Genomic DNA, 288358 nt, shown 5'->3' with positions numbered 1-288358 from the left:
TCAATGGCCAGCTTCAGACCAAACAAGAGCACCAAGCGCCACAACAAGCAACACGCTCAAAGGGCAGACTTCCTGGGCACCAGAGCCCTGCTAAAGTGTATCTCTTCCCTTGAGAGATGTCGTGCCTGTTCCCTTTTTCCACACAGGATTGTTGTTGCCTGTGCATTGATTCTCATCATAAGCCACAACAGGTGGACTCTGCTGGTCAGGGTCTACCAGACTACACAAGCATTAAAAAAAAAAAAAGAAAAGAAAAGAAATAGAAACCATAAAAAAGAACCAGTCAGAAATTAAGAATACAATAATTGAAGTGAAAAAAATACATTAGAGCAAATTAACAGTAGATTAGAAGAAGCAGAGGATCAAATTGGTGATTTGGAAAACAATATTGCAGAAAAAATCCAATCATAGCAGAAAGAAAAAGAATTAAAAAATGAGAACAGTTAAGAGACCTCTGGGACAACATGAAGTATAACAACATGCACATCATGGGAGTAACAGAAGGAGAAGAAAGACAGAAAGTAGTTGAAAAGCTCTTTGAAGTAATAATGACAGAAAACTTCCCTAACCTGTGAAGAAAATACACAGAGAAGCTCAGAAAGCACAGAGTTACAAACAAGATGAAACCAAAGATGACCACACTAGACACATCATAATTAAAATGCCAGAGAGTAAAGACAAAGAGAGAATCTTAAAAGCAGCAAGAGAAAGACAGCTACTTACTTACAAGGTGCTCCCATGAGGCTGTTAGCTGATTACTCAACAGAAACTTTGCAAGCTAGCAGGAATTGGAACAAAATATTGAAAGTGATAAAAAGCAAGGACTGTTTGGAGAGCAAGATGGTGGTAGAGTCACTGGAAGTTCCACTCACCTCCTCCCAAAGCCATATCACAATTGAAACTAAAATACAAAACAAAATATGATTGTCTAACCACTATGCTATACACCTGAAACTAATACAAAATAATATTTAAGGTAAAGTACAGAAAAATCTACCTCAATAACCATCTAAAGACTAGATGAACTGAAGTCTTATAATTAAGGCTATAGAGAGGAACTTGCATGGAGACTGGTAGGAAGGACAGAGACATGAAAAGGGCTGGCCTCACAACCACATGCAGAAGTTGAGAATCCGGAGTGATATCTCAGCTGCAGAGGTCTGTCCAGAAGAGTGAGGGGCCTCAGCCCCACACTAGGCTCCCTAACCTGTAGCACCAGAGCTAAGAATAGGAGCCCACACAATATCTGGCTGTGAAAATCAGTAGGAATTCCACTTGCTCTAGTGAGAAAGGAGATACTCTCTTAAAGGGCCAGTGCACATAATCACAACCATTTCACTCACCCTGAGCTCTAGCAGGTCAGAGGGAACTGAAGTCATACAGAGAAAGATTGAGCAGTGTAGCTAGAAGGAAAAGGCTGAAGTGGCATGTCCTTCTTGCACACTATATACACAGATACCATCTGTTATAGGTCAACCATTCCCCTCCAAACCCCATCAGTTTGAGGATTGGTAATGGCTCCTCCCTGCCAGAATTTCTTCTGATGGAGTGGTCTATCTAAGCCTCCAGCCCAGACCCAACATGCAGACTTTATTGAGGAACTTGTAAGAAAATTCAGGCAAGCTTGTGGAGTGCCAGAATTGCACATGGAGAGACTGAGTTGTGTGGCTGTCGGGGAGGGCCATTTTTTCCCATTAGTAACCTCAAGTGAGCTGCCATATGATTGTCAGCTTATTTCTCAACAGAAACAATTAAGCTAGAAGGGACTGGCACAAAATATTCAAAGCAATAAAAAACAAGGACCTGCAACCTAGACTACTCTACAAAGTTAAGACATTATTTAAAATTGAAGGAGAAATAAAGAGCTTCCCTGATTTAGCCTTGCTTTGTACCTCTGGGAAAGAGCATGTTGGAGGAATTACTTGGACATGTATCTCAGAGATGTTTCCATGACAAGACTGACATTTTAAAAATGCAGTTTTAGGATGATCCAAGATGGCAATAGAGTAGCTGGAAGATACACTCATCTCCTCCCAAGACAAAACTGGAATTACTACTAAACTATAGAAAAATGAACCTAAATAAAAAACTGAAGACTAGCCAAATAGAAGTCTTATAATGAAGAATTTACAGAAACCACATCAAAGACTTCCTGCCAACATGGAGATATGGATAGATACATTTTGCCTCCTCACACAACAAAAAGAAGGTCAACAACAAATTTAAAAACAAAAAATAACCAGAACTGCCAGAAAATTGAACTATATGGAAATCCAACCATCAAGAAGTTAAAGAAGAAAACATTCATCCAGACGACTAGGAGGGGAGAAGACAGGAGGCCGGGGCAGAGAGGACTCGCAGCCAGCCAGTTAGTGGCTGGCTGACCACACAGGGCAGTGGCCAGTGAACCAGGAGGTCCCACATTTGTGTGCAGAAAAATCTGGAGGGACAAATGGGGAATGAGATAAGAACAACTGGGGATCAAGACAGATCATGCAACCCAGGTTTCCAGCACAGGTAAATAAAGCCTTAAAACCTCAGACTGCAAAAATCTGTGGAGGTTGCATCAGTGTGAGAAAAGTCTCAAGGAGATTTCACTGGGGAGACCCACATGGTTCTAGAACATACGGAAGCCTATCCACCCAGGAACCAGCACCAGAAGGGCCCAATTTACTTGTGGGCACTGGGTGAAGTGACTAAAAACCAGCTGAGAGACAAGAAAGCAGCACTGTTCCCTCTCAGACCCTTCCCCACATACAGTGCCAGAACACAGCCGTGGGTTGCCCTGCCCTGACAAATACCTAAGGCTCCACTTTTTACTGTGTAACAAGTGGGCCAAAACAAAAAAATACAGCCCAAATGAAAGAACAGATCAAAGCTACAAAAGTAGAACTAAGTAATGAAGAGATAGCCAACTTATCAGATGCAGAGTTCAAAACACTGGTAATCAGGATGCCAACAGAAATGGTTGAGTATGGTCACCAAATAGAGGAAGAAGTGAAGGCTATATGAAGTGAAATAAAGGAAAATGTACAGGATACTGACAGTGACAGGAAGAAAATCATGACTCAAATCAACTATTTGGACCAGAAGGAAGAAATAAACATTCAACCACAACAGAATAAAGAAACAAGAATTTAAAAAAAAAAATGAGAGGCTTGGGAACCTCCAGGACATCTTTAAATGTTCCAACATTCGAATTATAGGGGTACCAGGAGGAGAAGAAGAAGAGCAACAAGTGGAAAACTTATTTGAACAAATAATAAAGAAGAACTTCCCCATTCTGGCAAAGGAAATAGACTTCCAGGAAGTCCAGAAGGCTCAGAGAGTCCCAAAGAAGTTGGACCCAAGGAGGAAATACCAAGGCACATCATAATTACATTAGCCAAGATTAAAATGAAGGAGAGAATCCTAGAAGCAGCAAGAGATAAGGGGACTATTTCCTTTGCCAAATCGGGGTAGTTCTCCTTTATTTTTTGTTCAAATAAGTTTTCCACTTGTTGCTCTTCCTCTTCCCCTGCTGATACCCTTATAATTTAAATGTTGGAACATTTAAAGATGTCCTGGAGGTTCCTTAACCTCTCCTCATTTTTTTGAATTCTTGTTTCTTCATTCTTTTCTGTTTGGTTGTTTCTTTCTTCCTTCTGGTCCACTCCATTAATTTGAGTTCCAGTTTTCTTCCCATCACGATTGGTTCCCTGTGCATTTTCCTTCACTTCACTTAGTGTAACCTTCATTTTTTTCATCTAATTTGCAACCAAAATCAACCAGTTCTGTGAGCATCCTGATCATTAGTGTTTTGAATTGTGCATCTGATAGGTTGGCTATCTCTTGGATGCTTAGAAGTGTTGTCTCTGGGGCTTTGAACTATTCTTCTTCTTGAGCCATAATGTTTTGGTCTGTCAGTGCCTGTTACATATGAGGGGCAGACCCTTAGGTGTTCACCAGGGCAGGGCGACCCAGTAGCTGGGTTGTGATGCTGTATGTAGGGGCAAGGTCAGAGAGGGGCAATGGTGCTTGTTCCATGCCCCCTCTCAGATTTCGGTACCCTCTGCTGCTTTCCACAAGCAAATTGGACCCTTCTGGTGCTGGTTCCCTGATCTTGTGCACCCTCCAGGACCCTGTGGGTCGCTCCAACCAACTCTCTGTAAGCCTGGGAGCCTCTCCCGGCACCTCAACCCCCAAAAGTTTTTCCAATTGGTGCTTTTAGGCTTTAATTCCCATCACTGGGGCCCTGGTTTGCAGTCTGTCTCACTGCTCACTCCTTTGCCTGGTTTATCTGAGTGTGAATATGTGACCATGGTCAGCCAGCCACCTTGCACCCTCACTGGGTCTGCCCGTTGCCACCCCATGCCTGGGATCTGCCAACTGCTTCCTGTGAGCCTGGGTCAGTCCAGCCATGTTTTCCTGCACGCCCCTGCTCTGCCAGCCACTGACTGCGCCCCTCTTACTAGTCTGGCTGAATGGTTCATTGTTGTCAGACTTCCGTACAGATCAATTTTCTGTCTGTTTTGGTTGTGTTTTTGTTACTAAAGCTTTGTTGTCTTTAAACTTGGTTGTGCGAGGAGGCACAATGTTTCCAACTATGCCTCCATTTTGGCTGAAAGTCAAATTTTCTTCTTTTTTACCACCACCATTGTGAGAATGTTCCATAGTTGTTGTATCCACTCATCTATTGATGAACACCTGGGCTGCTTCCACATCATGGCAATTGTAAAAAACACTACAGTGAACATGGGTTGCTTATGTTCTATCAAATTAGTGTTTTGGGTTCCTTCAGATATATTGCCAAAAGTGGGACTGCTGGGTCAAAAGGCAAATCCATTTTTAACTTTCTGAGATATTTCCACACTGCTTTCTAAAGTGGCTACACCAGTCTGCATTCCCAACACTGCAAAAGGGTTCCCCTTTCTCTAGATCCTCTCCAACATTTGTTATTTGTTGATTTACTGATGATAGCCATTCTGGTGTGAGATGGTATCTCATCGTGGTTTTAATTTACATTTCTCTGATGATTAGTAACATTGGGCATCTTTTCATAAGTCTATTGGACATTTGTATGTCCTCTTTGGAGAGATGTTTATTCGGGTCCTTTGTCCACTTTTTAATTGAGCTGTTTGTTTTTTGGGAATTGAGTTTTATAAGTTCTTTATAAATTTTGGGTATTAACCCCTTATCAGCTGTATTGGTGAATATGCTCTCTCATTCTGTGGGTTGTCTTTTTATTTTGTTGATGATCTCCTTTGCCATAAAAATACTTTGTAGTTTAATGTTGTTTCATTAATTCTTTTTCTTTTTGTTTCCCTTGCCTGGGGAGATATATCTGACAAAATATTGCTATGAGCAATGTCTGAGATTTTGCTGCCGATGTTTTCTTCTAGGGTTTTATGGTTTCAGGTCTAACATTTAACTCTTTGATCCATTTTGAGGTGATTCTCCTGTGTGGTGTAAGAAAGTGATCTAGTTTCATTTTTCTGCATGTATCTGTTCAATTTTTCCAGTACCATTGAATAAACTATCTTGAGTACACTGTATGTGCTTGCTTTGTCTGTCAAATATTAATTGACTATAAAGGTGTGGATTTATTTCTGGGTTCCCTATTCTGTTTCATTGATCTATGTGTCTGTTTTTATTACTATGTACCAGGCTGTATCAGGCTGTTTTGATTACTATGGCTTTGTAGTGTAGTTTGATAGTTGGTAGCATGATTCTTCCAATTTTGTTTATTCTCACCATTGCTCTTACCATGTGGGGCCTTTTGTGGTTCCATATAAACTTTTGAAATACTTCTTCTAGTTCTGTGAAATACATTATTGGTATCTTGATAGGAATTGCATTGAATCCATAGGTTGCTTTGGATAGTAAGGACATTTTAATGATGTTAATTCTTCCTATCCATGGACATGGTATGTGCTTCCATTTATTTGTATCTTTGTCAATTTCTTTCTTCAGTGTCTTATAATTTCCAAGGTACAGCTCTTTTATACCCTTGGTTAGGTTTATTCCTAGGTATTTTATTCTTTTTGAAGCAACTGTGAATGGGACTGTTGTCTTAATTTCCCTCTCTGTTAATTCATAATTGGCATATAAAAGGGCACCAATTTCTGGATATTAATTTTGTATCATGCTACTTTGCTGAATTCATTTATCAGTTCTAGCAGTTTCTTGCTAGAATTTTTGGGGTTCTCTATGTACAGTATCATATCATCTGCAAATAAAGACAGTTTTACTTCTCCTTTCCAATTTGGATGTCTTTTATTTCTTCTTCTTGTCTGATTGCTTTGGCTAGGAATGCAAGTACTATGTTGAATAACAGAGGTGAAAGCAGACATCCCTTCTTCCTGATTTTAAGAGGAGTACTTGTTGTTTTTGCCCTTTGAGTATGATGCTGGTAGTGGGTTTGTCATATACGGCCTTTATTATATTTAGGGATATTCCTTCTATTCCAACTTTGCTGAGAGTTTTTATCATGAATGGGTGCTGGATTTTATCAAAAGCTTTTTCAGCATCTATTGATATGATCATATGGTTTTCATCCTTCATTTTGCTTTTGTGGTGAATTACATTTATTGATTTGTGAATGTTGTACCAACCTTGTATTCTTAAAATAAATTTTACTTGATCATGGTGTATGATCTTTCTGATGCACTTCTGTATTTGGTTTGCTAATACTTTGGGGAGAATTTTAGCATCTATGTTCATCAGGAATATTGGCCTATAATTTTCTTTCTTTATAGCGTCTTGATCTGGTTTTGGAATTAGGACAATGTTGACTTCATAAAATACCCTCCTTCAGAAGGAGTATTCCCTCCTTCTGAATTTTATGAAACAGTTTGAGAAGTAGAGGTATTAGTTCTTCTCAGAATGTTTCATAAAATTCATCTGTGAAGCCATCAGGCCCAGAGCATTTGTTGTTTGGGAGTTTTTTAATTACTGCTTTAATTTCACTAGGTATCGTCTTTCTATTGAGATCTCTGATTCTTCCTGATTTAGTTTTGGAAGATTATATTCTAGGAATTCTTACATTGTGATTCTATATTCTTACAATGTAATTCTTACATTCCTAGAATTATATATTCTAGGAATGTATCCATTTCATCCAGGCTGTCCAGTTTCTTGGCATATAATTGTTCATAATATTTTCTTACAATCCTTTGTATTTTTTTAGTGTCAGTTGTCATTTCTCCTGCTTCATATCTGGTTTTATTCATTTGGGTCCTTTCTCTTTTTTTCTTGATGAGTCTAGTTAAAGGTTTGTCAATCTTTTTTTTAAATTTTATTGATTATGCCATTACAGTTGTTCTATTTTCCCTCTATCCTGCACACCCCCTCCCTTCCACTCTGCACACCCCCTCCCCCACCATTCCCCCCTTTAGTTTATGTCCACATGTCTCAAGTTCTTTAGATTCTATATTTCCCATACTATTCTTGCCCTCCCCCTATCTATTTTCTACCTACCATCTATGCTACTTATTTTCTGTACCTTCTCTCCCTTCTCCTCCTCCCACTTCCCTGTTGCTAACTCTTCATGAGATCTTCATTTCTATGTTTCTGCTCCTGATCTAGCTGTCCTCTTAGTTTGCTTTTGTTTTAGGTGTGGTTGTTAATAACTGTGAGTTTGCTGTCCTTTCACTGTTCATATTTTGTATCTTCTTTTTCTTAGATAAGTCCCTTTAACATTTCATATAATAAGGGCTTGGTGATGATGAACTTCTTGAACTTGATCTTATCTGAGAAGCACTTTATCTGCCCTTCCATTCTAAATGAAAGCTTTGCTGGATAGAGCAATCTTGGATGTAGGTCCTTGCCTTTCATGACTTGGAATACTTCTTTCCAGCCCCTTCTTGTCTGTAAGGTCTCTTTTTGGGAAATCTGCTGACAGTCTGATGGGAACTCCTTTGTAGGTGACTGTCCCCTTATCTCTTGCTGCTTCTAGGATTCTCTCCTTCATTTTAATCTTGGCTAATGTAATTATGATGTGTCTTGGTGTGTTCCTTCTTGGGTCCAACTTCTTTGGGAATCTCTGAGCTTCCTAGATTTCCTGGAAGTCTAATTCCTTTGCCAGATTGGAGAAATTCTCCTTTATTATTTGTTCAAATAAGCTTTCCACTCATGGCTGTTCCTCTTCCCCTTCTGGTACTCCTATAATTCGGATGTTGGAGCATTTAATGATGTCCTGGAGGTTCCTAAGCCTCTCCTCATTTTTTTGAATGAAGGATGTTTCTCCATCCTTTTCTGTTTGGTCATTTTTTTTCTTCCTTCTGATCTACTCCCTTAATTTGATTCCCAATTTCCTTTTTATCACCATTTCTTTCCTGTGCATTTTCCTTCATTTCAATTAGTTTAGCCTTCATATGTTCCTCTAATTTTTGGCTAAAATCAACCAGTTCTGTGAGCATCCCGATCACCAGTGTTTTGAACTGTACCTCTGATAGGTTGGCTATTTCTTCATCACTTAGAGTTATGGGTTCTGGGACTTTGAGTTCTTCTTGAGCCATGTTTGGTCTGTTCACGCCCATTACATATGAGGAGCGGAGTCTTAGCTGTCCACCAGGGCGGGGCCACCCAGGTCGCTGGTTTATGATGCTGTATGTGGGGGCGGGGTCAGAGCGGGGCAATAGCAGTCCCCTCTGCTGCTTCCCGCCACTGGGGCCTGCCTGGTCTGTCTCACTGCTCACTCCTTTGCTGGTTTATCTGCGTGAGAATGTATGACCACGGCCAGCCTGTTACCTGGCACCCTCACTGGGTCTGCCTGTCAGAACCTCACACCTGGGAATTCGCCAACCGCCAACCACATGCCTGGGTCAATCTGACCCAGTTTTCTTGTGCAACCCCACCCCACCAGCTGCTGGCTCCATCCCTCTTACCAGTCTGGCTGAAGGGCTCATTGTTGGTGGACTTTGGTATAGTTCACTTTTCTGTATTTTGGTTGTGCCTTTTTTTATGAAAACTTTGTTGTCTTTAAACTTGGTTGTGTGACAAGCCACAGTGTTTCCACCTACGCCTCCATCTTGGTGGAAGTCTCCCCAAAGGTTTGTCAATCTTGTTTATCTTTTCAAAGAACCAGCTCTTGGATTCAGTGATGTTTTATTCATTTTTTAGACTCTATTTCCTCTATTTCTGCTGTGATGTTTACTATTTCCTTACTTCTATTCACTTTGGGCTCTGTTGTTCTTTTCAAGTTCCTTTAAGTATGAAGTTTGACTATTTATATGAGCTTCTTTGTTTGTTTGTTTGTTTGTTTGTTTGTTTTGAGGTAGACCTGTAATGCTATGAATTTCCCTCTTAGGATTGCTTTCCAAGTGCCCCACATATTTTGGATTGTTATGCACTCACTTTCATTTGTTTCAAGGTATCTTTTGATTTCTTCCTTGATCTCATTGTTGACTCATTCATTGTTCAATAACATGTTATTTAGCTTCCATGTCTTTGCATGTTTTTCAATGTTCTTCTTGTGATTGATTTCTAATTTCATAGCACTGTGGTCACAGAAGATGCTTGATATGATTTCAATCTTCTTAAATTTAGTAAGACTTGTTTTGTCTTTTAACCTGTGATCTATCCTAGAAAACATTCCATTTCCACTTGAAAAGTATGTATATTCTGCTTCTTTCAGGTGAAATGCTCTGAAGATATCAATTAAATCTATTTGATATAGTGTGTCATTTAAGGCTTCTGTCTCCTTGTTGATTTTCTGCCTGGAGGATCTATCCATTGAAGTTAATGAGGTGTTAAAATCCCCAACTAGGACTGTATTTCTGTCGATCTCTATTTTTATGTCACTCAAGATTTTCTCTACATATTTAGGTGCTCCTATGTTGAGTGTGTAAATATTTACCAGGGTTGTATCCTCTTGTTGGATTGTTCCCTTTATCATTATACAGTGTCCAAACATTTAACTTCTTAAGAGCATCCCCAGGCTAGATAAAAATCTCTCCCAGTGGAATTAGATCACTTCAGCACCTGCTTCTCATATTATTTCCCACAATCTTGGCTGTCTCCCCATTTCCAGGCCCATCCACTACCACAACTCTGGCTCAACTGTTCAGCCCCACATTTTCTGATGTTTTCTGTTTTCAACACTGATTGTCCCCATAATTCTGTCTCTTGGGTCCTAGCCTGAACCTGAAGTGTACTTAGTGCCTTCTGGTTCTGACATGTTTGAACAACCATGCCTGGGTTGTAATAGTAATATGCTGGACACATGGGAGTTTGTCAAACTAAGGAACCTCTTGTAATATTTTAGGTATAGCCATATTAAGCCCCTGTTACTGAAAAAAATTTCTGACACCTGTTAAATATTAGTAAAAACTATTCAGAACTATTGCAATGGGTATCATGACCACCATAATAGGAAAGAAAGACTGGGCTCAGGGCCAAATACAGCAATGACAGCTACTGATTTGTAGCTAAAGAGCAGAGTTGCAGGGAGGGATGCCAGTGGATAAGAAATTACTAAGAAAAGACTTCAAAGGTAGGGAGATTCTTACTAAACAACTTAATAGTATCTTTCTAAAATGACTTAGCAGATAGTTCCTAAAACTGGGCTGTGCAGGCTTAAGACAGGGCTCAAGAACAGGGACTGGATAAAAACAGGGCCTAGAGGACCCTGACCTCACTGTAGTCACAGAGAGTTTTTGTCAGAGCAAGTTACCATTTGTAGACAAAAGGAGGAAAGTTGGAAGTTAACAGACTTTTAATGACTATCTGACTATGTTACTGTGTCATTAGATGGTACTTTGTATCTTACTTTATTATAAGTAATATAAGGAAGGCATCATTGTCCATACCTTACATATGAAGAAACTGAAGTGCAAAGAAATTAAATAATAGACCCTGGGATCAGAAGACCTGGATTAGATGTCCACTTTGTCCTGGAACCTTTCATCATCTCTAGTGACCTTGCAAGTCTCTTAGCCTCTTTCTGTCTTAATTGATGTGCAAAATGGAGATAATATACCTTCCTCTTTGGTCTTTTATCAATAATATATTATCTATGTGGGGAGGAATAGTCTCTCTCTCTCAGATTCTATTCCTAGATTCTTATCTCCAACTGCCTACTAGATAGATGCGCCTGAAAATAAATGTTCCAAATTGAATTCATTATCTTGCTTTAAAATGCCTCATCTTCCTTAATCCTTACTCTCATTAAATGATAGCTATATCATTTTCCAAGCTAGAAATATCACAGTTAAACTCTAGGTACTCATGATTTCCATACCCCAACATACAAATGGCCATAAGCAGATACTTAATCCTAATAGATACATTTCCCAGAATTACCTATTCAATTACATTTTTATGGCCATTCTCTTCATGCCCTCATCATGTCACCTGGGCTGCAACAACCATCTACTGGTGACCTGCTTGCCAACAATCACTGCATGTCCCAATCTGTCCTCTTAATTATCATTACTATCATATCTATTAAAACTGAATCTGGTTATGCCACTGCAGTGCTTAGAAACTCAGTAAGCACTTCAGTGCCTACTAGTGAAATCCAAAGTTCCTAGCGAGGCATACTGAGTCCTTCACAGTAAGCCTCAGCTACTTGCCAAGCACTCACTGCCCCTCCTGACAGTGCATGCATTCAGGGAATTCTCCCTTAGTACCACCTGCTTCTTGCTCTCTCCCTGAAATACCTATCGCTAATTTTCTCACCTTGTAAATTGCCTTCAAGACTCATGTCAAATGTCATCGCCCTCCCTGATTCCTGTGGCAGCATCTACCCCTCCTCCAGACACCACAGCACTTTGTTCATATCTCTAGCATAGCCCTCAACCACAAAGGAAGTTAATGTCCCATACATTTGTTTCTCCCATCAGATAGAAGCATCTTGAATCCAAATACCATGTGTGAGTCATACTTATGTCCTCTGAGCCTTACTTAAGCTAAATATCATTATACTGAGTCATAAGGCAGTTCCATTTTTAATTTTTTTAGGAAATTCCATATTGCTTTCCACAGTGGCTACACCAGTCTACATTCCCACCAACAGCACAAAAGGATTCCCCTTTCTCCTCACCCTTTCTGACACTTTGTTGTCGGATTTACTGATAATGGCCATTCTGATCAGGATGAGGTAATATATCACTGTGGTTTTAATTTGCATTTCTCTGTCAATTAGTGATGTTGAACATTGTTTCATATGTCTATTGGCCCTGTCTTTGGAGAAGTATCTATTGAGGTCTTTTGCCCATTATTTAATTGGGTTGATTGGGGATGTTTTTGGTGTTGAGTTTTATAAGTTCTTTATAAATTTTGAATATTAACCTTTCATCAGATATATCAGCAAATATGTTCTCTCATTCAGTGGGTTGCTTTTTATTTTGCTATGTAAAAACTTATAGTTTGATGTAAACTCATTTATTTTTATTTTTTGTTTCTTTTGCCTGAGGAGATATAATAGAAAAAAATTTTCTATGAACAATATCCACTTCTGGAAATGTAGCCTAAGAAACCCAAAACACTATTCAAAAGAACATATGCACCCCTATGTTCATTGCAGCATTATTTATAATAGCCAAGATTTGGAAGTACTCCAAGTTTCCATCAGTAGATGAGTGGATCTACTCATCTATGATACGACTATGGTACATTTACACAGTGGCATACTACTCAGCTATAAAAAAGAAAAAATTACCCTTTGTGACAGCATGGATGAACCTGGAGAACATTATGCTAAGAGCAATAAGCCAGTTAGAGGAAGACAAATACCACATGAGTTTACTCATATGTGGAATCTAATGAACAAACTGAACTAACAAGCAAAATAAAGACAGATTCATAGATAGCAGGCTTACAGCTTTGGGGAGGAGAGTCAGAGGTAGAGGTGTGAGCTAAAAAGAAAAAGGACACATGAACATCAACAACAGTCTGGTGATTGTTGGGGGAAGAGGTGGGTCTATGTGGAAAAGGGTATAAGGGGGATAAATGGTAATGGTAAAAATACTATTAAAAAGAGAAAATGAAAGAAATAAATGGAAATATGCCCTCAGGTGAAGATTTAAAAAAAGTCAAAGCTGCATTCTGAAGAGTTTGCAATGAAATGACCTGTCTGGATATAAAATACTGATGAAAATAAAATGGAGATAGATGAACCAAGAATGGCAAGATATTGATAATTATTAAAGCTGGGTAATGAGTATTATAAGTAAATAAATAAATAAATATCATTACACCTCTAATGCATTTCTTAAACCAAAAATCATAGAAAATAAGAGAGGTTTCTTTGTTCATCATTTACAATCAAGAAAATGAAGACAGCTATAATTCAATGTGCAATATAAACTCAGTAAGGTTCTCATTCATTTAAAGTCAAGATAAATACAAAAAAATTTACCCTAGAGTTAAAACAACTTATTATATAATTACAGACAATATTTTAAAAATTAAAGTGTGTTATTTCCTTGGGAATTCAATTCTTTCATTCCATTTACTATTTTTACATGTACGATAAGCTGCCTGAAGTTAATTCCAAAGTAGTTACTAGAATAAAAGAAACGTAAGAAAAATACCTTAGAGATTTTCCTCAGGAATATAAAATCATCACTGCCCATAACTTCGCAATGTATTTTCTGGTTGCTATGAATTTTAGTTAAAAAATGTAATTCTATGGCAGGAAAACATTAAAAATTATTCTGCATTAAAGTAATTCTAAATGGCTTATAGAAATACATATAAGATCATTATTTGCAATATCCTTCTGCTTTAGTTATTAAAAAGGTGAGCTGAAAATACTATAAACTGTTTATGTTTGTGAAATATAATTATTTTAATTACATAATCTAGTAAAATAATAAATTTGATTTACTAAATAATGTATTTTAAATTATTATATAACCTAAATAATTATTCAGTGTGCAGGCTGGCACTCAATTTACTGAGCCTTTAATTATTATACAATCTATAATTAAATATCTTTATGATCCACCTTGACCCATCCAGGATTACTCTGAACTATGACTTAAATCTGTGCTGATATTCCTTTCTTTCTTTCTTTCTTTCTTTCTTTCTTTCTTTCTTTCTTTCTTTCTTTCTTTCTTTCTTTCTTCCTTCCTTTCTTTCTTCCTTTCTTCCTTCTTTCCTTCCTTCCTTCCTTCCTTCCTTCCTTCCTTTTTCTTTTACACTTGTTTATTCTATTATAGTTGTACCAGTTTTCTACCTTTGCACTCCTCTGCCCAGCACACATCCACTCCCACAGTCAATCCCCACACTATTGTCCAAGTCCATGGGCCATTCATACATGTTCTTTGATTGATCCTCTCCCCTTTTGTCCACAATTCCTCCCACCCTCATTTTTCTCTGGCCACTGTCAGTCTGTCCATGTTTCCATGTCTCTGGTTCTGTTTTGCTCATTAGTTTGTTTTGTTCATTAGATTCCTCTTTTAAGTTAGATCATATGGTATTTGTCCTTCACCAATGGGCTTATTTCACTTAGTGCAGGGGTGTCAAACCCATTTTCACTGGCGGCCACATCAGCCTTGCAGTTACCTTCAAAGGACCAAAATAATTTTAGGACTGCATAAATGTAACTACTTCTTAACTGTTACGGAGTTGAAATTACATTCGGCCCTTTGAAGGCAACCACAAGACTGATGTGGCCCCTGGTGAAAATGAGTTTGACATGCCTGATTTAGCATAATAGTCTCCAGTTCTATTCATGCTGTTGCAAAGGATTGAAATTCCTTTTTCTTTCTTTCTGTTGCATAGTATTCCACTGTGTAAATACACCAGTTTTTTAATACATTCATCTACTAATGGGCACTTAGTCTGTTTCCAGCACTTGGCTATTGTATGTATTGCTGCTATAAACATAGGGATGCATAAGTTCTTTTGAATTGGTGTTTCAGGGTTCTTAGAGGATATTTCTAGCAATGGAAAGGCTGAATTAAAAGGCAGATCCATTTTTTTTTTCAGGAAATTCTACACTGTTTTATGCAGTGGCTGTACCAGTCTACATTCCCACCACCAGTGCACTAGGGTTCCCTTTTCTCCACATCCTCACCAGCACTTGTTGTTTATTGATTTATTAGTGACAGATGTTCTGACAGGTGTGAGGGGGTATCTCATTGCAGTTTTAATCTCCATCTTTCTGATGGCTAGTAATGTTGAGCATTTTTTAATATGTCTATGGGCCCTCTGTATATCCTCCTTAGAGAAGTGTCTATTCAGGTCCTTTGCCCATTTTTAACTGAATTGTTTATCCTCCTGGTATTGAGTCATATGAATTACTTATATATTTTGAAGAGTAAACCCCTGTCTGATGTATCATTGGCAAATATGTTCTCCCATACAGTCAGTTTGCTTTCATTTTGATGATGGTGTCTTTAGCCATACAGAGCTTTTTAATTTGATGTAGTCCCATTTGTTTATTTTTTCCTTTATTTCCCTTGTCCTACAAGATATATTAGCAACAACATTGCCATATGAGATATCTGAAACTTCACTGCCTATGTTTTCTGCTGGAACTTTTATGATATGCCAACTTATAGTTAAGTTTTTTACCCATTTTGAGTTTATTTTTGTGTATGGTGTAAATTGGTGTTCTAGTTTCATTTTCTGCATGTACCAGCCCAGTTCTCCCAACATTATTTATTGAAGACTATTTTTACTCCATTGTATGCTCATGACCCCTTTGTCAAATATTAGTTGATCATAGAAACATGGAACTCTCTGTGTTTCTGGGCTCTCCATTCTGTTCCATGATCTATATGTCTGTTTGTATGCCAGTACCAGTCTGTTTTGATTACAATGGCCCTGTAATATAGTTTGATTTCAGATACTATAATCCATCCTACTTTGTTCTTCTTTCTCAAAATTGCTGTACCTATTTGGGGTCTTTTCTAGTTGCATATACATTTTTGAAGTATTTATTCATATCTGTGAAATATGTCATTGGTATTTGAAAATTTTCATTGAATTTATAGATTGCTTTGGATATTATTGATATTTTAATATGTTAATTTCTCTTTTGCAATCTTTTGCATTCATTTTGCTGACACTCTTAGGCAAAATTTTTTAACTTATTTTTTTCTGTGGTGACTTTTGATAGGGTATGTTGTTTTGCTTTAAGAGAACATAGTGAAGAAGATAAGTTGAGTTAAAAATAAGAATTGAGTTGGGATGCAATTACTCATAATCAAACTTCAGTCTCTGGACTTCCACACCCCCAGGCAAAGAGTGGATGATTTTCACTGAAGTTAAGTCTAAATGACTAAATATAGAATTCGTGAAGTGATAAATTCATTAAGTGGTAAATCATGTGGTATCTCTATGTGATCACTCAATGTTTGGCAAAGCATAATTGGTATCATTCTTCATACTTAAGCATAACGCTTTTTATTGTTTTTGCTTAACGGAATTGAAAGACAGAACCCTTTTCATTTGGAATTTGACATATCTGGCAGTTATTTCATGGTAGCTTTGTTCTGTGAATTCAGAATTATTATGTTGAGCTTGGACCTCTTTCTGAAGATGGTTTGCTAATCTTTAGAATGAAACTCTTTATACAATTACAATGAAAATAAGATATACTTTTCATACCATTTCACTGGAACAAATTTCAGCTCAAGCAGTGAAAACACAATCTTAGAGCTGGAGAAAATCTCAAATGGCATTGAATCAATCTTTTTTTAGTATGCATAAATTTCTTCTATAACAAGTCAACAAGCAGTCGTCCAGATTCTCAATGATGCTGATTCTTCCAACCCATAAACAGGGCATATATTTCCACTTATTTGTAACCTCCTCAATTTCTTTCTTTGGCGTTCTATGGTTTTCCCAGTGCAGGTCTTTAACCACCTTGGTTAAATTTATTCCTAGGTAGTTTATTTTTTGTTGTTTTTACTGTAATAAATGGGTTTTTGTTCTTAGTTTCTCTTTCTGATAGTTCATTGTTGGTGTACAAAAAATGCCATCAATTTCTGAACATTGACTTTGTATTCCACTACTTTGCCAAATTCATTTAGTAGGTCAAGTACTATTTTGGTGAGGCCTGTAGGGTTTTCACTGCACACTATTATGTCATCTGCAAATAATGACAGTTTTACTCTCTCCTTTCCAATTTGGCTACCTTTTATTTCTTCTTGTCTGACTGCTGTGGGTAGGACATCCATTACTAGGTTGAATAAGAGAGGTGAAAGTGAATACACTTGTCTTGTTCCTGATCTTAAGGGAAATACTTTCAGTTTTGCCCATCGAGTATGAGGTTGGCATCAGGTTTCGCATGTATGGCCTTTATTACGTTGAGTCATGCTCCCTCTACTCCCATTTTGCTGAGTGTTTTTATCATAAATCACTACTGAATTTGAACAGATGCTTTTTCAATGTCTATTGATATGATCATGTGATTTATGCTTTTCATTGTGTTTATGTGATGATTCACATTTATTGATTTGTCAATGTTGTGCCATACTTGCATCCCTGGGATAAATCCTACTTGATCATGGTACATCATCTTCTTAATGTATTGCTGAATCTGCTTTATTAGTATTTTGTTAAGGATTTTAACATCTATGTTCATCCTCTGATGAACTATTGACCTATAGTTTTCTTTCTGTGGTGTATCTTTACCTGGTTTTAGGATTGGGATAATATAGGACTCGTAAAAAGATTGGGTGTCTTCCCTCTTCTCAAATTTTAGGACACTTCGAGAAGAAAGAATAGGTGTTCTTTGAATATTTGGTAGAATTCACCTATAAAGCCATCTGGTCTGGAGCTTTGTGTGCTGGGAGTTTTTCTTATTACTACCTCAATTCTGTTTGTTGTTATTGTTTTTTTCAGACTTTCAGCTTCTTCTTGATTCAGTTTTGGAAGATTGTATGTTTCTAGAAGTTTATTTCATCCAGTTTTTACAATTTCCTAGCATATAGCTGTTCATAGTAGTGTCTTACTTTTTTCTTCTTTGTATTTCTGTAGTATCAGTTGTTACTTTTCCTCTTTCATTTCTGATTTTTATTTATATGGGTCCTCTTTCCTTTTTTTGTTCTTTTGTGGGGGGGTTTTGGATGAATCGGGTTAATGCTTTGTCAACTTTGTTTATCTTTTCAAGAACCAGGTCCTGCATTCAATGTGATCCTTCACATTGTTTTTTAGTCTCTATGTCATTTAATTCTGTTCTGATCTTGATTATTTCCTTCCTTCTGCTTGCTCTGGGCTTCATTTGTTGTTGTTCCTCCAGTTCTTTTACCTGTAGGATTAGGTTGTTTATTTGAGATTCTCCTATCTTCTTTAGGTAGGCCTGTATTGCTATGAACTTCCCTCTCTGGACTGCCTTTGCTGTGTTCCATTGGTCTTGGGTTGTTGTATGTTCATTTTTATTTGTTTCCAGGAACTTTTTTATTTCTCTCTTGATCTCCTTGTTAACCCAATTATTATTTAATAACATGTTATTCAGCCACCATTTATTAGAATGTTTTTGAGATTTTTTTTCTTGAGTTTGGTTTCTGGTTTCAGGCCATTGTGATCTGAGAAGATGCTTGATATATTCACATTTTCTTGAATTTGTTAAGGCATTTTTTTGTGTACCACATCATGGTCTATCTTAGTAAATGATCCATGTGTATTTTGTTTTTTTAGGGTAAAGCGTTCTGTAAATATTAATTAACTCCATTTGATCTGGTGTGTAATTTTAGGACTGTATAAATGTAACTACTCCTTAACTGTTAAGGAGTTGAAATTACATTTGGCCCTTTGAAGGCAACCATGAGGCTGATATGGCCCCCAGTGAAAATGAGTTTGAAAACCCTGATCTAGAGTCTCATTAAATCCTGCAATTTTTTAAATTTTTTTGTTTGAAAGACCTATCCATTGTTGACAATGGGGTGTTAAAATCCCATACCGTGACTGTATTGCTGTGTTTTAAAGTCCTCCAATATTTTCTTTATATATTTAGAAGCACCAATATTGGGTGCATATATGTTTACAACAGTTATATCCTCTTATTGAACTACTCCCTTAAGTATTATGTAATGACCTTCTTTGTCTCTTTTTATGGCCTTAGTTATGAAGTCTATTTTGTCTGATATAAGTATTGCTAACCCAGCTTTTTTTTTATGTCCATTTTCACAGAATATTTTTTCCATCCCTTCACTTTCATAATATTTATATATTTTGTTCAGAGATGGGTCTCTTGTGGCCCAGATATATGTAAAGTCCTATTTTCTTATTCATTTAGCTACCCTCAGTCTTTTGATTGGAGCATTTAATCCATTTACATTTAAGATTATTTTTAATAGGTACTTATTTGTGGCCATATTTTCCCTTTGTACCTGTGTTCCCCCACCCCCCCCCTTTCTTCTTCTTCTTCTTAAATCAGTCCCTTTAGCATCTCTTCCAATGCTGGCTTAATGGAGATGTACTTTTTTAGCCTTATTTTCTCTAGGAAACTATTTTGCTTTCCATTTTAAGCATGGTGGATAGAGTAATCTTGGTTGCAGGTCCTTGCTTTTCATTACTTGAAATGTTGCATACCATGTTGCTTTTCATTACTTGGAATGTTGCATACCATTCCCTTCTGGCTTGTAGTGTTCCTGTTCGGAAATCAGCTGATAGCCTTATTAGAGCTCCTTTGTATGTTACTAGCTTCTTCTCTCTTGCTGCCTTTAGGATTCTCCTTTTCTTTAAATTTTGCCATTTTTTATTATGATGTGTCTTGGGGTGGGCCTCTTTGAGTTCATGTTAATTGGGATTCTTTGTACTTCCTGGACTTGTGTGACTTTTTCCCTCACCAAGTTAGAGAATTTTTTTATCATTATTTTTTCAAACAGGTTTTCTATCATTTGCTCCATTTCTTCTCCTTTTGGTGTGAATATAATGTGAATATTTTTATGTTTCATGTTTTTCCAAAGCTCTCTTACAATATCCTCATTCTTTTTGAGTCTTTTGTCATTTTTTACTCTACCTGGGTGTTTTTTTCTACCTTGTTTTCCAACTTGTTGATTCAATCCTTTGCTTTGTCTAGCCTGCTTTTAATTCCTTCTAGTGTGTTCTTCATTTCAGATGTTGCATTCTTTATTTCCAACTGGTTCTTAGTCAAGGTTTCTATGTCTTTTTTCATGCTGATGTCATTCCCACTAAGTTCCTTGTAGATCTCACTAAGTCCCCTGAGTATCTTTATAACCATTACTTTGAACTCTATGTCTGATAAATTGCCTTGATTTCATTTAGCTCTTTTTCTATAGATGCTGCCTTTTCTTTTATTTGGGGGTTGTTTCTTTGTCTCCCCATTTTAGTTGACTCTTTGTGTTTGTTTTTATGTATTAGATTGATTGCTTTGACTCTTTGTCTGAGGAGTGGCCTTGCGTGTTAGGAGTCCTGTGAGACCCAGTGGTGCAGATTCCTTGATTTCCTAATCTAGATGTTCTAGGGATGTCCTCCATCTAGGTGATGTGGACTCTCTTGTTGTATTTGGGTCCTGATTGTTAATGGTACATTGGTTGGTGGAAACTCCCCTCTGGCTGCTGACTAAGATTCTCCACCCCCACCACATGTCATATGGTATTGCATATGCATGGGCAGAACAAAGCAAAACAATACAAGAACAACACCAATACAAGCACCACCCCCCTCTGATCACCACAGCAATATCAATAAAAAGAGAACAAAAAATAATGAAAGTGAAAAGGGAAATGGAATATTAGAGAAAAGGGAAAAGAAAAAGTATATGAGAGGACCAAAGAAAAGAAAGTGATTATGAGAGGATAAAAATGAAGAGAACTACTACTCATAATTAATTGAAAGAGGCTAATAGGAAAAAGGAACACAGAAAAGGTAACAAAAATAATAAAAGAAAAGAAGGGAAAAGTGGAGTAACCAAAGATAAGAGTAGAATAGGAGATATGAAAAAAGTTAGAGCAACAAAAATAAAAGAAAAAGGAACAATAGACAAAATAATAATAAAAAGTCTATGAAAAAGAAAAATAGCTAAAAAAATAAAAAAGAACCAAGTGGATTTGTCTCAGAACAATTTAGATCTTGCCTTATGGTTTCTCCTTGGATGTCTCCCCACTGATGTCCGAATCTGGTGTAAGTCAATGTCAGGTGCTGTCCATGTCTGGCCCTGTATTACTATTTCAAAGCTACATGTGAACCACAGTTTGTGGCTGATTCCTCTGGGCTTTCTGGCTCTCATGGTGGACCTGGCTGCTCTGCAAAGCTGGGCTTTATCAGCAGTGGGTCCAGGGGTGTGTCTGTAAATGTCCCAAGTGACAAGAGGATCCACCTCTGCCTATCTCTGCCTATTGTCACCTGTCAATCTTAGACTAGTCACAAATCCAACTAATTCTGAGAGTTGGAATAGTTGGAAACAGGTGGCTGTGATTCCTGAATCTCCCATGGCATGTACCTTTCAGACTTCAGGGAAGATGATGGGTGTGTTACCTCCCTCCTGAGCCGCCAGTCTGAGACTGTCCAGGATTATTTCCCTGTACTCAGTAGAGCAGGGCCCCTAGAAGGCTTCCAGAGCCCAGATTTCAGATCTGCTGAGTGCCAGGAAGAGGTGTTTCTGTGGCTGTCCTGTAAGTGGGAAGTACTAGTCTATTTCCCAGGACAAGGTATGGATTAGCTGTGCCCTACTACCAGTCTCTGTTGCCCCCTGAATCTGTTTGTGTTGTTGTCTCATCAGCAATGGTTAAGATGTAGGATGGGAGAAAAGAAAGAAAAAAAAGCAATCAAAACAGAGCACCAAGACATAGAAAAACTGAAAAAAGAAGAAAAAACTTGCTGAGTGAGGCAACAAGATATCAGAGGTTGTAGCAAGGGGAATTCCAGAGAGTGGGGGAATGGTATCCCACAGAGTAAGGTAATTGATTTTCCCCTGGGAGGAGCTAGCTCTTCTCAAGAAAGATGGCTGCTGTGGAGCCCAAGTATATCTGGGCCCCCAACCCCCACAGCTACTTCTCCAAGTCTCTCTCCGGTGCTTCCCACTACAGACTCTCCTTGTACAACTCCAGCCCACACCACCCACCCTTTGCTGAGGCCCAAGGTGGGTAGCCATAAACACAAAACCTGTGCTTTGCTCCTTTGAGGAAAAAAAGTATGGTGGGTTTTTCTCCAGAGGTTTCCATCTCTTCCCAGTGCAGAGAGACCCCATGAGACAGTCTCCTTGATCTCCTGAGCTGTATGTTCTAGGAATATTCTTTATGTAGTTTATGTGGACTTTCTTTTTATATTTGGATCCCAGTCCTTACTGGCCTGTTTGCTGGTGGGAACTTTCCTCCAACTGGCAGACCAAGGGGCTCAACCCATGCTAAGACTGCCTCTGCCTTGAAAGGGCTTCTAGGTGTGGGTTGGATCCCCAGTAAGGGCAATACAGGAGACCACCTATTGATACTTCTCTCTCACATCAATGCCTCTCCCTCTGTCTCCCAAATCAATAGAATATATCCTGGATGCATCATCTTCTCTCAAGTCTCATAGCATTCTGATGGGGTGGGAGAAGGAAGGGAAGAGTCCAGCCACAAAACTATAACACTAGACAGTGACAGGGTGCTCACACTGCTCCCTCCAATGAGTCTTGGCCTCAGGCTCACACAGCTGTATTCCTGCCGTGCCCCTGCCATGCCCTCTGCAGCCAGTGCTATTCAGGCCACCTCTCTCTGCCCCCAGTGCTCCCGGCAATTGGCTGATCTGCAGACTGCTCAGTCAGACTATCCCTTCCCTGGCAAGGACTGCAGTTCTTGGACCCTGGCTCCCAGTGCTGGCCAGTTGCGCAGCCCTGCCCAGCATGGAGGGCACAGGCAAGGCCAGGCACAAAGGTGCAGGTGCTCTGGCAGCTTCTTCCCAAGGAGGACTTATTAAATTCCACAAAATGGCTCCCACTATAAATCTGCATAGTCAGAAGGGCTAAGCTGGGTGGTGGGGGCAGCTGGAACTTCACCACTGAAGCCCAGGTCACCTGTCCCTGAGTGGTCTTACAAGAAGACAAGCACTCACACACTCACACACACATGCCCATACACTTGCCCACACACATGCTCTCACTCACAGTCAACTGGATTTCTGAATTCGTTGGTCTGTTAGAACTTTTTCTGAGCAACATATTTCACAGAACAATGTAGATATTATATTCATTGTTCTTTGCTGTAGAACTTAACATATCTTCTTGCCTCTAATCTACTACATTTATCAGCTACACTGTGTTTGTAAAGAGTTATTTTATTTACATGCTTTCCAAAATATTGGAATGCAATTTTCTGCAAGTAATTTTCCTAATGCTGCTCCTCTGAAAGATATGGACCAGGATATTTCATTTCTGTGAAAAAATGAACAAATAAAAATTTTATGTACCTTTCAGGTATATTTTACTTTGTCAGAGACTGATGGTTGTCTACTGAATGTCCATTTTCTCCTTCTTCCCTATTAATGGGATAGCAATTTTGTTGGCACTGCCCATGTGCTTAAGAAAAAAACCCTATATTCCCACTTCCCCTGTAGATGGGATGGCCATAGAACATAAAATATATGTCCTATCCATGGAAGTAGAAAATGTTGTTGTGGTTGCTGAAGAAGCTCCTTAAAAATGGAACTCGAACTCAGCTAACACAGTCATTTTTGTCCTTTGCTGTTCCTCCATTTTCCTTCTTAAGACTTTGAGAAAGGGGCCAAAAGAATAGCAGATATCTCAGCCCTGACACCTGGAGCCATCAAGCCAATACCAGGAACTGGACTAATAACTACATAAGAAAAAACAAGTCCCTTTCTTGTATAAGCTCCTGTTTTATGTTTTATGCTGCTAAAATGAATCCCTGAAAAATCTGCACTTAACACAGTAATGTCAACTACCACAATCACCCTGCACTGCTTTTCACACAAGAATTTAGTTTAAATTTAAACTTCAGCACCTTAATAAAAGTTATGACTTCTGATCAAGTTAGAAGCATAGGTAAATATGGCATGCCTCCTCGCACAACCACATAAAATTTACAACTAAAATATAGAACAATCATCACTCAGAACCATCAGAAATCAAATTGGATGGAAGTCTAACCACACCCATCCAGACATGCAGGTGGGGCAGAGATGCAGAACAGGGTGGTCCCACACCTACATGTGGTGTATAAAAATTTGGGAGGGATATCTTGGGAGGGAAGAGACCAAGCCCCACACCAGGCCCCCCAGCATAGGATTCCAGTGCCAGGAAGATATGTCCTCATAACTTCCGGCTTTAAAAACCAGAAGGGATTGAGTTAATGGAAGAAACTTCTGGAGTCCCAAGCAGTTCCTCTTAAAAAGAGGAACTCCCCACATACAGACTTATACTCACTCCACCTGAGCTCCAGCACTAGGGTAGCAGCTTGAAAGGCACTAGTGGCATATGGGGAGAAACTTAAGTACCTGGCATGAGGAAAGAGCTGGGGAAACAGCTTACTCCCAGACAGAAATGTGGACAGAGGCCATTGTCCCTTTCCTGAACCCTCTTTCCACAGAGCCAAGAAGCCACAGAGACAGCAGGCAGGAGCCCTATCTGAGACTCAATCAACCTAACACTTTTCCCCACCCCCCAAATTTCCTGAGGCTCTGTCCCACCCAACTTATTGGTCCACCCAAACTGTTAACCATTTCCTCTCCATATGAATGGTTGGTCTTGGCTCATGTTTCACAAGTTCATAAATACTATCAAACAAGCACCAGCTGGCCTCAGTTAGCCCCCAGCCCCCATACCTCTTGCTAAGTGGTTCCAGGCTTGGCACTAGCAGCAGCCAGCCTAGATTCACAGCTTGACTTCACCTCAGAATCTCCAAGCCCAGCACAGTAGTTGTCATCCCAAATTGCTTTAAGCTCATGCAGTGGCCCTGGGCAGAACACAGGTAGGAGCTGACCTTGGTCTGCACCACCCAGGAAACCCCAGAGCCAGTGAACCCAATGGACAGCTACAGACCTGCCTGTTGGAGCACCACCACCCTGCCCCTGCACAGCTGATCCTCCACAAAAGGCAGAGGCTGATTGTCAGTGGACACAGCTAGTCATTGCAACATAATCCTTCTCATTGGTCTGCCAACAGCAACCAAGGCTCAACTACAAGAATAGGGTGTACTCAGCCCACACACATGGTGCACCTTGAGTACCTCGCTTGGGTGATGGGAAGGTTATGCCACTAGACGCTCTATGACACCAACTACATCAGGCCACACTACCTAGACAGGTAGTCACAGCAGCTCTACCTAATACATAGAAACAAACAAAAGAGGCTTCCAAAATGAGGAGACAAAAAAACATGGCCCAAATGAAAGGATAGATCAAAACTCTAGAAAAAGAGCTAAACAAAATGGAGATGAGCAATCTATCAGACGCAGAGTTCAAAACACTGGTTACTAGAATACTCAAGGAACTTAGTGTGAACCTCTGAACATAAAAAAGATCCAGTCATAAATGAAGAATATACTAATTGAAACAAAGGACAATTTATAAGGAAACAATAGTAGAGTGAATGAAGCCAAGAATCAAATCAATGATTTAGAACACAAGGAAGGAAAAAAACACCATCAGAATGAGAAAAAAGAATTTAAAAAAAATGAGGACAATGTAAGCAGCCTTTGGGACAACTTCAAGTGTTCCAACATTCATTCACTTTATAGAGTGCCAAAAGGAGAAGAGGAAGAACAAGAAATTAGAAATCTATTTGAAAAAATAATGAAAGAAAACTTCCCTAATTTGGTGATGGACATGTACATGCAAGCCCAGGAAGCACAGAGAGTTCCAAACCAGATGGATGCAAAGAGGCCCACTCCGAGACACATCATAATGAAAATGCCAAAGGTTAAAGATAAAGAGAGAACCTTCAAAGCAGTAAGAGAAAACAAGGTAGTTCCCTAAAGAAGAGTTCCCATAAGACTATCAGCTAATTTCCCAAAAGCAACTTTGCAGACTAGAAGGAATTGGCAAGAAATATTTAAAGTCATGAAAAGTATGGACCAGCAGCCAATAATGAACTACCCAGCAAAGCTGTCATTTAGAATCAAAGGGCAGATAAAGAGTTTCCTAGTCAAGAAAACAATAAAGGAGTTCATCATCACCAAACATTATTATATGAAATGTTAAAGGGCCTTATATAAGAAAAAGAAGATCAAAACTATGAACAATAAAATGGCAATAAATACATATTTATGAAAATTTAATCTAAAAACAAACTAAGCAGACAAGAAGAACAGAGAGAGAATTATGGACACAGAGAGCATTTTGATGGTTGCCAAAGGGGAGTTGGGTGTGGGAGAATGAGTGAAGAGGTGAGGAGATTAAGTACAAATAGGTAGTTACAGAATAGCCATGGAGATGTAAAGTACAATATAGGAAATGAAGTAGCCAAAGAATTTACATGCATGACCCATGGACATGAACAATGGTGTGGGGATTGCCTAGGGAGTGGTGGGTGCTGCGTGGAAGGGGACAACAAGGAAAATTGGGATAACTGTAATAGTATAATCAATAAAATATAATTTTTAAAAAGTCACTAGACAAATTCAAATTTGTTTATATATGAAAACCTTTTGAGAGAGTGGGTCCCAAATGAAGAGCTCAGTATATAGTAAAGAGGCAAGACAGTGAAGGAAAATTCAGCATCCTCAGAGACATATCCCTCCACAACAGAGCACTGAAAAAAAATTAGGCACAGTCCAACATAGCTGTTTCCGAAAATAATGACTGGTTAAAAACAAAAAAACTAAGGAAGGAAAAGATTATGAACAGCATTGCTTTTGAAATACGCAGAATGTTATAAAATAATGATTTGTTCTATATATTTGTTCTTTTCGTAGTGGCTTCACTATTTTGTTTGAAGTTCCCAGGACATCAGACATACTCAAAAATGCCAAGTCACATATAAAAGATTGTTTATATCCTCATCCATTGAATATGTTTTAAATGCCTAATAAATGCCAGACTCTATTCTAGGCTCTGGAAATATGACTGTAAAGAAGATAGCCAAGGGCTTCTGCTGATAAGGAGCTTACAGTTTGCTGGGGAGGCAGACGGACATAAACAAGTTAGACAATGGTAAATGCCTGGAGAAAAAGAAGGGAAAGGTCGTGAGATGTTGGGGGGAAGGTACATTTTTAGATGGGATAATAAAGAAGCTTCACTGAAATTTTTACTGGAAAGAAGCCTGGACCTGAGTTGGTCTGCTTAGAGCCAGTTAAAGTGTGTGGGTTCTTGACTTTATGTAGGAAAGACTTCACAACTCAAGTCAAGGTGACTATGAAGATACGTTTATTAAAGCTGGGGATAGTATAACAAGGAAGGGCTTAGGAAGAACAAGCAATAGGAGAGCCTAGGCTGCACTGCCTTAACTCACTGGGAAATCAGAGAAGGGGACTATGGGGACAGGTTCGGGGGATTAGCCAGGGACAAGCTGCTGGCTGCCAGCTGCCTCACAGGGGTATCCAAACTTTTGGCATCTCCGGGCCACACAAGAAGAAGAATTGTCTTGGGCCACACATTAAATACACAAACACTAATGAAAACTAATGAGCAAGAAAAGGTTTTAAGTAAATTTACAATTTTGTGTCGGGCAGCATTCATAGCCATCCTGGGCCACGTGCAGCCTGCAGGGTGCTGGGTCCTTTTGTCTTGAGGCTTTTATCTCTTTCTTGCAGGTTGGAATCTTAGGGGAGGTCTCAGGGGGGGGTTTCAATAGAATACTCATCAGCTTTCCAGGTGTACTTTTAATATGCCTCTGTGTCAAAATGAGAGCATGGGGAGAGGGTGGATTGGGAATATTATTTGGTCTGCTATACTGTTTTACTTTTATCTTTGGTCTGACTAGCTTTTAATAAGGATTGTATTTTTTCCTGACTTCATCAGTCCTTGGGTTTAGTTGGCACAAATGACATTAATTGGTTCTCTGTTCCCTATTTCCCAGACCAGGAAAATTTAAGCTATATATTTTTTGGTTAGGGAGGAGAGGTGTAAACCACTCACTCTCAAGTGTCCTTGGTTAGGGGAGCTAAGTTCTTGCAATTCACCACCTGGCTAGAACTTGCTCAAACTGTCTGGCATCATTTAATTTTCCCATCTCAGTTTGCCCATTCCATTGCCCAGGAATTTTCCTACCTTCTCACTATCCTGTTCCAAGATGACATTTAGTAAAGATCTAAAGGGGGAAAGGAAACAACCTACATTGATCTAAAGAAAAAACATTCCAAGCCAGAGAGGGAGGGGAAGATGAATAAAAACAAATGTTGGGAGGTTGGAGAGCTTACTTTGTACATACAGAGTATAGGTGGAGGCCAGTGAGCTAGAGGGTAAGCACCAATTTTAGAATAATGTGATTGTGTCACATCTCAGGCACCACCTCCATCTGCTAAACATTCATCCACAACATAAAAAACTCACCTGTGACCCTCCTATTTCCAGTTACATTTGGGGGACTTTCTTATATTTCATAAAATAATAATAACAGAATTATTGATATAGCATAAGAAATTTTGTTTTTAAATAACCGGCCATGAGGAACTATATTTTCATATTGCTGCTAATTTTTAAAAAGCAATGGTACTCAAATATTTCTTGCACTTTTTAAGTTTTGGGTTTTCAAAAATGTGTTGCACATAAGTACTAATTTCAACCTTTAGAAAAGTTTTATCCTGTAATGCAGGTAATTTACTGAAAGAATACTGCTTGTGTGAAAAAAGTGAAGCACCTGTCTCAATTTAGAAGCATGTCTTCAAGAGTATCTCTTAAAAGGGTTATATTCTTAGGGGTCAGAAATAGTAAATTGATGTTTGTAACGTGTTATCAAAATGGAAATTTTATTTTGATAGACTTTATATCATTCCAATTGCCCTGCCGAAATGTAGATGAGGATATGAAAATCTACTGCATTAAAATTTTGAACTTGTTGCTCTCAAATGAATCTTCACTGCCTACATGCTTGGGGCGAGCCTCTTATTCTCCCACAGGGAATTTGATTGCTTTCAAACTGCGCAGCTGGAGAATTCAGGTACCTTTGGGGAAGTTGATATCAAAGAAGGATCTGTGAAGAGCTCTCCTACCTGACATGGGAGTTTGAATGTGGTCCAAGGTGGCCATCATCACCTCTTCACAGCTATGGAAGGAGGAACAGGCATCCTGCCATCTCTTTCCAGTACTTCTAGCATTTGTGCATTTAACATTCTAGAAGATGAGAAAATGGATTTTAGCATGTTCATGCTTATTTTCCAAAAAATTGTGTTACTTTGACTTATCGGTTTCTCAATATGCATGTCAATGGACACATCTAATTACACTTTACAACTTTCATTAGCATTAAAACAATTTAATTTAACTTACTTTACAGGTCCACAAGTCACGGAATTTTGAATAAATAAATAATGACAATTGTCTCTTTTAGAGATTTTTGTCTTAAAAATAATCATAGCATACTCATGCTTGGAATAGCAGATACTGTTCTGAATACTCTAAAACTATTAGTTCATTTGATCTTTCAACCGGACCCTAGGAAGTAAGTACCATTATCATCTTTCAGACAAGGAAACTAAGGAACTTGTCCAGCATCACGTAACTGGTAAATAGTGCCAGGATCAGACTCTGCAGTGTGGGCCCCTGACACTGGAGTTTTAAGCACAATGATATGCTGTTTAACCTCAGTTTTTACTACATATTTTCTTCAGGTGAATTATGTCTACAAAATGTGAACCTGAAGACTTCTGGCCAAGATGGGGGCATAGGTAGACATACTGTGCCACCTCATATAATCAAAATTAAGCACAACAAAAAAATTAGTAACAAAAAGACAACCAGAACTGACAGAAAACTGAACTGTACGGAAGTCCAATAACCATTCATCCAGACCGGTAAAAGGGGCAGAGTCGGCACCCGGCAGAGAGGAGTCGCCCCAGCAGGGAAAAGGAGTGGCTGGCAACCCAGGCATAGAGAGGCAACAAGTAGACCCAGTGAGGCCCACAAGGTGGCTGGCTGACCCCAGTCGCACATTTGCATGCAGATAAACCAGGTGAAAATGGGCAATGAGACAGACCGCACAGTCCAGGGCCCCAGCTTGAGGAAATAAAGCCTAAAAGCACCAATTGAAAACACTTCTGGGGGTTGAGGTGCTGGGAGACACTCGCAGTCTCACAGAAGAGTTGATTGGAGAGACCCACAGGGTCCTAGAACATATACAAGCCCACCCAACCAGAACAAGCACCAAAAGGGCCCAATCTGCATGTGGGAAGTGGCAGAAAAGATTGAAATCCAGCAGAGAGTGGAACAAGCACCATTGTTCCCTCTCTGACTCTGCCCCCACATACAGGGTCACAACACAGCAATGGGGGGGTTGCCTCACCCTGGTTAACACCTAAGGCTCCACCCCTCACTATGTAACAGGTATGACCAGACCTCACCCCCCAAAAAGGCTCAAACAAAAGAACAGATCAAAGCCCTAGAGCCAACACATCAAAGCAAACAAGAGATAGCCAACCTATTAGATTCACAGTTCAAAGCACTGGTGATCAGGATGCTCACAGAACTGATTGATTTTGGTTGCAAATTAGATTAAAAAGTGAAATGAAGGAAAATGCACAGGGAACCAATAGCAATGGGAAGGAAACTGGGACTCAAATCAATGGAGTGGACCAGAAGAAAGAAAGAAACAACCAAACAGAAAAGAATAAAGAAACAAGAATTCAAAAAAATGAGGAGAGGTTAAGGAATCTCCAGGACATCTTTAAATGTTCCAACATTTAAATTATAAGGGTATCAGCAGGGGAAGAGGAAGAGCAACAAGTGGAAAACTTATTTGAACAAATAATGAAGAAGAACTTCCCCAATCTGGCAAAGGAAATAGAATTCCGGGAAGTCCAGGAGGCTCGGAGAGTCCCAAAGAAGTTGGACCCAAGAAGGAACACACCAAGGCACATCATAATTACATTAGCCAAGATTAAAACAAAGGAGAGAATCCTAGAAGCAGCAAGAGATATGGGGACAGTTACCTACAAAGGAGTTCCCATAAGACTGTCAGCTGATTTCTCAAAAAAGACCTTACAGGCAAGAAGAGACTGGAGAGAAGTATTCCAAGTCATGAAATTCAAAAACCTACATCCAAGATTGCTCTATCCAGCAAAGCTTTCATTTAGAATAGAAGGGCAGATAAAGTCCTTCTCAGATAAGGTCAAGTTAAAGGAGTTCATCATCACCAAGCCCTTATTATATGAAATGTTCGAGGGACTTATCTAAGAAAAAAGAAGATAAAAAATATGAGCAGTGAATGGACAGCAAACTCACAGTTATTAACAACCACACTTGAAACAAAAGCACACTAAGCAAATAACTAGAACAGGAACAGAACCACAGAAATGGAGATGACATGGAGGGTTAGCAACAGGGGAGAAGGAGGAGGAGAGTGGGGAGAAGGTATAGAGAATAAGTAGCATAGACGGTAGGTAGAAAATAGGGAGAGGGCAAGAATAGTCAGGAAAATGTAGAAGCTAAAGAACTTATGACACATGGACATGAACTGAAGGGGGGAATGTGGGTGGGAGGGGGTGTGCAGGGTGGAGGGGAATGAAGGGGGAAATTGGGACAACTGTAATAGCATAATCAATAAAATATATATTTTTAAAATGTGAACCTGAAAAAAAAGAAAAAATGTGCATCTGTTCTTCTACAAGTATGTAGTTACACATAAAGTATGGCAATATGAGTTAAAAAGTAGCCAAGGTAGTTACCCTATTATAAGCAATATAAGCGTATATCCATGAAAACATGCCTAACACTACCAACTTTTAAACAATAATTAAATAAGCCAAGTGGGCAGAAAGATATTCCACATAAGTTTATAAGAAAAATAAACCAGACTTACTGGCAAATAGTTCAAAATGAGAGTGGGATTTGAGGAATCATTTAAAGAGACAGAGAACAGGATTTGATAAGAGAAGGGATAGCAGGGAAAGTCATCTTGAAATGGAATACTACACAGCAGAAAGAAGGAGCTCCTACCCTTTGCAACATGGATGGAACTGGAGAGCAGTTTATATGGAACTGGAGAGCAGCTTATTGGACTTTATACTAAGTCCAATAAGCCAGGTGGTGAAAGACAAATACCATATGATCTCACCTTTAATTAGAACCTAATCAACAAAACAAACAAGCAAGCAAAATATAATTAGAGACAGTGAAATAAAGAACAAACTGACAGTAACAAGAGTGGAGGTGGGAGAGGGATAAAAGGGGAAAGGGGAGGGGTAGTCAAAGAACATGTATAAAGGACACATGGACAAAGCCAAAGAGGGTAGGATCAAGGGTAGGAGGTGGGATGGATGTGGCGGGGAGACTGTTGGTGAAGAAATAGAGACAATTGAACTTGAACAACAATAAAAATAAATTAATTAAATTAAAAATATAAGTGGATTCACCAACACCAACTGATGGGCTAAAGATTTGTTTATTTATGTATGTAATGTTCTCTGGACATCTTAAAAAAATAAAGTGTTTATGTCTGATAAGGGGAAATTATCTAGAATATATAAGGAACTCCTACAACTTAACACCAAAAATTAGCAAACAATCTGATTTAAAGATGGGCAGAGGACCTGAATAGATATGTCTCCAAAGAAGACTGCAGAAGGCCAATAGACATGTGAAAAGATGCTTAACATCACTAATCATCACAGAAATGCAAATTAAAACTACAACAAGATATCACCTCACACCTGCCAAAATGGCTACCGTCAATAAATCAACAAAGAAGTGTTAGCAAAGATAAATGAAGAAAAAGGAACCCTCATGCTCTGTTGGTGGAAATGTAGAGTGGTACAGCCACTGTGGAAAACAGCATGAAGATTACTCAAAAAATTAAAAATGAAAGTACCTTTTGACCTGGCAATTCCAGTTCTGGGTATTTATCCAAAGAAATCCAAAACACTAATTCAAAAGACATATATAAACTCCTATGCTCACTGAAGCAGTATTAATAATAGCCAATATGTGGAAGCCACCTAAGTATTTATCAATAGTCAAATGCATAAAAGTCATATCATATACATATAAGATGGAACATTACTCAGCCATAAAAAGAATGCAATCTTGTCATTTAAAACAACATGGATGGACCTAGAGGGTGTTATGCTAAGTTAAATAAGTCAGAGAAAGACAAACACCATATGATTTCAGCTATATGTAGAATATAAAAAACAAAATAAATGAAACACACAAAACAGGAACAAACTCATAGATACAGAGAACATTTTGATAGTCACCAGATGAGAGGGGTGTTGAGGAGATAGGTGAAAAAGGTGAAAGGATTAAGAAGTACATTCCTGACTGATGTGGCTCAGTGGACTGAGCACAGGCCTGTGAACTAAGGGATCCTGGTTTGATTCCCAGTCAGGTCACGTGCCTGGTCTGCAGGCCAGTTCCCAGGGGGGACGCACACGAGAGGCAACCATACATTGATAGTTCTCTCCCTCTCTCCTTCCCCTCCCCTCTAAAGATAAATGAATAAATTTTTTTTAAAAGCACAAATCATCAGTTATAAATATAGTTCTGGGGGATGTAAAGTACAATATAGGAAATATAGTCAGTGATATTGTAAAAACTATGTATGGTGTCAGCTGGGTGCTATCAGAGTGATCATTTCATAAGTTATATAAATGTCTAACCACTATGTTCTACACCGGAAACTAATATAATATTGTATGTCAACTATATTTGAAAAATAAAAGACATACTTAAAGTAAGTAAATGAAGCCTATTGCTGTTATTTTTACTTGTGGATTTTTATTGACTCAATTCTAATTTTCAAAAGTCAGACCAAGTGTTGGCTGTCCTGGAAACTAAAACTTTTGGCTTCTAGATCATTCAATTACAGAATCAGAAAATTAGACCCAGACTTGTGACACAATCCAGCCCTGATACTTACTTGTTTGAGAGTTATTTAAACTCTCTAAAACCCAGTTTTCTTCTCTGTGCTATGGGAGAACAGGGCCTCTTGTTTGGTATGCTGGGAGAATTAAAATGAGATAATATCCACAATCCACTGAGTATTAGTACAAGGGCATGGCCACAGTAGGCTGTCAATAACCATGTTTCTCCTACTTCCCTGTTGCCCCCTTCATACACACACACACACACACACACACACACACACACACACACACACACACACGAATCTCAAAGGGATTCTTAAGATTACCCAGTACACCCTTTTTGATTTAGAAAGGAGAGAAAAAATGAAGGCTAATAATGTGAAATTATACATAAATTTCAAGCAAGATACTAATTCTCACTTTGCATTTGATTTTAACTTTTTGCTTGCTGGAGAGGAGACTTGCAGTGTCTTTCCATTGATTGTGACACATTTGAAACCACCACTAGAAAAGGCACGTCTGCTCTAAGGTTGACCTCACTCAGAAGCACCCTGTCTGCTGGATCTTAGCCAGAATTAACCACTGACTTCCCAACTCTATGAGCCTCAGTTTATGCAATTACAGCTGCCCCCTGAATAGCTCAGTTATGCTCCCACCAAGGCTCTAGTGTGGCATGAGGTTGTTTCAGACATTTTTAATTGAATCTACAAAGAAATAATAAAGTGAAGAATATAGGCGATATTTCAGATACTATTGACAAAGAAATTCACCTATTCAAAAAATAAGGCTCAAACCAGAGAAGTTGAATACCAAGTAAATTTTACTGAATGATAGCCACTAATCTCACTCTGACAATGTAAACAGCCTCATAAAATCCTCTATCTATATATACAGGGGTGGATAAAAGTAGGTTTACAGTTGTAATACCAATAAATAATACAAAAATTAATAAATAAGTAGGATTACAGTTGTAATACCAATAAATAATACAAAAATTAATAAATAAGTAGGATTACAGTTGTAATACAAATAAATAATACAACAATTAAGAATAAACTCTGTCTTGCATACTCACAATATAAACTTACTTTTGCCCACCCCTGTATATACAGATAGGTAGGCTTAGGGCATACAAAATATTCTGCTTCACTCTCTTCTTAGCTCTTAATCCTCTCACATGCCAAATGGCCTTTCACTTTCTGTGGTTCTTCATTTCCTTTAATAACAATAACCACAATTTTTTTTAAATGGCTGGCTTCCATTTATGGAGTCAGTCCTGTGTAGCATTTCACTAAGTTTTTTACATATATCATTGCATTTAACTCTTAGAACAACCCTTTGAGATGAGCATTATTATGCCAACTTTACAGATTAGGACATTGAGAAGTAAGGCAGCTAGTAAGCTCGGACCTCATTGCTAAGAAGTGGCAGAACCAGGACTATGCAACGTCCAAGTCCTGTGGGTAACACATGCTTCAGCATACCACTTCTGCCCGTCTCTAATTAAAGTGCATAGTTGGGCACAGACAAAAGTGACTCAGCACATGCTGGAGGAACACAGTGCCTCCAAAGCATTCTCTCCGCTTTCATATTTTCTACAAAAGGGCTTTGCAAGAACTTAACATTCTCATTTTTCTCAACTTCTAGCTTTCCTCAAAGTTTTCTCTTCCCTTTACTCAGCTCAAACATGAGGGCCCCACATGCCCATCTCTCAGATAGTGTTCTCACTCAGCATGGATATTAACATACCTAAAGCTCACACCTACACTTACAATGACTCCTAATTTTTTGCTCAGAGGTTGTAATATCCATATATATATATATATATATATATATATATATATATATATATATGAAGAGGGAGTTTGCCAAAAAATAGCACTAGACTTCCTGTCTGTATTATGTGAATGAACAACTTGTTCATTGGAAAAAACTTGTTAGCAATCTAAATTCATTTAATTTTATTAGTTGTTCCTTTAAAGTAAAAAGTTAGGGATAATTACATGTTGATAATCTCTAAGCTACTTCTGACACAATAAGCCTACTACACATATAAAAATGACACTGGTATAATAACCACTTGTAAGACAAAACTGGGCATTAAAACTATAAGCTTGCATTGTAATACATAAATACAAATACATAAAAGGAACCACAATAATAATGCAGATATCTTTTGTTACACAGAAATTGCTTGTATAGAATTTTGGAGACTGCAAAATTTAAACACTAAAGGAAAGTCCTCAATACACAAAGAGTTAAACAAAAAAGACAATAGATTTGAGTTTTGCTCTTTTACTCAGTATTCATCTATAAGGAAAATATGCCTACTCCTCATTAAGTTATATGCCTTTCAAAAATTAGGTTGATTGGAAAATAAAATGTAATACTTAGAATATCAATAGCTACCAATATAAATGTAATACAAGTTAGTAAGTATGTCAACCGATATGATTTCAATTCCAAATATGTGAAAAATATTCTAATAAATAATAATTTTTTCTATACAAGTGGGATGTCATGTTGTCAATGCAACACTGGCTTCAGTCACACTCCTAGTAAGAGCAGCACCTCTCCAAACCCTCTTGTGAATAAGGGTATGTCAGTGGGATCAGACGCTACAATGAGACAAGTATTATAACTATGAAAGTTTCCTCAATACAAATCTGACCTGATCCAACAATTACTGGCTATGACACATTCCTTCTATGGCCAACTAACCCTCCTAACTTAAGCTAAAGAGAATAGTTCTTGTACTCATCCAATTTTACTCTGGCGTCATACTATATAAGACGTGTGATCAAAGAACCCACATAACTTTTAAAATAAAATCTTTCCATTTCACTTTTGTGCACAAAATACCCAAACCATCTCAATCCCACTGTCTCGTTCTACATCCCTGTCTCTTCTATACATTCCATGTCAGACAACGGTACCCAAACTCCCTCATCCATCCATCTCACAGCACTGGCCCAATCAGGCAGAGCTCAGAAGACACACTCACCCTCACATCTTCCAAAGCCCATCAGATAATCTCTTTTTTCATTAACACAGCTCTTTATGAACAAAATACATATACACTCAAAGACTCCTCATTGTGAAACTTAAAACACTGATAAGATTATAAAAGAATCCAGAGAGTGTATACGTATACACACACACACAATGTACAAGCCATAGGGAACAATGGCAAGTCTTAACACTACTACTGGAATATAGAATATAAGAATTCAATGTTTTCATCATTTTGAGAAAGGTACAATTTTTTAAAATTATGGTTGACATTCAATGTTATGTTAGTTTCAGGAGTACAGCATAGTGACTAGGCATTTATATAATTTATGAAGTGCTCTCCCAATAATTCTAGTACCCATATGATGCCATTCATAATTATTAGAATATTTTTTACTATATTCCCTGTACTGTACTTTACCTCCCCATGACTATTCCTTAAGCACCAATTTGTACTTCTCAATCCCATCACCTTTTTCAGACAGCCTCCCCAGGCCCCTGCCATCTGGCAACCACCAGTTTGTTCCAAAGAGATACATGTTTAATCCACAAAGCTATATCAAACCAAAGTATTAATCAAATATGAGGATATTTTCAGACATGTAAAAATATTAAAATTTATTTCTCAAACATCCTTTCTTAAGCAACCACTGAAGAATTTCTTTTTATAAAACAACAGCAAGGAAGACATGGGACCCAGATATAGTCCATCATCAGAGTGGCAGCAACAGAAAGTAATTTGTAATCAACAACTAGGAAATTCTATCTTCTGACCCAGGAACAAAGTATATCTCTCTCATTTATGTAGATCTTCTTTGATTTTTCTCAGCAGTATTGTAATTTTCAGTGACTAGGTCTTGTATATATTTGTTGAATTTATCCCTAAATTTTTCATTATTTTCATCCTACCATATGATATTATATTTTCAAATATTTGTAGATAGTATGTAAAAAATAAAGTTGAAATGTGAATAGAAAAAAAAATAAATTCTAGTTTTGCTTCTGGAAAAGACAGCCTTGGCAGTGGGACTCACAGACTGGCCTAGGATACTCCAGGATGGCAGGCTGGGTGGATATGAGGGGCACCAGCAGGGTTGAGGACATTGCGTGTGAAGCTCGGTCATGTGTTCCAGAGCTGCCTTCTATCTGTCTCACTGAATGCAACCAAAATCCTGGTCAGAATACTTGGTGCATCTGCTAGCAGGGCAATCAGAGAAGGAAATCAGAACTTTTAGTATCACTGAACCTGCAGAAATTTGTAACAGAAGTATGTTCTCTGATTATAATGGAATTCAATTACAGATCAACACAGAAAAACAGAACCACCTTCGAACACTTGAAAATTAAAGAACATGCTTCTAGATAGGCAAAAGAAGAAATCTGAAGGGAAAAATCAAACTATTTTGAGCCAAATGAAAAATAAAATATAACATCAAAATTTGCGAGGTGCAACTAAAGCAGGGGTTAGACTGAAGTCTATGGCATTAACTGTTTATCCTAGAAGAGAATAATCTAAAAATCAATCCAAGCTTCCATTTCAAGAAATTAGAATATAATAAAGAAGTAACACCAATTCTATACAAACTCTTCCAGAAAATTGAAAAGGAATGAACATTTGCATTTGTAAGCCCAGCACTACCCTGCTAACAAAACTGGAAAAGGACATTAAAAGAAAATTAAGACCAATATACCTCATGAACATAGAAGCAAAAATTCTTAGCCAAGTTTTTGCAAATAGATTCCAACAACATAAAGAAAGAATAATACATCATACCGGCTATTTATCCCAAGAATTCAAGATTGCTTCAACATTCACAGCTAAGTATAATTCACCATGAGATCATCTCAAAAGATGAACTTTTGACAAACTCTTATTATAAAAACCCTCAGCAAATTAGGAAGGGAAGGGAACTCTTCAACCTGATAATGGACATCTATGAAGATCTACAATACAGAGCTGATTGGCCAAGGCCAGACGACATGGTCTGAAAAGCAGAGCAGTATGTCGCACTGGGTAATGGCCACAGTCACTTGCTGGAGAGGATGGTCCTGTCCAGTGGGCTTTCCTGTTCATCATTCAATGTGCTGCCAGGAAGATACAGAAGATGGTGGCAGAGTAGCTAGAACCTCCATCCACTTGCTCCCAGATCAGGCCCAGTGTTGTAGCCAAAACATAGTCAACTCAAGAGGCCAGCAGAGAAGGAGAGTATGTGTGAGTGAGCACGTATGTGGACAAGAGCACAAAGAGTGCATGGGATTGGGCAAGAGCCTGCCTGCCTGCAGGATGCTCTGGAGCCAGTGCTCCGAGTTCTCCAAGTGGAGCCACTACTGCTGGGCAACCCAGCACTTCTGGCTGCACAGTCAGGGCAGCTGTGGATCAGCTCAGGAACTGTGAACTATGGGGGTGGAGAAAGACAGCCAGAGAGATGTGGGCTCCAGAAACAGCATGGTAGCAGCAAGCCTGCCTTAGACTGAAGATCTCTGGTAGGAGAGGGCTCAGCATCCCACCACTGCCCTGTCTTACAGTATAGCTGCAGGGCTCCTCCCAATGCCATCCGAGAAATACCCAGAGAAATTTTACCTAAAACTGTTGGAAGCTCTGAAAGGTGGTAGCTAGCCCTGATCATGAGAAACTCTGTGATTTGGGGGTAGGGAGGTTTCATGGAGAACAGGCCCCACAGGGATCAGTGCTGCAGTGTGGGGGCCACACAGCAACTTTAAAAGGGGAGTTGAGGCAGACGGAGACTCAGCTAGAGTCCAGGGCTCACACTCAAGTGCACACAAGCACAGTAGCTCTGCTAACCAAGAACTCAGAGGAACTCAGTCTCACTGAAGGGACTGGAGGACACAAACCATCAGGGCTGATGAGCAGGGAGCTATTCTGGGTGGAAAATTCAGGCCCAAGCCTCCTGCAAGAGAGCAGCAGGCTGGGGTCTGGAAGTCAGGAGCTGAAGAACTGAGATTTGCTGCAGCCAGCCAAATCTCACAAGTGAGCCCAGCCAACAACATGCGGATTACAGGCTCTGCAGGTCAGTAAAACCAAACTCAGGAGTCTTCTGCTAGGTACATTTCCACAGGGGAAAGAACAAAAAGCTCCGAAAGGGCCCTTCACCAAACACTACAAGCTACACTGTTCTTTTGGCCCTTATCCACTAAACCCAGTGGAACAGAGAGAATAGAGATGGTCCGAAAAAGCAGGGTTCAGGGCCCAACCTAGCCTCAGCATCTAGATAGAGCTACTGCCTACCAAGCAGGAAACAGCTGCCCCTTTTACACAGATTGCCCCCCCTACAGGACAAGGTCAGTTGATTTATCAGAAACCATACATTATTGAAAAGGATCTGGGACGGACTAAGATGTGGTGAGAAGACAGGGAAACACTCCCACCATCCTCGCTGAAGATTGAATAGCGCCCCCTGGGAGTGACCCATAGTTCCCACCTACCCAACACACCAGAGGCCCCCTCTGGAGGCAGGTGGAGAAGGCACAGGATATCCTCTCCAGTCATTAAATGAACTACTCCTAGGCCCAGGGCTGATGGAATGACAGCAGGGGAGAACAGTGGGGCCCAGCCAAATCCGAAGCAGACAGCCAGACTATTCACCTGTAGTCTCAAACAGGCTGCCAAAGGCCAGATTGCGATATCATCTGACATTACCAAGGGCAGATACAGAAAGAGAAGACAATGATAAACACTAAATTCTATTGAGATGAATTCCACCACAATCTTCTCTATGATTGGCAGTGTTTTCTTTCCTGCATAGCTTATTAACTTTCACTTCTTGTCCTAGTTTGAGCCTAATGTCACCAGTTTTTATAGTCTATTTTAAATCTTATATTTTGCTCCTCCCTTCTCTTACTACACTTTTTCTTCTTCCTTCTTCTAATTATTTTTGTTTTAAATTATATTTTCTCTCTTGCGATGACTCGTTTCTATTCTGTACTCTTACTATTTCTCCCCCCTCCAGCTTCTTTCTCAAAACCATTTTTTGCTTGTTATGAGTCATCTCACATTCTTTTTCCTGTTCTTAAAATACCCTCATTCTTTCTCCACCTTTATCAGTCTTAGTTCATTGGTTGTGGATAAGGTGCTTTTGTTTCTAGATCGTCACTATTTTTATATTTCAAAGTTCAGATTTTACCAGTCCCCCCTCCTACTCCATTTTTGCCTTCCTCCTGCTCTTTCTTTTTTTATTTAAACTTTTAATTCCTCCCTGACACAGCCTGAGTCTTATTCCTCACTCTTAGTACTCCTACTCCTTCTATCTGCTCAAAATCACTTCTTTTTCCTACAGACGGCTCTTAAGCTTGTCCTTCTTTCTTTTTCCCTCTTATTCCCATCCCACCTATATTAATCTTAGCTCATTTGTTGTTGATACTGCTGTGATGGATCTTTTTCTCCAATTTGGTCCCTATTTTTTAATTTTTTTTTCTTACTTTTTTTATTTCTCTCACTACATATATATTTTTTAATTTATGTTTAAATCAAATATTATATGCTGCCCTTCTCTTACTCCATTCCACTTTCTCCCCTCCCTTTGTTATTTACAACATAAATTTTATTTTCTTTCTCATATCTCCTTGTCTCTATTCACCACTCTTATTATTGCTCCTCCTTCTACCATTGCAAAATAACTTTTCTTTCAGTTAATCATCTCATATTCATTTTTACTTTCATAAACCAATCTTAATCTCTTTATACCTTTATTAACATTGGTTCATTTGCTATTGATAGTGTAATTGTGGGAGGAGGTTATTTTCACAGGTGTAGGCTTGTTTTCTGGTTTGTTTGGTTTTTTTCTGGCAGCTCCTGTACAACAGTATAAAAGACATCATGGGTGGAGTGACACAGTCAGACAGCCAGAGGGAAGGACCCACCAACAACTAAAACCCAATTACAACCAGAGAGCTGATACAAATGGTATAAAGGGAATCCCAAGAGCATCAAGTTTATGCGATCAAGGAGACTGCATGACTGGGTTCCACAGGTCTCCTACCACAGAAGGTCACACCATGAAGGCAGCTGGCAAAGCATATCAATCTAATACAGAGAAACAAATAAGAAGAGTCACCTAAAACGGGGAGACAAAGAAACAACCCCCAACCAAAAGGAAAGGAGGAATCCCCCAAAGACAGCTAAATAAAATTGGGGCCAGCAAACTATCACACACTGAGTTCAAAATAATGGTTATAAGGATGCTCAATGAGCTCAGTGAGAACTACAAAAACTCTAGGGAAGCTATAAGGAACTTACTGCAAACTATATCACCATGAAGAAGGACATAAAAACTATCAATAAGAGCCAACAGGAAATGAAAAATAAAATATCTGAAATGAAGAAAAAAGCAGAAGGAATTAAAAGCAAGTAAGATGAAGCAGAGGACTGAATCAGCAAGCTGGATGACAAGGTAGAAAAAAATTACCAGACAGCAACAAAATAAAAAAAGACTAAAAAAGGATGAAGAGGGCTTAAGGGAACAACAGAACAAAATGAAACATAATAATATCCATATCATAGTGATACCAGAAGGAGAAAGAAAAGGACCAAGGGATAGAAAACCTGTTTGAAAAAACAATGACAGAAAACTTTTATAACTTGATGAGAGAAAAAATCATGTAAGTCCTGGAAACACAGAAAGTCCCAATCAAAATGAACCCAAAGAGGCCCACTCAAAGACACATCATAATTAAAATGGCAAAATTCAAAGACAAAGAGAGAATCTTAAAGGCAGCAATGGAAAAACAGCCAGTAACATAAAGGGAGCTCCAATAAGGCTATCAGCTAATCTCCGAAAGAAACACTACAGGCCAGAAAAGAATGGCAAGAAATATTTCAAGGAATGAAAACAAAGGCCTATAACCAAGACTGCTCTACCCACCAAGGCTCTCATTTAAAATCGAAGGCAAAATAGAGAGTCTCCCAGACCAAAAAAAGAGTAAAAGAACACATCTCCACCAAACCAGCAATGCAAAAGATGCTGAAGGGATGGTTTTAAGAAGATAAAGAAAGAGAAAGAGAGAGGAACATAGGTAAAAGGGAAAAAATGGCAGTGAATAAGTACTATCAATAATAACCTTAAATGTAAATGGATATAAATGATCAAATCAAAACATAAGGCAGCTGAATGGATAAGAAAAGTGACTCACATAGATGCTATCTACAAGAGACCTACCTCAGAAGAAAAGATCTACAGAATCTAAAGGGAAGAAATGGAAAAAAATATTCCAAGCAAATGGACATAAAAAAAAACTAAAGTAGCTATATTATATCATACCAAATAGATTTCAAAACAAAGGCCATAAAAAGAAACAAAGAACACTTCATAATACTTAAGGGAATAATCCATCAAGAAGATATAACTCCTGTGAACATATACACACCCAACACAGGAGCACCAAAACATAAGGAAATCTTGTAGGACTTCAAGAAAGATATTGACAGCAACACACTCATACTAGGGGATTTTAACATCCCGTTGTCAACAATGTATAGATCTTCCAAGCAAAGAATCAACAAGGACATTGTGGCATTGAATACCACTCTAGAATTGTGGCCAAGATGAAGGCATTGGTGGAAACACTGTGCCTCCTCACACGACGAAAATTAAGGACAACAAAGGTTCAGAAACAAAAACAAAACCAGAACAGACAGAAAGTTGAACTACACGTAAGTCCAACAACCATTTAACCAGACTGGTAAAAGGGGTGGGGTTGGCTGCTGGGGGAGAGGGATTGCAGCAGGAAAAGGCAGTGGCAGCCAGACCCAGGAGTGCGGGGAGAGGAGGACTGACCACTGTCACACATTCACATGCAGAAAAACTAGGCAAAAATGGGCAGCAAAACAGACTGCACAACCCAGGACCCCAGCAACTGAAAATAAAGCCTAAAAGCACAAACTGAAAAGGTGCCTGCTTGTGGGAAGCGGTAGAGGGGACTGAAATCTGAGAGAGCATGGAACAAGCGCCATTGCTCCCTCTTTGACCACGCCCCGATAAACAGTATCACAACCCAGCCACATGAGTTGCCGCACCCTGGTGAACACCTAAGGTTCCTCCACCACTCACACATGACAGGCACAACCAGGACAATAATGTCTCAATTAGAAGAACAAATCGATGCCCCAGAGCCAATACTTTTAAGGGACCAAGAGATAGACAACCTATTAATAATAGAGAACCCAGAAATAAATGCTCATATAGCTGGTCAATTGATTTCTGACAAGGGTGTCAAAAACATTCAGTGATGAAAGGACAATCTTTTCAATAAATGGTTCTGGGAAAACTGGTCATCCGCATTCAAGTGAATGAAGTTGGACTCTTACTTTATACCATATAAGAAAATAAATTGGGACTTCCGCCAAGATGGAGACGTAGGTGGAGGAACCACCTTGCCTCTGTGCACAACCAAATCTAAGAACAACTATTTTTAACAGCAGTCACAACCAAGCCACACGGAAAATGGACAATACGGAGTCCAAAGGACAACTAGATACTCAGCTGGACCGATACGAGGAGCGAAGCCAGCAGCGGAACAGGTTAGCAAGAAAAAATTCCCGGGTGGTGTGCGGTGAGCGCGCAAGCAGCCGAAAGCGCTGATCGAGAGGGGAGCGCACAGGGAAGAGGTGCGGCGGGTCGGTTGGTCGCGCATTTATGTGCGGAGAAACCAGTGAGAAGGGAAGCCTGCGCGGGGCAGCAGCCTCGCACAATTCCGATCGGATAAACAAGCCCAAGGCGTGTGGTGTGAATGGACGGGCTAGGCTAGCGGAGAGGACCGCCATTGCTCCCTCTCTGACCATGCCCCCACACACAGCGTCACAAACCAGCGACCTGGGTCTCCCCATCCTGGTAAACAACTAAGGCTTCGCTCTGCTTACTTAACAGCACTAATAGACCAAAAATGGCTCTAGGACAACTCAGAGCCCCAGAACCGATAGATCTAAGCGATGAAGAAATAGCCAGTCTTTCAGATGCACAGTTCAAAACACTGGTTATCAGGATCCTTACAGAACTGGTTGATTTTAGTCACAAATTAGAGAAACATATGGAAGCTAAACTAATTGAAATGAATGGTAATACAAAGGAAACCAATAGTAATGGAAAGAAAATTGGGACTCAAATCAAGGGAGTGGACCAGAAGGAAGAAAAAAATGATCAAACAGAAAAGAATGAAGAAATAAGAATTCAGAAAAATGAGGAGAAGTTTAGGAACCTCCAGGACATCTTTAAACACTCCAACATCCGAATTATAGGGGTACCAGAAGGGGGAAAGGCACAGCCACCAGTGGAAAACTTATTTGAACAAATAATAAAGGAGAATTTCTCCAAGCTGGCAAAGGAAATAGACTTCCAAGAAATCCAGGAAGCTCAGAGAGTCCCAAAGAAGTTGGACCCAAGAAGGGACACACCAAGGCACATCATCATTACATTAGCCAAGATTAAAATGAAGGAGAGAATCCTAGAAGCAGCAAGAGCTAAGGGGACAGTCACCTACAAAGGAGTTCCCATCAGACTGTCAGCTGATTTCTCAAAAGAGACCTTACAGGCAAGAAGGGGCTGGAAAGAGATATTCCAAGTCATGAAAACCAAAGATCTACAACCAAGATTGCTCTACCCAGCAAAGTTTTCATTTAGAATGGAAGAACAGATAAAGTGCTTCTCAGATAAGACCAAATTCAAGGAGTTCATCATCACCAAGCCCTTATTATATGAAATGTTAAAGGGACTTACCTAAGAAAAAGAAGATAAAAAAGATGAACAGTGAAAGGACAGCAAACTCACAGTTATTAAGAACCACACCTAAAACAAAAGCAAACTAAGAGGACAGCTAGATCAGGAGCAGAACCATAGAAATGAAGATCTCATGGAGGGTTAGCCACAGGGGAGTGGGAGGAGCGGAAGGGGGGAGAAGGTACAGAAAATAAATAGCATAGACAGTAGATAGAAAATAGATAGGGGGGAGGGTAAGAATAGCAGGGGAAATACAGAATCTAAAGAATTTGAGACACATGTTCATGAACTAAAGGGGGAAATGGTGGGGGAGGGGTACGCAGGGTGGAGGGGAATGGAGGGGGGGAATAGAGCAAATGTAATGGCATAATCAATAAAAAAAAGTTAAGAAAAAAGAAAATAAATTGAAAGTGATTATATATATGCTACAAACAGTGTATCTGTCTTTATCAAAGTATGCCAATGTTCCCCTGGAGTAGAAACCTTTATCAAAGGTAAGAATTTATGCATTTTTAATTGAGCTAAGTAATGTGAAATTGCCCTCCAAAAAAAAAAAAAACTTCACTGTATTAAATTGTATTCTTACTAACAGAGCTGAAGAAAACCTGCATTTTCTCTCATCTCTGCCAGCACAATTTTCCCAGCCTGGTAGATAAATATAGCATCTGAAAAAAATTGTATCTCATTATCGTTCTAACTTTTATTTTCCCTGATTCCCTCTGCACTTGAGTATTTTCATATTTATTAACCACTTGTACTTTTTTTTCTTCCCTAATAACCCATCATATAAGTTGCTCAGTTTCTCATTGGACTGCTTGGCTTTATGTATTGGTCTATAGAGACTGTGTACCAGACACTGTTTTGCATGTATTATGAATATTTTATCCTAATCTGTCATTTGTCTTTTAACTGTCTTTCAGCCTACAGAAGCTTTTATTTCTAGATACTCAACTCTGTCATTTGCTTTTTAAAAAAAAATTCTTTTGACTTCCAGCCAAGATGGAGGCATAGGTAGACACCCTGTGCCTTCTTGAACAACCAAAATATGGACAAGAAAAGTTTAGAAATAACAACAAAAGAAACCAGTACTGACAGAAAATTGAACTGTATGAAAGTCCAACCATTAAGGAGTTAAAATAGACACATTCATCCAGACCAGTAGGAGAGGCAGAGTTGGTGGCTGGGAGAAGGAGGGTTGCAGCAAAAAAGGTGGCAGCTGGCAGATCCCGGGTTCAAGGCGGCAGCAGGTACACCCAAGGAAGCAGCAGACTGTGGACAAGCACAGCATGCAAGGGGGCTGGCAGACCGGGTGGTCCCACATTTGTGCAGAGATAAACCAGGTGAAACTGTGGAAAAAGACAGACTTCAGAACCCAGGGCCCCAGCACAGGGAAATAAAGCCTTGAAAGACCAATTGAAAACACCTGGGTGGGGGGGTGAGGTGCTGGGAGAACCTCCCAGCCTCACAGGATAGTTCATTGGAGAGACCCACAGGGTCCCAAAATGTACACAAGCCCACCCACCTGGAAATCAGCACCAGAAGGGCCCAGTTTGCTTGGGGTAAGTGGCAGAAGGGATTGAAATCCAAGAGAGCAGAGCAAGCACCATTGTTCCCTCTTGAGCCCCTCCCCCACAAACAGTGTCACAACACAGCCAAGTGGGTTGCCCCACCCTGGTGAATACCTAAGGCTTTGCTCCTCACTACATAACAGGTGCATCAAGACAAAAAAAAATGGCCCAAATCAAAGAACAGGCCAAAGCCCCAGAAAAAAAATACAACTAAGCAAGGAAGAGATAGCCAACCTATCAGATGTACAGTCCAAAGCACTGGTGATCATGATGCTTACAGAACTGGTTAATTTTGGTCACAAATTTGATGAAAAAACGAAGGCTACACTAAGTGAAATGAAGGAAAATGTAAAGGGAACCAATAACGATGGGAAGAAAACTGGGACTCAAATCAATAGAGTGGACCAGAAGGAAAGTGGATCAGAAACAACCAAACAGAAAAGAATGAAGAAACAAGAATTCAAAAAAATGAGAAGAGGCTTAGGAACCTCCAGGACATCTTTAAACACTCCAACATCTGAATCATAGGGGTACCAGGAGGGGAAAAGGAAGAGCAACAAGTGAAAAACTTATTTGAACAAATAATAAAGGAGAACTTCCCCAATCTGGCAAAGGAAATAGACTTCTAGGAAGTCCAGGATGCTCAGAGAGTCCCAAAGAAGGTGGACCCAAGGAGAAAATATCAAGGCACATCGTAATTACATTAGCCAAGATTAAAATGAAGAAGAGAATCCTAGAAGCAGCAAGAGATAAGGGGACAGTCACCTACAAAGAAGTTCCCATAAGACTTTCAGCTGATTTTTCAAAAGAATCCTTGCAGGCAAGAAGAGGCTGGAAAGCAGTATTCCAAGTCATGAAAGGCAAGGACCTACAACCAAGATTGCTCTATCCAGCAAAGCTTTCATTTAGAATGGAAGGGCAGAGAAAGTGCTCCTCAGATTAGGTCAAGTTAAAAAAGTTCATCATTGCCAAGCCCTCCTTATATGAAATGTTAAAAGGACTTATGTAAGAAAAAGAAGGTAAAAAACATGTATAATAAAATGACAGCAAACTCACAATTATTAACAACCACACCTAAAACTAAAACAAAAGCAAACAACTAGAACAGGAACAGAACCACAGAAATAGAGATCACATGGAGGGTTATCAACAGGGGAGTGGGAGGAGGAGAGAGGGGGAAAAGGTACAGAGAATAAGTAGCATAGATGGTAGGTAGAAAATAGACAGGGGGATGACAAGAATAGTATGGGAAATGTAGAAGCTAAAGAACTTATAAGTATGACACATGGGCATGAACTAAAGGGGGGGTATGTGGGTGGGAGAGGGTTTACAGGGTAGAAGGGAATGAAGAGCGAAAAATGGGGCAACTGTAACAGCATAATCAATAAATTGTTTTTTAAATTCTTTTGAGTTTCAGTTTTTAGAACTTTATATATTACATTCAAACTTTTAATTCATCTTGTTTTTATTTTTGTATACAGTGTGAGAAAAATTACTTTATTCCAAATATGCTAATTGTCTAAAAGCCACAGCTTTCAAAATTCTGTCTTTCCTCAAGTATGAAATGTCATCTTTATAATATATTAAATCCTTGTTTATACATGGATTGGGTTCATTACTCTTCTTCCAGCATCATACCATTTTAGTTGCTATAGATTTGTAATATATTTTGCTGTGTGATTATGCATGTATTTTACCTTCATTCTCTTTTTAATGCATATAGTCACCTTTATTATAATTCATAAATACATTAGAAATGAATCTTTAATAAAGACATCTAGGTTTTCATGGGCTTCTGCTTTCTGTTCATTCAGCAGTGCAGTGAGAAAACCAACTTTTGAGTATTTTAAAAGGCAAGTATCATCTTAACTTACACTTTTTTACTTCAGGCATTTTGAAGATTTCTCTGGATCGCCTAGATTTAAGGACCATACTGTTTTCATAGACATTCTCATACAAAAGTGCATTCTGAAATTCCTTATAAATTTAAATAGGCCACCTGGCCATTGGAACATTCCATTAATCTATTAGTTCTTAATACAGATCTGGAGCTATGCCTGAGAATTTGCATTTCTGTCCTCCTCTTTCCTCTTTACTCCAAAGAGCATTTACTAATCTTCCAAAAATAGTATCACCTTACAAACTTTCCCTGTCAAATAAAGGACCCAAAAAGCATTGCCCACTGCCAAAAGGCTCTTCTGTCCTGAGTAAAAAAAAAAATTAGACTTATATTTATGATATCTATCAAGAAAGTATCCAGCTATTTACTATAAAAAATGGAGACATTTATTGAACACACAAGATACAAGAAATATTGCACATGGGACAATGATGCCTCAGTCCCCTTAAAAGTAGGCACCTTGAGGCCTTAAATCGTTCTCCCAGGATCTCTTCCACTACACAAAACACTGCAAAATCCTTTGTTGGAATTGCCATCAGAGCTGCCCCATCATATTTCTCGGAATCTCACTGACAGTCTGAAATCTCTTCCCTTTGAAAGGTGACTTCAGTTTTGGGAAAAGCCAGAAGTTGCAGGGAACCAATTCTGGGCTATATAGGGGGGCCAAGTCACCTGGCTGATTTGATGTTTCACAAAACAACTCTGCACAAGACGTGATACATGAGCAGGTACTTTGTGGTGATAAAGCTGCCAACTACCAGTTGCCCAGAGCTGTGGCTATTTTTAGCATACTGCTTCTCTCAACAGACAAAAAACATTGAGGTAGTACTCCTTATTGTTTGGCAGAGAGAGGTAAACTCATGATAGACAACACCTTCCACTGGGATGACTTTATTTCCACATCATAGCCCTAGACCCACGATTTGTCTCAGGTTATGACCTTATTGAGGAAATCTGGTTCATTGGTAGTGGTTTGAATCAAGTCATTAAGAACTGAAGCACTATGTTACTTCTGGTTTAGTAGCGGAAGCCATGGAAAAAATCATGCCATGACATATTTCACATGAAGCTCATGCATCAAAATCTCGGACACAGTAGTTTTTTGAATTCCCCGATCAGCTTCTAGTTCTTGCACTGTCAGTCACAGGTCTTTGTTCATTGCAGCCTGTACTCATTCAACATTCTCAGGTGTTCTGCTTGTTGCAGTCCTTCCTTAACATAGATCACTTTCAACAGACTTTCAACATCTTTGAAGCATTTGTGCACACTTTACTTGTACTGCACTCATTGCATCATCCCCAAAAGCCTTCTGAATCATTCAAATAGTTTCCACAGAAGAATGTTCAAGCTTAAAGTAAAATTTGATGCAGATTCATTGCTCTACTCACTCAGTCATTTTGAATGCAATGGCCCCAAAATATGGATGCTCACTCAATGGTGTCTACTGTCCATACAGTGAAGTCACTGATCACACATGCACATTCCAGTCCACTCTCCCTCGCTTTCAGATTACATCAGTTCTTGTTATATTAACAATAGCCAAACAGACCTTGTAGAATCCCAAATCAAGATATTTGGGATCTTGATCTTGACTGAAGGTGCAAATCAAGTTATTTGGAATCTTTACTGAAAGCAAATACCAAGAAGGCCAAACAAAGGTTCTCCCCCCAAAACTCCTCATTCTTTAATACTTTTTATTAACTATTCTTTCATTTTTTAATGTTCAAAAAAACTGAGGATAAATTTTTAATTAAAAAAATTCTAATTTAAAAAGGGGAAAATACAAAGTACAAAATGATTAATTCTAAAAAAATTAAAAGCAGTCTATTGACAAAGTTGGAGAAACAAAATTAATTTATCTACTTCTTTTTTAAATACATAATCTTTATTATAGTTTTCCATTACAATTTAGTCCCCTTAAACAACTCACATTCCCCCAGCAATCACATTTACCTACTTCTAATACTATATTTCCTCTGTTAAAGTCACCTCTTCTCATTTCAATCCTTCTTAAAAACAACACTAAATTAAATTCCAGAGGATGTCAAATGTCTCTTCAAATTTAAAATATCCTGACATTTCTTAACTAAGAAATATTTGATAGCTTATTGTTTTCTCAAATTATTTGACCCTTTCATTTATCTGTCAAATATTTTTCTGGCCTCCAAAATTGGGGTGGGATTTGAGAGATAATATTAGGTTGGCCAAAAAGTTTTTTTGGTTTTTTTCCCATTAATGGCTCTAGTAGCACTTAGTTGTCCTTAACTTCATTCAAAACAATTTTGTTAGATTGTATTGTGACAGCCATCTTATCAGTGTATGTTTAAAAAAAACATCAAAATTAGTGAATTTCTGTGTAGTCATTTCAATATCGAAGATGGAAGAAAATATGCAACAATTGGCATCTTATGCTTTATTATTTAAAAAAGGTAAATATGCAAATGCAAGAAGATTGCATAGTGTATGGAGAAGGTACTGTGACTGATCAAACATGTCAAAAGAGGTTTTCAAAGTTTCATGCTGGAGATTTCTCGCTGGATGATGCTCCACAGTCTGGTAGACTAGTTGAAGTTGATAGCAACCAAACCAAGATATTAACTGAAAATAATCAATGTTATACCATGTGGGAGATAGCCAACATACTCAAAATATCCAAATCAATAAAGTTATTGGTGAAAATGAAAAATGTATCATTTATTTTTTAGAAAAAACTATACAGACTTTTTGGGCAACACAATAACCTATCCTTCATTGTAACTCCAAGAGTCTTCAATATATGGTTAAGTGTTCAATAAATAACTTTGTGACCTACATAAAAGGATAATTAATTCATGTGAGTTGCTACGTCAGGTGTGAAGATTCTTAATAGTGCTACAGAAGAAGCTATCAATGAACTGCATAATGAAGACTCAACAAGAGTAAACTAATCAAGTGGGGCACCAGCATTTTGAAGAACATATTAGAAAAATGCAGACCCTCTCTAAATATCAAGTGATAGAGGCTCATTGCTGAAAGGCTATGCTTTGAGCAAATATTGGGCAAAAACTGTGACATTCCTGTGATTCTGATTGGGGCCCTAAAGCAAGAAGTTGACAATTCAGAACTGATGGCATGAGAAATGTAGGAGTTCATCCCTGGGACAAAACAAAGAAGAAAGAAAGGTAAGAAAGGATGGAAAGAGAATGTTTCAAAGAATAGGAAGTAAAATTGATGAGAGAGGAGAAGGGAAGAGAAATCCCAAAGGAACAGAATATTCAGAACTATTTTCTTAGTGGTCCTAAATAAAGGTTATCATCAGTATGCTCAAAGAAATTTTTCTTATACTTCACTATTTCTTTCATTTATTTAACAAACACTTTGTGATTCTGGTGTCAGATACTATACTAGGAATTAAGTGCTCAACAGTGAACCCTATACCATGATAACTCTCTTCACTGAGCTTAAGATTTGTGTATAGATATATACATGCCTAATAAAGGTATATTTTTCTCATGTTATTGTTATTATAATTCTAAACATAGCCTTCTGTATTTTTATTAAAATCCAGAATAAAAACTCATTCCAGGCCCTAACTGGGCTGGTCTTACCTGACCATATTCAGGACTTGGGGTGCGGGTGGGGCAGGAAGAGGAAGAACAGAGTATAAAGCCAAATAGGCAGCACTCTACAGAATTATGTTTTACTGAGGTTTATTTTTTCTGAGTATACTACATATTACAGTTGCTGGTTTGTTTTTTATTGCTGCTGTGGGTGCTAAAAAGGACATCTGGGAACTAGGGATTAAAAATTTTCAGCTCCTCATGAGCTCAGGGTTATAGCCCCAGACCTTACACAAGTATGGTAACTCTAATCAATTTCTCACTAATAGAATCTGTGAGGTCAGGACAGATGTGTCAAGGGTCTCTTATACCAAGATATATTTTAAAAGCTATCATCTTTTGGAATTCTGTTTTCCTCTGTAGCCCAACACACTACTGAGGTACAGAATATCAATAAAGACTAAGCTCACAAATTTTGTGTGGAATTGGAACCAGACAGAGATTTGAAATTTAGTCATAAGCAAGTGTTCAGGCAAGTTGTTTTATGTCTCTCTCACACACACAGACTACAAACTATAGCTCTAAAATTGATCCCACTGTGGCCTGAAACAAACCTTTTCCAGGATGAATACACTGTGCTAATTGCTCTCCTCTATTCATTTGTTCCCTATTATTTCCTGGTTGTCCCTTCTCCTTACCTGTGCCCCTCGGTAATATCTCAGAAGGAATTTGTTTCCGTTTTTTCCCTTACAAAATTGAAAGGAAATACAAGAAAGGAGTTGTCAGAAATAAGAGCAAGGAAGACAAGGGCACATACAAGAAAAGAATCCTTTAAATGCTACTTCACATTTGGATATATCTTCATTCACAACTTGAATCCTTGAGACCAGAAAAAGAAATACACCAATTCTTTTATGCACCAATAAAAATCATTCATCCTTTCACCTCTTCCTCTCCCTCACTTAAGCCACCCTGATAAAGAAATGAATTCACCTCTCCTCTTTTTATTTTCACTGTGCATGGCAAAGCCTTGGATGTACATTTTGTTATTCTAAGGTCCTCATGGACAAAGATAGATGAGGTGTGAGGGGCATGTTAAGAAACCATTTATAGCTTATCCAACAGAGTTTTTAAAAGCCATGGTCAGCACAGCAGAGTCTATTTCACCTAGAGCCAAATTTTTAAGCTAAAGGAAAAAGAGAAATAATGTTTTGAGCTTTATTTACCACATACAATAATTCAAAGAAAAACAAAAATACCAGAGATTAAATGCACTATAATTGACTCCTCTATTTAGAAAATAATGGATTTTGAACATGCAAAATTAAAAAGTTATAACGCTTCATCATTTTTATTTTACAATGTTTCTATGTCCTGGCTTCAATTTAGAAAACTCTCTGGAGCCCAAATTTCCCTTTATAAAACAGTATAATCTGTAAAATGGGGTAGCTGGTTATACTTATAGTATCAATATTCGTAGTGTTGTTATGAGGCTTAAAGAACTTAGAATAGTGCCTGATTCTTAGGCTAGGTTAAACAGCCTGTCAAAATAAATTTTAGCCTTCTTAATATAAGCTAATTTTAAAATTTAGATTGTAATCAGTGTATCATCTCTGTCATTAAAATATAATCAGTCATCTTTGTTACCTTACTTTTTAAATTTTCAATGGCCTCCATTCTTCTTCTTTATACAACATCGAGAAAAACTCAAAATTGTATTTTCTAGATAACCATCTTGTCTTTTTCTTCCCCCTAAACATTGCAGTACCTAGCAAAAGAGGTTAAACTTGAGTGGATTATTGCAAAAATCGACTTTCTTAATAACACACTTTCCTGTTCTAAATAACATAGGGAAATCTATATAGTCTGGGTTATTTCCCTATGGCTTTTCCATTTGCAACCTGTGCTTCCACACATGAACACAACTAAGTAAAAAAAAAAAAAAGCAAAAAATAAAAAACAGCTTCAGTTACTGAACCCTATAAGTCAATACAAAAAAGAAAGATGCAGCTAAAGGTACCATTTTCCATCAAAATAGCTACCTTAAATGCATTTCACTGTGGTACTTCCAATTTTGGATGGTACTTTAATGGAAGAAAATGGAAGCTAAGGCCAGTTTAAGCAATATTTACTGTATTATAGGCTATAGCCATGTCTCTGAGTAATTTGATTCAACCAGATTCACTGGCTACACAACGCACTGCATCATGAACTTCAGATTTTTCTCAGCAGTAAAACTCTTTTGAATCCTGATTTCCAGCAGGAAAATTCACATCATCTATTATAATTCCTAATCCACATAGTCTGCCCCAAAACTTGCCAAAGGTCAAAATCTCATATATATTCAAAACAAAGTCCTCCCAGTAAGGAAGCACAAAGCAAGCAGTCAAGGAAGGAAAATTGCGGGTTACTTATTAATTTAAAAAATAAGAAAGACTACTGAAAACAAGGCATTTAACATTTTCAACTCAATATGAGTTTAGAGCCAGAGTTCCAAGCCTCAGGGGAATAACATCAATTTAACCACAGTTGTCACCAATAGCCTTTGCAAAGTTGAGACTAGAAGGTCACAGGTTTGCCACAAGATTGACCATTTATTAAGTCATGGTTCTGTCCATCCTCTGCTCCTGCTCAGGCTGTGATCAATGAAGGACTGTCCACCTAAAGGCCTGGCACTTCATGCAGATGCTTCATAAAATTCAGCATGCTAAAGATACACACTGATATAATTCCAGTTTAAAAGAATAATTTCATGGTAAATGCCTTCATTTCACAAAACTTGAAAGTTATTTTAAAGGCAGATGAATATGTTTGTAAAGAGACTGCTAAGTAAAATCGCCAAAAGTTTGAGACCATGTCAGAATTGTTTAACTGAGCATTCTCTGTCTAATTAGAATGTGATTTCAATAATGTTCAACATTCATAAAACAAACCAGAATCTTTGTAGTGTGTAACATCACATTAAAAGAAGGAACAACAAATCCAAAAGGATCAATCAAGGTGGTAAAGGAGCCAAATTAAAATAGCAACAAAGTTCCAGCCAAGATGGGGGCGTAGGTAGAAACCCTTCGCTTCCTTGCACAACCAAAAGGAGGATAACAACCAATCTAAAGTCAATAAACAAGCATAAGCGCCAGAAAATCAAACTGCATGGAACTCAGACAACCAAGGAATTAAAGAAACAGTCAATCAGGCCAACCAGACCTGTAAAACCTGCAGACAGAGAGAACCCACAGCGAGGCTGCCTAAGAGAACCTGAGTTGAGGCTAGATGAATGGGAAACTGAGACTCACAGCTGACTGTGGACTACAGTGGGGGTTCCTCCCAGCCTCACATAAGGGTCCATTGGAAAGTGGGCCTAGAGCTACCAGGGGAGTTGCATTGTTCCCTCTCTGGCCCGTCCCCCACAGGCAGCACTGCAGCACAGCAAGGAGGGTTGCCCTACCCTGGTGATTACCAAAGGCCCCGCCCCCTTGCAACTCAACAGGTTCACTGAGACAAAGAAATAGGGCCCAAATGAAAAAATAGAGCAAAACTCCAGAAAGAGAGCTAAGCAATGAGGAGGTAGCCAACCTATCTGATGGAGAGTTCAAAGTCCTGGTAATCAAAGTGCTCACAGAACTGATTGATCCTGGTAGCAAAATGAAAGAGCAAATGAAAGATACCCAAAGTGAAATAAAGCAAAATATTCAGGGAACCAACAGGACAGAAAGGAAACCAGGACTCAATCAATGATTTAGAACAAAAGGAAGACATAACTATCCAACTGGAACAGAATGAAAAAAAATAATTTAAAAAAATGAAGAGAAGCTTAGGAACTTCTGGAACAATTTTAAACACTCTAATATCCAAATTATAGAGGTGCCAGAAGGAGAAAAACAAGAGCAAGAAATTGAAAACTTATTTGAACAAATACTGAAGAAAAACTTCCCCATTCTGGCAAAGGAAATAGACTTCTAGGAAGTCCAAAAAGCCAAGTCCCAAAGAAGTTGGACCCAAAGAACACACCAAGGCACATAATCATTAAGTTACCCAAGATTAAAGATAAAAAAGAGAATCTTAAAAGCAGCAAGAGAAAAGGAAAAAGTTACCTACAATGGAGTTCCCTTCAGATTTTCAGCTGATTTCTCAAAAGAAACCTTGCAGGCAAGAAGGGGCTGGAAAGAAGTATTCCAAGTCATGAGAGGCAAGGACCTACATTCAAGATTGCTCTATCCAGCAAAGCTTTCATTTAGAATGGAAGGGTAGATAAAATGGTTCCTAGATAAGGTCAAGTTAAAGGAGTTCATCATCACCAAGCCCTTATTATATGAAATGTTAAAAGGACTTATCTAAGAAATTGAAGAAGATTAAAAACTATAAATAGTAAAATGACAACAAACTCGCAACTATCAACATATGCACCTCAAAAAAAAAGAAAAGAAAAATAATGAAAACAAAAACTAAGCAAACAACTAGAACAGGAACAGAATCAGAGAGATGGGCATCACAAGGAGGGATTTCAGTGGGGTGGGGGGGGAATAATAGGGAAGGAAAGGTACAGGGAATAAGAAGCATAAATTATAGCCATGAAATAGATGGGGAGTGTCAAAAACGGTATAGAAAACAGAATTCAAAGAACTTATAAGTACAATCCATAGACATAAACTAAGGGGGGTAGGAATGCTGGAAGACTGAGGGGGCAGGGTGGAAGGGGGATACAGGGAGAAAAATTGGGAAAAAGTTATAGTATAATCAATAAAATACACTTTATGAAATTAAAATAAAAATAAAAGCAGCAACCGATCCTAAAGTATTCCATACATCACTTTGCTTTCATGTTAACAAGAAAACAGACTACATATGATCTAAATGGGACAAGCTCTCCAACCACAAAGTACAGTGCCTTCAAATGTGTTGGCCTATGCACAGTCTGATGGCCCTCATTAGAAACACTAGATCTCAACATTCTGGTGAATATTCTGGTGAACCCCACCTCAATATTCTGTCAGTTCTGGTTGTTTTTTTGTTTCCAAGTTTTTGTTGTCCTTAATTTTGATTGTGCAAGGAGGCACAGTGTGTCTACCTACACCTCCATCTTGGCCAGATGTCGGTTTTTGCATTTTTATTGTATTTTTTCATTACCATTTAGCCTCCTTATACTCCCCTCCCCTCTGCGATCACCATGCTATTGTCCATGACCATGAGTCCTTCCTTTTTGCTTGATTGCTTCATCCCTAACCATCCCTAACCTCCCCATAGCTATCATCCTGCTCTCTATCTATGAATCTTGCTTTTTAGTTCAGTTTGTTCATCAGATTCCACATATGACTGAAATCATTTGGTATTTGTCCTTCTCTGAATGGCTTATTTCACTCAGCATAATGTTCTCTAGGTCCGTCCATACTGTTGCGAAAGGTAATTTTTTTTTCTTTTTTATAGCTGAGCAGTATTCCATTGTGTAAATGGTCCATACTTGTTTTATCCACTCATCTAGTGATGGAAACTTGGGCTGCTTCCATATCTTGGTGATGATAAGTAACTGCAATAAACATAGAGTTGCTTATGTTCCTTTGAATGAGTGTAATGTTATGAACATGCCTGGGTTGCAGGCCAGGTCCCTGGTTAGGGGCATGTGGGAGGCAGCAACAATTGGGAGGCAACTGATATTTCTTCTACTTATTTTAGTAACTAAACTGTAACATAACTGATCTCTCAGGTTACATAAATAATACTTTGACAGGTGGAGGGATTGAGCAAAAAAGAAAAAAAAGAGGAGAAAGAACACATGGACATGGACACAGTGTGGTGATTATGGGTGGAAGGTGGGGGTGGGTGGAGGTAGAAGAGGGGATGGGAGATAAATGATAATGGGGGGAAAACAGTAAAAAATAAAAGAAAAAGAAGAAAAAAATGATGCTTTGATTATCCAAAACATCTTGGGAAGCATTCCTAGAAGGGAATTGTGATGTTAAATTGTATGTATTTTTTAATGTTTTGATATATATTGACTATGCCTCGATGATCCATGTTTTACTTAACTGACTGACCTGCTAGCTAGATTAGTTACTTAGAATCTTCCCATGGTTCATTCAAAAGGTTTCCACAATGCTGTCCTTCAGCCCACCAATGAGGCATCAGTTGGAACTCATATGTCATTGCTCCATCACCACTACATATGGCCCAGAGATGCTTCCAACAAATTGCTGTGCAAGACCCTCCAACCAGCACGCACCCTCCCCATGGGGCTATATAATCATCATTACTTTGTGACTGGGTGGTGTTCAAACAGGGGAAAAAATGGCTACATTTTCTAAAAATACTTTAGAAATGAGGATTTCATAGTCTAGGAAGTTCTATACTAAGTTTCAATACTCAATTCATATTTAGAGTCATTCCTAAATGGGTTTCTTTCAAGAGAACTATTTTGCACACTTTGCACAAAGATTGTTCTTGGTTGTGATTAATTTAAAGGCAAATCAACATAGAATACCAGTAAAGGGAAAAGTTAAAATAAAATCAGCAATTGGCCTCCCTGTGTTTGGAGTCATTTTCTGCTATTTCCTGGTTCTGTGGTTCTGAGAATATTATTTAACCTCTCTGTGCCTCAGTTTCTTCATGTGAAATTAAAGTATAATTCATTGAAATTCCTCCCACAATTGTTCTAAGAAAGCATTAAATAAAAGAAATCTGTGTAAAATACTCAAAACTATGCCTAGTACAGAATAGGCATTCAATGCCTCTTGGTAGTTGTTATTATTAAGCAAAAACGGCCTTTGGCTCTTTGAAATTTGTTGCCCTTAATCATTCATTAGCCCAATAAAAGAATGTACATTCTGTGCAGCCTGTGTGGAAGTAGTAAGGTCTTTTTTTTTTTTTTTTTTTTTGTCTCTGTGATGCTACAAGAACTTCCTGGTCCTTAGAAGCCAGCAAGGGGGCAGAGTGTTGACTAGCAGATAAAATCCTCCTGGGCTCTTGTGTCTCGGCAGCCTCAGAGTTTGCAATGAAACAACACTGACATCTAGTGATCAGAAAGATGAATTACATGTTTTGGCAAACAGCAAACGTAAAGCTTTGTGGTCTTGGCCCTAGGGGTTTTCCTATTATTTGAGGGAAAACTAGTTAAAGACTAGGTAGACTGTTCATATGCTGTTTATGTCAGCTATACCTCACCTTTTGTTTGTATGTAAAGAGTTTTGAACAAGTGAAATCGCCATTACCCACAACATTAACCTTTGTTCTTTTGTTTTAATCAATTTGTTTACCTTAAAATTCTAAAAAAGAGAAATATATTTAAGAGAAATATTAATATATGTTCATTATTCTTTCAAAGAGCACTCATATATAAAAGTATAACAGAGTAATGCAATTAATCCAACATTATACAGCAGGCATAAAATACATTTATGAGCTTTGAATAGTATTTATTAATTAATGGATTCTATATTATATAATTTTGTAATGAAGATTAGCAGATTAAAACCATTGTATTAAGTAGATGTAACCAATCAAGGATTTCTATTTTTCATTTATATTTTTCTATAACAAAGAAGAGTGGGAAAATTAATATTTCAGGAAGCAGTTTAATAATTATTAAAATAGGTTTAAGAGAATCTTTTTTACAAGGAAGTTAGATTAGTCACAAGAGATCCGTTATTATTAATCCATGTTTCCTGAAGCTGTGTCAGTACCATTTGGTCTTGTATTATGGTCACTTGGTTAAACTCTTACAAGGAAGCCTGAAGATTTCATTCAGCAGCAGGACCTCAGAAACGCTCATTAGGAATGTTAATAAGACCAACAAGTAGATTATAAGAACAAAACTAAGAGTGATACTGAGTCAGCCAATCCACTTGTTCATCATCACAGTTGTTAAAAGCATCTACCACTTGTGTAGGGCGTTATATTATGTCACATACTCTGCCAGGTTCTCCTAATTCATGATAATTTATTCAACAAATAGACTAGTGTAGAAAGGCTCAACAGAGACACAATCCCTGTCCCCACTGAGGTCATAAGATACTGGAGAAGACAATAATAAACCTCGAACTGAATGTAAACATATAACTATCTCATGGGCTGATGCGTCCCCCCCCCAATTTATGTATTAAAGCCATATACCTACTACCTCAGAATGTCACTGTATTTCAAGATAAGGCCTTTAAAAAGGTAATTAGACTTCCAATCAAGATGGCAGCATAACCAGACATGGCTCATCTCTTTGCACAACCACATCTAAATTACAACTAAAATATGCCTTGGCCAGTGTGGCTCAGTGGATTGAGCACTAGTCTGCAAACCAAAAAGTCACTGATTTGATTTGCCATAGGGCACATGCCTGGGTAGTGAACCAGGTCCCCCGTGGGGAGCATGTGAGAGGCAACCACACACTGATGTTTCTCTCCTTCCCATTCTCCCTCCCTTCCCCTCTGTCTAAAAATAAATAAATAAACTCTTTTTTAAAAATTACAACTAAAATATAGAACAACCATTACTCAGGACCTTCAGAAATCTAGTTGAATAGAACTCTGACAACTATGAAATTAAAGAAACCACATCCATCCAGACTGGTAGAAGGGGTGGAGATGCAGAATGGGCTAGTCCCATGCCCACATGTGGTAGAAAAAAATTAAGGGAGATACCTTGGGAGCAAAGAGTTCCAGCCCCACACTAGGACCCCCATCTTAGGGTTCCAGAGCCAGGAAGATAAGTCCCCACAACTCCTGCCTGTAAAAACCAGCAGTGATTGAGTTAGTGGAAGAAAATTCTGGAGCCCCAAACAATTCTTCTTAATCCACACATGGACTTACGTACTCACCTACTTAGACTCACTCCCTCTGAGCTCCAGCACCAGGGCAGCAACTTGAAAGGCACCAGTGGCATACAGGGAGAAACTAAAGTGTCTGGCATCAAGTTGAGTAGAGACCATTGTCCTTTTACTAAACATTCCTCCCATACAGCCAGCAAGTTGGTGCCATATCTGAGACACCATCATCCTGCCTAACACTGTTTGACCCACCTTGGAGATCACCAAAGACTCCGGCCCACCCAACTTATGGGCCCACCCAAGCTGCTTTTCCATATGAACGGCTGGTCTTGGCTCATACTGCAAAACTTCCTAAACCCTCTCAAATAAGTAACAGCTGGCTTCACTGAGTCCCAGGCCCAGCATTAGCAGCAGCCAGCCTAGATTCACAGCTTGGCTGTAAATCCCACCTGGGGATCTCCAAGCCCAGCACAAGTAGCAGCCATCTCAGATTGCTTTATAACTCAGGCAGAGTGGTCCCAGGTAAAACACAGGAGGAGACTGACCTTGGCCTGCAACACCCAGAAAACCGCAGGACCAGGGCACCCAGTGGACAGCGACAGACTACATTGGAGCACCACCACCCTGCCCCTGCACAGCTGATCCTCCACAAAAGGCAGAGGTTGGTGGTCAGTGGTCACACCCAGTCCTTGCAGCTGACTGGCCCGGGGAAATCCCTCCCATTGATCTGCCAACAGCAACCAAGGCTCAACTACAAGAAGAGGGTTTACTTAGCCCACACAAAAGGTGCAACCTTAATACCCAGCTTGGGTAATAGGGGAGGCTGTGTCACTAAACCCTACAGGACACCGACTACATCGGGTCACACTACCCAAACAGAGTTGAAGCAGCTCTACCTAATACATAGAAAGAAACACAGGGAGGCTGCCAAAATGAGGAAACAAAGAAACATGACCCAAAGGAAAGAACAGCTCAAAACTCCAGAAGAAGAGCTAAACAAAATGGAGATAAGCAATCTATCAGATGAAAAGTTTAAAACACTGGTTATAAGGATGCTCAAGGAACTTAGTAAGGACTTTAATGGCATAACAAAGATCTAGTCAGAAAAGAAGGATACACTAATTGAAATAGAGAACAATTTACAGAGAAACAAAAGTAGAGTGGATGATGCTGAGAATCAAATCAATGATTTGGAATATAAGGAAGCAAAAAACAAAACCAATAAGAATATGAAGAAAAAAGGATTTTAAAAATGACGGTGGTATAAGCAGCCTCTGGGACAACTTTGGGAGGTCCAATATTCATAACATAGCAGTGACAGAAGAAGAGAAAGAGCAAGAAATTGGAAATCCATTTGAAAATATAATGAAAGAAAACTTCCCTAATTTTGTAAAGGAAATAGACATACAAGTTCAGGAAGCACAGAGTGTCCCCATCAAGTTGGTCCCAAGGAAGCACACACCAAGGCACATCATAATTACATTACCCAAGCTTAATGATAAGGAGAATCTTAAAAGCAGAAAAGGAGACAGTTACCTACAAAGGAGTTTCCATAACACTATCAGCTGATTTCTCAAAAGAAACCCTATAGGCAAGAAGGAGCTGGAAATTATTCCAAGTCATGAAAGGCAAGGACCTACATCCAAGATTACTCCATCCAGCAAAGTTATCATTTAGAATGGAAGGGCAGATAAAATGCTTTCCGGATAAAGTCCAATTAAAGGAGTTCATCAGCACCAAGCCTTTTTGTTATATGAAATGTTAAAAGAACTTATGTAAGAAAAAGAAGTAGATCAAAACTATGAACAGTAAAATCACTTAGAGTCAGAGTCTAAGAGTCAGAGTCAGATTTAGTCAGAGAGACTAAGTCAGAGTCAGAGAGAAAGGAACTCTGAAGAATGAGCAGAGTTTTGTAAGTCTGAAGGGAGAAGCAGCACTGCTGTGCTGAGGGCTCTGTGTTGCACAGAGCTCTTTGGTGGAAAGAAGCAAGGTTTTTTCCAGGAACTAAAGGACAATCAATGTAGCTACAACACAATCAGTGAGGGGAAGGCGTGCTACGAAATGAAGCTGAAGAAGGAAACAGAAACCAGATCATGCAAATACTTGCAGGCCAAGAGTTAATGCTTTTGTTCTTTAACCTGAGAAACTATTGATGCCTCTTAAGCAGGGGATAATATAATTTTAAATTTCAAGAACACCCCAACTGAAGTAGTGAGGACAGATTGAAAGGCAGCAAAAAGGAAATGAGTAGACCAGTAGGAACTTATTTCAGAGTCTAGAGTAAAGAAATGATATACTGAAAGAAAGTGACAGCAGTGAAGACAGGAAGATGTGCATAAATTCAAGAAATATGTAAGAGATAAGGCCTGAGGGACATGGTAATTGCTTAGTTATGGCAGGGAGGTAGGGATGATGGATAAAGGTCTTTTCATATTTCTGGCTTGTAAATTGGATAGATAAAAATGGAACCATCCCAAAGATAGGGAAATGCATGAGAACAAAATTTGTAAGAAAAAAATGTTCAGCTTTATTTTGAATTTATTGAGTGCAAAGGTGAATCTGAACTTTTCTACCTTTAGAGGTCCAAGTAGAAAGTTCAAGAAGTTAGCAAGTTTGGAGCCAAGAAAAGATACAGATATGGACTTGGGAGCCATTTACATGTAAGCAGTAAGTGAAGCCATGATTATAAGTGGAAATACCTAGTGAATAAATATGGAGTAGACTAGGACCAAATTTAAGGAGCGCCAAAGACAAGGAGTGAACAGAGAGGTAGGAGGAATCCCAAGGAAGTGCAGTGTCATGGAGTCTAAAAAGGGAATGATCACCAGGGTAGAATGCTGCTGAAATGTTAGGAGCAAGTTAGGAATATGTGACAGTTATTTCAGGATTTAGCTGAGAGGTGAATGAAGGATTAAAAACTAGAAACAATGAAAAAAAATATGTATTTTGACATATTTTCCTAGAAAAGGAGGAAAGTAGCTATGAGATTGATCAAAAGTTTAGAATGTACACATGGTCTCTTGGGATTTATGGGTATTGTGGACAAACTCATCCCCTCAAAATTCATATGTCAAAATTCCTATCCCCAATGTGTTAGTATTAAGATGTGGGTCCTTTGGGAAGTGACTGGGATTAGTGCCCTTATAAAAGAGACCCCAGAGAGCTTCCTTCACCCCTTCCACCATGTGGTAGACCACACAGAGGGCAATCAGCAGTCTATAACCCAGAAAAGGGTTCTCATCAGAACTCAACCACCCTTGCACCCTGATCTTGGACTTCCAACCCCCAGAACTGTGAGAAATAAATTTCTGTTGTTTGTAAGTCACCAGTACATGGCACTGTATTATACCAGCCCAAACTAAGAGAGGAGGTAAATAGATACAGAGGAGACCATGAAAATAGAGTCTCTATGATAGGATTAATGCCCTTATTAGAAGGGACATTAGAACTTCCTCTCTCTGCTATGTAAGGATAGAGTGAGATGGTGGCCATCTGCAAGCCAAGAAAAGGGCCCCACCCAAGAACCAAATCTTGGATATTGGACTTCCAAGACTCCAGAACTGCAAGAACTAAATGGCTATTGTTTAAGCCACCATGTATGAGATTTTGTTATAGTAGTCCAAGCTGACTAAGACAGTGGGAAGTCTTGCTTTTGTAGGGGGTTGATTTAGTAGAAAATTAAGAAATATGTTTTAAAGCAGATGAGAATCACACAACCTCTGACTGACAGACATTTTAGTTCACATGTTATGCATCAAAAAGATTAAGTGATTAGTCATAAATAATACAGCTAATAAGTGATTGAGTCAGGTCCCAACAGGTCCCAAACCCAGGTCTGTCTGACTCTACTTTACCATGCTGCCTCTCAATAAATATCTATTGTACACCAACTACATAGAAGACCAAATGACATAATTCAAAGCTAATTAGGGCTGGAGATTCAATACATAATATGATGATGACCCTCCACAGAAACAAAAGTCATTGTCGAGTATATACCACAGAGATCCTTTCTTGCCCATAGAATTGCCAATTCTGTATAGTTATTACACAAGAATTTAGAACTGCCTAGATATTTTGAGCAGCCTGGAGCAGCCTGGAGCAACCAGGAGTTAGAGGAAGGGATGAAGAAAGGCATATTAGAGAGTAGGAAAGAGTAAAGAAAGGTATGATCTGAGCCTCCCATTCTTAGAGATCCATGGAGAAAATAATGGGATCACTAATTCATGTACAGTCTTTAACACTGCTGTAATTCTGATGGTACTCTCCTCTCATTCCTTAACCACATGTCTCCCTTATGAAGATTTTTAATAGGCCAGCACAGGAGTCATAGTAGAGATAAAATCCAGATGCCAACCCCACCATCACCTCCTTTCCAATTTAAAGAATGACATTTGTTCATTGTCAGGGTTCAGAATATTTGATCCTATTTTCTCCAGAGCAGGTGAATTTTTCTCTAGGACCTTCACAGTCCACTCAAAAGGTAGATGCTCCCTTTTCTCCAGAAACCCAGGACCATCTGAGGAACAGCAAAATACCCAGTTGCAGACCCTGTTCTTTGGCTTAAGATATCTTCCCACCCACCATTACTATTTCTTCCCTCTGTGCAAACCAAACATCAATTCCATATCCAGGTAAATATTGGGGAAGTCAGGCTTTTTCCTGCTGGTCCAAGAGCTAAATCATGATCAATTTGAAACATTCACAGTAATACCTTTCCACTTTGGCAGAAGGTCTTTCCAAGACTTCTTTGTAGCTATAGGTAGTCAGGTGGCATTGTTCTGGCCAATAAGCTAGAAGGGGAAGTCTGAGATTAAGCTTCTGGGAAGACTTTTCCATGATCGGAGAAAGCTTGTAAACTTTTTCCTATTTTAATAGAATAGAATGCCATGTCGTGAGCTGAAGTAGATATCTTAAGACCATGAGGCAATGGGCACAAGCAAAAAAATAAGCATGCTGGAAACAGTAGGAAGAAAGAGTGAACAAACTTGAGTTCTATGCAACTGAGCCTCTGCTCCAGCTCTGGGCAAGCTTCACCCAGATTTCTTACCATATGCAGAATATAAATCTCTGTTGTTTTAAGATACTCTTAACTGAGTTTTCTGCTACTATCTAAATCATAAATAACTCTATACAGCCCTCCTTTCTTGCCATTTTGTCCTTTTTGGCCTCCAGAAAGCTAACTCTATCAGATACCAATGTAACTATGAAGTTCTTTACTAAAGGGGAATTTAGAAGAGAAATACAGTGTAGAATTAACAAAGTAAAATTGTGAATAGTCCTGGCTGGTGTAGCTCAGTGGATTGAGCACAGGCCTGCGAACCAAATAATCGCAGTTCGATTACCAGTCAGGGCACATTCCTGGGTTGCAAGCCAGTTCCCTGCAGGCCAATTCCCAGCAGGGGACGCATGAAAAGCAACCACACATTGATGTTTCTCTCCCTCTCTCCTTCCCTCCCCTATAAAGATAAACAAAATCTTTTTAAAAATTGTGAATAATCTGGACTTTTCTACACACCATTTTGTACATGAGGCATGAAGGAAAGAGGTCAGCCTTCATCCCTCACAAAGGAGAGGGATCCCTCACAGCTGTGTCTGCTTCTGATCTGGCCCACAGCCCTCAGGTTCACAGCCCTGCTGTGAGGCTTTACACTGTTAAACTAAGCAGAGACATTTCCCAGGATCTCCTTCCCTGTATGATTCTGAGATAGGTGGGACAGAAGAACTTGCATGAAGTTTAAAAACCAGAAGGAAAGCAATGACCATTACTTTCTGAAGGTCTTGTTAACAACCACAGAGCTGGATGGATAACAAGACAGTGCCATTTCCTCATCCCTCTCCGCTATTTGGTGTCCAACTTTTGTTCCCAAATGTTGACCTCACTGACCCCAGGCACACCACCAAACACTTGGCTGCAGACCCATCAGAGACAGTAGCCACACAAAGTCAAGAACTGACTGTAGACCTTCCCCTCACAGCCCACTTTGTTGGCTGAACACACTTGGCTTTTCAGATGTACCAGTGAGTCATTTCTCTTCTGATCCTGTAACTCTTCTTCCATACCTCTGCTTGCCTAGCTTCTCAATTGTGTACCTCTAATGCCTATAATAATTTCCTATTACATAACACTCATAGTGCCTCTACAGCCCTGACTGATGTTCCTGCCTACCCACTCCCTACATCACACATGCAAAAGCCCATTCCCAATGTCTTCCTCAGGTCACCGGCTTCCTCGGGTGGTGAACAGTGATATTATCCACATCCTATTTCAGTTCTTTAACCAAAGTGAACATGCATCCCCCAATTCTGCTTCCAGCTTCCCTCCTGTGACAGTGGCAAGCCTGCTGATTCCCCAACTAGGGACCGATTAAATAAGCACTTGTCCCAATGACACATAAGCTTTCCCTGGAGACAATAAGTCTCCATGTAGGAAAAAAAAAAAAAAAGAACACTTCTCCAGTAGTAGTGCTCTGGCTTGCCATAGAGAAACAAAGGGCAACTCATCAAACTCATTTTATTCGGGAAAAATTATGGTTCTCTTCGACTGGGCTGAGACAAGCAGAGAGTCACGTAAGTGCACCCTGTCTTCCAAGTAAAGGCCCCAGCTCAGGTTGTAGCCTTTTAAGTTGAGTCTCTCTTTGATGGAGAGATTGGTGAAGAGGGGTTATTTGGCAACTTATCCCACCATGGAGTGCGACATAAGAATGGAGAAAACACCAAAGATGAGCATGGTTGGAGAAACCTGGAAAAGGTTTCACTTAGAAGGTTCTATTGGTAGAGAAGGAGGAAGTATTTTCCCGAGTATCTGACTCTCTCCATAAATGGCTCCACACAGTAAGAGTTAGAATAAGAAGGGGACACAGCATCATGTAAGTCTACTCCAATTCCCGGTTCAGACAAACTAGAGCACATTAGCATCTCCTTCCAAGGAAAGAAGAGGGAGAAAATTATCACAGCAGTTGAGTAAAATATCAGCCTTGTTTTATTACACAGTACTTTAAGTCACCGATTTTTGAACACTAGAATCTAATGAATCATAACCCATAATCATTTTGATAAAATAGTAAATGTTAGCACAGAAACCTTTTCACAACCATTCTTCTGAGGGAGAGACAAGAATTGTTACTTAGAACTTTCTCAAGTCTCAAAGCTGCCAAAATACCTTGGCCTTCTAGAAAGACATCAAAGCAATCTATTTCTTCATAGTCTATTTAAAGGGAACAGATTTTTTTTTAAATTAAGATTTAGATTTTGGTTTCCTTAAAAAAAAAAGTAGCACTTTAACATATAAAACTGATCATAAAGTTCAGCCACAAAATTAACTTTTCCCTCAGTGAACTTTTCTCAAGCTTCTGAAATATTGCCATAAAAGATCAAATCCTTGGTAAACTCCAGAGAGCAAGACTGCTCAAATAATGTTCAGGTTGAAATGTTCGAAAGAGGCAAATAGATGTGCTTACCATTTGAGCAGGATGAGACTGGAGTGGGTGGACAGGGGTGAAATGCAGCTTGGAAAACGTGATTTAAATATAGCTTATATTAATCTCAGTCAACAAACTCACATGTGAAAGAAAAACCACCTCTATTTACTATAAATCAATATAATTTTTGGCCAGCAAAAGACTGGAGGCACCTTAGTGCTCCCACATACACTCCTGGGATTCAGCCAACAAGGTTCCATAATCTTACCTAATACCCTTGCAAACGGAAGGCCATTTGGTCATCTGCCCAAAGACCTCATTCATGCCTGTAAGCTGATCTCAGAGGTTTATTTCAAGTCCTCTACTGCTTCCTTCTACAAATGGGTCACAAGAATCTGCTGAGCTTAAAAACCCAGCACTTGGCCCTGCCTCCCTTGTCACACAAACTGCCATCTGTAGTTTGGCTACATTTTTGGAATACAGCCAAAGGCAGTATACTCTACAAGTAGTACACACAGAGCTCCTTCCCCTTTTAGTCGCAGATGGTGTCCCCGTGCTCCCTCCAGCTTCTCCAGGACAACGCTGCCTCTTCCTTCAAAGCCCATCATCCCTACTTCTTAACAAAACACCTGGGTGGCTGCTATGGTCGGACTGTTTATACGAGGGGGCACACACAAAAAACTCAGAAGGTATTTTTTTAAATGTGTATTTATTCTTACGTGTTTACACTTCAGTCACCTTCAAAGTACTCTCCATTTGCAGTACACCTATCAAGATGTTTTCCACTGCTCAAGACAGTTTTTTAACTCCTTGATTTTGATGATTTTTTTAGTGCTTCTGCTATTTCTGTTGTTGTTGTTTCACCTCTTCCATATCAGCAAAACGTTTCCCTTTGAGAGCTTTTTTCATTAAGGGAAACAAACAAACAAACAAAAATGTTGCTCCGGGCATGATCAGATGAATAGGGAGGGTCAGCCATGGGGTCATGCCATTTTTGGTCAAAAACTGCTGAACACTCAGTGTGGTGTGGGCAGGTGCACTTACAAATCACCCATCATGAAATGGGCAAATGTCAGACTCAGTCTCTCACAACAATGCCAGCTGGTACTGATACAGATGGGTTCCTAGAACATTCATCTAGTAGGGGAAGGCTGTGCTATTAGAGGCCTGCCCTCCAGAAGATAATTTGGGTTTGGGGGGGTCCCCCCTCATATTCACTTAAAACTCGTATGTTGAAACGTAACACCCAATATTAGGAGGTGGGGCCTTTGGGGCATGATTAAATCATTAGGGTGAAGTCCTCGTGAATGAGATGAGTGCTTTCATAAAAGAGACCTCAGAGTTCCCTGGCCACTGCTAACGTGAGGTTACAGGGAGAAGACAGCCCTCTAGAAAGAGGGTTCTCACCAGACACTGAATCTTCCAGACCTGTGATCTTGGACTTCCTGGCCTCCAAAACTATGAAAACTAAAAGTTTGTTGTTTATAAGGCACTCAGTTTGTGGAATTTTTGTTATAGCAGTCTGAATGGACTCAGTAACTGATTAAACTTAGAGCCTAAGTCATTACCTAAAACAGTCTCCTCATTCCAGGAGCCCTCAATCCCTCAAACTTCCCTCCCTTTCTTGCTTTATTTTGTTCAAAATACTTTTTTGAAATTAGATATTTGTATTTATAATTGTATAGCTCACATATCTCCCTATGCATCTTCCTAATCATTTACATAAAATGTAAACTAGGACCTAGAATAATGCCTGATGTGTTAGAGATGCTCAGTGGAGTTCTTGAATAAGTGTTGAACACACAACTTAGCCACCAAACTGTGGTTTTCCTGTCCTCATGAGCAGGGGGCATTCAGTCATCAAACCAAAGGAAAATATTTATTTCCTATCTACCTAGTACACTGAATAAAGGGAAGAAAAACAAAAGGTTGTGATCCCATGTTTAAAATAATCTGAATGGTCCTATCTTTCCACATACGTTTTCAAGTTAAATGATTATTCTGCAGCCTCAGGCCTCCAGGATTTACCCACATTGTCCTGAAGCTAATTTGTTCTAGGAATGAGGATCTCCAGTTCTCTCCCCACGCCATGCAACGGGAGAAATTCATGAAACCTGAGGAGGGGGGCAGAAGGACTCCTGATGTTGCTGTGTATGCTCTACTTCTGCTATATTTTCAATCATTAAAATATGTCATGGGCTTCTGAGAAAGTGTATAAAAACCTTTGAACACTAGTCAATTACAGGAAGAAAATACATAGAAGTTCAATAAAATTATAATTGGTCAATGAAAAAGAAATCCTTAAGAGAAGATGTCTGTTAAAATTATATTCTCATTAGCTTATTTCCATCTAGCCTATAGAAGAAAAAAAGTAGAAATCTATTTCACAAAAAAGTCATATCCCTTTATCACCGTGTGATCGCACCTATAATGTATTCACCGGGCTTGTTGACTCTTTATTACATTCTAATATAGATTAGCTAAATTGTTGGAACACAGACGCACACTCAAAGAGAGCATGAAATTTAATACCCAATTTTTATTCTATTTCTTGAGAAGTTTTACTGTTGTTGGAAACCCATCCTGGAAGAAGAGCACAGTGGAACATTCTGCCCATTTGTATTTTGTGTGACAAAACCAACAGGTTTGCCATTTATTCCCAGCTAAATTTGAATTGTCTAGAATTGCAAAAACTGTGAGCCTCTAAAGAGCTTATTGCATGTCTCACAGTTTAATTGGATTGTTTTCTGAGACAGCCATTCCTTTTCAATTTCAAAAGACCATAAATGCTCATATTATTGTTCTTTTGTTCTCTTCCCCCAGAAGTTTGCTCATTTTACACAGTAGCCTAAAATGACCCTGTTTTCTCTCCTAACCCAAAATTCAAGTGAATTGCACTTATGGAACCATTTGACATCTTTCTACCTATAATTGCATGGGTAAGATAAGAAGGCACTTAATAAGGAAGGCAATGAGTGAATCATTTATACTTGCAAGTGATCAGAATTATAAAAGGGCAAAGCTAACTTAATTCTACAAACCAATACCTGAAGCTAGACCAGTTATCAAAAAAATCAGACCATAAATGAGAGAAGGCATTATTTAGTCATGCCAAACTCCCAGCTGTAAGTGCTCTGACCAGGCAGGGATGGCCCTTGGGCAGCAAATGAGCCACTCAACAAAATTTATTGTAAAGGAGGTATACAAGGGTGGGCAAAGTTGGTGCACAGTTGTGAGTATGTGAAACAGTTTATTCTTGTATTATTACTTATTAATTATCATATTATTTATTTGTATTACAATTTAAACCTACTTTTGCCCACCCTTGTATATAACCATGAATACTTCCAGAGCATTAAAAACTAAAATAGGATTATACTGGGAAAAATGACATCCATAACTACATAACAATTTGCCCTGGCTGGTGTAGCTCAGTGGACTGAGCACTCACTGCCTGCAAACTGAAGGGTTTGTCCCAGTTTGATTCCGGATGGAGCACATGCCTAAGTTGCTGGCCAGATGCCTGGTTGGGGGCCTGCAAGGGGCAATTGATCCATGTTTCCTTCACATATGGATATTTCTCTCCCTATCTTTCTCCTTCCCTTTCTCTCTCTCTAAAAATAAATAATTTTTTAATACATCACAATTCATTGAAGTTCTAATCATGCTTGGCACTGTATTAGATGCTACAGTTATACAAAAATGTTAACTTTGGGCTTAAAATATACTGTATTTTACCATGTAGAATGCATACTTTTTTGACCAAATTTTGGAGGGAAAAGTAAGGATGAGCGTTACACATGGGTAGTACCTGAAATACCTTGTATCTGTTCTGGTGTTTTGTAATTATTTGTTACATAAAATTTCTTGTACCATTATATGTTCAAAAATAAATGCTAAAATCCCTTTATAATAAAAAGAACAAATATATAAATATAAGTAAAGAATTAAAAATTAAAATGAAAGATTTTTTTCCTGAAAGTTGGGGCAAAAAACATGGGTGAGCATTATACATGGCAAAATACAGTAGTTATAGTACAAATGAAAAAAGAAATAAAAAAGCAAAAAGTTTTAATATTTTGTTATTAAAACTTTTTTCATAAATAGGGGAACCAAGAAAGCAAACCACAGCATTTTCTGTATATACATATAGCTACGAATATGATTCAAATCACACACAGAGGTATTAATTAAAGCAGCTGTCTCTGGGTGTTGGAATGATGAGTAATGTGTATTTTCTTCTTTATACCTTTACATATTTATAAAATCTCTACAATAATTGTATATTATCTTGGTAATTACATACATAAATATATATTTAAATCAATTTAACTCTCTAAATATCTACTTAATCCAGCATATTTATCCCAAGTACCAAAAAGATGTTCTAGATATAGTAAATAAGTACCAGATCTAGCATATTAAGAATGTAACTCCTACAGCCTCCCAGGAAACATAATACTTCCCCTGACCTATTTATTTTTTTCATGAAAATCCAAAGTTCCTTACACTCCCAACACACACACCAGAATTCAGGCAAATAAGTTCTCAACTTCTTTACACTCATACATCACAGAGAAATTTAAATGACTAAATTAGAACCCTGAGATCCCTCCAAATTTCACTATGGAGGACTGGACTACCATCTGCCAATCAAGAGTCCGATTAGGCTCTTTAGAGGCCTAAGCACTGAAGAGGTTAAATCCAGTGGTACTTGGGTACTCGTAGTTAAGTTCTTTCAGAACTCCTGAGGAGTGTTGAAACTGACAAGTACCGGACAAACGACAAGTGATGAAGCCTTTTTTTCTCATCACAATGCAACAAGTACAGGGTTTGATGCGTTCTGAAACCAACAAGTACTGAGGTAGGACAGTATTTTATATGTAAGTTTTCAAAGTGAAACAAAAATCACATACACAGTAAAATGAAAATAGCCTCTGTCTAGTATTCTACTTGCAAAGTTCAGGTTCAGAATTTTCTGTTTGGCAGTGGAGGCATATGGTTTTTGCTGGTGTCCTAAGCATGGCCATACTCTCTCTATTGCAAGAGCCATCCCTGCACCTAAACAGTAGTCAGCTCTGTACCCTACTCAGTTCTGCAGTAAAAAACTGAACATCAGAAGCTCTGGCTGGTGTAGCTCAGTGGATTGAGTGTGGCCTGTGAACCAAAGGGTCACCAGTCTGATTCCCAGTCAGGGCACATGTCTGGGTTGCATGCTGGTCCCGGGTGGGGTCTATGTGAGAGGCAACCACACACTGATGTTCCTCTCCCTTTCTTTTTCCCTCCCTTCCCCTTTCTCTAAAAATAAATAAATAAAATATTTTTTAAAAAAAGACTGCACATTAGAAAATTGAATTACCAGCACATTCTCTGTTCGTATAAATTTCCCTTTTTCCAAAGTCAAGGTTTCCAGATTAACAACAAAAAATGCAGTTTATAAATTCTTTTTCTTCCTGTCTGAAGCACACAAAGCCCAACCTACAAGGTGGACACCAATTCATCCATTGCTCTTTTTGTTTCTATTCCTTACAAATTTGCTTTTATTCACAAAGCAAGCTAAATGAAAGACTGAGGGGAGTGCAGTTGGAATAATTTGTCCCAATCCAACTATAGAAACACATAAACAATGATCATTTTAAAATGTAGGTATGTATATGTGTGTGTATACATTTTAGACATCTTAAGACTTGACTTTGAATTAAGAAAGATGCTGCCAATGGAGAGCTATGTGTTCCAGGAAGCAAAGTCTTTTTTTTTCCCTCAAAGTCATGAACTAGGATTATCTTTATCTCTTAATGGGACCAATGTCCCTACTCAATAATGTTTCTGAAACAAATTTATTTTCTTCTTTTTACATACCACCAATCTCCTTTATTTTATCCTCATGTCATGTTTTCTAAGTTTTTCATCTATTTTTCACCTTCATTCCAAAAACAAGAAACCTCTCTCTGCGAGTCTCTGTAGTTACCTTACCACCCTTGTTTTCTATAGGCCTGCAGCATGGTGGGCACATTGACTGCATTTCCCTTCACTCTTTTCAATGATTTTCAGACCTTGATAGCTTTCTTTTTCTTAGTTTATACTCTCATTTTGCTGGAGTCTACCCCGGTAGCTCCCTAGGATAAAATATACAGGTGGTAAAATTTCAAGTACTTTCAGACTGCAAATTCCTCAATTCTGTTTTCACTTGATTAATACAATGTCTGTGTATAAAATTCTAGGTCAAACATAAAATCCCTCAAAATAGAGTCTGTTTCTTTTTCTCTCGATTGATACTCAGAACGAAAATCAAGACTGAATACAGCTGTCTAAAGTAATTAACTGTCAGCAGTTCAGGAGGATCTGTACTGTACCCCATTTTTAAGTGGTAGCAATTATAAATTCAAAGTGTAACTAACATCTAAAATGATGGAATGTATTAATGCTGCTATTTAAGCTTTCTTCACAATAGAGAAAAAGAAAAAGAAAAAGAAAGCTTTATTTGTAATCTGAAAAACTACACACAAAAAAGAAACTATGTTTTTACAATTATGCTCTCATTGTAGCAGTAATCGAAAAAATTAGAATCCTAGGGTTCAGGAATACAAGAGCCCATGAAGTAGAGAGAAGTAGATCCACAGGCACTGGACTCCCTTGTGTTTGAGGTGAGTGTATGTTACATGTCTTACTTAACATGGAATGAATAAGACCCACTCAGGCCCCAGGTCTTCCAGGTCCTCCTTCATCACCTAATGGATTTCTAAATATAATGCAGGCTTTGTTTTCATTTTAATCCAACAAAACTGCCTTCAAAAATGCACTTGTACAACATAAAATGCAGTTTTATTCATGTATACTTGTGCTACTCAAGCCTTCCTGTATGAATCTATATTGTCAATAGCAGATTGAGCCCATAAAGAGAGCTGACTTTATACTTGATTAAAATCCATGATTGCCACCTGGTATATTATCAGGTATATGATAAATGGCCCAAATTTTCTAAAACTCACTGTTGATGAGATTATAAATTTGTCCAGCCACTATGGAAAATAGTATGGAGGTCCCCCCCAAAATAACAAATAAAGCTACCATAGGAACAGCAACTCCACTGCTAAGTATTTATCCGAAGAAAAACAAACCACTAATTGAAAAAGATATATGCACACCCATGTTCACTGCAGCGTTATTTACAATAGCCAAGACACTGAAGCAACCTAAGTTGATAGATGAATGGGTAAAGATGTAATACATATATACAACAGAATATTACTCAGCCATAAAAAAGAATAAAATTTAACATTTGCAACAACATGAGTGAACCTAGAGGGTATTATGCTAAGTGAAATAAGTCAGAGAAAGAAAAATGCCGTATGATTGCACTTTTATGTAGAATCTATAAAGCAAGATAAATAAACAAATAAAACAAACAAAGAAAGTGATGGTTGCCAAATGGAGAGGGGGTTGGAGGACTAGGTGAAAAGGTGAAGGGATTAAGAAGTACAAATGATAAATTTTGGATATTAACTACCCAGTGAACACAAAATACAGTGTACAGGTGATGTGTTGTAGAATTGTACACCTGAAGCCTGTGTAAATTTGTTAACCAGTATCATCCCAATAAACTCAACAGAAAGGAAAAATAAAAAATATTTTTTTTAAAAATAAGTATAAATTGCCAGTAATAAAAATAGTCACAGCATAGGAATATTATAACTATGTATGGTTTCAGATTGGGGGTCTTAGACTTACTGAAATAAGCACTTTGAAGATATAGAAATGTCTAATCACTACATTGTACACCTGAAAAAAATATAATATTGTTGTCGAATGTGATAATAAAAATAAATAAAATAAAATTTAAAAATACAGACTGTATCTTATTGGATTACCTTATCAGTAACAGTTTTTAAAACTATGTAAGCAAAAAATTAACCAATCACTTATATTTAAGTATCAAAACCAGGATTTCCAAATTCAATGGACTTTTTTTTAATTCTGATCTTATTCAACTCTCCAATATTATTTCTCGATCTCAGTTCCTCTCTTTTTTTGGTTTCCATGACTCCATTCCAGCTTTTCTCACTGGTAATTTCTCACCCTTCTACTTCCTGGCTCTTCTTCCTCTACCGATACATTTTGCAGTGTTCAGCATTGGTTCCTGGGTAGTCCTCTCTCCTCTGTCTTCACTGTCTAAGTGACCTCAGCAATTTTCACAAAAATATAGACTATGTTTATGCTAATGATCCCCAAACTTGCAATTCTAGCTCAGACTTTCTCCTCTAAGCCCCAGACTCAAGACAACTGCCATTTAAAACCTTTAGTTGAAGGTCTTACAAACATCTCAACTTTAACATATCCAAAATGGACTCTTTGCCATCTTGCCTAGCAGTTGGATAGGATGGCATCTACCTTACTGATTCTAAGACAAGTCAACCTTGAACTCCCCAATTTCTCTTGTGCACCTCAAGCCATCTCCGAAAATACATCTGGAATCTACCCATACCTCTATTATTCCTCTGCACCAGTGGCATGCCAGTGACCATTGTCCCTTACCAGATTACCACAACCACTCTCTCCCTGATCTCCCTTCCACCACTGCCCTACTCCGGTCCAGTAGATACATGGACACAAAAGTAACCCTAACACATATTTTAAACCAGTTCATTTCCTTTCCTAAAACCCTTCTGTAACTTCCTGTTTCACTTGGAATAAAATCCAAACTATTTAGCCTTCCCACAATGTCTTACAATATCATCCCCCTACTTGTGTCTTACCACTGTCCACCTTGCTCTGAGACCTCCATTCATTCTTCCTGTAGCTCATCAAGCTCTTTTCTACTTCAGGAAATTTGCATAGGCTACAGGTATGGATAGATTCCAGATATATTTTTGGAGCTGGGGTGAAGAACAAAAGAGAAAGAGGAGATTCAAGGATAACTCCTATTTGGTCTTCCTTTCACTCCTCACATGACTCTCCACATGGCTAGCTCCTCATTCTTTAAATCTCAGCTGGCCCTGAACATCACTGATCCCAAGCCTGTTGACACTCTAATGCTGTCCCCTGCCACTGCATATCCCTTCTATTAAGACTGGTGAAACTTCCAGCACAGAAGCAAATACAGAAGGAAGAGCCCTGCCAGGTGATGTGGAACACCTCCTGGTCACTCTTGTAGCAGATATTATTTAAAGAGTCATCAACAAATAGTAACCCCCCCAAAACAGACTATCCTTACTGTACAACTATACATAATTTTCTTGGCTCTGAACTCCCAGTCACCCCCCAAAAGGCCATGTAATCTATTCCATTCTGATAAACTTTCTGATAAACAGTCAAATATAGTAAATTTTAAGTCATTTTTAGATTAAGCCTTCTTCCCTTTCAGTAAAATTCAAGTACTATCTCAGTCACCTTTCGCAGCTCAAAGGTTTGTTTTTGAGTTTCGTTTTCTTCCCTGGTACCCTCTTTACTCTAAACTCCCAGAGGAAACAGCTCGCTGCTTCCTGGCAGCAAGTTAGTAAAGACAGGGAGAGTCTGCTTATAAGAAACAGTTCGTGCAGCTGGTTCACAGTCCCGTTTCTTTTGGCCCTGGCTGCTGGCATCCCCACTGATCTGGCTTCTGGTGCTGGTGGCATCCAGCCGCTGGCTCTATTGTATAGGTATGATGGCCGCTGAGCATCGAGCTGGGCAGTATTTCCTCAACTGCTTAGAATCAGGAAAAAGGCTGCACTTTGCAGTTCAACTCACAGCTGGTTGACTTCTCCACAGCCTCTCTGTGTGAGTTCAGTGTACAGCCCCAGATATTTTCTTTATCCTGCTCTGGACCTCCAGGAAAAGTATTAATATCAACAATGACAGGTTCAGCTCCAAAGGAATCTAGGGCCTCTTTGCCTTCTTCTGACACGACATGTACTCTGCCAATTTTCTGCTGTGCACACAATTGCAGAATTTGGTCATGCCTATATGATCTGCTTCTCAGAGAGCTCCAGACAAGAAGCTACCACTAGTGCCCATATTAAATACCTCCAATTCCAAATGAGAATTTGTTTGGAGGGCATGAAATCCAAACAAATATCAGGGCACAATAGGATGGATAGAACATTCTCCTCTTCTTTCATGAGGTTGTAGGAGAGCAGAAAACACCTAACATTAATGTTCCATAAACTCTCCCCACCACAAAAATTTCCATCTTTGACCCACTTGCCTTAGATATCCTCTTTTGCAATGAACAGTCACATTTTCTCATAACTGGAAAGGTGTACATCCTGTCTAGACATTGCCTTTGTCCTCAGAGATCCTGAGTGAAAAATGATTGTGAAAAGAGGGAAAACAAACTTGGTATTGTATTTTAATGTCTGAAGTTATTGCCATGAATAAATGAGCAGTATTTGTCTCACATCCCCTGTCAAAGGTTGAGACTATTTAAAACCTAAAACCAAAAACACAATGATAAAATTAATGCTTATTTTAAGTGCTAAAGAGCTACGCTGGTCAGGAAGAAAAAAAAAGTCTGATCTTATAAAGCATTCTTGGAAAACATTTATTGATTACAGAGGTGAGAGTAAGTTATCATTAACTATAAAAGCATGTTTTTATGTTGATTACAAAGGCAGAAATTTGATGTCAGCCTTAAAAATGTGTTCACCAGAGTGAGGCCACTATCTATTAGTGATTATTGTCACTAATCAATGACAGGTTTAAAACCAGTTCTAGCCCTATCATAGCTGCAGAATTGTCAGTATTTTTCTAGGACTGTGGAGTGTTTTATTTATTTATTTTTTACTCTCAATCTCCTTTTGGTCCTCTCTCAGCCAAAACTGCAGGAAAGATCACCAAAAATGTCCAGATCTCCACCATTACTGCTGATTTTCTGGGGAGATGTTGTTTAATTTATGTAGGCTTAATTTTAAGTTTGAGTGAATATCAGCATGGTTTTATCTCTATCAGTTTTTAGATCATCTGTTAGGAGAGTGGTGTGTGGAAACATCCAATACTCTGGCTAATAAACATGGCATAACTATGAAGAAAACAAGAATGACTGAGTATTTTAAGGCACTCTAGAACCATGATCTATGATTTCCCACCTGGACTAAGAACACAAGACTCAACAACTCCTAAAGATCTATCTCAGATGGTCAGGTTGCTTTTTAATTTTGCTTACATATAGATTGTTTCACCACCCCCCACCCCCGTGTTAATCCAAGTACAAAATAAAGTTTTACTAATGGTGCATATTCTCCATTGGCTGACCAAAAGAAAATATAAGTCTAAGACTTCATCTGTAATAATTGGGTTAATATTTATTCCCCTAGATTATTTATAAAATTGGGGGCAAATTTTGAGACTATCTGGATTATTCAATTTCTATGACTAGAATCACCATGTCCTAAAAGACTCTTGGGAGAGTTACTACACCTAATAAAAAATGTTATCTCTTTAGATATTTTTAAGAAGAAATAATCTATTAAAGCTATAGGGGAGTCATTCAATAAGAATGATCTAATAGCTACATAGAACAATCAGCCAATTACTTGGTAGTACCAACTTCTGAGTTGATATTGAAAAGCCTGATTTCCACACAGGTAGAAGAATCTAATAGCTTATAAGAGATGAACTCAACCTTATTATAACTGTAGGCTTATTTCCTTTAAGTTTGTCATTAAAGTTCCTATTATATTCCAAGAACATCTGTAGCCCCTGCTTATAGCACAAAGACAGTTTCCTTTATTTATATATTTTCTTTAAAAGACAATTACCACAGGTAAGGCTAATACAACACATCTTTATACAAATCTTTAAATTGGTTGCACTAGCAATAGCTTGGGTGAGCTAAGTTATAAAGTTATGGTAATCATCCCTAGACTCATGAATATTATTATTGGAGTAGAAGAACTATGATGTTCTGAGCTCTTAATATTTGACAAAGGAGGCAAAAACATACAATGGGGTAATGGCACAAGAAAAATTGGACCAATATGTGCAAAAAATAAAATTAAACTACCTTCTTACACAATACACAAGAATAAATTTAAAATGGATTAAATAAAGACTTAAATGTTAGACTCAGAACCATAAAAATCATAGAAAAAATCATAGGCAATACAATTTCAGACATTTCTCTTAGCAATATTTTTTTTCTGATATGTCTCCTTGGGGAAGAGAAACAAAAGAGAAAATAAACAGCACTAGTCAGTGTGGCTCATCTCACTGGTACATCATTGCATAACTGAAAGGTACATCATTGCATAACTGAAAGGCTGTGGTTTCAACTCCTGGTCAGGGTACATACCTAGGTGTTGGTCCCATACCCAGTCGGGGCATGTATGGGAGGCAATCAATTGATGTTTCACTCTCGAATCAATGTCTCTGTCTCCGTTCCTCTCCTGCTTCTTTCTCTATAAAAGCAATGAAAAACCTTGGTCAATTTGGCTCAGTTGGTTGGAGCATCATCCTGTAAACAAAGTTTGTGCGTTTAATTCTCAGTCAGGGCACACACTGGGGTTGTGAGTTCTGTCCCCAGTTGGGGTGCAGATGAGAGGCAACTGATCTATGTTTCTCATATTGACATTCCTTTCCCTCTTTCCCTCCCTTCTCTCTCTAAAATCAATGAGCATGTCTTTGGGTGAGGATTTTAAAAAGTAATTAATAACTTTATTATTTTTAAAATTTAAAAAATAAAAGCAATGAAAAAGATGTCTTCAGACTTCCAGTCAAGATGGAAGCATAGGTGGAAACACTGTGTCTCCTCGCACAACCAAGTTTAAAGACAACAAAGTTTTAGTAACAAAAGCGCAGCCAAAACACAGAAAATTGAACTGCATAGAACTCCGACAATAATGAACCATTCAGCCATACCAATAAGAGGGGCGAAGCCAGCAGTGGAGCAGGGTCGAGCAGGAGGATCCACTGGACCGACCCAGCCGCGACCCAGGTGCGCCAGCAGCCGTGAGCGAATCCCAGGTATGGGGTAGCAACAGGCAGACCCAGTGAGGGTACAAGGTGGCAGGCTGACTGTGTTTGCACATTTGTGCACAGATAAACCAGGCAAATGAGCGAGCAGTGAGGCAGACCACTCAGGCCCCAGCAGTGGGAAGGAGCAGAGGGGACCGCCATTTCCCATCTTTGACCCTGAACCCACATACAACATCATAAGCCAGCGACCTGGGTGACCCCACCCTGGTGAACACCTAAGGCTCTGCTCCTCATATGTAACAGGTGCAAACAGACCAAAACATGGCTCAAGAAGAACTCGAAGCCCCAGAGCCAATAACTCTAAGTGACCAAGAAATTGCCAACCTATCAGATGCACAGTTCAAAACACTGGTGATCAGGATGCTCACAGAACTGGTTGATTTTAGTCACAAATTAGAGGAACATATGAAGGCTAAACTAATTGAAATGAAGGGAAATGCACAGGAAAGCAATAGTGATGGAAAGAAAACTGGGACTCAAATCAAGGGAATGGACCAAAAGGAAGAAAAAAATGACCAAACAGAAAAGGATGAAGAAACAAGAATTCAAAAAAATGAGGAGAGGCTTAGGAACCTCCAGGTCATCTTTAAATGTTCCAACATTCGAATTATAGGGGTACCAGAGGGGGAAGAGGGAGAGCAACAAGTGAAAAACTTATTTGAACAAATAATAAAGAAGAATTTCCCCAATCTGACAAAGGAAATTGACTTCCAGGAAATCCAGGAAGCTCAGAGTCTGAAAGAAGGTGGACCCAAGAAGGAACACACCAAGGCACATCATAATTATGTTACCCAAGATTAAAATGAAAGAGAAAATCCTAGAAGCAGCAAGAGAGAAAGGGACAGTCACCTACAAAGGAGTTCCCATCAGACTGTCAGCTGATTTCTCAAAAGAGACCTTACAGGCAAGAAGAGGCTGGAAAGAAGTATTCCAAGTCATAAAATCCAAAGACCTACAACCAAGATTGCTCTATCCAGCAAAGTTTTCATTTAGAATGGAAGGACAGATAAAGTGCTTCTCAGATAAGATCAAGTTCAAGGAGTTCATCATTGCCAAGCCCTTATTACATAAAATGTTAAAGGGACTTATCTAAGAAAAAGAAGATACAAAATATGAACAGTGAAAGGACAGCAAATGCACAGTTATTAACAACCACACCTAAAACAAAAGCAAACTAAGAAGACAGCTAGATCAGGAGCAGAACCATAGAAATGAAGATCACATGGAGGGTTAGTAACAGGGGAGTGGGAGGAGGAGAAGGTGGGAGAAGGTCCAGAAAATAAGTAGTATAGATGGTAGGTAGAAAATAGATAGGGGGGAGGGCAAGAATAGTATGGAAAATATAGAATCTAAAGAACTTGAGACATGTGGACATAAACTAAAGGGGGGAATGGTGGGGGAGGAGGTGTGCAGGGTGGAGGGAAATGAAGGGGGGAATAGAACAACTGTAATAGCATAATCAATAAAATATATTTTAAAAAAAGAAAAAGATGTCTTCAGCTGAGGATTTAAATAAATAAATAAATAAATATGGCTGCTTCAAACTGAAAAATTTTTGCGTAGCAAAAAAAACCATCAACTAAAAGAAAAGACAACACACAAAATATAAGAACATATTCCTTAATACATCTGATAAGGGGTTAATATCCAACATTTACAAAGAATTTCTAAAACTCAACACCAAAAAAATCAAATTAAAAAATGGGCAAAGAAAATGAATAGACACTTCTACAAAGAAGACATATAGATAGCCAATGGACATACAAAAAAAATGCTTGCTGTCATTAATCATCAAAGAAATGCAAATTAAAACCCCAGAGATATCACCTCACACCTACTGGAATGGCTATCATCAATAAGTCAACAAACAAGTATTGGCAAAGATGTGGAGAAAGGGGAATCCTTGTGCACTGTTGGTGGAAATGCAGACTGGTACAGCTACTGTGGCAAGTACTATGGAGTTATCTCAAAAAATTAAAAATGGGCACTGGACAGTGTGGCTCAGTTCCTTGGAGCATCATCCTATACACCAAAGAGTGTGGGGATTTGATTCCTGGTCAGGGCACATATTTGCACCTAGGCTGCACTTTTTTTTCCCAGTTGGGACACATGTGAATGGCAACAAACCAATATTTCTCAAGTCGATGTTTCTCTCTCTCCTCTTTCCTCTTCCTCTATAATCAACAAACATATTTTTTAATTAAAAATAGAACTGCCTTATGACCCAAGAATTTCATTTCTGGAAATTTATCTGAATAAACCCGAAACAATAATTTGAAAGAATATATGCACCTCATATTCATTGCAGCATTATTTACAACAGCCAAGATTTGGAAGCAGCCCTATTGCCCATCAGTAGATGAGTGGATAAAAAAGCTGTGGTACATTTACATAATGAAATACTACTCAACTCTCAAAAAGAAAGAAATCTTATGCTTTGCAACAGCATAAATTGACCTGGAGAGCGTTATGCTAAGTAAAATAAGCCAGTCAGGAAAGATGAGTACCATATGATTTTACTTTTAAGTGGAATGTAATAAACAAAATGAATCAACAAGCAAAATAGAGACAGGGTCATAGACAGCAGGCTGACAGCTCTTGAGAGGGGTTGAGGAGTTGAGGAGTGAAGGGATTAAGGAAAGAAGTAAAAAAAAGAGGAAAAACTCCTGGACATGGACAATAGTATGGAGATTGCTGGGGGAGGCAGTGAGAAAGTGGAGGGCATGGGGTGATAAATTGTGATGGAAGACTTGACTTGAGTAGAGAATACACAATACAATGTATAGATGATGTGTTGTGGAATTGTGCACCTGAAACCTGTATAATTTCACTAACCAGAGTCAGCCCAATTAATTCAAGTTAAAAATAAAAATAAAGTTAAAATAAATTAACTCAGAAATCTATAACCTTCAACCAGTAAAGAAAAAAATATGACAGAATTTATTATCAGGTGGATGTAGCAATAGAGTTATAAATGCTGTTTTGTACCAGCTCTAACTTCTAGCAATTATACCATACTCAGGAAGAAAGTGAAAACACTTTGGGATGCTCGAGTTGATGAATCCTTAAGAGGTAAGGCAGTATGACTGCAGCCTGAGACTATTTTTCCCTTGGGCTGTGTCTTCAACAGCTATGAAGTATATAAGCCCCAAATAGTCACCCTTGCCTTAGTGGTGAATGGCGGAAAGCACAATGAAAACATGTGGCCCTACTGGTTGAGAGGCTACATCTTTCTTCAAAGGCATTTAGGTTCAGCCCTAGAAATAGTAAAAATTATCATGAATGAGTGGAATGGGTCACTAAGTAATTTAATTGAATCTATTGGGGTGACATTGGGTCACAAAACCATATAGGTATCAAGTATACAACTCAACAAAACATCATCCACACACTGCCTCATGTACCCAAAGTCACTTTGCAGTGCCCTCCCCTAGTGGGTAAAATATATTTTCCTGTGCCTTTGATACTGACATTGCTTTGGTCAATAAATGTTAGTGGATGTAACATAAGCAGATACTTTACATGTGACTTCATAGCTTGGCTTGTGCTTTTGTACTCTTGTGATTGGTCATGAGAGAAATAACATCCCCAGTAGCTGATGGCCCGAGAAGAATGACAACAGTTGGGTAGCAGATGTACATGCAACTGATCCCAGACATACACAGCAGTGCCACACCAACCCACAGCCCATGAACAAAAATATATAAATGTTTGTTTTGGGAAGAAAATGAGTTTTTGAGATGGTCTATTATTAAGAAGTATTGTGACAAGAACTGAATAACACACTATCTAATAAACTAGCTTTCATGAAGGCAATAATGATCAATATTGCCTCTCATATGCCAGGTTTGCATCTATGTAAAGGAAACAAGAAGAACCTAATTCAAATGATTATAGTGAGAAATAAAAGAGATAACAATTGCAAAGTACTTAGGTAGAGACTGGCCCACTAAAAAATAAAATAAAACATTGATCAGTTTATTAATCTGTTACCTTCTCAAGTTTACTTGTATTTTCAGATATTTCCCCCACACGGGATAGTTAAATTTATAAGTACAGTTTCTACTTGAAGCCTCTTAGGTATCCTTCGCCCATTGAGCCACAATATCTGATTGGGAAGGCCCAAAAGATAGAAAGATTTAGGGACAGATTCCTGCAAGAGTGGAGAGAAAACACAAGAGCTTTTACTTAGAAAACTTTGGAGGCAAATATACCTGGGAGAACCAACACATCCAGGCCAAACAGTCTCTCGTAAGATAAGTAGCATGACTAAAATCCAATAGTTTTAACCCTCCCCTGACTAACACAGCCAAGATAAGCCTTAGTAAGTTCTTCCTAGCACTAAGCATTTGCCTCCAACGGAGCCTCTGATTTGAGTCCCAACTTTTCTAAGTTGACCTTTGAAGGAAGCCTCACTATACCGTAGGAACATAGAGGGACTCAGATATAGCACTGATTCCTTCAGGGCCCTTAGTAAAGGAATCTATTTCTTTCACTAAATTCTGACTAAATATGACTGTCAAAGCCAAAGTGCTTCCCACAGAAAACCTGCCCTTTTCTTTTTCTAAACATTTTACATGATTTGAACAAAACCACTTCATGCTGTTACACAGTAGTTTTACCTATAGTGTTTTAAAATAGGACAGTACTTTAACACAGAGAAATGAATCTCTAATGTTGAACTTGGAAACAACATGTCAAGTAAATAACGGAGAGAGATTTGAGAGGGAGAGGAGCTTGACAAGGCCTGGAAAATCACAGCAATTATATATCTCCTTATTTTATATACTGACCAAGACAGAAAAGATGGCTGAATCAGGACAAATCTGCAGAAGGATTTTAATTCATTTCTAAAGAACCTGAAAACTATGCTGTAATTATTTCTCTTAGAAAAAGTAATAGGTCAAAATGTGAGCAGCTGTTAACTACTCATTGAACATCAAGGTTCTGAGTCCTGCTTACATGAATATCTGTCTATTTTGAAAGAATCTAATGTTTTCTATAAAAAATGGAAAGATGTTTATTGGGCACCTACTGTGTACTCTGTTAAAGGACTTACAATATTATAAAACAGGTACATGTCCAGTTTCATGAGCATTTGACAAGTGCAATCACGTAAAGCCCTGTCCTCAGAGGGTCCTGCACTTGTTTAAAAGCTCTGCTGTTGTGCCCTGACCAGGTAGCCCAGTTGTTTGGAGCATAATCCCATACACCAAAAGGTTGCGGGTTCAATTCCCAGTCAGGGTACATAGCTAGTTGTGGGTTTGATTCTCAGTCAGAGCAACTGAGAAGAAGCAGCTGAGCCATATGTCTCTCTCACATTGATGTTTATCTCCTCTTTCTCTCCCTGCTTCCCTGCTCTCTAAAAGGAGTGAAAAGAAAAATGTCCTCAGGTGAGGATAAAAAATAAATAAATAAATAAATAAAAGCTCTATTGGAGCCATCTTGAAATTTTTAATAATTTTATCTTTGATAATGCATTTTTGTTTGTTTTTTTCAGCATGTGTTTTATAAGTGAAGTCCAGTGTGGCAATGGAGTACGCCTATGAGCAGAGTAGGTGAATGTATGTGTTAGCTGTAACTTGCCACTCACTCCAAGTTATCCAGATAAGCTTCCGCAATGTGCTTCTTTGGGTCTCACTAAAATGCAACACATAGTGGGTCCGCCAGAATCCTGTGGTCATATTCCATACCACACACCTGTAACAGAAAGCAGGATCACTGACAGATCAGAGTCTATGCTTTACCCTTTGAACCAGGACTTGTTTGGTCCAAAAAAAAAAAAGAAGAAGAAGAAGGTAATAGTACTCTAGGAAACATGAAGGACTAAGGAACCCTATCATATACTTTCTTTACCATGTCACTTCCCAGTACCACTAGTGCTGAAAATGATGACATAGAAAAAAAAATGAGAGAAAGATAAGGCAACCCACAGCCAGGGTCACTGCACTCCTTCCTTCCTCATCAGTAAGCTGAAGGTGGAAAATGTTGGTGGAATGTACATATGTAAACAACCAAAATAAAAAGTTACTTTTGCACCGTTTTCCCCACTATTCTGGTAAGAATGAAATATATATGCATGTATAACCTATGAAATGCTGCTGATTCCATATACAAGTTAAATGCCCTTATATTTGCATTTACAATTACATATTGGCATTATATGATAGAAAAATAAATGGTAAAATTTATGGTAGCAATTTAAATTTTTAATTTTTCTATGCTTATTATGATCACATCATTATAAATAGTAAAATATTTATAAAGGAAAAAAGCTTTATATAGCAGTACTTTTAACAGCACTTTTTTACTGGCATTTTCCTTTTGCTGTGAGCCCCCACAAATTGTATAGCTACCCTTGAGTAAGTACTCTTATCCTCAATTTACAAATTGAAAAAATTTATATGGAACCATAAATAACCCCGAATAGTAGCTACACTTTTGAGAAAGAAGAACAAAGTAGGAGGGATCACAATACCTGATATCAAACTGTATTACAAAGCCACTGTAATCAAAACAGCCTGGTACTGGCATAAAAACAGACACATAGACCAATGGAACAGAACAGAGAGCCCAGAAATCAACCCAACTCTCTACAGTCAATTAATATTCGACAAAGGGGGCAGTAACATAAAATGGAGTAAAGATAGCCTCTTCAACAAATGGTGTTGGGAGAACTGGACAGCTATGTGCAAAAAAATGAAACTTGAGCACCAACTTACACCATACACCAAAATAAATTCAAGGTGGATAAAAGACTTAAATATAAGCCGTGACACCATTAAAGTCCTAGAGGAGAACATTGGCAAGAAAATCTCAGATATTTCACACAGCGACATTTTTACCCATATGTCCCCTAGAACAAGGAAATAAAGGAAAGAATAAGCAAATGGGATCTCATCAAAATAAAAAGCTTCTGCGTGGCTAAAGAAAATGGCATTAAAATGAAAAGACAACCAACTGTATGGGAAACCATATTTGCCAATGGTACCTCAGACAAAGATTTAATCTCCAAAATATACAAAGAACTTACACGACTCCACTCTAAGAAGACAACCAACCCAATTTAAAAAATGGGAAAAGGACTTGAACAGACACTTCCCCAAGAAGGACATACAGAGGATCCAGAGACACATGAAGAAATGCTCAATATCGCTAGCTATCAGAGAGATGCAAATTAAAACCACAATGGGATACCACTTTACACCGGTCAGGATGGCCATCATAAACAAAGCAACAAACAACAAATGTTGGAGAGGTTGTGGGGAAAAGGGGTCCTTTTGGTTCACTGTTGGTGGGATTGCAGACTGGTACAACCATTATGGAAAAAAGTATGGAATTTTCTCAGAAAAATAAAAATGGACCTGCCTTTTGACACAGCAATTCCACTGCCAGGATTATATCCTAAGAATCCTAAAACATCAATTTCAAAGAACCTATGCACCACAATGTTCATAGCAGCACAATTTACAATAGCCAAGAGTTGGAAGAAACCTAGGTGCCCGTCAGTAAATGAATGGATCAAAAAATTGTGGTACATATACACAATGGAATTCTATGCAGCAGAGAGAAAGAAGGAGCTACTACCCTTTGCAACAACAACATGGATGGAACTGGAAAGCATTATGCTGAGTGAAATAGGCCAGATGTTGAAAGACAAATGCCATATGATCTCACCTTTAAAAGGAAGCTAAACAACAAAATAAACAAGCAAGCAGAATAAAAACAAAGACACTGAAATAGAGAACAAGGGGACAGTGACCAGAGGGGAGAGGGAAGGGAATTTAAGGAGGGAAAGGGGGAGGGATTTTGAGGAACAAGTATGAAGGACACAGGGACGAGGACTGGGGGGGAGGAAATGGGAGGGAGGTGGGGAGCATGGGGCGGGGGGAGCTGGGATGGGAGAAATAGACAAAAAACTGTACTTGAAAAATAGCTAAATAAAATTTTAAAATATTAAATTAAATTTTTAAAAAAGGAAAAAATTAGAGTCAGTGAGATTTAGCAGCTTTCCCAAGACCACAGAACTAGTGAGTGGCAGACACCAGATTCAAACATAAGTCTGACTCCAAAAACATTGTTCCTCTATCATTCCATACTGAATGCAAACTGCAGCTGGAAAGGGGCCCCGCCAAAACTGCAGTCCTGAGGCTGAATCTAATCCTCAGCTCTTGCTCAGGTAGATTTATTTGGAGCAAAATTTGGATTAAGACCCATCCCATGTACCAAAAAAGTAGCTGTAAAGTTAAGGCAGCTGTTTAAAGAAACTTCTAGCATTCTTTTCACTAACCTGTGATTTGATCTCTCAGCTTAGCAGGTCCACTTGAGATCCTCAATTCAAATATAAGTTCATCATGCTCAGTTGTCAAATAACCTTCAATTTTCTCTCAAACTCTTTCTAAATCATATATATATCTCAATCCCATATATTGACTCACATGGAAATATTCCATTTAATTTTTTTTCTGAAGATTCTTCAAATTTCCATGAAGGATAGTGAAGTGTTCAGTGTAGAAACCAGTACAAATTTTGGTAAACTTGTTAACAAAATGCTCTAAGGAATGTTCTGAACCTTATTTTCATTACAAAAGAGGATAATTTTCAAAGTGCTTGATGTACTGTAATATGTCTATTGATACTCCCAGCTGTTTTACTAAACTAGCTGTCTGTTCTAAAATCCAAGTGAGGCTTCAGTTTTCAAAATGTGCATGTTGCTGTATTCCACAACATTGTGAAGATGAACAATCTACCCTGCTAAGTCTCTTGCTACAGTTTTTGTTTAACTCAGCATTATTTTCACAGAGTCTTTTATCTTTAGCTCCATCAATCTTTTTCTCAGCTGGAACTACATGACAAAGGTCCATATCCTGAATGGAGTCCAATAAATGGACAACATGGGGCTGTGGGGTGATTGATTTCAGATGTTTGAGCACATGCTCTTTGCACTGGTCAAGTGCATCCAGAGGATTATTTATTTCACTGATCAAAGCTGAACTATTATCATGAAGGTGACACCAGGAGAGGAAAGCACTCAAAGTTCCTCTGAGTTGTCCATAGTTCATAATGACTCTGCACCTTCTTTATAACCTTGATTGAAGCCTTATTTTTGTTTTTTAATATATTTTATTGATTATGCTATTACAGTTGTACCATTTTCCCCTCTTCACTCACTTCCACCCTGCACACCCTCTCCCACCCACATTCCCCTGCTTTAGTTCATGTCCATGTGTCATACTTATAAATTCTTGGCTTCTACATTTCCCATACTATTCTTACCTGCCCCCTGTCTATTTTCTACCTGCTATTTTTGCTACTTATTCTGTGTACCTTTTCCCTTTCTCTCTCCCTCCCACTCCTCGATTGATAACCCTCTATGTGATCTCCATTTCTGTGGTTCTGTTCCTGTTCTAGTTTACTTTTGTTTTAGTTTTAGCTTTGGTTTTTAATAATTGTGAGTTTGCTGTCATTTTACTGTACATGTTTTTAATCTTCTTTTTCTTAGATACATCCCCTTAACATTTCATATAATAAGAGTTTGGTGATGATGAATTCCTTTAACTTAACCTTATCTGAGAAGTGCTTTATCTGCCCTTCCATTCTAAATGAAAGCTTTGCTGGATAGAGCAATCTTGGATGTAGGTCCTTGCCTTTCATAACTTGGAATACTTCTTTCCAGCCTCTTCTTTCTTGCAAGGTTTATTTTGAGAATCAGCTGACAGTCTGATGGGAACTCCTTTGTAGGAGACTGTCCCCTTATCTCTTGCTGCTTCTAGGATTCTCTTCTTCATTTTAATCTTGGGTTATGTAATTATGATGTGCCTTGGTGTGTTACTCCTTGGGTCCAACTTCTTTGGGACTCTCTGAGCCTCCTGGACTTCCTGGAAGTCTATTTCCTTTGCCAGATTGGGAAAATTCTCCTTTATTATTTGTTCATATAAGTTTCCCACTTGTTGCTCTTCCTCTTCCCCTTCTGGTACCCCTATAATTCAGATCTTGGAACGTTTAAAGATGTCCTGGAGGTTCCCAAGCCTCTCCTCATTTTTTTGAATTCTTGTTTCTTCATTCTTTTCTGTTTGGTTGTTTCTTTCTTTCTTCTCATGCACTCCATTGATTTGAGTCCCAGTTTTCTTCCCATCACTATTGGTCCCCTGTGCATTTTTCCTTATTTCACTTAGTATAGTCTTCATTTTTTCATCTAATTTGCAACCAAATTCAACCAATTCTGTGAGCATCCCGATTATCAGCGCTTTGAACTATGCATCTGATAGATGGATTTGTTTTTTCATCACTTACTTGTATTTTTTTTGGAGCTTTGATATGTTTTTACATGTGGGCCATTTTTATTATCTTGTCGCACCTGTTACATAGTGAAGGGCAGAGCTGTAGGTGTTCACCAGGGCAGGGCAACCCCCCATCGCTGGGTTGTGGCTCTGTATGTGGGGTTGGGATCCAAGAGGGAACAATGGCTCTTGCTCTGCTCTCTGCCAGATTTCAGTCATTTCCTCTTCTACCCATGAGTAAATTGGGCCCTTCTGGTGCTGATTCCCAGGAGGGTGGGTTTGTGTACATCCTGGGACCCTGTGGGTCTCTCCAAAACAACTCTTCTGTGGGGCTGGGAGTTTCTCCCAGCACCTCAACCCCCACAGTGTTTTCAATCAGTGTTTTGAGGCTTTATTTCCCTGCGCCAGGACCTTGGGTTGTGTGGTCTGTCTCACTCCCCAGTTTTGCCTGCTTTATCTGCATGCAGAAGTGGGACCACCCAGTCATCCACCTGCCTTATGCTCCTCGCCCCTCCACAATTCCCCACCTTGCTGGGTCCACCTGCTGCCACCTTGCATGCCCAGGGTCTGCCAGCCTCCCTGCTGCACCAGCCCTCTCCATCCTAGCTCCCTGATTCTGCCCCTCCTACCGATCTGGATGAATATGTCTACTTTAACTCCTTCTGTTGTGGACCACTCTGCCTGGTTCTAGGAATTGTAACTCTCTACCTTCTGTGGCAAAGGGTAAGCGACAACCTCTGGAATGCAAGCCAAATGCGAGCTGCAGGAGACAAGGCTTGTCTCTGGTGGCAAATGCTGCCTCAGTTTCTCTCCCTGCCCCCAAAGCTTGGTCAGAAGTCAATGACAGGTAAGACCCCTCATAGGAGGGCCAACCTAGGCCAGACACGACCACTTGGGAGGCCATCATGGAAGGTCTTGGTGGGGGGCTGCAACAAATAGCAATGGACTCTTGCTCCCCGGCTTTGACAAAGGCCGAGTCCCCATGTTCTCTGGGAGAAGCGCTTCCTGGCTCTAATCCCCTTAAGCCTGAATACCTGTTGGGGAGGGGTGCAGCTCCTTGCCTTGCTAGAGCATGTCCTGGGGAAAAATCTGGCATCACAGAGACTTCCTGATAAACCTGTGAAGTCTGCTCTGCTAAGAGTGCTTTCATTCATATGTTAAAGGTTTGAGCAGGAAACCCTAAAACTCTGTTTCTGACAGATTCTGACTCAAACTAAGCCCTCAGATTTCTTTGAAATGTTATCTACTGTTTGATCCTTGCTGGCTCTGTATTTCTTTGAATTAAAACCCAATAAAAGCCCTTGGAGGAAGGAGCTCAAGTCCTTTTTCCCCTGAGAAACTGGCCACTGCTCACGGCCTTTTTTCTCTGGGAAACTGGCCACTTATCCTCCCCAAGCAGATCACATCATGTCTCTGTCATGTTTACTCTCATCCATGGCACACGGGGTAACTTGAGAGGAAAGTCACCCCCACATTCTTTGTTGTTGGACTTCCATACAGTTCAATTTTCTGTCAGTTCTGGTTTGTTGTTTTTTTTTCTAAATTGTTCTTGTTCTTATTTTGGTTGTGCAAGGAGGCACAGTGTGTCTACCTACACCTCCATCTTGGCCAGAAGTCTGATTGAAGCCTTGTTGAAGAGTAACTGCTTTGCCAGCTTCTAGTCCATCTCCATAGCTGTCCTGCAAATTCAGTGTGGACAGAAATTTTTTTTTGTACTGCATCTCCTTTGATACCACAAAGCTCAAACGATGCTCAATCAAAAGATATCCCAGCCTCACATACAGCATTTCAAGGGACCACCACACTCCACACCCTCCACGCTGCTTTACTTTAATTCGTCTCCACTTGTGGCTCTGCCATTCTCACTCCACCAGGTGTGAATGGTCCACTTCCTCATCAAACACTCCCCCCTCCTTTCCACTGTCTTCCCATTAAATTTTTTATACAGGTGATGATTACCAGCTAGATGGCCCAAAGAATCACACTGATATAATTGCAATCCAAATTTTTTAATATTTTTTCCCCAACTCATTTTTTTGTCTGATATTTCATAAGCATCCTATCGTCCATAAGAAATTGGACCTCCAACAATTTACCTTCTGGCTTAAGGAGGCATTCTCCTAAATTGACAGCAACATGTCCTAAGCCATCTCTCTCTCACCTTTCCTTGTGTCATTTACGAAGTCTGAGTTGGCAAGCGTATAGACTAATAATTAAGAGATCACTGTTCTTTGATACCTGTAAATGGTCAGTGAGAGAGTTATCTTTTTACTACAAATGTTTATAAAGCTAAAAAATACAATTTAGGATAAAGATCTTTTCTCTTCTTGAAATAGAAGTTACTATTCACATATTCAAGGTATTTTGTTCTTACATGCATGTACATATTCAATTTTTCCCTGTAGAACTGTGGAGCTGCTGCCAAAGCTGGAAATGTGAGATATTTGTGTCAAAAGTTTTATCACAGCAACTCTTCCTTTGAGATTTTCAGAGATATGGATATATTTTATGGCTATTTCTAGACATAGAACACAAATCCTCCTGTCAAGAAAATTTTCTCTAAGAGTGATGCAGCAAAGATGTTACTGTCAGAAAAACAATAAATTCTTCAATGATAATAATTTCTATAATACATTTCTGAAAGTGTGGGAATAACACTACATAAATATTCTTACTTGAAAAGTTGAGAAGACATGCATAAACATAAATTGTATTAATAGGTTTAAAAATTGCTCTGCATGAAATCTTGAAAAATATTCCTTATGATATTTAAATCCATGGAGTTTCACTGCTAGCCAAAGAACAAAATGAAAAGTGCAAGATGCAAAGACACACTACCAGACTTTAGACCAAACCTAAATATAGTATATAGTTCTAAAATGCTTTTAAATAAAAGAGAAATTATGATTTTTTTTCTTGTACCAAAAACTGCTCATCTGATCTCCATTCCCAAGAAAAACTAAAAGCAAATAATATTTTTACTTAAAAGATGGAGACTGATGAATTATAATTTAATTATATTTTAATTTAAAGATGTATAAAGTACATAAATACAATGTGATGAATAGGGTGTTTGTGATGTTGTGATATTGGTATTGGAATAGCCAGCTTTTTGAGAATTCCCCAGGAATCATTGCCTCCTGGTACTTCTCATACCCATGCCCTGAGGTAGTCTTTTTCCACATTGAATCATGACTTGCCTGTGTGACAACAACTGCAGAAATAAAAGCCATTGCCACTTCAGCCTTGTCCTATCTTGGATTACCAATCATGCACAATGCCAATCATCATGTCATGAAGACATTCAAGCAGTCTTGAGTGTCGAGAGTTCTCACAGAGGAGGGATTAAGGCCAACCACCACAAGCCAGGTCCAACTTGCCAGCCACATGAGCCAACCACTTTGTATGCAAATCCTCCAGCTCCCATAAAGTCTGCAACCTCATAAAAGACCCTATGCTAGAATCTCCTAGCTAAAGCTGCTACTAAGTTTCTGACCCACAATAAACAATACATGTTTACTGCTTAAAAAACTAAAGTTTGGGTATAATTTGCTATATAGTGATAGATAACTAATACACTGTCCTTCTCAACCCGATAGGTAGATGTTCTGACACAGGACATCTACATCTTGGTGAAATCAGAAGAAATTAATTCTTTGTTTTACAAGTTAATAAATTCAATTTTATCAAGTTACCCAAAAGTCATGAGTCCCTAGAAGATCACTCAAGCCCACTAGATGTCAAACTCACCACAGTGTTATTCTTAACCCCAAATGCCAATTTAATACTTTACACTGAGAAGGACAAGCCATTGCTCCAAATGTTGGGTCCTTTTAAGAGGACAAATTGAAATCCAATGATTGTTTTATAAGGATAGAAGTAGAAAAGAGGATCACTGTGTATTCCCACAGAATATATCCATGAACTATGGGAGTTGAATTTCAAAATCCTTTCTTTTCTCCTAGAATATTTCTTTTAAAAGAACTATTCACTAGAACCAAAGCACCCTTTAAGCCTGAAAGCAAAATAAAGACAGAGGTCTTTAAAGGAATCAGTAATAGAACTATAACAATGATTAAAAAACTGGAAAACACTGGAGTGCAGCCCTACTGGAGTTTTCAAGGAGAACATTTATACTCTCCCATAAAACATCTCTTCATTTTACAAGAGAAATACCCTGTTGCTTTGTGCCAGCCAAACCAGCATGTTTCTCTGTTGAAGGTGCTACTTGACCCATCTGCAAAGGCCCCAATTTTCTGATTCCTCTAAATACTTCTCCCCCACATAAATGGAAAACCAACTCAGACCCAGCCAGGAGTTTCTTTGCCTTTGCTTTTGATTTACTTGCTCTTCCTCCACTCCTACATTATTATCTCAGCTCCTTTTTCCTCCAGAGAGCCAATTCACTGAATGTCTGATAATCCATTTCATGTATTATCCTTCCCAATGGGCTTGCATTTTTACCTATCTAGAGATATGCCTATCTAGACATATTTCTGTTTCAGAACCTCTGATAAAGTCATGATTTTTATGCTTCAGTATGTATAAGAGTCATTATGGACTTTTTAATAATGCAATTCCCTGGTATCACTCCTACAGATTTCTAATCCATAAATCTAACATAGAGCCCAGAAATCTACTTTATCTGAAGATCACTCTTTGAGGATATGTAAAGTAAGGTATTTTGGGACAAAGGAAATCTAGGTTATTAGAAACCACAAGCAGCTAAACTGCTTTCTTCAAGCAGTATCACTACCTCCTTGCCATTATAGTTAGTTCATTTCCAAATCAGCTGAAATTATCCTGCTGCTCTTCCCACAAATCCAGACCCACAAGTGTCCACTTTCTTAGCGGGTATACAAATTGCAACTTGGTTCAGATGGACTCCATGTTAAAATTAGGCTCTTACTCTCAAGCTCTGAGAGTTAAAATGCCATGATTTCTGGCTTAAGGTTCTTTCCTGTTCTGTCCTTTCACCACTTGCCTGCCCTTCAGGATTTCTAAACTAGATAAGCTATCAATCACTGATGACCATGTTCTGAGCCAGGTTCCTGACACTGACCCTTCTGAGCCCTTGTTTTTTCAGGGGTAGTTAACAAACCACTCACATCTTCTAAAATCTGAATACTTGGGGACAGAATTCACAAACACACATTTACAAATTCCCCAGTTGTACTTAATATAAGAATCATTGGTATTAAGCAATTTCTCAAAATTGCCTAATGATAAAAAGCATCACTAGGTGAAAAATACAGTTTCCTAGACCTTACTGCCCAGTGATTCTGACTGGGGAAGGGATGGGCTTTATTTGTGACAAGTGTTCCCAGTAATTCTATGATGAGGCAAATTGGGAAACCCTGGCCTAAAGTAACGATTTAAGACTTTAACAATAGGATATCTCTCTGAATTCAGTTTTATATTAGGTTCAACATTAAACCTAGATGCATGAAGCTAGCCAGTAGTAGAGAAGCAATCCTCAGCAGATAACAAGTAACTTAACAAGCAGTCTTGCACATTTATTTCATCTCACATGCAAATATTTTAGCAGTAATGAGGGTTTTTAAACAATACTTGAATCTTTAAAAATGCATGTTGCAAGAGTGAAATTTATCAATTCCTTTTAAAAAATAAAGTTATTCGATTTTTTAAATCATGTTTCAAATTTAGCCTTTCAAATAAAGCATTTAAACGGGGAAAATCTTTGGCAGAAAGACTATAATATTATACATACATTATATTTATAGCCCTGGCTGGTGTGGCTCAGTGAATTGAGCACGGGCCTGTGAAGCAAGGGATCGAGGTTCGATTCCCAGTCAGGGCACATGCCTGGGTTGCGGGCCAGTTCCCAGTAGGGGACACATGAGAGGCAACCATACATTGATGTTTCTCTCCCTCTCTCCTTCCCCTCCCCTCTCTCTGGAAATAAATAAATAAAAATAATTTTTAAAAAATATTATACATACATTATATTTATTATCTAAATACCATTATGTTTTATTATGATACGTAAGATTATTTAAACTAATCATCTTTGAAACACAATTCTAAATACACAACTACTACTGAAGGTTTTTTTTTTTTTCATTCAATAAGTTTATTGGTTTCTGCGCACCAGGCCCTGTTCTAAATGAGAATCAGGCTGATTCGACACAAAGTCCCTGCCCTCGTGGAGCTTGCATTTACCATATTTTCATGAGGACAAGAAACAATGTAATGGTAGATGATGATAAAAACTAGGAAAAATCTAGAACATGGGGGTAGAAAGTGAAAGAAAAGGGGAAGTGCCACACTTGATAAAGAGGTCAAGAGTGGTTTCCCTGAGAAGTAAATGAAACAAGGGGACAAGACATACCTAGGGGAAGAGCATTCCAGACAAAGAGAACAGCAAGAGCAAAGGCACTGGTACAACATGGAAGCTAATAAGACCGGATGTCTAGATTTCACCATCCAGAGATCCTTCACCAAACTGCACTATCTCTAAGTCATTAGGGGTGTCCCAATGGTCTTTATGCCATACATACTGTCTAGGTTTGAGGGTGACTGTATAAGCCCAGAAATCGCCACACTGCCCTGATTGGAACAGATGTGCCCCTCACATATACAACACTGACCCAAAATCTCAGCGTATCATAATAGAAACAGCTCTGATCTGGGAACTAGAAGACCTGGAGTTTATTTTTAAGTATTCTGAGTTACATGTCAGTAACCAGGGTCACTATCTTCATTCCAATAGATCTCTCCTAAATTTCAAAATATCTTTGAAATCTAATTTTAGTTTTATATACCATTGATTTCCTAAAATAAACAGTGAGAATAGAAAGAGGGAGGACTTTCAAATTTCGGATAAGACTACCAATCATCTTGTGTACCTCCTTTTATGAATGGTTTAACAGTAATAAAATGACAAAAAGCTCTGATTTGCTAGATGACATTCTGTCACAAAATAGTTAAACTATTGAGGAATATAGCTAGAAATTGGGGATGGAAAATATTACATGGTCTCCAGTTTGTGCTCATAAGTACATAGAATTCCTCTCTCTGGTAGTGTCATTCTTGGGGAGATAAACTAGTAAAATATTGAGGAACTAGTGATTTTTATAGTGTTCATCTGAGGCAGCAAGTTGTGAAAAATGCACTCGTATTTGGAAGACATAAGACCCGAGTTCAAATCCTAGCTGTCATTTATTGGCTGTGTGGCTCTGAGCAATGACAAATTATTTCTGCATTTCATAATATTTCTGCCTCTACCCTAAAAGAAAGATAACAGTTCTTCCTCATTTCTACCATAAGGAGTTACTCTGAAATGTTTTAAAAATGAGGGAGAAATTATTTATGAAAGTGCTACTTGAACTACAAGTTGGTACGCAACCATAATATATTAATTTCCAACTCAGCTTTATTCAATAGTATAAATAATTTTCCTTATCAAAAAACAGTTTGCGCCCTGGCTGGTGTAGCTCAGTGGATTGAGCGCGGGCTGCGAACCAGACAATCGCGGTTCGATTCCCAGTCAGGGCACATGCCCGGGTTGCAAGGCGGTTCCCTGGAAGCCAATTCCCAGCAGGGGACGCACGAAAGGCAACCATACATTGGTGTTTCTCTCCCTCTCTCCTTCCCTTCCCCTCTAAAGATAAATAAATAAAATCTAAAAAAAAAAAAAACACAGTTCGCTTTATGAAATATTTTTACCCACCTTCTTTTCCTCTTCTGTTCTACTGTACCAATCAAAGCTTTTTCAACAATGTATCTGCCAAATTCAGACCTCTTTGGGCCTGTTCAGGCTTTGGCACACCGGACGCTAACGCCGATGCAACCTGGTGCAGGAACTGTGATGGACTGGAAGGCACAGGGCTCCTCACACTAGTCAAACCCCTGAAACACTTCCCATCCCAAATGTCCAGCAATACAGATAGGTTAAATGCATTCTATTTCCCCCACAATTTGTCTTCCACATATATGTCTTTCCACATAATTTGTCTTCCAGAATATCTAAAGTCATAGGTGAGTGCTACATTAAATAAGCAAGCACAAAATTACATAAATACTATTACTACATTTATGTTTTTAAAATAACCATATGGATAGAAAATATACCATAAGTAAAAATATCAACAGTTGTATGTGGATAGGTAAATTGTGGGTAATTTTATATACTTCTGAAACTTATTTTTTGAATTGTCTATTACAATGAGATTATATTTATATTTTTATACAATACACATTTATTTTTTTTAAACTAGAAAATTCAGAGTAACAAAAGTGGAAAATGTAAATGTAATCCCACAACAGGTGGATAGATATATAGACAGATGTATCTGTTTTATTCAATGGGTTAAACCCAGTAGTGTGCAAACAGGAAAGCTGTTTTTTTACCACCTCCTTCAGATTGTATCCATCAGCTCTCCCTTCTCCTCCTCCGGACAAGCGGATCCCGCTCCTTTGCAAGTCACTTTCAGCTACAGAGGAACAGTTTATCCTCTCCCCCACTTCAGAACTGATGTAAGGATTAGAGACCTATGGGGGCAGGAGCCAGAGGAAGGAGACTTTTGTTCTTTCACATTCCTCATTTCACCTCCTCCCTTCTTCTTCTGGCTCAGACAGGAGGCTGGGTCCGACTAGCAAGAGGGATGAGAAGACAAAGCTTTTTTACTCAGCTGTTGCTCTGTGTCAATTACCCAGTCAAATTCTAGTTCTCTCTCACGGGGTAAAGAGCATTAGTTTCATCCTTTTTTAGACACCTGTGCACCTCCATGGCACCTCCATCTGTAACATCCAGACACTAACGATGTTCTCCAGGATACAAACACTCCCCTAGGACCTGCCTTTTGAGGTTCACCCACAGTTTCTTTCTACTGAAGCCCTTCCCCAAAGCAATCAGCCCTCTTGGACAAGACACATTATAAAGACCATTAACACCATCCTCAGTGTCCACATGGCTCACAGAATTCACAAATCTCTGTCCCCACCTGTTCCCATTTCTGCTGTATCTCAGGTAGCCTCCCAAAGTCAGAAGTGAGAGGCAGTCATCAGTTTCAATCTTCCTTCTATTTGTCCCTAAAGTCCTGGACCCAGGTATCCATTAAATCTCTCCCGTACCACATCAATACCCTTGCGCTGTTCAAGAGACATACAGCAGAGGAGCAAATGCAATCTCCCCTTCATACAAGTGCCCCTTGACCTCATCAAGGGTTGCTTTTATGGCTCTCTCCATTTGGCTTGTGGAGAAGACTCGAAGACCCATCTACTACAAACTCCCATCAAAGAATCCTCCCTGTAGTAGACCACTCTGCCTGGTTTTAGGAATTGCATCTCAACCCCTTGTGGCTAAGGGCGAGGGATGACCTTTGGAATGCCAGCCACAGGAGATGAAGCTTGTCTCTGGTAGCAAACGCTGCCTCAGTTCCTCTCCCTGCCCCCAAAGCTTGGTCAGAAGTCAATGACAGGTAAGACCCCTCGCAGCAGCGGGCAACCTAAGCCAGACTCGATCACTTGGGAGGCCTTCATGGAAGGACTGGGGGGCGGGGCTGCAAGAAAGAGCAATGGACTCTCGCCCTCTCAGCTTTGACAAAGGCCGAGTCCCCATGTTCTCTGGGAGAAGCGCTTCCTGGATCTAATCCCCTTAAGCCTGAATACCTGTTGGGAAGGGGTGCAGCTCCTTGCCTTGCTAGAGCGTGTCCTGGGGAAAAATCTGGAAGCACAAAGACTTGCTGATAAACCTGTGAAATCTGCTCTGCCAAGAGTGCTTTCATTCATATGTTAAGATTTCAAGCAGAAAACCCTAAAACTCTGTTCCTGACAGATTCAGACTCATAGTAAGCCCTCAGATTTCTTTGAAATGTTATCTACTGTTTGATCCTTGCCGCCCTATAGTCCTGTGTATTACAACCCAATAAAACGCCCTGGAGGAGGGCGCTCGGGGCCTTTTTCTCCTCAGAGAAACTGGCCGCTGCTGGCCTTTTTCCCCTGAGAGACTGGCCACTGCTCACTTCTCCTCCCTAAGCAGATCACGTCATGTCTCTTTCATCCATGTCATATTCACTTTCATCTGTAGCACTCAGGGGGACTTGCAAGAGAAGTCGCCCCTATCACCTCCCAATAAATGTTCAGGCTTTACTTAAACAGGCTGCAGCTAACGACGGATACTGGGCTGGGCTGGTCCAATATCTCACAAGTGTTCTGGCATATAATCTAGCAACTCTTTTAAAAATGTGGTGGTACTTTTTGTCCAGTGTCTCAGAGTTTGCCAGAATTCCATGACAACAGGAAAACTGCCATTTCACCAGTTAGGTACATACACTGTTACAAAAGTGGAATTTTATGTACACATTAATAAGCATTATGTCTAGCTCTGGCTGGTGTGGCTCAGTGGATTGAGCTCTGGACTATGAAGCAAAGGGTCGCCAATTTGATTCTTGATTAGGGCACATGCCTGGGTTGTGAGCCAGGTCCCCGCAGGGGATGTGCAAGAAGCAACCACACGTTGATGTTTCTTTCCCTCTCTCTCTCTTCTTTCCCCTCTCTCTAAAAAGAAATAAAATCTTTAAAAAAATAAGCATTATGTCTCAAAGTGTATCACTGGTCTATTATGTCCTTGGTATTAAGAAAAATAAAAAGAAGAATATGATAAAATCCCTGTCTTTTAAAACCTTGTACTCCAGCAGGAAAGAGAAGACATATGAATACATAACTGTAATAAAAGACATTACAAATGCCATAAAAGTGGCAAAAACAAAGCATTATGGATGGTACAGACACAGAACATTGTTTCCAGTGTGGAGTACAGAGGACTGTGTCTCGGGAGAGGTTAGATTTCAACCAGGTTCTGAAGAATTGCTAACATCTCAGCAGTGAAATGGAGGTGGAAGAATGTGTATTCCAGAGACAGGATTTGCGTGAGCAAAAGGGCAGAGACTGAACATCATTCCATTTCTTCAGGTAACACTGAGTAGTCCAGGTTTCTGGGGAACACAGTATTGAGGAAAACCGACAATGTCTTGGGGCTACAACACAAGGGGTAGATAGAGAAATTGGCCTGTTCATTTGGTAGTGGGGAGTTACTGAAGAATTGTGAATTACAAAGAGCCACCAAGCTGTGCAAGGAAGGGCTCAAGGCCAGAAAAATACCATGGAAGCATAGGCAATAATCCCTGAACTGGAATGTCGGCGGGGGAATGCTAAAGAACGCACAGTGATTCAAGTGACAATCCATAACCTGTCAAGCATTCAGCCCATCCATCACCCTGCTAACAGCAGTAAAGCCTTGCTGGAGAGACCGGCTTGACTCTTTGCCGGTAATGAAGGATTTGCACTGAGACTACATTTCCCACTCTGTATCCCCCTCAAGGCCAGGGTAATACATTTTCAAAGAGGCTGTCTAGTGTTAAGGGTCCAGGCTAAAGGCATGGAAAGAAGCAAAGTTAACTGGCTCATAAGGGAATCAAACTCACTGACAGAGACAAAGGGTCACAGGCACATGTCTGGGGGTTTAAATAGCAGGACAGAAGAAAGGGATGGCAAATGGATTAACACCTTCTTGAATCTGCCTCTGTAATAAAATTACCCATAATAGCAAAACATTGAAATGGTGATGGTAATTATTTGTGCTAATTGAGAAATAACAATAAATGCTACCTATGAATTGTGAATATTGAGATGTGTGATGCTAATTGGAAGTGCTATACAGCACTCAATTTCTGTACTAGGTACCCTAATAAATGTATCAATATGACCAGGAATTCTTCATGTTGTAAGCTATCCTAATTTTTGTTATCATTAAAATGCCAAGTCTAGGTTCTGGCCAAATGAAGCCATAGGTAGAAGAAACCCTTCGCTTCCTTGCACAACCAAAAGGAGAATGACAACCAATCTAAAACCAATAAACAACTGAAAGCGCCAGAAAATCAGATTGCATGAAACTCCAATAACCAAGAAATTAAAGAAAAAATCAACCAGAACAACAAGACCTGTAAGACAGGCAGAGAGAACACGCCGTGGTGAGGCTGGATGAATAGGAAACTGAGACTCACAGTTGACTGTGGACTAGAGCGGAGGTTGCTGTGGTGGGAGAAACTCCCAGTCTCACACAAGGGTTCGTTGGAAAGTGGGCCTAGAGCCAAGCAGGGGAGCTGCATTGTTCCCTCTCTGGCCCCTCCCCCGACAGGCAGCTCCGCAGCACAGCAAGGAGGGTTGCCCTACCCAGTGAGTACCTAAGGCCCCGCCCCGTTACAACTTAACAGGTTCACTGAAACAAAGAAATAGGGCCCAAATGAAAGAACAGAGCAAAACTCATGCAGAGAGCTAAGTGATGAGGAGATATCCAACCTATTTGATGGAGAGTTCAAAGCCCTGGTAATCAAAATGCTCACAGAACTGATTGATCTTGGTCACAAAATGAAAGAGCAAATGAAAGATACCCAAAGTGAAATAAAGCAGAATATTCAGAGAACCAACAGTGACAGGAAGGAAACCAGGACTCAAAGCAACCATTTGGAACAAAAGAAAGAAAGAATCATCCATCCAGGAGAAAAGGGGAAGAAGGGTTTACAGGAACAAGTATAAAGGACACATGGACAAAAACTAAGGGGGGTGAAAATGGGAGGGAGGTGGGAAGCACTGGGGGGGGGGGGGGGTGATCTGGGCTGGGAGTAAAAGACAGAAAACTATACCTGAACAACAATTAAAATAAATTTTTTTCTTAAAAGAAATAATCATCCATCCAGAAGAAAAGGAATAAGAATTCAAAAAAATGAAGAGATTTAGGAACTGGAACAAGTTGAAAAGTTCCAATATCTGAATTATAGGGGTGCTGGGAGGAGAACAACAGCAAGAAACTGAAAACTAATTTGAATAAATAATGAAAGAAAAGTTCCCCAGTCTGGCAAAGGAAATAGACTTCCGGGAAGTCAAGAAAGCTCAGAGTCCCAAAGGACTTGGACCCAAAGAGGAACACATCAAGGCACATCATCATTACATTAGCCAAGATTAAAATGAAGGAGAGAATCCTAGAAGCAGCAAGAGATAAGGGGACAGTCACCAACAAAGGAGTTCCCACCAGACTGTCAGCTCATTTCTTAAAAGAGACCTTGCAGGCAAGAAGGGGCTGGAAAGAAGTATTCCAAGTCATGAAAGGCAAGGACCTACATCCAAAAATACTCTATCCAGAAAAACTATCATTTAGAGTTGAAGGGCAGATAAAGTGCTTCTCAGATAAGGTCAAGTTAAAGGAGTTCATCATCACCAAGCCCTTATTATATGAAATGTTAAAGGGATTCTAACAAAAGAAGAGCAAAAATATGAGCAGTAAAATAACAACAAGCTCACAACTATCAACAAATGAACCTAAAAGAAAACAATGAAAACAAAAACTAAGCAAACAACCAGAATAGGCATAAAATAGATGGAGAGAGATTTAAAAAATGGTATAGGAAACAGAGGAATCAAAGAACTTATATGTAGAACCCATGGACACGAACTAAGGAGTGGGGAATGCTGCAGGGTTGGGGGAACAGGATGGAGGGAGGACAAGGGGGGGATTAGAAAAACTGTAATAGTATAATCAATAAAAAACACTTTTAAAAAACAAAATAAAATGCCAAGTTTAATGGGTTCTGTGACTTTGCAGCACCCTGAACCCAATCCAGCACCCTGTAGTTACCTTGATGTTTTGCAAATTTCACTTTTATGCCAAATATAATTAGTTCACAGATGTTTCGGGATTGGGTCAAAGAGGATATAATGAAAGGAGAAGACACTCTCACTGGTAAAGTGAAGGTCATCTTTACAGAGCAAGAACACCAGTTGCACAGTAGAAGAGAAAAATCTGTGGGCTTCTTTGATGGTACTGCACTGCCATCTGGAGGCAGAGTGACAAACCTATACCATGCAGTGTGGTTTAAACCATTAGAAAATCTAAAACAAATTCAAGAACAGTAAAGGTAAAGTGAAAAAGATGTGACATTCTAGAGTCATCTTTTCAAAGACCTCCTACCTCAACAGGATATAGAAATGGCTTCTGAATCAAAAATAAAGGTAAGGCTGTTTGAAAGTAAAAGGTATGCATTTTCCCAGGAATCCTGAAATATAAGGGTGAGTGAATTAACAATGGAACTTGAAAATCAATATATAAATGAGGAAAAAAAATTGAGGGAGGGGACAATAAGCAAAAAGTTTGCTGGGAAGGCAACCATCATTAATGACTAGAATAGCAAAATACGGTCCAAAAGACAGGGAGAAGGGGCGATTGAGGAGATGTTGGTCAGTGTACAAACTTTCAGTTATAAGAGGAATAAGTCCTTAAATTTAATGTACAGCATGGTGAGTACGGTTAATGATAATGCATTGCATATTTGAAATTTGCTAAAGAGTAGAACCTAAATGTTCTAAACACACACACACAAATGATAAATATGTGAGGTGATAGATATATTAATTGGCTTGATTGTGGCAATCATTTAGAAATATCAAAACATCATATTATACTCATTAAATATAGAGTTTTTATCTGTCAATCATACCTCAATAAAGCTAGAAAATAATATATGATCCATGAGGCTAGATCAATTCCCTTCCCCAGGCAAAAATCACAACATCTCTGGTCATTTTAAATAATACTAACATTTCTCCCCTAAAGTAGATGCCTGACTAAAAGTTGGTCAGCCTGCCCCTGATCTCAGCAGCAACTTTGGGGGACAGTTCTAGGTGAGCTTTTACTCATGCAGAAGTAACTGGACTAATAGAATGTTGGAATATCCTATTAAAGGTCAGCTGAGGCACCAATTCAGGGATAATACTCCACAAGACAGGGGCACCGTGCGCCAGGATGCAGTACATGCAGTTCAACCAATGGCTGGTACAGAGTTTGTGATCCAAAAGGTGATCATATGGGTGCAGAACCAAAGATAGATGTGGTATTGGCCCATCTCTCCATCACTCCCAGTGACTCTGTGTACAGAATGTATGCTTCCCTTCCCACCATCCTGGGCTGTCTATTTTGGGTCTTGGTTCTCAGAAGGGTTTATTTCCACCAGGAGGCATGGCAAGGACTGCACTGAAACTGAAACTATAAATAGAGACCTGATCACTTCGATATCCTGATGCCTGTGGCCCAGCAGATAACAAAAAAAAAGTAAATATGCTGCAAGGGAAGTGAACTCTGATTACCATGAGGTACTAAGATTGCTGCCACATAATGGGGGCATGGAGAGGTGTATTGGTATCTGGGATGTGCACCTGTATCTTCTGGTGCTTCCACGTCCAGTCAACACAGCAAATAGGCACTGCAACAACCATACCTGAAAAGAGCAAGACGAGAGTTCAGACCCCTCAGGGATGACAGTCTTTCTGGATCACCATGCCAGACAAGCAAACTACACCCAAGTGCTAACTAAGAAAAACCTGGAATGAGTGGTAGAGGACAGGAAAAAAAAATCCCTCGTGGTCTTGTGACCCACTGCAATGGTAGAGACTAAAGCTTGTTCTTCTAACCCACTAGTGAGTCTTACTTAGGTATTGAAGCCAGCTAGCTCCTAAGGATTCAGGAATAAGGTGGTCTTGGTGTGAAGTACATGTGAACAGGAGCTATGTGAGGGGTGGACAACAGCAAATGCCTCTAGTGTATCCACATTGCATTCTCAAAGCCCACCTCTGATTTCAGCCATAGTGGTGGTGAACAGCCCACTTCCAGTCTCTTGCCATTTTAAGCAAACATTACACTTTTTCCCCTCCTTTGGAGAATCACTTCTCAAATAAACTACCTTCATCCCACTCCTAGTCTCTGGCTCTGCTTTCTGGGGAAAACCCCTTGTATCAAGCATTCCTCTTCTTCCGCCCTCACTGCCATTGTACTATATACCATTGCCACTGCTGCCACTGCTGCCCCCGCCACCCGACCCTGCTGCCATCAGTGTCCTGCACCTCGCCTGCCACTTCCCACCTCCCCCACTCCAGAAACAAGCCTCAGAAAGCCAGCAGTTCTGTCCTTCAATGGCCTGTACTCAGGCCACCAGACCTCTGCAGAGGGATCGCTGATGTGCGATTCTTTTAAAATCTTTTCTACAAAAGCTCTCCAGTCTGCTTATATTTTCAAGGAGAGAATACTTAGTGCAGTGACTGCCATGATCTCAAAAACTGTTAGTTCTTTCTCTCTTCAATACCAGAGGATTTATTAATCAAGGAATAATCAGGAGATAGAGTATTACTTCCGAAACCAGCCTGCTGGCTGCTGCTTCTCCTGCCATCAGTGAACAGGAGAGGGGGGGTCACAGTCCCAGCACTTCCCTCCTTCTTCTCATTGCCATTCCTTTTGCTCCTCAAGTGATTCTGTACACTCCGAAGGTAAAGGTGAAGAAAGACAAAATATACTATACTCTTTTCCCTAAATGCCAAGTATCAAAGAATCGTTCATGTGTTTCAGCCCAGACCTACCTATGTGTCTTAGAGTAGAGCTGTGATTGATGCTAGGCTCTGGGGAAAGACTCTTACCCTAGAACAAATTGGTTGTGTCTCACAAGCACTGTCCCTGCTATATGAAGTTCTCAGGGGAATGATTATATATCCTGTGCAACATACAAGTCTATTGGTGTCACACATGAAAGAACAGTAGTTAGGTTGTAAGAGAAGAAATGAGATGGGAGGGAGGAGGAGAAAGAGAAGAGTCAGGGAAGCAGCCATTATGCGGTGTGTTGAGTTCCTGGCTGCTAAGAAGAACAAATGGCTCACCAGGACTCTTAAATGCCTGTGTTATAACTGAGATCTAATCCTCAGGGTTATGTTAAAAAACATCCTTGGCACCACCCTTTAGCACAGCGAGGGGGCTAAGTTGAACCTGACTTCAACCTATGGTCTCAAACCCCATAAAACAAGTGTTGCCACAGGGAAAGCTCCTAACCTTGATGATACTGATTCAATGCTCTCTGGATAAGAAATTTATAAGCATAAGCAGGTTCAAGGACCATCATCACCCTTGAAGTATATCCAGTAATAACACACACACAGACACCCCCCCCCCAAAAAAAATGGAAAAGATATTTGGATAGAGGGAGAAAAAACCAACAAAGAAACTGAAACAAAGTCCACAATTTGATCCAAATGGAAATCTAGAATTTATTAAAAGAGTTTATGCACCAAAAGATATAAGGCCACTGACTGGCTTTGGGGCTTATATAACATAAGTTCTGAATTAACTTGAATGTCATATTGTTACCGAACAAGAGGTCTGGCGGGGGGGGGGCAATACAATATTTGGCCCACCTAGGGATGCCAAAAACTGCTATACAACAGGGGCCCCTCCCAAGGACAGAATACTAATATCTACTGGGCTCTTCTGTCCGCCGCCAATTGGAAAGACATCTCTCAATGCCAGAGATTTGTGAAAAGGAAACAAAATGTTTATTTAATGCTATTCAGGCCTAACGCCTCCACTAAAATATCAAAGTCCTTTAGGGTATACACCCACACCCACACAGCGCTCCCTTATCCCACTGTCCCAACTCCGGGTACTGTAAATCAGGAAAAGAGCACAGGTCTGTGTTGCAGGCTGTTGGAATTGTCAGCTGTGTCAGGCAGGATCTCTAGTTAATCCAAAGTACTGTGGTACCCTCTCATGGTCCACTGGCAAGAGTTCTTTGTACCCAGTTCCAGTCAAAGTCTCTCTTGCTTTCTAGGCCATGTAGCCAAGGGAAGCATCCCAAAGCCGCGTGGGCCTCTTCTACCAAAGCTGCAGGGGTTCGCACTCCACCAAAAGCATGTGGCTTTCTTCTTCACCTGGCTGCAGGGATCTCCATTCTGGCAAAGCTGCGTGGTTTTCCCTTTCACATGGGCAGTTATCGCCTCATGTCCTGGAAGCCCATCTTTTCCAAGCTCTCTTGCAGGCCCTCTCCCACTGCAGAGCGCAGCCCCTAGTTACATCCTGAGTCCAAAGCCACTCCCTTCTCCCTGGCTCAAAACTTGGCCACAGCTATTTAACATATCCATGAAACCAGTCAAAGTCCATAGATATGTTAAATAATCATTCCAGAGGTTAGCTGCAAAACTGTTGCCATGCAAAACAGCTCTCAATGGCCCTGGCTCTATTCATCCCTTCCCCCTGGGGCGGGGGGTTGGGGGGGGCGGGAGGTGAGTACATCCTATATGTCTCTCCATTATTCCTATACACTTTGAATTCTGGACACCATTCCAAATCTTTTTTTGGGGGGGCCCCCTGGCTGCACCCTGTATCAGTATGATGAAATGCATCTATTGACAAACTTTCATGGACTTAATCAATGCCTCGGCCCGAGAGAGAGGAGGAAGTGGAAAGACAAAGGATTCTGATCAAGCTGAATTTATTAAATGGAGGGAGTTTTGAGGAGGAGTGGAGGAGTAGTATGGGTGTATAAGGGGGGGGTCTCAACATTTTCAGGTTTTGTGTGTTCAGCTGTGTAGTTTCCCGCCCAATAAACCAGGGATTTGTACCGTATTTAAACAAGGTAGTTCCTCTACTCCTGTGGCAGTTGAATGTAAATAGGGGACATATAGGTATGCCTCATCTTCACCACCGGTACCGCCATGCCTGCATTGTCCACAGCTACAGTATTACCTTAAATACATAATAGCAGACCTGGATGCTCTAATCCAATGAGTAATAAATTAAAATTAAATTAAGTCATTGGCACTCTCACATCAATATTTTTCTCCTTCTCTCTCTCCCCGTCCCTCTCTCTCTAAAAACAATGAGAAAGAAAAAAATCAGATTCACATCACAAAAGAGTTAAGCAATCTAAATTAGTACACCTCTGACCCCCACCTTTTGTTTTTAAGTTCGCATGAAGAAATTAAAGTCCAAATATGAAGAAATAAAAGTCTCAAGGAAATTAGGACCCACGGTTCTCTCCTTCAATCTCTTATTATGCTCAGTGTCCACAGGAAGGTAACCACAGAGGCGTGGCTGCCTGCTTCAGCTGCAGTTCAGTGGTCTTCCCTTAAAAATGAGTGCTCTTCATTCAGCATCACCTAAATTAAATTAATCCTATCCTCAACCCTCAGATGTCTAATTTCTCTTCCTCAACATATCAGTAAAACATACAGGAACATCAATGCCATTTCCATATCCGTTTAAAAATTTAGAACCAAATGTAATAACTGCCCCAGTGGCATTTCCCAGACAAAGCAAAGTTCCCACATTGCTGTCACCTACCAAGACCATTTGTATTGTCTGAGAAAAGGAGGATAGCCCCCCCATCCCCCCCAAAAAAAGGCAAGAAAAAAAAACAAATTTTCTGTGGTTTCTGTCTGCCAGAATGCTGGTCAGTCCATGCTAAACATTTGGAGACTACAGCGTATACAATTAAATTCAACTGAATTCAATTAAATCCAAGGCTTACAGAAACTCAAGGTGTTGGTAATTTGTGCAGTTGCTGTTTTCTTTTTTCCTGGGGTCCAAAGAAAGGAGCACTCTTTGCCAAGGTTTTCTCATCAAAACTTGCTCTTCCTTAGTTTTTTAGTTTCCAAGGCCTTAGTTAATCTTCACTACTCCAAGGCCAACATCAAAAAATAAAAATCCAAATAAATTGTAATCCCTCACTATCACCTAGTTTCCTGCTGCAAAAGGACCTGATCTTCCTTAGAGAACAAAAGTTACCCTTACTGAAAAAACAGAGATACAAGGTGAGGAGGAGAATGGGCTCATGCTACCTAATCACAAAACTCATTCTCACAAAGCCAGGGCACTGAAGACCTGTCATTCTGACATTAGTTTTCTCTGATCCCAGAGAGTTTGCCCTCTCCCTATGCACTCTGCTCTAACATCTCAAGCTGTCTCTGCAAGTCTATGAGCTCCTAAAAAGGCTCTCCTCACCCTGAGAAAATACTTCTCTCCCCTTAGTAAGACCAGATTCCTGCCTCAAGGGGTGCGGGGGTGACGCTCCACCTACAGGGCCTGCCCTGGCTGCCACTGGTGAGAATAGGTCTACCAAGACACACTCTGCTTGGAGACAAAAGGTGGCTGAACTCTCAAAGGAGAAAAGCAAGGATCCTATTCCTCAATGGGCTTTTATTGGGTTTAATTTGCATAGGAATACAGGGCATATACATAAAGCTCATCAATCACTGTCAGACAGTAATGATCAAACAATATATAACATTCAAAGAACTATGAGGGCTTATTTTGAGCCAGGGTCAGCTAGCTAAAGGACCATAAAACTTTGGGGAAACAAACTCATTTCCTGCTTAGACTCTTATCATTTAAAGGAGGTTATTAGCAAAGTAGGTTTCACAGGATTTTACATATTCTCTCTCAGGTCTGATCACCCTGGGGAACCGGCCCTTCCCAGCACAGAGCTGCACCCACCTCTGGCATTCTTTCAGGCTTCAGGCAGGCAGGCAGGGGAAGTAAGGCAGCCAAGAGACTAGGAGACTTCTTGCAGATAGAAAGAACACTCTGGCTATGTCAAAGCCTAGGGCCAAGGGTACATCATCCCCTTTTTCTATAGCCCCCCCAAGTTCTTCCCTGAGGGCCCCTTCCTAACCATACCTGTCTTAGGTCATCCCTTCTTTGGGGAATCTTACCAGTCATTGGCTACCCAGTCATCCACTTGGGACCAGGCAGGGTGAAGTAAAGGGGGCAGAGGTGGCGCCCCTGCCAGAGAGATAAGCTTTGTCTCCTTAGTGGCTTAGGGTCCCAAGGTCTTTTTACTCAGCCTTAGCCATGGGGGAATTAATGCTTCTGAAACCAGGCAGGCCTGTTCCCAACACCTGCTCACTCAGGCTTTTGTCGGGAACTGCTCTGCCTGGTTTCAGGAGTTGTAACCGCCCCCCATGGATAAGGTTGAGTGAGCGACCTTCAGACTGTGAGCCACTAAGGAGACAAAGCTTATCTTCCTGGCAGGAGCGCTGCTTCTGCTTCATCCATCTCTGGCCCCCAATGCTTGGTCAGTTAGTTAATGATGGGTACGACCCCTCAGAGGGGAACAACCTAAGCCAGACATGATCACTTGGGGGGCCCTCAAGGAAGGACTTGGGGGGCTGCAGCAAAGAGGGGGTGATGGGCCCTCGCTCCCTGGCTATTCTGACATAGCCTGAGTCCCCATTTTCATCTGGGAGAAGTACTTTCTGGCTCTAATCCACTTAAGACTATAAACCTATGACAGGGAGGACGGTGCAGCCCTCTGCCAACTAGAGCGGATTCCAGGGTGATCAGACATAAGAAAGAATTCGTAAAGTCCTGTGAAACCTGCTTTGCTAACAGTGCTTTCATTCATATGATAAGAGTTTGAGCAGGAAATGAGTATGTATCCCAAAGTTTCTGCAACCCCCTTCCCTGACACTGCCTCAGATTAAGCCCTCAGATTTCTTCGAAATGTTATCTACTGTTTGATCCTTGCCACCTGACATTGATTGATGAGCTTTACCTGTATTCCAGTGTATTATGAATCTAATAAAGCCGTTGAGGAAGGGGCTCTTGGTCCTTCTCCTTTGAGACATTGACCACCTCTCCCCCCCCCCAAGCAAATCATGTCTTGGTAGTTTCATTTTCATCCATGACAGATGGGGGGACTTGCACACAAAGTTTCCCCCACAGGCTTTGGTCTCAGTCAAACCTGATTCTGACCCCAAAATGAACTCTTTTTCTTGCCAACCCCAGCCACGGCCCCATGCCAGCAGGACCATCTGCTTCAGATGAACTGCCACAGTTGAAGCCAGCTGCTGCATACCACTCAAAAGCCAAAGTCTTCCCACACAGCGCTTTGATTTTAGATTTTAGGCTCTCTGTTTGTACTCACCCCCACAGTGAACTGCACTATCTAGGAATGCAAGGTGAGGTTTGAATGACATTAGACTCATATTAAGCTCAGATCCTGCCCTATCCTCACCTCTTCTGCCTGTACATTTTCCAACCATGAGAGCTATAATTTAAAAAAAGTAGTCAGCCCTGACTGGAGGACCAGAAGGTTAGTGCTTCAATTCCCAATTAGGACACATATCTTGACTAAGGACTAGTTCTCTGGTCATGGGCATGTGAAAGGCAACCAATTGAGATTGATGTTTCTTTCCCTTTGTTCTTTCTCACTCCTTTCCCCACTTCTAAAAATAAATAAATAAAATCTTAATTTTAAAAAAAGTGTGGAAATTACTATTTTATTAACAGCCAGACCAGCATTCGATAACTGCCAGTGCTGAGGTCTGATAGAAGCTGGGCTGAGGAATGTGGCTTAGTCCTGACGGCTTAAATGGGCCTCCCATCTCCTCCCCCAAAATCGAAAATGGAAGGGCTCAAGAGAAAACAGACTCTGCCATCATGTAACTACCCAGTTGAGAACATAGAAGAGTGGGAAAAGAAATACAGACAGACAATTTTGTCTAAACAGCTCAACACAATTCAAGACACAAAAAAGAAAAATGTCTGGGTTGCTCTAGAAAGACAGCACCTGCTGGCATATGCTTACCACATGAAGGGAGGAAAATCAAAATTGAATACCACTTATAGGTAAGGACATTTAAAGCACAGTACCCTGCCTACTAGTAATGTAGGGGCCAGTGAATGTCCTGGGCCCTAGCCAACCAGATTAGCAACTTTCCTCTCTTGGAGAAGGGACATTAAGAAAGGAATGAACAGAATGTGTAGAAAAATAGAGTTACACAAACACATACTTGCCACACACAAAGACATATACATACTAGTTAGGTATGTACCTAGGCTTAGGTATAGGACAAAGCTCAAGTCCTCCTAACGCATTAGGACACCATCACAGGAAAACAGATAACTTCATAAGAATAGGAACTAAGACACAAAACCAGCTCTCTTGGCTGAATCAGAGCCAGGTGTAGTGCCTAGGACCATGTTAATTTTCTACCTAAGTTTCTATTTGCCTCATACTCATCCTTGTTGGGAACCACTCTGCCTGGTTTCAGGAATTGTAACTGCCTCCCATGGCTAAGGATGAGTGAGAGACCTCCAGAATGCAAACCACAAAAGAGACAAAGCTTGTCTTTGGTAGCAAATGCTGCCTCAGCTTACTCCCCTGCCACCAAAGCATGGTCAGATAATCAATGATAGGTAAGAATCCTCAGAGGAGAGGCAACCTAGGCCAGGCACAATCACTTGGGTGGCCATCATGGAAGGATTCGGGGGCTGCAACAAAGAGGGAGTGATGGACCCTCTACCCCTGGCTATTCTGAAATAGCCAGAGTCCCCAGGTCCTATGGGAGAAGCGCTTCCTAGATCTAATCCACTTAAGCCTGAAAACCTGTGATGGGGGAGGCGGTGCAGCCTCTTGTGGGCTAGAGGGGGATCCGGGGTGATTAGGCATAAGAATTCCTAAAAGTCCTGTGAAGTCTGCTTTGCTAAGAGTGCTTTCATTCATGTGTTAAGAGTCCAAACAGGAAATGAGTATGTCTCTCAAAGTTTCTGCAACCCCCTTGCCTGACAGACACTGACTCAGACTGAGCCCTCAGGTTTCTTTGAGATGTTATCTATCTTTGAAATGTTATCTACTATTTGATCCTTACTGCCTGCATTCCTGTGTATTACAACCCAATAAAAGCCGTTGAGGAAGGGGCTCTTGGCCTTTCTCCTCTGAGAGATTGGCCAAGTCTCCTCCCCAAGCACATCATCTCTTGGTAGTGTTACTTTCATCTGTGGCGGATGGGGTGGTGGGCAGGGGAGACTTGCTGGCAAAGTTGCCCCCACATGTCCTGGCCCTGGACCAAATTAACATGTGGATGGGCAGCGATGTGATTCAAAATTGCTGAATTGCAAAGAGTGATTGCAAAGGAAACACATGAATCCAGATCTAACTAACAAAAGAGACTCGGAGAAAGATGCAACAATTCACAGTCATCACTGCATAACCAAAAACCAGGTCTAAGAGAGAAAGTAACCTCCAAATCCCAATAATCCTTGAAGTATGTATATAGAATATTAAAATTTTTATTTTAAATCTCACATTGTATTTTTTACCTATTATTGCAAACCAATTATCCAAAAATGAATGGCTTAAAACAACATTTATGATCTCACAATTTCACTGGGTCAGGAATCTGGGCCCCACTTAGCTGGATCCTCAGGGTCTCTGATAGGTTGCAACCAAGATGCCACCTAGGTCTGTAGTCATCTCAAGGATTCCCTGGGGAAGGATGTGCTTCCAGGCTCACTCATGTGGTTGGTTACTGGCAAGGTTCATTTCCTTGCTGGCTGTTGGTGAGAGGATGTCTTCATTTCCCTTCCTTGGACCTCCCCAATATGCAGCTTGCCTCATCAAAATAAGCAAACCAAAAAAGGACAAGATAGGGTCAATAAGACAAAAGTCACGGTCTTTATAATCCAATCTTGGAAGTGACATTCCAGCATTTTTACATATTCTTTTTATTAGAAGCAAGTCATTAGTTACAGCTTATATCCAAGGGGAGGAAGACTGCACAAGGATGTGAATACCAAGAGGTAGAGATCATTGGAAGCCATTTAGGAGGATGTCTACTACATCCATGAAAATCAGGGTTAAGAGAAGATATATTTTTCAAACTGTAACAGGTGTATCCTATACTTAGCTTGTACAGTAACTCCAACAGAAATGTCCCTGCTTGAAATTCGGCGACCCTAATAGCTTTGCATAATTTGATTAAATGCTTAATGCTAAAGAACTAAATAAGCCAGCCAGAGAAAGACAAATACCATATTATTTCACTTATATGTGAAATCTAACGAATAAATTGAACTAACAAGCAAAACAGAGACAAACTCATAGATGGAGAGCAGAGGACAACTAGTTGGGGACGGGGAAGATTGTGGGGGAGGGGTTGAGCAAAAAGGAAAAAGGATTCATGGACATGGACAACAGTGTTGTGATTGTTGGGGGGTGGGGAATATAAGGGAACTAAATGATGATGGAAAACTACAATAAAGATTGAATAAAAATAAATGAATGAATGAATTAAAGATTAAATGATTAATGCCCATAATAAATTTTGTACCACCAGAAGTCTTTACATCATACTCAGAAGGGTAGGCCTCAGTTGAGTATATCTGTGTTTTTATCTCCCCAATACACCCTTTTCCACCAAAAACATGCTCCTTCTCCAATCTACATGGTACTGATGAAACTTAATCACAAGGCCCTGTCTGACCCCTTGCTACTCACATGGCCATCCTTTTTGTTACCTAACAACAAGAGGTCCGAGGGAGGGGCAGTACAATATTTGGCCCACCTAGGGATGCCAAAAACTGCTATACAACAGGGGCCCCTCCCAAAAACAAAATACTAAAATCTACTGGGCCCTTCTGTCCGCCGCCAATTGGAAAGACATCTCTTAATGCCAGAGATTTGTGAAAAGGAAACAAAATGTTTATTTAATGCTATTCAGGCCTAATGCCTCCACTAAAATATCAAAGTCCTTTAGGGTATACACCTACACCCACACAGCGCTCCCTTCTCCCACTGTCCCAACTCCAGGTATCGTAAGTCAGGAAAAGAGCACAGGTCTGTGTTGCAGGCTGCTGGCACCGTCAGCTGTGTCACTGTGCAGGATCTCGAGTTAATCCAAAGTACTGTGGTACCCTCTCATGGTCCACTGGCAAGAGTCCTTTGTACCCAGTTCCAGTCAAAGTCTCTGTTGCTTTTCAGGCCCCGCAGCCAAAGGGGGCACCCCAAAGCCGCGTGGGCCTCTTCTACCAAAGCTGCAGGAGTCCGCACTCCACCAAAAACATGTGGCTGTCTTCTTCACCTGGCTGCAGGGATCTCCATTCTGGCAAAGCTGCGTGGTTTTCCCTTTCACCTGGGCAGTTCTCGCCTCATGTCCTGGAGCCAGTCTTTTCCAAGCTCTCACACAGGCCTTCTCACTCAGGAGCGCAGCCCCTCATTCCATCCTGAGTCCAAGCCTTTCTCACTCAGGAGAGAGACCTTAGTTACATCCTCCTGAGTCCCAGTCCACTACCTTCTCCTTCCCTCAGGAGCGCCGCCCCTAGTTACATTCTGAGTCCAAGCCCTTCTCACTCAGGAGAGCAGCCCCTAGTTCCCATCTTGAGTCCCTGCCCCAACCTTCTCCCTGGCTCCAAACTTGGCCACAGCTATTTAACATATCTATGAAACCAGTTAAAGGTTATAGATATGTTAAATAATCATTCCAGAGGTTAGCTGCAAAACTGTTGCTATGCAAAACAGCTCTCAATGGCCTGGCTCCATTCATCCCTTCCCCCTGGGTGGAGGGGGGTGGTGGTGAGGACATCTTATATGTCTCTCCAATATTTCTATACACTTTGAATTCTGGAAAGCTTTCTAAATCTTTTTTTGGGGCCCCCTGGCTGCACCCTGTATCACTTTTCACAGAGGGTAGTGAAAGGGCTGGGTACATGAACCAAGCAGAGCCTAAGGTCCATCCATGCAATCTGATAGGAGAATACTGGGAGCAGAAGGTCTCTTACTTTTGAATTATGAACAATAAAAATGAAAGCTTATAGCTATCAGAAGCCACCTTTCCCACCACATGAAAGGAGCTGTTGGAAAAGCTGAGAGAGGAAGAAAGGAGAGAAAGACATAGCTAATGAGATCATGTGAACCCTTGGAGAGCATCACCGAGTGTTCTTGTCAGTTCTACTCTGAACGTCCCAGTTACATGAGCCAGCAAATGGATTTTGCTCAGACCTGTTGGGTTTCTAACATTAGCATGTAACCAAGAGTCTTGACTAATACAGACTTGTTTCAAGCTATCTCTTCTTACTAATATGTATATTCTGTCTCTCTGTGGTTCTCAAACCAAGGAACACACCAGAGTTACCAAAAAAGCTTTTTTTAAAAGACGGATTTCTAGTTTCTGCCCAAACCTACTGTTTCAGAATCTTTAGGTGTATAATCTTCATATCTGTATTTTTTACTTTTATTTTTAATTACAGTTGACATTCAATATTATTTCATATTAGTTTCAGGTGCACGGCATAGTGATTGTGTAACAGGGTGCAGCCAAGAGGGGGGCCCCAGAAAAGGATTTGGGATGGGGTCCAGAGCTCAGGGTGTCTAGGAAATATTAAGATGTCCTCACTCCTGCCCCAGGTGTCAGTTGGAGGAAGGGACAAATGAAGCAGGGCCATTGAGAGCTGTTTTGCATAGCAACGGTTTTTCAGCTAACCTCTGGAATGATTATTTAACATATCTATAACTTGAACTGGTTTCATAGATATGTTAAATAGCTGTGGCCATGCTTTGAGTCAGGGAGAAGGGGGTGGCTTCTACCCAGGATGTAACTGGGGGCTGGTCCCCTGAGTCACAGCGCCTGCGTGAGAGCTTAGAATTGATTGACTCCACGCCATGGGGCCATACCTGCCCAGACTAATGATGGCAGCCCAGTAAACTTGCAATAATATGGGAGTCCTGGCAGGTGTAACCAATTGTGAGAGGAGTCAGAAATGGGGCTGCAAAGGAGGATAGGTGCAGAGATTTAAACCCAGGCACGGCAGCCATGAAAGGGAGAACCATGTAGTTTTGGCCAGAATGCAGACCCCTGTAGCCAGGTGAAAGGGGGAGCCACCCCGAGGTTTCAGCAAAGTAAGGGTCTCCTCTTGGCCAGGTGAGGGGAGAGCCATGTGGTTTTGGGCAGAGTGAGGAACCCCTCTTGACGAGGTGAAAGAGGGAGCCACGTGGTTTTGGCAGAGTGCAGACCCCCCTCTTCCCAGGTGAAAGGGAAAACCACGCAGCTTTGCCAGAATGGAGATCCCTGTAGCCAGGTGAAGAAAAAAGACACATGCATGCTTTTGGTGGAGTGCAGACCCCTGCAGGTTTGGTAGAAGAGGCCCACACAGCTTTGGAGTGCCCCCTTTGCATGGCCTGGAAAGCAGGAGAGACTTTGACTGGAACTTGGTACAAAGAACTCTTGCCAGTGGACCATGAGAGGGTGCCATGTGACTTTGGATTAACTAGGGATCCTGCCTGACGGTCAATACACTGACCATACCAGCGGCCTGGAAAAATGGACATGTACTCTTCCTGATTTATGGTACCCGGAGTTGGGACAGTGGGAGAAGGGAGAGCTGTGTGTGTCTGTGTAGGTATATACCCTAAAGGACTTTGACATTTTAGTGGTGGTGTTAGGCCTGAATAGCATTAAATAAACATTTCATTTTCTTTTCACAAATCTTTTGGCATTAAGAGATGTCTTTCCAATTGGCAGCGGACAGAAGAGCCCAGTAGATATTAGTATCTACTGTCCTTGGGAGAGGTACCTGTTATTCTGTAGCAGGTTTTGGCATCCCTCAGTGGGCCAAATATTGCCCCCCGCCTTGGACTTCTGTTTGGTAACAATTGTAATTATATAATTTACAAAGTGATCCCCTAATATTTTCAGTACCCACCTGGCACCATACATAGTCATCACAATACAATTGACTATATTCCCTATGTTGTACTTTACAACCCCATGACATAGCTCTATTTCTTTAATTCCACGAATGATTCTAAAGCCTAGCAAGTACAGACAACCACTGATCTATCTACAAAAGGATAACTCCAAATTATAAACTGGCTTTCTGCTACCTGAATTGCAAACACGAACTTTCAGCCTAAATTTCTGCAAAGGAAACAGGTTGGTTTCCCTACATTGACCATCATTAAATACTGTTTCTCCCAATAGAAAAATCAGTGAAATACATTTTTAAACACTTTTATAAAACTTATTGATTTTTCTTCTACTGATAAAAGTTATTGGTAGTAGGAGTTCTATAATCACAAATGTGGTAAATTTACATATGGTTACATATATGGCCTGTCTGGAAAAAGTTGAGCCATTGTTAGTATAACTAGAAGTTTGTGTGATATCGATGTAACCTGGCAGCCAAGGAGAGTGGACTGGAATGCACATGTGTGAACAATGATGACTTGACTGTGCATGGTCAGTGGGGGCAGTAGACCCCATTGAGCGAGCATGTGTACTGTGCGACTATGACATTCAAAATGACTGAGTGGAGCAACAAATCTGTATCGAATTTTGCATTAAGCTTGAACATTCCTATGCAGAAACTATTTGGATGATTCAGAAGGCCACAGCTATGGGTAACTGGTAATTAACAACTTGTCACAATCGTGACAATGTGCCAGCTCATGCATCATGTCTCTTATAGAGTTTGTTAGCAAAACATTTAATTACCCAGGTGACTCAACACCTCCCCCCTACCGCAGCCCAGATTTGGTGCCCTGTGACTTCTCGAATTTCCCAAAACTAAAATCACCTTAGAAAGGAAAGAGACTTCAGACCCTTGAAGACATTCAGGAATATATGACGGAACAGCTGATTGTGATTGGGAGAACTGTGTGAGGTCCCATGGTGCCTATTTTGAAGGGGACTGAGGCATCATTTCCTATGTACGTTTCTTATATCTTGTATCTCCTTCAGTAAATGGCTCTATTTTTCATATTGCATGGCTGGGTAATTTCTGGACAGGCCTCATATTCCCAAAAGTGGAATCACTGAGGCAAAAGGCAGTTCCACTTTAGTTTTTGTTATATATATATATTTTTTTATTTTATTGATTATGCCATTACATTTGTTCTATTTCCCCCCTTTCTTCCCCTCCACCCTGCACCCCCTCCCCCACCATTCCCTCCCTTTTGTTCATGAAGACCTGTCTCAAGTTCTTTAGATTCTATATCTCCCCTACTATTCTTACCCTCCCCCTATCTATTTTCTATCTACTGTCTATGCTACTTTTTTTCTGTACCTTCTCCCCCCTTCTCCATCTCCCACTCCCCTGTTGCTAACCCTCCACATGATCTTCATTTCTATGGTTCACTCCTGATCTAGCTCTGCTCTTAATTTGCTTTTGTTTTAGGTGTGGTTGTTGATAACTGTGAGTTTGCTGTCCTTTCACTGTTCATCTTTTTTATCTTCTTTTTCTTAGGTAAGTCCCTTTAACATTTCATATGATAAGGGCTTGGTGATGACGAACTCCTTGAATTTGATCTTATCTGAGAAGCACTTTATCTGTCCTTCCATTCTAAATGAAAACTTTGCTGGATAGAGCAATCTTGGTTGTAGGTCTTTGGTTTTCATGACTTGGAATACTTCTTTCCAGCCCCTTCTTGCCTATAAGGTCTCTTTTGAGAAATCTGCTGACAGTCTGATGGGAACTCCTTTGTAGGTGACTGTCCCCTTCTCTCTTGCTGCTTCTAGGATTCTCTCCTTCATTTTGATCTTGACTAATGTAATTATGATGTGCCTTGGTGTGTTCCTTCTTGGGTCCAACTTCTTTAGGACTCTCTGAGCTTCCTGGATTTCCTGGAAGTCTATTTCCTTTGCCAGAATGGGGAAGTTCTCTTTTATTATTTGTTCAAATAAGGTTTCCACTCGTGACTGTTCCTCTTCCCCTTCTGGTACCCCTATAATTCGGATGTTGGAGCATTTAAAGATGTCCTGGAGGTTTCTAAGCCTCTCCTCATTTTTTTGAATTCTTGTTTCTTCATATTTTTCTGTTTGGTCATTTTTTCCTTCCTTCTGGTCTACTCCCTTGATTTGAGTCCCAGTCTCCTTTCCATTACTATTGGTTTCCTGTGCATTACCATTCATTTCAATTAGTTTAGCCTTCATATGTTCCTCTAATTTGTGATTAAAATCAACCAGTTCTGTGAGCATCCTGATCACTAGTGTTTTGAACTGTGCATCTGATAGTTTGGCTATTTCTTCATTGCTTAGATTTACTGGCTCTGGGGCTCTGAGTTGTTCTTGAGCCATGTTTTGCTCTGTTTGTGCCTGTTACATAGGAGGAGAGGCGCCTTAGGTGTTCACCAGGGTGGGGCCACCCAGGTCTCTGGTTTGTGAGGCTGTATGTGGGGATGGGGCCAGAGCGGGTGCAATGGCGGTCCTCTCCTCTCGCCCATTCTGCCTCACCGCTGGCCCCCTGCCTGTTTATCTGAGTGCAAATGTGCAAGCCCGCCACCCTGCGCCATGAGGTCTGAATGCTCGCCTCTTCACTGGTTTATCTGCGCACAAATGTGCAACCAACCTCAGACAGCCAGCCGCGCCTCTTCCCTCTGTCTGCCCGTAACTAGCCCGCACCTGGGATCCACGCCCTCCCCTGCCTGTGCACCGCCCAGGTTGCGGGATCTTCCCTGTCCGACCTGCTCCGCTGCTGGCTTCGCCCCTCTGTTTAGCTGAGCAGTTCGTTATTTTCAGACTCCGTATTGTCGATTTTCTGTGTGGTTTGGTTGCATTTATTATTGTTAAAACTTTGTTGTTTTTAGGTTTGCTTGTGTGAGAACGCAAAGTGTTTCCACCTACGCCTCCATCTTGGCGGAAGTCTGTCCCCCCACTTTAGTTTTTTGATGAAATTCCATTCTGTTTTCCACAGTCTTGCACCAGTCTGCATTCTTACCAACAATAACTGCAGTTCTCTTTTCTCCACATCCTCACCGGCACTTGTTGTTTGATTTACTAGTGATAGCATTTATCTTAGAAAAATGAAAACTGTATACACACAAAAACCTATACAGAAAGGTTCACAGAAAGTTTCATTCATAATTAGCAAAATCTGGAAACAATTCAAGTGCCCCTCAACAGATGAATAGTTAAACAAACTGGTACATTCATAACAGAATATTACTTAGCAATAAAAAGAAACTATTGTTACACACATCAACTTGGATAAATCTCAAGAGATATACCCTCAGAAAACAATCCAGTGTGCTATAAAAAGGTATCACAAGAGAATCTTGTGGTAGTGTACAGGGTAGTCTACTCAAGTCATGGGGAGGTGGAAGCCATGGACTAGTCTACCCTAGTTCAGGGGAAGCCCGATCTGCCAGAGCCAGTCCTTTCCCCCCCCCTCCAAGGGAGCATTGAAACAGCTGCTGAGGTGACAGATTGAAGCAGCCTGCCTTATCCAAAAGGAGAGGTTGCCAGAGAAGGGAGACAGCCTGAGGCAACTGTAAACAAGCCAGCATGTGTTGCTCCAGCAACCCAGCAGCCAGCAGCAGGAAGTGCTGGGAGGCAGCTCAGGAATGAAACCGGAGCAACGGCTTGATAGCCTTCTCACACCCTCCAGCTACTGTAAATATCAATGCAGTTCCTGATACAGGCTGCACAGCTGTGAGGACCCACTTGAGCTGTGAGGGCCAGACGCCCCAGCTGTGTCCAAAATCCTATGCTTGTGGTGCTCCTATGCTTGATTGGAGGCTTTACCCTCTTGTGGATGATGGCAGCTGAAAGAGCAGCAAAGGCAAACATGGCCAACATTAGCACACACTGGTTAAAAAGGAGGACACTGCCACAGCATGTGAAGTTTTGGAGGGGGCTTTAAAACGGAAAGGCAGAAGCCTTCCTCTCCTTCCCTGCATGGGTGGGAGCCCTCACGGGAGTGGCAGATGCCAGGCCTCCCAGCGCTCTCTCTTGCTTTGCCCCACACCGGCAGGAGTGCTGGGGGTCTATGCCTCACAGGGTCAGAAGCCAGCCCCTGGAACTGGAGTCCCACACTGTGATGTGTGCCTTGGTTGGCACCAGCCCTTGCTCTCTTGCCCTGACAGCAGCACAAGGAGGCTGGGAGCAGCAAATGAAGGTGTGAGCTGGGAATGTTTCTTGGCCCCAGGGTCACAGGCAGCCTCAGGCACTGGGCCCCATGCATGGAGTTTTCCCTGCAAGACCATCTGGAGTAATCTGGCAGTACACCCTGGACCCAGGGGAAGAGAGAAAAAAAAAAAACAACTGCAGGGCAATGGAGACACTGACCTCACAAGTGTGCACCAGAGAGAGAAAGCCAGGAGCAGGAGAGACATAACCATTACTGCATTGGAGTAATAACCTTGGGCTACAGATGAGAAATGAAGAGGAACTTCTGGTTTGGTTTTCTTTTTTTACATACTTGTTATTTGTTGAATATTAATGTTGTGGGAAATGAAGCGACCAAACACCGAGGGATTTTGGAGTACGAGGTTTATTTCTTTTACATGCATGGGCTCAGAGGAGTCAGCCTCCAAATTCTGAGCAATGAACAAAGGATTCCTGGGGTTTTTATAGTTTATAGGGTCTTCTTGTCTACGTGGCAAGGCGGGATACAGAAGCGGAATGCGGAAGTTAGTTCTAGCTAAGGGGCAGAAGCAGAGGACAAAGGCCAAACCTGAGGGTCAGTTTTAACAGCAGGGGTGTTAATCTCAGTCCTAGCTAATGCACTGTTGTTTACTTATCCTAGACAGCCCCATCATTCTCCCTAGGGCGCCTGGGGCCTGGGCAAATAAAGGTTAAACAGAGGTTTTTCAAAGTTTCCCATATCATTTCTATCTTTGGGGGGAAGAAGGGAATCTCTGTGCTCTGTGGATGAGGTCAGCTAGGAGCAGGAATACTCCCAGCCCTCACAAATCAGGTACCCTGTTAATAAAAACCTATTTTCTTCCCCACAAATCTTCGTTATGTGTGTACATGGTGGCAAGCAGCCAGACCCCAGGCTGCCCAGTTACAGTAGAACTACTGTGTATCCTGATTGTGTTGGTGGTCACAAAATCTACACGTGATAAAACTGCATGGAACTACACGCGCACACACACAAAATGCATATAAAACCGAAATCTGAATAAGATCCCTGCATTGTAACCATGTAAATTTTCTACTTCTAATATTGTACCAAAGTCATTGAAGATGTTAGTTACCATTGAAGAAAACTAGGTGAAAGCTACACAAGATCTCTATTATTTATTCCAAGTGCACGAGAATACAGAATTATCTCAAAGCTGCACATTTTTTTAAAAAGCTTTTAAAATCAAATTGATATATAAGTAAATTAACTGCCTGCCAGAGGGAACCCACTCCATTAAAAACAATGAAATCTAGACTCACAAAAACATAACATAGATTATATAGTGCATATGTTAAAAGTTACTAGGCATGTAGACAAGCAGGAAAATATAACCTAAAACCAAGAAAAAATCAGTCAACACAAAGTGACCTAGAAATGACTGAGATGATGAAGTTAGCAGACAAGGATTTCATCACCGCTATTATAAATATGGTAAAAGATTTAAAAGAAAATATCGATGTAATTAAGGGAAAATATGCCACCTCAAAGGGAAAATTATTAAATATAAAAGAAACAAGATGATATTCTACACCTAAAAAAATACAATATCTAAAAAAATTTTACATTGTTTAATTTTTTAAATTACAGTTTGCAGTCAATATTATTTTGCATTAGTTTCAGGTGTACAGCATAGTGATTAGATAAATGCTTTACAAAGTGTTCTTCCTCATCTTTCCAGTATTCAACTGGCACCATACATAGTTATTACAGTATTATTGACTACATATCCTATGCTGTCTTTACATCCCCATGACTATTTTATAACTACCAATCTGTACTTTTTGGTCCCTTCAGCTTTTTCACCCAGTCCCCCAACCCTCCTCCCCTCTGGCAGTCATCAGTCTGTTCTTTGTATTAATGACTCTGTTTCTGTTTTGTTTATTCATTGATATTGTTCTTCAGATTCCACACATAAGTGACATCATGGTATTTGTCTTTCTCTGACTGACTTATTTCACTTAGCATAATACCCTCTAGGTTTGTCCAAACTGTCACAAATGCTAAGATTTCATTTTTACAGCTGAGTGATATTCCATTGTATATATGTTCCACTGCTTATCCTCTTGCCTACTGATGGGCACTTGGGTTGCTTCCATATCTTGGCTATTGTAAATAATGCAATGAACATGGGTGTGCATACATTTTTTCAAATTAGTGTTTCTGGTTCCTTCAGATATATTCCCGTAAGTGGAATTGGTGGGTCACAAGGCAGTTCCATTTTTAACTATTTGAGGAATCTCCATACTGTTTTTCATAGTGGTTACACCAATCTGCATTCTTACCAACAGTGCACGAGGGTTCACTTTTCTCCACATCCTCACCAGTGCTTGTTGTTTGTTGATTATTGATGATAGCCATTTTCATGGGTGTAAGGTGATATCTCATTGTGGTTTTAATTTGCATTTCTCTGATGATTAGTGATGGTGAGCATCTTTCCGTATGTCTATTGACAATCTGTATGGTCTCTATGGAGAAGTGTCTATCAGGTCCTTTGCCCATTTTTTAACTGGATTGTTTGTTTTTTGGATGTTGTTTTATGAGTTCTTTGCAAATTTTTAATATTAATTTGTTATCTGAGGTATCATTGGCAAATATTTTTTCCCATTCATTTTGAATGTTCTTTCAGTTTATAGAGGGTTTCCTTTGCTGTGCAAAACCTTTTTAGTTTGATGTAGTCCTGTTTGTTTATTTTTCTTTTGATTCCTTGGCCAAGGAGATATATCACAAAAAAACATTACTAAGAGAAATGTCAGAGATCTTACAGTCTGTTTTCTTCTAAGAGTTTTATAGGTTGGGTCTTACATTTAAGTCTTCAGTCCACTTTAAGTTTTTTTAACATGGTATAAGAAGGTGGTCTAGCTTCATTCTTTTGCATGTCCAATTTTCCCAATACCATTTATTTAATAGGTTGTCTTTACCCCACTGTACATCCTCACCTGATTTGCCAAATATTAATTGACCATATAGGCATGGGTTTATTCCTAAGCTGTCTCTTCTGTTCAGTTGATCTATGTGTCTGTTATTATGCCACCACCATGATGTTTTGATGACCATGGCCATGTACTATAGTTTGATATCAGGTAACATGATGCCTCCAACTTTGTTCTTCTTTCTCAAGATTGCTGTGGCTATTCTGGGTCTTTTGTGGTTCCATATAAATTTTGGATTATTTGTTCTAATTCTGTGAATTACATTATTGGTATCTTTAAAGGAATTGTGTTGAATCCATAGATTTCTTTGGGTAGTATGGACATTTTAACAATGTTAATTCTTCCTATCCATGAGCACAGTATACACTTCCATTTATTTGTATCTTCTTGAATTTCTTTTTTTTTCCTCTGTGTCTGGTTTCAATTGTTTGCAGAATGCCCAACATAGAAGTAATAGCAAATATTTGGAAGTAATAGCAAATGCTTAAGTACAAATGGGCAATATGATTTCCTCTAATAAACACTAAACACAGCTGGTCCCGTGAACACCTGGGCTCTAGGTCTGTGTGGCAGAGTGTCCCTGCCTGTGCCCTCAGCAGGATGTCAGGGTGCCCTCCGCCCCCCCCCCAATCAATGCATGGAATCAGGATACCAGTTGTCCTGATCACAGTGAGTGTTCTAGAGTTCTCCCCGGCACTCTTCACAGGATCTGGCTGGGCAAGAACATTAAACTTTCTGTAAGATCAATAGTCTCTAACAGTGAAGTATTCTATGTGGCTCTCCTGGTCCCCATGTCTAGGTGAGGGACACACCCAGATGACTTTCTTCAACTCATCACACAGGACCAGCACAACGGCACAGACCATGCCCTTGAGGACATTGGACCAGGTGCTTTTGAAGAAGCCTTGGCTCCCTCCACCTTGAAGATCTTCTGTCAGCAGTACACAGTCCCCCTATACATAATGTCAGTTCCTTTACACCCAACTGCATCATCAGCCTTTGAATGGCATGGAAAAGGCAAGAGACCATGCCCACCAAGCCCTCATGGTCTGGGTAATCATCCTGCTCACCATGATATGGGTGTTCTTAGGGTCAGGCAGCATGGTGGTACACTCCAAGGTAGGCAGCCCAATAGTTGATAATGCCCTGCACTAGACATAGGAACCTTGGTACAGGTGCTGGATGCCATCAGACTTGGTGATCTTCACCAGACAGTCTCCCAGGCCCTTGGCCTCCAGCTTGGTGCCCAATTTCCCCACTTTGGTGATCAGCTGGATTCTTGCAAAATCCAGGAGGTATACAAAGCGAAGTAAGGTGGCTCTAGCAACACTGCCAGGGGCTAGGTTGCCAGCAAAATACCTCCAGAACTGCATGAGCTTGTCCACATCCCCTAGGAAGACCTGTTTGTATAACACTTATCCTTGAAGGTGAAGTTGAGGGCTTGCATGGGGAAGTAGTTGCTGACATTTGCCAGGTTGCCCCTCAAGAAGGACAGCACTGCTATGCTCCTTGGGGATATGCACAGTGCTGTCCATGGTGCCCTTCTACTGCTTGTCAGCCACTATCTGCTTGCTGGCATGTTGCATGTGTCATGGTCCTGTGCCTAGAGAACATGCCTCTTCTCCAATTTCTTTTTCACTGTCTTATAGTTTTCCACATATAGGTCTTTTACCTATTTGGTTAAATTTAATACTAGGTGTTTTTTTTTTATGAAATTGTAAATGAGATTGTTTTCTTAGTTTTCCTTTCTGACAGTTCATTATTGGTATATAAAAATGCAACTAAATTTCTGAATCTTTAATTTGGATCCTGCCACTTTACTGAATGTATTTATCAGTTCTAGTAGTTTTTTTGGTGGAATCTTTAGGGATCTCTGTATACAGTATCATGTCATCTGCAAATAATAAGTTTTACTTCTTCTTTTCCTATTTCCTTTTATTTCTTCATCTTGTCTGATTGCTGTGGCTAGGACTTCCAGTACTATGCTGAATACAAGTGGTGAAAGTGGACATTCCTGTCTTGTTCCTGATCTTAAGGAAACCCTTGTAGTTTTTGCCCATTGAGTAAAATATTAGCTGTGGTTTGGTCATAAAAGGCCTTTATTATCTTGAGGTATGATCCCTCTACTCCTCATTTGCTGAGAGTTCTTAATATAAATGGGTGCTGGATTTTGTCAATGTTTTTCCACCCCTATTGATATGATCATATGACTTTTAACCTTCATTATGTTTATCTGGTGTATCACATTTATTTATTTGTGGATATTGTACTAACCTTGCATTCCAAGAATAAATTCAACTCGATTATGGTGTATGATCTTTTTAATGTACTGCTGCATCTGGCCTGCTAATATTTTCTTAAGGGTTTTTGTATCTATAGTAATCAAGGATATTGGCCTGTAGTTTTCTTTCTTTGTAGTATCTTTATCTGGATTTACAACTAGAATAATATTTGCCACATAAAATGAACTTGGAACTTTTCCCTCCTCTTGAATTTTTGGAATAGTTTGAGAAAGATACATGTTAACTCTTCTTTGAATATTAGGAAAAATTCATCTATAAAACCATCCAGTCCAGGACTTTTATTTGTTGGAAGTTTTTAATAACTGCTTTAATTTTATTGTTGTAACCAATCTGTTCAGATTTTCTGCTTCTTCTTGATTCAGTTTTTTTAGTTTATTTTTAAAAAAATTTTTTAAATCCATTTTTTTAAAGGTTTATTTATATTTTAGAGACAGGGGAAGGGAGAGAGAAACAGAGGGAGAGAAACATCAATGTGTGGTTACCTCTCACGTGGTCCCCACTGGGGACCTGGCCTGCAACCCAGGCATGTCCCCTAACGAGGAATAGAACCAGTGACCCTTTAGCTCACAGGCCAGGATTCAGTTCCCTGAGCCATACCAGCCGGTGACAGTTTTGAAAAATTGTATGTTTCTAGGAATTTATCCACTTCTTCCAGATTGCCCAATTTGTTGTTTGTAATATTTTCTTACAGTCCTTTGTATTTCTGTGGTGTCTGTTATGTCTTCTCTTTCATTTGTAATTTTATTTGGGTCCTCTGTTTTCTTGATCAGTCTGGTTAAGGTTTATTAATTTTGTTTATCTTTTCTGAAAACCAGCTCTTGGTTTCATTGATCTTTTGTATTTTTTTGAATTCTATTTCATTGACTTCCACTCTGATATTTAGGCTGTGTTTGCTGTTCTCTTTCTAGCTCCTTTAAGTATAAGGTTAGATTGTTTATTTGATATTTTTCTTGTTTCTTGAGGTAGGCCTGTAATGCTACAAATTTCTGTCATGGGATTGCTTCTGCCCTTTCCCATAGATTTTGGGCTATTGTGTTCTCATATTCATTTGTCTCAAAATATCTTTCTATTTCTTCCTTGATCGCCTTGTTAACCCATTCATTGTTCAGCAACATATTATTTAGGCTCCATGTCTTTGTGTGTTTTTCAGGGTTTTTTTCTATGACTCACTTCTAGTTTGATACCATTATGGCCATACAAAAATGTTTGATATGATTTTCATATCCTTAAATTATTGAGACTTATTCTGTGTCCCAACATGTGGTCTATCCTAAAAAATGAAAAATTAACAGAATGGCCTTCAGAGCAGATCAGACTATACTGAAGAGAAAACAAACTTGCAGACAGGAAATAGAAATGATCCTTAATGAACACAGAGAGGAAACACAGCTAAAAACTGAACAAAGCCTTAGTGAATTATGAGTTAATATTAAGTGGCTGCCATCTGTATAATTGGGAAGGAGAGAGACACTGGTACAAAAAAAGTACATGTTTTAAAGATACTGGAACTTCCAGCCAAGATGGAAGCATAGGTAGACACACTGTGCGTCCTTGCACAACCAAAAGAAGGACAACAACAAATTTAAAAAACAAAACACAACCAGAACTGACAGAAAGTCGAACTGTATGAAAGTCTGACAACCAAGGAGTTAAAGAAGAAACATTCATGAAGACTGCTAGGAGTGAATAAACCGGGAAGAACAACTGGGGAGTGAGACAGACCGCACAACCCATGGTTCCAACGTCAGAAAATAAAGCTTCAAAACCACCAACTGAAAAAATCTGTGGAGACTGAGGTGGTGGGAGAAACTTCCAGACTCACAGGAGAGTTCTTTGGAGAGACCCACAGGGTCCTAGAACATATACAACCCCACTCACCTGGGAATTAGCACTGAAAGGGCCCAATTTGATTGTGGAAAGCAGGGGAAGTGACTGAAAACTGGCAGAGAGCTGAGCAAGCAGCATTGTTCCCTCTCAGACCCCTCCCCCACACACAGTGCCACAACACAGCGACCTGGGTTGCCCTGCACTGACAAATATCTAAGGCCTTGCCCCTTACTACGTAACAGCTGCACCAAGACACACAAGAAAATGGCCCAAAAGAAAGAACAGATCAAAGCTCCAGAAAAAATACTACTAAGCAATGAGGAGAAAGCCAACCTATCAATGCACAGTTCAAAACACTGGTAATCAGGAAAATCGCAGAACTGGTTGAGTATGGTGGCAAAATAGAGGAACAAGTGAAGGCTATGAAAGTGAATTAAAGGAAAATGTACAGGGAACAAACAGTGACAGGAAGGAAACCAGGACTCAAATCAATGGTTTGGACCAGAAGGAAGAAAGAAACATTAAACCAGAATAGAATGAAGAAACAAGAATTCCAAAACATGAAGAGAGGCTGAGGAACCTCCAGGACATCTTTAAACATTCCAACATCTGAATCATAGGGGTGCCAGAAGGAGAAGTGGAAGAGAAAGAAATTGAAATCTTATTTGAACGAATAATGTAGGAGAACTTCCCCAATCTGTCAAATGTAACAGACTTCCAGGAAGTTCAGAAAGCTCAAGAGAGTCCCAAAGAAGTTGAACCCAAGGAAACACACACCAAGGCACATCATAATTACATTAGCCAAGAGGAAAAATAAGGAGAGAATCTTAAAAGCAGCAAGAGAAAAGGAGACAGTTACTACAAAGGAGTTCCCATAAGGTATCAGCTGATTTCTCAAAAGAAACCTTGCAGGCAAGAAGGGGCTGGAAAGAAGTATCTAAAGTCATGAAAGGCAAGGACCTACATCCAAGATTACTCTATCCAGCAAAGCTATCATTTAGAATGGAAGGGCAGACAAAGTGCTTCCCAGGTAAGATCAAGTTAAAGGAGTTCATCATCACCAAGCCCTTATTATATGAAATGTTAAAGGGACTTATCTAAGAAAAAGATAAAAAATATGAACAGTAAAATGACAATTAACTCACAGCTATCAACAACCCAACCTAAACAAAAACAAAAACAAACTAAGCAAACAACCAGAACAGGAACAGAATCACAGAAATGGTGATCGCATAGAGGGTTATCAGAGGGAAAGGGGTGAATGGGGAAAAAGGTACAAGGAATAAGAAGCATAAATAGTAGGTAAACAGTAGGTAGAAAATAGACAAGGGAAAGTTAACAATAGTATAGGCAAAGTAGAAGTTAAAGAACTTATATGTATGACCCATGGACATGAACTAAAGTGGGAGATGCAGGGCAGAGGGGAATAAAGGGAGGAAAGTTAAACAACTATAATAGCATAATCAATAAAAATATTTTTTAAGAAGAAAAAAATTTCAGAAGGATAATGGGAGTTTGTTTTTTTCAAATTTAATGGAAAACATAAACCAATATATCCAAGAAGCTCAATAAAGCGGGGCATCAAAAGGGAGGGAGGGGCACATGGTAATCAAATTTTTAAAAACCAAAGAGAAAATCTTTAGCATACCCAGAGGAAAAAAGATACATCATATTTAGTGTCAGTAAGAATTACCATTGGCTTCTCAAGATAAAGAATGCAAGTCAGAAAACAATAATTCTCAGTTCTGAAAGACTATAAAAAATTCTATGTCTAACAAAAATAATGATTAAAAATGAAGGCAAAATGAGCATATTTTCAGAAATACAAAAGCAGAGATAAATCATCATCAACATACATTCCAGTTATATATGACTAGGTAACAAACCACCACGGAACTCTGCGTCTTGAAACAACAAATTTTTTATTATATTTTGCAATATTGTAAGTCAAGAGATTTATGCAGTACTTGATTGGGTGATCCTTCCCATGTGGCATGAATTGAGTTCACTAGGTAGTATTCACTCACACATCTGGCTCCACAGACGTGGCTTCTCTCACATATCTAGCACGTAGACAGACATGGCCAGAAGGCCAGCCTTAGCATGGACTATGGACCAAAGAGCCTACATATGGCCTCACTAATACAGGGCCTTAGAGTAGTCACACTTCTTAACTAATGTCATTAACAGCAAGAGTTGTAGCAAATAAGATAGAATCTATATGGTCTTTTGTAATCTAGACCCAGAAATCACAAAGCCATTACTTCTGCTATACCCTACTAGTTGGAGCAATCGTAATCTCATGATTTTAAAGGAAAAGAACACAGGCCTCTAGATGGGAGGAATGCCAAAGAATCTGAGGAAATGATTTTAAATTGCCAGTCTTCCCTCTGGCCAAAAATCTTTGCATTCCTCCCTCATACAATATATATTCACCTCTTCCCATAACTCACCCAAATTCTCATCCCATTATTGCATCAAGCTCAGGTTCAAAGTCCAGATCTTAACATCCAGGTACAGATGAGGGCCCATGCAGTTTCTAGGGTTCAAATGTTGATCTGAAAATCCACAAGCTAAAAAAACAAGTGATCTGTTCCACACAAACCCAAAATATGGTGATGTGACAGGCACAGAGTAATTGCAATAAATAAATAACCATTTTTAAAAAGGAGGAAAATAGGAAGTCACTAATGCAACGATACTGTAAAATCCAACTACGCATATGCTACGAGTTCATGATGGGGGCTGAATCCTGCTTCGTGGGAAAGATTTTCCATAATTTTTGGCTCTTCCCCCTGAGATCTTGGTTTTTCCTTCTAAGTCATTCTTTTTTCCTTAGAAATATCCCATTACTACAGCTGCCCACTTAGCCTACTTCCTGCCCATAGATGTCTGATCATGCAAGTCTCTTCAATTCATACAGACTCTGTCTTTTTTTTTTTCAATTTAAGCTTATATAATCACAATACAGACTTTATGGATTTTTTTTGTGTGTGTATCAATTTATAACCTATTCCATTAGATAAAGGCCACATCTACAATACCTTCTAGATAAGACCTTTTCTACCTTGGGCTCCCTGTGAGGTGCTGTGGGACAATGTCCTCAAATTTTTTACAAGCCTTAATGTTTAAGAGAGTCTATGCTATAAGTCCTGAAGAAACTTACAAGCCCTTTTATATGCTTCTGAACTCTTAATAAAAAGTTTTGCCCTGGCTGGTGTAGCTCAGTAGATTGAGCATGGGCCTGCAAACTAAAAGATTGTGGTTCGATATCCAGTCAGGGCACATGCCTGGGTTGCAGGCCAGTTCCCAGCAGGGGATGCATGAGAGGCAACCACACATTGATATTTCTCTCCCTCTCTCCTTCCCTTCCCCTCTAAAGATAAATGAATAAAATCTTTAAAAAAAAGTTTTAACAACAAACTCACAACTATCAACAACCAAACCTAAAAAAAAGAAAACAAAAACAAACAAAGCAAACAACTAGAACAGGAACAGAATCACAGAAATGGAGATCACATGGAATGTTATCAGCAGGGAAGGGGATGGAGGGTATAAGGGAAAAGGTACAGGGAATAAGTAGCATAAATGGTAGGTACAAAATAGACAGGGGGAGGTTAAGAATAGTATTGGAAATGTAGAAGCCAAAGAACTTATATGTACGACCCATGAACATGAACTAAGAGGAGAGGGGAGGAATGCAGGTGGGGTGGGGTGTGCAAGGCAGAGGAGGATAAAGGGGGAGAAGCGGGACAACTGTAATAGTATAATCAATAAAATATATTTTAAAAAATGTTTTATAACCACAAGCTTGGCTTCATTTCTACCTTAAATCCATGCTATTCTAACTGGGTCTTGAATTTGATCTTTGTCCTGTAGCTCTACCTTTCTGCTGGGACAAACTAAGGATAAAAAATAGTTTGACTTTCAGATCCTGTTCCTACATAGTTTCTCTGAATTCTGTTTGCAAACTGAACAGTTCTTCTCTAGTACATCTTTGTTATCCATACCTGATGATACACAGTTAAAAATCAAACAAAAAACAGTTGACACTCTCAACATTCTATCTCAAAATCTCCTTAGCCAGATCTATCAGTTCATTAAATACATTTTGTAAATCTCCATGTTGTAACATTTGCTAAAGCATCTCCCATGACACAAGATCCTCTTTCCTCTAATAACTTTTTCCTTACTTTCCTTTAAGTCCTCATTAACCCCCTCCTCCATGTCTGTCAGGATTCCACTAACAGTATTCTCAAAGTCTTTTCGACTTCTGCCTGACATCTTGCTTCAAAGCCAATGCCACATTTTAGGTTTTTGTTACAACAGTACCCCAAATTTTGTTTCACTTACCTACTGCTGTGTAACTACTTTAAAAATAATTGCTTAAATCATTGATTTTATTACATCTCACAATTAAGAGAATGAGGAATTTAGGTAGCTTTTGGCTAGGTGCTCTTTCTGTTCCTTGTGGCATCAAAGAAAGTCACTCAGTGATATTCACCCGTGAATGGGAGAGTCTTAGTGAGTTCATGACAGCCTCGCTCATATATCTGACACCATGGCAGGACTAATTAGATTGTTGGGCTCAGCAGGCTCTGTTGACCAGATTATTAAGTATTTGATGTGAAAAATCTGAATTCATTACAAACCCATTCTCATTATTACAAGGAATTTCAACCTTAACACTGTCAGTGAAAGACCTGTTGGATTTGGAGTACGATTTTAAAAAATAAAATCATCTAAACTCTGAATAATGATGATAAAAGATGTTCTGTGAATAGAAGTGATGAATTGTCTTCTAGTATTTGCCATCACATAATTATGTGCACAAAAACTGGGCTAGACTTCTGAAGTTGGGTCATAAAAGGTCATGCAGAATTTGCCTTCTTCACCAACACACTTGCTCTTATAGACCTGAGCCACCATGTGAAAAGACACCATGTGGAGAGAAGCCATGTTCTGGTCAACAGAGGTAGCTGAGCCCAGCTTTGTCTGTCAATGGTAACTATCCAGAATCTGAGGAGTATATTATTAATACATCTTGAAAGGGATTTTGTGTAGTAATTTCAAGTATAAAACCTAGTATTAAGGAGTCATGTTCATAATTACTTACTACAGGTGGCAGAGTTTGGAAAAGTGTTTAACAGTATTTACTAAAGTTTAACATATGTATATCTTAAACCCAGTAATTTCACTCCTACACATATTCTCAACATACATAAGGAACAAAAGACCTGTACTAGAATTTTTAAAATATATTTTATTGATTATGCCATTACAGTTGTCCCTGTACTAGAATTTTAAATCAGAACATCTATTAGCCAAAAACTGGAAACTGTCCAAATGCCTATCAACAATAAATAAGATTAAAAAATTTATGTGCTATTTACAAAATAGGATGCTAAACAGTATTAAGAACAATCTACAAGGAACAACATGAATGAATCTCAAAAATCAATACTGAGAGAAAAAAGCTAGACACAAAAGGCACTTTTTGTATGATTCCATTACCATGAAGTACAAAAACAGGCAATACTAATCTATACCATTAGAAATCAGGATAATGGCTACCCTTGTGAGGTTTTGATAATGTTCTGCTTCTTGATCAGGGTGCTGGTTAGATAAGTGTGGTAATTTAAAAACATATCCACAGATCTTCTTACACTCTCCCCATCAGAAAGTGAAGTCCAGTTCCTTCCCCATGAATATAGGCTAGCCTTAGTGACTCACCTCCATTATGCAGAATGCACTGGAACTGAAATTGCATGACTCCTAATGCTAGGTAAAGAAAGGCACTAGAGTTTCTATCTAGTTCTCTTTGTTGGGATGCTCACCCTTGGTACCCAGCCATCATGCTATGAAAAAGTCAAAGAATCAATTGGATGTATTCTGATCACAGACACAGCTAAGATCCCAGTAACAGGTAGCATCAACAGCCAAATAATGTAAGTGAAGGAGCCTTCAGATGATTCCAGCCCCCAGCCTTCAAATTATCCTAGCCAAACCCTGACCAAATTGCAAATTCATAAGCAACATAAATGTTGCTATATTAAGCCACTGAATTTAGAGTTGATTTGTTATGCAAGTATATGTAACTGGAACACACAACAAGTGTGTTCATTTGGTGAAAATTCATCAACAGACAAGCCTATTGTGATATATACACTTTTCTTATATATATTAGCTAAGTTTGAATGGAGGTTTGAAATAAATACCATGCCAGAGAAACAAGCTTAAATTTCTCATTAAATTTTTAATACGCTTTATATAAATTCAGTATTTCATATCACCATAATACTTTTTCTTTTCTTACAATTACATAATATAAAGAAAAATGTAACAAATTTTTTACCACACCCTATACAGACATCTCCAAATCTCCATCATTTTATCCCCACACACTGCCCAACTCTGATTATTTATCATGTGTGGGTGTAAAAAGTGTTGGGAAGCGCTGTTATGAGGTATCTGCCCAACACCATTCCCTCTTCTTCTGTTAATAGTATCTCATTGACCTTTGGAGAACTACCACACTTCTGATCAATCAAGGTAGCTAAGACCTGATTTTTGGCTTTTTCTTTAACCCTATTATGCCTCACATTCTTCCAATAAATTTCTTATTGTAAGTTATTAATATCTGGTCTCTAGTCTTTGCAACCTAAGAAGGCTTAAACACTTACTGATAAATAGCTCCAGTGGTAACACACTATGTGACACACCATTGATAATAAATAAATATTAAATGAAATGCTTGTGAAATAATATTGCACAACTTATTTTTGACAAAAGAACAAAGGCTACACAGTAGAAAAGAACAGAGTTTCAACAAATATTGTTCAACAATAGGGTATCCATATGTAACAAATATGAACATGGATCCATATCTCAAACCATAAATGAAAATTAACTCAAAATGTGTCATAGACCTAAATATACGACAGACTAAACTAGAAAACTTCTATAAGAAAACATAGGAAAAGGTCTTTATGAGTCTAAAGTGGGTAAAGATTTCTTAGAAATGACATCAAAAAGCACAATCCATGAAAAAATAGTTTGGGCTTTATTAAAATTTAAAACTTCTGCTCTTAAAAATGTACTGTTAAGAGAATGAAAAAAAACATACTGAGAGAAAATCTTTGTAAAGTATATATCTGATAAAGAATTTGTTTCCAGAAGGTATTAAGAACTCTAATAACTTAAAATGAGCAACCCAACTTTTTTAATGGGTCAAAGATCTGAAAAGACACCTAACCAAAAAAGATATACAAATGGCAAATAAGCACATAAAAAGATGCTTGACTTCATTAGTCACTAGAAAAATACCAATTGAAACCACAACAAGATTCGACTACACACTTATTAGAACAGCTAAAATTAAAAACGACTGACATACCAAGTGCTAGTGATGATGTAGAGAAAATGGAACTTGAATATACTCCTAATCAGAATGTAAAATAGTACAACCACGACCATTCTGGAAAACAATTTAGCAGTGTCTTATAAAGTTAAACACACACCTACTCTATGATCCAACCATTCCACTTCTAGATTTTTACCCAAGATAAAATGGAAATAAACAGGGTGCTCAAAAGCAGGTTCACGCTTGCATTGAGACATTCTCTTAGTTAATGAACCTATTTTAATCATTATAACCTGCATGTCTTTTTCTGTACTAACAACTGTAAACCTAATTTTGCCACCCCTGTATGTCCACATAAAGAGTGGTACACAATGTTCATAGTAGCTATTGGTAACAGCCCAAAACCAGATGCAACCCAAATGTCCATCAACAGATAAGTGAATAAGTAAATTGTAATACATCCATATAATGAAATACAATAAAAAGCAACAAAAAAGAATGAACTATTGATACACAGGAAAAACACAGATGAGTGTCAAGATAATGATATTGAGTTAAAGAAATCAGATCCCCCCCCAAAATAATACATGCTGTCTGATTCTATATATGTATGTTTCTTTAGAAAAGGCAAATGAATCTAAAGTGACAGAAAGTAGATCAGTGGTTGCTTAGGTGTGGGAGGTGAGGATGGATGGGAGGAAAAATTAAAAAGAGACATGAGAAAACTTGAGAATGATGAATATATTCACTTTATTGTAGTGATGGTTTATACTTTATGCTCCTGATATCTGTTATACCTCAATAAAGCTCTTTAAAAAGAAACTGCAACTTAGCAGTCAGACTTTGAGGGAAGTAGAAATGAAGCAGAATGAAAATCTGGGTTAAAGGCCTCATGAGTTTTGTAAGCTATCCAAGTATGCAAGGAATCCACGCTTCTTCTCCCTAGCCAAGCCTAACCTGAGTTTAACAAGCCATCTCCCCACTATTCTCCAGGAATGGTAACGACCACCACTATTGGGTCTGTTTTCTGGAAGAGAATGACCCGATCAGTGTAAAATAAATTCCATGTCTTATGAGAGATTGTCAGTTAAACATATTCAACTTATAAAGATTTTTATTAACTTCTTTATTTTTTAAGATTTTATTTATTTATTTCTAGAGAGAGAGGAAGAAAGGAAAACATCAATCAATTGTTTCTCACATACCCCCAAATGGGGACCTGGCCTGCAACTGAGGCATGTGCCCTGATTGGGAATCAAATCAGCAACATTTTGGTTTGCAGGTTGGTGTTCAATCCACTGAGCCACACCATCCAGGGCCAATTTATAAACATTTTTAAAGGACTTTCTACTTGCAGAATAGTTTTAATACTGAGAGTGAACTTTTTCACATGTGAATTCCAATGTAGACACACTAGTTATTTAATCTCTCAGAGCCTCGGTTTCCTATGAAATAACATAATAAAAAAGCAGAAAACTAAAACAACGGACTATGACAGTTATTAATTCTTTTTGTGGGGGCAGAGCCATCGTTCTTCCCCCTCTGCTCTGAAAGATACCCATTTTTTCCCATCTCCAATGGTACTAATTACCTTCGGTAAGTCAAACTTCTCTCCCTGCCTCCATCCCTCCATCACTAGACTTCTTGAGAGAAGACCATGAGGTCCATAGCTTTGCTGACCACCATATTAGTGAAGAAAGCATCCAACCTCCGCCAGAGTCTGGTGTGACTAAGGACCACAATGATGTGCTGAGATGCCACTGAGCTCCCCGCATTGTGTATTCTACAGTTTAAGCTTCACTTTCCTGACAATTTCCATCTGTTAAACTAGATGGGGACAATCTCAACAGTATCCCATTTCTAACTGTGGGTAGAGGTACTTTTCCAGGGTGAACTGTGTTCTATGGGAGCAGAGCCATGTGAGCTTTGACTCTTTAAGGGAAGATACAAGAACTAGAGCCTACTGCACAGGAATTATGGTTGAGCCCACCAATTCTAGCTTTAAGCAACTCTAGCTTAAATTTCCGACTGTCGCTTATGTATGGGACCTTATCATATTCAAAACAAAAAAATTTCATCTCTACAGTGGGCTAAAGCTATTAATTTCTTTGAATGGTACTAACTTTCATTATAAATTATATCATTTTGGCCAAGCATTACCTTCAACACTAAAGACAGCATTTAACACACTAGCGGTAACTCATTTCTTTCTAAATAGATACTTATATCTAAAGCTTAACTAATTATAAGTTACCGAGAAAAGAAAGCTTACCCCTTCTGCGTTAAGAATTTGAGATCACAAAACCTAAAATTAAATTCAAATCAAGTAAGGTCCAAAAATGGTACAAACCTCAAATAGCCAAGCTAAGCTCCGCCTCTGTGCAAATCCTGCCCACTTTGGCTGCTCCACTCAGCCTCTAACACTACAACCCCGCCCTTCTCAAAGAGGTCCCGATCCCCACCCTGCCCCTACCCGCCCCCCCACACCTGCTGTTGGTTCCCATTGGGCGAAGCTGATTGCTGTATACACACCCGACGGACACGCGTTTGGCCTTGGCCTTCTTGCGCCTGCGCAGCAGCGCCGTCAGGAGGCTGGGAACTGGGGGCTGGGGAACCGGAGGCGGAGGTCAGGCTGAGTCTTCCCCGGTAATAAGGAGCAACGCGTCCCGCGGTCCTGGCTCCTTGGGTCCTGTCGGATCAGGTCTGGGCGCCGCTGCTGTGGCTCCCGCCGCGGCGGGTGCGATGGAGACCGTGCCGGAGCCCAGCACTCACTCCGGAGGAGGTCGAGACAGCTGGCGGTTCTCGTAGATGTGTCGGGGAAGGCAGCCCGGGCTCTCCATGAGCAAGCGGCGGCGGCGACGGGGGCGGCGGCACCGGCGGTTTTCAGTCCCCGGGGAGGTACGTGGAGTCAGCTTCTTGGCGCAGAGGCTGTGGTGTGTGGGAATGCCTTCCGCGGCCCAGTTTTCTAGCTCATTGCCCGTAGTCCCGTGCGCTTTGCGGGGCCACTGCCTGGATGCTAACAGGGGCGTTCAGCCTTGTGCACCGGCTTCTGGTCCGGGGACCGCCCGGCCCGCGTTGCGGAGCTAGTGCTTGGGGCCAGGCCTTCCAGGGTGTGGCGGGCCGGGGGCTTGGTGGGTGTGGCTGGGGTTCGGAGGGGCTCAGCAGGGTGCCCACCGCTCGCCGGAAGCCCAGTGCTGCTTGGAGGGGAGCTTGTGGCCATTTTTCAGATTATTTTGGAACGCTGATTCCAGAGGGGCCCTTTAGGACCCCCAGGCTGTTAGAGCGTCCTGCAGTCAGTGCCTTTGGCAAATGGTCTGGCTCTCATGACTAAAGTGGAGTACAAATTGTCACCCTTGAAAATGACTGGGGGGAAACAAAAGTGGTGTTTTTCAAGGAAAGGTCGGGGAGTTGAGCAGGTTTATTCAAACTGCAGGGCCTGTTGGGACAGGAAAATAAAGACAGCCGAATAACTCCTTCAGGATTTCTAATACAGTGCCTAACGAACAATCTTAGAAGGTGTGGCGAAAACAAGGCAGGTTTAAGTAAAGCTCTTTGTAGCTGTTTCTGCATCGTTTTAATTAATTTTTAGTAGTTTCTTTGAGACAAATCACCACGTTAGTCTGACTACTAGATTGTGTCTTCTAGTTCTTCCAATACTCTGCCCCCTCTTTTTTTGCATATGTACGTATAAAATTGTAACTTAATTCTTCTAGAGTATAACTGTTGATTTATAGCGCTGTAGTTATTATTCATTTCAGTCATATCCAAAAGATAATTGGAAAAAAAGCCACTGGAGACTTATGATTTCTTTTCAATGAAATATTTAGGAATCTGAACTCAAGCCCTTGATTTTATGACCTTGCTACAAAGTTCTTTATATTCAACATAAATAAAGCATAAAGTTATTTTTAATTTTAACGTATTTGAATGCCTTACGAATTTTCTTTTCAAATCTGCGCCGGAAATGTGTTAGTTCTTAATGAGAAATTGAGTGTTTTCCTAGGTTCCAAATTTGCCACGCCCTCTTATTCCTAATTGGTTGACTAGAACCAACCTGTTACTATATATAAACATCTGTACTTCAGACTAAATATAGCTGGACATTTTAGCGTGCAGATTATCTTTCTTCAAGCCGAAAATATTGTTGATGTGTTTAATGTATCATGGAACTGAATTTTTAGTCTGCTAGTATTGTAAAATCAGTTTGAACTAAATTTCTTGTGCAAATAAAACATAGGTTTGCAGTACTGAGTTTTGGATTCATGTTATGCTTAGGAGGGTGTGGAACTTCAAAAGATGGTAAAAATAAGACACTGACCTCAGTCACTCACTTCTCTTTCTAACTTCCCTTTTCTTCATAAAAAATACTCGTATACTTTTTCATAAAAGTACCACATTGGAAAACACTATGATGCTTTTTGGACATTTTTTGGTCCCAAGTAAAGCACTTTCTCAGTTATTTCATTAGAACCTCTTTCTTTAATTTTTAAAAATGTTGCTTTATATAACATACATATGACATGCATATGTTTATTAGAATACTGTCATTAAGCTAAAAAAATGAAATACTTAGCTATCTTCAAAGCTAGGGAAAGTATAGGCGCCGACTTAAATAGGGAGGACACCTCAGCAAATTCTCCAAAACATTCAGAGACGGGAATCAGCATACTTTTCAAGATGTGAATCAAATCTCACAGCATGGCTTCTGTAATTCAAATTGTATTGGGTTGGCCACAAAGTCTATATGTTTTTTTCCATAAAAGAAAAGGCACATTTTTCATTTTCACCAACTTTATTGACTTGGATATTTTGAGTCTATTGTCTATCTCCTGTGTGGTATAATGTTGATTGTTCTCAATTAATGTCTCAATCTGATTGCTATCAACTTCAACTGGTCTACACGACCGTGGAGCATCATCCATTGAGAAATGTCTAGCACGAAAATTTGCCAACCACTTTTGACACATTCGAAGTCACTACACCTCCTCCATACACTACACAGATTTTTTGCGTTTCATTTGCGTATTTACCTTTCTTGATATAATAAAGCATAATATGCCAAAAATGTTGCTTATTTTCTTCCATCTTCAATATTAAAATGGCTACACAAAATTCACCAATTTTGATAAGTTTTTTTTAACACACACTGATATGACAGCTGTTACAATACAATCTAACAAAAATGTTTCAAATGAAGTTAAAGATAACTAGTGCTACTAGAGCCATCTCACAGGAAAAAAAAGAATGAAATTTTTGGCCAATTCACTAGGACATCTAGCATGGTCCTAAATTGTAAGTAAAAATCTCAGCATTCATAGAAATTATTTTTGTATTAGCTATGCTACTATTCAGTTAAGTTCTCATGATTACTCTTCTTATGTTATCTTTCAAAGATAATTGGTCATTATTCTGTAGCCCACATAAGGATTTCCTTGCAGTATATTCATTTTATAAGCGAAGCTACACATATTAAGAAAATGAAGCAGCACTTGTATATTAAAGGGTGGTAGGAAGAGGTTTACATTAGGAAAGCACACAACCAAATTTAGATGCTATCTTTACTTTTATTTAAGTTTTTTTTATTACAGGGTTTTCTTATAGTACAGATACAATCTGTGGTATGATTAATATAAACTATCAAATGGCTATTCTTTACCTCAAAAAAGGGTCGCAGCTTATGTAGTTTTTCCAAAGACCATGCATATTGTCTCCCAAATTCATAACTAAAATTGTTTTAAACAATTTTATTATATTGGGAGGCCATTTAACCAAATTTAATTGAAGTCTTTAGATGGCTTTATTTCCATTAAAAGATAACGTACGTAGTCACATGCATGTTCTATTTTAACTTTTAAAATACAGGATGAAGACACTGTTTGAAGAGATCAAAGCATCAATTAAAAACAACTATAACCAAGATCGCTCGTTTTGGAGGCCCGTTCTGCCTTGGGGAGGTGTCTTCACGATCAAAGCTGGCCGCAAAGCAGTGTCCTGTACCCCGCTCTACGTGGAAATAAGACTGAAAAATACCTGCACCATAGATGGATTCTTAATGTTACTCTACGTCATTCTTCATGAGAATGAAAATTTTCCCAGAGAACTCTCTCTTCACTTAGGGAGAGAGTTTATAGACTGTTTTCTTTATTTGATGGACACCTATAGTTTTACAACTGTGAAGCTACTTTGGATTTGGGACAAGATGGAAAAACAGCAATATAAATCTGAAGTTTATAAAGCTTCATTAATAATTGATCTGTTTGGGAATGAACATGATAATTTTACAAAAAATCTTGAAAATCTCATGTCTACCATACAAGAGAGCTACTGTTCTAACTGGCGATGCCCAACTCGCGTGCAGGAGGATCAGCAGCGCACAATTAATATAAGGTAAGTTGCTGTAACGTCTGCTTTATGTTCTCTGAAGTCTGTTTTGTCTCTTTTAGCAGAAATAATATACTTTTTAAATTAAGTGCTATAAATATAAATCTGTATATATAGTCAAAGTACTTTTCAGAGTACAGGATTATGTGTAATTACTTACACATATATCAACCACACAAATTTAAGACTCTTTGGTAGGTCCCGTGACAGAAACATACAAACATCTTAGAATTTACTTTTAAAAAACCAACTAATATTTCTCTCGCAAAATAATGAACTATTCAGAATGCAAAATATGTTGCTTTTGTCTTGAATTGACTAATGCGACTAGATAATTCCAGTGTCACATCTTTGGTGGGTGAGATCTACATGCACAAGAAGGAAAATACTCCTACATGTTATGACCAGGGCTGAGTTAGAGACAGTAATCACAGACTTGGGATCCTAATACCTGGAGAAGATGTGCCTATGAGGAACATTTTCGCTGACTAGAAAAGGTGCTGGTGGCCTGCTAAGTATTTTTGAGTTTCAGAGAGAAGACAGTTCTCCAAGCTGGTGAATGACAGGGAGAAAGGCCAAAATGGCAAGTCCTAGTAGGTAGAGTATGGGGAGACATTGAAGCCTGGAAGGAGACAAGTGCTGGAAAAAGGAGAATGGCCAGTGGAGAAAAAAAAACGACAGAAAAACAGACCTAAACACATTGTTTTCAGAAAGCGTGTTTGGCCCCATGGTCCAGAAAAACAGCCTAAATTGTTCTCTTTGGGCGGTATACATCCCATACCCTAACTTATTGAATTCACATTGTCTTATAGCATATTTAACTCTAATATTGTAACAGCATGATACTTATGGAAAGTTGAAGGCATTTTATTATTTTTAGACCCTAACAATTAATGTCTCTTTTTTTGAAATACACTTTTTCCATTTCCTTGTATTGCTGATATGAGGGTGTTGATTTTGAAATCTGTCAGGCAAAAAAGTTCTATTATTCTAAATCATAATGGATTAAAAAGCATTTCAGAAATTTGTCTTTTTTTAAACTAATTTTAATTTGTATATGTTTTGGAACTATAATGAAGTATTTATATTTTATTGATACTAATATTTTATGCTTTTCTTAATAAAACATCATACTCTATAACTTTCTTAAGCTTTTGCCTGTTTTTTTTTAATCCTGTATTTAAAACAACTTCTGAAATGTGTAGGAAAAAAATTTTAACAAATCAGGTAGCTGAGGGCAACAGTGGCTGCAACTTAGTCTGGCAACTTGAGTAACCAGTTGCTTCTCTGATTCTGGGTCCCACTTTTCTTCCCCCTAGACCAGAACCCTTTCTATTGAATCCTCTGGGTGGACATTTTTTTTTAAGATTTTATTTATTTTTTTTAGAGAGAAGGGAAAGGCGAGAAAAAGGGAGAGAAACATCTATCAGCTGCCTCTCACAGGTCCCCCAACCAAGGACCTAGCCTGCAACCCAGGCATGTGCCCTGGCCAGGAATCAAACTGGTGATCTTCTGGTTCACAAGTCCCTGCTCAACCCACCAAGCCACACCAGCCAGGGCTGGAAAATTTTTTTAAGTAACAACAACTGCATATTTCAGTTTATAGAAAGATTTAATGTTTCTTGGAAAGCTTCATACATTGACATTTATTAAATTTAACCAGTTTTTGTACTATCCGCAAGGCAAAGGTAAATAACAGAAGTTATACTTTTACTTGGTTTGCTAATTGTAAATCGACCTATAGATTTTGTAATCCTAATAATGTGTAACCTGTAAAATAATTTACCCGTAAAATGTTGAAGCAGTTTTATATGCATTTTGCAATTGTTATAGTCCTCCCCAAGAAACTCCACATGGAAACTTGATACGACTGGCTGTCGATGAGTTATTCTGTTCCAAGATTGAACTGTGTGAAGAACGTGGGTGAGTATATAATAGCCGATTAAGGTGAAAGTATTCTGCATTGTTTATAAAGAAACCTGGACTGACATGCTCTTTGATGTTAGAGGAAGTCTAACTTTTTTTAAATCTTAACACCTTGTAGTTTCCTATACTATCTTATGCTGCATTGTCACTATCAAATAGAATATAATACAGTTAATTGACAAATACAAAGCAAATGCCTTTTCTTTTTTCCCCCACTGCTGAGTAGGTACAATAAAACCTTTGTTAACCAGAACCCAATTAATCGGGACCCTCAGTTAACTGGATTTTTTCTGCATTCCTCATTTGGGAGAAAGAGGTAAATTACAACCAAAAAACTTAACATAGTGTAAAGAAAAAGAAATCCAAAGGGGCAGAAAATATATTCATCCCAATCTCTTAATTTCTGTATCTTCAGAAGGATGATCTTAGAGCTAACTAATTACAAAAGGAGAGAATAAAATATGTTCAGTTAATTGTACTTAAGTTCAGAAAGTGAACTAATATATTTTAGCAATAAATACTGAAACAAAATGATTTTTCTGTTAGTTTAGTCAATTAATATTCATTAACCAAAATACTGTACCACGAGCATTGCGGTTAATCAAGATTTTACTGTATGTATTTATTGTATTCTGATTCATATGCTTAATACTTGATGCTAAGAAAACAGAATTTGCTTTATCCTGTGGGAAAAGGAAGCAATTTGGGAATTTTATCCAGTCAAAGAGGCCTGTAAGAATTATATTATTCCCTTCTCTGCCATTATTTCCCTTTGAAACCATCTTATATAAAGAAAAATGTATCTAAAAATAAAAGCAAAAAAAATGTTTTTAAAGCAAAAGAATAAAAATAAAAGCTACTCACTTTTGTAAGCCTAGATAAAATGGCTAGCTTTTCCTGGAGTTTTAAAAATATCATTTATTGTATGTAGAATCTCAGAGTTTATAAGCTTCTCAGAATAGATATACAAGGGTGGGCAAAAGTAGGCTTACAGTTGTAATACAAATAATACAATAATTCATAAATAATATGAGAATAAACTTTGTGTTACACCTACTTTTGCCCATCCCGTATAAGGTACTAATATAGCCACACTATTACCAATACCTAAAATAGGTAATTATGTTTATTATGACGTGAAGTAATAAAGACAACCGAAAAATGATCAAAGTCAGCTTTATTCCAAGTTTAATAAAGTTCGTGTATTTCAATTTTAGGTGTGATGGTTTAAGAGAATTCTCCCAACGAGTTTTCTGCCATGGGGCACCCCCTTTTGTTGTCTTAAATATGCAGCATTGGAAATCGGAAGATCTGGCATATGTACCCTATCACTTGGATTTATCTGATCATAAGTAGGTATTTTTTGTTTGTTTCACAAAACTAGTAAAAATAAATGTATTTTATATTTTCTGCTATTCTATTATGATTTTGCCCAGCCCTTAAGGAAATATTATCAAAAAGATTGTAGCTATCTCTAGATTTATGTATCTCAGATAAGTTCAGACCCTATACGGAAAATTAGTCTCTGGCATTGTGGGTGGTGCTCAGGTGCTTGGATTATGGAATAGGAAGAATTGGGTTCAAATCCAGCCCCACTTAGGCCAGTTACTTAACCAGTTTAACTCATCAGTTTTCTTATCTATAAAACAGAGATGACAGTTTATATCTGGTGCCATTACTGCGAGAATTTTCTTTAAGATTTTGTTTGTTTGTTTGTTTGTTTCTAAAGAGGGGGAAGGGAGAGAGGGAGAGAAACATCAATGTGTGGTTGCCTCTTGTGCGCCCCCTACTGGGGACCTGGCCCACAACCCAGTCAGGGAACCAAACAGGCAATCCTTTGTTTCACAGGCCAGCACTCAATCCACTTGAACCACACCAGTCAGGGCTACTGTGAGAATTTAATGAGATAGCACATGAAAAGTGTTTAGGATAGTACCTATACCTAGTAATACTGGCCATTGTATTTCAAGTCAAAAGTAGTATGTAATATGAAGTCATCATTTAAAAATAAAATGCTGCTGTCATCATTATAGATAAAAATACCTGCATATAAATTAGGACATACAACATTCTTTTAACTTTTTGCTTTAAAAGTTTTTTCGTATGTTTTATTTAATAGAACCATACAGGTTATGAATTAAGGTCCATATTTTTTAATTCTTAAATTATATCAATTTAAAACATTCTTAAACATTTTATTTCAACTTACCAATTATAGTACATTAATTTTACAGGTGAATATGTTTTTTAGGGAGTAGACTGTAAACTCAATTTTTACTCCTTATTTAAGAATTTAAGGAATGTTTACCTTAAGAACAAAATACTCTTTTCTGCTCTACATTGTCATTGAATTTACAGATATTTGTTGGAAGGTGCCACATTATTTAACAAAGAGGAACATCATTATTCTGCAGCTTTCCAGATCGATGGACATTGGATGCACTATGATGGCCTCAGAAATGTGAATTTAATTTTGCTAAATAAACCACCTGAGTTTCTCCTGTTGTCATCATTGGTTTATATTCGAGCAACAGAAAAATAAATATAGGCCGATGCTAAATTTAATTGTTTTCCCTTCTGCCCATGCTCCCCAAGGTGAAGGGCTTTTATTTTGTATATACTTGGTATCCAAGGAAATAGTTCAACTATACTAGTTTCAGAGTTGTATCTTCCAGTGTTTAGCCCCAGGTAAATGTTTTATATAGAGAATCTATGCAAAAGTGTTTGTATTTCTTTTTTCTATATCCAGGTTTATTTTTATACAAGCATATTTTATGTTGAAATAAAATATATCTTTGTATTTTTTATTTATATGTACCTCAAAGATTTTTTACAATTCTGTCCATGAATCTAAGAAAACACTTGTCATTTGAAGTCTCAACTTTGAGGGGCGAGGGGTATATCCAAATAAAGTCTGCGTAGAAGTCAGTGTTTCTGTTTCTATAAATTCCACAGTTCAAAATGTGTCTGAGAATATTCCTTTGCCCTACCTCACTCTAATCCAAAGTGCATTACTGGACCTAGTATATATTTGAATGTATGAGTTGTAGACAGCTTAGTCTATTTTACCTGTTGTTTTGCCTAAGTTCCCTGAAGCAGTTTTTTTAAATTTTTGGTGAGAGTGCTTTCTGGGCTTGAATAATTTCTTTATAATGGCAAATTTCTTTAACCACACTTGCTGAAGTATTATATACCTGCCAGTGAATCTTAAATATTAATTAAGTTCCTAAGCCTAATTAGAGTTATTGTTAAAAATAAATTATATAACTAATCTAAGCAATTATCTCATAGTTAAATGTCATGGAACTTCTCCAATAAAAATGTATTTTGCACATAAGATAAATATAAAAAATAGGCAACTGGGTGTTTACAAATGTTGGATTAATAGTAGAAATGTATTTTAAATATATACTTAAGAGAACATGGGTACTTGGAAGTATTTTTCTAGTAAGTCATATTGGCACAGGAAAAAAAACAAATTTTTCAAGTAACATCTGTTGGCTCCTTTATAAGTAGTAAATCGGTAGCTTGAGACTTTGATTTGCAATAGAAATCACTAGAATTGTAAAGATAACAGAATATTGTGTTTCTCTTCAGACACCCTAAGGTCTCTCTTTCTCTCTCTCTCTTGAAATTTAAAGAGAAAAAATTAAATCCTATTCTTAAGGGAAAATACATTTTGAAGTTTATTACAATTTTTTTAGTGTTTACATTACATTGAACAGTCCACCTTAGGTTTTGGGTTGAGATTGAGCGCACTATATTTGGAAATTTCTACATGATAACCCAGGTCACTGCCATATCCAAATTGCTAGATTTAATTCAGTAGATTGTCTTACATTGGCATGGTGCCATGTTGAGAGAACATACTGAAGAATGTATAAATGTGAGCAAAATGTTGCTGAAAATGCCTCACTTTGAGCAAATACTATGAAAATTCCTTTTTTACATGAGATAAAAAGTAGTGATTTATTTTATAAAAATAAATTCACCCCAAGGTTTATTTAAATAGTTCCCCGCATGTACTTAAATAGGATTTGATTTACAGTAAACTTTTCTGGGGACACTCTCTTGCATGAATCAAAGTATAGAAAAACACAAATTCTAGCTTATATGTAAATGGTATCATTAACAAAATTATTCCTACTGTGGATTTATTTTTTTTAGAACTTGCACTTTAATTGGAATGATACTAGTTTATCACAAAACCATCACTTACCTACCTCACAGGGTTGTTGTGAGGATTTAGATGTTTGTTAAAACCTTGACTACCTTGAACATGCTAATAAACATTTTTTTCTACCTCTTTCATGTACAGGCAAGTCTCCCAAATTCTCTTACAAATGAAATTCTTAGATTTTTTAAAAAATTCAGCAGTAACTCATATCAGCAATGGATTTAATGTGTACTGGAATTTAAGTATGTCTTCTAGACCCAAGATAGTGAGTGGGGTTTAAGGATAATAGGTACTTTATTTCTATGCTCGTGTTTGGTTGGTAGAAAGAAGAAATTATTCCCTGCTTACCAAATTATAGAAAAGCAGTGAAAAATAATGAACTAGGTTGTCTGCAAAATGTGAAGAGGAGGGTATGGAAAATTCTATAACCTTAAACACTCTTAGAGAAATTGGACAGGTGGGCGAAGATATGAAGGAATAATCAAGGTACCTCAAATCACAACTATACCTATGGGGAGAGCAAAAAATGATTTTAAAACCATAGCATTATAGGGGAATAAAGAATAAATACAGCAAGTTTAAGGAAGAATGTCCAACTTACTTCTCTTCTGCAAAAAAAACCTTTTCCCTCCCAGCTTAGCAAGTGATCTTACTTAGGTTTATCCCTTCAGGATGGCTTTTCACTATTAATTATTAGAGTTGATTTAGTACGTGAGGCCTTCTCACTGGATCTGATCCAATCAGGAAAAAAAATGAAAGATAACTGACTTCAGGCAGGCTTTGCATGCTTACTACGGTGAATTTTATATTCTGTTTCATTCTTAGAGTCTGAGCAAACAAGCTATATGTAAGCAGTTAACTACTATGACAAAAAGCCGTACTTGTTAAGTATATCAACTGTTTATAATTAAATGAATTAATAACAATTATTTGAAAATAATTGTAATGCTCTATAAGAAGAAAGGGTAAGCAGTTTGAATAAAAATGACTGAAATAAGTACTAAACTACAGCCAAAGTAAACATACTGGGTGGGCAAAAGTAGGCTTGTAGTTCATAATACAGTAATAACAGCTGTAAAACTACATTTGCCCCACCCTGTATTCTTGTCTTTGTTAATGTTCTAACATCCGTCTGCCACAGATGAAAGTAAAACTACCAAGACATGATCTCCTTGGGGAGGAGAAGTGGTTAATCTCAAAGGAGCAGGACCAAGAATCCCTTCCTCAACTGCTTTTATTAGGTTGTAATACACAGGAATGCAGGTAAAGCTCATCAATTAGTGTCAGGCGGCAAGGATCAAACAATAGATAATATTTCAAAGAAATCTGAGGGCTTAATTTGAGTCAGTGTCAAATAAGGGGGTTGCAAAAACATTGGGAGTATTGGGAGGCATACTCATCTACTCAAACCCTTATCATACAAATGAAAGCACTGTTAGCAAAGCAGGCTTCATAAGAGTTTGTGAATTCTTTCTTATGTCCGATCACCCTGGAACCCACTCTAGCTGGCAAAGGGCTGCACTGCTCTCCCTGTCATAGGTATATAGGCTTAAGTGAATTAGAGCCAGAAAGCACTTCTCCCAGATGAAAATGGGGACTCAAGTTATGTCAGAATAGCCGGGAAGCTAGGGTCCATCACCCCCTCTTTGCTGTGACCCCCCAAGTCCTTCCTTGAGGGCCTCCCAAGTGATTGTGTCTGGCTTAGGTTGCCCCACCTCTGAGGGGTCTTACCTGTCATTGACTAACCAACCAACCAAGCACTGGGGGCCAGAGATGGATGAAGCAGAAGTAGCACTCCTGCCAGGAGGATAAGCTTTGTCTCCTTAGTGGCTCACAGTCTGAAGGTCGCTCACTCAGCCTTGGCCATGGGGGGTCACAGCTCCTGAAAACATCCAGGGTGGTTCCCAACACTGCTGTCTACCTGAGGAGGTATATTAGGTTATTTACTGGCAATGAGCAGTCAGTTCTGTAGTCCATCCATTGTTTTCTCAATGAATTCTGCAAGCTGTCAAGAGGAAAATCTTGAAAATGACAAAGTGAGCTTCTTTGGCAGGGCCCTAAAAAATGAACTGGAGTAGGAACTTGAGGAGCAAAGGAGCTGTGTAGACAAGTTAACTATGGTAGTATTAGAAATCTGTGACTTCATCACTTCCCTATTTTCCCTTTGAGTTCTATAGCTTTATTTTTTAACATTATAAAAATGCACTTAAGTCAGTAAATACAAATAAAAAGTGTAAAGAAAATTATCATCCATGATTTCTCTACCTGGTATGGCTCCCTCATACTGAAGAGGACCAAGAATCAATGAGTTAGGGCTTTGAAATAAGAGACGTGTACCCCTGGGGTTTGCCATAGTGGCGACAGAAATAATCAGCATGAGAAAACATGGAGAGGGAAATGAGTGAGCAAAACTGCTGTGGCCACCTGTTCAGACATTTCTTTATACCTGGACACTTGGCTTCAGAAGCTTTTATCTTCTCAAACTTTTAAGAATTCATTATTTTATGGTTATCATTCCTTTACGTTCTATCTAAATCTCAAAACTAGTATTCCAGGTGCCAGAGTTGAAAGCAAGACCCTGTGGTATACATTGTCCCCAAAAGGATACAACAAAATAGACTTTGTCTCTCTGTTAACCTAACAGAGGAGTAATTGAAGATTAAAATACACTGAGCATGATTAGCTTGCTTTAAGGGTAGACTAGGAAAAGCTATCTGAGGGAGCTTGTGATGAGTAGGAATGTAGACAACATCTCTGCACATTCAACATATGGAAATTTCAGGACAGAGGGAAAGGAGAGGAGCAGAGAAGATGGAAGGAAATAAGAGCTGATCTGTGCTCAAGCCAAGAAGCCACCAGATTAAGACTTGAGAAAATGACTGGCTGGAAAAATCTCTACCCATCCAAGCTAAGCTTGATTTGGGGGCTACAAGCCAAAATAAATTAACATCAGACATACTTTCTCTGCAGTGTTCACTTACTACATACCTACTATCTACTACCTGGTAGTTGAACTAGATGGAATTTCTGCCCTGAAGGTATACACGTCTAGAGAAGGGGCAAGATGAGTAGCCTGATGACTACAGAGGTAAGTACTATGGCAGAGTAAGCACATGGAGCTTTGAGAGTACAGAGCAAGAGCAGATCGGCACACATCTGCTGTGAGGTCTTTAAGCCTTTCACGGTTACTGCCTAGCATTCCTGCAGAAGGTCTGGGGAGGAAAGATTGTCTAGTTTGTGATTTCAAGGACAAATATCTATACTGCCTCTACCTCTACCCACAAAGCCTAATGACCTTTCATTTCTGTTCAAAAGCTATAAACCCTAAAATTACAAAAGAATTTTCAAACACCATCAAATTTAGAAAGAAATTTGTTGTAGCTAAAGTAATTCACAAGAATTAATCTCAAATACTTTCTATTTTTAATAAGAGGGAAGGGACTTGAGAGGAAAGCAAAGGGGTCATTGGGATGGGTCCTCGTTAAGTATTTAGTGAGTCCTGGCCAGTGTGGGTCAGTGTGTGGGGACATCCTCCCACACACAGGAGGGCTGGGGGTTCATTCTAGTCAGGGCATGTGCCTGGGTTGCAGGCTCAGTCCTGGGTTGGGCTATGTGGGAGGCGGCTGGTTGATCACATTTTCTCTCTTGTGCACTTGAGCTCGCTCTCTCTCTCTCTCTCTCATAAACAAACATTAAAAAAAAAAAATTTAAAGCCCTGGATGGTGTGGCTCAGTGGATTTAGTGCCAGCCTGCAAACCAAAAGATGCCTGACTCAGTTCCCAGTCAGGGCACATGCCTGGGCTGCGGGCCACTTTCCAGTAGGGGGCGTGAGAGAATCTAATGTTTCTCTCCCTCTCTTTCTCCCCAGAAATAAATAAATAAATTCTATTTAAATTTTTTAGAAATACTTGGAGAATATGTTGACTGGACTTGGTGAAGGGACAGGACTGGATTTCCAACTCTTTTTTTAAAAGATTCTATTTATCTTTGGAGGGGAAGGGAAGGAGAGAGAGGGAAATATCTATGTATGGTTGCCTTTCGTGCGTCCCCTGCTGGGAACTGGCCTGCAACCCAGGCATGTTCCCTGACGGGGAATTGAACCTTGATCCTTTCTTTGGTTTGCAGGCTCGTGCTCAATCCACTGAGCTAGGGCCAACTCTTTTTTTTTTTTTTTAACAATTTTTTTATTGTTCAAGTACAGTTTTCTGCCTTTTCCCCCCACCCCTCCCCACCACCCCAGTTCTTCCCAGCTCCCTCCCCTGTTTCCACCCCTCCTTATTATTGTCCACGTGTCCTTTACACTTGTCCCTATAAACCCTTCACCCTTTTCCCCCATTATCCCCTCCCCTCTCCCCTCTGGTCCCTGTCAGCCTGTTCTCAATTTCAATGTCTTTGGCTATACTTTTCTTGTTTGTTCTTTTTGTTAATTAGCTTCCTGTTAATGGTAAGACTATATGGTATTTGTCTTTCACCACCTGGCTTATTTCACTCAGGATAATGCTCTCCAGTTCCATCCATGCTGTTGTAAAAAAGTAGGAGATACTTCTTTCTTTCTGCTTCATAGTATTCCATTGTGTAAATGTACCATAGTTTTTGGATCCATTTATTTAGTGATGGGCACTTAGGTTGCCTCCAGCATTTGGCTATTGTAAATTGTGCTGCTATGAACATTGGGATACATAGATTCTTTTGGATTGGTCTTTCAGGGTTCTTAGGATATAATCCTAGCAGTGGAATTGCCAGGTCAAAAAGCAGTTCCATTTTTAGTTTTCTGAGAAAATTCTATACTGTTTTCCATAGTGGTTGCACCAGTCTACAATCCCACCCTTTTCTGTGCACTATGGTTCTCTTTTCTCTACAGCCTTCCCAGCACTTGTTTGTCAATTTGTTTATGATAGTCATTCTCAATGGTGTGAAGTGGTATCTTATTGTGTGGTTTTAATTTGCATCTCTCTGATGGCTAGTGATACTGAGCATCTTTTCATATGTCTCTGGATCCTCTGTATGTCCTCCTTGGGGAAGTGTCTGCTCAAGTCCTTTGCCTATTTTTTAATTGGTTTGCTTGTCTTCTTAGAGTGGAGTCATGTGAGTTCTTTATATATTTTGGAGATAAACCCCTTGTCTGATGTATCATTGGCAAATATGTTTTCCTGTACAGTTGCTTCTCTTTTCATTTTGATGCTGTTTTCTTCGGCCATGCAGAAGCTTTTTATTTTGCTGAGATCCCATTTGTTTATTCTTTCCTTTATGTCCCTTGCTCTAGGGAACAGGTGAGTGAAAATATTGCTGCATGTGATATCTGAGATTTTCCCATGTTCTCCTGTAGGACTTTAATGGTGTAACAGCTTATATTTAAATCTTTTATCCACCTTGCATATTATTGTGTATGGTGTAATTTGTTGGTCAAGTTCCATTTTTTGGCATGTAGCTGTCCATCTCTCCCAACACCATTTGTTGAACAGGCTATTTTTGCTCCATTTTATGCTGCTGTCCCCTTTGTCGAATATTAATTAACCATAGAGACTTGGGTTTATTTCTGGGCTTTCTATTCTGTTCCACTGGACCATGTGTCTGTTCTTATACCAGTACCAGGCTGTGTTGATTACAGTGGCCTTGTAATACAGTTTAGTATCAGGTATTGTGATCCCTCCTATTTTGTTCTTCTTTCTCAAAATTGCAGCAGCTATTTGGTGTCATCTATGGTGCCATATAAATTTTTGAAGTGTTTGTTCTATGTCTGTGAAATATGCCATTGGTACTTTAATAGGTATTGTGTCGAATCTATAAATTGCTTTGGGTAGTATGGACATTTTGATGATGTTAATTCTTCCATTCATGAATATGGTCTGTGTTTCCATCTGTTTGTATCTTCCTTGATTTCTTTCTTCAGGGTTGTGTAGTTTCCTGCATACAGGTCTTTTACCTCCTTGGTTAGGTTTATTCCTAGTTATTTCATTTTCCTGTTGCTATATCAAATGGGATTTTTTTTCTGATTTCTGTTTCTGATGTTTAATTGTTAGTATACAAATATGCCTTTGATTTCTGAATACTAACTTTGTATTCCACTGTTTTGCCAAATTTGTTTATTAGGTAGAGCAGTTTTTGGGTGGAGTCTGTAGAATTTTTACATGCACTCTCATGTCATTTGCAAACAATGACAGTTTTTTTTCTTCTTTTCCAATTTGGATGCCTTTTATTTCCTTTTCTTGTCTGATTGCTGTGGCAAGGACTTCCAATACTATGCTGAATAGAAGTGATGAAAGTGGACAACTTTGTCCTTGATGTTAGTGGAAAAGTTTGTAGTTTTTGCCCACTGAGTATGATGTTGGCTATAGGTCTCTCATATACGGCCTTTATTATGTTTGTGTGTGTGTTTGTCTTTATGTATGATTTATTTTTTTATATTTTTATTACTGTTCAAATATAGTTTTCTGCCTCTTACCCCCACCCCAGCCCAACACTGCAGCCCTCCCCACTTCCCTCCCATGTTTCCACCCCCTCCCCCATTATTGGAACTGGAAAGCATTATGGTAAGCAAAATAAGCCAGGCAGTGAAAGACAAATATCATGTGATCTCACCTTTAACAGGAACCTAATCAACAAAATAAATAAACAAGCAAAATATAACCAAAAACACTGAAGTTGAGAACAGGCTGACAATGACCAGAGGGGAGAAGGGAGGGAATTTCAGGGGAATTTCAGAGAAAAAGGGGAAGGATTTACAGGAACAAGTATAAAGGACACATAGACAAAAACTAAGGGGAGTGGAAATGGGAGGGAGGTGGGGAGCACTGGGGGGGTGAGCTGGGATGGGAGTAAAAGACAGAAAACTTGAAGTTTTAAAATTAAAATTTTTTCTAATTGTTTTTTATTTATTTTAACTGTTGTTCAAGTACAATTTTCTGTCTTTTACTCCCATCCCAGCTCACCCCCCCAGTGCTCCCCACCTCCCTCCCAGTTCCACGCCCCTAGTTTTTGACCATGTGTCCTTTATACTAGTTCCTGTGAATCCTTCCCCTTTTCCCCTGTAGAATAAACTTTTTTTAAAAATTCAATAAAAATTTGATCTTTGTTAAGGGAACACACCACCATCTTCTCTGAAGTCTGAAAGGTACCACCCACGGGAGATCCAGGAGTTCTATCTCTGCAATTCCACCAGAAGCCCTCACAGAAACAGTTGGGTCTGTGGCTAGTCTAATATTGATAGTAGGCCAGCAGGCAGAGAAAGACAGAGGCAGATCTTGTAGTACCTTGGAATATTTGCTGACCACCCCCTGAACCCACTGCTGATAAAAGCCAGTTTTGCAGAGCAGCCTGGCCTATCCTGGGTGCAACCAAGCCTGGAGGAATTGGCCATACACTTTGGATCACTTTGAACAGGCTGCTGAGGGCTAGACATCTACAGTACCTGACATTGGTTTATACCAGCCTCAGACAACATCAGAGATATTCAAAGGAACAACCCAGCTGGCTAGCATCAAATTCTGATGAAACAAATTGCACTCTGTTCTTCTTCATTATTATTTTTCATAGACTTTTTATTATTTTTCTATTTTGTCTTTCTCTTCTTTTGTTGTTGTATTTTTTCTTTCATATTTCTTATTTTACTGTTACCTTTGATTACTCCACTGTCTCCTTCTTTCCTTTTCTTATTTTTATTAATCTTTCTTTGTCCCTTTTTCTGATTTCCTTTCTGTTCATTACTCATGTTAGTTATCTTCCTTTTCTCCTCTCATAAAAAGTTTTCTTTCCTTCAGTCTTATTCTTTTTTCCTTTTCCCCCTTCTCTACTATTTCATTTCTATTCCCACTTTTTTTTATTCTTTGCTCTTTTATCACTGTTTTTGCTGTTGTTGGAGGAATTGCTTGCTTTGTTTTTTGTTTTTGTATTGTTTTGCTTTGCTTTGTCAGCACCTGTACAATGGGATACAAAATGTGTTGAGATTTGAGCCTCTCAGCCAGTCAGCCAGAGGAAAGATACCACTAATGAAAGGGCCATAAAAATCAGGACCCAAATGCAATAGGAGAGTCTACATAACCGACACAAGGGACATTCCTAGAATATCCAGCTCAGGAGATCAAGGAGACTGTGCCACTGTATCCCACAAGACTCCTACCACATAAGGCCACCCTATGAAGACAGGGAGTCAAAGCAGATCTAATACATACAAACACACACCAAGAGAACCTTGGTAGGGTGGTCGTATGTAGCAGGTGTTCTGTGGGACCCTGTGGTGCGGTCTCCTTGATCATATGAACATGGTGCTCCAGGGTCAAAGGCCACTTGGCAAACGTCCCATAGTGTGTCAAGTCTAGCTGCCATTTGCTGGGTGCTTGAACACATTTGTGGTGGTGTGGGGTTTCAGGGAGTTCACAGGATGAGAATGGCAGAGTTTACCAGGCCCAAACAGACCAAGATTTGGCCATGTGGAGGGAGGGCTCTGCACTGGTCAGGCATGCAAATGAAACATGGCCCCTGTCCTAGGGCCACACAACTCAGTCTGTCCCAGTTTCTGCCAGGAACCTGATCTCAGCAGGACAGGGCCTTCAGGATCTCCTGTGAGAGGGAGGTGCTGGTGATGCTTGGAGGAATGTGGAGGCAGTGGCCTCCTACCCCATAGCCATGACTCAGTCAGTCCAGAATTGTGTCCTGATTTCAGCAGGGCAGAGCCACCGGAAGTCAGGAGGGTGGGGTCACGAGGAGCCTGGAGCACTCTCCGCGAGCTAGCAGATATCCTGTTTGTGGGAAGTGCCAATCGAGTTCATGAGGAAGTTGGGGGAGAAATTTGGGCCCCACCCCAAATCCATGTGACTCAGTCACTGACACCCCAGCTCTGCCTACTGGTGCCTCTATGCTTCAGTCCAGGCAGCTGACTCCTTAGCAGGTCACAAGCTCCACAGGGTAGAGTGAGGAACTCTTGATGGTGGAGTTATTGCTTTCTCCTAGGCTGATGCTGTATGGAGGGGAGTGCTCCACCCAAGAAAGATGGTGCAGAATGACTCCGAACAGGCATCCCAGAATCTGTCCACTTAGCTTTCTACCAAGAGCCATAAACCCATCTTTCCTCACATGACTCTAGTTCACTTTTCTTTCCCTCTGCTAGAGCTCAGGGTGAGGGACTGAGAATGAGATTTTTGTGCACTGGCCCTTTAAGAGGGCATCTGTATCTAGCAGACTCCCATCTCTCCATGACAGATAGAACCCCCATACTTTCTGCAACCTGTTATGTGGTTGCCTCTTTCCAGTTCTGAGGCTCTGGGCTGGGGAGCCTGGCATGGGATTGAGACTCCATGCTCCTCAGGAGGAATCTTTGCCACTTGAGATATCCCTTCAGAATCTCAGCAGCTGCCCATGGGGCAGGCCAGCTCTTTCAATATGCTTCAAGTAGGTAGACTAATGAAAATAGCCTGTAAGACAATCCTGTCTACTGTAGATGGGAATGGAGAATGGTATAACCACGTGGGAGAATTGGACGTTACAGACTGCATGTTTCCCCAGCATTCATATGTTGAAACCTAACCATCTCCTTGTGATGTAATTAGGTGGGACCTTTTGGTGGTAATTATCGTTAGATGAGGCCATGAAGATGGATATGTCATGAATAAGATCAGGGTCCTTATAAGAATCACGAGAGCTTTCTTCCCCTTTGTACTCTTTGCCATTTGAGGGAACAATGAGAAGTAGGCAGTCTAAGAAGGGTCTCACCAGAACCCAGCCATGCTGACATTCTGGTCTTGCACTTCCAGGCTCCAGTGAGAAATAAACTTGTTTATAAGCTATCCAGTCTATGGTATTTTGTTAGAGCAGCCTGGATTAAAACAGGCAAAACTGAGCAAATTATGTATCTACCATGCCACCTAGCAATTCCAGTTCTTAAAATCTATACTCAAAACAAAAGGACATGTGTATGAGGCTACTCATTACAGCATTATTTATAAATAAAGTCTGGAAACTACCTAAATATCCATCAACAGACTACTTAAAAGTCCTATGATATATCCACACAGTACAGTACCACATAACTGCAGAAAATAAGAATTTAACTCAATATATCAGTGTGGAATAATCCTCTGAATATATTACATAGAAAAAAAGTTTAAAACTGTTTTTACAGTATGCTGTTTTGTAAGGTAATGGGGAAGGTGGTGTACTAGTATTTTCAAAATGAAAGAATGGAACCAGTATCTAATAAATACGATTACCTACAGGGAAATAAAAATGAACAGTGGAAGAGATGGAAATGCAGACAAACACTGCGAATACATCTCATAGAGCTTTGACTTTGGAGTCAGGTAAATATTTTGTTGTATCACTTAAAAATAAAATTAAAAACATACCCCTAGAAATGAAAACATTAATTAAAATAACCTAAGTGTACAGTAAATGTAAAGCCATTATGCTTTAACCAAATAAAAATTTTACTTTTTTTGACTCTAAAACCAGTGATGTTTTTATTGTTTATCCTTGTGGAATATATTCTAAGGACAAAAAAGAATTACGAAGGCATCTTAACTGCATTCATTGATATTTATATCATGTTACTTCAAAACTAAAAGTATGATTAAAATAAATCAAATAGGTAATTATGTGAATGTTGATAGATACCACGATTTTCAGGTTAAGGGGAAAAAACCCATGACAAATCAAGAATTAAACCAAAAGTCCCTTTTCAAGAGTATCTAAAAATACGAGACATTTCCAATCCTTGCGTGGACCGGTTATCTGAATCCATTCAAGCCTGTGGTTTACAACTTCCTTAAAGATGGCCCCTGCAGCTCAATTTGTTGTTTACGGCTCTTCCCTTTAGGAGAGTGGCTGGTTACCTGATGAGGCCCAAAGGGTAAAAAAATCCTCTGGAATGTTACCTTGTCTGCCTCCAGTAAATCTTTCTTATAAGAGTGGTTACAGAATCTAAAGGGTAGAAAGCTGGGGCTGCATTGAACTTAGCCGCTGAACTCTTGTGCCTGTGCGGCTAATAAATGTTTCTTTAGTTAAGTGTGTGAATGTGTGGTTATCCTACTACACCCACCTCAATTTTTGTGGCTACCAACTGTCTACCAAGAAGAACCTAAATTTTGAGCATGCTAAGTTAGCTCAGGTTAGTTCACAATTGACACAAACTCATGTTTTTCAAATTTATTCTAAACATTTCACATTAAGTGAAATTTAACCATAGTCATTACAGAGCATTACCACAATAGTACGTACAAAGAACTTTTAAAATAAAAAACAAAATACAACTGTCAACAAGTTAAATGTCACTTTCCTATGTAAACAAAAATAAAATGAAACCCTGATGCTAAAAAAGATACATATTCAGAGGTAAAGTATAGATACAGAAACATTTAAATATTAACATAATCCACAACTAGATCACATTCTTTTCAAGAGAGTACATATATTTGTACTCTACATCTACACAATTTCAGAATCCTGTTAAAATCAGAACATCTCTGGTTTATGATACAGCACAATTCATAAGGCAAAAATATAGGCATTATCATCCAGTTCTTTAATTTCATTTGTATTTTAAGGCAAACTTGGAACTTTTTGCTTGGTATTTTAAAATAAATGGGACCTACACATGGTAATGACAAAAATAACAATAAATTATCTTTAGTTAAATAGGTATCAAAAACATACGGATAACAATTTTTCTCTCTGCAGGGAACTGGGTTTTGATTTGACTCCATAGTCATACCAATAACTTGCAAACCTATAGTATTTAAAACTTAACTGTATTCTTGACTCTTTTCAAATGTATATCAACACTGAATCAATATACTGGAAGTGAAAATCCAATATATATCCAGCCACAGAATAATTAAAACATGTCTGATTTAAAGTGCCATTTCACAAAGGAAAAAATGGGTTAAAAAGTAGAACTGGATGTTAACTTGACTTGTGACATCTTGTAATTTCTTAACTTTTAGACTACAGAGGTTATAGAGGTTATCAAACGTTCATTAAATTTTAAGCAGTATATTTACTCTAGAATCTGATTTTCCTAAAAATGAGCACTTAGGTGGCAATACCAGAAATTCAACACCAAAACACAAAACAAACAGAGCACTGTATGTACATATATTTCCTTCAATGTCAGACAGAGCCTTGATAATATAGTTAGTATTTCTTAAAGCTTCTATAATTTTGTTTTTCTACTAGAAAATATATTATCAAGTTCTAGGAAATTTGCATTTCTACAGACATTAGGTTTTTAAAATAATTCTTTCATGCCAATAAAACCTAAGTGAACATTAAAGGACACAAATGTTTACACATAAAGTGGGTCTCTAATTACTTCTTATGATGGTGGAGATTAAGAATTAGATTCACACCTTACCATAACAGTTCTTTGGATACAGGTCTCCCTCACTATATATTATTGAGTGAAAAGCTTATTTACATTTCTAGCCTCTATAGTATCTATCACAATATCTCATACATATAGTAGACCCTCCATATTTGTCAAATTATCAAAATAATTTTCAGACCTAATGTTTTCCTAATACTTGATATCACTCCCTATAATTACATATTCATTCATATCTAAAACAATATTAGCAATAACAAGTAGAACTTACATAAATATCCTTTGGGCTACATTAAAAAGCACTTAAGTTCTATTACTATATTCAACAAATACTAAACAGCCAAACATTCCTAAGTGGTTAAGTCTTTGTAAAATAATTATAAAAGGCAATTAATTAGCTTCCAACTGATTTAGACTATTTATCACTGTCACTTTTTTCAAAAAATTTTGGGGGCAACCTTAACTGTCTCCTTGTTGATCTCTAATATATTGATATTTGACCCTGGGAATTTATAATCAAATACCTTTATCCATTTTAACATAAGACACATGTTGCTTTAAATTCACAATTTGTCAGCAGAGTATTCATAAATAAATTTCTCAAAAATCCACACAAAAAGGCCCTGTTGCAAAGTAATTAATTGTCAGGTCACATTAATACCTCCAGTTGTTGTGAACAGTAGTACAATAGGTTTGGCAAACCTGAAATAAATATTGTTAAATTTAGGGGTTTTTTTCTCTTCCTTTTACAGGTTTTCATAATTTGTTCTCTGGTACATGACTCCTATTATTGCTCAAAATGTTTCACATTCAATCCTCTTTAACATCAAATTCAGATTTTTCCAAAGCAATGAATGCCTTTGATCTAATTTATCAAATGAAGTATATATTTTATACTAATTTGGTAGTGGCAATGATAGAGTAAAATACTATTAAAATAAAATGTATAATATAGCTCTGTTTACAATTCAAATTATTTTGTAGTCTTTCAAATTCTCTTCTGGGGACAAAGGATTAAAAATAAAACAACAGGATGTATTTAACAAGCTTACTGACATAAATAAGAAAATCAAGTTGGGACATTTATGTATGTGATAAAATCTATTTTAAACTGCTTTTCTTTAAATCAAGTCTAGACCAATCACAATAGTGCACCTTGTTTCTATCCATTAAGTTTATTCAAATCAATTAAAAAGTTATTGCTATATATCATTGATTTTTAAAACAAGCAACATAGAAAATACTCAGCCTGTCAAGTTTATTAGTAGCTCCTGTTGAATTCTTAATTAGAAGAGACTAAAAGTCACTTGCAAGGTTTTATAATCTGTGCAAATATTCATAAAGCATGATACTAATGTTTAAAGGTGATTTTTACATAGTTTGGTAATATATATTTAAATCTACAACTGGCAGTTTATGGAAGAACAAGGAAAACAGCAAATTGCCCAGCTATAGTTTTCAAGAAATAACACATATGCTAACAAACAAACTTACATTTTTATAATTAAGAATGGCTTCTTAACAATAGTTTAAAACATTATGGCACTTAAGAAGAATGAAATATGAAATTTTCTTACAAATATACACTGGTTTTACAGAGACTATAAAGAGATGGTGGGCAGGTAAAAAAAAAAATGGAAAATAAAATAAAATGACTCTAGTACCAAAAATGAAAGTACCGACAATCCAGATAAAATGCAAGGTTATGTGTTCAAGACTAATAGACAGTCACTAAAACATGCTAAAACAAAATGAGTCAACCACTTCTTTTAAATAAGCTGTCACTTGGCAATAACAAACAATTTTGCTTTAAAAGAGCACTTCTTTAGTCAAAATAGGACCAAATTTAGAACCATTACTCAAGTAAACACTAAGTTCCAGTTTTCCTCAGTAACTTTAAAATACTCAGTTACCTAAGAAATGCAGAGTAATGCATAACTGCCCAGTGCTTTAAATTTAATGCATATATTTCTAGTTTTAAGAAGGACATGTAATATTTAGTATAAGAAGAAAGATCAAAATGTATCTTTCTTTAAATCACTATGGAAAGCAGAACATGGATTTTTATATAATTTTTGGATGCTATCATTAGTATATTCACTATCATTTTTAATAAGTACAAATAAATCAAGCCAGTAAAAATGAAAAATACTATCAAAACATGTCATGCATACTCATACTGAACATCCAAAAGAACAATGTTATAGCTTCATTATAGTTCCTACAGTTAGCACCATTTTTATATCAGAACACTTGAAAAAGCAAACAAATGTCTTAAAAACTGAAATTATTATAAGGGTGTATGAAAAACTAATATGCATTAAGGATGATACTAAACATTTGTCAAATATTTACATCAACATTGGGAAGCTTGCTGTACTACTAAAAAATTAAACTGATATGCTTAACTCTATCCATGCTTAGCATAGCATAGATGGGTAAGTAAATTCATCCAGCATTAATCTGCCCATATAAAAAAGATATAAACAGTAAATATGACTTCTTTAAATAGGCCCCCAAATATCATGATAGTAAAAGCATTTGTCTTGCACAGTTATTATGCTCTCAGTCCTAAAGCCATTTAGCAAAAAAGAATGTCCGGGTGAGCCACTATGGCATATAATTTACACCCCTAAGAGTACCAAAAAAAGCAGCCCTTTATTTAAAGTGTAAAGCATATGAATTTATACCCAACAGACAGTATCAGCACTCTGTCCAGTCATTTACTACACTCTAGCATCCAAACATCATTTATCCTAGTAAATCATGGTACATATCAGAGGAAGAGAGCTAAAACTTAAAAAAAAAAAAAAAAGTTTTTCCCCACATGTATACTTACAAACATAAAACTACTTTATCCTAATATTAGCAGGGGAAAAGTGCACAATTCAATTAGCAAGATCTTTCCTTTTTTTTTTTTTTGATGATCCATTCACTGTGTAATCAAGAGCAACCAAAGCTACTTGTCAGTTCAAAGTACCAACAAAACTTGGAGTCTTCATGTCATTTCAAGTTAAAAAGAAAGCAATGCTGCTTTGGGGTTTTAGAAAACCGGGCATCCTTTCATGCGACAGAGGTTCATCACCTCACTATTTCCATGAGCCCACACTTGTCAAAGTGCGGTTAATCCAAAATTGCAGCGACAGTATATCATGCCAGCTGAATCCAGCCATGTATCTGAGATAGGGTCATATTTTTGCACGGTGTTCAGATAGGAGGACCCTGAGTGACCACCGACTACATAAAGGTAGTTATCAATTACTGCAGCACCAACTCCTAGAAGAGGTGAATAAAAACAGAGAAAAAACATGTTAACCATCTAGTAAACTTCTCACTAAAAATAAGTGAGTTGGTATCTTAATGTTTTCTTAAAATACATTTCAACAATCTATTAATCATACAAACAATACAGTAATATCCCTGTATACAAAAGTAAGGTAAGAGCTGAAGTCTTTCTTCACTTTTGCTCCCCAATCCTACTCTCTCTCTCTCTGTCTCTCCTCCACAGGAAACTAGTATTAAAAATGCAGTAATTCTTTTCCTACAGCTTCTGTTAAGCTATTTGTCACTATCACTAGTTTATGAACTCCTTGAGAGTTGGCACTATTTTTAAATTCATCTTTGTATTCTTTTAATAGTTTGCACAGGATTGTGCATATGGCAGGTACTTTTTAAATAAAGGCTTGGGTAAGTAAAAAAAAGAAAAGAATGCAGTAAAATGCACCGCCCACATTGATTATTTATGAATTAAAATGTCTATAATGCAATGTTTTTAATAAAAGAGAGTGAAGAAAAAAAGAATGTATTATGTATTCTTCCATAAGCTTTCTTCTCAATTCATATTTATATATATTTTTCAAGAAATCATTCATTTTTACCAGGTTTTCAAATACAAGTACCCCCTTCCTTTCACAAGTTCACATTACACCATTTTGCTTTTATGAAAAACCCACCTACCTTAGTATAGTTGACCCCTGAACAATGCAGGGGCTAGGGACACCAACACCAGCACAATAAAAAATCCAAACAGAACTTCTGACTGCAAAAATTTAATAGCCTACTGTTGACCATAAGTTTCACCCATAATATACACCCATATGGTTCATTAACCCATATTTTATAATTACATGCATTATATATCATATTCTGACAGAAAAGCAAGCAAGAAGCAAAAATTTGAGAAAATCCTAAGATACAGAAAATATATTTACAGTATTGAAAAAAATCCCTATGTAAGTAGACTTGAGCAGTTCAAACTAATGCTGTTCATGGGTCACCTGTACATGTTCCACTAATCAAAAAAAATCTGAAGATTTTTGTTTTTACAAAAAGTGGTCAAAAGTGAAACTAGCATTCAGCATTGTTTTGCAGCCAGCAGGTACAGGGGCAGCGTGCATCCCAGGCAGCAAGAGCGGCACTGCCAATCTCCTTCCCTGGGAGCCACACTCAGTAGCTCAGCATCAGGTCGCCAGAGCTCTGACCTGTGTCTATGAGCATCTGTGCTTTATCTCAATTGACTCTGGGCATCCATTAAAAAGATGTCCTAACATAACTGCTTCTAGGTTTTAACCATTTTGGCTTACTGAAAGGTTTAATAGGAACACTATTTTCAAGTAGCAGGGGAAATCTGTATTTTGAAATATTTAAAATATCTACTGAGCTACACAGTTTCTGCTCTAAAAAGTCTACTTTATATGTCATAGTTCTAAAAAAAAAACCAGGCTGCCTAAATTTTTTCACATTCTCAATTTTTTATGGCTTTCTCTCCCAATGACACCATGGAAACTAATTATAGTAAACAACTAAAATAGTTCATTCCATTTTGTCCTTTCAGTTTTCTTTGCAAGTTTATGTTTCACGAGCTTCTTAAGTCACAAATTCAAAGAATATCCTAAAGTATTCCACCAATAATTTAAAACTTTCCCCTTAAAATAATGTGATTTCAGTTGGGCTCAAAGATAATTTCTTCTTTTCCTTGACGTGTTTGTTCTTCTCTAGGTAACCTGAAATCCAACTTTTTCTGGAGGAGAGAACATTTGAAAGTGAGCGACAAAACAGAACATCTGAGGATTGTGTATGTGCATAAATACAAAAAGACGACATTTGTTATATGGACGAAAAGAGCTTCTATAAGATACATTGTATTACCAGCATTTCTTAAAATGATAATACGCACACTGGTATAGTAAAACCACAGTAAAGAAATCTACGCAGTTTTGTCTAATCTAGTTGCCTCCAGTTCACCTCAAAGTTTTTTACCCCTGAACAAGTAATACTGTTTGCTATTATATTCCACCACTATAAAAAACATTGTTCTATATGTGACAAATTTATAAGTTATGATTACCTGTTCTGGGTTCTTTCATTGGTCTACACAGAGTCCACTGATTTTGATGAGGATCGTATCTTTCAATACTTGACAAATGTGAGACACCATTATGTCCACCTACCACAAAAATAAAGCCCAGCATGACACCCACACCAAAGTGAATCCTTTTATCTGCCATAGATGCAACCATCTCCCAGGAGTCCTTACTTGGATCATAACGTTCCACACTGCAAATATTCACAGAAGAAAATTAATTCACATAGTCTTTGTCATTCTTCCTACTAAAGCAAAACTAAACCCCACCATTTGAACTCTTAAAAGTTAAATAAACAGTCAGATTAAAAAAACAGAGTAGTTTGTTCCAAATGTTTAGATTTTGCTAGTAAGATTGCAGGGATAAAAGATTACCTTGTTGACCACGTGCAAAAATAGCCATATGCTATCCCATTATATATCGTATAAGCAGCAAAGTACATTAAGGTTATAGAACTTCTGGAGTCAGAAACCTGGGTTGAAGTGCTAATGAGGCATATCTAGAGCTGAATAAACCCTAGCCTTACCACTTTGGATATGTGGTAACCCTGGTTAAGTCATTTTGTCTCCCCTACAAAAGTGGCAATAATACAACCTCAAAGGATTCATATAAGAATAAAGTCAAATAAGTATGCATGTGAAAGGACTTTGAAAATCACACAACTGAACACAGATGCATTCTAAGGACACTAAGTCTTCTACACAGCTAAGGAAAGGGGGAGAGAAGGAAAGAAGAGGGTTTTTTGTTTTCATACAGGAGAATTCATGGTGGTTTATTACAAAGCAAATACTGCAGACTTCATAACATGAACTAGCTAATCATAATAATCTCAGGATGATTTAGGAGAATTCAGGGATTTAAGTCAAATCTGCATTCCAGAGAACACTTGGCATTTCCAAGCTATATTATGAAAATCCAGATCAAACCAGAATTTCCAAAAAAGTTTCTCTCGAAAATACCAGAAGCCCTTTTAGCCTATGCTTTTCCTTGAAGGGGCACAAAGGCAAGCTTGTTGAGTTTGTTCTGGTCTTAAATAACTTCTCAAAAAAATCCTAAAGCATTTGAGAGTCAGTGACATAATTCCGGAGTTCTGCATACAGACAAGACAGTAGACTAGACTGGGATATAGACTAAACTACAACTGTTTCTGAAAGGTCACCGGATAAAAACCATTAGAGCAAAACACTAGACAATAGTTGCCAATGAACTGTAGCAAAAACCTAAACTTCAAGAGTATTATCTCAAAACTAAAATACTTAACCTTTCATCTTATAAATTTCTGTCAGCAACTTTTCAAATAATAGAAATGTATGCCTGGGACCCAAATATTTTTCCTTCAACTGAGAGAATAGAAAAAGGGAAGACTTTTGCTTACACCAAAGTATTTATAGATGAGATGCTGTTGTGCCATTACTTTCTCAGTTAACAAATCACAATGTATTCTTTCATTTAAATGCTCATAATAAACCATATGCCACTTTAATTAGTATTAGAGATGAAATGCCTGGAACATCAATTTTCAACAAAGGTTCAGAATTATGAATAATTTGCCATATAAGCAGTCACTTTATGCTTTTATTTTTCTCCTTTATTGATGGGATAATATAAAGTACAGAAACCTCAAGTTCAGCATGTAGCATAACAGCATCACATAATATATGATTATAGAGTAAGAATCCAAAAAGAAGTATTTAAATAAGGCTCTAAGTCTATATGATGCATTGTAATACTGTATAAGCATACAGAAATTACAATTTCCAGTTTTTATTCTACTAGGTAATGCAATAACAGGCCTATCACACACACACACACACCCAAAATCTAAAGTTGTCTAACTTCATCTTATTTTCATATTTCTGAACTTTAAAATCTATCCATATATATTGATTGAATGAAAGTAAAATATAGTAAGAGGCACTGATTCTTAGGTTTGTACTAAATCCCCAAGTAAAACAATTAGAGCTATAATCAGGGAGCAGGTCAAATTTTCAAAACATCTATTAATATTATATACTTTAAAACTTAAAAAGAGAAGTTAATTTATACACAAAAATTGTTTAAAAATGAGAGATCACTGTTAATAATACTTTAAAAATCTACAGCTTAAGTTAAGTACCTGTTCATGTGGGCAGGACCATACCCACCAATAGCATATATCATTCCATCCAGCACAGCTGCGGCAAAACAACTTCGTGTTGTAGTCATTGGTGCCACAGGTTCCCATTTCCTTAATTTGGGAATATACTTCTCTACAGATTGTAAGTAAGACTGTCCATCGTAACCACCTAAAGCATAAAGTTCTCCTGCAAGTACCACTACTCCAAGGGTGCTTCGGTGCTCATTCATTCTCTCAAGAGAAGTCCAGGTATTTGTATCAGGATTCCAGCATTCTACTGAATTTTCATGTGTTCTGACAGTGAAATCGGGACGCACGTCAGTTTCAATACCACCTATAACATACACCTTTTGGTCTAAAACGCATATTCCAAATTCATGGCGAGGCATGTTTAAGGGTGCCAAACCAATCCACGAGTCATTCTGAGGAAAGTACATCTCCACACTAAAAAATAAGTAGAAAAAAATTAAATTTTAAAAATCAAAATGGTCCATAAACAAATAAAAATGTTTCTTTTCATTAGTAATCAGGGATATGAAATTATAACCACAATAAACCATGACACACTTTACAGACTGGAAAAAATTTAAAGTCAGATAATAGCTAATAACTATTGGCAAGAATGTGGAAAACAAAGAATGAATACTTTGTTAGTGACAGTGTAAACTGATAAAACTACTATGGAAAACAATTTCACATTATCTGGTAAAAGTGAAGATATACAAATGTCCTGACGGAGCAGTTTCATTCCTGTGTATGCATTCTACTGAGCACCTAGTACAGTCAGTTTTGTACCAAGCACACACACAGAAATGTTCATAGCGGCACAACGACAAGCATCCATCTAAAGGAGAAGGGATAAATAAAATGGTATATCCACTCTATGACTGAGCAATTCCCTTCTTAGATATGTTCACAAAAGAAATGTACACATATGTGTATATACAAGGATGTTCACGAAAACATTACTTGTGATAGTTAAAAAACTAGATGTTTTTATTTATTTTAAAAAAGTATCCTTGCTTTTATTTTTTTAATTTTTAATTTTTAATTTATTTATCTTTAGAAGGGAAGGGAAGGAGAGAAGGAGAGAAATATCAATGTGTGGTTGCTTCTGGTTGCTTCCCTGCTGGGAACTGGCCTGCAACCCAGGCATGTGCCCTGACAGGGAATCAAACCACGATCTTTTGGTTTGCAGGCCCATGCTCAATCCACTGAGCTACACCAGCCAGGGCGTAAAAAACTAGATGTTTTTAAATGTGCCAAATGTTCAACCAAAAAAATGGTTAAATTGTGGTATGTCATAAGAGAATACCATACAGCAATGAAAATGAACTACATACAACTACATACAACAGGGATGAAAGTTATACATATAATATTGAGGGAAAGAAGACAAATTCAAAAGAATATATTCTATACACCATATTTTGCCATGTACAATGCACCCCTGTGTATAATTTTGGCCCAAACTTTCAGAAAAAAAGATCTTTTAGTTTTTTACATATTTATATTTAGAAACAAAATTGATTATTGTATTTTAGGGTATTATTTTGCATACAGATATCACTATCACTTTCTAGAATTATACTTTTCATTCATAAACATAAACAAAAGAATTAAAAACATTTATATAGATACAGAATTAGTACTCTCCATGTATAATGCACATTCTTATCTTTCCCTAAAAAATTTGGGCAAAGAAGTGCACATTATACACAGCAAAATATGGGTAGTTCCATTTATATGAAGCTCAAAAAACATTTCCAATCTCTGGAGTAAAAATGAGGATACTGGTTACCTTTGGGGAGGACAAGGAGGGAGCTCAAGGGTGTTTTTGGGTGTTGGTCATGTTTCCTACTTCTTGAACTGGTTTGTAATATTCACTTTGTGGTAATTCCTTGAGCTTAGAATTTGTGAACTCTTCTACATGTTATGGAACTTCAATTAATTTTTGTAATTAATTTGTTCATTGTAGAAAATATTATGTCCATATACTATAATGAAACTAATGAACTATTTCCTCATGCAGTCTCACAGATGAATTTTGTAAATTTACTGAATGAGAAAATACATATTTGAAGAATATATATAATTCTACTTCATTTATTTAAAAATATGTAAAACCAAAAAAAGTGTAAAACCTAATGATATATTGGGGCACATATAAGATACAGCAAAATTATAACACAAAGCAAAGGCATAATGCACAGAAAATTCAGAATAGTGGTTCCTTCTGGGGGAGGGAAGGAGACAGCTTCTAGGAGGTGTGTAAGGGGACTTTAAAGATATTGTTATTAGTTTATTTCTTAAGCTTGTTAATAGATACTTGGGTATCTATCATGCATATTATATATGGTTTCTTACATTTCTAAATATTTCATTATAAAAAAAAGTTGGGAAAAAGTATCCAATGTCCCAGGCTCAAAATGCATCGCATAAAAATATATTTTCTTTATCATATATGGTCAAAGTACATTCATTCACTCAATAGTTACTAAATAACTAAATATAGTTTTGTTATATTGCTTGTTTTAAAAATGTAAATTTGTTCCAATGAGAACAATACATCAGGAAACTATTTGATCTTAAGGCAAGTGGTTTCATTGAAATGGTGAAGACATATATTGACTGGAGTGGCTCAAGAAAGAATAGGAGATAAGGAAGATAAAACAGTGGGTACAGACAATTTTTCCAAGGCCTTTACGATGAAGAGTGAAAGACACGAGAAGGCAGCTATAAAGAAGAGCAAAGGAAGATGACAGAGTCCAAGGTAGATTAATTTAGTCTGGGAGTTTAAATTAGAACATGTTTGTATGCTGCTGGCTACTAGGCAGTAGAGTGAGAGAAAGTGATTAATACAGAACAGCAACAGAACAACAGTAAGAGCAGAGTCTTTGTGTAGAGAGATGGAATGGAAATTGGTGAATAAATGGATAAGTGGAGGGGTTGGTCTTAGAGATAAGTTGGTAGATTTGGTGATAGGAAGATGAGACAGCTCTCTTCAGATTGCTTCTGTTTTCTCAGTAGAGTAAGAGACAAGGTCATCAGCTGAAGAGTTGGAAAGTGAGGGTAAGGATGTTTTTATGGAGAGACCAGATGGTGTAAAACAGTCCTCCAAGGAAGGGAAAGAGTAAATTAATTAGGGAAAGGCATAGGGATGACTGAGAGTGCTGAGAGCCACAAGTGAGACCAGTTAAGATGGATATATGTGTCTCTCCAGCCACATTCTGTTGCTCAGGTGCAGCCACCGCCTAAGTGGGAAACTGAACTTTACTAGATGAGTACAACGGAAGGAAAGACTGGTAAGAGGGCCATGAGTGTATTCAAAGTAATGATGACATCAATGTTCCTGGAATCTAAGCTGGGTAAAGAGCAAAGGCAAGGACATGTGGTGGTTGATAAGCAATAAATTTTACTAACTGATTAGAAGGCCAAAGGACTAAAAATCTTGAAGGGTACAAAGAATGGTTGCAGAGGGTGTACTGAAATAAATAAGCTGGCAAGAAAGGAGGTGGTGGACAGAGAGTGGAATGTCTGAAAACAAGATCTTCAAAGTGTTTAAGTCATTGGTAATAACAAAGTTGAGGGTATGACCATGAAAATGGGTGCCTGAGGTAAGGCAGAAAAGATGGGTAGAAGTGAGTTCAAGGAGAGAGACAAAGGAGCTGGATAACTGTGGATTGTACTATGTGGATGTTGACATCAATAAGAACAATTATTTATGTAAATGATGAGAAAGACAACCATTTATAAAAATCCTCAATAAATGAAGTTGCTGAAGGAATAGCAGATGGTGGTAACAGGAAGGGTATCACATGACATAGCCTGATGGCAAAGGCTTGACATGCGTGGAGGGTTTTGAGGGAGGGGAGACGAAGAAATTTTGAAAGTGGCTATGAGGAGCAAAACAAAAAAAAAGTACTTAATAACTTTTAGGACCTGTGATACATGAGGTATGGAAAAAAATTTTGAGACAGGAAAAAGAGTGTCCTTAAGCCTCTCAGCCTTATTTCATTACAGCAAACAAGAACTTAAGGATAAAGCAGACATCTCTTATAATAGGATGTGAGCTCTAGAGGACGAAGCAGATTTAAGAAGTCAAAAACAAATAAGCTAGGCAATTAGGTTACATTAGACGGTATACAGGGACATACAATAACAGTATAATAAAAAAATGTGTTTGGTTTTTGTCCCAGGTTCCTTGCACAGAACTCCTTGTAATTTTCTGAGTGATAGGAAGTTATGGTTTTAATTTATAACTCTAAGTTATACTATATGCTAACTACCCAATTTCCAGCACTGACCTCGTCTTTGGGCTCTGTAATCATATCCAGCTAGTACTAGGATATCCTTCACTTGGATATTTAATAGGCAATTCAAACAGAGCATTCAAAAACTAAACACATTATTTCCCCAGTAAAATTGCTCCTCCTATATTCTCTCTTTCTCTTGGTATATAACCTAATCAACCATTCATCCAATATCTAACCAAGAAATCTTACTCATGATTGATTTCCCCCCTCATTATCACCTCTTACACGTTCAGTGAAATCTTATCAATCTGGTCTCTCAGAACAGTTCTTAAATGAATACCCCATTCTCTATCTTTACTACTACTACTACCCTAATTTAGGACCTCATAACCTCTTGCCTGTACTTACTTTTATAATAACCTCTTTCCTAATCACTCTGATGTTAATCCTGGCCACCTTGATGTACCTCCATAAAACAGTCAAGAATGATCTGATATAAAATCATTTTACTACCCTTCTTAAAATAGTTTTTAACCCACCTAATAAATATCCTTTGTCATCATGGAACACAATACCTTGACTTGGCCTGCTACTTGACAGTAAAAGTCATATGCTACTTGATAGTAAAAGTTGTATACCTTGGAATACCAAACGGTTTTTCATTTCCTGCATAGCCTATACTGTAACATACGACTTTATCTTTCTGTACCTCCTGTGACCTTCCCACTGTTTTCTTGCTTGGCTCTTGCTTAGCCTTTAACACTCAGCTTGAACATTAACTTTTCCATAATATCTTTCCTAAATCCCCCAAATGGGATAAATGCTTCTCCTTAATATTTTCCATAGAATTATCTTTATCACCATATTAAAAATATGCATTATAATAATCTTTTAAAATATTTGTCCCCTTCACTAAATTATGAACTTGTTAAAGATCCATTATCTAGCACAGTGCTTGATGAACAGGTGTTTAATACTCTTTGTAGAATTAAACTGAATAATTATTCAGGATGATTCCAACTTTTCCATAGTTATAAATATCACATTTTTTCTTCTGATAGCTTCTATGATGAAAGAAGACTGATTTACAGATATTAACAGTTCTTACAACTCTTTGATAGTCGGTTATTTTTTAATACTCAAGAGACCAAGAGATAACTGCTCAAGAATTTTTACAATGTAAATTCATATTTGAAATTGTGTCATAATATCTAATATGATTCACTTTATGCCAATAATCAATGCCTTTAAGAAGAATAAACAGCCCTGACTAGTGTGGCTCAGTGGCTTGGGTATCATCTGCCAATCAAAGGGTCACCAGCTCAATTCCTGGTCAGGGTACATGCCTGGGCTGTGGGGCAAGTCCTCAATTGGCGGTATGCGAGAGGCAACCCATCAACATTTCTCTCACACATTGATGTTTCTCTCACTCTCTCTTTTTCAGAAGATCTCATTTATTTATTTATTTATTTTAGAGAGAAGAAGGGAGAAAGAGAAACACTGCCTTGGGAGAGAAACACTGGTGGGTTGCCCCTGGCATGCCCCCAACCAGGGACCCGGCCTGCAACCCAGGCATGCACCCAAGCATGCACCAGACCAGGGAATTGAACCAGTGACCTCTCCATTCACAGGCTGGCACCCTATATGCTGAGCCGCCCCAGCCGGGGCTCTCTCCCTCTTATTTTCCTTCCCTCCCCCTAGACCCCCAAATAAATAATCTTAAAAGAGAAAAGTAAGTAATTTACATAGTTCACCACACTAATGTTTTTACTTGTAGCCTGATTTCAATGATAATATTAAATGTACACTGAGGCTTTTCAAAAAGGTACAAATATACCGATTGACATCAATAAAACATCAATAATGTTTTATTGAGGCAGGGAAAGCAATCAACCAAGTTTCTGGAAATAGAAAAAAATAGAAAGTATTAAAGAAATATATTCAACATAAAAGTTTTCACGAAGCAGTTCCATTCAAAGGAAAGGCAAAGGTAACATCCAGCTATACTTTCAATGTATAAAAGTTATTTGTATAATCTAAAAAGCAGGGATTGGCAAACTATGGTTATGGGGCAAATTTAGCCCACCAGCTATTTTTGTGAGTAAAAGTTTTATTGGAACCCAGCTATGCTAATTCATTTATGTATTGCCTATGGATTCTTTCACACTTGGCAGAGTTGAGTAGTTATGACAGAGACTATATGGCTACAAAGTTTAAAATATTTATTATTTGTCTCTTAATAGAAATCATCTGACAGATCCAAGTTATTAGAGAACTTTTCTACAAATGTCATTAAAATTTTTATACCAAAGAAAATAAATTGCACATAAAGTCCATGATTTCTATCAGTTTCCTATTTTTTCTTATTTCTTTGGTGGTTCTTCTAATTTATTAGATTCATACAAACCCAATCTTGTCCTCAGTCTCCCTCATCAGATTCCTAGCTCTTCTCTTTAGCTAGCTTTAAATCTCTCTAACCTGGTGTGACTCAAATAAAGATGCAAACGGTTTTATAAAGAAAAAAAAGACATGAAGTAGGAGAAAAGTTAGTGAGTTACCAGAAGACATGAAGTGTGTGGACTGGGGTGCACAATGGGGGGGTAGGTGTTAAAAGCTGAGAGTTGTAGAGGAAAGAGGACAATGTGATTAAAACAACCAGGCAAGTGTTTAGGAAGAAGAGAAAAAGCAAGGAGATGCAAATAAAAAAAATAGGAAATTCAAACTATTCTAAAAACATGGCAAATGCATTTAAAAAGTATAAAATCTTTAACATCAATCCTCTATTTACCTATCCAAACAGGCAAACAGTCCAGATTTTCCTCCTACCGCACAAAGTACTTTGGGAGCACAGCGAGGTCGTGTCACCAAGACTGTCTGATGAGAGAGTCTATGTTCAGGCATGAAGTGGTACTTTAGGGCTTCATTCAAAAGATGTTTGCAAGTGCGATCATCACGAATCAGATGATTTGCTTCATATAGTCTAGTGAGAAACTTAACACTCAGCAATGGTAATCGCACACTGTTAAGTAGCTGCGCTAAGTATTTCTGGCGTTCTTGTACATCATAATTGATCCAAGACTCAAGTGCATAAAAAACAGTCTCTTCTGTAGCTACATTCAAACAGTCATTGGAAACAATTTCATCCAAATCTGCATGTGTAAGCTCAAAAAACTCTTCAGTCTGGCAAACAGCTTCAAAATTTTGGCATATGTATTTAGTGGCTGCCAAGTAAAGGTCGCGACAACCGTATGTCTCTGCAAAACGAGAAATTCCAATACAATTACCAGGATCAAGTTGGCTTTCAAGAAATGCACAACATTCTTTCAGGACAAGTTTTATCTGGAGTAGGTTTGCTGCTGGAAGGAGTGATTCAACTGTGTCCTGCGAAATAAAAATAGTTCCTGTGTAGGCATATTCCACAATGGCCTGGAGAGCAGTTTCATCAATGCACTGAAACTCAACCTCATTGTTCTCTTTCTCAGAAAGGTTTCCAGTGAACATAGCTTTGAAATATGGGCTGATGCTGGCAAGTACCACTTTGTGAGCATGAATTTTAACATCACCTATTCGAAGAATGATGTCACAGAGTTCGTGATGTTGACGAAGAAGATTCAGACCCTGTAGAAGTTGTTCAGAATGTAAGTGGGTTAAGTTAGCAAGCATGTAGGTTGGGGATGTGTGGTCCATCTACAGAAAAATAAAAAGCACGAACAGTTAATTCAAAGTAATCTTGCCAATATTTTTCTTAATAGTACAAAATAAGATTTGTTTGTTGTTTTTTTAAAATAGTTTATGCTAAATACCAGATAGAAGCTTTTAAAGTTAAAAGAGATATTACTAGTCATATAATTCAACTTTTTTAGTCTAGATACTAAGAAACAGAGGCCCAAAGGTTATGTGTTATGCCCCAAACCACAAAGGTCTCTTGACAATGAACTACTGGATCAGAAGCCTGCCAACCCTCCTGTTTACCTTCATTCCATTCAAGTCTGAGCTATGACTACAACAGAACGCAAAGGTGAAAAAAACATTTCCTTCATGAAACTGGTTATGAAATAATGTTAGTAGCTATTTGGCTATTTTCTTAATACCATCAATGACTGCCAATCTAATCAACACATCCTTTGATTGGAAAGCAATATCAGTTAACTCACATATTTTACCCGAAGAGTCAATAATTACATTGATAAAGGGTGCTAAACTTTACAAAGGTACCACTACTGTCAACTAATTAGATGATGACAAAAAGTTAATGTGAATACAATCTGATGTTCTATAGTGAGGACAATAAGGGTCACTCACTGATTTACACCATACCCACTCTACCCGTGTTCATAAATTCAGATCATATCTAATCTGCTTGCCTCCATGTGCTTCTGAAAGATGAAAAAGAATAAAAATAGGAGAGAAGAGATGAGAAAAAAAAAAGAAGAAAAAGTGAAAGACAGTAAGGATTGTAGTAGACTAAATAATGGCTCCTCAAATCCGGGAACCTTTGTGTGTTACTTTACATGGGGAAAAGAAAAAAAAAAAGACTTTGCAGATATCATTAAAGATTCTGAGTTGGGGAAATTATCCTGGATAATCCTGGTAGGCCCTAAATATAATCACGGGTTCCCTACAAGAAGAGGGAAGGAGATTTGGCACAGACAGAAAAGAAGACAGTGTGCCACAGAGACAACAGATCACAGCGATGAAGCCACAAACTGGGTAATATGGGCAGCCATCAAAAGCTGAAAGAAGGAACAGAGTCTCCCCTAGAGACTACAGAGAGTGCACAGCCCTACCACCACCTTAATTTCAGCCCAGTGATACTAATTTCAGACATCTGATCTCTAGAGCTGTGAGGGAATAAATTTGTTTTTTTTTAAAGCAACTGAGTTGCTTTAGCAGTAATTTAAGTCAGCCATGAGAAATCAATACATATGAGAAAATACATAGACACTTCAAACTGGATTGTAGCAGCTGCTTAAAATACATAAAATATGTAACAGCAACACAATATAAACCATTTCCTCCCGGTCTCATTTATACCTAAAACACAATTCATGGAAATAATGAAAAAGTAGATATATTCCCTATTTTTAAAGTATTATCAATAAGTTAAAGTAGTCCCAACACTGTTAAATAATATAAATATTGGTAGGAGAGTATAACACTTCATTTCTGTGCATTTTTAAGTAAAGCTATCCAAATACTGAAATTTTTATCTCTGTTTAGAACTTCATCATTTCACACTTTTCAACAAAATTTTAGGTCTGTTAACAAATTGTGTTATATGGCCACCTGACAGATGATACCACAAACCTCCACTTCTGACCTTTCTAAATGATCCCACACACATCTACTAGAATAATTCTCATTCATGGTATAAATGAGTCTCAAGAAACTAGTGGGTCTTCTTATAGGTACTTAATTCCAGAATAGAGTATTGGTAAGAAGACAGAAACTAGAACACGTAGTTTGTATCTGCATCTGTTATTCTACTTACTATGGTGTTGACCTTCTTAACCTATCTAACTTCTTTTAGCCTAGGCTAAGAGAAAAGTCAATATCTAGACTGAAACTGAAAAATGAACAATAAAAAAGGCAAGCAGATATAAGTAACTGATGGAACTAAGAAAGCAGTTCTACCTACTTTACATTGTTCATTTTACCTTGTCTCATAATTATTTTTCTTATCTGTAAAATTAGATTATAGTAATACCTAAACTACATAAGGCTTTAGAGAATCAAATCAGATAATGCACAAGAAGACACAATAAACTGTTAAAAGAGTTACTAGTGTAGGGTACTATGGCAAGGCAAAAAAGGTGTAAATGACAACAGTGAAGAACAAAGACATTGTTAGTGTAGATAATAAGTTTTAGTCCTAACTAAGGTCACATACTGTTATACGGTATTGGTAAATTCCTTAACCTAAGCATTAATTTTTTCATTTGTAAAATAAGAATACCTCCCCATCTATCTCAAAAGGTTACATGAAAATGGTTTTATAAAGTTTTACATGACTTCAGGTGCCATGAGATAGCACTTAAGTCTCACTTTATTTAAAGTGCCTCTTCTCTCCTACTTTGTACACTGTAATCAAAACAGGCTGGTACTGGCATAAAAACAGGCACATAGACCAATGGAACAGAACAGAGAGCCCAGAAATAAACCCAAGTCTCTATGGGCAATTAATATTCGACAAAGAGGGCAGCAACATAAAATGGACTAATTTAATAGCCTCTTCAACAAATGGTGTTGGGAGAACTGGACAGCTACATGCAAAAAAAAAAGAAAGAAACTTGAGCACCAACTTACACCATAAACCAAAATAAATTCAAGGTGGATAAAAGACTTAAATATAAGCCATGAAACCGTTAAAGTCATAGAGGAGAACATTGGCAGGAAAATCTCAGATATTTCACACAGCAACATTTTTACTAATATGTCTCCTACAGCAAGGGACATAAAGAATAAACAAATAGGATCTCATCAACATTAAAAGCTTCTGCATGGCTAAAGAAAACAGTATTAAAGTAAAAAGAGAACCAACCACATGGGAAAACATATGTGCCAATGATACCTCAGACAAAGGTTTAATTTCCAAAATATACAAAGAACTTACATGACTCCACTCTAAGAAGACAAGCAAGCCAATTAAAAAGTGGGCAAAGGACTTGAACAGACACTTCTCCAAGGAGGACATACAGAAGATCCAGAGACACATAAAAAGATGCTCAATATCGCTATCAGAGAGATGCAAATTAAAACCACAATGAGATACCACTTTACAAGAGTCAGAATGGCCATCATAAACAAAGCAACAAACGAGTGTTTTGAGGTTGTGAAGAAAAGGTGACCCTAATCCATTGTTGGTGGGATTGCAGACTAGTACAGCCACTATGGAAAACAGTATGGAATTTTCTCAGAAAACTAAAAATGAACCTGCCTTTTGACCCAGCAATTGCACTGCTAGGATTATACCCCAAGAATCCTAAAACATCAATTTCAAAGAACCTATGCACCCCAATGTTCATAGCAGCACAATTTACAGCAGCCAAGAGTTGGAAGCAACCTAGGTGCCCATCAGTAAATGATTGGATCAGCCAATTATAGTACATACACACAATGGAATTTTATGCAGCAGAAAGAATGAAAGACTCCTACCCTTTGCAACAGCATGGATGGAATTGGAAAACATTATGCTGAGTGAAATAGGCCAGATGTTGAAAGACAAATGCCATATGATCTCACCTTTAACAGGAAGCTAAACAACAAAACAAACAAGCAAGCAAAATATAACCAAAGACACTGAAAAAAAGAACAGGCGGACAGTGACCAGCGGGGAGAGGGGAGGGAATTTCATGGGAAAAAAGGGAAGGATTTACAGGAACAAGTATAAAGGACACATGGACAACAATTAAGGGGGGTGGAAATGGGAGGGAGGTGGGGGGGACCTGGGGGGTGGGCTGGGATGAAAGACAGAAAACCGTACTTGAACAACAATTAAATAAAAGTAAAATAAAGTGCTTCTTCCCATAACCACTTTCACCAATTCCCATTCTTTCCACAATGCCTTTTCAATCTAATACATGCCATGTAATTGACTATAGTGCTGCACAAATATGTCATTTGGTAAGAAATATGGTAAGAAATCTGTCATTTCTTACCATATGACAGATTTTGTCTATAATCTTTCTTCTCTCTCATCTTTTCAACCAGTTCAAATTCTCAAAAGGCTCAGTCAAAATTAACTTCACTTGGAAGTCTATAAGCATTTAAAAACTCAATTCCTTTACGTTCAATTAATTTAATTAATTTAAGTATGTGTGCTGTTTTTTTGAAACATACCCCTCTCAATTCCCATGTCTGATTTGATAAGAATGTTATTCAGACTGAAAAGTGAAGAATAAACAGGAAACAAATGGATAGAGAAAATAAGTAAAGGGCCCTAGCTGGTGTAGCTCAGTGGATTGAGCACAGGTCTGCAAACCAGAGGATGGTGGTTCAATTCCCAGTCAGGGCACATGCCTGGGTTGCAAGCCAGTTCCCTGCAGGCCAGTTCCTAGCAGGGGATGCACTAGAGGCAACCATACATTGATGTTTCTCTCCCTCTCTCCTTCCCCTCTAAACATAAATAAATAAATATATATTTTTTTAATTTTAAAATTTTTATTTATTTATTTATCTTTAGAGGGGAAGGAGAGAGGGAGAGAAACATCAATGTATGGTTGCCTCTAGTGCATCCCCTGCAGGGAACCTGCCTGCAACCCAGGCATGTGCCCTGACTGGGAATCGAACCGCGATCCTCTGGTTCACAGGCCCGTGCTCGATCCACTGAGCTACACCAGCCAGGGCTAAATAAATAAATATTTTTAAAAAAAAGAAAATAAGTAAAGGGATTAAAAAAAGAGAGCTAACTAACACAATGAGGTGATAAAGGAAAATAAACTGTATACTAGCTGGAAAGAAAAAAATAGAACTGTGTTTGTTCGCATATGACATGATTGTCTATGTAGAAAATCCAAAACAATCAACAGAAAAACTTCTGGAACTACTAAGCAATTTTGGTAAGCTTGCAAAATACAAGGTTGACATACAAATGTTGATCGCTTTCCTATACACCAGCAATGAACAAGTGGAATTTGAAATTAGAAACACATTATCATTGACATTAACACCTAAAAAATAAAATACTTAGGTGTAAATCTAACAAATTACATACAAGATCTATACAAGAACTATAAAATTCTAATGAAAGAAATCAAAGAACTAACCAAATAAATGTGGAGAGATATTCCATGTTCATGGGTAGGAAGACAATATCATTAAGATACCAGTTCTTCCCAACTTGAACTGTAGGTACAATGTAATCCCAATCAAAATTCCAGCAAGTTACTTTATGGATACTGCAAACTGATTGTGTAGTTTTATGAAAAGGCAACAGACTCATAGCTAACTCAATAATGAAGAACAAAGTTGGAGGACTAACACTACTTCATGAATTATCATAAAGCTATAGTAATCAAGACAGTATGTTGCAGGTGAAAAAACAAATAGACCAATGGAACAGAATGAAGAGCCCAGAAAAGGACTCACATAAATACAGTCATCTGATCTTTAATGAAGCAGTGATGGCAATACAACAGAGAAAAGTCTTTTAACAAATGATGTCGTAACTGTTTGGATATCCATCCTTCATAAAAATTAACTAAAAATGGATCATAGATATAAATGTAAAAGCAAAACTATAAAACCCCTAGAAGATAACACAGGAGAAAAATCTAGATGACCTTCGGTACAGCAATAACTTTTTAGGTATGATATCAAAGGCCCAAATCTAATCATACATTTCTAATCATAACAATTCAAGTAACTTTAAAACAGTAATGTATTATACCATCCCTAGTAAGAAATGCACCCCCACCCCCAAATATTACACCATTTGCAGGAATCACATTACTGTTGAAAGTGACATTTGTATTCTGAAAATGTTATAAGTGCATTGTCGCAAATCCATCATTACAGGACATTTCTAATTCTATTATCCCCAGGGTCACTGTGATCTGGAATTCTCAGTATGGGAGAAAAAGATAAAAATGTAAGACTGAGACATTAAATGGAAACCTTGTAGTCTGATTTTGAATAAAATTAGCAGGATAAATATATATAGAAACATTATATATGCTAATACATAACCTATGTATGCAATATAAAATACATAGATATAAAAATGTATAAAATATACATAGTATTATTTTAAGGAAGAAAATAATTACATCACCTAATTCTGTCTACTGGAAAGGGCAAGAAACTATAGCCTACCAAGTAGCAAAGAGCACTCATGGCATCCAAATGTGGTCCCTAAATATTGTTCCCCTTCAAGGGAACATAATTCTGTTGCCAAATGGCTGATTTCAGGCCTGGGGAAGAAAAATGTCAAGATAAATTTGAAATCTTTACTAGGTAGCAAGGAAGCTATTAATGATCAAGTTCATAAAAAATTAGGAGTCTAAGTGAGCAAGCTCTCACTAGCAAAAGCTGGAACAAACTGCTCAGTAATAGTAGTAACTGTAATTGATTAAAACACATTAGATATACTTTTCATAACAATCAAAGTTATACTTAAAAAAAAGTTCTTATTGTTCACCACTGGAGGATGCTAATGAATCAAGTCATTCTTGAAAACCTAGTAACTAAAAGGAAAGAATCAAGCATTTATCATGGGTTTCCTATACTAACTATACCACTGGGTTACCAGACAGATGAGCTCTCTCTTTATAAAAGTATTCCAGTTAGTAAATAAATAAGAAATGATAGAATATTATCATTCTGCAATCTTAATGAATTAGCGGAGGTAGGCACTAATTACAAAGTACTGCTAACATCACAAAGAGACAACCAGACATTGGGACCTTCTGATGGAAGACCATTAATACCCCTATGAATATTCTTGCACCACTCCGCACAACAAACCAAAATCAAACACACAGTCAACAATACAGAACCAACTAAAATTTTACCTGACATACAGAGAACAGAAAAAGCAGAAAGATGGAATCAGCAAAAACAACCTAAGAAATTTTATTAAGTAACTTAGATGCTTCAAATAATAAACTAAAAGGAACAAAAAGAGAATGAGCCTACAGATTAAAATAAACTTAAAGAGGTACTAAGCAAATACAACATGCGAACCACAGAGGCATGTGCACATATATGCATATGTACACACACACCAGAGAACAACTACAAATTTTTATAGTGACTGGATTATTATCTTAAGTAATCATTGTTATATTTTATTGCTGAACAGTGATCTTGGTTATAATTTTTAAAAAATGATTTACTTATTTTTCTAGAGAGAAAGAGGAAGTGAGAAACATCTATTTGTTGTTTCACTTATTTATGCATTCACTGGATGATTCTTATATTTATATGCCCTGACTAGGGATCAAACCGGCCACCTTGGCTATGGGGACAATGCTCTAACCAACGGAGCTACTGGGCCATGGCTATAGTTACATTTTAAAGAGTTTTTTACCTTTTTTACATACAAATCCATACTGAAATATTTATAGATAAAATAATATCATCTCAGTGATTTGCTTCAAACTACTAATATAGGATAACAGAGTGGATGGAGACAGATGATGTCATGAGTTGATAAATGTTGAAGCTGGCTGATAGGCATATGAGGGTTCATCATATTATTCTATTCTACTTTTGCATGTTTTTGAAATTTTATGCATATATCAGCTACTAAATTTGGCATGAGACCTACACATGAAGAATCTGAAGTTCAGAGAGTTCATATGAGCCAATAAGATTACATAATTAGGAGACATTACTGGGTCTATTTTTTTTAAGTGTTAGAACAATGTTTTCTATACATTACCTTAAAAATTAACAATTCTGAACAACACTGACCTGCTTAAAATACTTACTGAATATATTTACAAATGTTGCCTTTGTATGACTGTCATTTGTACTAAGCTTTCATCTGCAGAGTACCACCACAAGATAGGCATTGTTATTATTACTCCCATTTTGTAGATAAAGAAATCTGAGGCATGAATTAAGCCCAAGGGAAGACTTAAACCTCAGTACTGTTTCCAGTGTCCTTAACTACACTATACTGCCTCATGAGCTCATAATTTCTTAATCTTATTAAAGTTTTAATTCAAACAAGAAACTAAAAAAAAAGTGCAGACTATAAGCCCCAAAAGGACAGATCACATACATATACATGTATATATAAAATATAAACAAACACTATGTAGATCAGATACAAAATACAAAAAGGATTTAAAATGAAATAAAGAGGGATCTATGCAACATCCACTTCCTTTTGCTATTTATATCATAGAAAGACTGAGTTTTCTTCCTCCACATCTCTACCATACTTATTTTGTTTTTAATTTTGGTATTATAAAACAAATTTTAGGTATACCCCAAATCCAGGTAAATGAATTAGTTAATACTGACAAATGGCATTCATTTGAAAAGTTTTTAAAAAGGTAATAGTGTTGTTATTCACTTCTACTCACGTTCTTGTTACATAAATATTTACAACATAAAGACAATGCTAGATAAAATTAAGCTTTCCAGAGTCTATAGTAGCTTCACAATTTTAGGTTTTAAAACAAAGCTAACAAAGACCAAGCAGTGTGCTTAGTAACTACTTAATTGATACCTAAACTACAAAACAGTGGTGCTGAAATCAGTTGGGAGGCAATTATCTGCTACAATGAAAGCAAATAAATGGTGAAGGGAAAAGAGGATTGTTTAAAAAAAATTCAAACACACAACTACTTTTCTGTAAAATGTGTAATTTATGAGTTTAAGAGAATATTTGATCATATCAACTGTTTTCTTAAATTTCTTTCCCACAGTTCAGTTCCCCTGACAGAAGAATTCAACTAATGATGGCATATAATTTTACCATTGAGTCTGTAATACAAGTTGACATGTTTTCCTTTATACTACTGAGATTGACTTTCTTTATATTTGGAGAAACAAAAGTAAAATTAGTGCCTGTTATAATATGAATCACTACATCACAGACTCAGGAATGACACAGAGGAAAGCAAGTCCCTGAAGCCAGTACTGAAAACTATAAAAGTTACATGATTAACCCATCCACTGAAAAAGTCTATTTCCTTGGCCAGTTTGGGGAAGTTCTCCTTCATTATTTTTTCAAATAAGTTTTCAATTTCTTGTTCCTCCTCTTCTCCTTCTGGCACCCCTATGTTGGAACATTTAAAGTTGTCCTGGAGGTACCTAAGCCTCTCCTCATTTTTCTGAATTCTTGTTTCTTCATTCTGTTCTGGTTGAGTGTTCCTTCCTTTTGCTCCAAACCATTGAGTCCCAGTTTCTTTCCCATCACTGTTGGTTCCCTGTACATCTTCCTTTAATTCACTTAGTGTAGCCTTCACTTTTTCCTCTATTTTGCCACCATACTCAACCAATTCTGTGATCTTCCTGATTACCAGTGCACTGTATTGATAGGCTGGCTATCTCTTCAGAGCTTAGTTGTATTTTTTCTGGAGCTTTGATTTGTTCTATCATTTGGGCCATGGTTTTTTTTTTTTTTTTTGTCTTGTCTTGGCGCACCTGTTACATAGCAAGGTGCAGAGGCTTAGGTGTTTACCAGGTGCAGGGCAACCCACATCACTGTGTCGTGGCACTCTACATGGGGGAGGGGCCCAAGAGGTATCAGTCCCATTTGCTCTGCTCTCTGACAGTTTTCAGTCACTTCCCCCACTACCCAAAAGCACATTGGGCCCTTCTGGTGCTGATTCCCAGGTGGGTGGGCTTGCGTATGTTCTAGGACCCAGTGGGTCTCTCCAGTGAACTCTCCTGTGTGGCTGAGAGTTTCTCCTGCTGCTGCTTAACCCCGACAGGTGTTTTCAGTCAGAGGTTTTGAGGCTTTATTTCCCTGAGCTGGAACCCTGGATTGCTCCATCTCTCTTGTTCCCTAGTTGTTCCTTCCAGTTTATTGCAAAGGTGGGACTGCCCAGCCTGCCAGCAACTGCCTTGCTCACCTTGGTCCTCAAGCTGCTGCTTGGCCGTGAGTCCTCTCCACCAGGCTGCCTGTCTCTGTCCCTGCTACCGGTCTTTAACTCCTTGGTTGTCGGACTTCCATACAGTTCAATTTTCTGTCTGTTCTGGTTGTTTCTTATTTTTTAATGTGTTGCTGTCCTTCTTTTGGTTGTGCATGGAGGCACAGTGTGTCTATTTACGCCTCCATTTTGGCCAGAAGTCAGTTTCTTGAATTTCTTTAAGCTCATAATTTCTTAACCCTCCTAAAATTTTAAATCAAACAAGAAACTAAAAAGATTCAAAACAGAAACCCCTTAAGATTAAAATCTATATAATCGAGTAATACATCAATATAATGAAAGATATGAATAACCAATAATGGAAACATCTAGCTTTATCCTATAGGTTAATACTCTCCCCTACCAAAACTTTTCCAAAGCTCCAACTAAGTAGCTAAATTGGCTAATTTGAACTTCATTTTCTTCCTCTATCCAATTCTCTCCAATTGAAATATCCATAACATGTGCCATCGTACAAATACAGAAAATGTAACCCCCAAAATTTGTTGTGAGAATTAAATGAATTGAAATTCAGTTAAGTACTTAGCACAGTGTATGGCACATCGCAAACACTCATAAATGGTGGTAGTATTATAATTACCTGTTAACATTTATTACATAGTATTTTTTCACAATAACTTCTTAACCTATACAAAATTCTTAATAGTTTACAAAACTCACAATGATTTTCAATATTCCTGAAGTCTGTAACACGAGTAAAAACACCGAAAAAACAATAGTGGTTCATTTAACCAACTAATATCTTATCATTGTCAAAGAAAATAAAGGATGTTTTTAGAGCAATTGTGTTTACCTTGCTTAAATCCAGCTAAAAAAATTATGTTACATATCACAAACACTCCTATAATCCCTTATTTCAACTAAACTTTTTTGAAATCACTGATAATTTTAACCTGTTTTACCTGAATTTGCTATTTTCAACGTATGCTTAATTAACTCCTTTCAACTTTCAGGAGTGTACTATTAATATACCTAGCAATATATTCCACTATTCTGGAATTTAACTTTTTCACCCTATCTATATCTATGATTCAATATAAAAGGCTTTTCTAGTCAATAAACAATTCCTAGAATTCCCTAAATTCTTAGAATTCAAAAATAAGACAAAAAATCTTTGTAATAGAAATAAACAGAATGCACATTAAATGGATAAGATTCATCTTCCACAAAATAACCCTAAAAGATAATTAGTAAGATACTTGATGCTTCCCTGACCAGTGTGGTTCAGTTGGTTGAACACTGTCCATAAAGCAGAAAGGTCCTTAGTTCAATTAGGATCATAGCACATACCTAGTTGGGGGCTTTAATCAGTGTTTCTCTCAGATGTTTCTCTCCCTTTCTCCCTCCCTTTCCCATCTCTAAAAATAAATAAATAAAGTCTTTAAAAAAAGAGAGAGATATGTCATGCTGTTAAGACCTTATTTCCTAAATATCCACCATGGAGACTAATGCATTTTCCAAGTCTTCATCCAGGAAATTAAATGTAACAGATAGACTGCAATCTATAACACAGTGATCTATCTACAAGGATCTGCTAAAGCACTCAAATGAAGATTTATCTAGCTTTGTTCTAAGGAAAAGGACATGATAACTGGTTCATTTAAGTATCCAAGCCCCTGGAGAAGGATTCTCTATAGGGATAAGGGGTCATTCTTAAACTTGTACTATAACTTTGATGATGATTACCATTTAAGCCTTTCTAAGTTCCTTTTCTTTGATTCCATGATTACAACAAAACCTCTACTTACTAGTCCCAAGCTCTCAGATACAGGAAAGAGTGCACTGGATTTTCAACGGGAAAATTCTAATCACTGGAAAGGGTAACCTATTCCAACATAAAGCAGCATTCTAATGTGTACATTCTAATATGTAAATCATTCTCTTATTTAGATTAGTTTGAATTTGGTTCCTGAAATCTAAGAATAATTGAGTAAAAGTATACATTGGAAATATGAAAAACAGACATTCCTTCTCATTGACAACTGCCCCAAGCATCTCTTGGTTTTCTTTCCCTGCCCTTACCTTCTTCCTACCAAAGAGAGAGAGAGAGAGAGAGAGAGAGAGAGAGAGAGTTTTTTCTCTGATCTACTGAAATATGGCTAAACCAAATTTAGGTAGATTCATTTAACCACCAAAATGCATAATTTTAAAGGAAACGTAGAACTTAAAACCAAAACAAGGTTGCATGGTTTACACAAGCTTTATTTACACTTACTGTAGTCCCAAAAGAAAAAAAAAGAAACGTATGCTATTCAACTTGTGCTTTAAGAAAACATCCAGAAATTATTCTTAAATTATTCAGCAACATTATTTATAAAGTGGTTTGTCACATGTGACTCAAGTGTATCTAAGAGATATCCCAAGAACAGGGTAGGAACACTTGCATTTTAAGTGTATAAACTGGAGACTTCAAATGAAAATCCAGACTTTTCTCACTGGGTGATTCAAAAGTAATTGTGCTATCACTTCAAAGACAAAAAAATTCTCTTCCACACTTCAGAGAAGTCAGCCTTACAACAGACACCCCATCTCTTCAAATGTGACTGCTTAAGTTCCATTTACAAGGAGAAAATGCTCGTCAAATACACACTTTATGTACAAATAAAGAAATGTCTAGTATCAGCCTTAAAATCTACAGAGCAGAAGTCTCTTAGGACCGTAATGTCAAGAACTTCTACCCCAAATGAAATTTTCTTTGCAATCTCCGTTTCCAGGAGACTGAAAGGCTGCAAAGACGCAGGAAGATGCTGCAGAGAGGCTGGGGTGACAGAGGGAGTGGGAGGAGTGAGTCCCACAGAAGAACTGTATTAGAAGACTTTGAGAAAATATAAGGGAGAGATAGTTTCGCTTTGGGAGGGGAAAAAGACATATCCAAGATTATGTTTCCAAAAAGAACCTAAAGTGATGGTGGTAAGGAAAACTGACATAAAACCTTGAACCCCTCGCCGCTGGGCTTGAGCAAAGTAGGGAAAGAGTAAGGGCCCAAAAGACCAGGATTTGAAAAAAGTACGTAATGTACTTTTTGGCCTTCATACGCAACTTTGGCCCAGTAAGTGGACAACAGGGGGAAGGGACGGCACTACCTCAGAGCTGTACATTGCAACTCGTTTATAACGCTAAACTACTCCTGTACAAGATGTCTCCTCTCTCCCGGCTTGCTCCCGTTTATTTCTTTACCTCTCTCCAGCATCAGCAGCACTTCGGCAAAACTCTGCTAATGCCTACGCTGCAGGTGGACAGCAAAAGGAAAATACCTGAGTCCCAGGAATTGTGCCCGCAACGACAGGAGGAGCCGTGGACAACTGGAACCCGAGCTGGATCCTCGCTTGCCTCCAGTCAAACCTCAATTCTCACGGGTGGGGCAGGGAACTTCCGCCCTGAACGAGAAAACCGTCACTTCCGCTTAATGCCTCCTGCCCCGCCCCCTCCCATATTCACACCCTCTTCGCTTTCTCGGTTCTAGATACGTTCCTTAAGCCTGCTACCTTCGCAACATTTTCACGTCTTTTTCCAAGAGACACCGACTTAGTTTTAACACCTGGTGTGAACTACATGACCCAGCAGTCACCGCGGCAGGCTGACTTCCGGGTCAAGAGGTCGGCGCTGGATACATCACCATGGAAGCGATCGGTTTGGTCACGTGGCGCCCCTGGTTACGCCTGGTGGTAGCCAGGGGGTCGGGGGCTTAGGCGGGGGCCATTTTGCCTAAGGCTTCCGGAGTTGGGGGTGGTCGGGGACCTGGCTGAAGTTGCTGTTTCTCCTCCTTTGCAGCTTGGGACTTGGAGAGGAACAAGAAGGTTGGACTCCATCAAGCGCTTCGGAGACGATGGTTCTCTCTAGCCTCCGCCTCCTAAGGACCCTCCATGGCGGCTGCGCCCTCCGCGCTGCTCCTGCTGCATCCTCTTCCACCCCAGTGTTCCTATCACCCCCAGAGCCGCAGTCTTCCTTCCGCTCCAGAGACTGATGTAAGTCGAGGTGGGGGTACAATGAGAGACGGGAAAAATTACTGCTGCCCCGGAGCTTCTGGAGACCACGGTTCCTGTCCCCCTACACCTTCGCCTCTGGCCTCGACCCTCTTGATGCCCGCAGAGGCCATCTCAAGTAGTTGGAATGGGTCTGGTGGTAGTTTGTCAGGGGGAGATGAAGAGGAATGTCGGCTCCTTCAACTATTCCGGACCGCGCCGGATCCTTCTGAGGCCTTCCAGGCTTTGCAGGCTGTTTTGCCTCGGCGGGGCGGTCGACTTGGCTTCCCCAGACGGAAGGAAGCGTTGTATCGAGCCCTGGGTCGAGTGCTTGTAGAAGGGGATAATGATGAGAAACGACTCTGCTTGCAACTCCTTTCGGATGTTCTTCGGGGTCAGGGGGAGGCAGGCCAGCTGGAAGAGGCCTTTAGCTTAGCACTTCTGCCTCAGTTGGTTGTCTCTTTGCGGGAAGAGAATCCAGCCCTGCGGAAAGATGCGTTGCAGATCCTACACATATGTCTGAAACGTAGTGCTGGACAGGTGCTGAGAACACTTATACAGCAAGGATTGGAAAGTACTGATGCCCGGCTTAGAGCTTCCACAGCGCTCCTGTTCCCTATCTTGCTTACCACTGAGGATTTGTTGCTCGGCCTAGATCTTACCGAGGTGATAATATCCTTGGCCCGAAAGCTTGGCGATCAGGAGATAGAAGAAGAATCTGAGACAGCTTTCTGTGCCCTTCAACAAATTGGGGAGCGACTTGGCCAAGAGAAGTTTCAGTCCTATATCTCTCGCTTGCCGTCCGCCCTGAGGAGACACTACAATCGCCGCCTGGAGTCCCAGTTTGGCAGTCAGGTTCCTTATTATTTGGAACTTGAAGCCTGTGGATTTCCTGAAGATCCCCTTCCCTGTGCAGTGACCACATCCAACAGCAATTTTAAATTTGGGATTATTCCTCAGGAGCTTCATTCAAGATTGTTAGATCAGGAAGATTATAAGAACCGGACTCAGGCCGTTGAAGATTTAAAACAGGTGATGGGACAATTTAACGTTAGTTCTACCCCACATTCTAGCCTTGTCAGTTTTATTAGCTTGCTCTATAATTTGTTAGACGATTCTAACTTCAGAGTGGTCCATGGAACACTTCAGGTTCTGCATTTACTGGTTATTCGCCTTGGAGAGCAGGTGCAACACTTCTTGGGACCAGTTATAGCAGCTTCTGTCAAAGTTCTGGCAGACAACAAGTTGGTGATCAAACAAGAGTACATGAAAATCTTCCTCAAGCTAATGAAGGAAGTAGGTCCTCAACAGGTGCTTTGTTTACTCCTTGAACATCTCAAACATAAGCATTCCAGAGTGAGGGAGGAGGTGGTGAACATTTGCATTTGCTCCCTCTTGACTTATCCCAGTGAGGATTTTGACTTACCCAAACTGTCTTTTGATCTTGCCCCAGCTCTTGTAGACAGCAAACGTAGGGTTCGCCAAGCAGCTCTCGAAGCCTTTGCTGTGTTGGCATCATCAATGGGCTCAGGTAAAACCAGCACTCTTTTCAAAGCTGTGGATACTGTTGAACTACAAGACAATGGAGATGGAGTGATGAATGCTGTGCAAGCCAGACTGGCTAGGAAAACCCTCCCAAGGTTAACAGAACAGGGATTTGTAGAGTATGCAATACTCATGCCATCATCTGCCCAGGGTAGGTCAAGCCATGTGGCACATGGAGCAGATACAGACTGGCTTTTGGCTGGTAACAGAACTCAGAGTGCATACTGCCACTGTGGTGACCACACAAGGGATAGCATGCAAATTTATGGATCTTACAGTCCAACCGTCTGTACCCGAAGGGTTTTAAGTGCAGGAAAAGGAAAAAATAAATTACCATGGGAAAACGAGCAGCCTGGAGTCATGGGAGAAAACCAGACCTCCAATTCCAAGGATATAGAACAGGTATGCATCTTAGTTTTCTTGTGTTGAAACTAGAAGAATCTAAAATGAAAATATATCTGTCATGATTTAAGGATAAGGCTGATTTAGGATTGTTACACTTTATTTTGAAATCAATTTGCTGATATGGGTATCTTATGTTGGTACTGATCACAGAGGAATGTTTAATAGGCTTTCTGCTTGGTAGACTTGATTAAATTCTAGGCATGATATGATAGAGACTACGTGGATTTCAGTTTTGACTTGTCCCTTTGGCTTATCAGTTATCTCATTCACACAACAAACACTATAACCTCTTAGGTACTGCCAGATAAAGAGTTTAGTTCTGGGAGTGAAAATAAGACAGGTTCCACAGAGTAGACCTGTGAACAGGCAGTTACAAATTTGTTAAGTGCTAAAATAGGAATATAAAGACTTGTGGGAATACTGAAAACAGAAAAAATAATTGCACTAGAAAAGTCAAAAAGGCCTTCCAAGATATGACATCTGAACTGAGATCCTTAATTTTGAAAAGTTCACATTTGCAGATAATAATACAATGAATATTCACATTTTATCTGTATTCTCTCGTTATCATCTTGCCCTATGTACTCTATTATTTGCCAAACCATTTGAAAGTGCAGATATGTTAACATTTCACTCCTAAATATGTCAGCATAGATCTCATTAAGAATGATATTCTCCTTTTTAACCATCATATCATTATCACACCTAAGAATATCAGTAGTAACTCAGTAATATCTAATATAAAGCCTGTATTTAAACTTCTCTGGTTGTCCCCAAAATGTGTCCTATAGTATTTGTTTTACTTTATCAACCAGGATCTAATAAAGGTCCATATGGTTAATAGAGGGTCCAACCAAAGTAATGCCTGCTTGAGTGTGGTTGGTAGAATAACAATATGGGTGTAATAATGTATAGTTTTAACTGAAAATATCACCTAAAATGTCATATAGTGTGATATTATTATGTTACAGAATTACATGCTTATGATTCTGTAATAAAAAGGGGCATTAACTGTGCTGAACCCTTATCTCTCTTATCTAGAACAATATGCCCACCTGTTTTTTTCTTTGTTTATTCATGACATTGAGTTTTTTGAAGAATCAAGAGCAGTGTTTTGTAGAATTTTCTGCATTCTTATTTTATCTGATTGTTTTGTTATGATTACATTAAACATAAACAGTTTTAGGAGAAATACTGCATAAGAAAGAAGCTGTGAACTTAACTTTGCATCACACCACAAGACGTATAATACCAGGTTGTCCTACTATTGGTGATACTAAATTTTATCACTTGCTTAAGGTGGAGATGGCCAGATCACACCCTTGTAAAGGTTTATTTTCTTCTCTATAATTTGCATGTGATTTGTGGCTCTATAAATACCTTAACAACCTTTCACCCACTGTTTTTAGTATTCTTTATTTTATTTTATTTATTTTTATTTTATTTTATTGAGATGGGGGAGGGAAGGAGAAAGAGAGGGAGAGAAATATCAGTGTGTGGTTACCTATGAAGGGCCCCCTTTGGGGACCTGGCCTACAACCCAGGCTTGTGCCCTGACTGGGAATTGAACCAGTGACCCTTTGCTTTGAAGGCCCACGCTCAGTCCACTGAGCTACGCCAGTCAGGGCTGTTCTTAGCTTTCTTTAGTGATCCTTACCTGTATCATTTTTTAAAATTCTAATATTTCTCCTATATTTGTCCCTTGGCATTCTTTTAAAATCTGTACTTAAGATTATTACATCAGTACTACTTTTGATGCTAAAATTGTCTCAAAGATTCAACCAGTAGCTGGCTCCTATGGCTTTTGACATGACTCTGAACACTTCTTTAACTTAAACATAACATGATGCCCAGGCTTATCTTGTACTGTACTTGCTCCAGACTTAGAATCAACCTTTATCTTTTTTCCCAAGGGCCCTACTAGAATTGCTTTTTAGTGAAGCATGTGATTTAAAAACCAGAGTCTGTGTATAGACGTGCTCATTGCTATTGCTCACCACTGTAGATTGGCACTTTCACCTGTACTTTCAGCAAGTACTTTTTTTTTTCCTAATGAGTTGGTGCTGATACCCTCAATTCAAATTGAGCACTGCAGGGCTGTTCTTCATCTAATTTTAGTCCCTGTTTGTATTGCCTACAATAAAACTCTGGTTCCCAGAGTTTTCCAGCCATACTTACTCATATGCTGTATACTACAATACACAAAAAATAATTACTACACCAATAACAATTAACTACCTATTAAATAAAGTTCAAGATTTTTTTGAAGTTCTTTTTCTGCTTATAATTATCCCACAGTTAGAGTTCTATGTTCAGACTTTTCTTAATTGTTTTCTGGGTGATTATGATTCAAGTAATGTGATAGAAGGTGAACAGGAGTTTGCTAAGTGTGCATGGATCCTGGTGAATTTCAGAACAAGAGAATATATGTTCAGAGACTGAGTTATGAAAGGCTTTAGCAGATTAAGAAATGGTGCGTTTCTGTATAGCTTAATAAAGCTTTGTGGTGGGAAGTAACAGAAGACACTAGAAATGTAGGTAGGGGCAGAGTATGGAGATCATTTTTGCAAATAAGGAATTAGTCCTTTTTTTAGTTGACCTTAAAGAGATTGAGGTGAACTAATTTTCTCGTTCCATCTGTTGATGGGAGAGACCTGGTTCTTGCTGCTGGTGCATGTAAAGACTTACAGATCAGCAAAATCTATTAGCATGCAGTTTATTAGTGATTCATTACTATGGAAGAGAACGGGACTAGCTAGGGTGGGGGGTGGAAGGCAAAGTTTCAAGGCAAAGCAGGGTGGCAAAAGTAAGAGCTGCTGAAGACCAGGGTGGGAAGCCCCCTAGGTTACCTGAGGCCAGGTGCCCAGAGAGCCAGGAGTGCCTAGAGCACCCCAGAGCCCTGAGCCCCCATGAGAGAGAATCTTTTGTTCTGAGAACTCTTGTAGCTGGTGGGATAGGTAAAAAAAGTTACATGTTGATTAATGGGTAAATGTGCCAGCTTTCCTGGGGAAATGTGACTACCTAAACTTAGGTATGTGTGGGGGGTCAGCTATCCCGAATCCTTAACCTTGCTCCAGATTCCATTTGTTCATCTTGTTATAAAACAAATATGTGACAGGAGGCACTTAATTAAAATTGGGGCACTTTCCCAAAGTTACGAACTTTGGTGCTTGAACTGCCTTTCCGAAATTTCAGTGTAGGCATGTGTTGTGTTTGCAAGCTTTTGGTGAAATTGAAACTTATGTAAGAAATTAAGTTATATTTTGTTGCTCAGAAATGGTAGAAGAACTACATTGGAAATTATCTTAATAGAAGACAGGGATTACATATTTATTTTTATGTGTGCAGTTTTTTTATAATAAACATTTTTAGAGCAGTTTAGGCTCACAGTAAAATTAAATAGAAAGTACAAAGATTTCCCATATACCCTCTGCACCCACACATGTACGACCTCCTACAATACATCTAACACCACAGCGGTACATTTGTTACAGTTGCTGAACCTGCACTGGTGCATCATTATTACACCAAGTCCATAGTTTTACTTTGGGTTTACTCTTGGTGATATGCATTCTATGGATTTAGACAAATATACCCATGTCCATTATCCACCATTGTACAGCAGTGTCATACAGAATAGTTTTACTGCCCCCAAAATCCTGAGTATTTACTACTCCTTCATTCCCTACCTAATTCCTAGCAACCACTGATCTTTTTACTCTATAGTTTGTCTTTTCCAGAATGTCTTGTTCCATGGTCTTATTTGTACTGGCTCTTACCCAGCTCTGCATCAGTATTTGCAGTCTACTGTTAATCTGTTATTTCTCTTGTCCACATGTAGCATTGGTTATTGACATTAAATAGCAAAGCTTCCAGAAAAAGTCAAGAATGTTTTATTTATTGGATGGGGGGGAGTTAATTTTTTTTTTTGTAAGATGGCTCTAGTAGTGCTTAGTTGTCTTTAACGACATTTGAAACAATTTTGTTAGATTGTATTGTGACAGCTGTTATATCGGCATGCGTTTAAAAAAAACATCAAAATTGGTGAATTTTTGTGTAGCCATTTTAGTAATTGAAGATGAAAGAAAATAAGCAACATTTTCAGTATATTATGCTTTATTATTCCAAGAAAGGTAAAAATGCAACTGAAACCCAAGAAAAGATTTGTGCAGTGTATGGAGAAGGTGCTGTGACTGATCGACTGTGTCAGAAGTGGTTTGTGAAGTTTCATGCTAGAGTTTTCTTGCTGTATGATGCCCCATGCTTGGGTAGACCAGTTGAAGTTGACAGTGATCAAGTCAAGACATTAATTGAGAACAAGTAACATTATAGCACACAGGAGGTAGCCAACATACTCAGAATATCCAAATTAACAAATTTCTTGATGAAATGAAAAATGTGTTTCTTATGGAAAAAAATATGGACTTTTTGGCCAACCCAATACATACTTCTCTAGCTTGTTTTGAAGATAAATAGCTAAGTTTGCTTGGAAGCATGACTTTTGTAGTTGTAGTGGTAGGAAATAAGATCAGAAGAGGGAGGGAGGGACTAGATTGGAGACTAGAATTTGGTTTACCCTCTTAATTTTGATAGTGTTTGAGACTACAGAGTTTAGTTTCTTTTTTTTTCCCCTTTGCTTTTACTTGGGTTTTTTTAAAGCAGTGTATTAGGTAAATTAATCACAACAATAGTAATGTGTAAGTTGTGTGGTGTTTTTTTGTGTGTCTTTCAGAGAAGCTGGAGACTGGAGACTTAGTGGAAAGAAAGTGATATATGTAAGAGATATTTTAAAGGATTCAGTGACTAGGTGTTGAAGAGAGGGAGGGAGGGAGGGAGGGAAAGAAAGCGGGGTAACTCTAAAATTTGAATAAGATGACAAAATGCATAACAGATTCATGAATACACATAGGAAGGTCCAAAAAAGAGGAAAGTAATTTGAGAGAAAATTAATTTTAGGTGGAAGAAGATAGAATATTCCAGTTGAGTTTAAACACTGCTATTCAGAACACAAGGAAAGAATTAGTGATGTAAATCTTTGAAGTAACAGTACTGAGAAGTAATTGCTGAAATTGAGAATGATTGGTTGTGAGTAGAGTGTTTAAGACTTGATCTTGGCACACAGTCCCAATTGAGGAATAGCAGTAGGAGATAGAACCAAACAAGGCAAAGAGAAAGGATTTGTAAGAGTTGGAAGATAACCAAGAAAGAACAAGGTTTTAGAAGTGGAGTTTCAGGAAGTATATCAGTACTGTGAAATGCAGAAGAGATTGAGGACAATGAAAATGGAAAATCATGACTTGTTCTTATATATTCAGCCTGCCACCTGCAAGATAATTTCTGTGGTACTTTTCTCTTAGTTTTATTTACTTTTTTATTTCCTCTCGTACTTCTGGGTGTAAAACAAGTTATATGTGCTCATTATAGAAAATTTGGAAAATATAAAAACACAAAGAAATTGAAATTTGCAGCCATTCCACTACTAAGGTCTGCAGTGAATGTTTTTTGACTTGTACTTCAACTATCATTTCAGTTTATGTATACAGGTGTAGATTCTATTTTTCATATATAAAAAAAAGTCTTTCCTTTTTATTTACTGTACCATGAACATTTTTTTCTTCAACATCAAATAAAGCATACTATAGTAGGATTTTTAATGGCTGTTTAATATCAACTCATAATATCCCTGACTGGTGTGTAGCTCAGTGGATCGAGTTCCAGCCTGCCAGCCAAAGGGTTGCTGGTTCAATTCCCAGTTAGGGCACATGCCCAGGTTGCAACCTAGGTCCCTAGTAGGGGCTGTGTGAGAGGCAACTGTGCATTGATGTTTCTCTCCTTTCTCCCTCCTTTCCCCTTTCTCTAAATATAAATAAATAAAATCTTTCAAAAACATATTAGATCATAAGTTATCTTGGTCTGTTTAACCTTCCTTACTTTTGAATATTTAGACTTGTTCCTGTTTCCATCATCTAGTCTATTATTTTTGTGTCCTGGCATATCATAGACTGATAACCAGGTTCCTCTGATGTTCTAACTTTACATCTCTTTCTATGTTATTATGAGTGTTTTAATGGCTGAGTGGGGGTCAAGTAATCAGAAATAACTAGCTGGCCACCATAAGAGTCATAGTAATAAGGAACCTAGACTAAAAGGAAGGAGCATACTTGCTTCCTGGTAGATTTGGTTATTGAAAGGTCGTTGGGACATGAAAAAGAGTGGTTTTAGAAGAATGTTGTAGACAGAGGTCAAATTTAAAAGTTTTGAGATGAGTTGGTAAGGAAATACAGGCAGCAAGCATTTGTTCAACATCTTTATTTTCTCACTGTGCAAAGCCAAGTGTGAGGCTGTAGACTACTCTTTAAATTTAGCACTACCTAGCATTTTTTTGCCCTTTGGTATTTAGCACTTGTGAGGCATGTCTTTTGTCTTTTCAATGATGGTAAGCACTGTGATAACAGGGACTGGGTTTTTTTGTTTATTTTTGTAATAGTATTAACCATGGTGATGCACCCACAATCGAAATCAACCAGTATCTGTTAAAAAAAAAAAAATCTAAGGATTCGACAGTGAAAGAAAAGACCAGGCAAGATTATAGCAGTATGTAGAAGGATGAGTTATTATGGTGTTTTAAAATAGGAAAACGCTTGATTCAGAAGAGGCAGATTAAGGAGACACCTGTGAATTTCACGTGCCTACTCTGTATTGCACTGTGGTAGATAATAAATGTATAAAATATGTACAGTTTATTCCCTGTAACCATATTTGAAAATCACATTTGAGACAAAAAGGCAAGGAATTAATGTCCTTAAATAAAGACTGAATGACTCAAGAACCCAGGTGTAGAGAAAGGATAGCTTTGGAACAGATGAGGAAGTCTTTTCTTCTGAAATTGAAGGAAAAACATCAGGAAGATGACTTAAGATACAGAAAAATTTTGAGATAGCAAGAAGGGTATGCATGTGTGTATAAGTCGAAAGTATATGAACTCTGGAACAGTGCATATCAAACTTTAATGTGCATATGTATTGTCTCAGAATCTCATTAAAATACAAATTCTGATTCATTTTGTCTGGAATAAGGTTTGAGACTACATGTCTAATCAGCTCCAAGGTGTTGGTGATGCTGCTGACTTGTGAACCAGATCTTTAGAGAAGTGTTCTAATACTGCCTTCAATATTCTGGTAAACACACAAGCTGAGAATGGAAAACAGAGGATGGGTATTTGAGGAATGTGGGAAAGATTTAGAAGATGCAATGTGACAAATTTAAAATAATAGAAAAACTAAAATTATTGAGTTGCACTAATGTATTTGATCTGAACTTAATCCTAAAAACAGGACTTCCCTTGGATGTTGCATTATTTCCTATAGGTAGTCTTTAATTTTCTTTTTAAAACATTGGAGTTTCTGAATAAAAATACCCTTAGTTTTAAAGTTTGTCAAAATCATGATTAATTCTAAAAACATATATAATATCAGTATAGATGTTGGGTTCTTTCAAATGAGTAGTAATTAATTTCTCTTTAAAATTTTATTGGGTTATCTAAGAAATTTGAAAAATGTACTTTTATTTACTTTTTTAATATTTTATTGATTATGCTATTGCAGTTGTCCCTTTCTTTGTCCCCTTTATTCCCCTCCGCTCTGCACTCCCTCTCCCACCAGCATTCCTCCCCTTAGTTCATGCCCATGGGTCATACATAGAAGTTCTTTGTCTTCTCCATTTCCTATACTATCCGTAACCTCCTCTTGTCTATTTTGGACCTTATTATGCTTCTTATTCCCTGTACCTTTTATGCTTCTTATTTCCTGTACCTTACCCCCCCCCCACTCTCCCTCACTCCACTGATAACCCTCCCTGTGATTTCCATTTCTGCGATTCTGTTCTTCTTCTAGTTGTTTGCTTGGGTTTTGTTTTTTTTTTAGGGTCAGTTGTTGATAGTTGTGAGTTTGTTGTCATTTACCGTTCATATTTTTGATCATCTTCTTTTCCTTAGATAAGTCCCTTTAACATTTCATATAACAAGGGCTTAGTGATGATGAAGTCCTTTAACATGACCTTATGTGGGAAGCACTTTACCTACCCTTACATTCTACATGAAAGCTTTCCTGGGTAGAGCAGTCTTGGATGTAGGTCTTTGCCTTTCATGACTTTGAATACTTCTTTCCAACCCCTTCTTGCCTGTAAGGTTTCTTTTGAAAAATCAGCTGATAGTCTTAGGGGTATAGGTTTTTACAGTCAGAGGTTTTGAAGCTTTATTTCCCATGCTGGAACCCCGGGTTGTGCAGTCTGTCTCACTCCCCAGTTTTTTCTTCCAGTTTATCTGCTCCCAAATGTAGGATCACCTGCTCAGCTAGCTGCCACCTCACCTGTCCTATTCCTCCAACCACCGCCTTGCCACTTGTTCTCTCCACCTGACTGCCATTCTCTTCCCCTCCTACCAGTCTGAATGAATGTTTCTTCTTTGACTCCTTGGTTGTTGGACTGACATACAGCTCAATTTTCTTGCAGATCTGGTTATTTTTTGTTTTTAAACTTGTTGTCCTTCTTTTGGTTGTATGAGGAGGCAAAGTGTATCTACCTACGTCTCCATTTTGGCCGGAAGTCAAAAAAACTTTTATATTTAATGTTTGTTGAAATCATGAACAACTAAAAAGCATATCTATTCTCAGTATAAATGATCTATTTAACAACTTAAAAATAATTTTTAGGTAATTTAAAAAAATAAATCTTAAAAACAAATAACATATATACTGTAATGTTTCACCATCTTTTTTTTTTGCATTTTTATTTTTTTATATATTTTTTCCGATATTTTTTATTTTTTTAATTAATTTTATTTTGTTTCACCATCTGAAAAGAGCTATAACATTTCCCTTAATAAAACATACATTACTTTGTATACATATTTGTAATTTCCTGTAATTTTTTTTTACCTAGGTTCTGTCAGCTATATCTATTAAAAACAATTCATCCAAAGAAACCTACTTTTGTTTCCCACAGACACAGAAAAAAACTAAGTCATGTAACCAAGAACTACCTTTTAATTCACCTTATGACTACACACTTCTATCTTTTATAATCATTTAAGTGACAAAATAAACATATTTCATATCCATAGGGCTTCTTTCCAAAGGAAAGTATTGTTTAGAGTAGCAAAATTATAAGCTCACTTAGGCATGTTGTAAAGCCATTCAAAAGTAACTCAGAGCAAGTTCTGTGAATAGAAATGTAATGTTCAAGTCACATTCTGCTTTAAAAGGTTATGACAAACACAGATAAATTAAAAAGAAAGATATATTGATCAGCTAAAGCAACAAAAACATAATTAAGTATCTCTGGATTCATTAAGTTCATCAAGGAAGCATAATTATTAAGTGATTGGTTTTACATATGAGTATTCCCTCAAATTCTTTAGATTCTTTCTTTGAAGAATTGGAGTTCAATTGCCCTTCTCCTTGAATGTGTCTGGACTTACTTCAGAAAATTAAAGTAGGAATTCTTGATTTGTGGCTTAAGAAACTAGGTCATAAAAAGGTGCTATGAGAAGATGGAGGCATAGGTAGACACACTGTGCCTCCTCCCACAACCAAAATAAGGACAACAACAACTTAGAAACAAAATAACAACTAGAACTGACAGAAAACGGAACTGTATGGAAGTCGGACAACCAAGGAGGAGTTAAAATAGACACATTCATCCAGACCTATAGGAGGGGTGGAGTTGGGTGACCAAGCTGAGAGGGGCTGTGGCACAAAAAGTGGTGGCACAGGGCACGCAAGGCACCCTGGGCATACAAGACGGCAGCAGGTGGACCCTGGGAGCACAGGCAGCAGCTGGCAGACCCCAGGCGTGGGGTGGCAAGAGGCAGACCCAGTGAGGCAACAATTGTGAAGTGGGGCACTGCACCCAAGGCTGGCTGAGTGGGCAGTCCCACATTCATACACAGATAAACCAGATGAAACTGGGGAGCAAGACAGACCACGCAACTGAGGGCCCCCGCTCAGGGAAATAAAGTCTCAAAACACCGATTGAAAACACCGGTGGGGGTTAAGGCACAGGGAAAGACTCCCAGCCTCATGGGAGAATTCACTGGAGAGACCCACAGGGTCCTAGAACGTACATAAGCCTACCCACCCAGGAACCAGGACCAGAAGGGCCCAGTTTGCTTGGGGGAAGCAGCGGAAGGGACTGAAATCAGACAGAGTGGAGCACGTGCCATTGTTTCCTCTCTGACCTCACCCCCACACACAGCATCACAACCCAGCCATGTGGGTTGCCCCACCCTGGTGAACACCTAAGGCTCCGCCCCTCACTAACAGGCACAAGACAAAAAAATGGCCCAAATGAAAGAACAGATCAAAGCTTCAAAGCAAATACAACTAAGCAACACAGAGACAACCAACCTATCAGATGCATAGTTCAAAGCACTGGTGATCAGGATGCTCACAGAATTGGTTGAATAGGTCGCAAATTAGATGAAAAAGTGAAGGTTACACTAAGTGAAATGAAGAAAAATACACAGGGAACCAGCAGTGACAGAAAGAAAACTGGGACTCAAATCAATGGAGTGGTGCAGAAGGAAGAAAGAAACAACCAGACAGAAAAGAATGAAGAAACAAGAATTCAAAAAAATGAGGAGAGGCTTAGGAACCTCCAGGACATCTTTAAACATTCCAACATCTGAATTATAGGGTACCACAAGGGGAAGAGGAACAGCAACAAGTGGGAAACTTATTTGAACAAATAATAAAGGAGAACTTCCCCAGTCTGGCAAAGGAAATGGAAGTCGAGGAAGCTCAGAGAATCCCAAAGAAGTTGGACCCGAGGAGGAACACATCAAGGCACATCACAATTACATTAGCCAAGATTAAAATGAAGGAGAGAATCCTAGAAGCAGCAAGAGATAAGGGGACAGTCACCTACAAAGGAGTTCCCATCAGACTGTCAGCTGATTTTTCAAAAGAGACCTTACAGGCAAGAAGGGGCTGGAAAGAAGTATTCCAAGTCACGAAAGGCAAGGGCCTACATCCAAGATTGCTCAATCCAGTAAAGCTTTCATTTAGAATGGAAGGGCAGATAAAGTGCTTCTCAGATAAGGGCAAGTTCAAGGAGTTCATCATCACCAAGCCCTTATTCTATGAAATGTTAAAGGGACTTATCTAAGAAAAAGAAGATAAAAAACATGTATAGTAAAATGACAGCAAACTCACAATTATTAACAACCACACCTAAAACAAAAATAAACCAAACAACTAGAACAGGAACAGAATAACAGAAATGGAAATGAGATGGAGGGTTAGCAACAAAGGAGTGGGAGGAGGAGAGAAGGGGAAAAGGTACAGAGAATAAATAGCACAGATGGTAGGTAGAAAATGGGGGGAAGGTAAGAATAGTATGGGAAACATAGAAGCTAAAGAACTTAATGACACATGGATATGAACTAAAGGGGGGGAATGTGGGTGGGAGAAGGGTGTGGAGGGAGGAGGGGAATGAAGGGGAGGAAATGGGACAACTTTAATAGCATAATCAATAAAATAGATTTAAGAAAAAAAAAAGGCACCATGCCTTCCATCTTGGTTGCTCTGTTTCTCAGATAACTTGCTGTGAGGAAGCCAGCTGCCATGTTGTGAGTCCTCTGGCGAGGCCTAAATGGCAAGGAACTGAGGCTTCCTGATAGTAGCCACCTGAGTGAATGTCAGCGGTCCTTCAGTTGATAGCAGCCTAGCTAAATCTTGGTGGTAGCTCCAGAGAAATCTGAACCATGCAGTTAAGCTACTTACTGGTCCACAGGAAGATATTTGTTGTTTTAAGCCATTATATTTTGGGATAATTTATTACACAGCAATAGATAACTAATAGATTGAGAATTGTGATTCCCAGGAATTTGGAGAGGCATCCTTTTTCTGTTTTGTGTTTCAATGCCCATGTCTACAATAATGGCATTGAATTTACTTACCTTCTAAAAGACAATTTGCTTAAGGTTTGGAAAACTATTAAATATTGTTTTGTTTGGCTTTTGAAAACCATCATTTTTCTTGGTTTGTCTAACTTATAATTAAATAGGTTTCTTTACGATCTTTAGCTTTAGGATTCTAAAGTAAATTTGCAGTTATTCATTTAGAGAAGTTGAAGAAAGCTGACTTTTGAATGTTATGGATAGTATTTTCTTTCATCTTTGGTATTGGTATTTGATTTTTATAGGTATTTATAGGTATTAGGTCCATAATAAGTAAACATGAAAAAAAACAGAAGTTTTGAATGGAGAGAGTAATCTCTCGTTATTAGCATAAAGGAGTTCAGATCAGTACATTTAAAAACAAACATAAACAGAACACAGCACTAAGGAAACAAGATTCCAGATTCCCTATCAGCTGCCAGCTGAGCAGGGTACTGTCATCCAGCAGAAATCACAAAACAGACAAAATCAAAACCCATTTCCACCACTGCTGCCATCTGTGTGGAAACTATTGTGCATGTGCTCAGTCAAAATCAGAACCAGGAGCAGGCTTTGCCCAGAATCACATTGACTGTGTAAGAGTCAGATTGTTCAGGAAAGGATCCAAGTCTCAGAAAAGGTACACTTTCAGGCCATGTGTTTGATTCTCATGTTAAGACCCAGAAGGACAATGTATTAGTGAAACCCCCATAAATAAACAATCAAGAAGTCAGAAGCTTTTGGTTTGTTATTTTGCAGTTTGTTTTCTTTCATGTAAGAGAGTCAGCTAATTGGCTAAATCAAGGAAAAACCAGAAATCAGAAAGAAAAAATATATATATTGTAGACTGGACATAGTAGTAAGTCTTGTTTGTACACTTTATTGGTACTGGTTAGCTAATAGATACAGAGTTCTGTCTGGGTATTTTACCCTTGTGTAGGATACCTAAGGACAGCAAAGAAAACATTTTGAGTGCTTTTAAAAACATTTTTTAGCTGTGAAATATATGTGACAACCTTTCCAAAGTCTGTCAGTCTCCTTCAATCAGCACTATCTTAAGCCAGGTATGTACCATTTCCCTCACTGACATTCCTTCCTTATCACAATATAAAAAAATATTGGAAGTAACCCAAGTAAGTATCCCATAATAGGAGAATGGCATATCTAGTCAGAAGACTACTATGAGGCCTTTAAAAATAGTTTATATCATTAGACCTAACAATTTCATTTTTAATGTTTCGTTCTACAGAAATGTTAATGATACACAAGGAAATGTGCATAACAATGTTGACTACAAGATTGTAATAGTGAAAAGTTGTGACAAAAAATGTCCATTGGTAGGGAACATGAGTCCAACCATAATGTGGAATATTAGACAACCATTATAAAGAATAAGCAGATATGTATGGATTAACATGGAAGGCTATCTATAATATGCTGAGGACTTACTAGATGCCAGTGTAGTATGTGACTTATTTTTAGTTTTAAAATAGCTTACTGAAGAATGTTTACATATAGAAAAGGATGAGTTACTAGAGTTTATCAATAGGATTTTAGTGAAGTGGTACCAAAGAAGAATTTCACTTTGTATCTCACTTCTATAATGTTTTTGTTTTTTAGTGATATAAAACATTATAAATATAAAGCATTATTAGGACAGAGAATCTTTTATGAAAACATATAAGGAATCAAGTGCATGATTAAAATAGTAGGTAAGACTGTGAATTTGAAGTCCTTGTTAATATTAAATGTGAAACTTGCCTTTTTTGATGTTTTCATTTACCATTAACTCTAAGGAATCAAACAAATTAAAATTTTAGATATTATCTTCAAAGACCAAAAACTCAGTGCCATGTGCCTAAGGTGCTCTAAACAGACTGCTTCACATTTTGTAAATTTAGCTTATAACTGTGTCTGTACTTTCCTCTTTTACACTCATTTCCCTTTCCCTGTATTCATTGTTTAGCTCCATCAAAGCTTATCCTGATGAAAAATCATTTGACTAATTTTAAATGAGACCAAAAAGGAACTGTCATGTTAATAATAGTATGTCCTATAGTCTGCTTTTAACTATTTGCAGAATTTTCTGTAGCAAAGTTTAATCCCTAACTGACTTCGCCTAGATTCATGAAAATTCTGTACTCACACACACTTCTACCACTGCCCCCTTTATCACCATCACCGCCACTAGTTGTTGTATCTGGCGTATACATACAAATATTTTGTTGCCTGAGCAGAAAGTAATTAGAGTAAATATGATGTAAAATATATCCCATACTGGAGAATTTTTTCAGGATTACTATTTCTACTGGGTGTATCTTTAAATGTAACTGATCAAAAATTGACTATAATTGGTTTTCTTTTTATTTCATTGTCTTTTTATTACTGATTATTATATAATTAATCATAGAAACTGTAATATGTTTTGATAAAGTCAGGCCTTTTGTTCTGAGGCATTCTTTTTATTTTTTATTATATTTTTTTCTCAGTATTTTCTGGGTTAATTTTTTTAAGGAGTTAATAGGTTTTTCACAAAATTTGATGAGGAGTAACAAGTTCCCTAAGGTATATTTAGTAGTTTATAAACTTCTCTTTTAGTTGACAAGTAGCTAAAAAGTTTTCAAACAGACCTTGCTTTAATTTCATTGTATTTTAATGGTACTTGATAATTGTCAATGTTTGTGAAGAGGCGTTATTGAGAAGGCTTATAGTTCACCACATGTCTAGATTTGATTAAATTTTGTGTCTGAATACTTCAAATAAATACATAGACAGTAAGTATAATTTCTAGTCTGTTCATTCCATTTTTAAAATACTTTATAGCCTTGCTGAATGTGAAGTGATCCAGAACAATAGAAGTTGTCATTGGTGAAGAATTCTGAACATTTGAATCATGCTCTCATTTAGTTCTTTAACTATGATTAGGCAGAACTCCAAAATTCTATCCTGGCACTTTTGTACCACAAGGATCAAAGGGAGTATGTGAAAAAGGAATTGGAAACTATAAAGTACAAAACATATATGAAGTGTTATATACATTGTTTTAACTAAAATGCCTATCATAAGAAAATATAGGGTGGGGCAAAAGTAGGTTTACAGTTGTTCGTACAAAAATAATAATACAAGAATAAAAACTCTGTAGCCCTGGCTGTGTAGCTCAGTTGGTTAGAGCATTGTCCCAATATACCAAGGTTGCTGGTTTGGTCCTGGTCAGGGCACGTATAAAAATCAACTAAGGAATACATAAAATAAGTGGAACAACAGAATTGACATTTCTCACTCTCTTCCTCTTTCCCTCACTCCCTCCCTCCCTCCTGCCCCTTTCCCAACCCTCTCCTCTCCTCCCTCCCTTTTGCCGTCTTTCTAAAACAAATTTTTAAAAAATGTGTTTTAAAGAATAAACTCTTTCACATACTCACAAACTGTTAACCTACTTTTGCCCCATTCTGTATTTTAAGAGAACTGTGACTATGTATACATTTACATTTGGGCTGCAGATTATGAATAATAAACTTGCCTCAGTAATAGTAGTTGAATGGGATGGTTGCTGGTTGAGTGACTTCCAGGTGTCATTTATTGTCTGATGCTGAAACACAGAGGGCATAGTGTGATGGTCTGTCTGTGTTGCTGAATCAAAAATGTTATTTTCTCTATTCAAGGTGCCACTTCATTCCTTTTGTTATTACTCTTCTTTCTTTCTAAGCTGCCTGATGTGTACTGTAGGAAGGTAAGATACAGAAGAGATTTGGGGAGAAGTAGTAAGAAAGGAAAAAAAAATGGGTTTTCTACCATACAATGAAAAATACGGTTATTGTACCATATTATATATGCACATTTATTTCTATCATTGTATATTTGATAAATTTAATATTTTCTTTTAGTCAATTTTGTAATTGGGTCTAAATTATTATCTCATTTATTATAGACAACACAAATTTGCTAACTTCTTATTCTATTTGTATAGTTTTCAGCATATGATTTCATCCCATCTTCAAAATTAAAGCCCTCCCAAGGAATGCCAGTCAGTGATGATTTATGTTTTAGCAGAAAAAGAGTATCAAGAAATTTATTTCAAAACAGTCGGGATTTTAACTCAGATTCACTTCCTGTATGTGCTGCTGGTAAGTAATAGGTGGAAGTAATGGACATGTTGAACTAAGTAAAAGATTTTTCTAAACTTTATAGTTTATTCAAGGGCTCATAGAACTGGAAAATCTAGCAGACAATTCAGATTCAATAAGTATTTGTTAAAAATCTGGTAATAAAGGGCACTTTGACATAAATTATCTTGTAAGACCCTAGAGGGGCTTCTCACTGAAACCCTTTAAATCCTAATGTAAGTCAATAATGTCGTGTATCTCTTATATTTCGGGTACTTTACCAAGTAGTTAGGATATAACAGTCAACAAAAAGGGAAAACTTTGTGCCTTGTGGATCTTGCATTCTGTTTAGGGTGAAGCAGACATTAAGTAAATGCAAAATATATTAAGTTAGATAATGGTAGATGCTATGGAAAAAATTATGCAGAGAAGAGTGGTATGGAGGAGGGGCTATTTTAAATAATGTGGTGAAAAAAGAGGCCATATTCAGAAAGGAATACTTGAGGCAAACCATACACATATCAAGAGAGAAGAGCAAATAATTCCAGGAAGAGGGAAGAGTAAGTGGAGAGTATGGAATCTGTTTGAGAAAGATCAAAGGGGCTGGTAAGTAAGTCTGGAATGAATAAGTAAAGAAAAGACAAGTAGAAAATGATTCTAGAAATATTAGGGGGTTCTTATTTGTAAGACCTAGTGGGCTATTGAATGAACTTTGGCTTTTACTCTGCGTGAAGAACATTTTGAGGGAAAAAGTAACATTAGATGCCTGTGTTTTCCAGGCTTTTTTTTTTTTTGACATTGCATTTAAAGTAGATTTAAGGTGGGCAAGGTCAAAAACAGAGTTTGTTGTAGGAATCCAGGCTACAGTTCATGGAGGCTTTGACCAGGGTAGCAGTGAATGTAGTGAAAGTGATTAGATTCTGATTATATGTCAAAGGTAGAGTTGACAAGATTTGTTAATGGATTAGGTGTGGAATGTGGGTGTGCAAGAGAGAAAGTCAGGAGTGCCATAAGGTTTTTTTTGGCCAGACTGACTATAAAGATGTTTAATTGTCCAATAAAGTGTTACAGAAAGTAAATGTTTCTATGACCATCTCAGAGGACATGGTCATAGAAAAGGCATTAAGAGGAGATAGTACTTGAATTGCATTGTTCTGGGATGTATGTGAAATAAGTAGTTAGATGGGAAGTATGAGAAGAGCAAAGGCTTACAGTAGGAATAGGCTTGAGATATTCTGGGAGCTATAGAAAGGCGAGATTCATTTTAGATGGTCAAAGATAAATTTGGTATGGGGACCCCTGTGGCTAGGCTTAGAGATTTGAGCAAATACTTAAAAGCTATAGGGAGCTAATGGAGATTTTTTTGTTGTTGATGTTAAGGAAAAAAGCCAGGGTTATAAGGTTGTTTACAAATGGTATAGAAAAGAATAATCAGGAAAATATGATGGCCGGACATAGAAGATAAAGAAGGGTAGTAGGGAAAGATATCAAGACTTAGCACCCAGCTAATTAGAAAAACAATAATGTATTAATAGAATGAACCAGTTGGAAAGGGAAAATGGTTTATAAGATGAGTTTCTCATAGATGTTAACATTTATTTATTATCCAAATGTTATCAGTCACTGAAATTTGTTGGCTGTGAGTTTGGACACAATATTTAGAAACCACTTTTACCCTAAGAGAATTTATAGATCTTTATGCACTAATATTCCATAGTATTTTCATATAAAAAGGAAGTGTGATGATTGTATAATTTAATAGAGAAAAAATGCAAAAAGATATCCAGTTATGCTTGTACCATTACTTTGGACTTTTTATAAGGTTCATGCTTTCTGTGCCATTGAGAAATTCTTCCCTAGTAAGATAGATTTTCAATAACTCATGATAAGACAACATATAACCTAAAGCTGGATTGGATGATACAAATTATATGGGATTCAAGAAAGCAAATGATCATAGGTATTGAAGTGACTTCATAAAAACTCCAAGAAAGAGCATGTACTTGAGCTGGACTTTAAAGAGGAGAAAGGTTTGTGATATTGTGGTGAGAGAGACTGTAGAAGGTAGGGAGATTAACCAAAGCATGAGGATGAGAATTAACTTAAAATATGTCCAGTACATGAAGGATAAAGGAGCTTGAAATTATAAGAAGAGAATTTTTAAAATCATAGTTTTAGAACTACAAGGGATCAGCTCATTTTATATATGAATAAATGCATGCCAGAGCAATCATTATTACCTCCTTTAATTCTGACTTATTCCCCTGCCCAGGATTAACCTGAACCAGTCACAGGAGAGGGAAAGCAATCTGGGAATTACAAAGTCTGTCCGGAAAAAGTCCAGCCATTGTTAATGTAATGAGAATGGTTTGCACCACATCGATGTAACCTGGCAGCCAAGGAGAGTGGAGTAGAATGCGTGTGTGTGAACAATGACAACTTGTAGTGGTCAGGGGGTGTGGTAGATATCTTGAGTGAGCACATGTATTGTGTGGCTGTCACATTCAAAAAGACTTAGCCAGTAGAGCAATGAATCTGCATCAGATTTTGCTTTAAGCGTGAACATTACTCCATGGAAACTGTTCGGATGATTCAGAAGTCTTTTGGGGATGATGAAGTAAGTTCACAAATAAAAGTGTGGCGCAGACACTTCAAGGGTGGTCAAGTATCTGTTGAAAGTGATGCACGTTCTGAAAGGCCTGCCACAAGCAGAACACCTGAGAATGTTGAACATGTACAGGCTGCAATCAACAGAGATTGGCAACTAACAGTGCAAGAACTAGAAGCTAATCTGGGGATACCAAAAACTTTGGTGTTTGAAATTTTGATGCAGGATCTTGGCATGAAAAATTTTGTGGCAAAATTCATTCCTGGCTTCTATTGCCAGAGCAGAAGGAATGTCGTGCTGCAGTTTCTGACTTGATTCAGACCCCTACCAATGAACCATATTTGGATCCGTGCCACTTCTGGATTTTCCCAAAACCAAATTCACCTTTGAAAGAGAAAAGGTTTCAGACCATTGATGAGATTCAGGAAAATAGAATGGGACAGCTGGTGGTGATTCCAACAAAGGATTTTGCAGTGTTTTGAACAGTGGAAGATGCTGGGAGAACTGTGTGAGGTCTCAAAGTGCCTATTTTGAAGGGGACTGAGGAGTCATTCTCCTATGTACAGTGTTTCTTGTCTCTTCAATAAATGTTTCTTTTTCATAGTACATGGCTGGATACTTTCCGGACAGACTTCATATACTTAGACAAGCTTGGCAACTATGATAGGAAAGAAGGTAGGAGAGTTCTGCAGTAGATTTTTTAGGGTAGAATGTCTACTGCAAATACTAGGGAGAAAAAAAGCCATGTCTGAAGGAACATTACATTGTAAGAGAAGGGAGCATGTAGGAAGAAACTGCTTTTATCTACATTTTTCAGTATGTTTTTCTCCTTCCTTCCAAAGGCACTGCTGGAACGCATCAGACAAATCTTTCTGGGAAATGTGGACAGCTTGGATTTTCACAGATACATGGTAAAACTGGAAGTGTGGATTCTGATTTACAGTACCTGGGGACAACTAACAGTCATCAAGATAAAGGTTTAAATTCCAAATTTATTTATATATAAGTGATTTATAAATACTATGTGGGGTTTCCAAATCTAGTTGTATGTTATTTTGTATAGCTATACTCATCCAAAAAATTATATTTTAGTAAAAATTTTAATCACTATTACCTTAAAATAATAGATTTCATAATCATGATATAAATATGACTGATTAAAATTGATGAGTTTCTACTCATGGTGAAGGTGAACATTTTAAAACCAAGTAATTGAGAGTAACATTATCCATTAAGGAGTATTGTGTTAGCAGAAGACAGTTATTTTTCAATAATAGTTTAACATTTTAAGGTTATTTAGGTTTTATTATGTTCCCTGTTAGGAACCATAACTTCCTGATTATCATTTCAGATCTCTTATAGAACAAAAGGGATGTTTGAGGCTGTCAGTTATATGGATTTTGGATTTGAAGGGGTTTTAGAGTTTTTGATGCTAATTAATAGCTTTATCAATTATTATTTAAAAGTAGGATCAAATCAAATATTTTAGAGATATTTTAATTTTTGTCATATATTTATTAAAATTTTTTTAATGATAGGGATGTACTTCTGTGTATATTTGTTGATGAAAAAGTAATGCCTATTTGAAGTCAGTAAAAGGGAGTTAGTTACTACTGCACTTACATTTAGCTCCATTTTTCCTCCACACACTCCAGAGGGCCACATGACTCCATAAAGTTGTTCTTTGTAGTGTTGTTCCCAATAAAATAGTCTGTCTTTCTTAGTAATAATAGTAATTTCCTAAATCTTGGCTAGATAACTTTGGAAATCCTGATTAGTAGAAGCAGAGAGGATTCTCTGTGTTGTTTAGCATGCCCTGTTTAGGATATCCCAGAATGGTTACATTACCTTTGAAGACTACCTTCACTCTCAGTGTTTGGTCAGGTCTTTGTAGTGTACCTAATTTTCTGCCTCTCAGAGTAATTATTAGAGCAGCTGCTAAAGAGATACCATGTTCTTTTAATGTCAAGATTTAACTTACTAGTAAGTTATATATTAAAAATTATATAACTTTTTAATATAGTTTTATATAACTTTATATATAACTTTTATATATTAAAAATTATATAACTTACAGTTTTATACGTCTTGGTCCTGAGAAGGTCAGGACCACCACCTTCTCAGCTAACATTCTCCATGGTGCTTTTGAGGGACCTGAGGGGTGAATGTCACATGCCAATCATCTAGAAGTTCCTGTCCCAATTTTATTTTATTTTATTTTTTATTGACTACATGCTATTACAGTTGTCCCAATTTTTCCCTCTTTGCTCCTCTTTACCCAGCACCCCACAGTTCCTCCAGCGATCCTCCTTTGTTCATGTCCATGGGTAATGTGTGTAAGTTCTTTGGTAACTCCATTTCCTATACTTACTCTTAACATCCCTCTGCCTATTATGTAACTACCAATGTGTATTTCTTAATCCCTTTACCTTTTCTCCCATTCCCCCAGACCAGCCCTACCACTGGCCACCATCCCAATGTCCTCCATATCTATGATACTGTTTCTGTCCTGCTTGTTTGTTTATTTTGTTTTTTAGATTCAGTTATTGATAGATATTTATTGCCATTTTATTGTTCATAGTTTTGATTTTTTTTAAATATGTCCCTTTAACATTTCATATAATAATGGTTTTGTGATGATGAACTCCTTTAGTTTTTTCTTGTCTGGGAAGCTCTTTATCTGCCCTTTCATTCTAAATGAGAGCTTTGCTGGATACAGTAATCTTGGATATAGGTCCTTGCCTTTCATGACTTCAATTACTTATTTCCAGCCCCTTCTTGCCAGTAAGGTTTCTTTTGAGAAATCAGCTGATAGTCTTATGGGCACTCCTTTGTAGGTAACTATCTGCTTTTTTCTTGCTGCTTTTAAGATTCTCTTTTTATCTTTAACTCTTGGCATTTTAATTATGGTGTATCTTGGTGTGGTCCTCTTTATATCCATTTTGTTTGGGACTCTCTCTGCTTCTTGGACTTTTTTGTCTATTTACTTCACCAAATTAGGGAAGGGTTTTTTTAATTATTTTTTCAAATAGGTTTCTGATTTCTTGCTTTCTCTTCTCCTTCTGGCATCCCTAAGATACAAATGTTGGAGCCTTTGAACTTGTCTGAGAGGCTCCTTCCACTGTTTCGATTTTTTGGATTCTTTTTTCTTCTCGCTGTGCGGATTGGATGTCTTTTGCTTCAGTATGTTCCAAATCATTGATTTGATTGTTGGCCTCATCCACTCCACTGTTGATTCCCTGTAAATTGTTCTTTATTTCAGTTAGTTTATTCTTCATTCCTGCTTGGGTCTTTTTTATGCTGTTGAAGTACCCACTAAGTTCCTTCAGCATCCTTATAACCAGCGTTTTGAACTCTGCATCCGATACATTGCTTATCTCTATTTTTGTTTAGTGTTTTTACTGGGGTTTTGTTCTGTTCTTTCATTTGGGTCATATTTCTTTGTGTCCTCATTTTTGACAGCCTCCCTGTGTTTGTTTCTGTGTATTAGGCATAGCTTCCTTGACTCCATGTCTTGGTGGTGTGGCCTAATGTAGTAGGTGTTCTGTAGGGTCCAGTGGTACAGCCTCCCCTATCTCTCAAGCTATGTATTAGAGGTACGCCCTCCATTTAGGCTGAGTATTCCCTGAGCAGGTCAATGGGAGAGATTTATGTAGTACAGAGAGCTAGTAGGACTGGCTGTGAGCCCTGGCCAGCATCTACCTCCCTCCATGGCTTGTGGAGTTGGTTGGGTGGTGCTCTGACATAGTCTGTAACCATCCAGTGCATGTGAAGGCTCTGGGGTTTCCCGGGTTGTTCAAGCCAAGGTCATCCTCCACCTGTGCTCTGTGTGGAGCCCCTTGGCATGAGCTATAAAGCTATCTACAGATGGTTCCTGCTAGTGCCAGGCTTGGGACCACTCAGCCAGAGGTAAGCTGTTGTTTGGGTGGATTTAGGAAGGTTTGAAGCCTGTTCTTAGCTCAGCCCTTCGTATGGAAAACCTACTGCTTCCAGATCAGGTGGGCCTGTAAGTTGGTTGGGGTGGATGCTTGGGTAATCATCGGGGCGGGGCTTACTGTGTGAGCCAGGGTGATGGAGATTCGGATATGGTACCATCATACTGTGGTTCTGTGTCGGAGGGCTCAGAAAAAGTACACTAGCCTCTGTCTTCAATTCTGTGTGGGAAGAAGTTGTCCTCCAGCTCTTGCTCTGATGCCAGATACTTTGGTTCCTGCCTGTATGCCACTGGCATCTTTCAAGCTGCTGCCCTGATGCTGGAGCCCAGAAGGTGTTGAATCTAAGTCTTTGTGTGGTGTGGGGCCCTTTAAGAGGAGAAGGCATCTTGCACTTTCTTCTGCTGACCCAACACCCACTGGTTTTTACAGCCAAAAGTTATGGGGACTTACCTTTCTGGCACTTGAACGCTGGGCTGTGTGGTTTGATATGGGTCTGGATACCTCCTGAGATATCCCTCCATTTCATATCCGCCACACATGGGTTTGGGGCCAGCCAGTACCGCGTCTTCACGTCTCTACCTCTCTGTGCCTCCTAACCATCTGGATGAATGTGATTTCTTTAATTCCTTAGTTATCAGACTTCCATACAGCTCAGTCTTCTGATGGTTCTGAGTGATGGTTGTTCTGTAGTTTAGTTGTAATTTTGCTGAGGTTGTGCAAGGAGGCAAGTCTACTGCTTGCCTCACATTTATCTGCGCCTCCATCTTGAGACTGCAAGTCCTTCCTGTGCCAGTTTAAATGTTGCAGTGAGCCACACTAAATGTTGAAAGTGTTGGTACATTTTGTTGCATACCATTGTTTCTATTTATATGCATAAAAGATGCGATTTTTTATTTGTTTGTAAGAAATATGTTTAAATCTAATAAAAGGAATATATAATAAGATACTAACATGGAAGCATCAGAATTTACTAATAAAACACTGTAGTTGAAATCAGGAAATCAGATATTTGTTCTATATGTAGATGTGTGACTACTGTAGCCCATTTTCCATCCAAATAAAATCTAGGTATGAGTAGATATTCTAACCGTGTCAGATATGAACTAAAATAAATTATATCTGTAATATATAGTTGTTTAAGTATTCAGAAGAACTTTGTATGCATATGCTAGGTCTTTTTCATGGAAAGTCTTAAAAAAAAAGATACAGAAGGAAAATTTAAGGGAACCCCTAAAAGGTTACTAGTAGATTTTTATATTAGTTGTGGAGTAAAATGAAAAGGCAGGAAAAGTCAAGAAAAAAGTGTCAAAGAAAAAACACAATAAATAGGAAGCACAAAATAAGACTGTAGAAGTAACTCAATAAACAGAACAGAACATACCATTTAAGTAACAGAAATGATTATATTTTTAAAAACTTAAATGCTATGTTTAAGTCACACCTAAAATAAATCAAAGTAGAAAGAGACTATAAAGCATGGAAAACATACACAGTAATCCCCTTATTCGTGGCTTTGATTTTACAGTTTCAGTTGCCCTGCATGCAACATAGATCCAGAAACACCAAATAGAAACATTGTAGAAATAAATAATAGGTTTTAAATTACATGCTGTTCTGAGTAGTGTATGAAATGTCTTGCTGTTTCAGTTGTCTCTCTCAGAACATGAATCATTCCTTTGTCTAATGCATCAGTTCTGGATGCACTGCCCACATATTAGTCACTTAATAGTTGTCTTGATTATCAGATTGACTGTTGTAGTATTACAGTGCTGGTGTTCAAGTAAGCCATATATTACTTAGTAGCGGCCCTGAAGCGTAAGAGTAGTGATGCTGCAAATACAAATATGCCCAAAAGAAGGCATCAAGTGCCACCTTTAAGTTTAAAGGTGAGTATAGTACAATAAGATTTTGGAGAGAAAGAGAGACCACATTCACTTCACTCAAATTTTTTTTTAAATCCTTACCCAAGGATATGTTTACTGATTTTAGAGGGGAGGTGTGGTCTTTTTCTCTTCTTTAGAGAAAAAGAAGCATCAGTTGGTCTGCCTCCCATATATGATTGCACTAGGGATTGAACATGCAACCTAGGTATGTGCCCTGGGCAAGGATCAAATTCTCAACCTTTTGGTGTATGGTTGAAGCTTCAGCCAGCTGAGCCACCCAGCCAGGGCTCAATTCACATAACTTTTATTATAGTAAATTGTTATAATTGTTCTATACCACTGCGCCTGATGTTTTTTATTATTAATTTTTTATTGTGCCTAGTTTATAAAATAAACTTTGTCATAGATACATATGTGTAGGAAAAACAGTATAGAATTTGGTACGATCGGTTGTTTTCAGGCATTTGTTGGTGGTCTTGGAACCTATCTCCCATGATAAGGGGGTAACTGTTATACTAGGCAAATACTCAAAGCAGGTTATAAAAATATTGATGTTAAGGTAAATGTATGTACTAAAAGCTAAAAACACTTGCAGGGCTAAAAAGGGTAATTTTGATTAAAAAGAGAACAATTCACTAAGAAGGTAAGACTTAAAAAGTGTTTGTGTGTACATGTACGTGTGAGTGTATGTGTATAATTTGACAAAATTACAAGGATAAAATTAACAACTCTACAAATGTTAGTGGAAAATTTTATTAGGATAAAGAAGTTTGGGATTAGTCAGGGGTCCCCAACCCTTGGGCCACAACAGTAAGGGTCTCATCTGTGGCCTGTTAGGAACTAGGCTGCAAGTGAACCTTTTCTGAGTTCCCCTTTTGTCTCTGTCCTCTTCCCTCCACACTCCACAGCAGGAGATTAGTGGCTGGGAGCAAGTGAAGCTAACCTGAGCTACCCCTCTTTCCCCACCCCCCCTACCCCCGCTTTGCCTCCTGGTGCCAGAAAGGTGGAGGACCACTGGATTAGATGATGCAGTATATTTGAACAACACAATTAACAAGCTTGTCAAAGTTATCTTAGAAATATAAAAACGTACCTGAACAACAATTAAATTTAAAAAAGAAATATAAAAACTGAACAGATCTATAATCATTAAAGGAATTTTAGGTTTAAATTTTACCCGTAAAAACAAACAAAATATTCCAGTCCCAGATGGTTTTCCTAATGTTCCATCAAATCTCCAAGGCAGAGGTAAATCTTACACAAACTTAAGTGAAGGAGGGAAGGGAGGGAGGTCTCTAATTCATTTTATGAAATAAGTGTAACCTTATTAATATCATGAACAGATAAGGTCAGTGAATAAAGAAAAATAAATGGTGATCCATCCTTTTATGAAAGTTGAAGTTCTAAACAATGTTTAAGGAAACCAAATCTACGTATTGTCTAGGAATGTGTTTTTAAGATTTGTATGTTACATATTATGTCTAAGTTGATGTTTTCCAGAATAACCTGTAGGTAAACTTTATTGTAGCAGGAGAAAAACCATATAATTGTGTTAGTAAATAAGACTAAAAGCAATTGATGAAAATTCAATATCCATGCATAATTACAAACTCATAACAAAGTAAGAATAACTTTCTTACCTGATAATGATACCTGTAAATACCAATAGCAAATATACTTAGTGGTGTAAAACATTAGAATTCACTTTAAAGTCAAGTACAGGAACAAATGTTCACTGTTACCATTGCTATTGAGCACTAATTTATTATTAATTCCTCTAATTGAGACTAGACATTGTTCAAAAATCTAAAGATCGAAATCTAAAAGAGAAGATAATTAATGAGCAGTAAGAATGGAAATAAGTGCTTTGAAAAAAATAAGATAGTGTGAGGGGACGGAATGTGAGAGGGAAGGACTTTCTGAAGTGAGAACATTGAAACAGAAACCTCAACGATGTGAAGCATTAGACCACGTAGGAATGTGGAGAAAGAACATTCCAGGCATTGAGAACAACAATGTACCAGTGCTCTGAAATAAGGCCATATTTGGCCTTTTTCTAGGAATAAAAAGCAGGAATGTCAGTGGAGTGACTAAGGGGCAGAATGATTTTAGGACTTAACATGTGGCCCTGTAGGGCATGGTAAGAATTTGGGATTTTAGTCTGAGTGAGTTGGGAAGTCATTGGAGGTTTTTGAGAGGAGAAACAGCTTCATCTGACTGCCTTTTTTTGTTTTAAGATTTCATTTATTTATCTTTAGAGGGGAAGGGAAGGAGAGAGAGAGAGAAATATCAATGTATGGTTGCCTCTCATGTGTTCCCTACTGGGGACCTGGCCCACAACCCTGGCAGGTGCCCTGACTGGGAATCCAACCGCAGTTGTTTGGTTCGCAGGCCCGCGCTCAATCCACTGAGCTACACCAGCCAGGGCTTGACTGCCTTTTAAAAGGATCAGAGCTGCTTTGTAGAGAATAGGCCTTGCAGGAGTGGTGGTGAGTGCAAAGCAAATGAATTAGGGAGTTATGGCAATTGTAAAGGTGAGAGATGACATGGTTTGTATTAGAGAAGATGCAGTGAAAGTGTTGAAAAGTGTTTGGGTTCTGATAGATGAAGTGGCTGCAAAGTTGGAAACATCTGTAACTATTTTACAGATATAATGTAATATGAATAAGCCATTTATTCTGTATTTATCTAAGTTTCCAGATTTAGTGATCACCCTGTATTGCCAATGTAGAGCCAGTGAGATTTGTTAATGTGTTAGATATGAAGTTCGAGAGAAGAGCGGAGCCAGGGATGAGTCCAGTGCTGTTGACCAGAGCAACTTGAAGAATAGAACTGCCATTTACCAAGAAGAGGAAGAGGAGGAAAAGAATAGATCTGCCTTGGATACCAAGAGTTTTGTTTGGATATGTAATATTTAGGACATCTGTCTCTGTAGAGATGTCGAGTGGCATTTTGATGTTAAGTCTGGATTTTAAGGGGAAATTAGCATAAAAATTTGATAGTCATTCTGTTACCTATTTCAGGAATGCCTAGCTCAGAATTAAAAGTACACAGGTTGATGAGAGAGAGAAACAAAAATTTTCATTATTCCCAGATAAAACATGGTATGATATAGTGGTTTAGGGTACAGGCTTGGGAGCCCAAATGGCGGGGTTGATATCTCAGTTTTATAATGTCCTAAGTGTGACTTTCAGTAATTTACTTGATATTCCTTTGTACTTTGTTTTTAAATCTGTAAAATAGAAATAATACCCACATTTTTGTAAGGATTAAATTAGTTAATACTTATAAAATGCTTAGAGCATCACTTCCACATAGTAAGAGCTCAATAGACATTAGCTCATTGTTATGATCATCATAACACCACTATTATAATGATCATGATTAGATTATCTACATAGACAATCCTAAAGGATGTACAGAAAACTATTAAAATATTAAATAAATGAGCAAGATTGCCAAGTGTAATAAAGTTCCTGAACATCAGCTACTTTCAGAAAATGTAGGTTTTTTAAAGTATATTTTATTGATTATACTATTACAGTTGTCCCATTTTTTCTCCCCTTTATCCCTCCTCCACCCTGCATCCCACCTCCCTCAAACATTCCCCCTTCTTCCTTAGTTCATCTCCATGGGTCATACATACAAGTTCTTTGGCTTCTCCATTTCCCATATTATTATTAACCTCCCTCTGTCTATTTTGTACCTACCATTTATGTTTCCTATTCCCTGTACCTTTTCCCCCTCTCTCACCTGTCCCCTCACCGTTGATAACCCTACATGTGATCTCTATTTCTATGATTCTGTTCCTCTTCTAGTTGGTTGCTTAGTTTGTTTTTGTTTTAGGTTCAGGTGTTAATAGTTGTGAGTTTGTTGCCATTTTACTGTTCACAGTTTTGATCATCTTTTTTTTTTAGGTAAGCCCCTTTAACATTTCATATAATAAGGGCTTCATGATGATGAACTCCTTTTGACCTTATCTGGGAAGCGCTTTATCTGCCCTTCCATTCTAAATGGTAGGTTTGCTGGATAGAGTAACATTGGATGTAGATCCTTGCTTTTCATGACTTTGAATAGTTCTTTTCCATCCCCTTCTTGCCTGGAAGGTTTTCTTGAGAAATCAGCTGAGAGTCTTGTGGGCACTCCTTTGTAGGTAACTGTCTTTTTTTCTCTCACTGCTTTTAACATTCTTTCCTTAATCTTTAATCTTGGGTAACTTAATTATGATGGGTCTTGGTGTGTTTCTCCTTGGATCCAACTTCTTTGGGACTCTTGAGTTTCCTAGACTTGCGTGTCTAATTCTTTCATCAGACTGGAGGTGTTTTCCTCTAATATTTTTTCAAATAAGTTTTCAATTTCTTGCTCTTCCTCTTCTCCTTTTGGCACCCCTGTGATTCAGATGTTGAAACATTAAAAATTGTCCTGGAGGTTCCTAAACCTCTCCTCATTTTTTTTTTTTGAATTCTTGTTTATTCATTATATTCTGGTTTAATGTTTATTTCTTCCTTCTGTTCCAAACCATTGATTTGAGTCCCACTTTCCTTCCCTTCACTGTGGGTTCCCTGTATATTTTTCTTTATTTCACTTTTTATAGCCTTCACTTTTCCCCCGTTTTTGCAACCATACTCAATCATTTCTGTGAGCATCTTGATTACTAGTGTTTTGAACTCTGCATCTGATAGGTTGGCTATCTCTTTATCACTTAGTTGTTTTTCTGGAGTTTTTATCTGTTCTTTTATTTTGGCCATATTTCTTTGTCTTGGCACACCAATTAGATTATAAGGGGGAGAGCCAGGGTGGGGCAACTGACTTTCCTACATCGTGGCTGTATGTGGGGGAGGGGTCCTAGAGGGAACCGTGCTGCTTTCTGGACTCTCACCCTGCTTTCAGTCTCTTCCTCCACTATCCATAAGCAAATTAAGCCCTTTGAGGTGCTGCACTGATTCCTGGGTGGGTGGGCTTGTTTATATTCTAGGACCTGGTGGCTACTCCAAGGGACTCTCCTATGAGACTGGCCATTTCTTCAGCCTCCACAACCCCCACAGATTTTTACAGCCAAAGGTTTGAAGCTTTATTTCCTGGTCCTGGAACCCTGGGTTGCACAGTTTGTTTCACTCCCCAGTTGTTCCTCCTGGCTTATCCATACCTGGATGTGGGACTACCTGGACTGCTAGCTGCTGCCTCACCTGCCAGGTCGGCTAGCCACCACCTTTCTATACATCCTCTCTACCCTGGCTGCCTGGTTGTGCCCCTTCTACTGGTCTAGATGAATGTTTCTTTAGCTTCTTGGTTGTCAGACTTCAATACAGTTCTATTTTCTGGCAGTTCTGGTTGTTTTTGTTTTTAAATTGGTTGTTATTCTTCTTTTGGTTGTGTAGGAAGCAAAGTGTATCTACCTGTGCCTCATCTTGGCTGATAAAATCAGAAAATGTAGTTTTTAAGGAATTGTAATATCAGCAAGATGTGTTAATATTTGGAAATCTAACAAAGATTTGCATATCCTTTATTATGATAACTAAAATATTTCTTTGGGAGACAGGAAAGAGACCTGAGTAAATGAAAAGATCCTGTATATATTTTTTTTAAGATCCTGTATTTTTAAGTAGGGAGACTCAGTATCAGGGAAATGATAGTTATTCCCAGATTAATCTGTAAATTTAGTGTCATTTCAAGCAAAATCTCAACAGGATCTTTTTTTTTTTTTTTTTTTTTAAGATTTTACTCATCTATTTTTAGAGAGGGGAAAGGAGGGAGAAAGAAAGGGAGGGAAACATCAGTGTGTGGTTGCCTCTCATATGCTTCCCAATGGGGACCTGGCCTGCAACCCAGGCATGTGCACTAGACTGGGAATTGAACCAGTGACCCTTTCGTTTGCAGGCCCACACTCAATCCCCTGAGCTACACCAGCCAGGGCTCAACAGGATCTTTTATAGAGCCTGAGAGGCTAATCTTGAAATTTATATGAGAAAAAGGAGGAGGGTCAAGAATGGCTTAGATCAGGGGTCTCAAACTCATTTTCACGGGGGGCCACATTAGCCTCGTGGTTGCTTTCAAAGGGCCAAATGTAGAGCTCCTTGCCCCTAGTTAAGGAGTAGTTACATTTATACAGTCCTAAAATTACATTTGGCCCTTTGAAGGCAACCATGAGGCTGACATGGCCCTTGGTGAAAATGACTTTGAACCCTGTGGCCTAGATAACTCTAAAAAGACCAAAATGGAAGGGAACTTATCAAATAATGCAGTTATAAATAAAACCTTATAATAGGCATAGATAAATAGAGTAATGGAATCATTAAGAAGCATCTGAGAATAGACCCAAATAATATATAGGAAATTTATCGATGAAAGGGAAAGAACAGGTGGCTCAAAAAGTGGCACTGGGAACTTGTACCGTCTATATAGAAAAAGATTAAATTAGATCGTTACCTCACTCCATACAAAAAATTTTTGTAATTATATACAAAAATAAAAAAATATATTTTGTAATTATATACAAGATTTTTTTTTAAGTTTGTTATACAAAAATTTAAATGCCAGATGGGAAAAACCTTAATGTAAAAAGCAAAAATCTTAAAACTGTTAGAAGTTTTATATATATATATATATATATATAGAGAGAGAGAGAGAGAGAGAGAGAGAGAGAACATTTTCTTATATTTCTTTAAATTGTGTATTGTATTGGTTTCAGGTGTATAGCTTAGTGGGAATAATGCACTTTCTTTTGTTTTATTACAGTGTATCCTAGCCTAAATTTTGGCAGTAAGACACAGCAAACATTTGGTAGTCAAACAGAGCGTACTTCATCATACTCTGGCCCAAATCCAAGTCCAGGAGCCTACATCCTTCCATCCTATCCTTTCTCATCACCTCGAACTAGCCCAAAACACACAGCTCTTACTGTGTCTCCAAAGAAGTCTCAGGATAATTCTGTTAATTTCTCAAATTCTTGGCCTCTTAAAAGCTTTGAAGGAATATCAAAGCCAAGTCCTCAGAAAAAGGTTGTCAGCCAAAAATCATCTGGCCCCACAGGAAGAAATGATGGTAAAAATTAATGCTTTTTTTTTTCAAAATTATTTTTATGCTTTAAGTTAAGGTTATTTGATCTTTGAAAGCTTGTAAATTATATTTATTTCTGTGCATTAGTAAATATTTGGAAAATATTTAACAGTATATTAACTAGATCAAATATGTAATATAAAATTCAGTTGAAATCGTCAGTTCTTTTTCTGATACTGCCATTTAAGAATCCTTTTTTCAGAACTAGGCAAAAAATAATGCTTTGTAATGGACATGACTTTGAACGGCCTGAGAACCTACTAATGAATTTTAGCTTTACAAATATACAATGTCATTCATATAAATACTATAATGTCTAGTATTTATTCACTAATTATGGAATGCTTGGTGTATGTTAAAATTATTTTTATGAATTTAGTTTTTAAGTAAAATACTCTTAACAATAGCCCACTCCAAAATCATGAAATCAGCATATAAGTTTATTCAAGGCAGATTCAGTCTCAGATAAAAATCTGTTAAAGGCAACCCCTATGTTGCACACACTTTTCTATCCTCAGTGTCTGAGGTAAGATGTTTCACCTTTAAACAATACTAATGTTCCACTTTGTAAACATAAGGTCACTTTAACTCATAGTCAACTTTATCACTTTGTGTTAGCACTGAACCTTCATTCCCTTGTATTAATAATTTCTTTCTGAATTTGTCTTTCCTACAAGATCAAATATTGTATTGAAAGCTGAGACATTGTTCAACTTGTTCTCCTCAGTGACCAGTGTTACTGCTGCTTTGCATATAGTAGTCCTTCAAATGTTGTTTATATAATTAAATCAAGCAAGAAAAGTAACTGTTCCAGTTTATTATGGACATTACCTTACAAATAATAGTCATAGTGATGTGTATGAAGATAGAAATTTAACTTGGTATTTAATATTTTTGTCTATATAAATAAATTTGTTGTGGCTCATTTTTGTTATGTTCGTTTCAGGGAACAGTGATACTTTTATCTCATTTTAAGTAGTACTCTATTTCTAATAAAAGATAATGTGACTTTTAATTTAAAAATACTGTATTCTAAACACTTGTGATTAAAACTTCCACTTCTCTGAAAGTAAAAAAAGTGATAAAAAGTAAAATATACATTTTTTATGCAGGAGAAAATTCTCAAGAAAAACCTTCTCCAGTTCAACTTACACCTGCTTTGGTGAGATCACCATCCTCCCGCCGGGGCCTGAATGGGACTAAGCCTGTCCCTCCCATACCAAGGGGAATCAGCCTTCTGCCTGATAAAGCCAGTTTAAGCACAGTGGGACCCAAAAAGAAAGAGTCTGATGATATTTGGAAGAGTGAGAAAGATAGTCTTAAAATTGATCTTTCAGAATTAAATATCAAGGATAAAGATTTGGATCAAGAAGAGGTTGGAACTAAATATTGTTTCTAATTATTTTTAAATGCTTGTAATTTTCTATAATATAGTAGTTTTATCCGAGTAAAAATCAAGTAGTGTTTAATCCCAGTACATGTTTTCTTAGTTATAAAAATATTTTACATTCATTATGGAAAATGCAGAAACTTCAGTGAAGTACTAGGAAGAAGATTCATTACACCAAATTCCACTGCCCAGAATAATTTACTGTTAACACACTATAATGTGTTTTACTTTAAGTATTTCTTCTATGTGTATATATATATATATATTGTTTTATTTGTTTGTTTTTTAATTAAAGGTGCCCTGGCCAGGTATCTTAGTTCGTTAGAGCATTACGCCAATACATATGCCAGAGTGTGGGTTCAATCTCCAGTCAAGGAATAGATAGGAAGCAACCCTTGAATACATATGTGGGTAGAGCACAAATCAATATTGGTCTCTGACTCTCTCCCCCTGCTTCTTCTCTCTCTAAAATCAATAATAAATTAAAAACTTTAAAGTAAGTATAATATAGCAATATACTCTTACATTAACCCTTCCCAAATGAAAATTTGTCATTTGTTTCTGTTTTGTATATAAATGAGACACACAGGACTGTACTTTCAGGGATCATTTCTGTAGTTTGTTAAATAAAAGACACAACGTAGTTTCCTCCCCATTCTTGAGCGTGTCTTTTGTGCATGCGCGCAAGTTTATTTATCTTATGAAATTGAGATCATATTGGATACTCATCTTTGACTCCTCGGTCACTCCATTTAAACTATAAAAATGTATTGCCAATATGATAACTGTACCTTTGAATATGCCAGAGAAGGAATGTGGCTGCTATATTACTTTGGATTCAGAGCACTGTTTTCATAGATGCTTCCTTTTTGTCATTTCAGTTTGCCTGATGTCAGGTTTAAAACAGTGTTTTACATTATTAACTGTGTAAACTGAAACACTAGGTATTGACTATTTGTGGCCTTTTTAAATGAATTTTAAAGATGTAAACATCACATACAGATTGTTTGCTCAGTAAAAATAAATATTAATGCATATTTTAAAAGCATTTCTTTAATAATAAGCATGTGTAAAACTAATAAAGTACCAAAATTGGTTCTTAATGAGTTAGTCATTCCAAATTCTAACTGCTTATAAAAATCTTTTCTTATTTTTATGTTTATTTTTTCATTGTCTTTCAGTGGTACTTGGAAGGGAATTTATTTAAAGAAAAAAACTTAAAGAAGAGGCACTTAACTACAATAATACATAAATGTCATCTGATTATATATTTTCGCATTGTGTTTATAACTTAAAAATAAGCCTTTTTCTCTAATTGTATAATTGAAAGGGTAACTAAAAAAATTTTTTAGAGACAGAGAAAAAGAGGGAGAGACAGAGAGATAGGGAGAGAGTGGTAGAAACATTGATTTGTTGTTCTACTTACTTATGCCTTCATTAGTTGATTCTTATATGTGCCCTGACCAGGGATCGAACCCACAACCTTGACATATTGAGACAGTGCTCTAACCAACTGAGCTATCCAGCCAGGTCAAAAGGGTAATTTTAAAAATACAATTATTAGTAAATGTAAGAGCTTACTAATCTTTTTTGGATGTTCAATCTTTCAAAGATTTACTAGAGAAATGGCCATACTGCTGAACCAGCTATTGTAATTGTTATAATCAAAATGTAAACAAAACACAGCTTGTGTATACTTCTGTGTTCCTTAATTTGTTCATATTTTTATTCCCAACTTTAATATTTTAGTTTCAGGTAATGATTTCTGCTCTGCACTTCTAGAAATACTTGGCTTTAGGAGTTACATAAAATGATCTGTTATTCTCTGAACTCATAACTCTGGCAAGGTGGATATGAACTTTAATATTTAGAAAATGGATTACATTTATGCTAATCTCATAGAACTTCTGAGTAGCCACATAAGCACACAAGTTACGTAAGGTCAGCTGGATCTCTGTGACTTAAACTCACTCTGCTGCCTATGATCTGATTCAGTGATTCATTTATTAATTGAATTATTACAGTAGCTTAGTCTTTGTGCCCAGTGCTGGCATTGCCATGGTGAATAATAGCTTGAGATCCTTCCTTTTCAGGAGTCTACAATCAGTGGGTTGTTTATAAATATCTAAGTGATGAAATCTTAATTTATACTATGTGCACAAATGTTAACATCCATCTGGTTAGTACTGGATTGAAGAAAAGTGGCTAGCTAGATTTGGTTTATGGATTTAAATATCTAAGAATAACTTTTACTAATATAATTATTTCGTAAAGTTACTTATTTTTATTTTTTCTTAGATGCAGAGCTCTCTTAGGTCCCTTCGTAACAGTGCAGCCAAGAAAAGAGCAAAATTGAGCGGCAGTACGTCTGATCTTGAAAGCCCTGATTCTGCAATTAAGCTCGACTTGACTGTGGATTCTCCATCTCGGTCTTCCTCTCCAAACATCAGCTCTTACAGTGAAAGTGGAGTTTACAGCCAAGAATCATTGACTTCTTCTCTGTCTACTACTCCCCAGGGAAAGAGAATAATGTATTTTACGTTTTGACTTGTTAAACGAAGGATAATCTGTAATCTGTTTCTAAAGCTCTACTATTATATTTGAAAAAAAACTTTAAAACAATTTTCTAATTTTTAAAGTGTTAAAATACATTTAAAAGACAATGGAAAAGTTTATACATATTACTTTGCTTGGCTTTGGTTCGAGGTGGCAGTGGAGAGAGACAACACAGTCCCAGCTATAATCTAGAGCACCTAAATTAATATGTATGATATCTATTCTCCCAAGCCCCACTTTTTCAATTGCCTGTCTAAAATTTACCACAGTATTTCTTGTTTTTTAGCTCTTCTATGGGTCATTGACTCTTTGGCAATTGACCTATAGCTGATATTACTGCTTTCATTTAAAACTCAGCACCAATTGACTCTTTGGCAATTGACCTATAGCTGATATTACTGCTTTCATTTAAAACTCAGCACCAGTGTCCTCTAATTTATGCATCAGCACCGCCTAGCTGTTACTCTACTGTTTCTTTTTTTTTTTAATCTTTTTGTTAATATTTATTTATTTATTTATTTTTAGAGGGAAAGGAAAGGAGAGAGGGAGAGAAATATCAATGTGTGGTTGCCTCTCGTACATCCCCTGCTGGGAACTGGCCTGCAACCCAGGCATGTGCCCTGACTGGGAATCAAACCGTGATTCTCTGGTTTGAAGGCCCGCACTCAATCCACTGAGCTACACCAGCCAGGGCTCTACTGTTTCTTATATTCTATTATTTTGTAGGACTTCATGCCATAGCTTTTGCAGCCCTCTTGGGCATCATCTTAAAGCAGTCGTGTTGGAATTATAGTACTGGCAACCCCACACTGACAGAATATTTTTTAGTGTAGCAATAGATTTTTTTTAAGATTACCTTAATGAATTCTTAAGTCTTCAACAGTGATCCCAACTTTGTTTGTGAGATCTCTGTGACAAAATTTTAGGATTTCAGAGAATCCTTCTTTGTTATAGACAATAACCTAAGAGTAGAGTAAAAGATATACATTTACTTTTTCAGTAATTGTTAAACAGTTTTCTATGATGCTTTTGCCATTTTATATTCCCAGCAGCCATGTGTGAGAGTTCTAATTGTTTCACATACTTGTTAGCACTTAATCTTGTCAGACTTTTAAATTTTATTTTTCTTTAATTTTATCCTGAATCATGTTTAGATACAACTGTTAGATGTAAATATTTGCAATTAAATTTATTTTCACTTAGGTAAACTAGAAGCATAGTCAAAAGAGAGATGGTATTCTATTAACTTTAATGAAAAAAGGTGTTTTATTTCAGCAGTTTATAAATTAAACTGAATTTTTGTGTCCTGTTGTGAGAAGTTTTTCTCATCCTCTGATTTTATTTTCATTTTTAATTTAAATAGCAGCTTATTTTGCAATTTTGCAAATTTTTTTCTTACTGGAAAGTCCTTTGTTGTAATTACCTAGGTAAACTAATGCAACATTTTTACAAAATGAATTTGGAATGGATATGTGAGCTGGTAAAGTAACTATTTTTTCATTGTTATGAGACATTTCAAATATATATTTATCTTTTTCAAATACATATTAACCTTTTAGACCTTAAAGTCCTTCCCTTCCATGAAGGTGAAATTTTATGTCATGTACTACTACAGTTGCAAGGTCCTGTAAGTAATTTGGTACCCAGTTGAGAAAAGAAATTCATTCGATACTCTAACATTTAGAATTCACTGTTCCCTCCGTTGCCTCATGGAGTTAATGTCTTCCGATACGGAACTCTGAGAAGTGAGTTCAGTATACCTTTGTATGTGGACTGAATTATCTTCAATGGATTTAGTGTTTCTGCATTTAAGTTTAATAGCTTTAGAGCAGTTATTCCCAAGCAGCTCACATCCTGCCCTTAGAATCATGGCCAAAGAAAGCCACTACAACTTCATGTAGGGGCTTCATCCTTAAGTGGTTTGGGGAGAAAAAATTGTTGAGAACCACCCTTCTAGAGACTGAAATACTTTTTCATACAAGTGAATTATACTGAGTATAAATGTAAATTTATAGTAATCTGTTCTAGAGAAATTACTCTTCTAAAATGTTTAACTGATTTCTAGTTAGGCCAATGAACAAATATGCCTACCCAATTATGAATAATTTTACTCCTTCATAATAACTCTTGTTTATGATACCTATCATTGGACTACTGACTTTACAACACTTATTTAAAAGTTTTCCTACAGTAAGATTAACATTCTTTGGTTTGCTTTCCTTGTGAAATAAGGCCTGTAGGCCTTTTACAAAGTCAGGAAAATACAGCAAATGATAGTCCAAGAGGAAATTGGTATTATTTACTAAACTCATTTGTTGCTGATCTCTTATTTATCATATAGTTAAGTCTCTTTTTATATTATTATATATGAAGGAAGATAGTATATTAGATAATTAGAGTCATATTTTTAGTTTGGAATGGACTCTGTTTGGATTAGTTGTTTTTTGGACCCAGCAGAAGATTATTACAGTAAAAGGTGGAGAGTTTTACATTCCTTTGGCTATCATCTCATGAATAAGTGAGAATGACTGTATGTTAAAAAGGTTGGAAGTTCAAAGGTGAACTAGGAGTACCAATAAAATAGAGTGTTTGATTTAAGATTATAAAAAGTTTATTGAAATTACTTTGTTTGATTGTAGGTCAGATGTATTTCCAACATTTGGATCAAAACCTTGTGTAACAAGACTTTCTTCTACAAAGAATAAAATCTTCCAGATAGCTGAACAAAGCCCCAGTATAGGTATTGTATGACTGTTTTATAAATAGTTTATAGAAAGTATGACTTTTATTGTAAGTGATGTCAAAAATGATAATCAATACATTTCAGAGTTAGAATTTTATAGTTACCAGTCTGTTCTCTATATCTTTAACCTTGTTTTATTCCACATATAAGGAAGAGTGTACAGTATTTTTATCTCTTTCTGTCTTATTTTACATATTGTGATGCCCAGAAGCTTCATCCATGTTGTTGCAAATAGCAAGATTTCATTCTTTTCTTATAGCTAATATTCCATTGTACATATATAACACATCTTTTTAATCCAATAGGTAGATACTTACTGTATTTTTTGGACCATAAGATGCACTTAGGTTTTAGAGGAAAACGGGGAAAAATTTTGAAGCAAAAAAATGTGGTAAAATGTTTAATAAGATAAATGACACAATAGTTCACCAATGTAAATAAATGTAAAGCTATATTTGGACTGTAAGACACACCCACCATTTTCCTCCCAAATCAGTGGGGGGTGTGACTTATAGTCCAAAAATATAGGTAAGTTGTTTTCATATCTTGGCTAATGTAAATAATGCTGCAGTGAATGTGGAAATGCAGGTATCTTTTGAAGGCACTGGTTTTGTTTTCTTTGGATATATACCAAAAACTGAAGTTTCTGGATCACATAGTAGTTCTCTGTTTAATTTTTTGAGGAACTTCCATACTGTTTTTCATACTGGCTGCACTAATTCCCACCAACAGTGCATAAGCGTTTTCTTTGTCCACATCTTCACCAAATACTTTTTATTTCTTGTCTATTAGATAATAGCCATTCTAACAGGTATGAGGTGATATATCATGATTTTTATTTGCATTCTCCAGATGATTAGTGATGCTGGGCATCTTTTCATGTACCTATTGGCCATCTTTATATTTTCTTTGGAAAAATTTTTATTCAGAGCTGCCCATTTTTAGATTGGATGTTAATTTTTTTGCTATTGAGTTGCATGAATTTCTTAAATATATTTTGGAAATTGACCCCTTAGCACATATGCTATTTGGAAATATTTTCTTTCATACTGTTGATTTTTTTTTTTACTGTGTGGAAGCTTTTCAGCTTGAGGTAATCCCACTCACTTATTTTTAACTTTTGTTGCTTTCACTTTTGGTGTCAATTCCAAAAAAGTATCACTAGGCCTGATGTCAGGTCACTTATCATCTAATCCATTGGGGTTGATTTTTATGTATTTTGTTTTTTGGTTTTTTTATAATCCTCACTCAAGGATATGTTTCTAATTGATTTTTTTTTTCCAAGAGAAATATTGATGTGAGAAAGAAATATTGATTGGGTTGCCTGCTGTATGTGACCAACCGAGGATCGAACCTGCAACCTTTTGGTGTACAGGACAATGTTCCAACCAACTGAGCCAACCAGCCAGAGCTAAAAACGTTATATTTTATTATTACTACTCAGTGGTTTACCTAAGAGCTATATATATAAATGGGTGGTGACTTCATATATATTGCCTAGGGTTTTCATTTAGTAGATATTTGGTGGTTTTTCTCAGCTGTAGAATATTAGTATGGGGTGGTCAGTTTAAACATTCAAACATATGGATTAAAATTTATTAAAAAGAGGTCTATGTAGGGTTTTGATTTGTTTTTAATTCAAATAGGAGTGTAACATTTGGGAATTTATACCATGCTAGGCACTGTGCTAAGCCCTTTACGTCTGTTTTCTTCATTTCATCCTCACAACAGTTCTGGAAGAAGTACTACTGTTATCCCCATTTTACAAATAAGGGTAGGTGTGTTGCCCAGGTTCTCAGTGGTTTAAATGGCAGTGCTATGATTTAAAGTCAGGAAGTGAGATTCCAGATTATGAGCTCTTAGTCACTATGTGGTGTACTGCCTTACCAGCCAGACCAGGGCAGACCCATTACACAAGGGTGGGAGCAAAGAGAGAAATGAGGAATACATTTCAGGACACAGCTCAAACATTCTAAGTAATTTTTTTTCTTTTTGTTGTAAAGTTTAAAATGTCATTTAAACATTAAATGCTTGTCATATTTCTAAATGTATATATATTTGATTACCTCTTTAACATTGAATTTTGTATTTCATTGTAATTTTAAAGCCTGCTTTATAAAATGTTGTGGGATGGCTTATCATAAATGTTCTTACTTTGCTATTAAGTAAAAAATACTAAAAAATTTTAAATAACATGCAATTGAAAAGATATTGTGATGTTATCATTTCAACTGCTGTGTTACTGACATTTTTAAAAGGCTAGAGAAGGCAATACAGACTTAGAGGGGAGGTATGTATCTGTTACATTACCGAAATCATTCAAATAAATATTTTTATGTATTTTATTTTATAGGGATTACAACAACCAATGTAAGCATAATTGGTCAGCGTATGAACTCTGGGTTTGGATGTGGTGATTTTGAAGATAATAGGTCATATGACATTTCCTCTAGTGTTTTAAAAATACAAAATAAGGAACACCCAAGACATAAGCATACAAAAGGTTAGTAAATTTCATGACAAGTTAAATTGTAAGATTGAATGTCTCTAAATCAGAATCCTCCCTAAGCATGCCAATAAACAACTGAAATTTCTCCGTTTTGGATTTTTTTTCTCTTACCCTTCTGCTGATAATGTTACTTAAATAATTTTGCTAAGTAGGAGAACACACCAGTTCATCTATTGGCTTCTGGGCTTGCCTGAGGAGCTGTTGCAGAGCAGCAACTGCCTAACAGGTTAAAACTAGGGATTCCTTACTGATACTGTCCCCTACTCCCAGAACACACACACTCCCATTTTTTAAATAACACACTTTACCACTAAGGTGGGGTGGAAAAATCATATTAGCAAATGACTCTCAAATGCCTACTTAGGCTGCAACCACGAGTAAAACTACAAACAGGAGTATAATAATTTCCCTGTAGGAGAACCTGGGAAGGCTTCTTTGTTTTCCCTAATAATTTACATTTTTTGTTTTTTTAACTTAGTAAGCAGGTAGCATTTCTGTTATTGCCCTGTCCATGTTTCAGAGATCTTATTATAGCTACATTTTAAAAATTCCTTTTGGGTAAGGAGTGATTTTGAAGGGTATAAATATTTTAATAGAATAATTAGAAGTCATCCAGTAAGTGTAAGAAGCTGTGGTTTTTTTTTTGTATGACAGCAGTGGTTGTAATAAGGTCAACTTTTGTTATTTCTTATATCTTAAGTCATATGTGTGCAGGCAATTAGGCATTCTAGGACTGGTATTTTTTGTGGAAATAACTCAAATTAAGAGATCTTGATTAGAAACTTTTTTTGTAAATTTCTTAAAATTTAATCCATAATATAATTCAGTATCTGTTCTTTGTGGAAGAGATTAGTTATTCATTGTGTTTTTTTTCTTTAAAGATTTTACTTATTAATTTTTAGAGAGGGGAGAAGAAAGAGAGGGAGAGAAACACCGATGCGTGGTTGCCTCTTGCATGCCTCCTACTGGGGACCTGGCCTGCAACCCAGGCATGTGCCCTGACTGGGAATTGAACTGGTGACTGTTTGGTTCTCAGGCCAGCACTGAATACACACCAGCCAGGGCAGTTACTCATTGTTTTTATAAAAGAATGACGGGGTTTTTTTGTTTTGTTTTTTTTAATTTATTTTTATAATGATAATTGTTTTGAAATAATTGCTAAATATATTGATTGACTGCAAGTATTATCCGTTTTGGGACAGCAGAATCATAAAAATATATATATCTTTTGACCAGCAGTTAATTCTACTGCAGAAAATTACTTCACATTCACACTTCCAGTTCTAAACCAAACATGATCTCTGTAGTCAACAAGAATAAACATGTTCAAACCCAAACTTACCTTCCTTTCAGACCTGTTTCTCTTCCTTTGTTATCCATTTCCGTTAGTAGCATCAGCATTTTCCCAGTTATGGAGACTTAAAACTTGGGCATCTTTTCCTTACCCTCCAAGTTTAATCAGTGGCCCATCCTACCAGTACTTCTCAGTTTAACTTGGGCCTTCCTTACCTCTCCCTGATAATTATAGGAGCTTTCAGCTCAGACATCTTGCCTTTTATTTTTTGTCCCTTTTTATGCAGGCTGCATACTCAACCAGAATTCTCTTTCTTAAGTAAAGACACCTTCTGTCACATTTTCAGAATCTTTAGTGGTTCTCTGTTCCCACATAATAAATTTTCTACTCTGTAGCTTAATTTTTCATATCCTTAAGAATCTTACCTTAGCTTAACTTTTTTTTTGCATGATTTCTTACTGTTGTACTGCCTTTCATGTCCTTTGCTTTTGCATTTTTAATACTAGCAGTTTTCTTAGCATGTATAGTCTGCCTACATGCCCTTCCCCAATCTTCATGTGTCCAGGTCCTGTCTGCTCTTTGAATACTGGCTTAAAATAGCCATTTCTTTAGAAAGCTTTCCCCACTGTCCTGGGCTGAAGTAGGATAAGATACTTAAAAATAAAGATACTATTATTCTTATATCCCTCTTATGCTTTGTTATATAAAGGTGTTCAGTGCCACATGTTAAAGGAATGGAGTGGTGATGAGCTATCCAAAACTAATAGTGTAGCTGAGGGCACAATCACTAAAAAATTACATTCTCAAATCTGATTAAATACTGAGTGCACTGGTACAGTGAATGAAAAGGCTTCCAAAAGAAATATCACAATGAGTTGCATATATGAGTGAATTCATATTGTAAGAAAACTCAAACTTTTATAGGATTAAATCTCAGAATTACCTTTTTCCTATTCCTCTCCTATGCTGGTTACCCTTTGAACCTCATTTTCTAACATGATAACAATCTGGAGCTCAATGAATGACTTGAGAAAGTGATTAATAATGGATGCTTAGAGTGTCAGCAAACTAGTTTCCATGAGTTAATATTTTTCTTTCTCTATTTGAATATATTGGACAAAACTAACAAAGTAATTATATAAGGATAGTTTATATGTAAAGGATCTTTTAAAATATTTTCCTTTATATTTTAGAACTAAAATTTGAGCAATACATCTTTGTTTAGAAGAAAATACAGTGTAAAAAGAAAAAGTAACATTAAATATGATTAGTTATGTCGGCCTCCCTGATAAATGAAGTTAAATTACTTAAAGATAACATGTTCTTTAAATATTTTCTCATGAAATTTGTCTAATTATTGAATCATCTCTTGGTACTTTATGTATAAATTTTATGTTTGTGGATTATTGTTGAGAAAATTGTTTCATTTACTGGAACTTTCTTCCTGTTGTTACTGAACACCTGTTGGGCCTATCTGATGTTTCGGGTAGTTGGCATGTGCTGTCAACAATGAACATTAATTTTGATTATCCTAAACTAAAAGCAAAATATGAAAAATGATCACCTACACGGGTTTGTTTCTTTAATCTCTGCCATGTTCACATATAGCCAAAATAAGTCATTAGCTTTAGCAAGTTAGCAAAATAATTTATCTGCTTAATTTTTGTCACATTTTATTTATTAACTAGTTATTTTTGTCCGATACATATAATTATTATTATTGCCCTTTTTCATGTTCATACAAAGATATGATATACATAAACAGGTTTTTCAAGTAATAAATATACTATACATGTTCTTCTCTTTGCTTTTTTTTACTTTAAATAATTTTTTTTTACTTAACATACACTATTATATTAGTTTCAGGTGTACAACTTAATAAATTATATAACTTACTAAGTGATTAGCTCAGTAAATTTAGAACCCATCTGACACTACATAGTTACTACAGTATTATTGACTATATTCTCTATGCTGTACTTTATAAATCTCATGACTGTTCTGTAACTACGAGTTTATACTTTGAAATCCCTTCACCTTTTTCACCATCTCCCCAAAACTCCTCCCATCTGGCAGCTGTCAGAATATTCTCTGTATCTAAAGTCTGTTTCTGTTCAGCTTGTTTATTTATTTTGTTTTTTAGGTTCTACATGTCAGTGAAATCATACAACATTGTATTCCTCTGTCAGACATATGTTACTCGGTATGATACCTTCTAGGTATACCCATGATGTTGCAGGTGGCAAGATTTCATTCTGTTTTTGTGGCTGGATCATATTCCATTGTACAAATCCATCACTGCTTTATCTGTTCATCTGTTGATGGACATTTAGGTTGCTTCCATATCTTGGCTATTGTAAATAATGCTGCATTGAACATATGGATGTATATATCTTTTTGATTTAGTGCTTTGGATTTCTTTGGATAAATACCCAGAACTTGAATTGCTGGGCCCTCCTTTGTCTCTTGTTATATAGTCTTCTTTTCAAAGTCTATTTCATCTGGTATTAGTATTGCTACCCCAGCTTTTGATTGTTTGCTTGTTTGTTTCCATTTTCAGGGAATATCTTTTCCACCCCTTTACTCTTGGTCTTTATGTGTGTTTTTTTTTTAATACTTTATTTTTAGACAGAGGGGAAGGGAGGGAGAAGGAGAGGGAGAGAAGTTTCAATGTGTGGTTGTCTGTCACATGCCCCTTTCTGGGGACCTGGCCCACAACCCAGGCACGTGCTCTTACTGGGAACTGAACCGGCAATGCTTTGGTTCTCAGGGCAGCACTCAATCCATTGAGCCACACCAGCCAGGGCCATGTGTGTTTTTTTGATCTGAACCAAAACTCTTGCAGACAACATACATAAGGGTCTTGTTTTGTTTTCCATTCAGCCTCCATATATATGTCTTTTGATTGCAGAAATTAACCCATTTGCATTTAAGTTCATTGTTGCTAGATATGTATTTATTGCCATTTTATTATTCATATTTTTTATCTTTTTTTCTTCTTGTTACAGAAGACCTTTTAACATTTCTTACAATACTTGTTTGGTGGTAATGAACTCCTTTAGCTTTTTTGTATCTGGGAAGCTCTTTATTCTTTAATTCTAAATGATAGCTCTGCTGGGTAGAGTACGTCCTTGTTTTTCATCACTTTGAATATTTTGTGCCAGTCCCTTCTGGCCTGCAAAGCTTTTGTTAAGAAATCAGCTGACAGTCTTATGAGATCTTCCTTGTAGGTAACTAACTGCTTTTCTCTTGATGCTTTTAATATTCTCTCTTTGTCTTTAACTTCTGGCATTTGAATTATGATGTGTATTCACGTGGGCCTCTTTGGGTTTATTTTGTTTTAATTTCTCTACTTCCTAGATTTGAATGTCTAGCTCCTTCACCAGGTTAGGGAAGTTTTCTGTCAATTTCCCATAGCTTTTCAAATCTTCGCTCTCTGTCTCTTCCTCAGGGGGTACCTTCAAATCAAGACATCCCTCTTGATTTTTACCTCCTTTATGTGCATGTGTGAAATAAGCTTGTTCCATGTCTCCGCCCCTCGTACCAGTTTCAATGTGGCTTCTTCTTTACATCTTTAGTTGTAGGACTTCAGTTCATCTAGATTTCTGGAGGTTATGAATGATGATTGTTCTGTAGTTTAGTTGCAATTCTGATTTGGTTGTAGGACAATTTGAGTACTGTGTTTACCTATACCTTTCTCTTGACTGGATATTTGCTTAATTTATTTAAGCAGTTTTTACATTAAATTTATCATGGTTTTCTTTCACAGGCCCTAAATTAATTGTATTTTGCTTATTTTTTCTACCTTACAACGTTCATCTGACATAGATTTATTGAATATCTGCTATGTGCCAAGCACTATACTAATTGGCCCTGGAAAAGAATGATGATCAAAACTAGACATGGATTCTATTTCCATAGAGCTTAAAGTCTAATAGGAGAGAGGATAATTAAATAAATAATTACAATCGGAGGTGAAAGTTAACCTAGGAAAGTACAGATTGCTGTGAGATTGACTTGATCTGTTTCCAAGGGTTAGAGGCTTTACTTCATGGTTACCCTTTTGTTATTTGACAGTCATGCTCTGCCTGTTTTCTTGTGCATCTTTCCCACCAACTTGGGCATTATAAACTTCTTAAAGGAAGGAGGGTTTCTTTTCCCTCTGGTGCCTAGTTTATACTAAGTATTCTAATGATAAATATTTATTGAGTTAATGAATATGTGTGAATAAGTACATTGTAAATTCTTTGTATGAAATAAATTTCCACTTTAAAAAATATTACAAAATTGGAAAATAAAATACCATATTATGCTATCCTAAAATACTATATAACATACATATATGTAAGTATTTTTAAATGTTGGTTTTTTTTTCTTTAGGATTTACAGGGTCATCATCAAATTTACAACAAATTTCCAGTTCTGACTTTACATCCACAAATACCTCATCAGAAGATTCAGTAGTAGTTGTTGGAAAAGGTATTTCAAAATTATTTAGCTTTTTAATTGTATTTTGTTAAAATACAAAATATTTTATGTACATAAACAAAATATTTTGCACATAAGCGAAATATATCAATACAGAATAGAGAAGAGTGTGATTCAGGTGCTTAAGAGAATTTTCTTTTTGAAAAGTTATTAAATGAAAAGAATTAGAAGTGAATACTTCACATTTCTATTCTCCAGACTATAGTAAATTCATGTCAGTAATTTTCAGAGAAATTTTTTGTATACACAATAGCCACAGTTAGGATACTTCTAAGACTTTTTCAGGATAGCTAAGGCAGTTGTACCATAGTTTAAATTCAAATGGTAGTTCTTATTTGTAAGCTTTTAGTAATCAGTATAACAATATAATTTTATTACTGCTTATATAGTGTCTAGCCAAATCAGAATTAACCCCTGTTCTATATTTCAGGGGGGTTAGGGGACCTTTGAAACACATTTACAAATATCCTTTAAAATTAGGTGGGGTTTTCCAGCTTTATTGATGTTTAATTGGTGAATAAAATTGTAAGATACTTAAAGTGTAAAACTTGATAACTGGATATCCATATGCATTGAGAAAGAATTCCCCTACCACATCCCAACTAGTCTATTTTTTAATTGAAAAATGAGAACATAATGATAGGCATCAAGGGAATACATCTTATTTTGGGTAAATAGAATGAAATGTCTGGAAAGCGTTCCTGAATTCTTTGCCTGATAGAGTCTCATTAGGTTATTTTAAGGCCCTCCTCAGATTGCTTCCAACCTACTCTTACAAACTTATTTTCTGTTATTTTCCTACTTGCCTTGTGACAAATCAGTTTATTCACTGCACATATAGGCTTTATACTTGTTTTAACTCTGCTTATAAGTATCCCTATTTTATAGGATGTCCTTCCTGCCTTCCTCTCATCTCCATATCCATTGTGTTGTGGTTTTGTTTTTTTTTAAGAAATTTTAAGGAAGATTTTTAAAATATATTTTATCGATTATACTATTACAGTTGTCCCATTTCCCCCCTTCATTCCCCTTTACCCTGCACACCCCTTCCCACTCACATTCTCCCCCTTTAGTTCATGTCCATGTGTCATAAGTTCTTTAGCTGCTACATTTCCCATACTATTCTTGCCCTCCCCCTGTCTATTTTCTACCTGCCATCTGTGGTACTTATTCTCTGTACCCTTTCCCCCCTCTCTCCTCCTCCCACTCTCCTGGTGCTAACCCTCCATGGGTCTCCATTTCTGCGGTTCTGTTCCTGTTGTAGTTTGCTTAGTTTGTTTTTGTTTTAGGTGTGGTTGTTAGTAATTGTGAGTTTGCTGTCATTTTACTATACATATTTTTATCTTCTTTTTCTTAGATAAGTCCATTTAACATTTCATATAATAAGGGCTTAGTAGTGATGAACTCCTTTAACTTGACCTTATCTGAGAAGCATTTTATCTGCCCTTCCATTCTAAATGAAAGCTTTGCTAGATAGAGCAATCTTGGATGTAGGTCCTTGCCTTTCATGATTTGAAATACTTCTTTCCAGCCCCTTCTTGCCTTCAAGGTCTCTTTTGAGAAATCAGCTGACAGTCTGATGGGAACTCTTTTGTAGGTGACTGTCCCCTTATCTCTTGCTGCTTCTAGGATTCTCTCCTTCATTTTAATCTTGGCTAATGTAATGATGATGTGCCCTGGTGTGTTTCTCCTTGGGTCCAACTTCTTTGGGACTCTCTGAGCTTCCTGGATTTCCTGGAAGTCTATTTCCTTTGTCAGATTGGGAAGTTGTCCTTTATTATTTGTTCAAATAAGTTTTCCACTCATGGCTGTTCTTCTTCCCCTTCTGGTACCCCTATAATTGGGATATTGGAAAATTTAAAGATGTCCTGGAGGTTCCTAAGCCTCTCCTCATTTTTTTGAATTCTTGTTTCTTCGTTCTTTTCTGTCTGGTTGTTTCTTTCTTCCTTCTGCACCACTCCATTGATTTGAGTCCCAGTTTTCTTCCCATCACTATTGGGTCCCTGTGCATTTTGCTTCATTTCACTTAGTGTAGCCTTCATTTTTTCATCTAATTTGCAACCATATTTAACCAATTCTATGAACATCCTGATCACCAGTGCTTTGAACTGTGCATCTGATAGGTTGGTTGTCTCTTCGTTGCTTAGTTGTATTTGCTGTGGAGCTTTGATCTGTTCTTTCATTTGGGCCATTTTTTTGTCTTGTGCCTGTTAGTAAGGGGCGAAGCCTTAGGTGTTCACCAGGGTGGGGCAACCCACATGGCTGGGTTGTGATGCTGTGTGTGGGGGCGGGGTCCAAGAGGGAACAGTGGTGCTTGCTCTGCTCTCTGTCGGATTTCAGTCCCTTCTGCCGCTTCCCCCAAGCAAACTGAGCCTTTCTGGTGCTGATTCCCAAGTGGGTGAGCTTGTGTATGTGCTAGGACCCTGTGGGTCTCTCCAACGAACTCTCCTGTGAGGCTGGGAGTTTCTCCCACTGCCTCAGCCCCCAGAGGTTTTTTCCATTGTTGTTTTGAGGCTTTATTTCCCCGAGCTGGGACCCTGGGTTACTCGGTCTGTCTCACTCCCCAGTTTTGCCTGGTTTATCTGTGTACCAATGTGGTACCACCTAGTCAGCCACCTGCCTTGCGTGCTGTGCCCCACTTCACAATTGCTGCCTCACTGGGTCTGCCTGTTGCCGTCTTGTGTGTCCAGGGTTTTTCAGCTAATGCCTTGCATGCCCAGTGCCACTGCTTTTTTGCTGTGACCCCACTCTGCCTGGCCAACCGACTCTGCTCCTCCTACTGGTCTGGATGAATTTGTCTATTTTCACTCCTTGGTTGTCGGACTTCAATACAATTCAATTTTCTGTCATTTCTGGTTGTTATTTTATTTCTAAATTCTTGTTGTCCTTATTTTGATTGTACAAGGAATATCTACCTACACCTCTGTCTTGGCTGGAAGTCCTCTCCAAATCCATTGTGTTTTCCAGTCCTCACTCAAGTCTTTGTTCATTGAAACCATCTCGAGCACAGAGCATACCAACCTTTTCTTCCTGTGAACGCATCACTTACATATGTCATTTGACATTATGTCTTGTGATACTCTTATCATTCTGTTAAGGTATATGCTTTTATATTTTATGATTATTTAACATTTTTCTTATTAACTACGTGGTTTACTTCTTAAAGTCAATGGCCTTGTATTTTTTAAATTCATTTATTTATTAGTTTTTTTAGAGAGGGGAAGGGAGGGAGAAAGAGAGGGAGAGAAACATCAGTGTGTGGTTGCCTCTCAGGTGGCCCCCACTGGGGATTTGGCCCACAACACAGGCATGTGGCCTGACTGGGAATTGAACCAGTGACCCTTTGGTTCACAGCCTGCACCCAATCCACTGAACTATACCAGGTAGGGCTACATTTTTATTTGTTGATATTAGCGTGAGAAGGCATTTTTTGTTTACATAAATAGCTACAGTTTGGATACTTCTAAGACCTTTTTAGGATATCTAAGGCAGTTTTACTGTGGTTTAAATTCAAATGGTAGTTATTTTTGAAAAAAGAGGGACACATCAATTTGTTTTTCCACTTATTTATGCATTTATTCGTTGATTCTTATGTTTGCCCTGACTGGGGATTGAACCCCCAACCTTGACATATTGGGACAACACTCTAACTAAAACTAAGCTACCAAGCCAGGCTGACAAGAGCCTTGTCTTAAATTGTGTTATCCAGCGGGACATCACAGAAATATTTAATGGCAATTTGATTGTTCATCAATTTCAGGAGTATTTGGAAGTCCAAATTCAGCACCGGCAACCTGCAGCCAATCAATGACATCTTCTGTGGAAAATGGGGATAAATTCTCAGTTAAACAAAATACTGAACCCCCATCAGGGATTTATGGAAAAGCAGTTCAACAAAGTGTTCCATCGTATCTTGATGTTAAGAATGAAAAAGACGTAAGGGTATTTGCTTAATTTTTAGGGTGGTAACTTTAAGCCTGTACTAAATTATTGTTTTGTATCTGTCAGATTTGAGTTGGTGAAAGTGTTCAACTGAAATTTTTAAAATTTCAATATAATTGAAAATTTTGATGTTTATTCACTTAAATAATAGTTTTTTTTTCCCACAAAATATCTTCACATTGTGGTATAGAGCATTAGTATATTTTATACTATACATGTACTATGGGTGTATATGTGTATGTGTCTATGTAAACAATTTTCTGGGATACAATTGAGTAACAGACCAATATCCTGAGGCACAGATTCAGTTGGATATTAGCAGTATATAATTCTTCTTTATTTTAGAATTCCTGAAATAAGAACTAAGAAATGTAGTTTATTTTGTATGTAGATATTTAATGCTTATATACAGTTATCTCAGATGAAGGTAGTTATTTTAAATATCAAATTCCCTGAATACTTTCAGATATTTTCAACTCTTTCATGCAGATCAAAATTTCTGTTTCAAAATGTACTTTTGACAAGATAAAACAAAAGAGAAGAGAGGAAAAAGAGCCTTTTGACATTAAAGATTGTGAAAAGAAGGAACAGAATCTTGGAGGACAAATGAAACATATAGGAACTGAGAAAATGGCATCTGAAAGTAAGTGGAACTTTGCTTGTGGTGTGTTTTTCTAACTAGTAATGTTTTAATGTACTATCATTTAGCTGAAGGGAATATACATGGCTAATAGTGGAATATGCTGAAATTTGCAAGACCCAGTAGCTTCTATTAGAATAAATATTATTTCTCATAAAGAGGAAGTTGATCAATTGTTTTTCTCTTTTCTAGACTTAAATATTTTTGAAGATGAGGTGGGAATATCCAAAAATGAGAGTTGCTCTTTAGAGAACATTACTTTCAACCCTCTTTTCAAAGATGGGGCCAGTTTTAAAAGGTCATCATCTTTAGTGTTCTCAGATTCAGGTAAGTCAACTTGTTTCAATGTAAAGAGTAATGTCACAGATGCTTGTTAAACTGAAGAGACCACATCTGGTAGTTCATTTGTGATGAAGAGAGCACTAAACTAGTAGGAGTCATTAGATATACCTGGATTTTTAAATGATGTGGGGGACCCTGTCCCACAGTGTCCCCTGGAGTCATGGACGAAATGAGGCTATCAATGTAAGATCTGCTTGGGTAGAAAAGCCTGCATAATCTCTCAGAGGAGAGGAGCCCTGAGCCCTGAGGCTTTTATTAAGAACCGTATATGCGGGGGAATGCATGCAAAGCTCATCAATCAATGTCTAAAGACCATAGTTACATAAAACAGATATTATCTCCTAAATAACAATTGAGGAAACCAGAGGTCTGCCTCAGGTCAGAGTCTTTTAGGTCTGCTGACTTCTAGAGGGTGGTTAAGGCTTGGTTCATGAGATTAGGGGTTCATTCCTTCAGCTTTGGATTTAGATATCTGATTCCTGGCAACAGGGTTAATGCAAAGGCAAGCCTCAAGGGGTATAATGCATTCTTTAGGCCTGATTTCCCATGGGAACCCTTGGTGCTAGTATCAGGTCATGCGTGCCTCACAGCATTTTCAGCATTCTGGTTAAGACTTACATTAGAGACCCTCATTCAAAGCCTGGCTTGCACAGGGGCAATTCCCAGTACCATACAAAGTGGTACCCAACAAAATATCAGTTCTGCCTTTCAATTAGCTTTGTGACCTGGAAATAGGACTCATTTTCTGCCCTTATAAATATTTAAATTATCTCAAAAGTCCAGGTTATCTCAAAGATCTCTTCTGTATTCCCTGCAAATATTTCTGTTTTGCTGAGGAGTGATTTCCCATTTTATAGGTAAGGTAACTGAGATTGTGAAGCTGGTTTGTGTTAGGTCATGATTTTTAAAAACTATCTTTATCATTTCTGTCTTCCACTGAGTACTTACAAGGTTCTATACCTGGCCAGGAGTAGGTTCCATGTTTCCTATATTGTGTGTTTTTTTTTAACTGAATTTATTAAAATGACTGCCAAATGTTGTACTATATTCCTGACTCTTGTAATTGTGCAGCTTATCCTAAGAGTGAAATCCAGGTGGAAAGGCAATGTCCCCAGTCTCTGCAGGCAGGCCTCCAAGGGCCTAGTGCACCTTCCTTGGGGACTGGCTTTGACAGGAGCAGGCCAGTTAACAAGGGGCCCTGGGCCATGTCACAGCCGCCTCTGTGGATATTTGGAATAGGGCTGAGCCACTATGGCAGACATTGGCCACTGTCAGCAGCAGGGGATGTGGGCCCTCCTTATTCATCCATTTCCTTCTACTGGCATAGGACCAGATCTGTCTTCCTCGTGAGAATCCACAGCCAACTTTATACAGGAGTCACATAGTGGAAATAAAAATGCCCATCCCGAAAGGGGCATGTCCATAGAGTTTCAAAATAACAAAGACCAGCAACTCCTCAGTCCTCAAGGACAATTTTCTCAGCCCTTGGGAAAATAAAAACATTAATTCCCACTTGTAAAAATACATGCAAGGCGAGCCACATTGTATGGTCCAGTAAATATATCCCACCGCCTGATTTTCAAGATACTTTATTTATAAAACAGGTCACAGCACTAAGCTTCTAGCTTGTTCTGCCAATGTACAAGCTACAAATGCTTGCTGGTAGCTGAGGGGCACTCCTTAGTAGAATTTGAAAACTGAATAAAAACCCATATAAAACAAATATTCAGATAGTTTCTATAGAAACACAAATAAGTGTGATCCCATCTCCTAGTCTTTCATAATACTCCATTTGTGCCAGCCCTGCTTACAAAGACATTTCAAAACTATCAATAATTCATTTATTCAGGTTTCATTGAGTACTGACAAGGTTCTGTGCCTGACCAAGAGTAGGCTGTATGTTTCCTGTATTGTTTTTAAAAACATTGAATAGGTCTTAGTTATAGTAGCAATTAGGTAAATTAGAAATTGAAGTGAATTATTGCAGGACCTAAAACAGTAAGGATTATTATTTTTGTTTATTATTATTAATTATTTCTGAGGAATAAACTGTATGAACTATAATAAACTATTTTAAATTTATGTTGGATCTGAAGTCTAGGTATCAACCAAGAAAACTAGGGAATATAGAAAAAAATACATAAATAAATTGGTACCTCGGTACTCATTGTTAATTCATTCTGGAACTCATGATGAGTGCCAGAACCAATGAGGGCTGAGCAATGAAGCATTTTTCTTTTGTGGGGTGGCATTGTGATTCATACAAGTTCTAGCAAGTGTGACAACTCCCAAGCAAGCCCTAAGGGCTAAAACATTTTTTTTCTCACCAAAATGCAACCAGTATATAGCGTTTGACAAGTTTTGAAGCCTACAAGTACTGAAGTATGACAGTATGACCTTGTACAACATATTTAGCCTTCTCAGAGATAAATATAAAAGATTTGAACTAATCTAGATAGTCTGAGGTTCTTTCTAGCTTGTATTTATTTTATAATGCAAGATGTCTTGAAAATTTTTAAAAATCTGTATCCTAAAGATGATTACTAAAAGGGAGGTTTGGCAGGGAGGTTGAAATAGGTGAGAGGAGTCAAAAGGTACAAATTTCCAGTTATAAATTAAATAAGTAATGGGGATACCATGTACAGAGTGGTGACTAGAGTTAATAATACTGTATGGTACAATATTATTAACTGTTGTTAATAATACTGTATGGTACAGTATTATTAACTATTGCTAAGAATTGAAAGTTGTAACTGTTGTAACAAGTGAAAGTTGCTAAGTAAGTAAATCTTAAAAGTTCTGCCCTGGCTGATGTGGCTCAGTGGATTGAGCGTCGGACTTAGAAGCAAAAGGTTGCCAGTTTGATTCCTGGTCAGGGCACATGCCTGAGTTGCAGGCCAGGTCCCCAAGTAGGTGGTGTGCAAGAGGCAATCGCACATTAATGCTTCTCTCCCTCTCTTTCTCCCTTCCCCTCTCTCTAAAAATAAATAAAATCTTTCAAAAAAATGAGTTCTCATTACAAGAACAAAAAATCTTCCCTGGCTGGTGTGGCTCAGTGGATGGAGCACCCGCTTCTTTTTTTTTTAAGTAATGTATTTTTATTTTTATTTATTTTATTTTTCAACACTTTTTTAAACTGATTATGCCATTACATTTGTTCTATTCCCCCCTTCTGTTCCCCTCCACCCCCCACACCCCTCCCCCTCCATTCCCCCCTTTAGTTCATGAACACGTGTCTCAAGTTCTTTAGATTCTATATTTCCCCTACTATTCTTACCCTCCCCCTATCTATTTTTTATCTACTGTCTATGCTACTTGTTCTCTGTACCTTCTCCCCCCTTCTTCTTCTCCCACTCCCCTGTTGCTAATCCTCCATGCGGTCTTCATTTCTGTGGTTCACTCTTGATCACTCCTGATCTGAGCACCCACTTCTGAACGGAAAGGTAGCCAGTTTGATTACCAGTCAAGGTGCAAATGCCTGGGTTGTGGGCCAGGTCCCCAATTGGGGGTGTGTGAGAGAAAAATGATTGATGTATGTATCTCTTGCACATTGATGTTTCCCTTTCTCCCCCCTTTCCCCTCTAAAAATTAATAAAAGTTTTAAAAGAAAGAAATTGTAATTATATGGTGACAATGGTTGCTAGATTTAACTGGTGATTATTTTGCACTGTCTACAAATACTGAATCATTGTTATCCTCCTTAAATTAATATAATGTTATGTGTTGATCATACCTCAATTTAAAAAAATAAGATAAAATTTGTTTTTTTTTTAAAATTAATTTATTTTTTTAAAATTGATTATGCTGTTACAGTTGTTCTATTCCCCCCTTCATTCCCCTCCACCCTGCCCCCCCAACCCCACCATTATCCCCCTTTAGTTTATGTCCATGTGTCTCAAGTCCTTTAGGTTCTATATTTCCCATGCTATTCTTGCCCCCCCCATCTATTTTCTATCTACTGTCTATGCTACTTATTTTCTGTACCTTCTCCCCCCATCTCCTCCTCCCACTCCCCTGTTGCTAACCCTCCTTGAGATCTTCATTTCTATATTTCCACTCCTGATCTAGCTGTTCTTTTAGTTTGCTTTCGTTTTAGGTGTGGTTGTTAATAACTGTGAGCTTGTTCCTTCACTGTTCATGTTTCTTTAACTTCTTTTTCTTAGATAAGTCCCTTTAACATTTCATATAATAAGGGCTTGGTGATGATGAACTCCTTGAATTTGGTCTTATCTGAGAAGCACCTTATCTGTCCTTCCATTCGAAATGAAAGTTTTGCTGGATAGAGCAATCTTGGTTGTAGGTCTTTAGATTTCATGATTTGGAATATTTCTTTCCAGCCCCTTCTTGCCTGTAAGGTCTCTTTTGAGAAATCTGCTGACAGTCTGATGGGGACTCCTTTGTAGGTGATTGTCCCCTTAGCTCTTGCTGCTTCTAGGATTCTCTCCTTCATTTTAATTTTGGCTAATGTAATTATGATATGCCTTGGTGTGTTTCTTCTTGAGTCCAACTTTTTTGGTACTCTCTGGGCTTCTTGGATTTCTTGGAAGTCTATTTCCTTTGCCAGATTGGGGAAATTTTCTTTTATTATTTGTTCAAATAGTTTTTCCACTGGTGGTTGTGTCTTTCCCCCTTCTGGTACCCCCTATAATTCGGATATTGGAGTGTTTAAAGATGTCCTGGAGGTTCCTAAGACTCTCCTCATTTCTTTGAATTCTTGCTCCTTGACTCTTTTCTGTTTGGCCATTATTTGGTTTCTTCTGGTCCACTCCATTGATTTGAGTCCCAGTTTCCTTTTCATCTCTATGGGTTTCCTGTGGAATTCCATTCATTTCCCTTAATTTAGCCTTCATATGTTTCTCTAATTTGTGGCTATAATGAACCAGATCTGTGAGGAAGCTGATGACCAGTGTTTTAAACTGTGCGTCTGAGAGTTTTGCTATTTCTTCGTCGCTTAGATTTATCTCTGGGGCTTTGAGGTCTCCCTGCGACATTTTTGGTCTGTTCTGGCCCTTTAAATGTGAGAAACTGCGCCTTGGACTCCCAGGTCGCTGGGTTGTGACGCTGTATGTGGGGGCGTGATCAGAGCGGGGAAATGGCGGCGCCCTGTATCGCCGCTGCAGCCGGTCCAACCGCCCACTCCCTCGCTCGCGCGCAATTAGGCAACCGCAGTCAACTCGCTGCACCGCCTCCCCACTGTTTCCTCTGCAGTCGCTCACCCGGTGGGTTGCTCGGTCGCTCACTAGGTCCAATCCTGGGTTTGGAACCCGTGCGTCTGGATTCGCGCGTCTGGATTCCGCGCCCGGGTCCGACCGAGCCCTCCCTTGCAGCTCCTCACCAGTCGCCGGTTTTGCCCCTTACCGGTCGGGTTGAAGAATTTGTTGTTAGCGGACTTCCGAAAAGTTCAGTTTTCCGTGTTCTGGTTGTGTTTTCTGATGCTAATATTTAGTTGTCCCTAAACTTGGTTGTGTGAGGAGGCACGGCATATCCACCTAAACCTCCATCTTGGCGGAAGTCTCGATAAAATTTGTTTAAAAATTTTTTTGTATCCTTAGAACTAATAATTCTGGACATTATGCCTAATGAGAGATGTTGGCCTATAAAATTACTGGATAAACTTGGCCCTAAGAACGGGTTAAGTGTTAGTTGTTCATGAAGTTTAAGCCTATTAGCATTCTCAAATAATTTCACTATTAATGTCAGGTAATCTGTGGGGAGGAAAACACACAAAACTCCTTACTTAAGCCATTAGTTAGCAGTAGCGAACAGTACAAATAGCAACAAGTCATAAATTTTTAGGTATTCATTCTTGCTAGAGACATCAACTAATTTTGTGATTTTTGCCTATAATGGAGGCTTCACAGTTTTTGTTTCTAGGAAGCAAAGGATAGTGCTTCCTTAAAGCCCACCCTTGTATTATCTGAACAGAAGAATATGCTGACAAGATAAATACAAAAAGTGAAAGTAAACCTTTATAACTATTTTAACAGTTTATATTAAACCGCCATGACAGTTTTATTGTATTTTATAAAAATACCAGTCTACAGGAGAAGTTTTTAAAAAAACTTTTACTGCTTGAGATTGATACTCAGTACACCTCCTTTTCCAGACTACAATTTTGTTTAATTTTTTCAGGTGAAAAAATGAATACTGATATAACTTACAAGGCTGAAAATTTGGTGTTTATCTACTACATCTCCATAATGCCTTATTCTTTCTGTAATTGAGGTGGAGTAGATATAGAAAAGGAATCCTTAAAACTTTAGCATCAATTTCTTCATAATGTACAAATAATATAACTATCAGATAGGGTTCCTGAATGAATGAAATTAGATCGTGTAAGTGAAGCACTTAGCACAATGCCAGGCAAAATCTTAATAAATAATGGTTAGTATTTTGTATTTGTTATTCTTTCTGGGTTGTCACATTCAAAAGCTGAAGGATTTTACTTATACATACCAGTTGTTTTTTTTATGTTAGGATTTTTTCTTTTTAATTTTAATTGTTGTTCAAGTTATACATACCAGTCTTATATATGAAACCTAATGAGAATACATCTGAATCACCAAAAATAATAAAATGAGGGTGAGTGCTTCAGTAGCGCATATACTAAAATTGGAACACAGAGATTAGCATGGCCCCTGTGCAAAGATGACACACAAATTTGTGAAGCATTCCATATTTTTATACAAAAAAATATTGAATGTGAAGTGTAATTGAATTTTTTTATTTTTGCCTAACTCAGTTACTCAGTTGGTTAAACATCTTCCTGATATACCAAGGTTGCAGGTTTGGTTCCTGGTCAAGGGACATACAAGAATCAGCCAATGAAGGAATAAATAATGAATAACAAAAATCGATGTTTCTCTCCCTTCCTCTCCCTCTCTAAAATCAATCAATAAAATTTTTTTTAAAGAACTTAAAGCCGTGGCTGGCATAGCTCAGTGGATTGAGCATGGCTGCGAACCAAAGTGTTGCTGGTTTGATTCCCAGTCAGAGCACATGCTTGGGTTGCAGGCAAAGTCCCCACTGGGGGCAAACAAGAGGCAACCCACACATTGATGTTTCTCTCCTTCCCTTCCTCTCTCTCTAAATATAAATAAAAATAAAATATTTTAAAATAAATAAATAAATGTTAAAGAAAAATAAAATTAGGTCTATTATATCTGTTGTCAAATCATTTTTATCATGTATGATTTATTTTAACAAAAACTGTTACTAATTTATCACTATAGTAACCCAACATGCCATATTTATCTATTTGAACATCTCTTGTCAGGTATGCGATAAATTTCTTGAAAGCAGGAGTTTTTCCTAGACTCTTTATACAAAGTCAAAGGTGATAGTGGACCTGGATCTAAATCCTGCCTTTGCCACTCATTATCGCTGAGACTTTGAATAAATATTTAATCTTCTATTAAACTCAGTTATTTTTACAGCAGCAAAATAGAGATAATGAGAGTATCTAACTCAGCTTTTATGAGAAAATTAAATGTAGTAAAGCTTTTAAAAGCAGTTACAAGATTTGGCACAGAGTATTTAGTAAAAGTAAACTAACATTGGGAAGACCTCGTTGTCTTTGAATTTTAAATATATTTGAACCCATAATTAGCATACAACATCAAGTGAAATATTTGTGTATCTCATGTACTTTACATAACATCTTGTTACGAATAGCATGATTGATAATACTTTTATGGTAATGATTTCCTACTGCCTAACACTACCTTTTTAAGGGTAATATAAACATGAAAAATAGCTAATAAATCTTAACCCTTTATAAAGGCCATCACGCATTCTATTTGATCTTTCTGATCATTTTCTTTTCAACACCTCCATGTCTTACATTGTGCAGCACCCTCAGGGCAGTTAGTATCACGAGCACTTAGGGATGGTGATCTGTTTCCCCAACATCGGTCGAAGGCAGCGTCTTGCATCTGGAAAGTAGTTGATTATGGAAAAAACATTGTTCTTATTACTACACATAATAGGCTTAGAATTTGTGATATATTATTATTCTGTACCCGTAGCAAAAATTGATATTTTTAGAGTCCAACTAGAATTTTATATGCAGATACCCTGAAGCTTCATTTTTAGTCATCCATTGTATAGTAAAACAGGTATGTATTCACGATTTAACAAAGTGGGATCATATGCTTCTTAGTCCTTGAAGCTAGTCTTTGTTATATGACTCATAACTGAAAAACCCATCTATATTTACATTATATGTAACTTAATAATTTTGTGTATAAAAAGTAAAGTTTGAAATAGCTTTGGCATTTGGATACTACATTTTTGTTGGACACTAAATTAATAGTACTAGTCCTTATAAGATACATTTATAGAATCTATAATCAGAATACCATTCGTATCTCTTTGTATCAGAGTTCCCTGGTGCTTTATTTAAATTTTTTTTTTAATTTTAGGCGAATCATCTGCTGCAGCCATTCCACAGTATAAAGAAAGGATGCCTTCTGTCACTCATAGTCCAGAAATAATGGATTCATCAGAACTACGACCATTTTCTAAACCAGAAACAGCACTGATAGAAGCCCTGAAGCTTTTAGCTGATGAGGATTGGTAAGTTCACCATTCTTAACTTAAAACTAAGCTGAGTTCCAAAACTTTTCTATAAATTTTTAATTAAAAACCTTGAAACATTTCCTATTAAAATAGTCTTAGAAATAATTATTTTACTTCTTAGGTAGTTTGAATTTTTTTAACTCATTAATGTAGCTGAAGTTTGGTTCTATTATTACTATATTTACCAGTTATAAGTTATATACTATAAGGGCATAGTTTAGGTTTATTATAGATTATAAAAACATTTTGGCATTAGAATATAAATATCACCATTTCTCCAAGTGTTTCTCTGAAATACACCCTCCAGCAATCCTGGAAATATTTATCTGTTACTAATACAGCTGCAGCAGCCACCCAGCCAGCCCAGCCCAACTCAGGGAAATAAAGACAGTGGCGCCTGGCCCCCCTTGCTTCTGTTGGAGCATCCACTGGTTGCCCTTGTCCCATTTACTCCTCTGTCCTTCATTATCTGTTTCCACCCTCATCCTACACAGGTTTCATCAGTTTCTCTTTACTAGATTATATTCCTCAACATAGAATGTGTTATCATAGCTTTTCTTTTTTAAAAACCTGCCTAAATTGCACATCTTCACATTTCTTTCCTGCCCTTTTTTTAGCTAAAGTCTTTTAAAAGGCTAATTTGTTGTCTTTAGTTTTTACCTCATGTTCTCTTCTCATCTTCTTTAATCGGCTTTCAGCCCTTCCCACAATGACCAACAATTCACTAACACTATATAAGTGACCATTTTGCTAAATCTACACTCATCATTGATTTGTCCTCATCTTACTTAGCCTTCAGCAACATTTGACATGGTCAACATGCCCTTCTTCTTAATATACTTTTTTTTTCATTTCACCTTGGAAAATCAGGGTCATGATTCTTTTCCTACTTTAGTACTTTCTGATGCTTTCTCTCTTGTTTACTTCAAAAGTGAGGAGTGCTCCAGAATTCAGTCCATTGCTATTCTCTGTCTACATTCATTCCATAGATCAGGGCTGGTGATCTTTCTGTAAAGATCCAGCTGGTAAGTATTTTTAAGCTCTGCAAGTCAGATTGACTCTGTCACAGCTACTCAACTTTGCTGTTGTAGTACAAAAGCAGCCTAATAGACTATAAAAATAAGTGGGCACAGCTGAGCTCCCATAAACTGTACTTATAAAACCTTCACTTAAAAAAATCTGGTGGAGCCAAATTTGGTCTGTGAACCATGTTTTACCAACACCTTTCTTAAATGTTTTCACTAAGGTTCATAGCTTTAAAATTCATCTGTACTCTTGATTTCTCATAAATGTGTATCTGGGTCCCTGGTATTTTCTTGAGTTTTAAACCTGTAGTTCAACTGCCTCCTTGATACTTTTACTTGGATGCCTACTTGGATATTTAACATGTCCAAAATAGAACTCTTGGACTTTGACTTCCTGCCACAGTGGATTAACAGATACAAGATTTGCCTTCCCATCTGAAAGCACTAAAGAAATTGTTTCAAAATATATGAAACAATTGTTTTTAAAATATTGTTCATTGGGCAGTGAAATATAGTGATCCCTGAGAGATGGGACATAAGGAAGGTGAGCCCTATAGTTGTCCTGGCTTTACTTCCTACAGAGTGTCCAGGTCACAGCTCAAGGAGGAAGAAACCATCTAGTATCAACAGACATGGAGATGGAGCTTGGGAGTATAGGGAGGCCATGGTAGCTACAGTTTGCAGGGCACTATGCCAGAGAGGATAGAGCTCCACAAGGAAACCCAGAGACCATCAGAGGATTCTTCTCAAATGTTTAGCTGAGTACTGGTCAGGGCATGCATGTGAGTAAATTACTGGAAACCAGATCAAGAGTCACTTGAAGAAGTTATAGGGAACAATCCCTAGAGTATATACCAGGCCAAGAATATGTCCTTTCTACCTAAGGCGGAGTCAGGTTTTTTTTGACTGCTCGCTGTTGTGGCTCTTGTGGTGGCGTGCGGAATTCTCCACTTTTTCTCCCTCTCCTTTTCCCTCCCTTCCCCCTCTCTGGAATCAAAAAAAGAAGAAAAAAATTTAATACTTATAGGAATACAACAATATCCAAGGTAAAAGTCACTATGCTTGGATATTTACCAGTATCCAAGGTAAAAAATTGCCAGGCATGCACAGAAATAAGGAAATACAACCCGTAATGAGGAGGGAAAAGTTAAACAATTGAAAGTAATCCAAAAATAATACAGAAAAAACTTATAAAAAGGACATTGTTACTATAGTTACAATTCTAATCCATGTGTTAAGAAAGCTAGAAGAAATACATAAAAAGAGAATCAGTGAGCCATAGGACAACTTGTAAATTTCCTTTTGCCTTATAATGTAGCGTGATTGAGGGAAGTGATATCCCATCTATGCACCCTCAAGGGAAAGGTATTATACAGGTATTATGTCTACATTGGGAGACAGGAATTGTGCCATGTTAAAATTTTGTCTTATTGCATCAGGTATAAAGAGGGTCACTTTATAATGAAAAGGGGTAATTCATCAAGTGTACATAGCAATCCTGAACATTTGTGTACCATATAACAGAGCTTCAAAATACAGTAAGCAAACACTGGTAGACCAGCAAGGAAAAATAAACAAATAACACACTTGGAACTTCAGTTACCCTCTCCCATTAATTGATTGAACCTAGTAGAAAGAAAATCACTAAGAATATACAAGATTTGAACACTGTTGAACTAATTGACATGTTTAAATATTCCATCTAAAATAATAGGATTCACATTGTTTCAGGTCCACAAGGAACATTTATGAAAAAAGATACATATTACAAAAAATACACAAGAAGGGCTGTGAGTTCTGGCCCAGATGGAGGTAGAGCTAGATACGCTTCATCTGCTCACACAATGAAAACAAGGAAACAACCAATTTAAAAACAAAAAACAGCCCTGGCTGGTGTGGCTCAGTAGGTTGAGCACCTGCCTGCAAAGCAAAGGGTCACTGGTTCAATTCCCAGTTATGGCACATGCCTGGGTTGCAGGCCAGGTCCCCAGGGCAGGGTATGTGAGAGGTAACCATACACTGAGGTTTCTCTCCCTCTCTTTCTCCCTTCCCCACTGTCTAAAAATAAATAAATACGTTTTAAAAAACAACAACAACCACAACTACCACAAAGTCTAACGGTATGGAAGTCTGACAAACAAGGAGTTGAAGAAGAAACATTAACCCAGACTGGCATGCCCAGACAGAGAAATGTGGTCCAAATGAAAGAACAGATAACAACTGCAGAAAAAGAACTAAGTGATGATGAGATAGTCAACCTATCAGATGCAGAGTTCAAAACACTGGTAATCAAGATGCTCGCAGAAATGATTTGAGTATGGCCATGAAATAAAAGAAGCAAAGGCTATACAGAGTGAAATAAAGCAAAATAATATAGGGAACCAACAGTGAAGGGAAGGAAACTGGGACTCAAATCAACGATTTGGAACAGAAGGAAGAAATTAACACTAAACCAGAACACCATGAATAAACACGAATTCAAAAAGAATGAGGAGAGGTTTAGGAATCTCCGGGACAACTTTATAAGTGTTCCAACATCTGAATCATAGGGGTGCCAAAAAGAGAAGAGGAGGATGAGCAAGAAATTGAAAATTTATTCGGAAAAAAAATGAAGGAAAATTTCCCCAGTCTGGAGAAGGAATTAGACATACAAATTCAAGAAGCTGAGAGAGTCCCCAAAAAGTTGGGTCCAAGGAGAAACACACCAAAACACACATAATTAAATTACCCCAAATTAAAGATAAGGAGAGAATCTTAAAAGCAGCAAGAGAACAGGAGATAGTTACCTACAAAGGAATTCTCATAAGACCATCAGCTGATTTCTCAAAAGAGACCTTACAGGCAAGAAGGGTCTGGAAAGAACTATTAGAAGTCATGAAAAGAAAAGGAACTACGTCAAAGATTTCTCTATCCAGCAAAGCTATCATTTAGAATGGAAGGGCAGATAAAGTGCTTCCCAGATAAGGTCAAGTTCAAGGAGTTCATCATCACCAAGCCCTTGATCAGTTGCCTCCCATATGTGCCCTGACCCTGCATTGAACGCACAGTCTCGGTATGTGCCCTGACCAGGGATTGAACCCACAACCTTTTGGTGCATTGGACGATGCTCCAACCAACTGAGCCACCTGGCCAGGGTATACCACACAGTTACTAAGTAGGTTTACTCTTAGATTTTTAGGTCTTTTCTCTGTTTCCATAACTTCTCAGAGAATTTAAGTGCTTTAAAATATAATCGCCATTAATATTACCAATTAAGGAATCTCCTCTTAGCTCACATTGTCAAACCCACAAGATGAAAACCATCAAATTTGAAATGTGTGTAAGTTCCAGTTGAGTCCACCCTGTTGTTGTTAGCATCCACCTACCCTTCATTTGGCTCATTATCTTAGGTCAAAGATTTTCAACAGATGTACTACAAGGATTTGTAATACCTGATTGTTTATTCAGGGCACTGACCTCTTTTTCCTGTGATTGTCAAATAAAAAAATGACAATAGCCAACACAACAATAGTCATTGGTGTACATGAATCAAAACTATACCTATTTTTGTCAGACCAGCAAAAAATATTTTTTGGTGTATTGCAGAATTGTAGTAGCTTATATGTGTCGTGAGATAAAAAGGGTGAAAATCATTGCAATAGATAATATAAAAGAAATACAAATTACAGAACCACCTATTGGTGGTTTTCTGTTCTAGAATTATGTATTCACCAACAAGGTAACAGGTAGTTACTTTCCTTTTTCCATTTTTGTTTTACTGCTTCCCTCCTCACCTTTTGTTTGCCATTCCTTTCCCTCTGTTCTCTAGAAATAATATGGCACTCTCACTAGGGGAAAAAATGTTCCTTTTATTTATAGAACATGAACTTAAGTTTGTCAGTAGTGGTTTTGGCTCTTAGATTTTTTGAATCATAAAAGAGAACTATTGGTGCAACACAACTTCACATATTTTATTTGACATTGCTACGTGACAAGGGAAAATAGACAAAATATCCTTATTGGCAGTATTTCATAAACACAAAAGAAGCCATTCTGCCTCATTTTAATAAATGATTTTGTTATTTTTTTCTTTTTCCCGTAGGGAGAAGAAAATTGAGGGACTGAATTTTATTAGATGCTTAGCTGCTTTCCATTCTGAAATATTGAACACAAAGTTGCATGAAACAAATTTTGCAGTAGTTCAAGAGGTAACCTTATCTTTAGCTGAGTTAAAGATTGTTTGAATAGCGAAGAATGAATAAGCCACATTTATCTTTTAAAAAACTGTACTAGATGATGTGAGTATGCAAGCTATAGTTTAAGTAACTCATGTCTTGTCAACATTTTAAAAAATGTATTAAATGTTAACTTTTAGGACATAAGATAATATATATTAAAACGTCTTACTTTAACAGTAAATTTGGTTGCAAAGGCATTATTACTGATTTTCTTTCAGAATATCAGCAAAATGTACATTTTGGAAATTTTTTTTAGGTGAAAAATTTACGCTCTGGCGTTTCTCGAGCTGCTGTGGTGTGTTTAAGTGATCTTTTCACTTATCTGAAAAAGAGCATGGATCAAGAACTAGATACTACAGTGAAAGTTTTGTTGCATAAGGCAGGAGAATCAAACACATTTATAAGGGAAGATGTTGACAAAGCCTTGAAAGCTATGGTCAGTAGTGTGACTCCGGCACGTGCAGTTGTTTCTCTTATCAATGGAGGACAAAGGTAACGTTCAAAATAATCCTAATATGCCCTTAAACTAAAAAAGCAATTGTTTGTAATCTGACATAAAAAGAAAAACAAGCAGATTTCAGTATTATTTCAGTTGAAAACCATTTATTAAATAATTTGTATGTGGCCCTAGCCTGTGAACCAAAGAGTCACCATTTCGATTCCTAATCAGGGCACATGCCTGGGTTGTGGGCCAGGGCCCAGTGGGGGGGCATTTGAGAGGCAACCACACTTTGATACTTCTCTGCCTCTCTTTCTCCCTCACTTCCCCTCTCTTTAAAAATAAACAAATAAAATCTTTTAAAAAATAAACTGTTAAATGTAAAAAACAGTAATAATTTGGGTGTGATAAACATATTAGGTACTGACCTTACAAAGAATAATATTACCACCATTCTAACAGTGTTTAGACATACTTTTGTAGGTCTAAAACTAAACATTAATGACCTAATTTTGGTGGTTTTTTTTTTAACTTACTAGGGAGGAATAGCTAATGCAAGTAATTTGTCATTTTTGCTTTCATGGTCTATGAAGGTTAATAGTAGTTTAATCATGTAACTTTAAAGGTGTATTTTAGGAAAATTATTCATATATGAACTTTGTTCTAATTCATCATGTTTCCTTGTAGCCATTTACACACTGCAGTAAGAAAATGTACAGCACAGCACCTATCAGATGTGTTGGGATTTATGGAGCTGGATCATATTTTATCTGGAACAAAAGATATGGCTGATCGTATATTACCAGCCGCTGCTAAGTTTGCTCAGGACAGCTCACAAGAAACCAGGTGAATAGCTGCTAATAATATTTGCTGAATCTCTTAGTAGAAGGTCTTAAAAAAAAAGCCAAGGTTTAAAAAGCATGAACATTTTTCTAAATGGACAAGTGGTGTCTCCAAGGAATGGTGCTAGGGGAATGGTTTTATTTAACCAATCTGTAAATGATTTTGGGGGAGCATATAGTGAATTCTCCAAATTTATACGTGACACTACTTAGTTCTGTGTAGTAAGATGCCATGTCACAGGGATGAATTGCACAAAAACAGCACTATTCTTTATGGGCAGAGTAGTGGCAGAAGAATTTCACTGTGGGTAAATGTAAGGTAATGCATTTAGGGGGAAGTGATATATTTTCCAAGCAGTCAGGTAAAATCAAGGAAATTAAGTGCACATGAGAAAATAAATTGCATACCATCTCCTGCAACATGAGATATCTGTACTCAGGAAAATTCCATGAATTTCTGATTTCTGTCTGTACTGAAAGAAGAATTTTATGAAGGTTAAGAACAGTCACAGAAAGATGACAAAATAATTAACAGATAGATGGTACAATAGGTGTAATGGTGACAGAAATTTTGGACTTTGTCAGAAGCCTAGGTTCAATTCTTAGCCTCGATCACAGTTTTCCCTTAAGCAAGTTATTCATCTTTTGTTAGCTTTTGTTTCTCATCTATAAAATTAGGAAGGTTGGAGTGGGTGATTGATAATTCCCCACATAAAGTCTAAAAATTAATGGCAGTTACATATGAAATTAGAGTAGATGGGAAGAGAATGACTCCTGAGTTCATGGAGACTAAAGTGAAAAAGGATATCAAATTTTTAACATTTTAAGGCAAAGATGCCCATTACTTTAGGTAGCTAGAGTTAATCCCATGGAAGTCATTATACCAAAAGCTAATATAGAGGGTAAATATATTAATTTTTTATTGATGCATGACAAATTACCACAAATATAGTGGTGTAAGACCCCACAGATTTTTTTTAGGTTACCGTTCTTTAAGTAAGCAGTCTGGCATGGTTCAACTGGCTTTGATTTAGGATCTCACAGGGTGGAAATCAAGGTGATCACAGTGCTAGACCCTTACCGAGAGGATCTATAGAAGAATCTGCTTCTAGGTTTTTCACCAGATTTAGTTCCTTGTGGTTGTAGTACTGAGTTAATCCATTTCCTTGCTGACTGTCAGGGTTCTGTCTAAGCTCCTTAAAGCTACCAGAATTCCTTCTCATGCATCCATGCAGCCCCCTCCATCTGTGGCCAGCCAACAGTAAGCTGAATCCTCCTCATGCTTAGCATCTCTTATTTCTGCTGTGAGCCACAGAAAGTGCTCTGCTTTTAAGGCTCATGTGAATAGATTTGATTTAGATAATCTCCCTATCTCTTTTTTCAGCAAATTATGGTTTATTATTTTTTTATTGATGTTCAAGTACAGTTGTCTCCATTTTCCACCCATCACTTTCTCCTCCCCCACCCATCCCCAACTCCAACCCTCATCCCTACCCTTCTTTGGCTTTGTCCATGGGTCCTTTATACGTGTTTCTTAATGACCTCCCTACCTTCAGATCAGCTGTACCAGATAACATAAAATAATTCTGAAAGAGCAGGACATCTTTAGGGCACCTTTTAGAAGTTCTTCATGCCACGGTCATGTTCAAAACAAATTAGGAGGGTTGGATCATAATAGACTGTTTGGAGCAATAAAAGGTAATAGTGGTTTTGTGTCGTCACTTTTCCTTAATGGCATAGTAATTCTTATTATCCCTTTGTCACTTACTAGATTCTTATTGGAAAATTAAAATTATAAAATGGCTACAAATTTCCAGTTTTAATATTTCTCACATTTTGTGTTCCCGTTGATTGCTTGTTTGTTTTAGCCATTCCCAAGTTAGGGTCTCTGGTAAACCTGTAGTCTTTAAATTCTAAAGACTATAAGGGCTAAAAGTTAGAATTGTCTTTGAAACTATAACTGAATAGGAGCTGTTCTCCGGGTGTAGACTTTATTCTGGTTCTGGGGAGAGAAAAGGTAATTTTTATTCTGTTATACACTTGTTATAATTTCATTATATTTGAGAACCTATTGATATATATGATACTGAGATCAGCCTATACCCATCTCCCCTCAAAAGCATTGCCTTCTCTGGTTCTTCTAGTCCCATATACATATCCTAAGTTATAGGCAAAAGTATAACGAATTTATTTTGGGGCCACCCTTCCTTGAAAAATAGTAATATGGTATTATAAGATACTGTAAAATCTCTGTATCCAAAGATATTTTTAGCATGCACTTCCATGATATTTCATTTTCTGCCATTAGAATGCCATCTTCACTTAAAGTATTGTCCTAAGAGAATTATTTTAAAAGTCATATAATGTAAAAAACCTAGTTCAGAGAGCATCACACATTCATTAATATACCAACCACGATTTATCAACTAACCCTGGGTGTGTTTTAGGTAGCAGAGAATAGGTTTCTGACAAGTTGAAACCTAGGTAAGTTGTGACTAGGAAAAAAGACAGAGGGTCAGAAATACAGAACCAAGGAAAGGTTGACTCAGGCCAAAACATCTGGCAAGCAGATGAGCAGCAAAAGGTCACTGGGCAAGAAGCCCAGGACTTCTCCTAACTCACAGCTCTGCCAAAGGCCAGCCTTGATATGGACCCTAGGTGCCTGAAATACAGAATCAACGCTTTTGGCCCTTCATATCTAAGCACAGAAATTGAGCTTGTTAAGATGTGAAATTATTTACGTATTTCTCAAATATTTATAGGTATTATGGTCGAAAGATGCTTTTCCTCATGATGTATCATCCTAATTTTGATAAAATGCTGGAAAAGTATGTCCCATCTAAAGATTTGCCATATATTAAGGAATCTGTTAAGAGCTTACGACACAAGGTATGTGGGAAGAGTTTATTATGTAAACAGTTTTCAAAGCAGAGTTCATTTGCCCAGGAAGGTAAAAGAAATAATTACTTTTTCATTTATATTTAGAATATATCTACAGTAGCATTTCAGCAGTGGCAGTGCTAAGTGGACATTCATGGTATTACTAAATGTTTATTGCACAGAAGCTTGATGTTAGGTAGAATGTACTGTGGATTATTGGAGTTGTAAGATTTGGGTTTGAATCAGCTCTGAGAATTAGCAACTATATATAATTTTAGGCACATCATTCTTTAACCAGAATTTTTATTTGTATAAAATGAAGATAGTGATGCTTATCATACTGGGTGCCTGTTTTATTTAGCTTGTATGTTTCACTATTAGAGCTTCTACCACACTGCAGAACACTGATAGAGAGTTCCTTGGGGCGAAGCCCCATTTATCTTGGTGAAAATGGAATTCAGAAATGTTTGTGAGCCCTGTCTGGTGTAGTTCAGTGGATTGAGCACAGTTCGATTCCCAGTAAGGGCACATGCCTGGGTTGCAGGCCAGTTCCCAACAGGGGGTGCATGAGAGGCAACCATACATTGATATTTCTCTCCCTCCTTTCCTTCCCCTCTAAAGATAAATAAATAAAATCTTTTTAAAAAGAGAATTAAAAAAAAGAAATGTCTGTGAAATGATTGGCTTAGGGACTATCGAGTAAAAGAAAATGTGGAATTATCTTGTAAAAAAGTATTCCCTTTAGAAATAATTTTTTGTAAAAATATGTTTAATGTAAAATTTTTTGTGGTAATTTATGTTATTTCTCTCTGATAACCCTGGGCAAAGCATTAATTTATGAAAGGATATTTCAGAGATGTATGTTAATACACATTTTAAAATATATTTTCTGCCTATTGGTGTTAAAGACTTCAACTTCATCAATACAGAACTTACTAAAATAACCATGAAAAAAATAATCTTACTCAAATGAAGCGTATTGTATTTGTGAATCATTTCAAGTATCATGGGAGGAGAATGTATCAATCATTAAAAAAAGATCAGTAATGGTGTTTATGAAAATTACATTTTGAGAGTTAGTTCAATATACTAGTTATAAAGCTTTCATTACACTGCCTTTCCTTATATTTACTTACAGGGTTTGGGTGATTTACCACTAGATACTCCTTCAGCAAAAGGAAGACGATCTCATACTGGTGGTGTTGGAAATACAAGGTCATCATCTGTTTCTAGAGATGTTTTCAATTCAGCCGAAAGGTAGGATCATTTATAGTGCACATCATTAGAGAAATTACTCCCTGGTGGTAATAGTCTCATTTGGATGTTTCCATGAGCTGTCCCAGAGGTATTTACCAAATTTTAATGGAGTTTTAAAAGTTGTTAAGGACTTAGGAAGTGTGAGGTAATTAGATTTAAAAGGCAAGTATAAATATACTTACACCTTCTTGCTTTTACATGTATGAAACATTAGTAAAGTGGGAGATCCAAACTAGTGGAGGACTAAGAGGAAGCTACACTAACCTGCCAGGACCAGTCTGGAATAATAAATAAATTGTAGAGAAATCATCCAGAATAACCAGCTGCACACTAGCTGGAGAGAACCTTATAACCAAGGCTTCAGAAGAAACCACTTCACCACAACAAGACTGGTAGGCAGTGCAGAAGAGGTGTGAGAGGCAGGTAGGGCACCCACAGGGGGCTGCCGAAATTGCAGAGGCATATTTCAGCAGCTGGGGGATTCTCCCGGAGAAGTGTGGGTCTAAACCCCAACCTGGACTCCCCAGCCTACAGCGCCAGAGCCACAAAGGAACCCAGATAATGTCCAGTTGTGAAAAGCAGAGAGGTTTTGGTGTTCCAAGGAGAGATGACTGGAGATGCAGAGAGACTCTAAAAGAACCAATGCACAAAATTTCATATGCAGTCACTTACCCTGGGCTCCAGAAGAGGGAGATCAGAGTGGACTATAGACACTTGAGAGTCTGGGGCTGGTGGTCTGGGGAGAGAACTGCAAGAGTCCCTTCGAGGATCCCTATGTTGAGTTTTCCCAATACTGCAGAAGTCATCTTTCTCAGGAAAAACACTCCTCTTCAAGTGGCATCAGCTTGTGGGGGGAAGTAATGGTCCCTACTACAGAAATTACTCTGCCCTGCCCTGTGGTGCTTAAACCAGACTGCTGATTACAGCTGGCTTAGATTAACAACAGATGGGTTTAGTGGCTAATTAGTTTACATCTAAGGTGGAAAACAGAGCCAGCCAAAATGGGAAGACAAAGAAACAGATCTCAAATGAAAAGAGAAAATTCTCCAAAAGAACTAGATGAAATAGAGGCAAACAATTTATCAGATTGAGAGTTAAGAGTAATGATTATGAGGATACTCAACAACATGAATGAAGACACAGAAACCATAAAAAACGTCCAGTCAGAAATAAAGAATGCAGTAACTGGAATAAATAATACACTGGAAGGAATAAACAGTAGGTTAGATAAGTCAGAGGATAGAATTAGTGTTTTGAAAGATAAAGCAGCAAAAACATGCAGGCAGAGCAACAAAAAGAAAAAAAAATTTTTTAATGAGAGCCTAAGAAATATTTTGGACAACATGAAACGTAACATCTGCATCATGGGAGTACCTGCAGGAGAAGAGAGTAAGCAAGGCATCAAGAACCTATATGAAGAAATATTGATGGAAAACTTCCCTAATCGGGTGAAGGAAAAAGACACACAAGTCCAGGAAACTCAGAGTCCTGAACAAGTAAAGAGGCCCACACCAAGACATACCACAATTGAAATGACAAGGCTCAAAGATGAGAGAGAATCCCAAAAGCCCCAAGAAAAAAGGAGGTAGTTACCTACAGTGGAGCACCAGTCAGACTGTCACCTGATTTCTCAAGAGAAACATTACAAGCCTGAAGGGAGTGGTGTGAAATGGTCTAGGTGATGAAAACCAAGGACCTACATCCAAGGCTACTTTACCCAGCAAGGCTATCATTTAAAATCAAAGAGAAATAAGAAGCTCCCTAGACAAGAAAAAGCTAAAGGAGTTTACTAACATCAAACTAGTACTGCAACAAATGTTAAAGGACTTGCTTTAAGAAAAAGAACAACAAAAAAAGGAGGAAAAAGGAAAAACAAAACAAAACAGGAAAACAGTGTAATAACAAAATAGCACTAAATAGGTATCTATTAGTAATTATCTTAGATGCAAATGGCTTAAGTGGGCCAACCAAAAGACCTAGGGTAGCTGAATGGATAAGAAAATAAGACCCATATATTGCTGCTTCCAAGAGACTCATCTCAGATTGAAAGATGCACACAAACCAAACCAGAAGTAAAGGAACTTGAAAACACTATTTCATGCAAATGGAAAGGGGGGGAAAAAGCTGGGGTAGCAATGCTTATATCACACAAAACAGACTTTTAAAACCAAAGCAATAATAAGAGAGAAAGAAGTTCACTGCATAATGATAAAGGGAACAATCAAACAAGGAGCTATAACCCAACTGTAGTAAACATTTACTCACCCAACACAGCAGCACCTAAGTGTGTAAAGCAAGTCTAATGGACATAAAGGGAGATAGCAATAGAAATACAGTCATAGTTGGGGATTTTAACACCCCCTTGACTTCAATGGGTAGATCTTGCAGGCGGAAAATCAAAGAGGAGACAGGCCTTAGATGACACACTAGATCAAGTGGATTCAATTGATGATATCTTAAAAGCATTTCACCCAAAGCAGCAAAATATACATACTTTTCAAGTGCACATGGAACGTTTTCTAGGATAGACCATGTTAGGACACAAAACAAGCCTCAATACATTTAAGAACATTGAAATCATATCAAGAATCTTCTCTCACCAAAATGCTGTGGATTTATTTGATGTTTTGTAACAGCTGATGTTATGCAGTTTTGACAAGAACACCACAAAAATTGTTATGCCCGTCTCAGTGCATCAGTTCAGGAGGTGGATGTTGTTATTCTGTTTTATTCCTGATAATGTTATGATGGTTTCTCCTGGTATTGAATAATGCTAGGTAATAAATACCCTTGTGGTTTTTTCCTTAATACAGGAATATGTTCTTTAATACAGGAGCTCTTTGGAAGTATGTTTAATTTCCAAATATTTGGAGATTTTCCAAATAACTTTTTATTCATAATTTTGAATAGTTCTGTTGTGTCATTAATTATGCCCATATGATTTCAGTTCTTTTAAAATTACTCTTTTATGGCCCAATGTGTAGTTTGTTAGATAATATTTTTATATTTACTTGAATAGGTGTATTTATACTCTGGTTGGATGTAATGTTTTTTAAAATTTCAGGTTAAATTGATTGATTGTGTTAGTAAAGTCTTTTATATCCTAACTGATTTGCTGTCTCTTCTCTATCAGTTTCTGAGATAGGAGTATTGATATCTCCAACCATATTTGTAAAATTGTTTACTTACACTTTCAGTTCTGTCTCTATTTGCTTTGTGTATTTTGGTGCAATTTAATTAAGTTCAGATATATTATGACTTTTTGACAAATAGTTCAGTAGTGTTTGTATGATATATATTTTTTCTTTTGGTATGTCATTTTTTTAAATAACTAGATCTAATTCTTATATTGTATAATTGAGCCATTTAAGGCATACAGTTCAGTGGTTTTTTAGTATATTCACTAAGTTGTGGGACCATCATCACAATCAACTTTAGAACATTATCATCACCTCAAAAAATATCCCATACTCATTATCAGTCCATACTCATTTCTCCACAATCCTCTCATTTCCAACTATAGGCGGTCTGGTTTCTGTGGATTTTAAAGTTGTAGGTATTTCATATAAATGGAATCAAATGATATGAGGTTTTTTGTAACTGACTTCTTAGACTTATTATGTTTTCAAAGTTTATCCAAGTTTGTAGCATATATCAATAGCCCATTCCTTTTTAGAACTAAATAACATTTCATTGTATGGATATTTGTTTATTCCTTTGTTGATGGATCTTTGGATTTTGTTGTGTATATATTTCCATCTCTTGGGTATGCAGGAGTAGAATTACTGGGTCACAGGATAACCCTATGTTTAACCTTTTGACTAACTGCCAGACTGTTTTCTAAGTGGCACCATTTTACAATCAATCCCACCAGCAATAAAGAGGGTTCCAATTTCTCCACATCTTCATCAACACTTATTATCCAAGTAGATATAAACTGGTATCTTATTCGACAGACTGTCTGTCTCTGACCACATTTTAGATCTGCTTCTCTGAGCCCTCTTTTGCACTGGGTTTCCTGCTTGGGCACCTTTCTTGGCCTACCTAAGTCAGTTTTAGCAAAGAGTCCTGCTAAGTCATTCCCTACCTTATCCTTGTTATCTGACTAGGTTCTTCATCTTCCACCTTTGATGTATACATACGTAGCCTACTTGATGTCTCCTCTTAGTATCGTCCAGTGATCCCCTCACTATGTTGGCTGTAAATCCCCATTCGTCTCTGCATTCAGAGTTGAACACACTTTTCTCTCCTGTTGCAATAGCCGTGATCCCTATTGCAGTAGTCTTGAATAAAGTTTTCTGTATCATTTTGCAAGTGTCAGAATAGTTTTTCTTTAATACATTGTGGTTTTGACTTCCATATCCTAGTATGTATTTTTAAAGTGGTTTTATTTGTAGACAGTGTGTAATTGTCTTGCTTTTTTAATCAGTCTAACAATCTCTGCCTTTTATTTGGGGTATTTGACCATTTATATTTGATGTTAATTACTCATATAGTTGGGTGAAAGCCTATCATCTTGATAGTATTATTCAGTTAGTCCTATAGTCTTTGTTTCTTTTTTTTCTCTTTTCATGCCTTCTTTTGATTTGATTAATGTGTGAATGTGTGTTTATTTTTGTATTCCATTTATCGCCTCATCATTTTTTAAGTGGTTGATCTAGACTTTGTAATATACATACTTTATGTATGTATATTACATACTTCCTCTTCTAATAGTCTACATCTTCCTTTTCTAATAGTCTACTTTCAAATAATATTAGACAAATTTAGGTATAAAGTCTACTTTCAAATAATATTAGACCAATTTAGGTATAAAGTAAGAATCATACAACAATATCTTTTTATGTCCCCTTTCATCTTTTATGCTGTTTTTGTCATGCATTTTACTTCTACCAGTGTTATAGTCTCCACAATACATTAATGTTACATTTACTTTGAATAGTTAATATATTTTATAAATGTGCCATGACTATGTTCATTCTTTTTCTCCTCAATTTTATTAGCTATAATTGACATATAACACTATATTAGTTTAAGGTATACAGCATAATGATTTGATGTATGTATGTATTGTGAAATGATTACCATAATAAGTTATAGTTAACATCCATCACCTTACATAATTTCTTTATGTCATAAGACCTTGTAAGAGTTACTCTGTTAGCAACTTTCAAATACACAGCCCAGTATTACTAACTGTAGTCACCAGTACAAACTTCTAACTGAAAATTTGTGCCTTTTGACCACCTTCACCCATTTTCACTCTCTGGCAACTACCAATCTGTTTCTTTATCAATGAGTTTGGGTTTTTTTAGATTCTACAAAGAAGTGAGGTCATACAATATTTGTATCTCTCTGACTTATTTCACTTAGCATAATGCCCTCAAAGTCTATCCATGTCATCCCAAATGGCAGGATTTCCTTCCTTCTGTGGATAAATAATACTTCATTGTCCCTTTGCAACAGCATGGATGGAATTGGGGAAGCATTATGCTAAGCGAAATAAGCCAGGTGGTGAAAGACAAATATCATACAATCTTACCTTTAACAGGAACCTAATCAACAAAACAAACAAACAAGCAAAATATAACCAAAGACACTGAAATAGATAACAGGCTGATAGTGACCAGAGGGGAGAGGGGAGGGAATTTCAGGAGAAAAGGGGAAGGGTTTACAGGAACAACTATGGAGGACACATGGACAAAAAAGCAAGGGGGGCTGGAAACAGGAGGGAGATGACGAGGGCTGCGGGGGTGGGTTGGGATGGGAGTAAAAGGCAGAAAACTGTACCTGGACAACAATTAAAATAAGAAAGATTTCATCGTGTGTATATATGCCACATTTTCCTTATCCATTCATCCATCAATGGACACTTAGGTTGTTTCTATGCCTTTACTATTGTACATAATGCTACAGTGAACCTAGTGATACATATATCTTTTCAAGTTGGTGATTTTATTTCCTTTGGATATAAAACCAGAAGTGGAATTACTGGATCATTTGGTAGTTCTATTTTTTAATTTTTCAGGAATCTCCATACTGTATCAGATTACATTCTCACTAAGAGTGTACAGGGAAGGATTCACTACATTTTTGCCACCACTTATTTCTTGTCTTTTTATTTTATTTAAATTTAATTTTTTTAAGTTATTGATTTTAGAGAGGAGAGGAGGAAGAGAGAAATAACTGGTTTTTTTGTTCTACTTATTTGTGCATTTAGTGGTTGATTTTTTTATGTGCCCTGACCAGGAGTTGAACCTGCAACCTTGGCATATTGGGATGATGCTCTAACCAACTGAACTTACCCCACCAAGGCTTCTGGTCTTTTTTATAATAGCCATTCTAACAGGTGTGAGGTGATATATCATTGTGATTTTTATTTGCATTTCCCTGAAGATTAGTGATGAGCACCTTTCACGTACCTGTTGACCATTTGCATGTCTTATTTGGAAAATTGTCTATTTAGTCCCCCTGCCCATATTTTAATCAGATTGCTTTTTTTTTTCCATTAGATGAGTCCTTTATATTTTTGGATATTAACCTCTTATCAGATATATCATTTGAAAATATTTTCTCTCATTTGTAGATTGCCTTTTCAGTTTTTCTATGGCTTCCTTTACTGTGCAGAAGCTCTTTAGTTTGATATAGTCCCACTTGCTTATTTTTCCTTTTCTTGCCTTTGTTTTGGTTGTCAGATCCAAAAACAACATTATCAATACCAACATCAGCAAGCTCACCACCTTTTTTTATTCTAGCAGTTTTATGGTTTCAGGTTTTACATTCAAGTCCTCAATTAATTTTGAGTTGATTTTTGTGTATAGTGTAACAAAGGGGTCCCGTTTTACTCTTTTGCATGTGGGTGTTTGCTTTTTTAAACACCATTTATTGAAGAAACTATCCTTTATTATATATTGTTGACTCCTTTGTCATAAATTAATTGAACATATATGTGGGGATTTATCTCTGAGCTCTTTTTTCTGTTCCATGGATTTATGTCTGTTTTTATGCAAATACTGTGCTGTTTTGATTACTGTAGCTTTGTAATATTGTTTGAATTCAGAAAATGTGATGCCTCCAACTACGTTTTTCTTTCTCAACATTGCTTTGGTTCTTCTGGATCTTTTGTGGTTCCCCATAGATATTAGGGCTGTGAAAAATACCTTTGGAATTTTAATAGGAATTGAACTGAATCTATAGATTGCTTTGGATACTGTGGACATTTTAACAATATTATTTCTTTCCATTAATTAGCACAAATATCTTCCATTTATTTGTGTCTTTAGGTTTTTTTTATCATTATTTTACAGTTTTCAGTGTACAAGTCTTTCACTTCCCTAGTTCTTAGGTATTTTATTCTTGTGTAATTATAATTGGGGTTGTTTTCTTAATTTTTCTGATAGTTTATTATTATAAACTTTTTGTTGTGTTTCTGTGTTTTACAAACACAACTGAATATTGTATATTGACTTCAAATCCTGAACTTTACTGAATTTACTGATTGGTTCTAAAAGGTTTTTGGTAGAGCCTTTAGAGTTTTCTGTATATAATATATAACTTGCAAATAAAGAGTGTTTTACTTCATTTTTAATTCAAATACCTTTTATTTATTTTTCTTGCCTAATTGCTTCAGCTAGGACTTTCAGTAATATGTTGAATAAAAGTGGCGAGAATTGACATCCTTGTCTTGTTCCTAATATTAAAGGAAAAACTTTCAACTTTTTGTTGATGATTGTGGTAATAGCTGTAAGCTTGTCAAATATAGCCTTTAATATGTTTAGGTACATTTTCTCTATATCCAATATGAGTATTTTTATCATGAGTGGATGTTGATTTTTATTAAATGCTCTTTCTACATCTGTTAAGATGATGCTATGACTTTTTATCCCTCATTTTTGTTAATGTGGTTTATCATGTTGATTGATTTGTGGACATTGAACCATCCTTGCATCCCTGGAATAAATCCCACTTGGTTATTGTGTATGATTCTTTTAATTTATGAAATGTGATTTGCTGATATTTTGTTGATGATGTTTGTATCTATATCCTATTATTCTTAATGTCTTCTCTTTTTTAATGAATTTATTAATGTAGTATATGTAGTGACTTCTTTCATGTTACTTTATCTTTCCTCTGAAGTGTATTGTGTTATTTTATGAAGTCCATCCTGTTTTGAACAATAAAAAAGCCATCTTTATAAATATGTTTCAGTAATTAGATGGCTTCTTGGGGTGTTCTTCTGTTACCTTTTTATTTATTCACTTTTTATGTATTATATAGTCCCCAGTTTAAATATAAATGTAATCCTTTATTTTTATTATTATAGAATTAATTAGAATAGAATGAATCATTTTACAAATTAACTTCAGATTAATTTATTTTAAAAAGTATAAATAATGGATAAATATTTTCAAGCTCTGTATTTTTAGATCATCATCCTGTATCTACTTTTTTATATGTATTTTATTGCTGTATCTAGTTTTATAATGATTCTGAGTCATTCATTAAATCACTGCAGCTAAGACAACTTTAGCATTGATTTTTATACTGCTAGTCATTGAAATGGTAGTTACTGGCAATTGTCTCTTTAGGACCTATCTTTAGGTCCAACCATTCTCTTTAGGACCTATCAATTTGCAGGACTCTTTGGTTTCAAAGGTATTATCACCTACTACATTGAGTCACCCTTTTATAGCAATGGAAAACATTGTGCTGTGGATACTAAGTCATTGGAATCCTGCTGGTCTCAAATTTCTAATTTTCCCTTGCATGGTCACATGTCTATTTCATAGGAAAAGGTTAACATAGAAGGCCTGAGACTGCAGTCCTTAAAAAGGCCTACTTGCATAGTTAGCTCATGCCTGACACCTATGAACCAGGATTCCAAGATAATTTTCACCATTCCCTAACTAATAAGCATAGTTTATGGTGCCTAGATTATTTGGGCAATCAGAATTACTGAAGTTTTTTCCTTTTGGGAGTCTGGAATTTTAATATGTCTTAGGCAGAAAACAAACCATGACTGATGTCCAATAAAAACTCTGGACACTAACCATCTAATAAACTTCTTTTGTAGACAACATTTCACATGGGTTGTCAATTTGTCGCTAGACAAATTAAGTCTGTACTGTGTGACTCCACTGGGAAAGGACCCTAGCAAGCTTACATCTGGCTTCCTCTAGACTTTAACCCATGTGCCTACTCCCTTTGCTGATTTTGCTTTTTATCCTTCTACTGTAATAAATATTCACTGTGAGTAAAACTGCATGGTGAACCCCATGCTTCCTAGCAAATTGCCAAATTCAGGGGAGATCTTGGAGGTCCCAACACAGGTACAGGGGCTTTTGGTTAGATTATTTTGTGAATTCTTAGAAAATAAATATATAACAAGAATTATTTATTATGTCTGTATTTTTATAAGAAATTAATAATGACATTAAATTTACCTTTCTTTTACTTTAGAGAGGTAACTGAAATTCGCGAAGCCACCAGAAAATCAGTTCCTCATAATTCCGTAGAAAGTGCTGAGTATATCAAAGTCATAACAGGTTTACTAAATGCAAAAGACTTTCGTGATCGTATTAATGGGATTAAGCAACTTTTATCGGATACTGAAAACAATCAAGAGCTTGTTGTTGGAAACATTGTAAAGGTAAGGACATCAAAATTAATTTTCATTTTCAGTCTGTGGCTAATAGAGTGTATTAGTATAAAAAGTTGCCCTAAATCTCAGTACTTTATATATTATTTTAAAATGTTAAAATAACCTTAGTGAAAAGAATAGATTAAATTTTTCTGTTTCGAAAGCATTTGAGAACCAGTCAAAGTAACTAACTAGTGAACAGTGAGTAATAAGATAGCTGCTTATTTGTATGAATCTTCCCATTAGATGTTAACTCCTTGAAAGCTCTTGAAACCTGACGTTCAGTAAGTATATATTGAGTGAATCAATAACTATTTTAAAAACCAGAGACTTGATATTACTGTAGGATGTATATATTTAAGAGACAACATTACTCTAGAATATAGATATTAAAGTTTTTATACGGAGGTTAAACATAAATATACCAATTTGTATACCTACTTTTAGGAAAACAAGCAACAAGAGAGAGTAATAAATGTTAAATTCCATTTTTAATTTTATTATGTGCATTAAATTCAGCAAATATACTATACCTAACTACTCTTAATTCTAGAGGTGTTGTCTTATTAATTTTAAGAAGAAAAGTACCACAACACCATATCATGGGAACCAGAAATTTACATATTTTGATTTTGTTGAGTAAAAATAAATCTCTTAGGAAGACAGTTCTTAACATGAAAAAATTCACATATTTTAAAATATATATTTATATATCAGGAATTATTGTCTCAGACTCACAGAGTAGCTCTTCACTCACCTAATGTGACTTGAGAATTACCTAGCATTCACTGTATTGTATCTTTAATTTATGAAAGTTAAGAATTCTGAAGAGCAAGGAAGAATTGTTAAAGTAATGAGGTTAAGAGGTAATAATAAAATTTAACTCTAAAATTTCACCTAAAGTTCTCATAAGAAACTTAAATGAAATCTCTTCAGTAAAACTTACATGTCTACTTTTGCTATAAATAGATAAAAATAGAAATATCTCTTAAGTCCTTAAGGTCAGCTAAGCTAACCTGTACTGTTTAGAAAACATCATTTTTATCACATCTATAGTAAATCAGTCATGAGCTTACTGAGTCAAATTTCTCAACTTTAATTTATTAGGATGTCTTTTGTGGTGGTTTTTGAGTTCTTCCCTCTTTGCTATAAGAATATTCAACACTAAGATTTATCATTCACATTTTTATGAAATTTCTGTTTTCTAAATTCAGGTTAAATAAGGTATGTGTATGTGTGTTTAAACAGTATGCTAAAGTAGAAACCATGAAATACCAAAAGAAATTTAAATACAATAGTTCAGAGTATTACTTAACTTTAAATAATTTACCATTTTATTTTCAGATTTTTGATGCTTTTAAATCTCGACTTCATGATTCTAATAGCAAAGTAAATCTGGTTGCTTTGGAAACAATGCACAAAATGATTCCTTTACTTAGAGACAATTTATCTCCTATAATCAACATGCTAATTCCAGCAATAGTCGATAACAATCTGAATTCCAAGAATCCAGGCATCTATGCTGCTGCCACAAATGTTGTTCAGGCACTGAGTCAGCATGTAGGTAAGAGATCTTATTTTGGCACTCTAGTTACTTGGACTTCACTTTTGTACTTTCTTATTTATTTTTTATAATGCTGAAATCCTAACAATTCAATTTTTATTATTTAATGTTACCATAAAGTGTCTTCATTTACTTAGTATATTTTAAATTACTTTTAGTGATTAAATGTTACCCTATTAAATTGACTTTCTCTCCTTTTATCTTAGACTTTTCAGTTTTTTTCCTACCTCAACCACACGTTATACAAAATTAATTCAAAATGTAACATATATTTAAATGAAAAACTTAGCTATAAAACTTTTAGAAAATAATATAGGAGAAAATTCTCAGGACTGTAGGGCTTAGTGAAGAATTGTTAGCAGGATACTGAAAGCATGATCCATAAAAGTTGATAGATGGGACTTCATCAATATTAAGAACATTTGCTCTGCATAATACCCTGGTAAGTGGATAAAAATATAAACTACAGATTGGGACAAAATACTTGCAAACCACGTATGTGACAAAGAACTTATATCTAGAATATAGAAATAACTCTCAAAACTCAATAGTTAAGAAAAAATGAACTGTCCAATTTGAAAATGTGCCAAAGACATGAAAAAACTTTTTACCAAAGAGTATATATGGATGGTAAATAAACACACGAAAAGATGTTCAACATCACTAGTCATTAGGGAAATGTAAATGCAAATTAAGACCATGATCATTATATAAGTATCCTAGGGCTGCTATAACAACTACAGACTGAATGGCTTCAAAACAACAGATGTTTCCTTCTCGTGGTTCTGGAGCATGGGAAGTCCAAGATTAAGGTGTTGGCAGATTCTGTGGGGTTCTATGCCTGGTGAGAACCCACAATCTGGTTTCATGGATAGCTATCTTCTGGCTGTTTAATTGCATGACGGAAGGGGACGGGAGCTCTCTGGGCTTTTTTATAAGGGGACTAATCCCATTCCTGAGGGCTCCCCCCTCATGACTTGAATCACTTCCCAAAGGCCCACGTTTAAATACCATTACACTGGGGATTGGATTTCAGCATATGTATTTTGAGGGGGTTCACAAACATTTACTCTATAACAAGTATTAAGACAACTGAAATAAAAAGTAGTGAAACACAAAATGCTTACAAGGTTTCAGGGAAACTGAATGTCTTGTACATTGCTGGTAAACAATGTGAGTAAAATGTTATGGTTACTCCAGAAAATAGTTTTTCTGTTTCTTAAAAAAACTAAACATGCACTTAACATATAACCTACCAACTACACTACTAAGCATTTATCTCATATAAGTGAAAACTTATGTCCATGAAGTAACCTGTAGATTATTGCTCATAGTAGCTTATCTGTAATAGCCAACTGTAAAAACCTACATGTAATTGAGTAGGTTAATGGTGAAACAAACTGTAATACTTCTATATCATAGAATACTTGTTTAGCAGTAAAAAGGAATGAACTGTCGTTAACACACAGCACAATTTGGATGGATCTCAAGGGCATTATGCCAAGTGAAAAAAGCCAGTCCTGAAGGGTCACATGCTATAGGATTTCAATTTTGTAGCCTTCTCAAAAGGATAAAATTACAAAGATGTAAATAGATTAGTGATTGTCAGGGTTTAGGGGCAGTTAAAGAAGATGGACCGAATGGAACTATAAAGAGGTAGCATTAGGGAGATCTTTGTAGTGATAAAATAGTTCTGTATCTTAATTGCAGTGATGGTTACACAAATCTACATGTGATAAAATGACATAGAACTAAGTACATATATTGTATCAATGAATGTTAGAGTCCTTGTTTTGATATTGTGCTATACAAGTATCCCCTGATACCCAAAAGTACAGTATCCCTCTGAAACCATTCAAAATCCAAAATGGTCTAAATTGAAAAAGCAGCTACCTTAGGAGACATTTTTCTCATGGATTCACAAAGTAAACCAAGGTAAAGCACAGATACACGCTTCAAATCTATGGCAACTTGATGTTGAGATACTACTTGTAGTTGCTGGGGAAGGTGGTTCCACTCCACCAATATGGAGTCAGTGGGGTGCATACTGCTTTTGTATTGGCTCACTACAAACAAATGCTGAATGTTTTTTCACCTTTTTTTTTTTCATAAAAGTGAAAATCATCTTGGGATTTCTTTTGGTTAGCAAAACCAGGTACTAATATAAGTTGCTCATAAAAGTAGGGTGACATAAAGTGGACTTATAAAAATCAGGGGAAAGAGATCCAAGAAGGCGGAAGAAAGTAGAAGCTACATTAACCTTCTCCAAGACCCAATCTGGAATTACAACTAAGTTGCAGAGTAATCATCCTAAATAACTAACTGAACATTAGCTGGAGAGAAGCTTTATAACCAAGGACAGACAGAAGACCCCCTTCACCACAATGAGACTGGTAGGGAGTATGGAGGAGGTGGAGGGCAGGCTGGGTTCCCAAAGGTGACAGCTGAAATTCTGGAATTTTTTTCAGGAATATTTCAGTGGCAGGGAGGGTTCCCTTGAGAAGTGTGGGGTCTAAACATTAAGCGGGCTCCCAATCCTACAGCACCAGAGCCAGAAAGGAACCCAGATAACATCTAATGGTGAAAAGCAGCAGAGTTTCTGTCTGCCAGGAAGAGATGGTTGGAAATGCTGAGAGCTTCTTAAAGGGCCAGTGCACAAAATTTCATTTGCAAACACCCTGAGCTCAGGGAGAAGGTAGGTAGAGTGGACTAGAGATGCTTGAGGAGAATTTGGGGCTGGTGGCTCTGGGGAGAGAACTGAAGGAACAGCTGCTAGGATTCCTGTGCTGAGTCATGTTCCATCCTACTTAAGCCATCTTTCTCAGGCAGAGCACTGGTCTTAAGTATCATTAGCCAGAGGGGAACCAACCATGACTGCAGGAATTAATCTGCCCTACCCTGTGGAGCTTAAGCTGGGCTGCTGATTACAGCTAACTGCTATATCGCAAAAAGTTTAATATCTAAGGAGAAAAATAGAAAAAGCAGCCAAAATGGGAAGACAAAGAAACAGGCCCCAATTGAAAGAACAAGAGAATTCTCCAGAACTAGATGAAATGGAAGCAAACAAATTATCAGAGAGTTTAGAGTAATGATTGCTAGGATACTCAACAGCTTGAAAAAAGACATAGAAACCATAAAAAATGTCCAGTCAGAAATAAAGAATGCAGTAACTGAAATAAATAATACACTGGAAGGAATAAACAGTAGGTTAGATAAGGCAGAGGATAGAATTAGTGTTTTGAAAGATAAGGCAGCAAAAACATGCAGGCAGAGCAACAAAAAGAAAAAAAAAATTTAAATGAGAGCTTAGGAAATATTTTGGACAACATGAAACGTAACAACATTTGCATCATGGGAGTACCTGCAGGAGAAGAGAGTAAGCAAGGCATCAAGAACCTATATGAAGAAATACTGACTGAAAACTTCCCTAATCAGGTGAAGGAAAAGACACACAAGTCCAGGAAACTCAGAGTCCTGAACAAGTTGGACCCAAAGAGGCCCACACCAAGACATACCACAATTGAAATGACAAGGCTCAAAGATAAGAGAGAATCCCAAAAGCCCCAAGAAAAAAGGAGGTAGTTACCTACAGTGGAGCACCAGTTGGACTGTCACCTGATTTCTCAAGAAAAACATTACAAGCCTGAAGGGAGTGGTGTGAAATGGTGTAGGTGATGAAAACCAAGGACCTACATCCAAGGCTACTTTACCCAGCAAGGCTATCATTTAAAATCAAAGAGAAATAAGAAGCTCCCTAGACAAGAAAAAGCTAAAGGAGTTTACTAACCCCAAACTAGTACTGCAACAAATGTTAAAGGGCTTGCTTTAAGAAAAAGAACAAGGAAAAGGGAGGAAAAAGAAAACAAAACAGGAAAACAGTGTAATAACAAAATAGCACTAAATAGGTATCTATTAATAATTACCTTAGATGCAAATGGCTTAAGTGGGCCAACCAAAAGACCTAGGGTAGCTGAATGGATAAGAAAATAAGACCCATATATTGCTGCTTCCAAGAGACTCATCTCAGATTGAAAGATGCACACAAACCAAACCAGAAGTAAAGGAACTTGAAAACACTATTTCATGCAAATGGAAGGGGGGGGGGAAAGCTGGGGTAGCAATGCTTATATCACACAAAACAGACTTTTAAAACCAAAGCAATAATAAGAGAGAAAGAAGTTCACTGCATAATGATAAAGGGAACAATCAAACAAGGAGCTATAACCCAACTGTAGTAAACATTTACTCACCCAACACAGCAGCACCTAAGTGTGTAAAGCAAGTCTAATGGACATAAAGGGAGATAGCAATAGAAATACAGTCATAGTTGGGGATTTTAACACCCTCTTGACTTCAATGGGTAGATCTTGCAGGCAGAAAATCAAAGAGGAGACAGGAGCCTTAGATGACACACTAGATCAAGAGGATTTAATTGATGATATCTTAAAAGCATTTCACCCAAAGCAGCAAAATATACATACTTTTCAAGTACACATGGAATGTTTTCTAGGATAGACCATGTTAGGACACAAAACAAGCCTCAATACATTTAAGAAGGTTGAAATTATATGAGGCACCTTCTCTGACCACTGTGCTATGAAACTAGAAATCAATTCACAAGAAGAACATTGAAAATCATGCAAAGATATTATGGAAGCTAAATGATATGTTGTTACACAATGAATGGATCAACAATAAGATAAAAAAATGAAAAGACACTTTGAAACAAATGTAAATGTGAACAAAACCAAAAATGTGTGGAATGCTGAAAAGCAATTTTAAGAGGGAGATTCATAGCATTACAGTCTTACCTCAAAACAAACAAATAAACAAGGAAAAGCTCAGTCTAACTTCATATTTACACAAACTTGAAGAACAACAAATAAAGCCCAAAGTGAGTAGAATTAAGGAAATAATGAAGATCACAGCAGTAATAAATGAAAAAGAGTCTAATAAAACAATATAAAAGATCAGTTAACCCAAGAGATGGTTCTTTGAAAAAATAAAACAAGGTTGACAAACCTTTAATCAGACTCACTGAGATAAAAAGAGAAAGGACCCACATAAATAAAATCAGAATGATAGAAGAGAAATAACAACATATGAAAGAAATACAAAGGGTTGTAAGAAAATACTATGAACCAATCATATGCCAACAAACTGGACAATCAGGATGAAAGGGATAAATTCCTAGAAGCATTGTCTTCCAAGACTAAATCAAGAAAAAAAAATCTGCATAGGCAGATTATACCTAGTGAGATTGAAGCTGTAATAAAAATATGCCACCAAACAAAAGTTCTGGACCAGATGGCCTCACAGGTTGATTTTACCAAAAATTCCAAGATCTAACACTTCTCCTTCTCAAACTATTTCATAAAATTCAAGAGGAGGGTAGGCTCCCAAACTCATTTTATGAGGCCAGAATTATCTTAATTCCAAAATCAGATAAATACACTACAAAGCAAGTATAGGCCAATATCCTTTATAAACATATTCTAAAATCCTAAACAAAATATTAGCAAGCCAAATACAGCCATGAATCAAAAAGGTCCTGTACTATGGTCAAGTGGGATTTACTCCAGGAATGCAAGGTTGGTACAACATTCACAAATCAATAAATGTGATTCACCACATAAACAGAATGAAGGATAAAAACCATATGATCATATCAAGAGATGCAAAAAAAAGTATTTGATAAAAACCTAGCACCCATTTATGATCAAAACGTACAGCAAAATGGGAATAGAGGGAACATACTTAAGCAAATATATATGAGAAAGTGACTGCTGGCATCATACTCAATGGGCAGAAACTACATATGTTCCCCTTAAGATTGGGAACAAGACAGGCATGTCATCTCATTTTCAACATAGTGCTGGAAGTCCTAGCCTCAGTAATCAGACAAGAAAAAGAAATAAAAGGCTTCCAAATTGGAAAGGAAAAAGTAAAATTGTCATTATTTGCAGATGACTTGCTGGTGTACATAGAGAATCCCAAAGTTTCCACCAAGCATTATTAGAACTGATAAATGAGTTCAGCAAAATAGCAGGATACAAAGTTAATATTGAGAAATAACTTGCATTTTTATATGCCAGTAACAAACCAGCAGAAAGGAAGTTAAGGAAACAATCCCATTCACAGTTGCTACACAAGGAATGAAATACCTAGGAATTAACCTAACCAACGATATAAAAGACCTGTACTCAGAAAATTACAAGACACTGAAGAAAGAAATAGAAAATGGAAACAAATGGAAGCACATACCATGCTCATGGATAAGAAGAATTAACGTCATTAAAACATCCATACTACCCAAAGCAATTGATGGATTCTTTGCAATTCCTATTAAGATTCCAGTGATATATTTCACAGAACTAGCATGAATATTTGAAAAATTTATGTAGAACCACAAAAGGGTCTGTGTGGTAGCAGGAATCATAAGATTCCTGGAGTTGGAGGAATTATGCTACCTAATAGTTGGAGGAATTTTGCTAATACAAAACTGTACTTAATGCTATAGTAATCAAAACAGCATGGTACTGGCATAAAAGCTGACACATAGAGCAATGGAACAGAATAGAGAGCCCAGAAATCAACCTACACCTTTATAGTCGATTATTATTAAACACAGGAAGCAAGCACATACAAAGGACTAAAGATAGTTTATCCATTAAATGGTTTTGGGGGAATTGGAGAGGTATATGCAGAAAACTGAAACTAGACCACCTTTGTACACCACACAAAAGAATAAACTCAAATGGATCAAAAACTTAAATATTCTACCCCAAACCATAAAAATTGTAGAAAATATAGGCAGCAAAATCTTGGACATTGCTGGTAGCAGTATTTTATCGGATGTATTTGTCCAAAGAATGAACAAACAAATGGGACTACATCAAAGTAAAAAATTTTTACACAACAAAGGAAATCAACTAAATAAAAACACAAACCACAGAATAGGAGAACATATTTGCTGATATATCTGATTAGAGGGTAACATCTGAAATTTATAAAATAGAAAAGTCGACACCGAAAAACCCCACAACCCACATAAAAAATTTGGCAAAGGATCTGAATAGACACCTCTCCAAAGAGGACATACAGATGACCAATAGACATCTGAAAACATGCTCAACGTCATTAATCTTCAAGGAAATACAAATTAAAACCACAATGAGATACCATCTCACATCTGTCAGAATTGCTGTCATCAATAAATCAAGAAACAAGTGCTGGGAAGGATGTGGAGAAAAAGGAACCCTTTTGCATTGCTGGTGAAATGCAGACTGGTGCAGCCCCTGTGGAAAGCAGTATGGAGATCCATCAAAAAATTAAAAGTCGATCCATCTTTTGACCCAGCAATCCCATCTCTGGGAATATATCTGAAAAAATCCAAACCATTAATTTCAAAGAACATAGGAACCCTCATGTTCTTTGGAGCATTATTTACAATTGCCAAGATTTGGAAGCAGCCCACATGTTCTCCGGTAGATGAGTGGATAAACCAACTATGGTACATTTACTCAATGGTACATTACTTGGCCTTAAGAAAGAAGAAAAATTTCCCCTTTGCGACAGTATAGATTGACCTGAAGAACATTATATTAAGTAAAATAAGCCAGTCAGAGAAAGACCATGTGACTTCACTCATATGTGGAATCTAATGAACAAACTGATCTAACAAGCAAAATAGAGACAGACTCATAGATGGAGAGCAAGGTGACAGTTAATGGTGGTTTGGAAGTGAAGGTGTGGAAGGATTGAGCAAAATGGAAAAAGGACTCATGGACATGCACAACAGTGTGGGGGTTGCTGGAGGGTGGAGGCCATAAGAGGACTAAATGATAATGGAAAAAAGTACAATAAAGAGTAAGATCAAAGTAGAGGGCACCTATAATTTTGTAAGATGTTACCCTTGGGTGAAAGACATCCAAGGCCTCTCTGTACTGTGTTTTCATCTTCCTGTGAATCTGTAATCATTTCAAAATAAAAATTTTGGCAAAATCAGTAAAGATAAAAACTAACTCCAAAAGCAATCATATTTTTGTTTTTTGAAAAACCTATATAGTACCATTTACAATAAGATGCCTAGAAGATAAACAATTCTTTATGTATGAGGTCTGTCCAGAAGTATCCAGCTATGTAATATGAAAAATAAACACATTTATTGAAGAAGATACAAGAAACATTGTACATAGGTCAATGACACCTCAGTCTCCTGCATGGTAGGCACCTTGGTAACTCACAGCTCTCCTAATCATCATCAGCTGCCCTGTGGTATTTTACTGAAACTCATTGATGGTCTGAAATCTCTTCCCTTTCGAAGGTGATTTTAGTTTTTGGAAAAACCAGAAGTCACAGGGTGCCAAATCTGTGCTGATGGTGGGCTGAGTTACCTGCATGATTTGATGTTTCACCAAAAAACTGCATGAGATGTGATGTATGAGCAGGTGCATTGTCATAATGAAGCTGCCCATAGCTGCAGCCTTCTGAACTATCCAAATAGTTTTCACAGAGGAATGTTCAAGCTTAAGGCAAAATTTGATGCAAATCTGTTGCTCTACCTGCTCATTTTGAATGTGAGGTCATGCTCATTCGATGGCATCTTTCATCACCACTGACTAGTACAGTGAAGTTAATTGTTCACACATGCACATTCCAGCCCACTCTCCTTGGCTGCCAGTTTACATCAATGTTCTGCAATCCACTTTTATTATATTAACAATGGATGTACTTTTTCTGGATGGAGATATATATGTGTGTGTGTATATATACATATATGATAGCTCCTTTGATATTTTGTGTTGTGTTTTTATGTCGCATTTTCTTTAAGAATATTACTCTATTAAGGGTTTTATAAAGAAATTTTTAATAGTGGTGAGCAAGGTGAATTTTAAAATCTTTTTAACACATTTGTAATCATGTGCATATTTTTTTGCTTTCAATGCTATGTAATTGAAAACTAAGATCTCATAACTCTTTAAACATGTCTCTGTGTTCTTTTTGTTTAGACAATTACTTGCTTCTACAGCCATTTTGCACAAAAGCTCAGTTTCTAAATGGAAAAGCAAAACAGGATATGACTGAAAAGCTTGCTGGTAAATATTTTTAAATTTATTTCTAAATAAATATTTTATTAATTAAAGATAAACTGATCAATATTTTAATTTTAGGATAGCTACCAAATTCAATATTATTACTCATGAGGTAGAAATAAATTCTATAGTGATCCACAAGAGGATCTTTTAAGACTTTTATGCCCTGAATTTTCTTTAAAATAATTTTATCCAGTTTTTTTACAGTAAGTGCTTAGTTTTCCTATTAATATAAATAAGCTGGATAAATCAAAATAATTAAAATCAAATATTGGTGTTCACAGAAAACTGCTATTTCAAATGATGTGTTTGATAAAATGGTTCATGGATCAAAAATGTTTATATTTTTAATTAACTGCATTTGGAAAACATTGAGATGTTTGTGGGTTTCATTGCCATCTTTACTGCTTTTGTCTAAACTAATCATATATAAAGTTCTAATACTTGAAGATTTCAATCTTTGGTGTGAAAGTTTCTGGCCTACTTCTTATAGGATGGCTAATATTTTAGAAAAATAGCATTGGGAAGAAGTTTAGTATATAATTAGCAGAACTTGAATTTATTTTTTTAAACCTCATGATTTACCATATTTTTGTATTTCAGATATTGTTATGGAACTCTATCAAAGAAAGCCCCATGCCACAGAACAGAAAGTGTTGGTTGTTTTATGGCATCTCTTAGGGAACATGACAAATAGTGGCTCTCTGCCTGGAGCTGGAGGAAATATACGAATAGCCACAGCTAAATTATCAAAAGCACTTTTTGCACAGATGGGCCAGAATCTGTTAAATCAGGCTGCATCTCAACCGCCACATATTAAAAAGAGTTTAGAGGAATTGCTTAATATGACAATTTGAAATGAATTACGAATCTTTCATGAAATATGGTATGAGAAACAGAACTGTTTACATGATGTTAAATGGAACATTTAAAGTTACATTTTCAGTGCCTGTACTTCTCATTAGTAAGTTAAATTAATGGCTATTTTTATTTGTAGCCTGTAAGAATACATCTCTCCTATATCAAACGCACCACTTGTCCCATCAAACAAAAACCTAAAATAATTAATATACCTTAATACTCATGAAATCTGAGTCACATGAAGTGAATCCAATTTTAGTATTTTTGAGTAAACTCCTGCTCATTTGCACTGTTCTATAGAAATCACAATTTGTTGCCCTGTATGTACAATAAGATTTGTAATTAAAAAATATACTTTTTTATTATGTAATCATGTTCTTCTATGTCTCATTACTCAACTTTATTTTATGAAGTGGAAGAAAAGTCATTGAATTATGTTATCACAAAGTTTTGTGTGCTATTTGAAAAGTATGTATTTCTCATCAGTCTGCTAATATGATTGTGCAGTATTAGCTTGCTATTGATGTTTTGTGTTAATGTGAAACATTTGCTTACCACTTGGGTTTAATCATCTACATAATTGTGAAGCTTAACAAATTATAATAAAGCATGGCGACCAAAGTTTTAGAAAACATTTAAACATTTTAAAAATGCACATTTAAGAAAATGTATTGAATGTAACTTCCCTGTTTTGGGGGCAAACACTAAATTTTATTTCTATATGTCCTGACATTTATAAAGGTGTTATTTTGCTGCCCAGTTGTGTAATTCTCAAAAATAGTGCCAGGTCTTCTATAGCTTTTCTCAGAATTCTTGGGCTATAAGTACTGTATGCATCTTAAAGAAAAGGAATGTTATAAAATAAAAGGATTTATTTCTGTAGATGTGTGAAAGGTGTCCTATTTTTCCAAATCCTGTATATGTTAAAATGGAAAAATATATCAGCATAGAGTATAATATTGACCTATCTCTACTGATCTGGGTTATAGTTCTTGCTTTGTAGGAATGTAGGTATGTGACCTTGGGTGAGTCCCTTGCCAAAGCTAGGCCTCAGTTTTCTCATATCTAAAATATGAGGACTGAACTAGGTGATTTTTAAGGTCCCATCTTGTTCTAAAATTCTATGATTCTATGTCGTAGTTTACTTTATGATCACTTTATTACAATTGTGATCTGTCTTCATTTTCTTTTATTTCTTGTGTCACTAATCAGTTTTTAAATGTGTTTGGGTGCTTTTTAAATTGTGATTTTTTTTATATTAATCTATGACTTCTAAAAATAAAACAAAAAATGAGTTTTTATGTCATTTGCAACTAAGCTGAAAGGAGAGTAAAGACTTGGTTACTTTTTCTATTTAAATGTACTGTTTTATAGTTACAAACATAATTTTAAATACTTGATCTTCTCTTCTAAGTGCATTTTATGTTCCTATAATTTAGATCTAAAGTTGGCACATTTTTTTCTGTAAAGGACCAGAAAGCAAATATTTTTGGCTTTGTAAGCCACAGACATATTGTGGCATATTCTTTATGTTTTTGTTTTTTACAAGTCTTTAAAAATGTGAAAAACATTCTTAGTTCAGCACAAACAAAAACAGGCCTCTGGCCTAGT

At 37.7% G+C, this 288358-nt stretch overlaps 3 protein-coding genes and 3 pseudogenes across 11 annotated transcripts; 3 read left to right on the top strand and 3 right to left on the bottom strand.

Annotated features, from left to right (window-relative positions):
• Positions 1-90239: 90239 nt before the first annotated feature.
• Positions 90240-113621, bottom strand: LOC128626107 (protein YAE1 homolog; annotated as a pseudogene).
• A 14501-nt stretch (positions 113622-128122) lies between these two features.
• LOC119058814 (ADP/ATP translocase 3-like) lies at positions 128123-128965 on the bottom strand (annotated as a pseudogene).
• A 12479-nt stretch (positions 128966-141444) lies between these two features.
• CUNH14orf28 (chromosome unknown C14orf28 homolog) lies at positions 141445-154416 on the top strand. Of its 3 annotated transcripts, none has more exons than XM_037158282.2 (6): positions 141445-141770; positions 144735-145259; positions 147087-147176; positions 147406-147495; positions 148397-148531; positions 154327-154416. In XM_037158282.2, exons 2-6 carry the CDS (start codon positions 144736-144738, stop codon positions 154367-154369), a joined length of 882 nt encoding a protein of 293 aa, XP_037014177.1. In that variant the 5' UTR covers positions 141445-141770; position 144735; the 3' UTR covers positions 154370-154416. The 3 variants fall into 3 exon arrangements, with proteins under 3 accessions (XP_037014177.1, XP_053512870.1, XP_053512871.1); XM_053656895.1 differs by lacking the exon at positions 154327-154416 and adding an exon at positions 149538-151494; XM_053656896.1 differs by lacking the exons at positions 147406-147495; positions 154327-154416 and adding an exon at positions 149538-151494.
• An 8121-nt stretch (positions 154417-162537) lies between these two features.
• Positions 162538-192393, bottom strand: KLHL28 (kelch like family member 28). Of its 3 annotated transcripts, none has more exons than XM_037158271.2 (5): positions 192269-192393; positions 178193-179091; positions 171149-171592; positions 169017-169225; positions 162538-166945 (listed from the first exon to the last, which is right to left on the bottom strand). In XM_037158271.2, the coding sequence occupies exons 2-5, from the start codon at positions 179089-179091 to the stop codon at positions 166782-166784; spliced, it is 1716 nt and encodes a 571-aa protein (XP_037014166.1). In that variant the 5' UTR covers positions 192269-192393; the 3' UTR covers positions 162538-166781. The 3 variants fall into 3 exon arrangements, with proteins under 3 accessions (XP_037014166.1, XP_037014168.1, XP_037014167.1); XM_037158273.2 differs by having other exon boundaries at positions 178193-179022; XM_037158272.2 differs by having other exon boundaries at positions 192192-192279.
• Positions 192394-192455: 62 nt separating this feature from the next.
• On the top strand, positions 192456-287629 carry TOGARAM1 (TOG array regulator of axonemal microtubules 1). 5 transcript variants are annotated; one of them, XM_053656813.1, is made up of 23 exons: positions 192456-194923; positions 210826-210982; positions 214412-214546; positions 215852-215905; positions 226123-226428; positions 227556-227818; positions 230132-230364; positions 233029-233129; positions 235486-235635; positions 241316-241414; positions 245184-245359; positions 245855-246008; positions 246198-246332; positions 254771-254924; positions 260034-260139; positions 260426-260661; positions 261296-261454; positions 264213-264339; positions 265469-265587; positions 275047-275236; positions 276572-276791; positions 285803-285889; positions 286490-287629. In XM_053656813.1, exons 1-23 carry the CDS (start codon positions 192878-192880, stop codon positions 286741-286743), a joined length of 5661 nt encoding a protein of 1886 aa, XP_053512788.1. In that variant the 5' UTR covers positions 192456-192877; the 3' UTR covers positions 286744-287629. The 5 variants fall into 5 exon arrangements, with proteins under 5 accessions (XP_053512788.1, XP_053512790.1, XP_053512789.1 ...); XM_053656815.1 differs by having other exon boundaries at positions 276572-276787; positions 286490-286579; XM_053656814.1 differs by lacking the exon at positions 215852-215905 and having other exon boundaries at positions 214412-214480.
• On the top strand, positions 252934-253030 carry LOC119058824 (uncharacterized; annotated as a pseudogene).
• Positions 287630-288358: the final 729 nt, after the last annotated feature.

Source organism: Artibeus jamaicensis, unplaced genomic scaffold (assembly GCF_021234435.1).
Source record: "Artibeus jamaicensis isolate MK-2021 breed Jamaican fruit bat unplaced genomic scaffold, CSHL_Jam_final scaffold_286, whole genome shotgun sequence".
Taxonomy (NCBI): Eukaryota; Metazoa; Chordata; class Mammalia; order Chiroptera; family Phyllostomidae; genus Artibeus; species Artibeus jamaicensis.
The sequence above is the reverse complement of the archived record's forward strand: the minus strand, read 5'-3'. Positions and strand labels throughout refer to the sequence as shown.

What these genes read in the sequence shown, in the direction of transcription:
- CUNH14orf28 (XM_053656895.1), top strand. Translation starts at nt 144,736, where the DNA reads ATGAAGACACTGTTTGAAGAGATCAAAGCATCAATTAAAAACAACTAT. An exon ending in GAACTGTGTGAAGAACGTGG is followed by an intron (nt 147,177 to 147,405) that starts GTGAGTATATAA and finishes ACTGCTGAGTAG; the next exon opens with GTACAATAAAACCTTTGTTA. An exon ending in TCCTCATTTGGGAGAAAGAG is followed by an intron (nt 147,496 to 148,396) that starts GTAAATTACAAC and finishes TTTCAATTTTAG; the next exon opens with GTGTGATGGTTTAAGAGAAT.
- KLHL28 (XM_037158271.2), bottom strand. Translation starts at nt 179,091, where the DNA reads ATGGACCACACATCCCCAACCTACATGCTTGCTAACTTAACCCACTTA. An exon ending in GGTCCTGCCCACATGAACAG is followed by an intron (nt 169,226 to 171,148) that starts GTACTTAACTTA and finishes GAATATTTGCAG; the next exon opens with TGTGGAACGTTATGATCCAA. An exon ending in AATGAAAGAACCCAGAACAG is followed by an intron (nt 166,946 to 169,016) that starts GTAATCATAACT and finishes CACCTCTTCTAG; the next exon opens with GAGTTGGTGCTGCAGTAATT.
- TOGARAM1 (XM_053656813.1), top strand. Translation starts at nt 192,878, where the DNA reads ATGGCGGCTGCGCCCTCCGCGCTGCTCCTGCTGCATCCTCTTCCACCC. An exon ending in AAGATTTGGATCAAGAAGAG is followed by an intron (nt 227,819 to 230,131) that starts GTTGGAACTAAA and finishes ATTTTTTCTTAG; the next exon opens with ATGCAGAGCTCTCTTAGGTC. An exon ending in TGAGAAAATGGCATCTGAAA is followed by an intron (nt 246,009 to 246,197) that starts GTAAGTGGAACT and finishes TCTCTTTTCTAG; the next exon opens with ACTTAAATATTTTTGAAGAT.